This window comes from Scyliorhinus torazame, chromosome 8 (assembly GCF_047496885.1).
Source record: "Scyliorhinus torazame isolate Kashiwa2021f chromosome 8, sScyTor2.1, whole genome shotgun sequence".
Classification (NCBI taxonomy): domain Eukaryota; kingdom Metazoa; phylum Chordata; class Chondrichthyes; order Carcharhiniformes; family Scyliorhinidae; genus Scyliorhinus; species Scyliorhinus torazame.
This window is the reverse complement of record NC_092714.1, coordinates 247,608,589-247,896,946: the sequence shown is the minus strand read 5'-3', so window position 1 is coordinate 247,896,946 and position 288,358 is coordinate 247,608,589. Positions and strand designations below refer to the sequence as shown.

The window sequence follows — 288,358 nt, the reverse complement described above, 5'->3', positions numbered from 1 at the left end:
TCCGGCTGCAACCTTTAAATGTCCGCATATCAAAAATACTCCATTGGCTGCAAAGGGATGGACTGAGGTTGAGTAGGGCACTATATATAGACTCATTTTCTTTTAATTCTTTTCATCAGGGCCTTCCATCTGAACAGTACAGAAGTAAAAGATCAATCGAAAAAGTCAAGACCTAACGGATGGAAAATCTCTGAAAAGGTTTTAATCAGAGCTGCTTGTTCATATTGTATCATCTTCAGAGTATAAAACAAAGGAAATTCAAAGAGTAGTTTTCTTACTTTGCTTGTTCCAGCTTTGAGGATATAATTTACCAATTCACAGCCCAGCGTAGCTGTGCTACACTTCACTTGGCATCTTCATTAAACTGCAAATGAAGAGGCCATTTATTTTAAGTGATATACACATCAACTGAATTTGTTTCATTAACATATAAGACCCATAATTTACATGCGGATCAGCAAGAAAGGATTATGGGGTCCACAACTATCACGTAACACTTGCACGTTCGTCAATGAAAAATAATGGTCAATTATCATTTTCAAAATATATGTTTTAAAAATGGATGTTCCAAGATAAGTATAATTGTCTTTAGAATCTATTTCATAGGCAAGACAGCTTTAAATCTCAAAGCTTAATAAAGCCCTTCAACTTAGTGACGCCTCCTCCTCTTTCAGATACCATGGCCCAAGAGGTCATTTGTCACCATGAACTTCCATTGGATATGTCCACGATTATGTTTCAACAAATACCGCAAAGGTTCCACCGAGTGACAGTGCCAAGATTTTCCATTCTTACTAACTGTTCTAACCCCAGCGGAGGTCACAGAATAGGAACCATCAGGTTTCCCGTGCCCTCCGGGGAATATGAATTTCTTCACTCAGGCTTCCCCTTAACAGGTGTAGCCACTCTAGTATAAATAAATACCCCGACCTGGGTGCAGGTCTGGAAAGCAGACCCTCCGGGAGTGGTGGTGATTTGACTGTAAGTAATAATAAACTACGTTGCCCTCCAACCAACTGCTTCTGTGTGGCTGCTTACCTCGGATCTAACATTGGCGACGAGGATTCAATGGAGCTGCCGTCGACACCAGTTGCTACGCGCCCAGTCTACCTCATCAAGACTCGTCAGGCCCCACAGGAAGCCATCACCATGTCGCATATCATGGCGTTCGAGCCATTCAATGCAGGTATGGATAACTGGGGGATGATGCAATTTTTCTGCCACACGAACACGATTATTAGAGACGAGCACCAAACTGTAGCCTTGCTAACAGCTTGTGGGGGGCTCACATACAGCATTATAAAAACCTAACCCACCCGGACCCTCCGGACACCCACTCGTTCATCTCCCTGGTAGCCTTGGCAGGTGAACATTTTGACCGGAAGCTGCCACTGGTAGTGCGCCCTCCTCAGTTCCACACAGCCGCCCAGGCCCAAGGTGAAGGAACCAGTGAATCTCTGGTCTGCCTTAGGAAGCTAGTTGAGACCTGTGAGTTTGCCCCAACCTTGGCCGAAGCACTGCGTGCCCGGTTAGCATCAGTTTCCTCCGGGTGCTCCGGTTTCCACCCACAAGTGCCAAAAGACGTGCTTGTTGGGTGAATTGGACATTCTGAATTCACCCTCAATGTCCTCGAACAGGCTCCATAGTGTGGTGACTCGGGGATTTTCACAGTAACTTCATTGCAGTGCTAATGGAATACTGCTTGAGACAATAATAACAATTCATTAAAGATTAAAGGAGGACCGTGTGATTCCTCCCATTGCCTCCACCCGCATCCAACGCTAGGCACTATTGCTGACAGCGTATGACTACGTATTAGAATACCGTTCCGGGGCCCACATACCCCACACGGACACTTTGAGTTGCCCACCACCGCCCACTAAGCCACCTACTCCTGCCACGGCCGTGAAGTAATAGCTAGCGTTCATTTCATGGACGCCACGCCCTCAGCCGCTTCCCCCCCTTCCCCTCCCCCCCCCCCCTCCCCTCCCCCCCTTTGCTTTGTGGTGGCTGCTGATGATATCTTCCGGGCATGCCGATATCTATGGAGTTTTGCACGGCTCGCCCAACTCCGCCACCGGGATACCTGCCACCAGGGGTTGCCTCCAGCAGCACCGGGAGATCCCGCCAGCGGGAATGACCAAAAAATGCTGCCCATAAAGCTTTACATCTGTACACTTCAAACAGAATCTCGAGAAAGACAAAACTAAAAAAAAACTAAGCCAAGGTTAAGATTGAAATGAACACAAGTCAGTTAATAAATTAATAGAGCAGCAGGAATCCATGAATTAAATGGACCAGTGGATACCTCAATAAATCAATAAATGAATGCAGGGACAGACAACAGTAAATAAATAGTCATGGAGCATTGAGCATGAGTGCAATCAACGGAGCAGCAGGCGCAGTGAATTATTGAATTTCCAGATTTAGATAGTTTCGGACTATACGATGCTGAACAATACTCGATGGCGAAGGATAGTTTGCATGCCACCCAGCCTGGTAGAAACACACTGCTTTTGTTTTAACCTAAAGATCTAATTCTCCCATGACAAGCACAGAAATGTTTGACAGCATTACCATTAGGAATAGCAACTGCTACCTCACAGCGCCAGGGATCCGGATTCGATTCCAACCTCGGGTGACTGTCTGTGTGGAGTTTGCACTCTCTCCCCGTGTCTGCGTGGGTTTCCACCGGGTGCTCCGGTTTCCTTCAACAATCCAAAGATGTGCAGGTTAGATGGATTGGCCATGCTCAAATGGCCCTAGGTGGGGTTACGGGGACGGTGTGGGGTTTGGGCAGGGTGCTGTTTCGGAGAGCCAGTGCCGACTCGATGGGCCGATTGGCCTCCTTCTGCACTGTAAGGATTCTATGATTCACTAAGGGCTGGATTCTCGTCCCCCTGCCGTGTGTTTCTCAGTAGGGCCCGTTCGCTGGCAGAGGGATTCTCTACTCCCCTCGCTTGTCAATTGAAGCCACCCCGCGCCACCAGGAAACTTGCGAGCGGGGATGTGCTGCCGGTGGGAGAAAGGAATCCCAACGGCCGGGAAATTCCGGCCTTATGTCTCTCTTCCACAACGGGGACATTGTCTCAAGTTGCATTGTGCCTGGCCTGCCAACTGGGCTATGGTGTGGTGCTGTTTGCAGTTAAAGATGTAAACAAATTGCAAAACCAGATACATTGCCTAGCCACAACCCAGGAGGGGAGGAAAATACTAAAGCAAACAATGACAGAAGCAATCTTTAAATTGTTGCAGTAACAAATCTACTGAAAAACATCTGTTAAAAAAAAAGAACCAAAATCAGGCAAATGAGAAATCAAAGAACAAAGAACAAAGAAATGTACAGCACAGGAACCTCGGCCCTCCAAGCCTGCGCCGACCATGCCGCCCGTCTAAACTAAAATCTTCTACAATTCCGAGGTCCGTATCCCTCTATTCCCATCCTATTCATGTATTTGTCAAGATGCCCTTTAAACGTCACTATCGTCCCTGCTTCCACCACTTCCTCCAGCAGCGAGTTCCAGGCACCCACTACCCTCTGTGTAAAAAACTTGCCTCGTACATCTCCTCTAAACCTTGCCCCTCGCACCTTAAACTTATGCCCCCTAGTAATTGACCCCTCTACCCTGGGGAAAAGCCTCTGACTATCCACTCTGTCTATGCCCCTCATAATTTTGTAGACCCCTATCAGGTCGCCCCTCAACCTCCTTCTTTCCAGTGAGAACAAACCAAGTTTATTCAACCTCTCCTCATAGCTAATGCCCTCCATACCAGGCAACATCCTGGTAAATCTCTTTTGCACCCTCCACATCCTTCTGGTAGTGTGGGGAACAGAATTGAACACTATACTCCAAGTGTGGCCTAACTAACGTTCTCTAGAGCTGCAACATGACTTGCCAATTTTTATACTCAATGCCCCGGCCAATGAAGGCAAGCATGCCGTATGCCTTCTGACTACCTTCTCCACCTGTGTTGCCCCTTTCAGTGACCTGTGGACCTGTACACCAAGCTCTCTCTGACTGTCAATATTCTTGAGGGTTCTACCATTCACTGTACATTCCCTACCTGTATTAGACTTTCCGAAATGCATTACCTCACATTTGTCCGGATTTAACTCCATCTGCCAAGTCTCCAAACGATCTAAATCCTCTTTATCCTCTGACAGTCCTCATCGCTATCCGCAATTCCACCAAACCTGGTGTGGTCCGCAAACTTACTAATCAGACCAGTTACATTTTCCTCCAAATCATTTATATATACTACGAACAGCAAAGGTTCCAGCACTGATCCCTGCGGAACACCACTAGTCACAGCCCTCCAATCAGAAAAGCATCCTTCCATTGCTACTCTCTGCCTTCTATGACCTAGCCAGTTCTGTATCCATCTTGCCAGCTCACCTCTGATCCCGTGTGACTTCACCTTCTGTACCAGTCTGCCATGAGGGACCTTGTCAAAGGCCTTATTGAAGTCCACATAGACAACATCCACTTCCCGACCTGCATCCATCATCTTAGTGACCTCCTCGAAAAACTCTATCAAGTTAGTAAGACACAACCTCCCCTTCACAAAACCGTGCTGCCTCTCGTTAATACGACCACTTGCTTCCAAATGGGGGTAAGGGGTAGATCCTGTCTCGAAGAATTCTCTCCAGTAATTTCCCTACCACTGCGTAAGGCTCACCGGCCTGTACTTCCCTGGATTATCCTTGCTACCCTTCTTAAACAGAGGAACAACATTGGCTATTCTCCAGTTCTCCAGGACATCACCTGAAGACAGTGAGGATCCAAAGATTTCTGTCAAGGCCTCAGCAATTTCCTCTCTTGCCTCCTTCAGTATTTTGGGGTAGATCCCATCAGGCCCTGATGGACTTATCCATCTTAATATATTTCAAGACGCCCAACACAATATCATAGAATTTGCAGAAGGAGGCCATTCGGCCCATCGAGTCCGCACCGGCTCTTGGAAAGAGCACCCCACCCAAGGTCAACACCCCCACCCGATCCCCATAACCCAGTAACCTCTCCCAACACCAAGGGCAATTTTGGACACTAAGGGCAATTTATCATGGCCAATCCACCTACCCTGCACATCTTTGGACTGTGGGAGGAAACCGGAGCACCCGGAGGAAACCCACGCACACACGGGGATGATGTGCAGACTCTGCACAGACAGTGACCCAAGCCAGAATCGAACCTGGGACCCTGGAGCTGTGAAGCAATTGTGCTATCCACAATGCTACCGTGCTGCCCACCTCGTCTTTTTGGATCTCAATGTGACCCAGGCTATCTACACACCCTTCTCCAGACTCAACATCCACCAATTCTTTCTCTTTCGTGAATACTGATGCAAAGTATTCATTTAGTACCTCACCCATTTCCTCTGGCTCCACACATAGATTCTCTCACCTGTCCTTCAGTGGACTAACCCTTTCCCTGGCTACCCTCTTGCTTTTTATGTAAAAAGCCTTGGGATTTCCTTAACCCTATTTGCCAATGACTTTTCGTTACCCCTTTTAGCCCTCCTAACTCCTTGCTTAAGTTCCATCCTACTTTCTTTATATTCCACACAGGCTTTGTCAGTTCCCAGCCTTCTAGCCCTGACAAATGCCTCCTTTTTCTTTTTGACGAGGCCTACAATATCTCTCGTTATCCAAGGATCGTGAAATTTGCCATATGTATCCTTCTTCCTCACAGGAACATACTGGTCCTGAATTCTTTTCAACTGACATTTGAAAGCCTCCCACATGTCTGATGTTGATTTGCCCTCAAACATCCGCCCCCAATGTAGGTTCTTCAGTTCCTTCCTAATATTGTTATAATTAGCCTTCCCCCAATTTATCACATTCACCCTAGGACCACTCTTATCCTTGTCCACCAGCACTTTAAAACTTACTGAATTGTGGTCGTCGTTCTCGAAATGCTCCCCTACTGAAACTTCTACCACCTGGCCGGGCTCATTCCCCAATACCAGGTCCAGTATAGCCCCTTCCCTAGTTGAACTATCTACATATTGTTTTAAGAAGCCCTCCTGGATGGTCCTTACAAACTTTGCCCCGTCCAAGCCCCTGGCACTAAGTGAGTCCCAGTCAATATTGGGGAACTTAAAGTCTCCCATCACAACAACCCTGTCTCCCATCACAACAATCCTTTCCAAAATCTGTCTCCCTATCGGCTCCTCTATCTTCCACTGGCTGTTGGGAGGCCTGTAGTAAACCCCCAACATTGTGACTGCACCCTTCTTATTCCTGATCTCTACCCATATAGCCCTGCTGCACTCTGAGGTGTCCTCCCGCAGTACAGCTGTGATATTCTCCCTAATCAGTCACACAACTCCTCCACCCCTTTTACATCCCCCTCTATCCCGCCTGAAACATCTAAATCCTGGAATGTTCAGCTGCCAATCCTGTCCTTCCCTCAACCAGGTCTCTGTAATGGCAACAACATCATAGTTCCAAGTACTAATCCAAGTTCTAAGTTCATCTGGCTTACCTGTAATACTTCTTGCATTAAAACATATGCACTTCAGGCCACCAGTCCCACTGTTTTCAGCAACATCTCCCTGTCTGCTCTTCCTGAGAGCCTTGGTGGCCCTATTTACTAGTTCTCCCTCAATTTTTTCACCTTCTGACCTATTGCTCCGGTTCCCACCCCCCTGCCATACTAGTTTAAACCCTCCCGTGTGATGCTAGCAAACCTCGTGGTCAGGATATTTATGCCTCTCCAGTTTAGATGCAACCCATCCTTCTTATACAGGTCACACCTGCCCCAGAAAAACTCCCAGTGTTCCAGATAACAGAAACCCTCCCTCCTACACCAGCTGTTTAGCCACATGTTTAGCTGCTCTATCTTCCTATTTCTAGCCTCACTGGCACGTGGCACAGGGAGTAATCCTGACATTACAACCCTTGAGGTCCTGTCTTTTAACTTTCTGCCTAGCTCCCTGAACTCCTGCTGCAGGACCTCATCCCCCTTCCTGCCTATGCCGTTAGTACCAATATGTACCACGACCTCTGCCTGTTTGCCCTCCCCCTTCAGGGTGCCCGCTACGCGTCCTGAGACATCCTGGACCTTGGCACCAGGGAGGCAACATACCATCCTGGAGTCTCTTTCAGGTCCACAGAAGTGCCTATCTGTGCCCCTGACTATAGAGTCCCCTATGCCTATTGGTCTTCTGCGCTTTGACCCTCCCTGCTGAACATCAGAGCCAGCCATGGTGCCACTGCTCTGGCTGCTGCTGTTTTCCCCTGATAGGCTATTCCCCCCGACAGTATGCAATGGGGTATACCTGTTCGAGAGAGAGACAACCACTGAGGATTCCTGCACTGACTGCCTGCCCTTTCTGGTGGTCACCCATCTCTCTGCTTGCACCTTGGGTGCGACCACATTTATATAACTGCTATCTATGACGCTTTCCGCCACCTGCATGCTCCTAAGTGCGTCCAACTGCTGCTCCAACCGAACCATGCGGTCTGTGAGGAGCCCCAGTTGGGTGCACTTTCTGCAGATGAAGCCATCCGGGATGCTGGAAGCCTCCCGGACCTGCCACATCTCACAGTCAAAGCACTGCACCCCTCGAGAAATCATAAACACCTTCTTCCGACATAGCTGGGTTAAAGGGCAAGGAAGAGTACTGGGGCATACAGACATTATTCAAAGTCCATTTTAAAGCCATATATTCAGTGTTTAGTTTTATGTTTTTATTGCAAATTTCTGTATGTATTTATAAAGTTGTGAATGTTAATGCATTGGTACAGAAAAAGTCCCATTTATTTGAGAATATACTGAAGTGTGACACGTTTACATAGCAAGTTTCCTTTGTAAATGTGATAGAGGAAACAGGTAAGCAGGGCCTTAGCTGTGCTATTTAAATGGCTTATTCTTATAGATCAGTTACTCTTTGGCCTTTTGGTCTGTTGGTGAACTCTTGGAAGTTCTATTTTTCATCTTTTTTCTGCTCTCTACAACAAATTTGTGAGTTATGTTAACAACGTTTTCTGATACTGGACTACTTTTATCTGCCTTTAAATAAGTTTTTTTACAGACACGGAGGATCTGGAATGCCTGCCTTTGGGGCTGGAGGACCTGAAGCTGGCTACTTGGCAACAGCAGGATTGATTCGCAACTCCTGTCAGGAATCCTAGCAGAACCCTCGTGTTAGCCCACAATGAGAGCTGGGCTCCTGATTTATTGGATCATCAGCATGTTAATGCAATGCTTCCGATATCTGCTTCATGTGGGAGGAGCTCTGTAGTAGAGCCCTAAAATGTTTCCAGGTTTGTGATCATGTGCTGCATGCTGCGTAACATTAGGATAATGAAGGGACCAGCCCTTATCATCACCCAGGATGTAACTAGTAGAGTTGATAAGGGTGAGCCAGTGGATGTGATTTATTTGGACTTTCAGAGGCTTTTGACAAGGCCCCACATAAAAGATTAGCGTGCAAAATTAAAGCGTGTGAGATTCGGGGTTGTGTATTGAGATGGATAAAAAATTGATTGGCAGAAGGTAAACGAGTAGGAATAAACGGGTCATTTTTCAAGTGGAAGGTAGTGACAGAGGGGGTACTGCAGGGGTCAGTGCTAGGATCCCAGCTATTCAAAATGCATATTAATAACTTATATGAGCGGACTAAATGTAATATCTCCAAATTTGCAGATGACACAAAGTTGGGTGAGAGGGTAAGCTGTGAGGAGGATGCAGAGATCGTTCTGTGTGATTTGGACAAGTTGAGTGAGTTGCAAAATAGGTGACTGTCTGTGTGGAGTTTGCACATTCTCCGCGTGTCTGCGTGGGTTTCCTCCGGGTGCTTCCGTTTCCTCCCACAGTCCAAAGATGTGCAAGTGGATTGGCCATGTTAAATTGCTCTTGATGTCCAAGAATGTGCACATCAGGTTAAGGGGTTACAGGGATAGGGCTTGGCAGATGGGAGAGTGAGCGTAGGTAGAGTGCTTATTCAAAGGGTCAGTGCAGACTCAATGGGCCGAATGGCCTTCTTCTGCACTGATGACGGGACTGACGTATGAGGAGAGATTGAGTTGGTTAGGATTATATTCGCTGGAGTTCAGAAGAATGAGGGGGGATCCCATTGAAACCTATAAAATACTAGACAGGATGTTCCCGATGGTGGGGTAATCTGGAATCTGGGTCACAGTCTGAGGAATTGGACCATTTGGGTGAGAGGAGGAGAAATTTCTTCACCCAGAGAGTAGTGAACAGGTTATGGAGCTGGATGACCAGCTATGATCACATTGAATGGCGGTGCAAGCTCAAAGGGCCAAATGGCCTCCTTCTGCTCCTATTTTCTATGTTTCTATGTAACAGGAAGAGGAGAATGGACAAGAGCAGGTTACCATCTGATTCAAAGATTGTACATGTATATTGCCTTCACAATCCAATCATAGCTCAAAACTATTTGCAGACAATGGAGCATGTTTGAAGTTCTAACTCGTGAGAAGACCAAAGGAAAGAGAGAGTAAGAGGATTTTGATAAGGTGGGGAATGGGTGAAAAAGGGGCTGATGGATTTGATGTCAAGAAGTGTCAGGTGGTGAATTTTGACAAAAGAAATAAAGCAGTAATTAAGCTTGAATGGAAGTAGGCTCAGTGCTTTGGTAGTGCAGAGGGATTTTTTTTTAGATTCACAGAACATTGAAGGCAGCACCTCAGGCTGATCAGCCTATGCAAAAAAAAAAATTCTGCATTTTATCCCAAGAGGCACGTAATATAAAAGCCAAGAAGTAATGGTAAGCCTATATAGAACGTTAATAGAATGGCTTTGCTGGGCTCCACACCATAGTAAGGGATTTGAGACTGTAGAACGATGGTGTTTGGTGTGAAGAAATACAAAATTGAAGACTTGGAGATCTGGGGTCTGGTTGTTCTCTTGCAACAGCTTATTTTAGAACATAGGAACATAGGAATTAGGGACAGAAGTAGACAATTCAGCCCTTCGCACCTGCTCCACCATTCAATCAGATCATAGCTGATCTCTTCCTGGTCTCAAATCCACCTCTGTACCTGTTTCCATATCCCTTTAACCCATTTTTAAAAATCAGAAATATATCTATCTCCTTCTTGGTACCATTTAATGACTCAGATTCCACGCACTATGGGGCAGCGATTTCCACAAATTCACCACCCTCTGTGAGAAGTAATTCCTCCTCATCTCAGTTCTAAATCTACCACCCGTCAATCTGTATCTGTGACCTCGCATTCTAGATTGCTCCACAAGGAGGAACATTTGGTCTATGTTTGCTTTATTAATCCCTTTTATTATTTTATATACCTTAATTAGATCCCCTCTCATCCTTCTAAACTCCAGCGAGTATAAACCCAAACTGTTTAATCTCTCCTCATACGTCAATTCATTCATCCACGGAATCAATCTGGTTAATCTCCTCTGAACTGCCTCCAATGCCACCACATCCTTCCTCAAATAAGGAGACCAAAACTGGACATAATACCCCAGATGGAGTCTCACCAACACCCTATACAATTGCACACAAGTGGACGTCATTGAATAATCAAACTGATGGAGGCCTCTGAACCTTTTTGTTACCCCTATGTCGGAAGTTAATCCTGTTTCCCTGCTCACCCAAACTCCACTTAAGTGTTGTACTACACTCTTTCAATATCTGCTCCTTTTGTATTGTATATACAGATAAAATGCTTTACCCTCTCCCTTGTGTTTAGTAGCACTGATTGTAAAAGTTCGCTCTTTAATATTGAAATAATAGCAAAGGAAAGGGTTTCAGCAAGCAAATACCATGCAAATAATAAGATATAAGGGGAGCATCTGACTAATTTTGCATTTGGATTATCCTACATTACAAACATAACTTACTTAGATTGCATTATTTTTTTAACAGGTGCAGATGTTTCAAACAGATATGGATCTAAAGTGAAATGTTCCAGTGCTTTTTTGACCAAATACCAACTACAACATCCAGCAGAGTATTCATACACATACTCTTGACACCAATCGGGATGACTTGGTGGCATGAATGAATCAATTCTGACTCTATGAAACTTAATTACTAACCCACGGTCTGTATGAACGTTCTTTCATTTTACACAATGACATTCAATTTCTGTGTGGTTTGTGCATGAGTGTTTGATCTACAGGGTAGTCAAGGATAATGGTGGAGTGGGCAGGAAAGTGGCGATAAGGCCACAATTAGGTCAGCCATGATCTTTTAAGTGGTGGAGCAAGCTTGCGAGAACAAACGACCACCTTCCTGCTCCTATATCCTGTGTTCTTCTGAGCACTCAGAGAAATATCCCACTCAACTATCAATCTTCAGCTGAGTAACAACCTCAAAAAGTAGCAGGATAAGAGTTAAGGGCAGCAACACAGACACAGAAACACACACACACATATAAAGACATACACATAAACACATACACAGAGACACACACACACATATAAAGACACACACATAAACATATGCACAGACACACAAACACACATATTGACAGACACACACATTGACACACACATACACACATAATCACACACAGACAGAAACAAACACACATAGACACGCACCCCGCACATATATAGACACATAAACACACAGACACATGCACACAAACACACATATTGACACACACACATAAACATACACACACATGTAGACACACACACAAGCATACACACACACACATACAGACACATGCACAGATAGGATAAGAAATAGAATCACTTGTAATGTGCTTGAGAGAACAAGGGATGGTAAATGGCTGAAGTGCTCTAAAGAAGAGACAGTTAAGAGACACAATGAGAGAATGCCAAAGACTCAGATGGTGACACTTGTTTTAAGTGGTCGCGCTAAATGTGGTGTAAATCAGACAGTGGGATGCCAATTCCCTAACTGCGACAAGCAATTTCACGCCCAGAATTTGCGAACATTATAAACAAATGGGAGATCGATGGGTGGAAAGGAAAGCATGAAAACTGGGTTCTCTTCCTGCTTGTCTTTATTTTTCCCTCCCTGTCCCTTAGTTCTGTTCTTTGTTTAATATTGTTCGTCAATAATACCTTCCAGTTTTCACAAAAGGCAGCAGACTTGAAATCTATTGAATTGCCTGGTCTCCAATGAGTGCTTCCAGCATTTCCAATTTTTATTTAAAACAGTTGGGTATATTGTCTTTAAAATTCTATAGATTATTAGGAACTCAAGCAATGAAATAATGAAGGAACAACACATTAATCTTACCTGACTGCCTCTTGAAATAAAATAGTGATAAATAACCGTGCTCATACATAATAGTGAAGTTTAAAGTGCCTCAAAACATGCCAGCTTCTAAACATTGCCTGTTTGAAAGCACAGAATAGCAATTTTGCAGATGTTCGGCTCAATTGAATTTTAGCTGCAAGTGCTGTGAATGTTGATTTTTATTGTGCTGTTTTCAAGTCTTTGACCGTACTTCAGCTGGTACAAAAATCTGGTCTGGAAACACAACAGATTGCCTTTTCAAAGATGGGGGGGGGTATTGGGGGATGGGTTAGTCAATACGCCTGTTTGAAAGTCTGGATTTAGAATGCAGTTTTGGTCCTAATTGCTGATTACCATAATTTGAACTTGCCTCGAAATGCTAAAACAGTGACACCTGCAGGTTTAGCACTGATTCAATACACTTTTCAAACAGGAGTAGTTTTGGGTCCCATGCACCCTTTCCACTCAGGATGTGAAGTGAGCAGGAGGACACACAGTGGCGGGTTGCAGGATGGCTCAGGGCCCTCTGAAGAGAGTGCACAGGCGCACGAACGTGGTACTGGAGGTAGTGGAGGAGATCGAAAGGAGGAGGCAGTCGCCCTGAAATAGGTTGGAGGAGTCCACTTCCCCATCTTTTCCAGCAGGTGGTGCTGTTCTTCCTAGCCTCATGTCCACCTCACATTGCTTCTGCGAGACCAGCTTCCAAGATGCTCAAGACTAAGCTTCTAGTCACTCCGAATAAAGAGTCCAATAGGGTAGAGTTTCAAAGCACTTAGTCTTCTTATGGTGAAGACTTCAGGGAATTTCAGGATAAACATTGATGAAGACTTCGCAAAGTATCCTCGAAAGTCTCCTGCTTATTTTAAAATTCCTGTTCAAAGCTTCAGCAGTAAATGAACAATGAAAGATCAGAGACATTAAGTTGTGCTAATCCTCTTCAATGACTTGTTTGTTGCTGCTCAGTGTCAAGATAGGATGCAAGGACAAGCATTAACCATCAAATTAATGAGTGTTGGCAGCATGGCGGCACAATGGTTAGCACTGCTGCCTCACAGCTCCAGGGACCCGGGTTCAATTTCGCCCTCGGGTGATTGCACACGTTCTCCTCGTGTCTGCGTGGATTTTCTCTGGATGCTCCGGTTTCCTCTCACAGTCCAAAGATGTGCAGGTTAGGTGGACTGGCCATGATAAATTGCCCCTTTAGTGTCCAAAACTTTAGGTAGGATTACAGGGATAGGGTGGAGGTGTGGGCTTAAATAAGGCGCTCTTTCCAGGGGCCGGTGAGCCTCGATGGGCCGAATGGCCTCCTTCTACACTGTAGAGATTCTACGTTGATTCTAATTTAAGTACAATCAGGCCCCAAATTACTTAAGTTGGTGTTTCAGCTCCCTTGGCCACCTTGGAGGGTCTCTTCAATGCTTTAACAAGCCACTGAAAATTAACCCAGTCTTTATCTTTAGGAAGCATAAACAAAGTTACATTTGTGTTGCTGTGGCAAGAAGGTGTTTCAACCAGGAAATAAGAACATTCAAAGGGTACAAGAATGGATGTAGCCCAGCGAGGGGGAGGAAGTGGTGTTCTTCCTGCTACCTGTCTCTCTTTTGTTGTACCCTCTGTATCCAGGTGGTCCTGGACAATATACTTAGAGCCTCCCACCATCAGTGCGCTCCACAAGGATTTGGAGTGTTTTGTGGAAGGCAGCATCAGTAATGGGCCACAACTTCCTCGGAATGGCAATCATTGTCGGATTGCCACTCTGTGCCTACTGACCTGCACAAAATATATTCAGTGCCTGTCTTGTCCAACCTTCTTTACTCAGGTCGGGTGAGATTCAGGCAGTACCCAGGTCCAGCGTTGCAGTCGTAAAGAAGCAGAATAAAGGAGGTCATGTCCTCATGTCCCCTTTTTTATGGAAACAGGTATGTTTAAATGTCCCATTGAAAATAGCAGGCCATGGAGACGGTAAGTGCCTAAGGTAAGTGGATGGGATTTGGAAGGGGTTAGAAAATGGGTGGCACGTTGGGTGGGTAGGGGGGGGTGGCGGTAGGCAGGTGCAGTGGTGGTGGTCGACCATCGAATGGGGGTTTGGTGGTCGGACATTGTGGGGTGGCCGAGTCAGTCATTGGGAGAATGGGGAGTTAGACATGGGGCGGGGGAGGGGTCAGATATTGGGCAAGTGGGGGGAGGGGGAGGGGTTTCAGTCTGGACAGAGGGTCAGTTTGGTCCCTGGAGCAGTGGGGTTCACATCGGTTGGGTAGAGGACTCCAGCTGGGTCGGGCCAAGGGGTGGGTGCCAGGTCAGATCAGGTTTTCTTGGGGAGTGGTCCAGCTGGGTTGGATGGCTGGGGTAATCCATGTGGGTGGGAGGTCAGGTGTGGGGGATACCATGGAGGGGGAGAGGAATGCGCAGTGGGATGGGGGTGGGTAAGTCACCTGTGGGGTCGGGTGTATGGGGGGAGTGCTGTACAGGGCCCAGTCTGGGTATTTAAAATAGTTACGCTGAAGTTAGAAGTGGTTTCACTTGTTCTAACCCTTTCAGGTAACTATCAGGTAGAACTGGCAGAACTATCCAAAGTTAGTGATTTAAATCATTTTATTGGATGGTTCCCAGCTAATCGCTGTTGCCCAGTGGGAAGTTAGTGCTTCGGGCCGATTGCTGAGTCAACCCTTACATGGGGACATTTGAGAGAGATTCCCCATCGTATCTTTGGGGTACGCCCAAATCTGACACTGGGCAGCCGGGAAGTTACGGGCGTGATAAGTTTAGCTTATAAGTTTCCCTTTGTTTTTTCTCATCATTATTAAGGAAAAAAGTTGAAAAGGAAAAGAAAGCATGTGACAAGTCATCCAGATTTAATTCCGCCGGGGTGCTCTCATGCAAACTTGGAGCATTCTGTCACAATTAAAAATTCAACATTGCCATGGTTTACAAAACAACCACCCGTAAATTAGTAAAGCTATTTGATTATCCGGTGCTTTCAGTAAAAAAGTATTTTAAATTCAGCACCTACTCTAGCTGCTCAACTATGATGCATGTTATTAATGTAAAATATTTTTCAAAATGAACTGTAATAAAATTGCCTCCTTATTTCATTGTGTAGCTCCCCGGTTCCAATATCTTGTTTATCATGACAGGCAGCTGCAATAGTAATCTCATAAATACAAATGAAGTTACTAAGCAAAGATATTCTGATGTCTCAGCCTCCTTCAAGCATCATTGACTGATCTTTCAAAACAAAATTCTATTGAATTTTAAAGATAGGGGGTTTGAGCTGATATTATCATGCAAACCACTTTTGCCAAACCTGATGCACATCCTGAATAGCTCCAGTTTCTCTAAAAGATGGACTAAACTGGCCCAAATGAAGTGACTAGCTACTAACAGTTAACTCTGTCTACTATGGATGGCTGCATCTTAACCGCCTCAGTGGAAGTCTTGTTTAACCAGAATTGAAGTCAGCAAGATCCAATTCTTTCCTTTCTTGAGCTTACTTAAGTTCAGCTAATAAGAATTATCCTATCAACTAGTACAATACACGACTTCCGGTGGTGGCAAGTAGAGGGAGGTCGCACAGAAAGCAGCTCTCACCAGAGTCCTCGTTTTTTAGCCCGGTTCCCGGGAGAAACTTGTGGACAGACCCAGGCCATTGAATAGCTCTTTGTGAGAGGATGTCAAAGGTCGCAAAAAAGAAGGTTGGAAAGAAGGGTCCTTCAGAGGAGACAGGGAACCTGTGAAGCTCTTTGGGAGCAAAGATGGCGGACGCAAGCTCGTTGGGTGGGGCCACGCCCATTACAATAGATAAGTTGACGAAGGTAATGGCAACTGAGTTTGAGAGGACAATTCGGCAAGTGTTTTGAGAGGCAAGGGAGGGAGATGATGAACACCCTCAAAACGTCAGTGAAAGACTCCCTGAGCCCGATGAGGGAGGCATTGGGAAAGATCTCGTAGACGGTGCAGGAGCATGGCGATGTGCTGAAGGGGACGGAGGAGGCTTTGTCACGACACAGTGGTCAGATAGCTTCACTGGAAGCTGAGCTGCTGGTGATGGAGTGGAATAAGGACCTGAGAACAGGTCTAGGAGGCAGAACCTCAGGATCGTGGGGTTGTCGGAGGGGGTGGAGGGCCCGAGGCCAAGCGAGTACTTTGCCAAGATGTTTGCAAAGTTGATGGGGGGTGGGATGCAGCACTGTACAAGAGCAGTGAGCCTGGCGAGGCTGAGGGTAATGTAAAACTCCAAGGATCACTTTCTTGAGACAACGGAGGATCACAGGAACATAGGATACAACCTGCTGGAGGGACTGCTGCTCCCAGATGTGGAGGGGGAGGGAAGAATTGGGGATCTATATAAATGGCTGGGGGAGCAGGGAGGCGAGCGGGTGGTGAACATCAAGAAGAAATGGGAAGCGGAGTTGGGAATGGAGATCAATTGGGGAGTATGGAGTGAGGCACAGCGAAGGGTAAACGGGACCTCGTCTTGTGCAAGAATGAGCCTGATACAGTTTAAGGTGGTGCACAGGCTGCATATGACTCGGGCGAGAATTAGTGGGTTCTTTCAGGGGGTAGCAGATGAGTGTGAGAGGTGTGGACGGGGGCCAGCGAATCGCATGCACATGTTTTGGGGTTGCGAAAAATTGGGAAGATTCTGGGCGGGAGTGCTCGCGGTCTTAGCCAGGATAATGGGGGAAGAGGTGGGTCGGACCCTTTGTGGCGATATTTGAGTCTCAGAGAAGCCGGAGCTCATGGGGAGGAGGAAGGCCGATGTTGTGGCCTTCGCCTCGCTGATTGCACAGCGGCGAATTGTACTGCTGTGGCGGTCGGCATTGCCACCAGGGGTAGCGGCTTGGTTGGGCAATTTGTACGACTTCCAGCAGTTAGAGAAGATAAAATATGAGTTAAGGCGCTCTGCAGGTGGGTTTGATCTGGCCAGCTGATCTCATATAGCCTTATTTGACTTGGTGCTATATTTTGCTTTTATAATCTTACTGTAGAGCATCTTTGGATAATTTATTATGTTAAAGGTGATATACGAATATGAATTATTGTTATTAATACTATTTTGATGTTTCTGATACAAAAACTTATATCCAGATATCTTGAGTTTGTAAATAATATTATTTGCGTAATTAAATCATCTCAATCTTACTTTTCAATTAGAGTAAAGCTGATCTCAATGAGGAATTGGTTTTGAGGATTAGAATGGCTGGTTGAATAAACATCACAAAACTTGCTCCCTTTGTTTGTTTATTCTCATCTGATTAAATTTATTCTGATGCGGCCATGATCTGAATCTGTCAATTCCATCAAGTCAGCTGTGGCCTGTCAATCGCAGTTCTCAGCGCTCACTCTGAGGAAGTCTAACAACTACCTGGAACCATTGGACAAGAGCCTAAAGGCTGCAGTAAGATGTAGTGTGTCTGATAAAATTTCAGTATGTCTGAATTCCAAAGGTTGGTGGAAGAGAAAGACTGCAAATGTTTGCTCTTAATAATATTTTTTTGAGTAAATATAGACATGTGAAATACATTTTTCTTACTGTGAGTGTATGTAAGCTACGTTCTGCTCAATTATTGCATGTAGCTAACACAATCCCAGCATTCTATTGGACAACATTGCTGCATCACAAACTTAGTGAAAGAAATCTTGCTCATATGTGGTATCTTTAATTAAGTTAGGACTATCATGTGACTCTACATCATACTGTAAACAGTACTTTTTACCAGTCCCATACTGACCCTTGCTTTGCCTTTATACTCCAAGGCTATCGCTTAAAAGCATATTCAACACAACCAGTTATATTAGTGAATATTTGTATGCAATGTGAAAGATTATCCTGCAAGTGGACACTATATGTTCCTGACTGCATTGCAATTGTACGCACCATCTTATTGAATGGGCATCTCTGCCTTCAATTGATTTTTTTAAAAAACGGGTTTGATCCATTTTTGGCTGGGAAAATTGCAGCCTTTTTTAATACATCTTTCTTCACATTGCCACAATGTAATTTCACCTTGGTGATAGCAATCTTAAAAACTCCTTTTATTGGGTGTTTAAGAATCAGCTGAACTGGGAACCCGGGGTGCGGCGATGACCAGCTGAGTCGCACGTTTCGGCAGCTCCCTGTGAAACGGACTTTTGGGCTCTTGATAGGAGCCCCAACGGCAATTTTAACGGCTGAAAACACCGTGCGGTAAACCAGAAGGGTGTTCCCCCTGGACACGGATGGAAAAAGGAGAGGAAAGTGGCCGGATTGCAGCGGATCCTTTGGAACAACGGCAAGGAAGGCAAGCAGAAACCAAGATGGCGTCGGAAGGTGGCAGTTTCATATGGGGCCCTGAACAACAAGAGTTTTTGAAACGCTGCGTGGAGGAGATAAAAAAGGAAATGAAGAAAGAGTTGTTGGCCCCGATATTACAGGCGATTGAAGGGCTGAAAGAGGAACAAAAGACCCAGGAGCAGGAGCTTCGGGTCGTGAAGGCGAAAGCAGCAGAGAATGAAAACGATATACAGGGTCTGGTGGTGAAGTCGGAGATACAGGAGGCACACCAGAAACGATCTGTGGAGAGGTTGGAGGCACTGGAAAATAACGCAAGGAGGAACAACTTGAGGATTCTTGGCCTTCCTGAAGGTGTGGAGGGGGCGGACGTCGGGGCATATGTGAGCACGATGCTGCACTCGTTAATGGGAGTGGAGGCCCCGACGGGTCCGTTGGAGGTGGAGGGAGCATACCGAGTTATGGTGCGAGGATCGAGAGCAGGAGAAGCTCCCAGAGCCATAGTGGTGAGATTTCTCCGTTTTAAGGATAGAGAAATGGTCCTTAGATGGGCGAAGAAAACTCGGTGTAGTAAATGGGAGAACGCGGTGATCCGCGTCTATCAAGATTGGAGTGCGGAGGTGGCGAGAAGGAGGGCGAGCTTTAATCGGGCCAAAGCGGTACTTCACAAAAAAAAGATAAAGTTTGGAATGCTGCAACCGGCAAGACTGTGGGTCACATATCAAGGGAGGCACCACTACTTTGAGACGGCGGATGAAGCGTGGACTTTTATTGTAGAAGAAAAATTGGAATGATTGGACTACGAAAATGAACGTTTGGACAAAGTGGTGGGACGAGTGGGGGGGGGGCGAAGAGGGATTGTATGATTAATCCTGCGGTATGGTAACTTTTCTTTCTCCCACAGGTGGTGATGGGGGGAGGTGGGGAGGGAGAGGAGATGGGGCGTTGGCCATGGGAGGCGGGGCCGAGGGAGAGGCGCGGGCTTGGTTCCCGCGCTATGATAATTATGGCGGGAATAGAGAAGCAGGAAGGAGGGGGCGCCGCACGGGGCGAGCCGTGATCACGGGGGGAAGCCGAGGTCAGCCAGAGTTTGCTGACTTCTGGGAGCAACATGGGGGGAGTAATTACGCTAGCGGGGGGTCTAGCGGGGGGGAGGGGGGAATTACTGGGTTGCTGCTGCTGGGGAAAGGGGGGAGTGGGTACAGGAAAGGATGGGCGGGGGGGCACCGTCTGGGAGAAATACAGCTGCGTGGGAACTGGGCGAGAAGCTGGAAAAAGATGATGGCTAACCGGCAAGGGGGGGTTGGGAAGCCCCCCAACTCGGCTGATCACGTGGAACGTGAGGGGGCTTAACGGGCCGATAAAGAGGGCACGAGTACTCGCACACCTTAAGAAACTTAAAGCAGATGTGGTCATGTTACAGGAAACGCACCTGAAACTGATAGATCAGGTTAGGTTGCGCAAAGGATGGGTAGGGCAGGTGTTCCATTCGGGGCTGGATGCGAAAAACAGGGGGGTGGCTATATTAGTGGGGAAGCGGGTAATGTTCGAGGCAAAGACTATAGTGGCGGATAACCGGGGCAGATACGTGATGGTGAGTGGCAAATTACAGGGAGAGATGGTGGTGTTGGTAAACGTGTATGCCCCGAATTGGGACGATGCCAATTTTATGAGGCGAATGCTAGGACGCATCCCAGACCTAGAGACCGGAAAGCTGATAATGGGGGGAGACTTTAACACGGTGTTGGAACCAAGGCTGGATAGGTCGAAGTCCAGGACTGGTAGGAGGCCGGCAGCAGCCAAGGTGCTTAAGGATTTTATGGAGCAGATGGGAGGGGTGGACCCGTGGAGATTCAGTAGACCTAGGAGTAAGGAGTTCTCGTTTTTCTCCTATGTCCATAAAGTCTATTCATGCATAGACTTTTTTGTGTTGGGTAGGGCATTGATCCCGAGGGTGAGGGGAACGGAATATACGGCTATAGCCATTTCGGATCATGCCCCACACTGGGTAGACTTGGAGATAGGGGAGGAAACAAGAGGGCGTCCACCCTGGAGAATGGACATGGGACTAATGGCGGATGAGGGGGTGTGCTTAAGGGTGAGGGGATGCATTGAAAAGTACTTGGAACTCAATGATAATGGTGAGGTTCAGGTGGGAGTGGTCTGGGAGGCGTTGAAGGCGGTGGTTAGGGGGGAGCTGATATCAATAAGGACACATAAAGGGAAGCAGGAGAGTAAGGAACGGGAGCGGTTGTTGCAAGAACTTTTGAGGGTGGACAGACAGTATGCGGAAGCACCGGAGGAGGGACTGTATAGGGAAAGGCAAAGGCTGCATGTGGAATTTGACTTGCTGACCACAGGCACTGCAGAGGCACAATGGAGGAAGGCACAGGGTGTACAGTATGAATATGGAGAGAAGGCGAGCAGATTGCTGGCACACCAATTGAGGAAAAGGGGAGCAGCGAGGGAAATAGGGGGGGTGAGAGACGAAGATGGAGAGACGGAGCGGGGAGCGGAGAGAGTGAATGAAGTGTTTAAGACATTTTATAAAAAATTGTATGAAGCTCAACCCCCGGATGGGAGGGAGAGAATGATGGAGTTTTTGGATCGGCTGGAAATTCCCAAGGTGGAAGAGCAGGAAAGGATGGGATTGGGAGCACAGATCACGGTAGAAGAAGTGGTGAAAGGAATTAGGAACATGCAGACGGGAAAGGCCCCGGGACCGGACGGATTCCCAGTTGAATTTTACAGAAAATATTTGGACTTGCTCGCCCCGCTACTGACGAGGACCTTTAACGAGGCAAAGGAAAGGGGACAACTGCCCCCGATATCGCTTCTTTTAAAGAAGGAAAAGGATCCGCTACAATGCGGGTCCTACAGACCAATCTCCCTCCTCAATGTAGATGCCAAGGTATTGGCCAAGGTAATGGCAATGAGAATAGAGGAATGTGTCCCGGGGGTGGTTCATGAGGACCAAACTGGGTTTGTGAAGGGGAGACAGTTGAACACGAACATACGGAGGTTGCTAGGGGTAATGATGATGGCCCCACCAGAGGGTGAAACGGAGATAGTAGTGGCGATGGATGCCGAGAAAGCATTTGATAGAGTGGAGTGGGATTATCTGTGGGAGGTGTTGAGGAGATTTGGGTTCGGAGAGGGGTATGTTAGATGGGTGCAGCTGTTGTATAGGGCCCCAGTGGCGAGTGTGGTCACGAATGGACGGGGATCGGCATATTTTCGGCTCCATAGAGGGACAAGGCAGGGATGTCCTCTGTCCCCATTACTGTTTGCACTGGCGATTGAGCCCCTGGCGATAGCGCTGAGAGGTTCCAAGGGATGGAGGGGAATACTTAGGGGAGGAGAAGAACACCGGGTATCTTTATATGCGGATGATCTGCTACTATATGTGGCGGATCCAGCGGAGGGGATGCCAGAAATAATGCGGATACTTGGGGAGTTTGGGGATTTTTCAGGGTATAAATTGAACATGGGGAAGAGTGAGCTGTTTGTGGTGCATCCAGGGGAGCAGAGTAGAGAAATAGAAGACCTACCGTTGAGGAAGGTAACAAGAGACTTTCGTTACCTGGGGATCCAGATAGCTAAGAATTGGGGCACATTGCACAGGCTAAATTTGACGCGGTTGGTGGAACAGATGGAGGAAGATTTCAAGAGATGGGATATGGTAGCATTGTCAATGGCAGGGAGGGTGCAGGCGGTTAAGATGGTGGTCCTCCCGAGATTCCTCTTTGTGTTTCAGTGTCTCCCGGTGGTGATCACGAAGGCTTTTTTCAAAAGGATAGAAAAGAGTATCATGGGTTTTGTTTGGGCCGGGAAGACTCCGAGAGTGAGGAAGGGATTCTTACAGCGTAGTAGGGATAGGGGGGGGCTGGCACTACCGAGCCTAAGTGAGCATTATTGGGCCGCTAATATTTCAATGGTGAGTAAGTGGATGGGAGAGGAGGAAGGAGCGGCGTGGAAGAGATTAGAGAGGGCGTCCTGTAGGGGGACCAGCCTGCAGGCTATGGTGACAGACCCATTGCCGTTCTCACCAAGGAACTATACCACGAGTCCGGTGGTGGTAGCTACACTGAAGATTTGGGGACAGTGGAGACGACATAGGGGAAAGACCGGAGCACTGGGGGGGTCCCCGATAAGAAACAACCATAGGTTTGCCCCGGGGGGAATGGATGGGGGATATGGAATGTGGCAAAGAGCAGGTATAACGCAATTGAAAGATCTATTTGTGGATGGGAAGTTTGCGAGTCTGGGAGCGCTGACCGAGAAATATGGGTTGCCCCAAGGGAATGCATTCAGGTACATGCAATTGAGGGCTTTTGCGAGGCAACAGGTGAGGGAATTCCCGCAGCCCCCGACACAAGAGGTGCAGGACAGAGTCATCTCAAAGAAATGGGTGGGGGACGGTAAGGTGTCGGATATATATAGGGAAATGAGAGACGAAGGGGAGACTATGATGGACGAACTAAAAGGGAAATGGGAAGAAGAGCTAGGGGAGGAGATTGAGGAGGGGATGTGGGCAGATGCCCTAAACAGGGTAAACTCGTCGTCCTCGTGCGCCAGGCTAAGCCTGATTCAGTTTAAGGTATTACACAGGGCACATATGACTGGAACACGGCTCAGTAAATTTTTTGGGGTGGAGGATAGGTGTGCGAGGTGCTCGAGAAGCCCAGCGAATCATACCCATATGTTTTGGTCATGCCCGGCACTACAGGGGTTTTGGATGGGGGTGACAAAGGTGCTTTCGAAAGTAGTAGGAGTCCGGGTCGAACCAAGCTGGGGGTTGGCTATATTTGGGGTTGCACAAGAGCCGGGAGTGCAGGAGGCGAAAGAGGCCGATGTTTTGGCCTTTGCGTCCCTAGTAGCCCGGCGCAGAATATTGCTAATGTGGAAAGAAGCCAAGCCCCCGGGGGTGGAGACCTGGATAAATGATATGGCGGGGTTCATAAAGTTAGAGCAGATTAAGTTCGTCCTAAGGGGGTCGGCTCAAGGGTTTACTAGGCGGTGGCAACCGTTCGTCGAATATCTTGCGGAAAGATAGATAGGGGAGAACAAAGAAGGCAGCAGCAGCAGCCCAGGACTTGGGGGGGGGGGAGGGATGGGGGGGGATGGGGGGAGGGGGGTGGTGTGTGGCCTGAGACAAGGCAGTTGCCAATTAGGGCTAGTTTTTATTTTTTGTTATTTAATATTTATTTATTTGTTGTTGTTTTTGTTTAAATTTAAAAAGGTCATTATTATCTGTATTGTTACAATGTTGTGTAAAGGATGCACAATGTACTGTGTTGGTTGACCAAAAATTTTCAATAAAATATTATTTAAAAAAAAAGAATCAGCTGAACTGGAAACACAACAGGTAGGAGACCTGACACTTAAAACATTGCACACCTTTGGGGAAATCTAGAACGAGAGGTCACAGATATAGGTTGAGAGGCGGTAGATTTAAAACTGAGATGAGGAGGACCTACTTCTCGCAGAGGGTGGTGAATTTGTGGAACTCGCTGCCCCATAGTGTTGTGAAGTCTGAATCGTTAAATGGTTTCAAGAAGGAGATAGAGTATACTTCTGATTTAGAAAGCGGATTAAAGGGATATGGGGAACAGGTAGGGAGGTGGATTTGAGACCAGGAAGAGATCAGCATGATCTGATGGAATGGCAGGGCAGTTTCGAAGGGCTGAATTGCCTTCTTCTGCTTCTGAGTCCTCTGTTCCTATGTCCTATGTTTGGACATTAATTACAATACAACCAAGTCCCATTGATTGTTTACAGTTGTTCTTCAAGCCTCCATTGGAATGAACTTGACAGCAATTCCAGATATTCAGAGGTCTAAACAATGAATGCAAATTTTCAGTTGCAGCAGGAGACAATCTTCTTATAGTTTTCCATTTGCATTTTTTGTTAAAAATATGCGTCTTCACTGAGGTCTGTTATGTATTTTCTGCTTCCTTTAACACATTTTGATGGCATAAGCCTCGGTCATGTTAAAAATTGAATACTTCCCTGGGTCCAAAATCTTAAACATGCTATGCCTGATGTGCATGAATGATGGTCAAAGGAGTTCAATTTTACAATTTCAGGTTCAAAGGAGAAATAAACTATTGTAGCTTCTTTCGGCCCCAGTTGTCTCTGCTGATTTATGTTCATTTTAAGTTCAACCGTATTCGAATGAAATTGGGAGGAGACTTAGGTTAACATTTGACTATATAGAATTTATAGAACTTGCAATGCAGAAAGAAGCCATTCGGCCCATCGGGTCTGCACCGGCCTTTGGAAAGAGCAACCGACTTAAGCCCAGACCTATCCCCGTAACCCAGTAACCCCCACCCCATCCTTCTTGGACACAAAGCGACAATTTTTTAGCATGGCCAATCCACCTAACCTGAACATCTTTGAACTGTGGGAGGAAACTGGAGCACCCGGAAGAAACCCAAGCAGACACGGGGAGAAAGTGCAAACTCCACAAAGACTGCCACCCGAGGCCGGAAATGAACCCAGGACCCTGGAGCTGTGAGGCAGCAGTGCTAACCACTGTGCCACTGTGTCACCCTAATAAATTTAGAGTTTCCAATTCTTTTTTTTTCAATTAAGGGACAATTTAGCGTCGTCAATCCACCTAACCTGCACATTTTTGGGTTGTGGAGGTGAGGCCCACACAGACACGGGGAGAATGTGCAAACTCCACACGGACAGTGACCCGGAGCTGGGATCGAACCCGGGTCCTCGGCGCCATGAGGCAGCAGTGCTAACCACTGCGCCACCGTGACTTTGGCACAATAGGCACAACGTCAGTTTCAATTTTTGTTACAACCTCCTGGTTGTATCCCAGGAGGGGGCTGCAGGCCCAGAGTGCCTGGCCTATTACCTTAGCGCGTAATGAAATGCAACTTGGTTTGATTAATGCTTGCTCAGAACAATCTTCAAAGAGACTACTTGTAGTTCAAAGGAAAAGATCCCTTATGATCCAGGTTCTTTCTCATGTTCTTCAATCTTCCCTTCACCGAGACTCTTTGTGGGAGGTAATAGGAGCTGATTTGTTTTTAATTAAGCATTTTTATCATTAGAGCTATGTTTCAAAGTGCTGAAAAGAGCTGTAACAATTTACGAAAGATAACGTTTTAAAGAAAATTAGCTCTGCGTGGTTTGATTGTTGCACTGCTAGTATATTGACACATTTTCTGCTTCTGTTCAACCAAGTATATGTAAAAGTAGCTGGTATACATGTTGCATGATACGCATCCTACCTGTTCACCAGCGTACAATTTAGATTAATTCGGGTTCGCTGTTCAATAATGCTAACCTGTACACTGTGAAGAATGAAGATACAGGTTTCAGTTCATAAGAAGCCTGGGATGAATTCTTACTTGCTCCGTAGTGCCCTGAAAATCACGGGAAAATATCAGCATCCCATTACTGTTCCATATGCGGCTAGCGGTGGACAGACGAATTACCTACCTATTTCAGGGTGTCGTCCCTGTTAATAAGCCAATCAGTGTCCTATGATACAAATAAGATCCTGGGCGGGATTCTCCGACCCCCCGCCGGGTCGGAGAATCGCCGGGGGCTGGCGTGAATCCCACCCCTGCCGGTTGCCGAATTCTCCGGCACCGGAAATTTGGCTGGGGTGGGAATCGTGCCGCGCCGGTTGGCGAGCACACCCCCCCCCACCCCCCCGGCGATTCTCCGGCCCACGATGGGCCGAAGTCCCGCTGCTGGAATGCCTGTCCCGTCGGCGAGAATTAAACCACCTCTCTTACCGGCGGGACAAGGTGGGCTCCGGGGTCCTGGGGGGGGGGGGCGATCTGGCCCCCGGAGGGTGCACCCACGGTGGCCTGGCCCGCGATCAGGGCCCACCAATCACCGGGCGGGCCTGTGCCATGGGGGCACTCTTTTCCTTCCGCCTTCACCATGGTCTCCACTATGGCGGAGGCGGAAGAGACCCCTCCACTGCGCATGGCGGGGATGCCCTGAGCTGACGCTCCCGTGCATGCACCGCCTGGCAAAGTCATTTCCACGTGAGCTGGCAGGGCACCAAAGGCCTTTCCCGCCAGCTGGCGGGGCGGAAATCAGTCCGACGCGGGCCTAGCCCCTCAAGGTGAGGGCTCGGCCCCTCAAGATGCGGAGACTTCCTCACCTTTGGGGCGGCGCGATGCCGGACTGATTCGCGCTGTTTTTGGCGCCGGTCGGCGGACATTGCGCCGATATCGGAGAATCACGCACCCTGATTGCCATTTTGGTGACAACTAGGCAGAGTACACAATGATCGAGCAGTTGAGAGCATCATCGTTCAAGAATGTGAGGATCTAGAAGATTTGAAAGATTATTTCTTACAGAGTGAAAAGATTATGTCAGATTATTTCTTACGGCACTTCCAGTGGCGGCTATGAAGGAGTAAGTCGCACATTTGGTGGCTCCCGCTCTCGTCGGACTTTTGAACCTTTCCCCCTGACTTTTTTCCGGTTTTAAACGGTAAATTCGAAGGCTGAGACAATTGGGCACCATTTCCACGTATCGGTGTTTGGAGAAAAGAACCAGAAGTGCATGAAGAGGCAGAAATAGAAAGATAGGCAAGAGCTGTGCTGAAGCTGCAGCTGGACACAGCATGGCCGAGGACCGGACCCCTGGTGTGTCGGCCCAGCGATCAACGGAGCAGCTGATGCAGGTCATCCAGGACGGCTTTGCCAAGCAGAAACGGGACTGCCTGGACCCGATTAAAGAGTCGATTGATCGGCTGGAGCACAGGTTGGACGCCCAGGATCGGGCGATCCAGAAGGTTGAGAAGGCGCTGGCTGAGCAGGAGGAGCATCAAAAAGTGGTGGAGCTGGAGGTGGGGATGCTGCGGGACCAGCAGAAAAGGCTTCTGGAGAAGGTGGAGAACCTAGAGAATAGGTCCCGCCGGCAGAACTTAAGAATTGTCGGGCTCACGGAGGGGTCTCAGGGAGCTCAATGCTGGGGCATACGTAGCGGGTATGTTTGAAAAGCTGCTGGGCGTTCTGAGCGCTTGCGAGGAAGCCGCAAACGGGGGACCCTCCGAGGGCAACGGTGGTGAGATTCCCCAAGTTCCTGGACAAGGAATGTATTCTTCAGTGGGCCAAGCGAACGCGGAGCTGTGAATGGGGCAACAGTACCCTGCGGGTGTACCAGGACCTGAGTGTGGAGGTGGCTAGGAACAGGGCAGGCTTCAAACAAGTTAAGTCAATCTTAGCAAAAGAACAAAGATCAAAGAAAAATTACAGCACAGGAACAGGCCCTTCGGCCCTCCAAGCCTGCGCCGATCCAGATCCTCTATCTAAAACTGTCTCCTATTTTCTAAGGATCTGTATCCCTCTGCTCCCTGCCCATTCATGTATCTGTCTAGATACATCTTAAATGACGCTATCATGCCCGCCTCAACCACCTCTGCCGGCAAAGCGTTCCAGGCACCCACCACCCTCTGCGAAAAGAACTTTTCACGCATATCTCCCTTAGCATGGTAGCATTGTGGATAGCACAATTGCTTCACAGCTCAAGGGTCCCAGGTTCGATTCCGGCTTGGGTCACTGTCTGTGCAGAGTCTGCACATCCTCCCCGTGTCTGCGTGGGTTTCCTCCGGGTGCTCCGGTTTCCTCCCACAATCCAAAGATGTGCAGGTTAGGTGGATTGGCCATGATAATTTGCCCTTAGTGTCCAAAATTGCGCTTAGTGTTGGGTGGGGTTACTGGGTTATGGGGATAGGGTGTAGGTGTTGACCTTGGGTAGGGTGCTCTTTCCAAGAGCCGGTGCAGACTCAATGGGCCGAATGGCCTCCTTCTGCACTGTAAATTCTATGATAATCTATGATAATCTATGATAAACTTTTCCCCTCTCACCTTGATCTCGTGACCCCTAGTAATTGAGTCCCCCACTCTGGGAAAAAGCTTCTTGCTATCCACCCTGTCTATACCTCTCATGATTTTGTAGACCTCAATGAGGTCCCCCTCAACCTCCGTCTTTCTAATGAAAATAATCCTAATCTACTCAACCTCCCTTCATAGCTAGCGCCCTCCATACCAGGCAACATCCTGGTGAACCTCCTCTGCACCTTCTCCAAAGCATCCACATCCTTTTGATAATGTGGCGACCAGAACTGTACGCAGTATTCCAAATGTGGTCGAACCAAAGTCTTATCGAACTGTAACATGACCTGCCAACTCTTGTACTCAATACCCCTTCCGATGAAGGAAAGCATGCCGTATGCCTTCTTGGCCACTCTATCGACCTGCGCAGCCACCTTCAGGGTACAATGGACCTGAACACCCAGATCTCTCTGTACATCAATTTTTCCCAGGGCTTTTTCATTTACCGTATAGTTCGCTCTTGAATTGGATCTTCCAAAATGCATCACCTGGCATTTGCCCGGATGGAACTCCATCTGCCATTTCTCCGCCCAACTCTCCAATCTATACTATATTCTGCTGTATTCTCTGACAGTCCCCTTCACTATCTACTACTCCACCAATCTTAGTGTCATCTGCAAACTTGCTAATCAGACCACCTATACCTTCCTCCAAGAAACAGATGAAGTTTGGACTGCTGTATCCGGATCGTGCCTGGGTCACATATGAGGACAAGCATCATTATTTTGAGTCGCCCGAAGACACGCTGGACTTGGCGGGAAAAAAAGGACTGGTGGGGGGCTGAGAACTCTCGAACTTTGATGCAACTTATTGGCTTATATTGGGTCTCTTTTTTATTTTTTCTCCTCTGTTTTTGAGTTCTGTTTAAGAAGGGGGGGGAAGTTTTTTCGTTTTCGGGTTTTCGTTTTGGTGGATGTTGGCAATGTCTTTTTCTTTGATGTGCACTTTTGTGTGATGGAGACGTGCTTGTTTGGGTTTCGGTGTTTGTTTTTTTTCAGCAGGGTGATTGTGTGGGGATTGTTAGATGAGGGAATTTGTTTGTATGAACGGGGGGGAGGGGAGTGAGGGAACAATAGGTGGGAGACTTTTTGGCGCCGGGGTAGGGGTCACCAAGCAAGCTGGGTGAGCCAGTTCACGGAAGCACAGTGGTGTGTGTGCATATGTTTAGTTTATTGTATGGGTTAGGTTTCAGAGTGGTGTTGCTAGGGGGGGAGTGGGGGGAGTTGTTCTGCTGACGAGGGAGGGACTTCGGTTGAGGGACAGAGAAGAGGTTGGTGGCGGGGGCTGCCGGGGGGCGGGCCGGAGGAAGCGCGATGCATGGGCTGGAGGGGCACTTTGCCCCCCAACTAGGCTGATCGCCTGGAATGTTTGAGGGTTGAATGGGCCGGTTAAGAGGGCGCGTGTGTTCGCGCACCTGAGGGGACTGAAGGCAGAAGACGTGGTAATGCTGCAGGAGATGCACCTTAGAGTAGTGGACCAGGTTAGATTGAGGAAAGGCTGGGTCAGTCAGGCCTTCCACTCGGGGCTGGATAGAAAGACTACAGGGGTTGCGATCTTGATTAATAAGCGGGTGATATTTGAGGTGTGTAGTATAGTTTTGGATGTGGGGGTTCGATATATTATGGTTAGTGGTAAGCTGGAGGGGATGAAGGTAGTGCTGGTTAATGTATATGAGCCAAATTGGGATGACATGGATTTTATAAAGAGGATGTCGGGGAAGATACCGGACCTGGACTCGCACAAGCTGGTCATGGGAGGGGACTTTAATAGTTACTTATCCCGGCCTGGATCGGTCATGCTCGAAAACGGGCAGGGTGCCAGCAATGGCAAAGGAACTGAAAGGATTCATGGAGCAGGTGGGGGGGGGGGGGGGGGTGGGTGGATCCATGGAGATTTAGGCAGCTGAGGTGAAGGAGTTCTCCTTCTACTCCCATGTGCAGAAGGTATACTCGGATCGATTTCTTTGTTTTGGGTAAGGCCTTGCTGGCAGGGGTGGTGGACACGGGGTACTCGGCGATCACAATCTCGGACCATGCTCCACACTGGTGGTTTACCTGCAGGTTAGTAAAGATAGCAATCAGCCCCCGCAATGGAGGTTAGATGTAGGGCTATTGGCGAACGAAGCGGTGTGCGAGAGGTTGAGGAAATGCATACAAAATTACCTGCAGGTAAATGATACGGGGGAGGTCTCAGCAGCGGTGGTCTGGGAAGCGCTGAAGGCAGTGGTGAGAGGAGAGCTGATCTCGATCCGGGCTCATAGGGACAGGACGGTGATGCACGAACAATTGCACAGCGACGAGAGTTGAATACAACTGAGACTTTATTACTCTAAGATGTGTGGCCTCCTACAGCAGCTGGCGAAATGTCTGCTGTATAGGGAGCACACATATTTATACTCCGCCTACTGGGCAGAGCCAGCAGGCAGGGATCTACCCCCGTATCTGTAGTACAGGGTCTTACCACACATCTTCTAATATGTACAACAGTGGTGATTACCACATTCACCCCTTGTTAAAATTGAGTCCAGCGGGGGTGGTGGAGAACTATATAGAGAGCAAGTTTAATATACAGAAGCAAAAAAAAAAAAATTCTTTCTGAAGTCCAGTACAAGGTGGTTTGTTAGCCCAAACCAATTATAGATTTAGCCGGTCCGGGGCCTTGATGTGGCATTGGGAGCGACGCAGTGGTGGCGGCGATTCTGGTGTTTGTCTGGTCTTCGGTGACTCCGGGAGCGTGCTGAAATTATCTTAATCCTCGGGCGTGGGCAGGGGGTAGACGGATGGTCCTGGGGGAGTTGCTGCTGGGTGCACCGGGGGAGGGGGGGGTGGAGCCGGGTCGGAGGGGTGTGTGTGTGTGAAACCTGCTGGTGCCAGGTCCCTGAGGGGGACAGTATCCTGACGGCCGTCGGGGTACACTACGTAGGCATACTGGGGGTTAGCGTGGAGTAACTGCACAATGGGTCCACCTTGTGGAGTCAGACATGCCTACGGAGGAGTACAGGTCCTGGAACTGATAGCCAAGTCGGGATCGACACCCCGGATGTGGACTTCCTGGGGAAGGCAAAGAGACGTTCATGGGGTGTGTCGTTAGTGGCGGTGCATAGTAGCGACTGAATGGAGTGCAGTGCATCGGGGAGGACCCTTGCCCGCGAGAGGCCGGGAAATTTCTGGACCGTAGGGCCAGTTGAACGGCCCTCCAGACCGTCCCGTTCTCCCTCTCCACCTGCCCGTTTCCCCGGGGGTTATAGCTGGTCGTCCTGCTGGAGACGATACCCCTGCTGAGCAGGAACTGACGCAGCTCATCACTCATGAATGAGGATCCCCTGTCACTGTGGATGTAGGTGGGGAAGCCAAACAGAGCGAAGATTGTGTTGAGGGCTTTGATGACGGTGGCAGACGTCATGTCGGGGCATGGGATAGCGAAGGTGAATCTGGAGTATTCATCGACCACACTGAGGAAATACGTGTTACAGTCGGTAGAGAGGAGGGGCTCTTTGAAATCCACGCTGAGGCGTTCAAAGGGGCAGGAGGCCTTCACCAGGAGCGCGCGGTCCGGCTGATAGAAGTGTGGTTTGCACTCCGCACAGTCCTGGCAGTCCCTGGTGATTGCCCTGACTTCCTCGACGGATTAGGGCAGATTGCGGGCCTTTATGAAATGGTGCAACCATGTGCCTCCCGGGTGACAAAGGTTATCGTGCAGGGTCCAGAATCGGTCTACTTGTGCGCTGGCACATGTACCTCAGGATAGGGCATCTGGGGGTCGTTGAGCTTGCTGGGGCGATACAAAATCTCGTAGTTGTAGGTGGAGAGCTCGATCCTCCACCTCAAGATTTTATCATTTTCGATCTTACCCCGCTGTGTGTTATTGAACATGAAGGCTACCGACCGTTGGTCAGTGAGGAGAGTGAATCTCCTGCCGGCCAGGTAATGCCTCCAATGCCGCACAGCTTCAACGATGGCTTGGGCCTATTTTTCGACGGAGGAGTGCCAAATTTCGGAGGCATGAAGGGTTCGTGCAAAGAATGCCATGGGCCTGCCTGCCTGATTGAGCGTGGCGGCTAGGGCGACGTCTGATGCGTCGCTATCCACTTGAAAGGGCAGCGTCTCGTCTACTGCATGCATCGCGGCCTTGGCGATATCAGCTCTAATACGGATAAAGGCATGTTGAGCCTCGGCCATCAGGGGGAAAAGGATGGCCTGGATGAGTGGGCGGGCCTTGTCCGCATAGTTTGGGACCCACTGGGCGTAGTATGAAAAGAATCCCTGGCAGCGTTTGAGGGCCTTGGGGCAGTGGGGGAGGGGGAGCTCCATGAGGGGTCGCATGCGGTCGGGATCGGGCCCCAGAACTCCATTCTGGACCACATAGCCGAAGATGGCTAAGCGGTTCGTGCTGAATACGCACTTCTCCTTGTTATAGGTGAGGTTGAGGAGAGTGGCGGTGTGGAGAAATTTGGCAATGTTGGCATTGTGGTCCTGCTGATCATGGCCACAGATGGTGACATTGTCTAGGTACGGGAAAGTGGCCTGCAGCCCTTACCGGTCAACCATTCGGTCCATCTCCCTCTGGAAGACCGAGACCCTGTTGGTGACGCCGAAGGGAACCCTGAGAAAATGGTAGAGGCGACCATCTGCCTCGAAGGCAGTGTATGGGCGGTCCGCCTTACGGATGGGGAGCTGGTGGTAGGCGGATTTGAGGTCTACAGTTGAGAAGACCCGGTACTGTGCAATCTGATTGACCATATCAGATATGCGTGGGAGGGGGTACGCGTCGAGCTGCGTGTACCTATTGATGGTCTGGCTGTAGTCCATGACCATTCTGTTTCTCCCCAGTTTTCACCACTACCACTTGGGCTCTCCAGGGGCTGTTGCTGGCCTCGATGATGCCTTCCCGAAGCAGCCGCTGGACCTCGGACCTGATAAAGGTCCTGTCCTGGGTGCTGTACTGTCTGCTTCTGGTGGCGACGGGTTTGACATCCAGGGTTAGGTTTGCGAATAGGGAAGGTGGGTCGACCTATATGGTCGCGAGACCGCACACAGTGAGGGGAGGTAGGGGCCCGCCAAATTTCAAGGTTAGGCTCTGGAGGTTACACTGGAAGTCCAGGCCGAGTAGTAGGGCAGCACAGAGGTGGGGGAGGACGTAGAGGCGGAAGCCGCTGAATTCTACGCCCTGGACCATGAGTGTGACTATACAGTACCCCCGGATCGCCACGGAGTGGGATCCGGAGGCCAGGGAGATTCTTTGATTGGCGGGGTGTACCGCAAGGGAGCAGTGCCTTACCGTATATGGATGGATGAAGCTTACGGTGCTCCTGGAGTCCAGTAGGCAAGAGGTTGCGTGTCCATCGATCTTCACGTTTGTCGAGGCGGTGGCTAGATTGTGCGGGCGAGACTGGTCGATCATGACCGAGGCGAGTCCTGGTTGGTCGTCGCAGGTGTCAAACGATGGGGTGCCCGGGGGGCACGGATCCCGGAACAATGGTGGTGCCCATGTGCCGTGGGGAAGACAAGATGGCGGCGCCTGATGATCTTGGGGTGGACAAGATGGCGGTGCCCACAGCCGCATGTGGCAGGGGTTGAAAAAGATGGCGGCACCCATGGGCCATACGTGGTCCGAGAAGGGGAAGATGGCGGCACCCACTGGCCGCGCGTGGTCTGAGGGGGAGAAGATGGCGGTGCCAACTGGCCGCTCGTGGCCTGAGGGTGAGAAAATGGCGGCCCCCACTGGCCGCGCATGGTCTGGGGAGGTGAAGATGGCGGCGCCCATTGTCCGTACACGAGGGGGGTCAGGGCAATAGCGGTGACTGAGCGGGCCTGGCACACCGCAGCAAAGTGCCTCTTCTTGCCGCAGGCCTTGCAAAGGGCGGTGCGGGCCAGGCAGCGTTGGCGGGGGTGTTTCTGTTGCCTGCAGAAGTAACATCGGGGGCCCCCGGGGTTGGCTGGCTGGCGCATGGCACAGGCATATTGGCTGTGTGAGGCCCCCGTCTGCAGAGTCCACGATGTGTAGGAGTGGTGGGCCGCGCAGCTGGGGGTGCAGGCCTGAATATTGCGCGAGGCAACCGTCATCGATAGCGCCAGTGTTTTTGTTGCTGCGAGGTCGAGCGTGGCCCCCTCTAAAAGTCGCTGGCATATGAGGTCTGACCCTATCCCCGTAACGAAGGCGTCCCGCATGAGGAGGTTTGAATATTCCGTGGCAGTGATGGCCTGACAGTCGCAGTCTCTGACCAGGGGAATTAAAGCACGCCAGAAATCTTCTCCGGGCTTACCAGGGAGTTGACTGCGAGTAGAGAGTATGTGTCTGGCGAAGGGCAGTAGAGCGGAGATGCTGATTGGCTGTTGCGGGGTAAACTTGCATACGTTCAGTGCAGTCACTCTAACTTGAAGGTGTACCTGTGTAAGAGACCCTAGCTGTTCAAGTGAAGACAAGCATCCAGCAGTGGGAAGTAGAGCGGAGCTGCTGATTGGCTGTAGTGGGGAAAATTTGCATACGTCCGGTGCGCTCACTCTAACTTGAAGGTGTACCTGTGCAAGAGACACTAGTTGTTCAAGTGAAGACAAGCATCCAGCAGAGGGCAGTAGAGTGGAGCTGCTGATTGGTTGTTGCGGGGGAAATTTGCATAATTCCGGTGCGCTCACTCTAACTTGAAGGTGTACCTGTGCAAGAGACCCTAGCTGTTCAAGTGAAGACAAGCATCCAGCAGAGGGTAGTAGAGTGGAGCTGCTGATTGGCTGTTGCAGGGGAAATTTGCATATATCCGGTGCGGTCACTCTAACTTGATGGTGGTTTGTGGAGGAGCTGTTGTCAAGTGACACTTCAACCCGAAACACTTCTTCAGTGTTTCCCTCCCTACCCCCTCCTCTAACCAAAAAATAAACCGCTGTAAAGATCAAGAGGAAGGCTCGAGGGCAGGTAGAAGTAGAAATAAGTTGAACTGTGACATCACAGCCCGCAGGTAAGGGATTGGCTGGTGACTGGTAAGTAGTTTTTCTTTTCTTTTATTTTCCCTCGGGTGTTATCGTGCGGGGCACAGAGGTTGCTGAGTGAGTGCTTGCTGAGAAGGGGAGTGAATAACAAGTTAGCTCTTTCTTTCTTTTTCTTTTTTTATCTCGAGAGGATGGCAGGGAAGGTAGTGCAGAATGTTTGAGGTGAGGGACGCCGTCAGTGTCCCTGCTGATTTCATCTGTGGGAAGTGCACCCATCTCCAGCTCCTCAGGAACCGCATTATGGAGCTGGATGAACTTCGGATCATTCGGGAGGCAGAGGTTGTCATAGATAGAAGCTTCAGGGATGTAGTTACTCCGAAGAATAAAGATAGATGGGTGATGGTGAGAGGGGCTGGGAGGAAGCAGTCAGTACAGGGATCCCCTGTGGTCGTTCCCCTTAGTGACACGTATACCGCTTTGGATACTGTTGGGGGGGGGGACTTACCAGGGGTAAGCCATAGGGTACAGGTCTCTGGCACAGAGTCTGTCCCTGTTGCTCAGAAGGGCAGAGGGGAGAGGAGCAGAGCATTAGTCATTGGAGACTCCATAGTTAGGAGGATAGATAGGAGATTCTGTGGGAACGAGAGAGACTCGCGGATGGTGTGTTGCCTCCCAGGTGCCAGGGTCCGTGATGTCTCGGATCGTGTTTTCGGGATCCTTAAGGGGGAGGGGGAGCAGCCCCAAGTCATGGTCCACATAGGTACCAAGGACAGAGGTAGGAAAAGGGATAGGGATGTAAGGCAGGAATTCAGGGAGATAGGGTGGAAACTTAGATCTAGGACGAACAGAGTTATTATCTCTGGGTTGTTACCCGTGCCACGTGCTAGCGAGACGTGGAATAGGGAGAGAGAGGAGTTGAACACGTGGCTACAGGGATGGTGCAGGAGGGAGGGTTTTGGATTTCTGGATAATTGGGGCTCATTCTGGGGTCGGCGGGACCTCTACAAATGGGATGGCCTACACCTGGACCAGAGGCGTACCAATATCCTGGGGGGGAAATTTGCTAATGCTCTTCGGGAGGGTTTAAACTAGTTCAGCAGGGGCTTGGGAACCTGAATTGTAGCTCCAGTATACAGGAGGTTGAGAGTAGTGAGGTCATGAGTAAGGTTTCAAAGCTTCAGGAGTGTACCGGCAGGCAAGAAGGTGGTTTAAAGTGTGTCTTCTTCAATGCCAGAAGCATCTGGAATAAGGTGGATGAACTTGCGGCATGGGTTGGTACCTGGGACTTCGATGTTGTGGCCATTTCGGAGACATGGATAGAGCAGGGACAGGAATGGTTGTTGCAGGTGCCGGGGTTTAGGTATTTCAGTAAGCTCAGGGAAGGTGGTAAAAGAGGAGGGGGGGTGGCATTGTTAGTCAAGGACAGTATTATGGTGGTAGAAAGGACATTTGATGAGGACTCTACTGAGGTAGTATGGGCTGAGGTTAGAAACAGGAAAGAAGAGGTCACCCTGTTAGGAGTTTTCTAGGGGATGGGCACAATGGAAATGTGGAGCTTGTTCAAGGAACAGCTACTGCGTGTCCTTGATAAGTATATAACTGCCGGGCAGGGAGGAAGTGGTCGAGCAAGGTAACCGTGGTTTACTAAAGCAGTCAAAACACTTGTCAAGAGGAAGAAGGAGGCTTATGTAAAGATGAGACATGAAGGTTCAGTTAGGGCGCTCGAGAGATACAAGTTATCTAGGAAGGACCTAAAGAGAGAGCTAAGAAGAGCCAGGAGGGGACATGAGAAGTCTTTGGCAGGTAGGATCAAGGATAACCCTAAAGCTTTCTATAGATATGTCAGGAATAAAAGAATGACTAGGGTAAGAGTAGCGCCAGTCAAGGACAGTAGTGGGAAGTTGTGCGTGGAGTCCGAGGAGATAGGAGAGGTGCTAAATGGATATATTTAGTCAGTATTCACACAGGAAAAATATAGTGTTGTCGAGGAGAATACTGAGATTCAGGCTACTAGACTAGAAGGGCTTGAGGTTCATAAGGAGGAGGTGTTAGCAATTCTGGAAAGTGTGTAAATAGGTAAGTCCCCTGGGCCGAATGGGATTTATCCTAGGATTCTCTGCTGAGCCTTTGGCTTTGATCTTTAAGTCATCTTTGTCTACAGGAATAATGCCAGAAGACTGGAGGATAGCAAATGTTGTCCCCTTGTTCAAGAAAGGAAGTAGAGCCAACCCTGGTAACTATAGACCAGTGAGCCTTACTTCTGTTGTGGGCAAAATCTTGGAAAAGGTTTATAAGAGATAGGATGTATAATCACCTGGAAAGGAATAATTTGATTAGAGATAGTCAACACGGTTTTGTGACGGTTAGGTCGTGCCTCACAAACCTTATTGAGTTCTTTGAGAAGGTGACCAAACAGGTGGATGAGGGTAAAGCAGTTGATGTGGTGTATATGGATTTCAGTAAAGCGTTTGATAAGGTTCCCCACGGTAGGCGACTGCAGAAAATACGGAGGCATGGGATTCAGGGTGATTTAGCAGTTTGGATCAGAAGTTGGCTAGCTGGAAGAAGACAAACGGTGGTGGTTGATGGGAAATGTTCAGACTGGAGTCCAGTTACTAGTGGTGTACTACAAGGATCTGTTTTGGGGCCACTTCTGTTTGTCATTTTTATAAATGACCTGGACGAGGGCGTAGAAGGATGGGTGAGTAAATTTGCAGATGACATTAAAGTCGGTGGAGTTGTGGACACTGCGGAAGGATGTTACAAGTTACAGAGGGACATAAATAAGCTGCAGTGCTGGGCTGAGAGGTGGCAAATGGAGTTTAATGCAGAAAAGTGTGAGGTGATTCATTTTGGAAGGAATAACAGGAAGACAGTACTGGGCTAATAGTAAGATTCTTGGCAGTGTGGATGAGCAGAGAGATCTCGGTGTCCATGTACATAGATCCCTGAAAGTTGCCACCCAGGTTGAGAGGGTTGTTAAGAAGGCGTATGGTGTGTTTGCTTTTATTGGTAGAGGGATTGAGTTTTGGAGGCATGAGGTCATGTTGCAGCTGTACAAAACTCTGGTGCGGCCGCATTTGGAGTATTGCGTGCAATTCTGGTCACCGCATTATAGGAAGGATGTGGAAGCATTGGAAAGGGTGCAGAGGAGATTTACCAGAATGTTGACTGGTATGGAGGGAAGATCTTATGAGGTAAGGCTGAGGGACTTGAGGCTGTTTTCGTTAGAGAGAAGAAGGATAAGAGGTGACTTAATTGAGGCATGCAAGATGATCAGAGGATTGGATAGGGTGGACAGTGAGAGCCTTTTTCCTCGGATGGTGATGTCTAGCACAAGGGGACATAGCTTTAAATTGAGGGGAGATAGATATCGGACAGATGTCAGAGGTAGGTTCTTTGCTCAGAGAGTAGTAAGGGTGTGGAATGCCCTGCCTGCAACAGTAGTGGACTCGCCAACACTAAGGGCATTCAAATGGTCATTGGATAGACATATGGACGATAAGGGAATAGTGTAGATGGGCTTTAGAGTGGTTTCACAGGTCGGCGCAACATTGAGGGCCGAAGGACCTGTACTGCGCTGTAAGGTTCTATGTTCGATGTTCAGTACCGCCATGGCTTTGTCGTAGTTCGGCGCGTCCTGGATAAGAGGAAAGACGTTGGAGCTCAACCGCGAGTAGAGTATCTGGATCTTCTGAGGTTCCGGGATTGGGTCGGGTGCAGACCTGATGTAAGCTTCGAACCAAGCTAGCCAGTGTTGAAAGTCCTTTTTGGTGTCGCTTGATTGCGGATCCAGCTGCAGGCAATCCGACTTGATGCGGAGGTCCATCTTCTGAAAATCTTAGAGTAATAAATTGATGCACGATCAATTGCACAGAGACGAGAGTTGAATACAACTGAGGCTTTATTACTCTAAGGTGTGTGGCCTCATACAGCAGTTGGTGAAATGGCTGCTGTATAGGGAGCACACATATTTATACTCCGCCTACTGGGCGGAGCCAGCAGGCAGGGACTACCCCCGTACCTGTAGTACAGGGTCTTACCACACATCTTCTAATATGTACAACAGTGGTGATTACCACAGACGGACAGGGCAGAGATGGACCGAGATTCTACAAGTCGACAGGAGGTACGTGGAGACTCCAGAGATAGGGCTTTTAAGGGAACGGCAGAGGCTACAGGCGAAGTTTGGCTTGTTAACCACAGGAGGGCAGTGGAACAGCTCAGAAAGGCGAGGGGGGCAATCCACGAACATGGTGAGAAGGCCCGCAGGTTGCTTGCACCACAGCTCAGAAAGAGATAGGCAGCTAGAGAAATAGGGAAAGTTATTGACGGGGATGGGAACTTAGTTAGGGACTCGGCAGGGTTGAGCAGGGCGTTCAGGGATTTCTACAGCAGGTTGTACAGGTCAGAACCCCCTGCGGAGCCGGAAGGGATGAGGCACTTCCTGGAGGGGCTGACGTTCCCGTAGGTGGACAGGGAGTTGGTAGAAGGACTGGGAGCCCCGATCGGGTTGGAAGAGATAGTGGAGGGCTTGAAGGCCATGCAGTCGGGTAAGGCCCCGGGTACCCAGTGGAGTTCTACAAAACGTTCTCCGGGATATTGGGACCGGTGCTGATGAAGGTGTTTAATGAGGCAAGGGAAAGAGGGGTTCTGCCCCAGATGATCTCACAGGCCACGATTTCGCTTATCCTGGAACGGGACAAGCACCTGGAGCTATGTGGGTCTTACAGGCCGATTTCCCTGTTGAACGTAGACGCCAAACTGTTGGCCAAAGTTTTGCCCTCCAGGATTGTGGATTGTGTACCGAACGTCATTGTGGAGGATCAGACGGGGTTTGTTAAGGGCAGGCAGCTGGTGGCCAATGTAAGAAGGTGTTAAACGTGGTCATGATGCCCCCCGAAAGTAGGGAGGTGGAGGTAGTGGTCGCGATGGATGCGGAAAAAGCATTTGACCGGGTTGAGCGGGATTATTTATGGGAGGTTCTGGGGTGGTTCGGATTTGGGAAGGGCTTTATTGACTGGGTCAGGTTGCTGTACCAGGCTTCTGTGGCAAGTGTACGGACGAACAGGAGACTTCGGACTATTTAAGACGGCATCGGGGGATGAGACAGGGATGCCCCCTCTCCCCACTGCTTTTTGCACTGGCTAAAGAGCCGCTGGCAATTGCTCTGAGGGCCTCAAGGGCCTGGTCCGGTGGTGTGTGGAGCACAGAGTCTCGCTGTATGCGGACGACCTGCTTCTGTATGTTTCAGATCCAATTGAGGGGATGGAAGAAATCTTGGGAATTTTAGGGGAATTCGGCCGTTTTTCAGGGTATAAGCTTAATATGGGGAAGAGCGAGATGTTTGCGGTCCAGGCGAGGGGTCAGGAGAGGCAACTGGGGGAACTGCCGTTTAGATTGGTTGGGGACAGTTTCAGGTGCCTAGATATCCAAGTGGCGCGGGATTGGGACTGGCTACATAAATTGAACTTGGCCCGGTTGGTGGATCAGATGAAGGATGATTTCCGGAGATGGGATGCGCTCCCGTTGTGTCTAGCTGGCAGAGTCCAAATGGTGAAAATGACGGTCCTCCCGAGACTCCTGTTTGTATTTCAATGTCTTTCCATCTTCATTCCGCGGTCCTTTTTTAAGCGGGTCAATAAAGTTATAGCGGGCTTTGTATGGGGGGGCAAGTCCCCGCGAGTGAGGAGGGTAATGCTGGAGCAGAGTCGGGGAGAGGGGGGGCTGGTGCTGCCGAACTTTAGCAATTATTACTGGGCGGCTAACATAGCCATGATTAGGAAGTGGCTGGTGGGGGGTTGGGGGGGGGGGGGGGGGGGGGGGTTGGCATGGGTGCATATGGAGGCGGCTTCATGCAAGGGCGCCAGTCTGAGGGCATTAGTAACTGCGCCTCTGCCGTTCCTGCCGGCACGGTACTCCACCAGCCCCGTGGTGGTGGCGGCCCTGAGAGAATGGAAGAGACATGTGGGAGCAGAGGGACCATCGGTCTGGTCCCCAATCTGCTATAATCACCAGTTTGCCCCAGGGACGATGGACAGGGGTTCCGAATATGGCAGAGAGCGGGGATTGAGAGGATTGGGGACTTGTTTATAGAGGGGAGCTTTCCGGATATGAGGGCACTGGAGTAGAAGTTTGCATTGGTGGGGGGAAACGAATTTCGATATCTGCACGTGCGGGACTTTCTGCGTAGACAGATACCGACCTTCCCACTCCTGCCGCTAATGGGGATTCAGGACAGGGTAGTTTCCAGAGGATGGATTGGTGAGGGGAGCGTTTCTGACATTTATGAGGAACTTATGGGATCAGAGGAGATGCAGACCGAGGAGCTGAAGCGAAAGTGGGAGGAGGAGCTTGGGGGAGAGATAGAGGAGGGCCTTTGGGCGGACGCGTTGAGTAGAGTCAAGGTGACAGCAACTTGTGCCAGACTCAGCCTGATTCAATTCAAGGTCGTTCACCGGGCTCACATGACAGTGGCCTAGATGAGCAGATTCTTTGGGGTGGAAGATAGGTGCGCAAAATGTGTGGGAGGACCAGCGAACCATGTCCACATGTTCTGGGCATGTCCAAAGCTGAGGGGATTTTGGCAGGGGTTTGCTGACGTCATGTCCAAGGTATTAAATACAGGGGTGGCATTGAGTCCAGAGGTGGCGATTTTCAGGGTGTCGCAGGATCCGGGAATCCAGGAGGAGAAAGAAGCAGACGTTCTGGCCTTTGCTTCCCTGGTAGCCCAGAGGCGGCTATTACTAGCATGGAGGGACTCAAGGCCCCCGAAGTCAGAGACCTGGCTATCGGACATGGCTGGGTTTCTCTGCCTGGAGAAAATTAAGTTCGCCTTGAGAGGGTCATTGTTAGGGTTCATCTGGAGGTGGCAACATTTCATCGACTTCTTCGCGAAGATTTAATCGTCAGCAGAGAGGGAGGGTTAGGTTAGCGTAGATTAGGGAGTTAATTAATGGTGGGACCTGTTGGGGAGGGAGGTGGTATTTGCACTATGTTTATATTTTCATGTACATTGTCTATATTGCTGCTGTTACAATGCCAAAAAAATACCTCAATAAAATGTTTATTAAAAAAAAAGATTATTTCTTACAGATTAAAAAGATTATTTCTTGCAGAGTTCCTATTACCTCCCAGATTTATTGCGTCTCAGTGAAGGGAAGCAATAAGATAACAGCTAGCAATCAAGCCTAGAGCTTCTATCTTAGGTGCAGCTGAAAAGTTGCAACCGAAACATCACCCGAATCTGCACCCATTGTGCAAAAGTCAAGTTATTCCCCCCCTCCCCCAAATGATGAGTTGAGGACCGCAATCAAATACTGAAAAAATGAAAATGAATGAATGTAATCTACACTAACCTAACCCTCGGAGTGCATGTAATACAAAATTATCAGGAAGAACTTGTTAGATATTAGAATCAGTGATGAGAAATCGTTTGAATGCTACATGTACACCTGAATATTTTCCGTGCATAAATGATTTTTTTGCTCAATGGCTGCACAGCTTTGGGGGAGAATCCATAAAAATTGCACTCTTTGCAACAAGTTTCAGTGGAAAGCTTTCTTCGAAAAAATGTAAATGTGAGATTTCAAATTAACCTAATCTTGGCTCTCTTTTTCAATTTGAAAGGTGATTTATTTTCTAAGGGCTCAACTATAAGATTAGTTAGATACATTTAAATTTTATTTACGACCCCCGTTACGAATATTTTGTTTCCGACGGCTGGTTGCAAAATGGGTTTGTTGAAGAAGCAAAATCAGCCTATCAGAGACTGTTGTGCGTAGTCTGAAATTGTAAAGAACTAGCTGCCACAAACATTGACGTTTGGTTCAATCCACGTAACTCTCGCTGTTCCATTATTTATGGAGAGGTAGTGAAAGGCCCCAGCACGGTGCACGGAGTAAGACTGGTAATGATTACATGATTTTATTACTGCTTAGGTGCTCCAAGGTCCCTCCTTTCTCTGTCTCCTCATCGGAAACACTCCTGAAAACCTATCCCTCACCAAGATTTTGGTCATTTGCTCAAATGTCTCCTCATGTGGTTCAGGCAAATGAGGTTTAGTTAACAATCTTGCAAAGACCCTGGGAACATTTTTGCTACGTGAAAGGCACTACAAAAATATAGATTGCTGTTGATCACAGAATAAGCGACGAGGAAGTTTTTTTTTCCCATTTCAATGTTTGTGTCCTATGAGGGGAGAAAATGGTTTTATTTAATCTTGTTCAGTATAGAAACCTGTTCGACTGTATTTCTTGAACCTGAACTCAGAAAATATTTTTTGTTGTGTTCGATATATCAATACAGTTGTTGCTTTACCAATACGATTTGCATAACAAGGTATTGTTGCTGATCATATTCCTCTCTATATGTGTATAAATAGAACATAGAACATAGAAAATACAGCACAGAACAGGCCCTTCGGCCCACGATGTTGTGCCGAACCTTTGTCCTAGATTAATCATAGATTATTATTGAATTTACAGTGCAGAAGGAGGCCATTCGGCCCTTTGAGTCTGCACCGGCTCTTGGAAAGAGCACCCTACCCAAACTCAACACCTCCACCCAACACCAAGGGCAATTTGGACATTAAGGGCCAATTCACCTAACCCGCACATCTTTGGACTGTGGGAGGAAACCGGAGCACCCGGAGGAAACCCACGCAGACACGGGGAGGGCGTGCAGACTCCGCACAGACAATGACCCAAGCCGGAATCGAACCTGGGACCATGGAACTGTGAAGCAATTGTGCTATCCACAATGCTACCGTGCTGCCCTTAAGAACAAATAAATCTACACTATATCATTTTACCGTAATCCATGTACCTATCCAATAGCTGCCTGAAGGTCCCTAATGTTTCCGACTCAACTACTTCCACAGGCAGTGCATTCCATCCCCCCACTACTCTCTGGGTAAAGAACCTACCTCTGATATCCCTCCTATATCTTCCACCTTTCACCTTAAATTTATGTCCCCTTGTAATGGTTTGTTCCACCCGGGGAAAAAGTCTCTGACTGTCTACTCTATCTATTCCCCATATCATCTTATAAACCTCTATCAAGTCGCCCCTCAACCTTCTCCGTTCTAATGAGAAAAGGCCTAGCACCCTCAACCTTTCCTCGTAAGACCTACTCTCCATTCCAGGCAACATCCTGGTAAATCTTCTTTGCACCTTTTCCAAAGCTTCCACATCCTTCCTAAAATGAGGCGACCAGAACTGTACACAGTACTCCAAATGTGGCCTTACCAAAGTTTTGTACAGCTGCATCATCACCTCACGGCTCTTAAATTCAATCCCTCTGTTAATGAACGCGAGCACACCATAGGCCTTCTTCACAGCTCTATCCACTTGAGTGGCAACTTTCAAAGATGTATGAACATAGACCCCAAGATCTCTCTGCTCCTCCACATTGCCAAGAACTCTACCGTTATCCCTGTACTCCGCATTCATATTTGTCCTTCCAAAATGGACCTCACACTTTTCAGGGTTAAACTCCATCTGCCACTTCTCAGCCCAGCTCTGCATCCTATCTATGTCTCTTTGCAGCCGACAACAGCCCTCCTTACTATCCACAACTCCACCAATCTTCGTATCGTCTGCAAATTTACTGACCCACCCTTCAACTCCCTCATCCAAGTCATTAATGAAAATCACAAACAGCAGAGGACCCAGAACTGATCCCTGCGGTACGCCACTGGTAACTGGGATCCAGGCTGAATATTTGCCATCCACCACCATTCTCTGACTTCTATCGGTTAGCCAGTTCGTTATCCAACTGGCCAAATTTCCCACTATCCCATGCCTCCTTACTATCTGCATAACCCTACCATGGGGAACTTTATCAAATTACTAAAATCCATGTACACGACATCCACTGCTTTACCTTCATCCACATGCTTGGTCACCTCCTCAAAGAATTCAATAAGACTTGTAAGGCAAGACCTACCCCTCACAAATCCGTGCTGACTATCCCTAATCAAGCAGTGTCTTTCCAGATGCTCAGAAATCCTATCCTTCAGTACCCTTTCCATTACTTTGCCTACCACCGAAGTAAGACTAACTGGCCTGTAATTCCCAGGGTTATCCCTAGTTCCTTTTTTGAACAGGGGCACGACATTCGCCACTCTCCAATCCCCTGGTACCACCCCTGTTGTCAGTGAGGACGAAAAGATAATTGCCAACGACTCTGCAATTTCATCTCTTGCTTCCCATAGAATCCTTGGATATATCCCATCAGGCCCGGGGGACTTGTCTATCCTCAAGTTTTTTCAAAATGCCCAACACATCTTCCTTCCTAACAAGTATTTCCTCGAGCTTACCAATCTGTTTCACACTGTCCTCTCCAACAATAGCGCCCCTCTCATTTGTAAATACAGAAGAAAAGTACTCGTTCAAGACCTCTCCTATCTCTTCAGACTCAATACACAATCTCCCGCTACTGTCCTTGATCGGACCTACCCTCGCTCTAGTCATTCTCATATTTCTCACATATGTGTAAAAGGCCTTGGGGTTTTCCTTGATCCTACCCGCCAAAGATTAGCTCTTAGCTCTCCTAATCCCTTTCTTCAGTTCCCTCCTGGCTATCTTGTATCCCTCCAATGCCCTGTCTGAACCTTGTTTCCTCAGCCTTACATAAGTCACCTTTTTCCTCTTAACAAGACATTCAACCTCTCTTGTCAACCATGGTTCCCTCACTCGACCATCTCTTCCCTGCCTGACAGGGACATACATATCAAGGACACGTAGCACCTGTTCCTTGAACAAGTTCCACATTTCACTTGTGTCCTTCCCTGACAGCCTATGTTCCCAACTTATGCACTTCAATTCTTGTCTGACAACATCGTATTTACCCTTCCCCCAATTGTAAACCTTGCCCTGTTGCACGTATCTATCCCTCTCCATTACTAAAGTGAAAGTCTCAGAATTGTGGTCACTATCTCCAAAATGCTCCCCCACTAACAAATCTATCACTTGCCCTGGTTCATTACCCAGTACTAAATCCAATATTGCCCCTCCTCTGGTCGGACAATCTACATACTGTGTTAGAAAAGCTTCCTGGACACACTGCACAAACACCACCCCATCCAAACTATTTGATCTAAAGAGTTTCCACTCAATATTTGGGAAGTTAAAGTCGCCCATGACTACTACCCTATGACTTCTGCACCTTTCCAAAATCTGTTTCCCAATCTGTTCCTCCACATCTCTGTTACTATTGGGGGGCCTATAGAAAACGCCTAACAAGGTGACTGCTCCTTTCCTATTTCTGACTTCAACCCATCCTACCTCAATAGGGTGATACTCCTCGAACTGCCTTTCTGCAGCTGTTATACTATCTCTAATTAATAATGCCACCCCCCCCCCCCACCTCTTTTACCACCCTCCCTAATCTTATTGAAGCATCTATAACCAGGGACCTCCAACAACCATTTCTGCCCCTCTTCTATCCAAGTTTCCGTGATGGCCACCACATCGTAGGGTAATAGGGCAAGTCATTGATATTTTATTGTCCAAAATTGACATTCATCACTGAGATCTAAAGAAGTGGATTTTTACAGGGAGTCAGATTATCCAAACCAGAGCAAATAATCTCTGTCCAACTATTTTGATCAACAAAAATAATCAAGTAAACTAAATCAAATAAACTGAGGGACACATTAAAAGGACAGTCCCTTAAAGGGAAACTGTCTTAAGCAAAAAGCGAATCACAAATGGGACTTAAAATATCAATCTAAAATGTGATTAGAGCGGTCAATAAGACACCCCAGCCCCTGCAACGATCAACAGGCAAGGAAGGTCTCGAGGGTGCCAATGGACACCGCATGTTCCCTCTCCAGGGACACTCAATCGTGAATGTAGCTGGGGTAGGGGCACAAACAGTCGGGTTGGATGACCCCGTCAATCGCCCGCTGCCTGGACCCGTTGATGGCAAGTTTGGCAGGTTCATGAGGAGGTTCTCCTCCTTCACCATCCCTCTCTGCACTCGGTGCCCATAGATCAGGAGTGTGGGGCTGGAGTGCAAACAAAACTGGAACAAAAGGCATTTTAAATAACTGAAAGGGCTGCAGTCTAGAAAGCTGGCTGCTCCACAGTGATAATACACCGGAAGGGGCCTTAATGACTTGAGAGTCCAGCTTCTGCACCTCAGGCGCAGGAAGACCTGCCTTAGAGAGCTGCCGGCAAATCAAATTGGCCAGTAACTCTGGAGACACAACAGCCCCCGAAGAGATGTGCTGACCACTGCTGAGATTATAGGCAGTCCCCAGCAAGATGTCTCCTGGACTTGTAGTTAAGTCTAGGCATTGTGGGTGGGCAGAGTTTGGAGACCACAGCAACTCAGGGTAAGGGGGTATTGGTTTTAGAGGCCTGGGGATGAGGCACAAATGTGGGGAGTACCACTTTGCAAGTTGGGGGGGTCCCCAATGGGCATGGAGACCTGCCGCACTGTCAAAGCTCCTGAGCTGGCCGCCTTATTTGCGCCTTCCCTAGCCATAGGTGTTACAGCGGTTGAGGTGCAATGAGGTCCTTAAGGGGAACATTCCTGCTCCATTTGGGAATCTCAATCGGCATAACGCTGGGTGGGCTTCCTTACCCATTTCTCATAATATGGAGGACATGTCAGGGTGGGCGAAAGTTGATGGCTTGGCCACCTACTTTTTATTTATGCACCTCCTGCCTTCAAATATACTGCCGGGGAACGGCATCATTCACCCGATGATTTATATTCTCACTATAGCATTGCACTCACAGGACTATGTCATTCAGAGTGTTTTAAACCTACTTCCGATCCACTTTCTCTGTGATCATAGCTTTCCCATCGGTCAACCGGGAGCATTAATTCATCCTCGTTATGCCAAATTGTGGTATTTGGGCAGAAAAATGCCATGTAATGAGCAGTGTACTGAATCATGGACTGTGACATTCTATTATATGGGAACTAGCTTTAAATGGAATAAATGCTTGCAATATGAACTTTAAAAATGTTGCACATGCTGGTAACCACCAAGTTAAAGAAGGCCTATCTCATGAAAAACCATTTTTTGTTTTGATCGTAAAAGCCATTGGAAGATTTAGCTTGAAGAAATAGAGAAGGGCTTTCCCCATAACTTCCGGCAGTCAGCACAAAGGTAGCCGATCTTGTTGGAACAAAATCACGTCGGCTTCTGGACATCACTCTGACACTCAGCACTTTCCTTTTTGTCCTGCTCCCTCTTGCTTTCCCAGCTTTCTCTTCTCACCCAGCTGTTCACCTTCTTTTCACCCTCCCACCTTCTATTCTTCTCGGGCTTGTGGAGGTGATGGAAAAAGGGTTTCCCTTGGGGTAAGGGCTTATGGAGCAGGGCAAATTTATCAGTTGCCTCGCCTGCTTAGGTAGCTTTTCAAACCTTTGGGTTCTCCACATATGTCCTCACAGAGGGGGGGGGGGGGGGGGGCTGGATTCTCCTGTCGGCGACGCCGAAATCGCGTTCGGTGATCGGCCGGAGAATCACAGTTCCCGACCAAATCGGGGCGGCGCCGCTTTTGCCTGAGGCCCGCCACCCGTGTGCTCCACCCCCACCGGCTGAGTTCCTGACGGCATCGGTCGCGTGTGGTCCCATCCTTCGGGAACTCGGCTGCGCGACTGAGTCCCCAGCTGCCACAGTCGGAGTGCAGGGCAGTCTCCCCTCTTAGTTCAAGCTGTTTTAATTGAAATCCTCTTTATTTCCTCCATTCCTGCCACTTACTTTCTTTGAAATGTTTTTTTTCTCTTTTTTCATTGAAATGCCCTTTCTCTTTCCCTTTTCTCTATCCTGCCTCTCTCGCTCCTTTTCACTCCCCTGCAATTCAAGCCCCAGCTTCTTCTGTTCCAACGGTACTTTTGCTGAAGTGAGATTTTCCATTTCTGGTTCTATGCTTAACTCCAACTCTTCCAATTTAATTTAAAGACTGCTGCCACTTGTCTTTGAATTTCTTGTTCCCTAGTTTTTGGTCAAAATTCTATCATTACTACTAGCCACACTTCTCAAAGTGTCAGTGGATTATGCCTTTGAACTGTTCCAAATTATTTCACTCTGTTCTGAAATCATGTTAGCCTCAAAAGTGTCATTTTAGTTAGCATGGAATCACTCGAGTGCACAAGAAAACTGTACTTAAATTTTTAAATTATGTCTAGTGTAAGGTTTCGGGCAATTCGGCCCTTTTGGAAAAACTCAGAGACTGTAAACTGACTTTTCAGCCAAGATAACAGAACCAGTTTTCCCAGCAGGCTTGGCCCGCTGAGCTGAGTAGGGACATAAGTACATAAATATTTACAAACACCCCCCTAGGAGCTACAAGGAAGAAGGAGCCAGACAACAAGATAACATCAAGACACAGACAAAGGGGCACGGGAATACACAGGAGGCTTGCATGCAAGCAGGACAATGGGATGGTCATAGCCCCATGCAAATGTAAATGACCTGGCCTCCACCAGAGCAGAATCCAATTAACACCCCATCAACATAGCGAGGTGAGAATAGCAGCCATCTCCGGAGCAGCTGGAAGACACTGAAATTCTCCACAGAAGAGCCTAACCTCGTTAAACTAGAAATCAGACTGTCTGAGTCCAGCATATTGCGCTGGAAAAGCCCCTAGAAAATCAGCGGTAGAGAAAAACCAAGTTGGAGGCGGACCTGGGGGAGGTACTCCAATCTTGACAGGAGCTACCGGCAGAAACTCACTGGGAGGAGGGGGGCGGAGCCAGCGCCAAATTCAAATCGCGCAGGTCTGAAAAAACCAAGTTGGAGGCGGACCTGGGGGAGGTACTCCAAGCTTGACAGAAGCTGCCGGCAGAAAAACCAAGTTGGAGGCGGACCTGGGGGAGGTACTCCAAGCTTGACAGAAGCTGCCGGCAGAAACTCACTGAAAGAAGGGGGCGGAGCCAGCGCCAAATTCAAATCGCGCAGGTCTGCCTAGCTGGAAGAAGCGGACCTGCAAGGAATACCCGGAAACATACAGCTCTGACCGGCTCAAAGGGGGCGGGACCAGCGGGAACTTTAAAACTTACCTTTTTCAATGCAAAAGGGGCTGGCCGATCACAGAACAAAGCCAGGTAAAGCAATATAAAAGGGGCTGTGTTTTCAATTGGGGGTCTCTTCGTTCTTGGCTCGACCTCTGCACCCCTGACTTGACCTCTGCAGCCTGTGACCGTAAGTACTCTGCAGCAGCTTGCGAAACTCCCTTGACTTTAATAGTGGTTGAGGCTTTGGGGAAGGGAACTTGTTTTGTGCCTTGTGATATTGCTAAAACCTGTGTAATCATAAGAATTTTCGTTGTGTCCGCTATATTACCTTTGAATAGACTTAGTTGTATTAGAGCATAAGATTTTATTGTGTTTCTTCTGTTGATGATTTTGACCTGGGTTTTACAATAAACCTTGATTTGATGATAATTGGAGTCGTTTAAATTCTTCAATCCTTCACCAGCGATCTCTGACCAAGTCATTGTTAAAATACTCCTCACCTTAATTCCGGGTTCAAGAATCGAGGGTCATCTTGAGCGATTCACTCAGGACAGACTGCTGGTTAGGAAATAAACAGCAGTGTCCTATTCTCTCTCTTGGGAAAGCTACTCTAGTGGAGTAGGAACCGGGTGGGTGTTGCCCCACCGGCAAGAGAGAGAGTCACCTGGGTATTGGTAGGGGTCTGGAGATCTGTGTGATATAAGTCTCAGGCTGTCGGTTAGGAATAAACGGCAGGCTTGAATCAGAGCTCTCTTCAGTGGAAGTGTCCCAGTGCGACATCCCCTGGCCTCTGAAGTTTCAGTGCCAGCTGGAGAGAGACACACACAGACATCCAAACCCCAGATATCGGCCCAGTAGTGGAGTAGCGGAGATGGCACCCTCTACATGTACATATATCACACTCAAGTACACATTTCACCGGAACCCCAAACGTAAGGGTCCCTGTACATATATCACAGTCAAGTAACTGGGACCTGCGAATCCATACAACTATTTACAATTGCATCTGTTTTATTTCACCAAGGATCCTCCTTTCTTGGCTGCACTTCGCTTCTTCCCGTTGAGGGCTCTTCATTTACTCTCCATCGTCGATACCTGCAGCTGAGAGGTTTAGTCCAACTGAGGCGACAGCACAATGTACCCCCTGTACAACATTTCCTTTGTGGGGCAAACACTAAACCATTCTCAGGCCCCCCCCCTGGTGGTGATCGGACAGTTGTGAGGGTCGATCGGTTGGGCTGTGGGCAGGGGTCGCTTTACCTGAACCAGCAGTTCGGTAGCTTCTACAGTCATCCCTTCCCTGGGCGTTACACATCCCTCCCCACTGCGGTCAATTTATCCCGTTCCCTGGGTTCTGCCACCACCTTACAAAAGTGATTAATGCCCCTTGTGGACATGCCTTGGTAGATCCCCATGAACACAAATAAATGCCCTGGTCAGAAGCCCACCCCTTATCCCCGCAAACGGTGATCCTACCCGGTGACCCCGTGATGGTCCGGTAGGTGTTGTCCAGTCCGTTCCCAGTCCGAGGACCGATCCCTCATGTCCAGCCTCAGCTTCCTGGGCCACCACCGTCTCCCCAAAGGAAGGTCCCCCTCACAGGTTGAACACACCCGCCTGCCCTCAGTCACCCTAACCCGGTCAGTCGAAGGACACTTCTGTCTCGCCTCTGCGGAGTTCTCCCGGTCCCACCATCGCCAAGATCATCAAACTCCACATCGTCGGGTGCCCCATCTGTAAAAAACACAACACATCCTTGCCTCTACAGCCCTACCTACCTTGAAGTGCATGGGTTCTATCCAGCGGCGGCAGCAGCTCCCGCTTTGAAGTTGCCGCAGCCTGTCTGTGATTCTGTGTCCTCAGCCCGGCTGCACCAGGGTCCTAGTGCCTGGTGCTTCATCATTTTACCCTTGCACCAGGCGCTTCTGTGTTCCCACGATCCTAAATACTTCACACACAACTACACACTAATTAGAACTAACAGGGGGGGAATGCTATATACAATGCCACCCGTCTCCGGGTGGCCAAATTAAAACTGTGCCCCGCTAAACTGGGGCAGTTCACCTGTTTGGTCCAATGGCTCGGGCCAGACCGTCCCCTCCCGGGGGTTCGGGCTGCCCCTTGCCTCTCCTTTCCCAACAGGGTTCGGTGATCCCTCATCGCTCCCTTCCACTCGGGCCCCCTTACTGCGGGACCGGGTGACAGGGAGGTGTGATGGGGACCATCTTACCGGGGGCTTGGAGACCCGATTGCTCCCTCGTCCCCCGACTGGTTCCCAAGCCCAAGGTGATACCTCCACTTCCTCCGCCTCCTTAGCCTCTATACTAAGGCAGGCTACCTGACCCACAGGTAAGGGCTTGGGAATCGTTACTGTCCCTGGGCTGGGTGCTTGCAGCACTGTCGGTCTCTTTGGGACTGCCCCTTCGGGACAGCACCTTGTCACCGGTTGTGTGACCGTGGAGTCAGGGACCTCCCCCACCGTCGTTAATTCTACGGGGGGTTTCTCCACTACCACCCCCAGTCTTCCCCCCACCTTGCTCTTTCTTGTCCTTATGGGGTGGAACAATTTAAATTGACTGATGTGGCGTTCGCATGGGTCCCACCTTAAGGGATTTAAACTGCAAATAGCCCCTGAGGCAGCCTCCAGAATGGGACCCTGCACCTGGACCGGACCAGGGTCTGGGGCTAGAACTACCCCTGCGCTCCCTTTTTCCTGAGGCTGCTCCCTGGGTAGTCATACGGGTTCTTGTGGTGTGGGTGCGGGCAGGCCCTGGCCCGTTGCCATTGCCGCCTGTCCTGAGCCTTGCAAAAGGGCTAAAATTTTACTTATCTCGATGGTTCCCGGGGCAGCTGCTCCTGCCGCCGGGGTCTGACTTTCTACTGCGGGAGCCCTCTCCTGCTTGCTAGGGTTTTTACATTCCCTCTTGAAATGCCCGGCCTTCCCACACCCGTAGCATACCGGTTTCTCGTCGGAGGTCCGGGTGCCCTCATGCTTCCACTCTCTCTTAGGGGCTGCTGGCACGATTTCGTGCACTTTACCCTTAAGGGGCTTGTCCTCACCCCTCTCCCCATTACGATATGCGAGGGTAAGTTTCCTGAGGACCTCTTCCTCGTTAAGGGCCGGGGTCTGCGGGTCGAACCAGTGTTCGGCTCTTGCCCTAACGTTAGGGAGACAATTGGCAACTAGGGTCTTCAGCCAGTGGGCGGTTCTTTCCCCTAAATTCCGTCTATCCGCGGGAACCCCGCATGCCTCCATATAGACAGTCCACAGTCTGTCTGCGAACATGGTGGGAGATTCCCCTGGTTGCTGCTTGGTTTCCCCCACCCTCATGAAAGGGCTCCCCAGATTCAAGCCCATTGCCTCCAGAACAGCAGTCTGTGCTGCCGCCCAGGTGTCAGGTCTTCCCCCATTCCCAGAGGTCACTGTCCTGCATAGCTGGGCATCTAGGGTTATCAGGAGCATCTTTATTTGCTCCCCTTCGTCGCAGTCATTGATGTTGGCAGCCTGTTCCACCTCCATAAAATGCAGCGACGGATCCCCCTTTGGAGTTAGTCTGGGAACGTGGGCTACCATCCCCCTGAGCGCGGATGCCCCATGAGGAACGATAATGTCGCCCTCAACCGGTCCCCTGTTTGCCATCCCCGCCGGGGGACCATACCTTCTTTGCCTGACAGGGCACATCTGCCCTACCTGGGGTTCCTGCTCCTCCTCCCCACTGTCCAGCTCTCCTGCCTCGTTGGGTAGCCCCCCTGTCCCCGGGCTAACTACCCATATAGGAGACGCCGCTATCTGGGGATACACCACTGACCCCCCTTGGACCTGCCCCTGACCGGGCGGTCCAAACCCTACCTGCTGACCCGGCCCCATCACCGGCATCCCAGGCAGCGGTCTGTCCCCATCCCATGGGGACCCACATACGAAACCAGGCGGACACGCCGCCAGCTGGGGGTACCCTGCCGACCCCCCTTGGACTTGCTCCTGAACGTGCAGTCCGATCCCCCCCTGCCGACCCGGACACAATCCCGGTGCCTCAGGAGGCGGTCTATTCCCCTTGGCCTTTGGGGAATCATCCGCTGCGAGGAGCACCTTGCCCCTAGGGAACCCCCCTGGACCTACCAGGTGTATCTGTCCCCTGAACCTGGACAAGGCCTCCTCCAACTCCGTTATTCGTGCCTGGCACGGCCCATGGGCACAGTCCCCTACTTCCTCGCGAGCCACTCGGTATGCTGCCTGGATGTCCCGGAACTTCCCCTCCAGCTTCCTACACTGCTCTGTACTCCGAGCATAGAGTTCCTGGAGCCTCCGTTCCTTTTCTTTACCCTCCACTATCTGGCAGTGGAGATAGTCCTTCTCACACCGGTTAGACTCGCTTTCCTGTTTCATTTCTGCCATTTCTTCCCGCAGTCGTTCCGCTACACTCGCGCTGTCCTGTTTAATTTCTGCCAATCCCTCCCGCAGTCGTTCCGCTGCGCTAGCGCTGTCCCCTGCGCTGGCCCTCACTTCTCTCAACTCCTGCTCTAACTCTTCGACCCTATCCTCTGTCTTGACTACCTGCTCGGACAGGCAAACCAGCCAAACTGCCTTCTCCAAGTGCCTTTTGTGCGCCTTGCTTTCTGTCCATGCAGCCGCTGCCATTACCGGTTGCTCCGCATTGATTAATTCTGAAACCCAAGGTTTGGTGAGGTTGACCTTTTGCCACAAATACGAGGATATTCTCTCCTCCATTTTGCTTCGTTCCCTCACCCCCTCTGCCAAGTCACATACTCCAAACCACCGGGCTCCTGCCTGACTCGCCATTGTAGAGGGTGCCATCTCCGCTACTCCACTACTGGGCCGATATCTGGGGTTTGGATGTCTGTGTGTGTCTCTCTCCAGCTGGCACTGAAACTTCAGAGGCCAGGGGATGTCGCACTGGGACACTTCCACTGAAGAGAGCTCTGATTCAAGCCTGCCGTTTATTCCTAACCGACAGCCTGAGACTTATATCACACAGATCTCCAGACCCCTACCAATACCCAGGTGACTCTCTCTCTTGCCGGTGGGGCAACACCCACCCGGTTCCTACTCCACTAGAGTAGCTTTCCCAAGAGAGAGAATAGGACACTGCTGTTTATTTCCTAACCAGCAGTCTGTCCTGAGTGAATCGCTCAAGATGACCCTCGATTCTTGAACCCGGAATTAAGGTGAGGAGTATTTTAACAATGACTTGGTCAGAGATCGCTGGTGAAGGATTGAAGAATTTAAACGACTCCAATTATCATCAAATCAAGGTTTATTGTAAAACCCAGGTCAAAATCATCAACAGAAGAAACACAATAAAATCTTATGCTCTAATACAACTAAGTCTATTCAAAGGTAATATAGCGGACACAACGAAAATTCTTATGATTACACAGGTTTTAGCAATATCACAAGGCACAAAACAAGTTCCCTTCCCCAAAGCCTCAACCACTATTAAAGTCAAGGGAGTTTCGCAAGCTGCTGCAGAGTACTTACGGTCACAGGCTGCAGAGGTCAAGTCAGGGGTGCAGAGGTCGAGCCAAGAACGAAGAGACCCCCAATTGAAAACACAGCCCCTTTTATATTGCTTTACCTGGCTTTGTTCTGTGATCGGCCAGCCCCTTTTGCATTGAAAAAGGTAAGTTTTAAAGTTCCCGCTGGTCCCGCCCCCTTTGAGCCGGTCAGAGCTGTATGTTTCCGGGTATTCCTTGCAGGTCCGCTTCTTCCAGCTAGGCAGACCTGCGCGATTTGAATTTGGCGCTGGCTCCGCCCCCTTCTTTCAGTGAGTTTCTGCCGGCAGCTTCTGTCAAGCTTGGAGTACCTCCCCCAGGTCCGCCTCCAACTTGGTTTTTCTGCCGGCAGCTTCTGTCAAGCTTGGAGTACCTCCCCCAGGTCCGCCTCCAACTTGGTTTTTTCAGACCTGCGCGATTTGAATTTGGCGCTGGCTCCGCCCCCCTCCTCCCAGTGAGTTTCTGCCGGTAGCTCCTGTCAAGATTGGAGTACCTCCCCCAGGTCCGCCTCCAACTTGGTTTTTCTCTACCGCTGATTTTCTAGGGGCTTTTCCAGCGCAATATGCTGGACTCAGACAGTCTGATTTCTAGTTTAACGAGGTTAGGCTCTTCTGTGGAGAATTTCAGTGTCTTCCAGCTGCTCCGGAGATGGCTGCTATTCTCACCTCGCTATGTTGATGGGGTGTTAATTGGATTCTGCTCTGGTGGAGGCCAGGTCATTTACATTTGCATGGGGCTATGACCATCCCATTGTCCTGCTTGCATGCAAGCCTCCTGTGTATTCCCGTGCCCCTTTGTCTGTGTCTTGATGTTATCTTGTTGTCTGGCTCCTTCTTCCTTGTAGCTCCTAGGGGGGTGTTTGTAAATATTTATGTACTTATGTCCCTACTCAGCTCAGCGGGCCAAGCCTGCTGGGAAAACTGGTTCTGTTATCTTGGCTGAAAAGTCAGTTTACAGTCTCTGAGTTTTTCCAAAAGGGCCGAATTGCCCGAAACCTTACACTAGGGGATCATTTAGTTCCCCTAGAGGGGCGATATTGTTGGAGAGGACAGTGTGAAACAGATTAGTAAACTCGAGGAAATACCTGTTAGGAAGGAAGATGTGTTGGGCATTTTGAAAAACTTGAGGATAGACAAGTCCCCCGGGCCTGACGGGATATATCCAAGGATTCTATGGGAAGCAAGAGATGAAATTGCAGAGCCGTTGGCAATGATCTTTTCGTCCTCACTGTCAACAGGGGTGGTACCAGGAGATTGGAGAGTGGCGAATATCGTGCCCCTGTTCACAAAAGGGACTAGGGATAACCCTGGGAATTACAGGCCAGTTAGTCTTACTTCAGTGGTCGGCAAAGTAATGGAAAGGGTACTGAAGGATAGGATTTCTGAGCATCTGGAAAGACACTGCTTGATTAGGGATAGTCAGCACGGATTTGTGAGGGGTAGGTCTTGCCTTACAAGTCTTATTGAATTCTTTGAGGAGGTGACCAAGCATGTGGATGAAGGTAAAGCAGTGGATGTAGTGTACATGGATTTTAGTAAGGCATTTGATAAGGTTCCCCATGGTAGGCTTATGCAGAAAGTAAGGAGGCATGGGATAGTGGGAAATTTGGCCAGTTGGATAACGAATTGGCTAACCGATAGGACAAATATGAATGCGGAATACAGGGTTAACGGTAGAGTTCTTGGCAATGTGGAGGAGCAGAGAGATCTTGGGGTCTATGTTCATACATCTTTGAAAGTTGCCACTCAAGTGGATAGAGCTGTGAAGAAGGCCTATGGTGTGCTCGCGTTCATTAACAGAGGGATTGAATTTAAGAGCCGTGAGGTGATGATGCAGCTGTACAAAACTTTGGTAAGGCCACATTTGGAGTACTGTGTACAGTTCTGGTCGCCTCATTTTAGGAAGGATGTGGAAGCTTTGGAAAAGGTGCAAAGAAGATTTACCAGGATGTTGCCTGGAATGGAGAGTAGGTCTTACGAGGAAAGGTTGAGGGTGCTAGGCCTTTTCTCATTAGAACGGAGAAGGATGAGGGGCGACTTGATAGAGGTTTATAAGATGATATGGGGAATAGATAGAGTAGACAGTCAGAGACTTTTTCCCCGGGTGGAACAAACCATTACAAGGGGACATAAATTTAAGGTGAAAGGTGGAAGATATAAGAGGGATATCAGAGGTAGGTTCTTTACCCAGAGAGTAGTGGGGGATGGAATGCACTGCCTGTGGAAGTAGTTGAGTCGGAAACATTAGGGACGTTCAAGCAGCTATTGGATAGGTACATGGATTACGGTAAAATGATATAGTGTAGATTTATTTGTTCTTAAGGGCAGCACGGTAGCATTGTGGATAGCACAATTGCTTCACAGCTCCGGGGTCCTGAGTTCGATTCCGGCTTGGGTCGCTGTCTGTGCGGAGTCTGCGCCTCCTCCCCGTGTCTGCGTGGGTTTCCTCCGGGTGCTCCGGTTTCCTCCCACAGTCCAAGGATGTGCCGGTTAGGTGAATTGGCCAATGATAAATTGCCCTTAATGTCCAAAATTGCCCTTGGTGTTGGGTGGAGGTGTTGAGTTTGGGTAGGGTGCTCTTTCCAAGAACCGGTGCAGACTCAAAGGGCCGAATGGCCTCCTTCTGCACTGTAAATTCAATGATAATCTCTGATTAATCGAGGACAAAGGTTCGGCACAACATCGTGGGCTGAAGGGCCTGTTCTGTGCTTTATTTTCTATGTTCTATGTTCCCATTTCCAATTACTCTTGTTCGTTTTAAGTGTTCAAATGCCAAACATAAGTGCCCAAATATCTGTTATGACTAAATTGGGAGCGGTGACTCCTTTCTTTATCCCACTCCTGAGTTGGTTACAACAAATGTTTGAATTCTGAAGGAGGTGATCTAACCCATTCAATATATTTACTTAAATGTGTACAGCTCTGTGCAAGAAATAAGCCAACCAGATTTCTTAAATTGGCCAATAAAGAGATTGTTTGATTATTAAAGCTCATCCAGGTAAAGATGCAGAAATTATGAACAAAAAGGTTGAAAAAAATGTACAAATATACTGAACTTCCCACTCATGCAAAAATATACACACATACCATCCTCTCCCTCTGCCAAGCATGCAAAAAAGAGGTAAAACTTAACAGACGATCAGATCTTATAAATTAGCCAAGTAAAAAGTCAGAAAATAATTATTCACAGGTTGTCTGGATTTTGGTTTGCAACTAAAGGGGTCACGTCCCTCGAAGCTTGCTGATATTGGGGTTTCTCGTTGGAACAGTCACTCTGCAGTGGTGGCCAGTTGATTGTTTTCTCTTGCAGATAGTGGTGTAGATTTGAAATCCTCCTTTACAACATCTAGGTTTCCAGCAATGAGATCTCTGGCGGGGTTTCAAACCTCAAGCCATTCAGCTAGGACGAGAGAGTTTTCAGAAGAGCGATGGAGGGTTAAGTACTTGCCCCTTCTGTCCCTGTGGCAACCTCTATTCGTTAACATCCAGTATATTTCACCCAGCAGCAGTGTCACGAGAACCTCTCTCTGGTTACAATCTGAGCTTATTTTAGTCATTGTCTCTGAGAGCTCTCGACTCTGCGTCTCCATAAAGCAGCTTGTGTCTTTCAGAAACTTAACATAGTCGCTGTTGTAGGCCTTTGCTTACCAAAAGTATTATTTTCCAGATGTTCACTCTGTCTGTACAGATGTGTGTGCGTATATATCGTAATATATGTCCAGCCGTGACGCTATAAATTAATATGCTGCATAACATATCGCCAAACCAGGGAAATGGGACGGCAATTTTCAGAAATGGGAGGAGAAGGGAATTAAGTCACTAAAAGATTTGTTTCTTGGGGGTTGGTTTGTAGGATTGAAGGAGCTGGGAGCGAAGTATGCGCTGGAGCAGGGGGAAATATTTAGACACATGCAGGTTCGAGATTTTGCCAGGAAGGAGATACAGAGCTTCCTGATAGAGCAGGCCTCCACATTGTTAGAGGAGGTGCTGACGATAGGGGACTGGAGAAGGGGGTAGTGTCGGCGGTTTATGGGGCTATTTTAGAAGAGGAGAATGCACCACTGGAAGGGATCAAAGCAATATGGGAGGAAGAGTTGGGAGAGGTTATGGAGGAGGGTTTCTGGTGTGAGGTGTTCCAGAGAGTGAATGCCTCCACCTCGCGAGCGAGGTTGGGGTACAGCTGAAGGTGGTATATAGAGCACACCTCACAATGGCGAGGATGAGTCGGCTCTTTGAGGGGGTAGAAGATGTGTGTGAACGTTGCGGGGAGGGGGCACAAATCACGTTCATATGCTTTGGTCCTGTCCAAAGCTGGAGGATTACTGGAAGGAGGTTTTTAGGGTAATCTCTAAAGTGGTGCACGTGAAACTGGACCCAGGCTCTCAGGAGGCCATATTCGGGGTGTCGGACCGACCGGGGTTGGAAACGGGTGCGGAGGCAGATGTTGTAGCCTTTGCCTCGTTGATCGCCCAAAAGAGGATCCTGATAGGGTGGAGAGCAACCTCTCCACCCTGTGCCCTGGTGTGGCCGATGGACCTGTTGGAATACTTGACTCTTGAGAAGGTTAAATTTGAACTGAGGGGAAGGATGAAGGGGTTCGACAATTCATGGGTGTTATTCATTATGCACTTTCAAGAATTGGATAACATTGAAAATTAGTTGGGGGCAGGTGTTGGGAGGGTTGGGGGCAGGAGGATTGGGGGCAGGGGGGTTGTGTGTGTTAATGGTGATTATGGGTGATTCCTGATTCCCTTTTGTTATTTGTGTATGTTAACATGCGGGCAGTTGTTTGGGGGTTTGGTAGGAGGATGGGATTGTTGTTGATATGGGGATTGATATTATATTCGTTACTGCTTATTGTTTATTGTTGGTGGGTGCAAATTTGGGAGAAAATGCGAAAAAGTAGAATAAAAATATTTTTAAAAAAAACATTTTGTCATAAGAGAGTGTAAGAGATATGCGGCGAAATTCTCCCGAAATGGCAATTTATCGGCGGGACTTCGGCCCATCCGGGCCGGAGAATCGAGCAGGGGGCCCGCCAACTGGCGCGGCATGATTCCCGCCCCCGCCGAATATCCGGTGCCGGAGACTTCGGCAACCGGCGGGGGCGGGATTCACGCCAGCCCCCAGCGATTCTCCGACCCGGCGGGGGGTCGGAGAATGTCGCCCCTGGTCAGAGTTTGTAAATCCTGTTGCAAGTAACTCACCACCTGGCTCCCCAAAGCCTGTCCAAATAAACAAGGCACAAGTCAGGAGTATGATAGAACATCTACCACTTCCCTGGATGGATGTATCTCTAATGACTTTCGGGAAACTTGACACCATCCAGGACAAATCATCCCACTCAATTGGCACCCCATAGACCACCTTCGACATTGAATCCCTCCCCCACTAATCACAGTGCCAGCCGTGTGCGGCATCTACAAGATGCATTGCAGGAACTCACCATGGCTCCTTCAACAGAACCTTCCAAACCCATGACTTCTGCTACCCAGAGGACAAAGGCGGCAGATGCACAGGAATGCCACCACCAAAAACCTCTCCTCCAAACCACACACCATCCTGACTCAGAAATGTGTTGCTGTTCTTTCACTGCCACTGGGTCAAAATCCTGGAACTCCCTCCCTAACACCACATGGACTGCAGCGCCTCAAGAAGGTGTCTCATCACCACCTTCTCAAAGGTAATTTGAGATGGTCAACTGATGCTGGGTGAAGAACATTTGAGAGTGAAGAACATCTTTCACAGCATTCTAACTCTGCCTCTAAATTGTTAATATTTCAATTCCCAGAAAGCTTTTCCATCTGCTCATTCCAATCCAATACTCATAGCCAGATGCTTCCAGCTATGTTGTCAGTAGAAAATTTGCAGGCTTTTACAGCTGGGTGCTTTAAGTTTCTTAGCAACAATATTTAAGGACTTGCTATCGGATACTCCTTGGTCACCTACACAATAAATATTTGCTTCAGTGGATGTTATAGTTTATCCGAATTATTAAAGTAAACAAGAATGTCACTGAAATAATCTCAAGAGATCTGGAGAGAAAAACTGCACACATTTCTTTGATCGTCTAAACATAAATATCTCTGGCTCGTTCCTGCCAAACATCACAAATTCAGATTTTTTTTCACCTTCATATGTAATGAATGGATTAACAAAGAATTAAATGATCCAATCTATATTTACATTTCATTGTGAATTATGCTCTTTTTCTCATTAAATAAAAAATAGAATTACATTGCCTTCCAGTTCTATTTAATCTAGAGGATTTATTTTATGTTTGCACTTGCAAAAAGACCTTTAAATTCCTAGCTTGGCAGAGAGGTGGCACCTTCTGATATCATTTATATTTCTAATTTCTATATCTGTATAAATGTAAATCTCTCTCTTTAATATTTTGTTGTATAAACCTGATGCAATTGCACTAAATATTCTGGAGACAAGCCCGATTCTTCAATATGTGTGTCATGCCATGTATTGTCACTGGTTCACTTCCATCCCCCAATAAAACATCCATTAACACTCTGAGGAGATTGTTTTGGTACTTGTTTAAACAGACCAAGTAATTGACACTCCAACTGCATGATGAGAAAATGACTGGTGCAAATGTGTCTTCAGTAATGCAACCATTTTGTGCCACACTAAGAACGGTGCAGTTAAAGCTAATCCTGTTTTGGGCTGTTTTAATACCTTCCTGAGAATGTATTGCTCACACATAGTTTAATAACATTTGTTTAAATTCTACTCTATCATCTTTATTTCTTTGACATTTCTAAAAGAACAATTAGCCTGATTAAAGAACATTTGTGTAAATAAATGTAACATGATACGTGGAATTATTTCAAGTGTGATTTAGTTAATTTTATCATCCAGAAGAAATACCTTTGGGTGCTCTGACTAGGAATGGTTTGCTGTTTTGGAGGTCTTTTGTACAAAATGCATCAATGTAGCATCCGTCCAGGAAAAAGGAAATCATGCCACTATTAGATCAGTGGGTTATTTAATGAGATAAGCAGTTCAATGAATTTACCTTAAACTGAGGAAATTACTGTTGCATGTTAAATGAAGAATGACAGACATTGTTACTGATAATGCAAAGAGGCTATATTACAATGTCACGGTGTAAATAAGCTACCTACAGAAGAAAAATAAATTGCATCGCCAAAAATAGAAGCTTGCATAATGCTCATTTCCACAATTCTGTGCCACTCTTCCATCAGAGACTCAATTAGACATGGTTTCAAGTATACCAAAAATGGTTCAACCAGTAACCATTCGCCCTCTGTGAGACTAGATAGCAGGCATTGGAAACCGATTTGATTTTTGAAGGCTACTGCAGCAATTTCTAATCCAGTCCGCACCCAAGGTGCACATGTACATATTTTCCAATATGACTAGTTGAATAGGGACCGGTTGTGGGAACTCAGCCTGATTTTCTTCTCCTTTTGAAAGCAGTGGCATTGAAAGGAACTACAGTGCATATTTCAAGACTGCTCTCAATGACATAGAATTGGGCAGACATATAACTGTCACGGCACCCTGGTCAATTCCAGCCCCCCTTGACCCGGAGTTGCAACACAACTGAAATTAGATTTCACTTAAAATATTCGAGGTCCTCAGCTGAGCCCAATAAACTGCAGTAACCAGGTTTGTAACTTTAACACAAGTAACCTTTTATTATGTGCAGTATTATAATTAAATGGAGAGAAAATCTTACACCCTTTTCCAACCCGCCTTCCTAAATACTTCCACTCTCTACACACATATACACAGAGACAGACAAACAATACATAGGGGAAAGGGTGGTTGAAATGTAAAGAAAATATTAATAAAATAAAAGGATGAAGGAACTTTGATGCACTGGGATGACTTCCAGTCAATGTCTTTCTGAAGTTCAGGCTTTTGTTTTGGTACTTCGTCCTTCTAGCCTTGTGGTGGTTTTCTCTAGCAAGATTGTCTACTTTCTCTGCCGATTCGGGATCATTTCAAGTTTACAGCAAAGATGTGCCAGGCATTTCACTGATTTTAGAACAATAAAACAATCCTCTCAGTTCAGGAAGAAAGAGAGAGAGCGTGTGTCCCTTCTCCTTCCAACTCTAAACACTTCTGCCCTGTTCTCTTAGAAAGCATCACACAGGAACCGATCACTGACTGTTGTCAGGCAGAACATTATCCCCGGCCAGCCCACTGGGTTGCCAGTTAGCCAACCGATCCGACTTCCTCCAGAACTGGGCTGGGATTCTCCCCTACCCGGCGGGGCGGGGGGCCCCGGCGGGATGGAGTGGCGGGAACCACGCCGCCAGCGCTGGGCATGCCCAGAACATATGGGTGTGGTGTGCTGGGCTCCCTGAGCACCTAACACACCTGTCCACACCCCAAAAAAACCGGCTCATCCTTGCCCCAGTCATGTGTGCCCTGTGCAGCACCTTAAACTGTATGAGGCTGAGCCTCGCGCACAAAGAGGAAGAGTTCACCCTCCCTAGGGCATCTGCCCACGTCCCCTCCTCAATCTCCTCCCCCAACTCCTCCTCCCACCTACCTTTCAACACCTCCATCGAGGCGTCCTCTTCCTCCTGCATCACCTGGTAGGTTGCCAAAATCTTCCCCTCTCCAACCCACGCCCCCGAGAGCACCCTGTCCTGTACCGTGCGTGGCGGCAGCAGCGGGAATTCCACCACTTGCCGCCTGGGAAACGCCCTTACCTGTAGATACCTAAAGGCGTTTCCCGGGGGGAACCCGTACTTCTCCTCCAAGCTCACCCAGGCTCGCGGACTTCCCATCCACAAACAGGTCCCCCAACCTTCTTAGCCCTGCCCTGTGCCACCCTGAAAACCCTCCATCTATTCTCCCTGGGACAAACCGGTGGTTCCCCCTTCTTCCCCCCTGTGCTGCCTCCACTGCGCCCAGATTTTGAGGGCAGCCGCCACCACCGGGCTCATGGTATACCTCCTTGGAGGGAGTGGCAGCGGCGCCGTTGCTAGCGCCTCCAGACTCGTACCCTCAAAAGATGCCGTCTCCAGCCTCTTCCATGCCGCCCCCTCCCCCTCCATCACCCACTTGCGCACCATCGCCGCATTGGCGGCCCAGTAGTACCCACAGAGGTTGGGCAGTGCCAGCCCCCCCCCCCCCCATCACTACTCCGCTCCAGGAACACCCTTCGCACCCTCGGAGTCCCTCGCGCCCACACAAACCCCGTTATACTCCTGTTGACCCGCCTAAAGAAGGCCTTCGGGATAAGAATGAGGAGGCACTGGAACAGGAATAAAAACCTTGGGAGCACCGTCATCTTAACTGACTGCACCCTACCCGCCAGGGACAGCGGCAACGCGTCCCACCTCTTAAACTCCTCCTCCATTTTCTCCACCAGCCTCGTGAAATTAAGTCTATGCAGGGCCACCCAGCTCTTGGCCACCTGGACCGCCAAATACCTGAGGCTCCTCTCCGCCCTTTTTAGTGGGAGCTCGCCAATCCCCCTCTCCTGGTCCCCTGGGTGAACCACGAACAACTCGCTCTTCCCCATGTTGAGCTTGTACCCTGAGAAATCCCGAACTCCCTGAGGATGCTCATTACCTCCGGCATTCCCCCCATCGGTCCGCCACATATAGCAGCAAGTCGTCCGCATAGAGCAACACCCTATGCTCCTCCCCACCCCGCACCAGCCCCTTCCAGTTCCTCGACTCCCTCAGTGCAATAGTCAGGGGTTCAATCACCAGCGCGAAGAGCAGGGGGGACAAGGGACACCCCTGCCTCATCCCTCGATGCAACCGAAAGTACTCAGGCCTCCTCTTGTTCGTGGCCACACTCGCCATCGGGACCACGTACAACAGCCGAACCCACCTGACGAATCCCTCCCCAAACCCGAACCTCTTCAGCACCTCCCACAAGTACCCCCACTCTACCCTATCGAAGGCCTTCTCAGCGACCATCGCCGCCACTATCTCCGCCTCCCTCTCCCTCGCCGGCATCATAATAACATTCAGGAGCCTCTGCACATTCGCGTTCAACTGCCTCCCCTTCACGAACCCCGTCTGGTCTACATGGATGACCTGTGGCACACAATCCTCAATTCTCGTGGCTTAGACCTTCGCCAGCACCTTAGCATCTACATTTAACAATGAAATCGGCCTGTAAGACCCATACTGCAGGGGATCCTTGTCCCGCTTCAGGATCAAGGAGATCAGTGCCTGGGACATCGTCGGGGGCAACACCCCCGCCCCCCCCCCCCCCTCCCTTGCCTCATTGAAGGTCCTAACCAGCAACAGGCCCAACAGGTCCACATATTTTTTGTAAAATTCGACCGGGAAACCGTCCGGCCCCAGTGCCTTCCCCGACTGCATGCTCCCTATCCCTTTGGCCAGCTCCTCCAACCCAATCGGGGCCCCTAATCCCGCCACCAGTCCCTCCTCCACCTTCGGGAACTTCAGTTGGTCCAGAAAGCGGCCCATCCCTCCCTCCTCCAGTGGGGGCTTGGACCGATACAGTTCCTCATAAAAGTCCCTGAAGAGCCCATTGATGCCAACCCCACTCCTCACCACACTCCCCGCCCCCCCCTATCCTTAACTCCCCCGATCTCCCTAGCTGCGTCCCGCTTCCGATGCTAATGCGCCAGCATCCGACTTGCCTTTTCCCCATATTCATAAATCACCCCCTGGGCCTTTCTCCACTGCGCCTCCACCTTCCTGGTGGTCAACAGGTCGAATTCGGCCTGGAGGCTACGCCTCTCCCTCAACAGTCCCTCGTCCAGCACCTCCGTATACCTCCTGTCTACCCTCATCATCTCCCCCTCCAGCCTCTCCCTCTCCCTCTGCTCTCTCCTCTCCTTGTGGGCCCTAATGGAGATCAGATCTCCCTTAACCACCACCTTCAGCGCCTCCCAGACCATCCCTACTCGGACCTCCCCGTTATCGTTGGCCTCCAGGTATCTCTCTGTGCTTCCTCAGACCCGCTCGCTCACATCCTCGTCCACCAACAGCCCCACCTCCAAGCACCACAACGGGCGCTGGTCCCTCTCCTCCCCCAGCTCTAATGCGGGGCGTGATCCGAAATGGCTATCGCCGAGTACTCGGTATCCTCTACTTTCGCAATCGGCGCCCTGCTCATAACAAAAAAGTCGATCCGGGAATAGGCCTTATGAACGTGCGAGAAGAATGAAAATTCCCGAGCCCCCGGCCTTGCAAATCTCCAAGGGTCCACCTCTCCCATCTGGTCCATAAACCCCCTCAGCACTTTAGCCGCCGCAAGCCTCCTACCCGTCCTAGACCTGGAGCGATCCAGTGCCAGATCCAACACCGTGTTAAAGTCCCCCCCCCATTATCAGGCCCCCCACTTCCAAGTCCGGGATCCGACCCAACATGCGCCGCATAAAACCCGCATCGTCCCAGTTCGGGGCGTACACGTTGACCAGCACCACCCTTTCCCCTTGCAGCTTACCAATTACCATTACATACCTGCCGACATACCTGCCGCCATTGTCTGTCACAATGCTCGACGCCTCGAACGACACCCTCTTTCCCACCAAGATCGCCACCCCCCCGATTTTTGGCATCCAGCCCCGAATGAAACACCTGGCCTACCCAACCCTTCCTCAATCTTACCTGGTCTGCCACCTTCAGGTGTGTCTCCTGGAGCATAACCACATCCGCCTACAGCCGGTTCAGGTGCGCGAACACCCGGGCCTGCTTAACTGGCCCATTCAGCCCCCTTACGTTTCAGGTTATCAGCCGGATCAGGGGGCTACCCGCCCCCTCCCCCGCCGACTAGCCATATCCCCTACTCGGCCAGCCACGCGCCCGCGCCCCACGCCCGACCGTTCCCCACGGCGGCAGACCCCCGTCCCAACACCCTATACTTGCTCCAGCTCCACCTTGACCATACCAGCAGCAACCCGGTTCCCCCCCACCCCCCCCCCCCACCTCCCCACTCACCCAGCTGGGACCCCTCCTAGCTGCATTGCTCCCCCCATTGCACTCCCGCAAGTCAGCTGACTCCTGCTGACCCCGGCCGCTTCCGCCTCTCCTTTGACTCCTCCCATTGTGGGACTTCCCCCCCCTCCATTACCCACCAGCAGGCTCTCCGCCTCCCCCTTCCAGCCCCGCCACGGCCCCGCCCCCTCCAGCCTTCAGCACGGGAAAAAGCCCGCGCTTTCCACCTGCCCGGCCCCGCTTCCTCTGTCGCAGCTCCTTTTACAGGCCCAGTCCCCTCACCCCCGACTCGGGCCTCACCCTCCCCTGCGGGCACCCATCCCCACTACCGGCCATCCACCCCCTACTCCAATTACTTGCTCCCCTCCAAGAGCCCACCCGACTGACCCAACCAAAACAGTGCCCAACCCACCTTAACCACCCACACTGAACCAAAACTGAACAAGAACAAAGAACCCCTCCCTCAGAATGTAACACAATAGCAATCCACGACCATCCCCACGCCCGACCCCCCATCCCGACCCTCAGTTTGTGTCCAGCTTCTCGGTCTGAACAAAGGCCCACGCCTCCTCCGGGGACTCAAAATAATGGTGCCGGTCCTTGTAGGTGACCCACAGACGCGCCGGCTGCAGCATGCCAAACTTCACCCCTTCCTGTGCAGCACCGCCTTCACCCGGTTGTACCCGGCCCTCTTCGCCAACTCCGCGCTCCAGTCCTGATATACTCGAACCTCTGCATTCTCCCACCTGCTGCTCCTCTCTTTCTTGGCCCACCTGAGTACGCACTCCCGATCAACAAACCGATGAAACCGCACCAACACCGCGTTAGCCTTGGGCCTCCTCGCCAGCACTCTATGGGCCCCTTCCAGCTCCAGGGGCCCCTGGAAGGACGCCACTCCCATCAGCGAGTTTAACATGGTGCCCACATAGGCCCCCATGTCCGACCCCTCCAGCCCCTCCGGGAGGCCCAGGATCCGTAGATTCTTCCGCCTCGACCGATTCTCCATCTCCTCGAACCGTTCCTGCCATTTCTTGTGGAGCGCCTCGGGCGCCTCCACCTTTGCCGCTAGGCCCAAGATCTCGTCCTCGTTATCTGAGATCTTTTGTCGGACCTCGCGGATCGCCACCCCCTGGGCCGTCTGGGTCTCCAGCAGCTTATCAATAGAAGCCTTCATCGGCTCCAGCAGGTCCGCTTTGAGCTCCCTGAAGCAGCGCTGGATAACCTCCTGCTGCTCCTGCGCCCACGCTGCCTGGTCCCCGCCCGCCGCCATCTTGCTCTTCTTCCCTCGCACTTTCTTTGGCTTCACCACCACTTTTTTAGTCGTCCCGCTCCTGGTGCAAGCCATACACTGTCGGGGGAATGTTGCAGTCTTCTTTTCACTCCGGGAAATGTCGAAAAAATGCCGTTGGGGGCCCTGAAAAGAGACCAAAAGTCCGTTCCAAGAGGGAGCTGCCGAACGTGCGACTTACCTCCGCATAGTCGCAACCGGAAGTCGCATTTAAGTGTTCACATGACAACTCGCAACTTTGTTCATTTCCAGTGCACATTTTCATAGTGTGTGCATATTTTTACAATGCGCATTTTCAGTGAGTGTATATTTTACAGTGGACATTTTCAGTGTGTGTATATTATTACAGTGCACATTTTCAGTGTGTGTATATTTTTACAGTGCGCATTTTCAATGTGTGTATATTTTACAGTCCGCGTTTTCAGCGTGTGTATATTTTACAGTGCACATTTCCAGTGTGTATATTTTACAGTGCACATTTTCAGTGTGCGTATATTTTTACAATGCACATTTTCAGTGTGTGTATATTTTTACAATGCACATTTTCAGTGTGTGTATATTTTTCCAGTGTACATTTTCACAGTGTGTGTATATTTTACAGTGCGCATTTTCAGTGTGCGTATATTTTTACAGTGCACATTTTCAGTGTGTGTATATTATTACAGTGCACATTTTCAGTGTGTATATTTTTACAATGCACATTTTCAGTGGGTGTATATTTTTACAGTGCACATTTTCAGTGTGTGTATATTTTTACAAAGCACATTTTCAGTGTGTATATTTTTACAGTGCACATTTTCACAGTGTGTGTATATTTTTACAATGCACATTTTCAGTGGGTGTATATTTTTACAGTGCACATTTTCAGTGTGTGTATATTTTTACAAAGCACATTTTCAGTGTGTATATTTTTACAGTGCACATTTTCACAGTGTGTGAATATTTTTACAGTGAATATTTTCACAGTGTGTGAATATTTTTACAGTGCACATTTTCAGTGTGTGTATTTTTACAGTGCACATTTTCACAGTGGGCGTATATTTTTATAGTGCACATTTTCAGTGTGTGTATACTTTTAAAGTGCGCATTTTCAGTGTGTGTATTTTTACAGTGCACATTTTCACAGTGTGTGAATATTTTTACAGTGAATATTTTCACAGTGTGTGAATATTTTTACAGTGCACATTTTCAGTGTGTGTATTTTTACAGTGCACATTTTCACAGTGGCCGTATATTTTTACAGTGCACATTTTCAGTGTGTGTTTATTTTTACAGTGCACATTTTCAGTGTGTGTCTATTTTTACAGCGCATGTTTTCAGTGTGTATGTTTTTACAGCGCATGTTTTCAGTGTGTATGTTTTTACAGTGCACATTTTCAGTGTGTGTATATGTTTACAGTGCACATTTTCAGTGTGTATATTTTTACAGTGCGAATTTTCACAGTGTGTGTATACTTTTACTGTGCACATTTTCACAGTGTGTGTATATTTTTACAGTGCATATGTTCAGTGTGTGTATATTTTTACAGTGCACATTTTCACTGTGTGTATAATTTTACAGTGCACATTTTCACAGTGTGTGTATACTTTTACAGTGCACATTTTCACAGTGGGTGTATATTTTTACAGTGCACATTTTCAGTGTGTGTATATTTTTACAGTACACATTTTCACAGTGTGTGTATATTCTTACAGGGCAGTGCTGGTCCAATGAAACAGAAGAGCTCTTACGTGACTGCTTAGAGACAGTGGACTGGTCCATATTTAAGAACTCAGCGACCAACTTAAATGAGTATGCCACCACCGTCACAGACTTCATCAGCAAATGTGTGGATGAATGCGTGCCAAAGAAAGCAGTACGTACGTTCCCCAACCGGAAACCATGGCTCAATCGCGAGATTGACTCCCTACTGAAGGACAGATCTGAGGCGTTCAAGTCAGACGACCCTGATCTATACAAGAAATCCAGGTATGACCACCGCAAAGCCATCTGAGATGCCGAGAGAGAATATCAAACCAAGATAGAGACACAGACAGACTCTCGGCGATTGTGGCAAGGACTAAGTAACATAACGGGCTACAAAGCGAAGCCGAGCAGTATCTCCAGCAGCAGCGCACCCCTCCCCGATGAACTCAATGCATTCTATGCTTGGTTCGAGCAGGTAACCGACAATCCGTTGTCGAGTGCCCCAGCAGCCCATAACTCACCCATACCTACCATCACAGCTTCCGAAGTCAGATCGGCCTTCCTGAAAGTGAACCCTCGGAAGGCGACGGGCCCAGATGGGATCCCTGGTCGTGTACTCAGAGCCTGCGCGGAGCAGCTGGCAGAGATGTTCCCAGACATCTTTAACCTGTCCCTACTCCACTCCGAGGTCCCCACCTGCTTCAGGAAGACCACCATCATACCAGTGCCAAAGAAGAACCAGGCAACGTGCCTCAATGACTACCGACCAGTGGCCCTGACTTCAGTCGTAATGAAGTGCTTCGAGAGGTTGATCATGAAGAGCATCACCTCCATACTCCCAGAACACCATGATCCACTGCAATTCACATACCGTCGCAACCGGTCCATAGCAGACGCCATTTCCCTGGCTCTACACTCATCCCTAGAGCATCTCGACAACAAGGACTCCTACATCAGACTCCTATTTATTGATTACAACTCCGCCTTCAACACCATAATCCCAGCCAAGCTCATATCAAAGCTCCAAAACCTAGGACTTGGCTCCCCACTCTGCAACTGGATCCTCGATTTTCTGACCAACGGACCACAATCAGTAACAATTAACAACAACACCTCCTCCACAATAGTCCTCAATACCAGAGCCCCATAAGGCTGCGTACTTAGCCCCCTACTCTACTCCCTGTACACACACGACTGCATGGCAAAATTTGGTTCCAACTCCACCTCCAAGTTTGCTGATGATACGACCATTGTGGACCGGATCTCGAATAACGACGAGTCAGAATACAGGAGGGAGATTGAGAACCTAGTGGAGTGCTGCAGCGACAACAATCTCTCCCTCAATGCCAGCAAACCTAAAGAGCTGGTCATTGACTTCAGGAAGAAAAATACTGTACACACCCCTGTCAGCATCAACGGGGCCGAGGTGGAGATGGTTCGCAGTTTCAAATTCCTAGGGATACACGTCTCCAAAAATCTGTCCTGGTCCACCCACGTCGACGCTACCACCAAGAAAGCACAACAGCGCCTATACTTCCCCAGTCCATCACACAAACCTGCCTCCCATCCATTGACTCCATCTACACATCCCGCTGCCTGGGGAAAGCGGGCAGCATAATCAAAGACCCCTTCCACCCTGCTTACTCAGTCTTCCAACTTCTTCCATCGGGCAGGAGATACAGAAGTCTGAGAACACGAACGAACAGACTCAAAAGCAGCTTCTTACCCGCTGTTACCAGACTCCTAAATGACCCTCTTACGGACTGACCTCATTAACACTACACCCTGTATGCTTCATCCAATGCCGGTGCTTATGTAGTTACATTGTATACCTTGTATTGCCCTATTATGTATTTTCTTTTATTCCCTTTTCTTCCCATGTACTTAATGATCTGTTGAGCTGCTCACAGAAAAATACTTTTCACTGTACCTCGGTACACGTGACAATAAACAAATCCAATCCAATCCAATCCAACATTTACAGGGTGTATTATTTTACAGTGCACGTTTTCACAGTGTGTGTCTTTTTACAGTGCTCATTTTCAGTGTGTATACTGTTACAGTGCACATTTTCACAGTGTGTGCATATTTTTACAGTGCTCATTTTCAGTGTGTATATTTTTACAGTGCACATTTTCAGTGTGTGTATATTTTTACAGTGCGCATTTTCAGTGTGTGTATACTTTTACAGTGCGCATTTTTAGTGTGTGTATATTTTTACAGTGCACATTTTCGCAGTCTGCGTATATTTTTACAGTGCGCATTTTCAGTGTGTCTATTTTTACAGTGCACATTTTCAGTGCGTGTATACTTTTACAGTGCGCATTTTTAGTGTGTGTATATTTTTACAGTGCACATTTTCAGTCTGTGTCTATTTTTACAGTGCGCATTTTCAGTGTGTATACTGTTACAGTGCACATTTTCACAGTGTGTACATACTTTTACGGTGCACATTTTCAGTGTGTGTATATTTTTAGAGTGCACATTTTCAGTGTGTGTAAGTTTTTACAGTGCACATTTTCAGTGTGTATATTTTTACAGTGCACATTTTCAGTGTGTATATTTTTGCAGTGCACATTTTCACAGTGTGTGTATATTTTTACAATGCGCATTTTCAGTGTGTGTATATTTTTACAGTGCACATTTTCACAGTGTGTGTATATTTGTACAGTGCACATTTTCACAGTCTGTGTATATTTTTACAGTGTGCATTTTCAGTGTGTATACTGTTACAGTGCACATTTTCACAGTGTGTGCATATTTTTACGGTGCACATTTTCAGTGTGTGTATATTTTGAGAGTGCACATTTTCACTGTGTGTAAATTTTTACAGTGCACATTTTCAGTGTATATATTCTTACAGTGCACATTTTAACTGTGTGTGTATATTTTACAGTGCATGTTTTCACAGTGTGTGTATACTTTTACAGTGTGCATTTTCAGTGTGTGTATATTTTTACAGTGCACATTTTCAGTGTGTGTATATTTTTACAGTGCGCATTTTCAGTGTGTATACTGTTACAGTGCACATTTTCACAGTGTGTGCATATTTTTACGGTGCACATTTTCACAGTCTGTGTATATTTTTACAGTGCGCATTTTCAGTGTGTATACTGTTACAGTGCACATTTTCACAGTGTGTGCATATTTTTACGGTGCACATTTTCAGTGTGTGTATATTTTTAGAGTGCACATTTTCATAGTGTGTGTAAGTTTTTACAGTGCACATTTTCAGTGTGTATATTTTTACAGTGCACATTTTCAGTGTGTATGTTTTTGCAGTGCACATTTTCACAGTGTGTGTATATTTGTACAGTGCACATTTTCAGTGTGTGTATATTTTAACAGTGTACATTTTCACCGTGCACCGTTCGAGTGTGCACATTTTCTTCCAAAGAGTGTTCAAATTGCAACATCTAGGTATCTCCGGCGGCTTTTAATAAAAACTTGCAACAAGTGAACTGATCGAAGTGGAAACTGCTCCCGACATTGGGGGAGCTGAGGGTGGACTGAGTGAAGTTGCTCCAGACACAATTCACAACGCTGTCCATTGTAACAAACAAAATAGTAACAACAATCAAACAATGTCTGAAACATGTAACTTTGAAAAAGCGGGGGGGGGGGGGTGTATTATCTGAACAAATAGCAAAAATATTGCGGATGTCGGAAATGTGATTTTTTTATTTTTTAAAACAGAAAATTGCTGGGGGACTAACCAGAGACGGAAGATTGTATTTTCTCTCACTCTATCCAGTCTGTCAAATGAAGCCGCAAACTGACACCCGCGGGTCGCTGTTGACTGGGTTTAGGAGCTGTCGGAGATTGATGAGCACATTAAACCTAAATGGTTAACCACCCTCGGGAATGAAAAACCAAAAGCCCCCGAAAACTTGGCAGATTCTCCTGCTGGACCGCGTTTCATTCCTGTGTATTGTGGATGCTGTCACTTGTCTCCGGCGAGGTTCAATTCAGTAAATACATTGGCAGCAAGAAAAAAATACAACTGAATCTTATCAATTTTCCCATTTCTTCTGTTTCGGTCCCCTTCACAACAGTGTGTCACTTTGGGAGGAATGGTACTTGTCTGTGTCTGTCTTTCTATCTGTGTGTGTGTGTGTCTGTGTGTATTTCTGTCTGTGACTGTGTTTCTATCTGTGTGTATGTGTGTATTTCTGTCTGTGGCTGTGTTTCTGTCTGTGTTTCTATCTGTGTGTCTGTGTGCGTTTCCGTCTGTTTCTGTCTGTGTGTTTCCATCTGTTTCTGACTTTTTATCTGTGTGTCTGTGTTTCTATCTGTGTGTTTCTGTGTGTGTTTCTATCTGTGTGCCTGAGTTTCTGTGTGTGTGTGTTCCTATCTGTGTGTCTGTCTGTGTTTCTTCCTGTGTGTCTGTGTGTTTCAATCTGTGTGCCTATGTTTCGGTGTATGTCTGCGTTTCCGTGTCTGTCTGTGTGTTTCTGTGTGAGTCTGTGTGTTTCTGTGTGTCTGCCTGCACCTGTGTGTGCATCTGTGTGTCTGCCAGTACCTGTGTGTGTGTGTTTCTGTCTGTGTGTGTTTCAAACTGTGTGTCTGTCTGTTTCTGTGAGTCTGTCTGCCTGTGTGTGTAGGTGTTTCTGTCTGTCTGACTGTGTGTACCTGTGAGTGTGTGTGTGTGTGTGTGGGGGGGGGGGGTGTTTCTGTGTGATTGCCTGTCTGTGTGTGTGGGGGGGGGGATTTCTGTCTGTCTGTCTGTGTGTACCTGTGAGTGTGTGTGTGTGTGTGGGGGGGGGGGGGTTCTGCGTGTCTGTCTGCGTGTACCTTTGTGTGGGGGGGGGGGAGTCTGTGTGTCTGTCTCTGTGTATCTGTGTGTGTGTGGGGGGGGGGGGTATTTCTGTCTGTGTATACATGTGAGTGGGGGGGGGGGGGTCTGTGTGCCTGTCTCTGTGTACCTGTGTGTGTGTGAGGGGGGGAGTATTTTTTAATCTGTCTGTCTCTGTACCTGTGTGTGTGAGGGGGGGGAAAGTTTTTTTTATGTCTGTCTCTGTGTACCTGTGTGTGTGAGGGGGGGGGGAGTATTTATGTATGTCTGTGTATACATGTGTGTGTGGGGGGGTCGTTCTATGTGTCTGTCTCTGTGTACCTGTGTGTGTAGGGGGGTATTTATGTCTGTCTGTGTGTACCTGTGTGTGTGTGTGTGGGGGGGGGGGGGTATTTCTGTCTGTCTGTCTGTGCGTAGGGGTGGTGTGGGGGGATCAGATATATAAAGCGCTGCTCATTCACTTCACAACAATCAGTGCATCTCAGAGACCGAGCTCACACTGAGCGCTCAGTCTTGTCCAAGATTTCTCCCGAAGCAACGCCAAGTAAATCATAAATCACACAGACAGACTGGTAAAATGAGCCTTATCCTGAACTCCAGTTTGGAGAGGAGCGATGCTTTGACTGGGCTGCACGGTGACAATGTGCAATCGGATGAATCCCCAACCCAAAACCTGACCAGTCTGGATGTGAACACGGACGTGTATTCCAAAGTGGCCGTCACCCTGATCTACATCGGTCTCTTCGTCCTGGGCTCGCTGGGAAACTTCATCACGGTGCACACTCTGGTGAGGAAGAAGTCTCTGCAGAACTTGCAGAGCACCGTGCACTACCACCTGGCGAGCCTGGCTCTCTCCGACCTCCTCATCCTGCTCCTGTGCATGCCCATCGAGCTGTACAACTTCATCTGGGTGCACCACCCCTGGGCCTTCGGCGACGCCGTGTGCCGGGGCTACTACTTCCTCCGGGACGCCTGCACCTATGCCACCGCCTTCAACATCGCCAGCCTGAGCGTCGAGCGCTACCTGGCCATCTGCCACCCCTTCAAAGCCAAAAGCTTGATGTCGACCAGCCGCACCAAGAAGCTGATCTCCATCATCTGGATCCTGTCCTTCCTGCTAGCCACCCCCATGATATTCACCATGGGAGAAATGTACGCCAATGCCCTCCCTGATCCGGGTGAATTGATCTGTACCACTATAGTGGAGGAATCGACTATTAAAACAGTGATCCAGGTGAGCAGTTGACTGGTATGTATGTCTGGCCTGGGGGCGAATAGGTGTTAGAACAAACCTTTGCATAAATAAGTTTCCCAAGCCAAGAATTGCTTTTTTCTTTGATCTGTCTGATTTCAGGAATTTGTATCCTGCCTGTTTAATTCGATTTCGTGTCCCAGTTGTTGCTGGTTGATGCACTGACTTTCCTGTTGATGGGGTTCATGGAACACAAGAGTAAACACCAGCTTGCAAAGTAGGACTGGGAACCCTCTCTGCCCCAGCATTCAGATACATTGGAGGACTGAGAGCAGGACTTGTTATCACTGATCCCTGGATTTGCACTGTGTAAAAAGACAACAATAGATGTTGTTGGGCACCTGAGAATTAATCAGCACTATACAGGATGCCTTACTACTTTTGGGTTTAGTATCAGCCTCAGACACTCCCTCGTCCAGTAAAACCCTTTGGCTGGAGACACTCGCTACCCCATTTTACAAATGCACTTTTCAGAATTCTTCCCATTCTTCGCGTGACAGAACCCTTAGATTTATGAGACTGATGCGACCATCAATTCACTCGAAGACACGTGGAGAAGTAAACCGTGGTTTTAATCAGCTTAGAACTGAGCCTGCCTGTAACCGGTACAACAATGAAGGCGGCCCCGCAGGTCAGCTGCTCTTATACTTCCTGTAAAGGGGGTGGAGCCCGTACATGCCCCAACATATCCCCTGTGGGTGAAGCCACACAATGGCCCATAGGTAGAGCCCAGAGGGTTAATAACATTACAAAATGCACTGGTGAATTATCAGTAATTATACATTCACCACAGAGACTAAGGGAGATATTTTGCTGAAAATTTGGGCCACATTTTACATAGTTTAATACTTTGAAATTTTCCGAGAAGTTTAGGGCAGCACAGTGGTTAGCACTGTCACTTCAGAGTGCCAGTGACCCAGGTTCGATTCCAGGTTTGGGTCACTGTCTGTGCACGTTCTCCCCATGTCTGCGTGGGTTTCCTCCAGGGGTTCTGGTTTCCTCCCACAAGTCCTGAAAGACGTGCTGTTAGGTGAATTAGACATTCTGAATTCTCCCTCTATGTACCCGAACAGGTGCTGGAATGTGGCGTATAGGGGATTTTCACTGTAACTTCATTGGAGTGTTCATGTAAGCCTACTTGTGACACTAATAAAGATTATTATTATTAGTGAAGTTATTTATACAATACTGACTCTAAAATAGAGTAAACCTTTTTTTTAAAAAACCTTCAAATCGTTCACCCTCCGGCTTTGAATCTGAGAGAAAAAAAGCACACCCTTGCCAGTTCTATTCATACACTGGAAACCTCACTGGCACTCAGATTGGAATGAGTTAAACCCTGTCCATGAGTTTAAGCTCACCAGCATAGAGTGTTCCACTTTAGAAAAGCAATGTCCACATGGCTTTCAAAACATGTACAGGTTTCAATCATTTTCAATGCCAGTTACTTATAACAATTATGCTATTTGCCACTGTAGTATGATAACACATCAAATTACACAATTAATTTAATTAAGCAACAGTAAGTACATAGCAATGTGAGTATTTTGTGCTGAAGATTCGAATTATTAGATGATTGGAATGGGGCAAATTCAAAGTGCGAAAAGTAGATTTGGAATATGGTCATGGTTAAAGTTTATCCCTGATTGTGTTTTGTTTTCTTTAAAATGAATCGGAGTTTGTTTCCGACACTCAGTAACAGGAATAAATCATAATATTTTCATAATATAGTACTTATGTGTCTGTGAGGAGTGCGCATCAGGGTACAGGTCCTTTTATTTCTACTAAAGAATCCTTCACAAAATGTATTCCTAAATTATGCTGTTTTGGAGTGATTACTTCAAGTTTGCTTTCCTCTATTGAAATTGAATGTTTGATTAATAGAACTTGCTGAATCTTCAATAACTCTTTATGAATATAACCTGCACGGCTAATTATGAAGATTGATGAGGAGCATGAGAATGAAAGGTTGTATGAATAACTGAAGAGCTTTCTCTATTATACCTTTATAGTGCATTGGTGTTTGATCTTTGATGCTTAAACATGAAATGGAATGAAAAGCAGAATGGGGTTCTATAAAGGGCAGGCAATCCACCCAACTAGGCAACTGCCCACTTGATGAAGGTAAAATAAATCTACCCCAAAAAGTGCAGCATTCATAAAAAGATGAACTGGAAAGGTTAATGATTTTGGCAATCTGATTGAAAATAGTCGATCATTGCAGATGATTGTAGCCTTATTCCCTTTGGTTTTACTCCTGCATTCTCTCTCTTTTTTTTAGTTACACTGATCTTCCTTTCTCCCACATCCATTTCTCACATTCATACCGGACGCAGCTTTTACTAACACTTACAAAGCACATATAACTGTCAAAACCCTACATTTAATTTTCAGTAAGCCTTTATTTCCCTCGAACAAAGAGGACAAATGCAGCAGATTCTATATTTTTGCCTTAATTGGTGCGAAAGAAAGTCGATAATTGCTTAATTAACTTGTGTTTTGAACAGATACTGATCAAGCTGTCTGTACAATGTAGCTCAGAGAGGGAGACAAATAACTGAGTAACTCTTCAGATTAAGTTCTGTAATGCGCTACTTGTCTTGTAATTAAGCTGAAGCAATTGCACTTGGTTGGTAGGGTATGGGGTGGGGAGGGGATGTTGTGTACCTGGAGAGGGGCAGGAGTTTGATGTTCCATGAGTGTGTAGGCTAGCCATGACACTTTGATCAGTGCACATAATGTCACTAAGGAGACTGCTGAGACATGTATTCTTGGTGTAAAGGGGATGCAAATATAATGCCCTGTGTTTGGGCAGCAGGAAACCCTTTATGATTCTGAAATCTCTATTATGCATGTATACTTCTGATGCAAAGTGCATCAAGTTCCATTTAAATAAAGGGGGTTAACCTTCCAGTGCCAAACATCTGCCAGAAATACGCAGTGCAGGCAAATCATGACACCAGTCAGCGTGCAGTGCTGATTTGACACCAGCGCTGCCATTTTGGAGTTCTATGCTCCAACCTGCATTGTCTCATGACTTCTCATAGCTGATGTGTTCAATGGCATGAAGAATTTACCCGCAAACTCCTCGCCACATCAACCCCCATATCAACCACAACAGTATTATTCAGAGTTATTTGCTGAATTCTGGCTATTGCTGCAATTCTATGCTTTTTGAGTGCTTTTCCATACTTGTTGAAAGCTTCAACAGTCTAGGGGGAGGTCTGAAGAGTGTGAAGAGGACCTTTTTGGTAGCTTAAATATTTGCGTGCAAATCACTTGCTTCCAGGTACTGGGTGGATTACTAGGCCTTTCTTTTAAGAGTCAAGCATGACTGGAAGAATGAACAGAGACCATAAAGAGCAGGGAAAACTGCTTGAAGAGGGAGAAGGAGCATAGGGAGAAGAGATTTCAGTCAAATCCACCCAGGGTGTACAGACACAATCCCTCTAATAATAATAATCTTTATGATCATCACAAGTAGGCTTACAATAACACTGCAATGAAGTTACTGTGAAAATCCCCTAGTCGCCACACTCCGGTGCCTGTTTGGGTACCTGAATGTCAGTGATAATTGATGTTTGACAAGTCTACGCTTTACTAATGAGGTCATCAATGAACCCTGACAACTGTTCACAGTTCAAAGAAGGACAAGGACCGCATTGCCAGTAGCTGTGAAAGTGATCGTAGCTATAAACCTTCATGTGCCTGCCTTTTTCCTGGAAGCTGCTGGAGATATTAGCGTCACCTTGCAGAGCACTGCTGTTTATGGAAGGCCATGAAGGCTCTCTGTGCAAAGAGAGATAGTTTCATTTCATTCCTGCTTGTCAGAGCAAAACAGAGGGAGTGAGCATGAGGGTTTGCAAGGATTTCAGGCTTCCAATGGTATATAATGCCATTGACTGCCTGCACATTAATTTGCCTGTGGCTCACGTCAACTCTGCTACCTTCCTGAACTGCAAAGGATTTAATTCTCTCAGTCGTCACCTTGGTCACTGACCTGGCAGCAGCTACGATGCATTCATTCTGCGGCAGTTCTCTGTGTCTGCTCTATTTCAATGACCACGGCAGACAAATACTACCAGGCAACAATCATTACCCTCTTGGTAACATGGCTTGTGACACCTATTCACAACCTATAAGATAAAGATACATGGCATTAAGGGGAAAGTAGTAGCATGGATAGAGGATTGGTTAATTAATAGAAAGCAAAGAGTGGGGATTAATGGGTGTTTCTCTGGTTGGCAATCAGTAGCTAGTGGTGTCCCTCAGGGATCAGTGTTGGGCCCACAACTGTTCACAATTTACATAGGTGATTTGGAGTTGGGGACCAAAGGCAATGTGTCCATGTTTGCAGACGACACTAAGATAAGTGGTAAAGCAAAAAGGGCAGAGGATACTGGAAGTCTGCAGAGGGATTTGGATAGGCTAAGTGAATGGGCTAGGGTCTGGCAGATGGAATACAATGTTGACAAATGTGAGGTTATCCATTTTGGTAGGAATAACAGCAAAAGGGATTATTATTTAAATGATAAAATATTAAAACATGCTGCTGTGCAGAGAGACCTGGGTGTGCTAGTGCATGAGTCGCAAAAAGTTGGTTTACAGGTGCAACAGGTGATTACGAATTGCTAGAGGGATGGAGTTTAAGACTAGGGAAGTTATGCTGCAATTGTATAAGGTGTTAGTGAGGCCACACCTGGAGTATTGTGTTCAGTTTTGGTCTCCTTACTTGAGAAAGGATGCACTGGCACTGGAGGGTGTGCAGAGGAGATTCACTAGGTTAATCCCAGAGCTGAAGGGGTTGGATTACGAGGAGAGGTTGAGTAGACTGGGACTGTACTCATTGGAATTTAGAAGGATGAGGGGGGATCTTATAGAAACATATAAGATTATGAAGGGAATAGATAGAATAGATGTGGGCAGGTTGTTTCCACTGGCGGGTGAAAGCAGAACTAGGGGGCATAGCTCAAAATAAGGGGAAGTAGATTTAGGACTGAGTTTAGGAGGAACTTCTTCACCCAAAGGGTTGTGAATCTATGGAATTCCTTGCCCAGTGAAGCAGTAGAGGCTCCTTCATTAAATGTTTTTAAGATAAAGATAGGTAGTTTTTTGAAGAATAAAGAGATTAAGGGTTATGCTGTTCGGGCCGGAAAGTGGAGCTGAGTCCACAAAAGATCAGCCATGATCTCATTGAATGGTGGAGCAGGCTCGAGGGGCCAGATGGCCTACTCCTGCTCCTAGTTCTTATGTTCTTATGTTCTATGCAAGCAGGTGCAGCCACAAGAGCAATGCTGCCTTGAGCAGCCTGATGGAGCAGACCATCGGCATTTCGAAGCAACAATTCAGTTACATGAACTGCTCAGGAGGAAGTGCATAGCATTGGACTGAGCGGGGTGCACCATCTTGTCACCATGAGTAAACAGCGTTGCCATCACTTAACAGATGGGAAACTGAGGAACAGGGATATTAGAAGGGGAGATGGAGGCAGAAGAGGGGAGGCCGTAAGCGAGACAGCACCTTTCCCCCTGGGCTGTACATGAACAATTAATCTAGCAGCAATACTCATCACCTTTCACCAACAGATCCGTATTCCTTAGCCCCGCTCTGTCAATAATTTTTGTTCTTTGCAGCAATTGCCATGCTAAATTGCATGCTTTAGTTTCATTTGTGCAAAGTCAGTTTTATTTTAAATACAGATACTTGAAAGTTAAATAGCAAAATACTCTGCATTCTGGAAATCTGAAATGAAAACAGAGAATGCCGGAAACACTCAGCAGGTCAGGCAGCATCTGTGGAGAAAGAAACAGAACTAATGGACGGGCTTCTCCGGCCTCCCAGCCGCATGTTTCTCGGCAGCGAGAGGCAGAGCGCCTTTCGCTGGTGGCGGGAGTCTTGGCTTCCATCGCTTGTCAATGAGAATTCCCATTGAAGTCACATGCCGCTGGGAAACCCGCCGGCGGGGGGTGCACTGCCGGTGGGACCAGAGGACCCTGCTGTCAGCGAAAGGCCAGAAAATTCCGGGCAAGGTTTCTGGTTGCTGACCTTTCATCAGAAGTGGAGAAAGTTAGAGATGTAACAGGTTCCAAAAAGCACAGAGACAGGGAAAGGAGAAGGGGAGAAAAGAACATGAAAGAAGATCTGTGAAAAGGTAGACGACAGGAGGGGTTAAATGACAAAACAGATAATAGTTCCAGGAAAAAGAAGATGGTAGTGAGGCAGCTAGCAATAGATGAGTCTAGAGGAGGTGTAAATGGAATGTTTATATAAAATGTACACACAATCACCCTGGTTAGCTGAGTTCTGTATAAAAGACAGACAGAAAGCGCACTCAGTAAGCTTTGCGCAGGTGAAGGAGACACATCCTGAGTGAGTGAGATACATCCAGAGTGGGAATTAGAACTTGGTAATTTGGTGCAGTGAGGTAATCAGGAAAGGTAAGTGGTAAATCTAATGTTGCTGTTTTTCAGTTAAAAGTGCAGTGTGTAGCTTATTGTCTGATTGGCTGAAGCTGCCCCCACCCTAATTGCTGAGAGGCAGTTATCTGTCAGTCACCTGAAGCCAGCTTAGTGGCACAAGGGTTTACATTGTATTCTTCTGTTTGAAGCTTAAGTAGTGTGAGTCACCCTGGTTAGCTTAGTTCTGTATAAAAGACAGACAGAAAGCGCACTCAGTAAGCTTTGCGCAGGTGAAGGAGACACCGCCTGAGTGAGTGAGACACATCCAGAGTGGGAATTGGAACTTGGTAATTTGGTGCAGTGAGGTAATTCGGTGCAGAGTGGGAGAAGGTGCTTTTTCCCTACCATTTTGTTCTCTTTCTTCTGGCCTGTAACTGTTAATCTGCAGAGAGAAAACCAGAGAGCATCCTGGGAAGGTAACAGATTTTTATTTTTATTCCCTTTTCAAATTGTGTAGGGGGGGAAACTGTAAGTGACATCACAGTAAAGCTGTGACCTGGTTGGCTGGTTGGGAATCTGTTAAATTTGAAAAAAAAATAACATTGCAAAACAAAATCTAATTGATTAACTAGATAGTGGAGTAACTAAACCTGAGGACAGAGATCGGTATTTAGCATTTAATTTTACAGTAAAAATCATCTAGCGTCAGGGCCATATAGTTAATTGTAACTCAATCGAACAATAATTCAAGTGTTTATTCTAAATTAATTAATTAGTGCTTAAATGTCACTCAGCGGGGTGCAGTGCTCCAACTGTGAGATGTGGCAGATCTGTGACGCTTCCAGCGTCCCGGTCGACTACATCTGCAGCAAGTGTAACCAATGGCAGCTCCTCACAGACCGCGTGGTTTGGTTGGAGCAGCAATTGGATGCACTTAGCAGCATGCAGGTGGCGGAAAGCGTCATAGATAGGGGTTATCGAGATGTGGTCACACCCAAGGTGCAGGCAGAGAGATGGGTGACCACCAGAAGGGGCAGGCAGTCAGTGCAGGAATCCCCTGTGGTTGTCCCCCTCTCAAACAGGTATACCGCTTTGGATACAGTTGGCGGGAATAGCCTATCAGGGGAAAACAGCAGCAGCCAGAGCAGTGGCACCATGATTGGCTCTGATGTTCAGCAGGGGACTTCAAAGTGCAGAAGAGCAATAGTCATAGGGGACCCTATAGTCAGGGCACAGATAGGCGCTTCTGTGGACGTGAAAGAGACTCCAGGATGGTATGTTGCCTCCCTGGTGCCAGGGTCCAGGATGGCTCCGAACAGGTAGCGGGCATCCTGAAGGGGGAGGGCAAACAGGCAGAGGTCGTTGTACATATTGGTACTAACGGCATAGGCAGGAAGGGGCATGAGGTCCTGCAGCAGGAGTTCAGGGAGCTAGGCAGAAAGTTAAAAGACAGGACCTCGAGGGTTGTGATCTCGGGATTACTCCCTGTGCCACGTGCCAGTGAGGCTAGAAATAGGAAGATAGAGCAGCTAAACACGTGGCCAAACTGCTGGTGTAGAAGGGAGGGTTTCCGTTATCTGGAACACTGGGAGCTCTTCCGGGGCAGGTGTGACCTGTATAAGAAGGACGGGTTGCATCTAAACTGGAGAGGCATAAATATCCTGGCCGCGAGGTTTGCTAGTGTCACACGGGAGGGTTTAAACTAGTATGGCAAGGGGGTGGGTACCAGAGAAATAGGTCAGAAGGTGTAAAAATTGAGGGAGAACTAGGGAATAGGGCCAGTAAGGCTCTGAGAAAGAGCAGACAGGGAGATGTTGCTGAAAACAGCGGGAATGGTGGCCTGAAGTGAATATGTTTTAATGCACGTAGTATAACAGACAGATGAATTGAGAGCTTGGATTAGTACTTGGAACTATGATGTTGTTGCCATTACAGAGACCTGGTTGAGGGAAGGACTCAATTAGGATTGGCAGCTAAACATTCCAGGATTTAGATGTTTCAGGTGGGATAGAGGGGGATGTAAAAGGGGTGGAGGAGTTGCGCTAATGGTGAGGGAGACTATCACAGCTGTACTGCAGGAGGACACCTCAGAGGGCAATGAGGCTATATGGGTAGAGATCAGGAATAAGAAGGGTGCAGTCACAATGTTCGGGGTTTACTACAGGCCACCCAATAGCCAGGAGGAGATAGAGGAGCAGATAGGTAGACAGATTTTGGAAAGGAGTAAAAGCAACAGGGTTGTTGTGATGGGAGACTTTAACTTCCCCAATATTGACTGGGACTCACTTAGTGCTTGGGGCTTGGATGGGGCAGAGTTTGTAAGGAGCATCCAGGAGGGCTTCTTAAAACAATCTGTAGATAGTCTAACCAGGGAAGGGGCTATACTGGACCTGGTATTGGGGAATGAGCCCGGCCAGGTGGTAGAAGTTTCAGAAGGGGAGCATTTCGGGAACAGTGACCACAATTCAGTAAGTTTTAAAGTGCTGGTGGACAAGGATAAGAGTGGTCCTAGGGTGAATATGCTAAATTGGGGGGAGGCTAATTATAACAATATTAGGCAGAAACTGAAGAACCTAGATAGGGGGCGGATGTTTGAGAGTAAATCATTATCTGACATGCGGGAGGCTTTCAAATGTCAGTTGAAAGGAATTCAGGACCGGCATGTTCCTGTGCGGAAGAAGGATAAATATGGCAAATTTCAGGAACCTTGAATAACGAGAGATATTGTAGGCCTCGTCAAAAAGGAAAAGGAGGCATTTGTCAGGGCTAGAAGGCTGGGAACAGACAAAGCCTGTGTGGAATATAAGGAAAGTAGGAAGGAACTTAAGCAAGGAGTCAGGAGGGCTAAAAGGGGTCACGAAAAGTCATTGGCAAATAGGGTTAAGGAAAATCCTAAGGCTTTTTTACACGTACATAAAAAACAAGAGGGTAGCCAGGGAAAGGGTTGGCCCACTGAAGTACAGGTGAGGGAATCTATGTGTGGAGCCAGAGGAAATGGGTGAGGTACTAAATGAATACTTTGCATCAGTATTCACCAAGGAGAAGGAATTGGTGGATGTTGAGTCTGGAGAAGGGTGTGGAGATAGCCTGGGTCACATTGAGGTCCAAAAAGACGAGGTGTTGGGCGTCTTGGAAAATATTAAGGTAGATAAGTCCCCAGGGCCTGATGGCATCTACCCCAGAATACTGAAGGAGGCGAGAGAGGAAATTGCTGAGGCATTGACAGAAATCTTTGGATCCTCACTGTCTTCAGCTGATGTCCCGGAGGACTGAGAATAACCAATGTTGTTCCTTTGTTTAAGAAGGGTACCAAGGATAATCCAGCGAACTACAGGCCATTGAGCCTTATGTCAGTGGTCGGGAAATTACCGGAGAGAATTCTTCGAGACAGGATCTACTCCCATTTGGAAGCAAATGGACGTATTAGCGAGAGGCAGCACGGTTTTGTGAAGGGGAGGTCGTGTCTCACTAACTTGATAGAGTTTTTCGAGGAGGTCACAAAGATGATTGATGCAGGTAGGGCAGTGGATGTTGTCTATCTGGACTTCAGTAAGGCCTTTGACAAGGTCCCTCATGGCAGACTGGTACAAAAGGTGAAGTCACACGGGATCAGGGGTGAGCGGGCAAGATGGATACAGAACTAGCTAGGTCACAGAAGGCAGAGAGTAGCAATGGAAGGTGCATTTCTGATTGGAGGGCTATGACTAGTGGTGTTCTGCAGGGATCAGTGCTGGGACCTTTGCTGTTCATAGTATATATAAATGATTTGGAGGAAAATGTAACTGGTCTGATTAGTAAGTTTGCAGACGACACAAAGGTTGGTGGAATTGCGGATAGCGATGTGGACTGTCGGAGGATACAGCAGGATTTAGATCGTTTGGAGACTTGGGCGGAGAGATGGCAGATGGAGTTTAATCTGGACAAATGTGAGGTAATGCATTTTGAAAGGTGTAATGCAGGTAGGGAATATATAGTGAATGGTAGAACCCTCAAGAGTATTGACAGTTGGAGAGATCTAGGTGTACAGGTCCACAGGTCACTGAAAGGGGCAACACAGCTGGAGAAGGTAGTCAAGAAAGCATACGGCATGCTTGTCTTCATTGGCCGGGGCATTTGTTATAAAAATTGGCAAGTCATTTTGCAGCTGTACAGAATCTTAGTTAGGCCACACTTGGAGTATAGTGTTCAATTCTGGTTGCCACACTACCAGAAGTATGCGGAGGCTTTAGAGAGGGTGCAGAAGAGATTTACCAGGATGTTGCCTGGTATGGTGGGCATTAGCTAGGAGGAGAGGTTGAATAAACTTGGTTTGTTCTCACTGGAATGACGGTGATGGTGATGGTGACCTGATAGAGGTCTACAAAATTATGAGGGGCGTGGACAGAGTGGATAGTCAGAGGCTTTTTCCCAGGGCAGAGGTGTCAATTACTGGGGGGCATAGGTTTAAGGTGTGAGGGGCAATGTTTAGAGGAGATGTACAAGGCAAGTTTTTTACACAGAGGGTAGTGGGTGCCTGGAACTCGCTACCAGAGGAGGTGGTGGAAGCAGGGACGATAGTGACGTTTAAGGGGCATCTCGACAAATACATGAATAGGATGGGAATAGAGGGATACGGACCCCGGAAGTGCAGAAGTTTTTAGTTTAGATGGGCAGCATGGTCGGCACAAGCTTGGAGGGCCGTAGGGCCTGTTCCTGTGCTGTACTTTTCTTTGTTCTTTGTTTACCTGTTTATTAAAATCTGATAAATAAAACAACATTTTCCATGCATGGATGTTCGTTCTCAATTTGAGAAAACTCCTTCATCAGGGGACCTGCTCGTTTAATCACAAACTTTATAACTACTCACTTCATTCAATATCCAATTGGTATCTCTTCAGAGCTTTTCCAGAGGCATGTCAATAAACTAAATTAAATACAGCCCATTAAATTTAAAGGCTGAGTTTGATGGTATATTAGGAGACCACGAGAGTAGGTTCGGATACTAACAGTACTTTATTCAACTCCACTTCCCCAATCTCCAAATCCTTACTAACTTAGTAATTAGTATATAGAAATTTCCACAATTCTTATATCGATTCCTATACTATCTACACAACAATGCCCTATCTCCAAATCATTTGATTAATTGCCTATCACTGCTGTTGGAATGTGGCTTGACTGTACATTAGCACAGGCTAGCAAATTCAAGCTACAATATTATAAGCAGAGTGCAATGTTATGAATGTTTAACAAACTCACATCATATTCCTGTCACCAACATTTTAATGGAGTCATTAGCTTATTTAAAATAAATGGATTAGCAGTGTTATAATAACAGAGAGGAATTAGCTATGAACGTGTATGTTTCTATGATAACATTATTCAAGCTAATTTCTGGCTGTGTATACTCAATCAACAAAAAGGGCTGAATATGAATCCATTGTGACCCGTTCTTATTGCCCACTTTGAATCCATCACTGACCCACAAATATGCAATCATGTCTTTAATTCATTCCAGGAGCAGAGTAACTGATGGCACGGTACTGAGTAGCTTCGCGATCACATCTCTGCCACCAGATGGCATTATTCAAAATGACATTGCTTTTACAACTGGGTTGAGAATCATACACCTCCTCCTTCAGGCACCAAGCCCAATGTGGGTGTTAGGGATCATGGACTTCCATTGGATTGATCCGCAATTGTGCTTGGCAGAGTACTGCAATGGTTTGCCACCTGAGACGTGTCAGCTGCACCTTATGGCTAAGATCAAGCGTCAGATCAGGTGCAGACCATGAATTGGGTATCAATCTGAATTGTTTTTTGGAGCAAGCAATGAGATGGATTAAGGGCTTGCTTGCCCTGTCCACTCTGCATATTGGCTTTGTAACTTTAAGAATGGAGTAAAAGAAAATGTTTATTAATTTTCAGCCTTAGTACATTGAGGGGCTGGAAATTGTATAGAACCCCTCAGGCTGTACCCCTCGCATTGAATGTGTACAGTAAGTAGTACATGGATCACAATTGCAGTGACGTGCCTCAGAGTGTGACATAATCTATGTAGAAAATTTGAATAGTATTGCATCTCCTCGTGACCATTTTGAAATTCTTGCAAATGTTTATTTAGATATTTGATGAATAAAGCATAGTTTTCTAAAAAGGTAAAGCATGACTGACCAGGAAACTCTCCTGTGCTTTATCATCTGACATCAGGCACATTAGCTGGAGTTTCAAGCTGATAATTGCCCTGCCTAACCACCTTGAATGGCCATCAAGTCCGGAAGTCGAACTTGAATCTTGGAACTGCTGGCACAGAGATGGGGATAGTGCCACCGTGCCACAAGTCTGACTTGAAAACTCTACTTTTTCTAAGTCATATGGTTGCACAATAACTGACACTGCAGTGAGATTTGATTTATATTTCGAGAAAGGCTTTCAGAACTTTAGTCCCCACACGGTCCGATTTTTGGACCTTATTTTTTTCCCCGTCTCTTCTCCAGAAAGAGATATGTGTATGGAAAAGCTTGAAAAGCGGAAACACAAAATGTACGGCATGGGGTAGGAGAGGAACATTCGGCCCATCATGTCCGCCTGGCTGAAAAAAAGCCAGCCAGCCTTTTTTGGATTATGGCAGTTGAAGTGCATAGCCAAGTTTCATTTTTAATGTTCCTGCCTCTTTCATTCTTGCAGACAGAGCGTTCCAGGCCCCAACACCCTTTGTGTGAAAAAATACCCTGTCATCATTCTGAAAATTCTTTTAAATCAATACCGCCTGGTCACTGACAGCTCTGCTGGGGGAAATGGACCTTCTTGACAACTAAGTCTAGGCCCCTCATAAATTTGTGTGCCTCAATTAAATCTCCACTTCACCTTCCCTATTCCCCAGAAAATAACCCCACCCATTCAATGATTTCTCATAGTTGAAATTCTCCATTGCTGAAAACATCCAGGTAAATCTTCTAAGTACCTGTTCTTGTGCAATCGCATCTTTTCTACAATGCAGTCATTGTCTGGCTATGGCCTACTTAATGTTCTATGCAGTTCTAGAATAGCCTCTCTGTTTTGATTGTTTATTTATTGACTAATAAAAGAAAGTATCCCCCCAATGCCTTCATCTACCTGTTGCTTCTAATAGATAATACCATACAGGGTCAGATAGTGTTTATAATCGAATATATAACTTAATAACCCTAATATGTAAGTTCCCTGTAGGCTACATAGATGTGTTGCAATGCAGAATTAAGAATGTGCCGCACAGGGACTGAGCCACACACTAGCAACATCCTTTTAAAATGTTCACATAAGAGGTGTGTGTGTTTTCTTCTCTTCAGAGTCCGTGGCCCAATTAAATAATTCCGCAGCAATTATTTTGTGAGTTTAAAAATATCGAAGGCTATTTATTATCAGACACTTGCCCTGGATTTAATTCAATGCTTCACTCACACGTCTCACACAGACAGTGATTAGACACTGGTGAAAGTAATATAATTATCTCAGTCTCTTTCATAACATGTTTGTAATTCTCTTGATGAAGTTGATGCCTTAGTTGAAGGGAAGGTCTTATATAGCAAAGGATTCTCAGCAAGCTGTGAGCTTTTTTGAATTTCTAGAATTTTGGTTCTCAGGTGATCTCCAACTGGAACAATTTGGGGAATCTTTCGGTATGATCTCCCACGTTCAGGGTATTGCTGATAATTACCTTGGTTGCTTGACAGCATTCAGCTGACTTGATGGCTTTGCAAGTAGCTTATTGCTCCTTTTAAAAGCAGAAAACCAAATGGTTCTCTCATCATGTGACTTCCACAAGTTCAAAGTCTTTCCAAACACAAGGTGGTGGTTATGTTGAGTGCACCCCCCCCCCCCCCCCTTGTGCATTTAACACCTTGAGCACATGAAGACAGAAACAGGAGTAGGCCATTCAGCCCCGTGAGCCTACTCCGCCATTCAATGTGATCATGGCGGATCAGTGACATAAAGGGGTATGGGAATAGTGTAATGGCCCTAGTTCTGTCTGAACCAAACATTTCCTTTTTGTGTACCTGCAGAAGCTTTTAGTCTGTCATTCTGCTTTCTGATAGTTGACATTTGTATTCTACTCTTGCTTTCTTTATCGTTTTCTTGGTCCTCCTATGCTATATTCTAACATCCTCCCAACCCTCAGGTTTACCACTATATCTGGAAACTTTATAAGCCTCTTCTGTTAATCTAATACAATCCATAACTTCCTTTGTTAGCCATGGTTGGCTGCCTTTTTCTGGCAGGGGGTGGGGGTTGGGGGCGGGGTGGGGGGGCTGCCTTGAAGCAATAGATGCTGTAAACTATATCATAATTATTTAAACACTATCCATTGCCTAAGCACAGTCATGCCTTTGAATGTAACTAAACACATACTTTGGTTCTGTCTTCACAAATGATGACGCAAATCAGATACCAGAAATGTCAGGAAATGTAGGGTTTAGTTAGAGGGAGGAACTGAAAAAGATCAATATTAGTAGAGAAATGGTGTTGGGGAAATTTATGGGATTGAAGGCTGATAATCTCCAGGGCCTGATAATCTACATCCCACAGTACTTAAGAATCATAGAATCACTAACCACTATGCTACCGTGCTGCCCATAAGGAAGTTGCTCTGGAAATAGTGGATGCATTGGTGATCATCTTCCAGGTTCTTTTTTAAAAATATAAATTTAGAGTACCAATTAATTTTTTCCAATTGAGGGGCAATTTACTGTGTTCAATCCACCTACCTTGCACATCTTGGGTTGTGGGGGGGAAACCCACGCAAACACGGGGAAAATGTACAAACTCCACACGGACTGTGACCCAGAGCCGGGATTGAACCTGGGACCTCGGTGCCGTGAGACTGCAGTGCTATCACTGCACCACCGTGCTGCCCTCTTCCAGGATTCTCTACACTCTGGAAAAGTTTCTCCAGATTGGAGGGTAGCTAATGTAACTCCACTATTTAAAAAGAGAGTTAGAGAGAAAACACGGAATTATAGATCAGTAAGCCTGACGTCAGTACTAGGGGAAATTCTAGAATCCATTATCAAAAATTTCATAGCGAAGCACTCAGAAAATATTGGCAGGATTGGGCAGAGTCAGCATGGATTTATGAAGGGGAAATCATGCTTGACAAATCTACTGGAATTCTTCGAGGATGTAACTAGTAGAGTTAACGAGGGGGGACCAGTGGATGTGGTATATTTGCACTTTCAGAAGGCTTCAAAGTCCCGCTTAAGAGATTAGTGTGTAAAATTAAAGCACATGGGATTAGAGATAATGTATTAAAGTGGATAGAAAACTGGTTGGCAGAAAGAAACAAAAAGTAGGAATTAATGGGCCCTTTTCAAATTGGCAGACAGTGACAAGTGGGATATCGCAGGGATCAGTGCTCGGACCCTAGCTATTTACAATTTATTAATGATTTACAATAATAATAGTAATCTATATTAGTGTCACAAGTAGCTTTCATTAACACTGCAATGAAGTTACTGTGAAAATCCTCTAGTCGTCACACTCTGCCGCTTGCTTGGGTACACTGAGGGAGAATTCAGAAAGTCCAAATCACCTAACAGGCATGTCTTTCCCGACTTGTGGGAGGAAACCGGAGCACCTGGAGGAAACTCACGATTATTATCCGAATGGTCATAAATTAGGAAAGGGGAATGTGCAATGAGACCTGGGTTTCCTCATACACTGAAGGTACGCATGCAGGTATAGCAGGCAGTAAAAAGGCAAATGGGATGTTGGCCTTCAGAGCGTGAGTATTCAAGTACAGGAGCAGGGATGTCTTCCTGAAGTTATACAGAGCCTTGGTAAGGGCGCACCTGGGATATTTTATGCAGTTTTTGTCTCCTTATCTGAGGAAGGATGTTCTTGCTCTCGAGGGAGTGCAGCAAACGTTTGCCGGACTGATTCCTGGGATGGCAGGACTGACGTGCGAGAAAAGATTGTGTTGGTTAGGATTGTATTCGCTGGAGTTCAGCAGAATGAAGGGGGATCTCATAGAAACCTATAAAATTCTAACACAACTGGACAGGGTAGCTGCAGGAAGGATGTTCCTGATGGTGGGAGAGTCCAGAACCAGGGGTCACAGTCTGAGGATATGGGGTAGAACATTTGGGACAGAGATGAGAAGAAATTTGTTCACCCTGAGAGTGGTGAGCCAAGGAATTTGTTACCACAGGGAGTAGTTGAGGCCAAAGTATTGTAGGTTTTCAAGAAGCATTTCGATATAGCATTTAGAGCGAAGGGGATCAAAGGATATTGGGGGAAAGCAGGGTTAGGCTTTTGAGTCAGACATGATCATCATGATCATAATGAATGGTGGAGCAGGCCCGAAGGACCTAATGACCTCCTCCTTCACGTACTTTCTATGTTTCTGCTTCAGATTGAACTGCCTCACTTTCAAATGTGAAATTCTATCATATTATGGTCACTCATCCCTAAAGGTTACTCATTTGTATTTTATCATTACATAATTACCAGGTCTAAAATAACCTGTTCTCTAGTTGGTTGCTCCACACGCTGCTCTAGAAAACCGTTTGTAACACTGGGAACTCATCCTCCATAGCATTAGCGCTCATTAGGTTTATGCAGTCTGTAGGCAGATTCAAGTCATCCATGATTACTGTATTATCCATGTGACATGCTTCTCTCAACAATGCCCTACACCATCACTCCTGTTTGGTGGACTATAAACAACTCCTACCAATGTTTGCTGCTGTTGCTAACTTTGCCTTAGTTTAATTGCTCTGTTTTATCACCTTTGCTCTTGAGTCGCCGGGTATCTTTATGATACCGCCACGTGGTTCAAGTCCGAGTAATGATCAATAATCCAATACACCGATTAGTAAGATTTAAATCAAAGCCCATTTATTATACACAGTAATCACTACTCATGCATAAATTCTACATCTAAGCTACTTCTACAACTAACAGGCCTATACTTAACTTGGAACTGGCCCACCAGGTCAGGGAAACAAATGGCCTTTCGTTCGGGTTCTGAGCCTGCAGGATTCGAAGTTGGTACAGATTGATAGCTAGGAGCGCCTATCTCGTAGTGAGCGTTGAAGTAAGACTTACAGGTTCGATCGGCTGCTGAAGAGTGATGAGAGCTGGAAGAGAGCTGGAAGCGAGCCGAAGAAGAAGAGAGCGACTTGAACTTGGGGCTCAATTCTTATAGTCCCCAGGGGCTTCCCGCCTTTCGGGGTGGACCCTGTACCTGGTTCCAAGTGATTGGACTTTGTCCCAATCACTTGGTTCGATTTTCTCCAATGCTGGAGCGGTTCCCTGATCGATGGGCGGTCTTGAGGTGGTCGTTCACCTCCTTTTGTGTAGGCCTCTGCTGCCGCCGAAGAGTCTGGTTTTGCTTTGTGTGTCTAAATGTTGCTTATTGTTCCCGGGGATTGCTCATTAGTATGCAGATGGCTGGTGTTTTGTTATGCTGATGGTTGATGGTATCGATCTTGTCTGGCCTTTCCAGAGGTAAATACACAGCCAACCTGCAGCTGCTCGTTTTTGTCCTGTTGGCTGACTTTCCCATCAGCCTTTGCCGTTCGCCATTTTGAATCGGGAGTTGGCCATTTTAAGTGGCTACATTCCCTCCTTGTGATCCTAACGCGAAGCGTGAAGGATCACATAACTATGTTGCTTTCCATTCCCTGACCTGGGGGGGGGGGGGCACTTCCTTCATGGCCTCTGCACTGACCATAGCTATGCAAAAAATATTTAACTAACAATTCTAAGGGCGCTATGTCAAACAGGGACATGCATTACAAAACCAGCAGAGGGCAGTAGAACGGAGCTTTTGATTGGCCGTAGCAGGGGAAATTTGCATACGTCCGTGTGCTCACCCTAACTTGGAGGTGTACCTGAACAAGAGACCCTAGCTGTTCAAGTGAAGACAAGCATCTAGCAGAGGGCAGTAGAGCGGAGCTGCTGATTGTCCATTGCAGGGGAAATTTGCATACGTCCGTGTGCTCACCCTAACTTGGAGGTGGTTTGTGGAGGAGCTCTTGTCAAGTGACACTTAAACCCGAAACACTTCTTCAGTGTTTCCCTCCCTACCACCTCCTCTAACCAAAAAAAAAACAACCGCTGTAAGGATCAAGAGGAAGGCTCGAGGGCAGGTAGAAGTGGAAAGTTGAACCGTGACGTCACAGCCTGCAGGTAAGGAATTGGCTGGTGACTGGTAAGTAGTTTTTATTTATTTTCCCTCAGGTGTTATCGTGCGGGGCGCAGAGGTTGCTGAGTGAGTGCTTGCTGAGAAGGGGAGTGAATAACAGGTAAGCTCTTTCTTTCTTTTTTTTTATCTAGAGGGGATGACAGGGAAGGTAGTGCAATGTTCCTCCTGCAGAATGTTTGAGGTGAGGGACGCCGTCAGTGTCCCTGCTGATTTCATCAGTGGGAAGTGCACCCATCTCCAGTTCCTCAGAAACCGCGTTAGGGAACTGGAGCTGGAGTTGGATGAACTTCGGATCATTCGGGAGGCAGATAGAAGCTTCAGGCATGTAGTTACTCCGAAGAATAAAGATAGATGGGTGACGGTGAGAGGGGCTGGGAGGAAGCAGTCAGTACAGGGATCCCCTGTGGCCGTTCCCCTTAGTAACAAGTATACAACTTTGGATACTGTTGGGGGGGGGGGGGACTTACCAAGGTTAAGCCATGGGGTACAGGTCTCTGGCACAAAGTCTGTCCCTGTTGCTCAGAAGGGAAGGGGGGAGAGGAGTAGAGCATTAATCATTGGTGACTCCATAGTTAGGGGGATAGATAGGAGATTCTGTGGGAACGAGAGAGACTCACGGTCGGTGTGTTGCCTCCCAGGTGTCAGGGTGTGTGATGTCTCGGATCGTGTTTTCGGGATCCTTAAGGGGGAGGGGGAGCAGCCCCAAGACGTGGTCCACATAGGTACCAACGACATAGGTAGGAAAAGGAATGGGGATGTAAGGCATGAATTCAGGGAGCTAGGGTAGAAACTTAGATCTAGGACAAACAGAGTTATTATCTCTGGGTTGTTACCCGTGCCACGTGATAGCGAGATGAGGAATAGGGAGAGAGAGGAGTTGAACACGTGGCTACAGGGATGGTGCAGGAGGGAGGGTTTCGGATTTCTGGATAATTGGGGCTCATTCTGGGGTCGGTGGAACCTCTACAAACGGGATGGTCTGCACCTTGACCAGAAGGGTACCAATATTCTGGGGGGGAAATTTGCTAATGCTCTTCGGGAGGGTTTAAACTAGTTCAGCAGGGGCTTGGGAACCTGAATTGTAGCTCCAGTATTCAGGAGGTTGAGAGTAGTGAGGTCATGAGTAGGGTTTCAAAGTTGCAGGAGTGTACCGGCAGGCAGGAAGGTGGTTTAAAGTGTGTCTTCTTCAATGCCAGGAGCATCCAGAATAAGGTGGGTGAACTTGCAGCATGGGTTGGTACCTGGGACTTCGATGTTGTGGCCATTTCGGAGACATGGATAGAGCAGGGACAGGAATGGTTGTTGCAGGTGCCGGGATTTAGATATTTCAGTAAGCTCAGGGAAGGTGGTAAAAGAGGGGGAGGGGTGGCATTGTTAGTCAAGGACAGTATTACGGTGGCAGAAAGGACGTTTGATGAGGACTCGTCTACTGAGGTAGTATGGGCTGAGGTTAGAAACAGGAAAGGAGAGGTCACCCTGTTAGGGGTTGTCTATAGGCCTCCGAAAAGTTCCAGAGATGTAGAGGAGAGGATTGCAAAGATGATTCTGGATAGGAGCGAAAGCAACAGGGTAGTTGTTATGGGGGACTTTAACTTTCCAAATATTGACTGGAAATGCTATAGTTCGAGTACATTAGATGGGTCCGTTTTTGTCCAATGTGTGCAGGAGAGTTTCCTGACACAGTATGTAGATAGGCCAACGAGAGGCGAGGCCATATCGGATTTGGTACTGGGTAATGAACCAGGGCTGGTGTTAGATTTGGAGGTAGGTGAGCACTTTGGTGATAGTGACCACAATTCAATTAAGTTTACTTTAGTGATGGAAAGGGATAGGTATATACCACAGGGCAAGAGTTATATCTGGGGGAAAGGCAATTGTGATGCGATGAGGCAAGACTTAGGATACATCGGATGGAGAGGAAAACTGCAGGGGATGTGCACAATGGAAATGTGGAGCTTGTTCAAGGAACAGCTACTGCGTGTCCTTGATAAGTATGTACCTGTCAGGCAGGGAGGAAGTGGTCGAGTGAGGGAACCGTGGTTTACTAAAGCAGTCTAAACACTTGTCAAGAGGAAGGAGACTTATGTAAAGATGAGACATGAATGTTCAGTTAGGGCGCTCGAGAGTTACAAGTTAGCTAGGAAGGACCTAAAGAGAGAGCTAAGAAGAGCCAGGAGGAGACATGAGAAGTCTTTGGCAGGTAGGATCAAGGATAACCCTAAAGCTTTCTATAGTTATGTCAGGAATAAAAGAATGACTAGAGTAAGAGTAGGGCCAGTCAAGGACAGTAGTGGGAAGTTGTGGGTGGAGTCCGAGGAGATAGGAGAGTTGCTAAATGAATATTTTTCGTCAGTATTCACACAGGAAAAAGACAATGTTGTCGAGGAGAATACTGAGATTCAGGCCACTAGACTAGAAGGGCTTGAGGTTCATAAGGAGGAGATGTTAGCAATTCTGGAAAGTGTGAAAATAGATAAGTCACCTGGGCCGGATGGGATTTATCCTAGGATTCTCTGGGAAGCTAGGGAGGAGATTGCTGAGCCTTTGGCCTTGATCTTTAAGTCATCTTTGTCTACAGGAATAGTGCCAGAAGACTGGAGGATAGCAAATGTTGTCCCCTTGTTCAAGAAGGGGAGTAGAGATAACCCCGGTAACTGTAGACCAGTGAGCCTTACTTGTGTTGTGGGAAAAATCTTGGAAAGGTTTATAAGAGATAGGATGTATAATCATCTGGAAAGGAATAATTTGATTAGAGATAGTCAACACGGTTTTGTGAAGGGTAGTTCGTGCCTCACAAACCTTATAGAGTTCTTTGCGAAGGTGACCAAACAGGTGGATGAGGGTAAAGCAGTTGATGTGGTGTATATGGATTTCAGTAAAGCGTTTGATAAGGTTCCCCATGGTAGGCTACTGCAGAAAATACGGAGGCATGGGATTCAGGGTGATTTAGCAGTTTGGATCAGAAATTGGCTAGCTGGAAGAAGACAAAGGGTGGTGGTTGATGGGAAATATTCAGACTGGAGTCCAGTTACTAGTGGTGTACCACAAGGATCTGTTTTGGGGCCACTGCTGTTTGTCATTTTTATAAATGACCTGGAGGAGGGAGTAGCAGGATGGGTGAGTAAATATGCAGATGACACTAAAGTCGTTGGAGTTGTGGACAGTGGGGGAGGATGTTAAAAGTTACAGAGGGACATAGATAAGCTGCGGCGCTGGGCTGAGAGGTGGCAAAATGGAGTTTAATGCAGAAAAGTGTGAGGTGATTCATTTTGGAAGGAATAACAGGAAGACTGAGTACTGGGCTAATGGTAAGGTTCTTGGCAGTGTGGATGAGCAGAGAGATCTTGGTGTCCATGTACATAGATCCCTGAAAGTTGCCACCCAGGCTGAGAGGGTTGTTAAGAAGGCGTACGGTGTGTTAGCTTTTATTGGTAGAGGGATTGAGTTTAGGAGCCATGAGGTCATGTTGCAGCTATACAACACTCTGGTGCGGCCGCATTTGGAGTATTGCGTGTAATTCTGGTCGCCGCATTATCGGAAGGATGTGGAAGCATTGGAAAGGGTGCAGAGGAGATTTACCAGAATGTTGCCTGGTACGGAGGGAAGATCTTATGAGGAAAGGCTGAGGGACTTGAGGCTGTTTTCGTTAGAGAGAAGAAGGTTAAGCCGTGACTTAATTGAGGCATACAAGATGATCAGAGGATTGGATAGGGTGGACAGTGAGAGCCTTTTTCCTCGGATGGTGATGTCTAGCACGAGGGGACATACCTTTAAATTGAGGGGAGATAGATATAAGACAGGTGTCAGAGGTAGGTTCTTTACTCAGAGAGTAGTAAGGGCGTGGAATGCCCTGCCTGCTACAGTCGTGGACTCGCCAACACTAAGGGCATTCAAATGGTCATTGGATAGACATATGGACAATAAGGGAATAGTGTAGATGGGCTTTAGAGTGGTTTGACAGGTCGGCGCAACATCGAGGCCGAAGGGCCTGTACTGCGCTGTAATGTTCTATGTTCTATGCTCTAAAACAATAAACTGGGAACCTCTAACTATCCTTAATACACTACACTCACTTAAACATTTCATTATTCTAACTTCCTCTACCATACACACAAAATCATAGCAGTTTATACACATGTTTCCTGGCTTGGCAGTCAAGCTCAGGATCGTACAATTGCTCATGAACAGTTCTTTACATTTCTTTATTTACAATAAAACGCAAGTGAATGCTCTTTATTATAGATCGCGGGGGTCAGGGGCCTGGTCGTATCCGAAAATAGGGGATCTGATCCGAGATACCGGGGTTCGAGCGCGGTAGGCTCTCCTCCATTTCCGTAGACGCATAGTCTGCACAATGCAGCAGAGTATCGCTAATGCTAGTAAGGTTTCTATTACATAGGACAGGGAGTACCAGGTTATAAACCTGGCACACCAAGATGATGTGGTGTCGCTGGTGACTGGGCTCTGGGTACTGCGGGGAAGTGAAACATTATAACGGCTGGGGGGCTTGAAGTCATGGGGTTCGCGTTCACGCGCAACCAAATGTCCATAAAGATGATGCTGATCCATGTGAAGGAAGTCCTCATGGCTCTTCTCTTTCCTTTTCTTTCTTCTCTTCTCCGGTCCTGGAGCATCTGGAGTTCTGTGGAAACAAGCATAGCGTCTGTAACTATCTTTGTTTAATATCTCGTACGATAGTGTGTCTGTCCTGTAGTGCCAATTACTCCCTTTATGTGTGACTCCCTCATTTTTTTTTTCAAAAATCGAATTTTAGGACAAGACACACTTCCCAATAATGAACCAGTGCGAGCCGTCTCGCAGACTGTGCAATTTACCATCCAAATGTTTCAGGATGTAAATAGCATGTGGTCGGCAACCTAAAGGTTACCTAAAACAAAACAAATCTTTTTGAACGAAAAGTGCCAAAATGAGGTGCGTATGGGCCGCGACGGGTAAGAGTTGGATGGACTCCCCGGGTAGGACGGCTACCAATGCCGTGTCTCTCCTACCCGAGCGTAGTTGACCAGAGGGGGGGGGGTTCCCAGGCAGGGCGGGTCCCAAGCCTTTTCTCCACTGCCTGAGCAACCGACAAGAACGGGCAAGAAATGTAGTCATCGTGGTGGGGCTGCCGTAGTGGTTCTATCTTCGAACCAGAAGGGCAGTTACGAACGGGCGTCTGGTTCCTTAACCAGTCTCTGCAGACAAGCTAGTTCTGCTGAACTAGTGTCTGGCAATAGTGAGTCTCTGTAAGCAAGTCCTCAGAGGTTTCGGCCGAATAGGCATGGGGCAGTGAGAAAAAAATTCTCCTGTCGGACATACAACATTTAACAAACTTACAAACAACATAAAAGCTGCTGCAGGTTCCATCAGAAAGGACACCACTTCTCCCAAGTGGTTCCTTTAAAACATCATCTGGACACCTCAGTTCTCAGTTGCGAAGGGGTTCTTGGTATGGGAGTCAGACCCAAGGTCGTCCCCTTCTCCCGGGTGCCAAACTCTTGAGTGTATCAGGGCTGAAAGGGCTGCATGGTGTGAGGTGGGGTTGCTCTCGTCGTTGCGGACGAGTCGGAACGAGTTATCTCGGTGCCAATAGTTGGTGTCTAGTTGTGTGGGGACAGAATCGGGGTCGTCAGTGTGGTTCGGTGGTCGGTGGTGGGGTTTATTTAGGAAAGTGATCATGAAGGGATCACTTGGATCGTAGTCGGAATCGCTGGGTGTGGGTCCTGTTGCATGGGGAAAGTAGGGAGGCGTGCTGTGGCTATCGTCCGAGTCACAGTCGCTGTCTCAGCTGCTGCAGTCTGTGGGCGTTCCGGGGCGGAGTGTATATTTCGGGGGTGGAGTCGAGGTCGAGTCCGTGGCTGGGCTGGACGTGTTTGGGGATGGTAGGGTTACGTTGGCTGTGGGCGGGGCGTGGTGTGCTGCGTCGAGCATGACGTGGTGTGCATGGTTCGACTGTGTTCCATATGCCTTCAGCTGGTTGATATGGAACCACGCAGTCTTACCGTTGGGGTACTTTATTTTATATACGGAACGGCTTACTTTATCCGCAATGGAGTATGAACCCGAGTATTTTGGTGACAGGAATGTGCTGGGGTTATATACAGAGAGCATTACTTGCTGTCCTATACTGTACTCAGTCGCATGCACTGTCTTGTCGAAACAAGCCTTGCTCTGTTTCTTTCTGGTGCCCAATTTTACTGCGGCTGCTAGCTGAGCCGTTTTAACATTTTCCACTAATTGTTCGACTGCTTTCTCGTGTGTGAGGGCCGTCACCTCGGGGTTGGTCAAGTCTAAGCCTAATAAATATTCTGTGCCTTTCATGGGGCGTCCGGTGATGAGGGTGTGTGGGGTGTAACCTGTGGAAGTAGAAATTGTATTACGCAAAAACATCAGCGCAACGGGGAGGACTGAGTCCCAAGTGGTGTTGTTCTGCTGGACCATTTTTCTGAGGGTGGATTTTAGGGTCCGATTCATGCGCTCCACGATACCACTCGACTGTGGGTGGTATGCTATGTGGAATTTTTGGGTGATGCCAAATATCGTGAGGACGTTCTGCATGACATGTCCCGTAAAATAGGAGCCTTGGTCGGATTCAATGCTGCGGGGGGGTCCCCATCTTGTAAAGATGTGGTGGGTCAAAATCTTGGCTGTGGTTTTTGCAGTGTTTGTGCGGGCTGGGAATGCTTCCACCCATTTCGTAAATGTGTCAATTACCACAAGTACATATTTATAGCCATTCCTGCAAGGGGGCAATGGTCCTATAAAATCAATCTGGAGGTTAGTCCAGGAGCCATTAACGGGTCGGGTGTGGCTGACTTGAGCCTTTTTGGCATATCTGTCCAGATTATTCTGGGCACAGATAAGACAATTCTCGATGTAGTGATTTACATCATCCTTTAAATTCGGCCACCAACAAAGCTGCTTGAGATGGGCTGTAGTGGGATTGATTCCCTGATGTCCATGACCGTCATGGAACAAACAAATCCGTTGATTCCTGTCCTGTTCAGGAACCACATAAAGGGTGTCTTTTAACACCACACCGTCATGTGTGCTCAGTGCATTTTTGAACCTCTCATAGGGAGCTGGATATTTTCCTTTTACAATCTCCCTGAGATTGCTGTCCTGCTTCTGGGCCTCCACTAGATCCTCGATCTTTGTCTGTGAGACCTGAACTGCACTCACTGGTGCGCTTTCGGGGGGTGTCCAACAGTATCCGTGCCTGGAACCTGCTTTAGCCAGTGCGTCGGCTTTCACATTTCCAAGGGGGGAGGAACGATGGTGACTGCGTCTTTGGTTATCCCAAAAGTCCTATTCTGGGCTCTCTCTAAAATGTGATGGGGCTGAGGGGAGGGGCTTTACATCTGTGGAAACAAATCCTCTTGCTTTCCACAGGGGCAGAAATTCCGTGAGGCTGTTGCAGACATAGAGGCTGTCCGAGTATATGTCTGCTGGGCTGGGGAAGGAATCTGGGTGTTCCACGATATACGCGATGGCCGCGAGCTCTGCTGCCTGCGCGCCTAAGTGGCCTGGATGTTTTATTGATATTTCCTCGAGGGCGCGTCCCTGCGCGTCCTCGACATATATACCGCAACCTGTTATGCGCTTCCCATCCAAGACTGTGGAAGATCCATCCACATAGATCTTTATGGGCTCACACGTGTCCGTGTGCTGGGGGCTCTGGGTTGAACTACCTGTCTTTCTGGGGGGTGTTTTAGCGATAAAGGGGCCTGTGTTGTGGTGTGGAGAGATAATTTCGCATTCATGGGGGGTTCCGGGGTACTGTAAGTTGTCGGCTAAATAGGTGTGCGTCTTTGTCCGTTTAACAGTGATGTCCCGTCCCTGCAAGAGAAGGGTCCATCTAGCTGCTTTAATCTGGCTTACTGTACCGTCCTTAAGTCGTATGTCCAGTAAAAGTTGTGTGGGGATATTTCTGAGATATTTCCTGATCTCTTCCTCCCAAATGGGACATTGTCCCACTCTACTGCTGCTGGTCGCTGCGACCGCAAATTCCTCTGGGTTCATTAGGCGCTGCATTGCCATCTTTCCTATCCAATGCTGCTCTTCAAATTTTGGGACAGGGGTTTTAATCCGAATGCTGCTCTTCAAATTTGGGACAGGGCTATTAAGGCGGTGCTGTAAATACAGGTACGGCTTTCGCTACTTTCCGATATACAAACTTCCGACAGTTTTGTCGCAACAAAAAATCTATCAGTTTTACCTTATCACCCTGTTAGTTACGCATGCATACACACACTTCCGAATTATGAGTATTGATCAGAACTACTTGAACACTTGTGGTTTTCTGTTTCCAATTGGATCTCTAATTCAAATTCTGGGTTCTCCCGGAGTGGTTTTCCACTTCTAGATCGGGTCCCGTCAGGATGTCGCCAAATAATGTTGCTAACTTTGCCTTAGTTTAATTGCTCTGTTTTGTCACCTTTGCTCTTGAGTCGCCAGGTATCTTTATGATACCGCCACGTGGTTCAACTCCGAGTAATGATCAATAATCCAATACACCGATTAGTAAGATTTAAATCAAAGCCCATTTATTATACACAGTAATCACTACTCATGCATAAATTCTACGTCTAAGCTACTTCTACAACTAACAGGCCTATACTTAACTTGGAACTGGCCCACCAGGTCAGGGAAACAAATGGCCTTTCGTTCGGGTTCTGAGCCTGCGGGATTCGAAGTTGGTACAGATTGATAGCTAGGAGCGCCTATCTCGTAGCGAGCGTTGAAGTAAGACTTACAGGTTTGATCGGCTGCTGAAGAGTGACGAGAGCTGGAAGAGAGCTGGAAGCGAGCCGAAGAAGAAGAGAGCGACTTGAACTTGGGGCTCAATTCTTATAGTCCCCAGGGACTTCCTCCCTTTCAGGGCGGACCCTGAACCTGGTCCCAAGTGATTGGACTTTGTCCCAATCACTTGGTTCGATTTTTTCCAATGCTGGAGCGGTTCCCTGATCGATGGGCGGTCTTGAGGTGGTCGTTCACCTCCTTTTGTGTAGGCTTCTGCTGGCGCCGAAGAGTCTGGTTTTGCTTTGTGTGTCCAAATGTTGCTTATTGTTCCCGGGGATTGCTCATTAGTATGCAGACGGCTGGTGTTTTGTTATGCTGATGGTTGCTGGTATCGATCTTGTCTGGCCTTTCCAGAGGTAAATACACAGCCAACCTGCAGCTGCTCGTTTTTGTCCTGTTGGCTGATTTTCCCATCAGCCTTTGCCGTTCGCCATTTTGAATCGGGAGTTGGCCATTTTAAGTGGCTACACTGCCCCTTGCTGTTTCTCAATTCCACCCAAACAGATTCTACATTTTGTCCTTGAATCAGAGATCCTCACTTACTAATGTATTCATCCCATCCCTTATTATCATCCCTACACCTGCTCCATTTCCTTTTTGCCTGCCCTTCCTCAATGTTAAATATCCTTGAATAGTCAGTTCCCTGTCTTGCAGTGGTGTAGTGCTGCCAGAGTGCATCTTCCATTTCAAGCAGATTATAACCTCATTGCAGCCTGTCAAACCTAGACATTCACGTGACTGATCTTTGAAAAATGCTGTAAGGCCGTTCAGATTCAATCACAGGCTGGTTGTTTTGTTAACCACTTTAGGGTTCTCGAACTTCTGCCAATGGGAACAGCTTCTCCCCATTTACCATCACCAGATCCCTCATACTTTTGAACACGTCTAATAAATCTCCTCTTACCTTCTCTCCTCCAAGGTGAACAGCCCCCAGCTTCGCCAATCCGTCCACATAACTGGAGTCTCTCATCCGCGGGACCATTCCCGTAAATCTTTACTGCGCCCTTTCTAAAACCCTCACATCCTTCCCATTGAGGCTGAATCAGTCTTTTCTGAAAGTTCAGAACTTACTTGCTTTTATACTCTGCCGCTATGTATAAAACACAAGGTTCAGTGTAATTGATTAACTGCCTTCTCAACCTGTCCTGCCATCTTCAATGATTTATGCACATATACACTCAGGTCCCTCTGCTCCTGCATTTCCTTTAGAATTGTACCTTTTATTTTGTATCACTTCTCCAGTTCTCTGGACCAAAATGCATCACTCCACACGTCTCTGCATAAAATTTCACCTGTGATGTGTCTGCCCAGTAAAAACATGAATTACAGAATAATTGTATTACTTTTGTCTGGGGAATGGTATATGGAAGGGATACTGCCTTTCTTGATTCATATTTATAACATAGGCCTGGTTATGCAAGGCATTATTTCAAAATTTGAAAATAATGCAAGATTGGAAATATTGTAAACTGTGAGGAGGACGATAATAGACTTTAGGAGGGCACAGGCAGACTGATGCAATGGGCGCATAACTGCCTTGTAAATCCTAAAATGACTAATACATGGAAAAACAATGTAGTAGTAGATTTAGAAATGATATGGCCAACACGTTTTCTTGCAGGTTCTGGATCTCAACATTTTCCACAACACGACTACCGGCTTGGTCAGATTTCCGTCATGGCAGCTGGAGGCAATCCAGAGAAGATTCATTAGGTTCATCCCGAATAAGGAGGGATTTTCTTATGAAGAGAGCTTGAGTAGGTTGGGCCTGTACTCGTTGGAGGTTAGATGGATGAGAGGCAACTTTATCGAGACACATAAGATTCTCAGGGTGCCTGAGATTGTAGATGCTGAGAGGTTGTTTCCCCTTGTTGGAGAGTTTAGGACCAGAGGTCCATAATCTGAGAGTATGGCATTGCCCATTTAAGACAGAGATGAGGAGAAATTTCTTCTCTCAGGGGGTAGTGAATCTGTGGAATTATTTTACCGCAGGGGGCTGTAGAGGCTGGGTGGCTCCGTAAGTTCAAGGCTGAGATAGACAGATTGTTAATCAGTGAGGGAATCAAGGGTATTGGAGATAAGGCAGGAAAGTAGAGTTGAGGGTTATCATATCAGATCAGTCATGATCTCATTGAATGGCGGAGCAGGCTCGATGGACCGAATGGCCTAATTGTGCTCCTACATCTTATAATCTTATAGATCACACTCATTTAACTTGATTTGTGACTTTAAATCATCCATCTTGTGGTGAATGCTGCGTTCATTAGGCAGAGTACCCTTAACTTTATCTTCTTGGTGCTCGCCCTGGTTTCCTTCCATTTTCACTTGCTTTTCTTTATATTTGTAATATATTTTCATAGTTTTTTTAATGTTTTGTAAATAATGCAACATTATCAATGCAAAACAGGTACAGTACAGAACTATAATTGTTGCTAATATAACAACAAGCAAGACAGGATGACTTTAGAATAACAGACTTTATGAACTAGTGTGTCCAGCTTTAATACCAGATCAATTAAAAAGAGCGAATTCAGGGGAGAAAAAGGATAATGCGATATAAATAAGATTGGATAACATCTCAGGCCACACACCTTTATGTAGTGCAAGATCAAGACTTAGGATATGGCTCAGGTATAGGTCAGACAAGGCAGAGCCTATAAATTTGAGATAGGGGTCCCCCATTTTCCGATTGCATCAGATTTAGAACAGATCACATACATCAAAAATTCCATAGGGATACATTCCATAGAATCCCTACAGTACAGAAAGAGGCCATTCAGCCCATCGAGTCTGCACAGACCCTCTGAAAGACCACCCTACCTAGGCCCAATTCCCCGCCCTGTAACCTCACCCTAAGGGGCAATTTATTATGTCCAATCCACCGAACCGTCACATCTTTGGACTGTGGGAGGAAACCGGAGCAGCTGGAGGAAACCCATGCAGACATGGGGCGAAAGTGCAAACTCCTCACAGAGAGTCGCTCAAAGTGCAAATTGAACTCGGGTCTCTGGCGCTGAGGCAGCAGCGTTAACCAGTATGCCACCATGCAGCCCACCGTGCCATGACTAATGTATGCCAATTTTGAACTGGAGGGTACTTGTCACTGACCCAGGAGCAGGGGATATTTTTATGAACTGCAAAAGTCAGGATGTTGTACAGTCTTTTTCCATTAATGTCAGTAATCTTCCAAAATGCGATACCCTGCATTAGGAACAAAGGATTAAGCATTAGGAACAAAGGATAAAATATCCTTTCAAGTTTCCTAACTACACCAGACCAATAGGTTTGAATCTTAACACAGATCCATACACAGTGTATATAATCACCCTCGACTACCTGGCACTTTAGGCACATTGGTGATATCGCATGATCAAATCTGTGTCTCAGATTAGGCATGATGTGCAAGCGGTGCAGAATCTTAAATTGAGTCTCCGTCATGTTATTGCAAACCAAGATCTAATCAGCATAATCCCAAATGCCACTCCATGTTTCTACATCAATATTAATTACCAAGTCTTTTTCCCAAGACTAACACAGGATCTAGAACACAGGGTATCATAAACCTTTCTAAACACTTGTTTAGACTCCACAGAAATTCCACCAAGGAAATAGAGGAGTTACGACACTGGGTTGTCTTATTCAGGATAAAGTCTCTGAGTTGCGGATACTTAAAAAAGGAGTGTCTTAGGATGTCAAATTGCTGACATAGTTGCTCAGAGGATGACAAGGAGGCTTCATTGAACATATCTCCCAGCCTAAAAATACCTCTATCTCTCCAAGTATCGAATCCATGGTCCATGAATCCTGGTGGAAAGTCCAGGTTGCGTTGGATGGGAAAAGCAGCGGAAGTTAGCTCAGATCTCCCTTCTAGTTGGTGAACCATCTTCCATGCTCTAAGTGTATGAACAATATTAGGTTTTTCACATCCAGCAGAATCTGTCCTATTGTCCCCATAAAATAACAAGAACTTGCAGAGGGTAAACCTGCTTCACTAGCGAGTCAAATAGAGGCAGGGTCCATCCTAACCCAATCCTTTATAAACCTATGGTGGGAGGCCAGTTGATATCGGCAAACGTTTGGGATATCCAAACCCTTGGAACCTGGGAGTTGCAGCTTGGCGAACTTTAGACGAGGCTTCTTATTCCAGACAAGCAAACTGATCATCCCATTAACTCCTTTAAGACTCTAGCTGACAACAAGATTGGCAACATCTGCAAGGGGTGTAGCAATCTAGGAAACACATTCATTTTAATCGAGGCAATCCTACCCAGCCATGAGACCGATAAGGAAGACCAATGAGTAAAATCCCACAGAATAGAAGAAATCATTGAGGAAGCTTAGCCCCATATAACTGCTAAAAGAAGGCGTAAGTAACACAGGTACTACTTAAAAGGGAAATTGGCAAGGGGGGAAGGTTTGCCCCTCAACTCTCCCACCAACATTGCCTCCGATTTTGTAAAATCAATCTTATAACCAGAGAAGGCACTAAACCCATCCATCACATCAATAATAGCGGGAACTGAGAGATCTGGCTTCGGCATATACAGAAGTACACGAGTCGCAGAAAGTGTGGATCTTATGCTGCCTGTCACCATACCCCAGCCCCAATATCAAAGGGTCCCTTCTAACAGCCTCCGCAAGCGTCTCTATCGCCAACATTCTGGAACCTAAAGTGAGTACTGTCACCAAGGGTGTATGATACAGTACCTGAACCCATTTGATATATTCTTCACTGTAATAACTGCGAGGCTCAACAACTACTTGGCAGGTGAAAGTTAACAAATTTGTTGATGGACGTTTACCAATATATGAAGGAGGACGAAGAATGCCACCGTACTCCTCGAGTTCCCATGTGTTGACTGGTCAGGGGTCAACCATGGCTCAACCTGCCACTCCGCGGGTTTTAACCCTTTGTCTGTCACTCTGCAAGTCAACCAATCAGCTGCCACTCTGCAAGTTTGGACTCGCGCTCCACCACTCTGTGAGTCAACTGCCAACTCGCACTTCGCCAGTAGACCACCACACTACCATACTCATCCAATCCAAATTCCCGCAGTGTGTACGCCAGATAATTACACTCCTCCCGATCAGAGGACGAGAAACAAAGGAAATACACAGGAAGGACTCTTACACCATTCAATTGACAATATCCTTTTGAATTAGTTTCAGGAAAAAGGCATTGATTCAACATCAGTCAGGAATGTTCCTTTTGTTCCCTCTTGAGACAGGGGAGTGGTCTCAATTGACAAAGGAAATCAGATGACCCTGATCTTTTGCAGCCTCAGTTTTAAAATATAAAAGTTAGCTTGAAATTCAGAATATGCTGGAGCACTGCACTACCAAAACCCTTGCTGATTTTCAACACCTCTCAAACTCTTTGCTCTAAGGAGAATACTCATTTTTTCTCTTTGCTCTGCAGCATTAGCGTTCCTTATTCCAGATGCTATTCAAATCAATGTTTTTACCTTCTCTAAGGCTTTGACGGCCGACCTAAAGCATGGCATTCAGAATTGAGCAGTGACTTCCAAAAGTTTAGCAGAATTTACTAGATTTGGAATTTTATGCCCCTTTTATTACCTTCCTCAATGTTTATTCCAGATTGAACTTGCACCTTCCTAAATCGCTATCCTAAATTGTCAATGCAGCCATGTAAAAACAAACAATGAAAAGAACAGCTTCCCAATCACAGGCTGAACACTGGCTATAGTCTGAGGGAGATGCATGGAAGCTTACCTGCTGTGAGAGGTTTTTTACTTGCATTTAGCGTATTTGATGCAGTTAGCTGTGCCTGCTAATCTGTCAATGGGTATATCCACCCATTCGATTAGCTTCATACGAATTGACACTTCAGGGAGTAGTATGTTGCCTCAATACAAGTTTGCTGTGACCTAATGTTTGCTGCCAGCTCATGTACAATTATATCTGTCAACTTCCATACAATTACATCTGGTGGGAGCAAAAAACATTTTGAATTTTGGCTCCTTTTGGCATGCTGCTCATGTTGGACTGGCTAATCGGCCTCACTGTGGCTGATGTCGGATTATATTTTCTGCTGCAGATGCATAGCCATAGGTCCTGGGTGAAGTCTGGTGAAATCTATTTAGCTGTCTGATACACAATCAATAACTCTCGAGACAAGGGGAGTCATATCTAATCAGCTTTAATCAGCTAGAACTGTACCCAGCAGCTTCGATACAGAAAGTGAAGGCTGCGGGGACGGCATGGGTTCTTATACCCTGCCTCTCTCAGGGCGGGGCTATGTACGTTAGCCAATGGTAGACTCCTAGGTCTAGCCAATGGTCATTCACCTCTCAGGTATTGCAATACCTGGTATTACCACATTGTCATTGTGCGAAGTTACCTAACTGACGCATTGGCCTGAGCAGAGAGAATATTAGTGATGGATTTATCGACTGACTGATGTGAGAAACATCTCCTGTTGCCTGGACATGAAGGGTCTTTAACCACCGCAGGCCCATCATAGCCGCCAGGCCCACTCCATCTTGCTGGCTAGGTCCTGACTGCAGAGGCAAAACCCGCTCAGGCTGTTCCAGGAAAGTGACTGTCCAGGCTTTTAAATGCCGGGGTCTGGCAAAAGCCTAAGAAGCAGAGAAGCTGCAGAAGGCCCAGGATAGGAAAGGAGAGTGGACAAATAAGCGGGAGATGAAATACAATGTAGAAAAGTGTGAGGTTGTGCACTTCGATAGGAAGAATGGAGGCAGAGACTGTTTTCTAAATGGGAAAAGGCTTCAGAATTCAGAAGCACAAAGGGACTTAGGAGTTCTCGTTCAGGATTCTCTTAAAGTTAACATGCAGGCTCAGTTGGCAGTTAGGAAGGTAAATGCAGTGTTAGCATTCATGCTGAGAGGGCTAGAATACAAGAGCAGGGGTGTACTGTTGAGGATGTATAGGGCTCTAGTCACACCTCATTTGGAATATTGAGCAGTTTTGGGCCTCAAATCAAAGGAAAGATGTGCTGGCCTTGGAGGGGGTCCAGAGGAGGTTCACAAGAATTATCCCCGTAATAAAGGACTTGTCACATGAGAAGCGGTTGAGGAGTCTGGTCTGTACTCAATGGAGTTTAGAAGGATGGGGGGGTTGGGGGGGGGGGGGGGGGGGAATTTCATTGAAACTTACAGAATACTGAGAAGCCGAGATAGGGTGAACATGGAGAGGATGTTTCCACTAGCAGGGGAAGCAAGAACCTGAGGGCAAAGCCTCAGAATGAAGGGACGATCCTTTAAAACAGAGATGAGAAGGAATTTCTTCAACCAGGGAGTGGTGAATCTGTGGAACTTGCTGCAGAGGCCACGTCACGGAGTGTCTTTAAGACAGAGATAGATAGGTTCTTGATTCATAAGGGGATCATGGGTTATGGGGAAAAGGCAGAAGAATGGGGATGAGAAAAATATCAGCCATGATTGAATGGCGGAGCAGACTCGATGGGTCGGTGGTCTAATTCTGCTCCTATGGACTTATGGTCTGAGGGTAGTGTGTGAAAAGAGGAATCGGAGGCAGATATCACCGCCTAGAAAACAGAGAGAGGACAAGTGAAGCAATTAACAACAAGATAGGAGCAGTGGGGCCATTCAAAGTGAGAGAGGAGCAGTGGGGCCATTAACAGCGAGAGAGGAGCAGTGGGGCCATTAACAGTGAGAGAGGAGCAGTGGGGCCATTCACAGTGAGATAGGAGCAGTGAGGCCATTAACAGTGGGAGAGGAGCAGTGAGGCCATTCACAGTGAGAGAGGAGCAGTGAGGCAATTAACAGTGAGAGAGGAGCAGTGAGGCCATTCACAGCGAGAGAGGAGCAGTGAGGCAATTAACAGTGAGAGAGGAGCAGTGGGGCCATTAACAGTGAGAGAGGAGCAGTGGGGCCATTCACAGTGAGAGAGGTGCAGTGGGGCCATTAACAGTGAGAGAGGAGCAGTGGGGCCATTCACAGTGAGAGGAGCAGTGAGGCAATTAACAGTGAGAGAGGAGCAATGGGGCCATTCACAGTGAGAGGAGCAGTGAGGCCATTCACAGTGAGAGGAGCAGTGAGGCAATTAACAGTGAGAGAGGAGCAGTGAGGCCATTCACAGTGAGAGAGGAGCAGTGGGGCCATTCACAGTGAGAGGAGCAGTGAGGCCATTCACAGTGAGAGAGGAGCAGTGGGGCCATTCACAGTGAGAGAGGAGCAGTGAGGCAATTAACAGTGAGAGAGGAGCAGTGGGGCCATTAACAGTGAGAGAGGAGCAGTGGGGCCATTCACAGTGAGAGAGGTGCAGTGGGGCCATTAACAGTGAGAGAGGAGCAGTGGGGCCATTCACAGTGAGAGGAGCAGTGAGGCAATTAACAGTGAGAGAGGAGCAATGGGGCCATTCACAGTGAGAGGAGCAGTGAGGCCATTCACAGTGAGAGGAGCAGTGAGGCAATTAACAGTGAGAGAGGAGCAGTGAGGCCATTCACAGTGAGAGAGGAGCAGTGGGGCCATTCACAGTGAGAGGAGCAGTGAGGCCATTCACAGTGAGAGAGGAGCAGTGGGGCCATTCACAGTGAGAGAGGAGCAGTGGGGCCATTAACAGTGAGAGAGGAGCAGTGGGGCCATTCACAGTGAGAGAGGAGCAGTGAGGCCATTCACAGCGAGAGAGGAGCAGTGGGGCCATTAACAGTGGGAGAGGATCAGTGAGGCCATTAACAGTGAGAGGAGCAGTGAGGCCATTAACAGTGAGAGAGGAGCAGTGGGGCCATTAACAGTGAGAGAGGAGCAGTGAGGCCATTAACAGTGAGAGAGGAGCAGTGAGGCCATTCACAGTGAGAGAGGAGCAGTGAGGCCATTCACAGTGAGAGAGGAGCAGTGGGGCCATTAACAGTGAGAGAGGAGCAGTGGGGCCATTCACAGTGAGAGAGGAGCAGTGAGGCCATTCACAGCGAGAGAGGAGCAGTGGGGCCATTAACAGTGGGAGAGGATCAGTGAGGCCATTAACAGTGAGAGGAGCAGTGAGGCCATTAACAGTGAGAGAGGAGCAGTGGGGCCATTAACAGTGATAGGAGCAGTGGGGCCATTCACAGTGAGAGAGGAGCAGTGGGGCCATTCACAGTGAGAGAGGAGCAGTGAGGCCATTCACAGCGAGAGAGGAGCAGTGAGGCCATTCACAGTGAGAGAGGAGCAGTGGGGCCATTCACAGTGAGAGAGGAGCAGTGAGGCCATTCACAGCGAGAGAGGAGCAGTGAGGCCATTCACATCGAGAGAGGAGCAGTGGGGCCATTAACAGTGGGAGAGGATCAGTGAGGCCATTAACAGGGAGTGAGGAGCAGTGAGGCCATTAACAGTGAGAGAGGAGCAGTGGGGCCATTAACAGTGAGAGAGGAGCAGTGGGGCCATTAACAGTGAGAGAGGAGCATTGGGGCCATTCACAGTGAGAGAGGAGCAGTGAGGCCACTCACAGTGAGAGAGGAGCAGTGGGGCCATTAACAGAGAGAGAGGAGCAGTGAGGCCATTAACAGTGAGAGAGGAGCAGCGGGGCCATTCACAGTGAGAGAGAAGCAGTGGGGCCATTAAGAGTGAGAGAGAAGTTGTGAGGCCATTCACAGTGAGAGAGGAGCAGTGGGGCCATTAACAGTGAGAGAGGAGCAGCGGGGCTATTAACAGTGAGAGAGGAGCAGTCGGGCCATTAACAGTGAGAGAGGAGCAGTGGGGCCATTAACAGTGAGAGAGGAGCAGTCGGGCCATTAACAGTGAGAGAGGAGCAGTGGGGCCACTCACAGTGAGAGAGAAGCAGTGGGGCCATTAACAGTGAGAGAGGAGCAGTGGGGCCATTAACAGGGAGAGAGGAGCAGTCGGGCCATTAACAGTGAGAGAGGAGCAGTGGGGCCATTCACAGTGAGGGAGGAGCAGTGAGGCCATTCACAGTGAGGGAGGAGCAATGGGGCCATTCACAGTGAGAGAGGAGCAGTGGGGCCATTAACAGTGAGAGAGGAGCAGTGAGGCCATTCACAGTGAGAGAGGAGCAGTGGGGCCATTAACAGTGAGAGGTGCAGTGGGGCCATTAACAGTGAGAGAGGAGCAGTGGGGCCATTAACAGTGAGAGGAGCAGTGGGGCCATTCACAGTGAGAGAGGAGCAGTGAGGCCATTCACAGTGAGAGAGGAGCAGTGGGGCCATTAACAGTGAGAGAGGAGCAGTGGGGCCATTAACAGTGAGAGAGGAGCAGTGGGGCCATTAACAGTGAGAGAGGAGCAGTGGGGCCATTAACAGTGAGAGAGGAGCAGTGGGGCCATTAACAGTGAGAGAGGAGCAGTGGGGCCATTAACAGTGAGGGAGGAGCAGTGGGGCCATTCACAGTGAGGGAGGAGCAATGGGGCCATTCACAGTGAGAGAGGAGCAGTGGGGCCATTAACAGTGAGGGAGGAGCAGTGGGGCCATTAACAGTGAGGGAGGAGCAGTGGGGCCATTCACAGTGAGAGAGGAGCAGTGGGCCATTCACAGTGAGAGAGGAGCAGTGAGGCCATTAACAGTGAGAGAGGAGCAGTGGGGCCATTAACAGAGAGAGAGGAGCAGCGGGGCCATTAACAGTGAGAGGTGCAGTGGGGCCATTAACAGTGAGAGAGGAGCAGTGGGGCCATTAACAGTGAGAGAGGAGCAGTGGGGCCATTAACAGTGAGAGGTGCAGTGGGGCCATTAACAGTGAGAGAGGAGCAGTGGGGCCATTAACAGTGAGAGAGGAGCAGTGGGGCCATTAACAGTGAGAGGAGCAGTGAGGCCATTAACAGTGAGAGAGGAGCATTGTGGCCATTAACAGTGAGAGAGGAGCAGTGGGGCCATTAACAGTGAGAGGAGCAGTGAGGCCATTAACAGTGAGAGAGGAGCAGTGGGGCCATTAACAGTGAGAGAGGAGCAGTGGGGCCATTAACAGTGAGAGAGGAGCAGTGGGGCCATTAACAGTGAGAGAGGAGCAGTGGGGCCATTAACAGTGAGAGGAGCAGTGAGGCCATTAACAGTGAGAGAGGAGCATTGTGGCCATTCACAGTGAGAGAGGAACAGTGGGGCCATTCACAGTGAGAGAGGAGCAGTGAGGCCATTCACAGTGAGAGAGGAGCAGTGGGGCCATTAACAGTGAGAGAGGAGCAGTGAGGCCATTAACAGTGAGAGGAGCAGTGAGGCCATTAACAGTGAGAGAGGAGCATTGGGGCCATTCACAGTGAGAGAGGAGCAGTGAGGCCATTAACAGAGAGAGAGGAGCAGTGGGGCCATTAACAGTGAGAGAGGAGCAGCGGGGCCATTAACAGTGAGAGGAGCAGTGAGGCCATTCACAGTGAGAGAGGAGCAGTGGGGCCATTAACAGTGAGAGAGGAGCAGCGGGGCCATTAACAGTGAGAGAGGAGCAGCGGGGCCATTAACAGTGAGAGAGGAGCAGCGGGGCCATTAACAGTGAGAGGTGCAGTGGGGCCATTAACAGTGAGAGAGGAGCAGTGAGGCCATTAACAGTGAGAGAGGAGCAGTGAGGCCATTAACAGTGAGAGAGGAGCAGTGAGGCCATTAACAGTGAGAGAGGAACAGTGGGGCCATTAACAGTGAGAGAGGAGCAGTGAGGCCATTCACAGTGAGAGAGGAGCAGTGGGGCCATTCACAGTGAGAGAGGAGCAACGGGGCCATTAACAGTGAGAGAGGAGCAGTGGGGCCATTCACAGTGAGAGAGGAGCAGCGGGGCCATTAACAGTGAGAGAGGAGCAGCGGGGCCATTAACAGTGAGAGAGGAGCAGCGGGGCCATTAACAGTGAGAGGTGCAGTGGGGCCATTCACAGTGAGAGAGGTGCAGTGGGGCCATTAACAGTGAGAGAGGAGCAGTGAGGCCATTCACAGTGAGAGGAGCAGTGAGGCAATTAACAGTGAGAGAGGAGCAATGGGGCCATTCACAGTGAGAGGAGCAGTGAGGCCATTCACAGTGAGAGGAGCAGTGGGGCCATTCACAGTGAGAGAGGAGCAGTGGGGCAATTAACAGTGAGAGAGGAGCAGTGAGGCCATTCACAGTGAGAGAGGAGCAGTGGGGCCATTCACAGTGAGAGGAGCAGTGAGGCCATTCACAGTGAGAGAGGAGCAGTGGGGCCATTCACAGTGAGAGAGGAGCAGTGGGGCCATTAACAGTGAGAGAGGAGCAGTGGGGCCATTCACAGTGAGAGAGGAGCAGTGAGGCCATTCACAGCGAGAGAGGAGCAGTGGGGCCATTAACAGTGGGAGAGGATCAGTGAGGCCATTAACAGTGAGAGGAGCAGTGAGGCCATTAACAGTGAGAGAGGAGCAGTGGGGCCATTAACAGTGAGAGAGGAGCAGTGAGGCCATTAACAGTGTGAGAGGAGCAGTGAGGCCATTCACAGTGAGAGAGGAGCAGTGAGGCCATTCACAGTGAGAGAGGAGCAGTGGGGCCATTAACAGTGAGAGAGGAGCAGTGGGGCCATTCACAGTGAGAGAGGAGCAGTGAGGCCATTCACAGCGAGAGAGGAGCAGTGGGGCCATTAACAGTGGGAGAGGATCAGTGAGGCCATTAACAGTGAGAGGAGCAGTGAGGCCATTACCAGTGAGAGAGGAGCAGTGGGGCCATTAACAGTGAGAGGAGCAGTGGGGCCATTCACAGTGAGAGAGGAGCAGTGGGGCCATTCACAGTGAGAGAGGAGCAGTGAGGCCATTCACAGCGAGAGAGGAGCAGTGAGGCCATTAACAGTGAGAGAGGAGCAGTGGGGCCATTCACAGTGAGAGAGGAGCAGTGAGGCCATTCACAGCGAGAGAGGAGCAGTGAGGCCATTCACAGCGAGAGAGGAGCAGTGGGGCCATTAACAGTGGGAGAGGATCAGTGAGGCCATTAACAGGGAGTGAGGAGCAGTGAGGCCATTAACAGTGAGAGAGGAGCAGTGGGGCCATTAACAGTGAGAGAGGAGCAGTGGGGCCATTAACAGTGAGAGAGGAGCATTGGGGCCATTCACAGTGAGAGAGGAGCAGTGAGGCCATTCACAGTGAGAGAGGAGCAGTGGGGCCATTAACAGAGAGAGAGGAGCAGTGAGGCCATTAACAGTGAGAGAGGAGCAGCGGGGCCATTCACAGTGAGAGAGAAGCAGTGGGGCCATTAAGAGTGAGAGAGAAGTTGTGAGGCCATTCACAGTGAGAGAGGAGCAGTGGGGCCATTAACAGTGAGAGAGGAGCAGCGGGGCCATTAACAGTGAGAGAGGAGCAGTCGGGCCATTAACAGTGAGAGAGGAGCAGTGGGGCCACTCACAGTGAGAGAGAAGCAGTGGGGCCATTAACAGTGAGAGAGGAGCAGTGGGGCCATTAACAGTGAGAGAGGAGCAGTCGGGCCATTAACAGTGAGAGAGGAGCAGTGGGGCCATTCACAGTGAGGGAGGAGCAGTGAGGCCATTCACAGTGAGGGAGGAGCAATGGGGCCATTCACAGTGAGAGAGGAGCAGTGGGGCCATTAACAGTGAGAGAGGAGCAGTGAGGCCATTCACAGTGAGAGAGGAGCAGTGGGGCCATTAACAGTGAGAGGTGCAGTGGGGCCATTAACAGTGAGAGAGGAGCAGTGGGGCCATTAACAGTGAGAGGAGCAGTGGGGCCATTCACAGTGAGAGAGGAGCAGTGAGGCCATTCACAGTGAGAGAGGAGCAGTGGGGCCATTAAGAGTGAGAGAGGAGCAGTGGGGCCATTAACAGTGAGAGAGGAGCAGTGGGGCCATTAACAGTGAGAGAGGAGCAGTGGGGCCATTAACAGTGAGAGAGGAGCAGTGGGGCCATTAACAGTGAGAGAGGAGCAGTGGAGCCATTAACAGTGAGGGAGGAGCAGTGGGGCCATTCACAGTGAGAGAGAAGCAGTGGGGCCATTAAGAGTGAGAGAGAAGTTGTGAGGCCATTCACAGTGAGAGAGGAGCAGTGGGGCCATTAACAGTGAGAGAGGAGCAGCGGGGCTATTAACAGTGAGAGAGGAGCAGTGGGGCCATTAACAGTGAGAGAGGAGCAGTGGGGCCATTAACAGTGAGAGAGGAGCAGTGGGGCCATTAACAGTGAGAGGAGCAGTGAGGCCATTAACAGTGAGAGAGGAGCATTGTGGCCATTCACAGTGAGAGAGGAACAGTGGGGCCATTCACAGTGAGAGAGGAGCAGTGAGGCCATTCACAGTGAGAGAGGAGCAGTGGGGCCATTAACAGTGAGAGAGGAGCAGTGAGGCCATTAACAGTGAGAGGAGCAGTGAGGCCATTAACAGTGAGAGAGGAGCATTGGGGCCATTCACAGTGAGAGAGGAGCAGTGAGGCCATTAACAGAGAGAGAGGAGCAGTGGGGCCATTAACAGTGAGAGAGGAGCAGCGGGGCCATTAACAGTGAGAGGAGCAGTGAGGCCATTCACAGTGAGAGAGGAGCAGTGGGGCCATTAACAGTGAGAGAGGAGCAGCGGGGCCATTAACAGTGAGAGAGGAGCAGCGGGGCCATTCACAGTGAGAGAGGAGCAGCGGGGCCATTAACAGTGAGAGGTGCAGTGGGGCCATTAACAGTGAGAGAGGAGCAGTGAGGCCATTAACAGTGAGAGAGGAGCAGTGAGGCCATTAACAGTGAGAGAGGAGCAGTGAGGCCATTAACAGTGAGAGAGGAACAGTGGGGCCATTAACAGTGAGAGAGGAGCAGTGAGGCCATTCACAGTGAGAGAGGAGCAGTGGGGCCATTCACAGTGAGAGAGGAGCAGCGGGGCCATTAACAGTGAGAGAGGAGCAGTGGGGCCATTCACAGTGAGAGAGGAGCAGTGGGGCCATTAACAGTGAGAGAGGAGCAGCGGGGCCATTAACAGTGAGAGAGGAGCAGCGGGGCCATTAACAGTGAGAGAGGAGCAGCGGGGCCATTAACAGTGAGAGGTGCAGTGGGGCCATTAACAGTGAGAGAGGAGCAGTGGGGCCATTAACAGTGAGAGGTGCAGTGGGGCCATTAACAGTGAGAGGTGCAGTGGGGCCATTAACAGTGAGAGAGGAGCAGTGGGGCCATTAACAGTGAGAGCTGCAGTGGGGCCATTAACAGTGAGAGGTGCAGTGGGGCCATTAACAGTGAGAGAGGAGCAGTGGGGCCATTAACAGTGAGAGAGGAGCAGTGGGGCCATTAACAGTGAGAGGTGCAGTGGGGCCATTAACAGTGAGAGGTGCAGTGGGGCCATTAACAGTGAGAGGTGCAGTGGGGCCATTAACAGTGAGAGGAGCAGTGGGACCATTCACAGTGAGAGAGGAGCATTGGGGCCATTCACAGTGAGAGAGGAGCAGTGAGGCCATTAACAGTGAGAGAGGAGCAGTGGGGCCATTAACAGTGAGAGAGGAGCAGTGAGGCCATTCACAGTGAGAGAGGAGCAGTGGGGCCATTCACAGTGAGAGAGGAGCAGTGGGGCCATTAACAGTGAGAGAGGAGCAATGGGGCCATTCACAGTGAGAGAGGAGCAGTGGGGCCATTAACAGTGAGAGAGGAGCAGTGGGGCCATTAACAGAGAGAGAGGAGCAGTGAGGCCATTAACAGTGAGAGAGGAGCAGTGGGGCCATTAACAGTGAGAGAGGAGCAGTGGGGCCATTAACAGAGAGAGAGGAGCAGTGAGGCCATTAACAGTGAGAGAGGAGCAGTGAGGCCATTCACAGTGAGAGAGGAGCAGTGAGACCATTAACAGTGAGAGAGGAGCAGTGGGGCCATTAACAGAGAGAGAGGAGCAGTGAGGCCATTAACAGTGAGAGAGGAGCAGTGGGGCCATTCACAGTGAGAGAGGAGCAGTGGGGCCATTAACAGTGAGAGAGGAGCAATGGGGCCATTCACAGTGAGAGAGGAGCAATGGGGCCATTCACAGTGAGAGAGGAGCAGTGAGGCCATTCACAGTGAGAGAGGAGCAGTGGGGCCATTAACAGTGAGAGAGGAGCAATGGGGCCATTCACAGTGAGAGAGGAGCAGTGAGGCCATTCACAGTGAGAGAGGAGCAGTGAGACCATTCACAGTGAGAGAAGCAGTGGGGCCATTCACAGTGAGAGAGGAGCAGTGAGGCCATTAACAGTGAGAGAGGAGCAGTGGGGCCATTAACAGAGAGAGAGGAGCAGTGAGGCCATTAACAGTGAGAGAGGAGCAGTGGGGCCATTCACAGTGAGAGAGGAGCAGTGGGGCCATTCACAGTGAGAGAGGAGCAGTGGGGCCATTAACAGTGAGAGAGGAGCAATGGGGCCATTCACAGTGAGAGAGGAGCAGTGAGGCCATTCACAGTGAGAGAGGAGCAGTGAGGCCATTCACAGTGAGAGAAGCAGTGGGGCCATTCACAGTGAGAGAGGAGCAGTGAGGCCATTCACAGTGAGAGAGGAGCAGTGAGGCCATTCACAGTGAGAGAGGAGCAGTGAGGCCATTCACAGTGAGAGACGCAGTGGGGCCATTCACAGTGAGAGAGGAGCAGTGAGGCCATTAACAGTGAGAGAGGAGCAGTGGGGCCATTCACAGTGAGAGAGGAGCAGTGAGGCCATTCACAGTGAGAGAAGCAGTGGGGCCATTCACAGTGAGAGAGGAGCAGTGAGACCATTCACAGTGAGAGAAGCAGTTGGGCCATTCACAGTGAGAGAGGAGCAGTGAGGCCATTAACAGTGAGAGAGGAGCAGTGGGGCCATTAATAGAGAGAGAGGAGCAGTGAGGCCAATAACAGTGAGAGAGGAGCAGTGGGGCCATTCACAGTGAGAGAGGAGCAGTGGGGCCATTAACAGTGAGAGAGGAGCAGTGGGGCCATTAACAGTGAGAGAGGAGCAGTGGGGCCATTAACAGTGAGAGAGGAGCAGTGGGGCCATTCACAGTGAGAGAGAAGCAGTGAGGCCATTCACAGTGAGAGAGGAGCAGTGAGGCCATTAACAGTGAGAGAGAAGCAGTGAGGTCATTCACAGTGAGAGAGGAGCAGTGGGGCCATTCACAGTGAGAGAGAAGCAGTGAGGCCATTCACAGTGAGAGAGGAGCAGTGAGGCCATTCACAGTGAGAGAGGAGCAGTGGGGCCATTAACAGTGAGAGAGGAGCAGTGGGGCCATTAACAGTGAGAGAGGAGCAGCGGGGCCATTAACAGTGAGAGGTGCAGTGGGGCCATTAACAGTGAGAGAGGAGCAGTGGGGCCATTAACAGTGAGAGGTGCAGTGGGGCCATTAACAGTGAGAGGTGCAGTGGGGCCATTAACAGTGAGAGAGGAGCAGTGGGGCCATTAACAGTGAGAGGTGCAGGGGGGCCATTAACAGTGAGAGGTGCAGTGGGGCCTTTAACAGTGAGAGAGGAGCAGTGGGGCCATTAACAGTGAGAGAGGAGAACTGGGGCCATTAACAGTGAGAGGTGCAGTGGGGCCATTAACAGTGAGAGGTGCAGTGGGGCCATTAACAGTGAGAGGTGCAGTGGGGCCATTAACAGTGAGAGGAGCAGTGGGACCATTCACAGTGAGAGAGGAGCATTGGGGCCATTCACAGTGAGAGAGGAGCAGTGAGGCCATTAACAGTGAGAGAGGAGCAGTGGGGCCATTAACAGTGAGAGAGGAGCAGTGAGGCCATTCACAGTGAGAGAGGAGCAGTGGGGCCATTCACAGTGAGAGAGGAGCAGTGGGGCCATTAACAGTGAGAGAGGAGCAATGGGGCCATTCACAGTGAGAGAGGAGCAGTGAGGCCATTCACAGTGAGAGAGGAGCAGTGAGACCATTAACAGTGAGAGAGGAGCAGTGGGGCCATTAACAGAGAGAGAGGAGCAGTGAGGCCATTAACAGTGAGAGAGGAGCAGTGGGGCCATTCACAGTGAGAGAGGAGCAGTGGGGCCATTAACAGTGAGAGAGGAGCAATGGGGCCATTCACAGTGAGAGAGGAGCAATGGGGCCATTCACAGTGAGAGAGGAGCAGTGAGGCCATTCACAGTGAGAGAGGAGCAGTGGGGCCATTAACAGTGAGAGAGGAGCAATGGGGCCATTCACAGTGAGAGAGGAGCAGTGAGGCCATTCACAGTGAGAGAGGAGCAGTGAGACCATTCACAGTGAGAGAAGCAGTGGGGCCATTCACAGTGAGAGAGGAGCAGTGAGGCCATTAACAGTGAGAGAGGAGCAGTGGGGCCATTAACAGAGAGAGAGGAGCAGTGAGGCCATTAACAGTGAGAGAGGAGCAGTGGGGCCATTCACAGTGAGAGAGGAGCAGTGGGGCCATTCACAGTGAGAGAGGAGCAGTGGGGCCATTAACAGTGAGAGAGGAGCAATGGGGCCATTCACAGTGAGAGAGGAGCAGTGAGGCCATTCACAGTGAGAGAGGAGCAGTGAGGCCATTCACAGTGAGAGAAGCAGTGGGGCCATTCACAGTGAGAGAGGAGCAGTGAGGCCATTCACAGTGAGAGAGGGGCAGTGAGGCCATTCACAGTGAGAGAGGAGCAGTGAGGCCATTCACAGTGAGAGAAGCAGTGGGGCCATTCACAGTGAGAGAGGAGCAGTGAGGCCATTAACAGTGAGAGAGGAGCAGTGGGGCCATTCACAGTGAGAGAGGAGCAGTGAGGCCATTCACAGTGAGAGAAGCAGTGGGGCCATTCACAGTGAGAGAGGAGCAGTGAGACCATTCACAGTGAGAGAAGCAGTGGGGCCATTCACAGTGAGAGAGGAGCAGTGAGGCCATTTACAGTGAGAGAGGAGCAGTGGGGCCATTAATAGAGAGAGAGGAGCAGTGAGGCCATTAACAGTGAGAGAGGAGCAGTGGGGCCATTCACAGTGAGAGAGGAGCAGTGGGGCCATTAACAGTGAGAGAGGAGCAGTGGGGCCATTAACAGTGAGAGAGGAGCAGTGGGGCCATTAACAGTGAGAGAGGAGCAGTGGGGCCATTCACAGTGAGAGAGAAGCAGTGAGGCCATTCACAGTGAGAGAGGAGCAGTGAGGCCATTAACAGTGAGAGAGAAGCAGTGAGGTCATTCACAGTGAGAGAGGAGCAGTGGGGCCATTCACAGTGAGAGAGAAGCAGTGAGGACATTCACAGTGAGAGAGGAGCAGTGGGGCCATTAACAGTGGGAGAGGAGCAGTGAGGCCATTCACAGTGAGAGAGGAGCAGTGGGGCCATTAACAGTGGGAGAGGAGCAGTGAGGCCATTCACAGTGACAGAGGAGCAGTGAGGCCATTAACAGTGAAAGTGGAGCAGTGAGGCCATTCACAGTGAGAGAGGAGTTGTGAGGCCATTCACAGTGAGAGAGAAGCAGTGAGGCCATTAACAGTGAGAGAGGAGTTGTGAGGCCATTCACAGTGAGAGAGGAGCAGTGGGGCCATTAACAGTGAGAGGAGCAGTGCGGCCATTAACAGTTAGAGAGGAGCAGTGGGGCCATTAACAGTGAGAGGGGAGCAGTGGGGCCATTAACAGGGAGAGAGGAGCAATGGGGCCATTAACAGTTAGAGAGGAGCAGTGGGGCCATTCACAGTGAGAGAGGAGCAGCGGGGTAATTCACAGTGAGAGAGGAGCAGTGGGGTCATTCACAGTGAGAGAGGAGCAGTGGGGCCATTCACAGTTAGAGAGGAGCAGTGGGGCCATTCACAGTGAGAGAGGAGCAGTGGGGCCATTCACAGTGAGAGAGGAGCAGTGGGGCCATTCACAGTGAGAGAGGAGCAGTGGGGCCACTCACAGTGAGAGAGAAGCAGTGGGGCCATTAACAGAGAGAGAGGAGCAGTGAGGCCATTAACAGTGAGAGAGGAGCAATGGGCCATTCACAGTGAGAGAGGAGCAGTGAGGCCATTAACAGTGAGAGAGGAGCAGTGGGGCCATTAACAGAGAGAGAGGAGCAGTGAGGCCATTAACAGTGAGAGAGGAGCAATGGGCCATTCACAGTGAGAGAGGAGCAGTGAGGCCATTAACAGTGAGAGAGGAGCAATGGGCCATTCACAGTGAGAGAGGAGCAGTGAGGCCATTAACAGTGAGAGAGGAGCAATGGGCCATTCACAGTGAGAGAGGAGCAGTGAGGCCATTAACAGTGAGAGAGGACCAGTGAGGCCATTCACAGTGAGAGAGGAGCAGTGAGGCCATTAACAGTGAGAGAGGAGCAGTGAGGCCATTAACAGGGAGAGAGGAGCAATGGGGCCATTAACAGTGAGAGAGGAGCAATGGGGCCATTAACAGTGAGAGAGGAGCAGTGAGGCCATTAACAGTGAGAGAGGAGCAGTGAGGCCATTAACAGTGAGAGAGGAACAGTGGGGCCATTAACAGTGAGAGAGGAGCAGTGGGGCCATTCACAGTGAGAGAGGAGCAGTGGGGCCATTAACAGTGAGAGAGGAGCAGTGAGGCCATTCACAGTGAGAGAGGAGCAGTGAGGCCATTCACAGGGAGAGAGGAGCAATGGGGCAATTAACAGTGAGAGAGGAGCAGTGGGGCCATTCACAGGGAGAGAGGAGCAATGGGGCCATTAACAGTGAGAGAGGAGCAGTGGGGCCATTCACAGGGAGAGAGGAGCAATGGGGCCATTAACAGTGAGAGAGGAGCAGTGGGGCCATTCACAGTGAGAGAGGAGCAGTGGGGCCATTCACAGTGAGAGGAGCAGTGAGGCCATTAACAGTGAGAGAGGAGCAGTGAGGCCATTAACAGTGAGAGAGGAGCATTGTGGCCATTCACAGTGAGAGAGGAACAGTGGGGCCATTAACAGTGAGAGAGGAGCAGTGAGGCCATTAACAGTGAGAGAGGAGCAGTGGGGCCATTAACAGTGAGAGGAACAGTGGGGCCATTAACAGTGAGAGAGGAGCAGTGAGGCCATTAACAGTGAGAGAGGAGCATTGTGGCCATTCACAGGGAGAGAGGAGCAATGGGGCCATTAACAGTGAGAGAGGAGCAGTGGGGCCATTAACAGTGAGAGGAGCAGTGGGGCCATTCACAGTGAGAGAGGAGCAGTGAGGCCATTCACAGTGAGAGAGGAGCAGTGAGGCCATTAACAGTGAGAGAGGAGCATTGTGGCCATTCACAGGGAGAGAGGAGCAAAGGGGCCATTAACAGTGAGAGAGGAGCAGTGGGGCCATTAACAGTGAGAGGAGCAGTGGGGCCATTCACAGTGAGAGAGGAGCAGTGAGGCCATTCACAGTGAGAGAGGAGCAGTGAGGCCATTCACAGTGAGAGAGGAGCAGTGGGGCCATTCACAGTGAGAGAGGAGCAGTGGGGCCATTAACAGTGAGAGACGAGCAGTGAGGCCATTAACAGTGAGAGAGGAGCATTGTGGCCATTCACAGGGAGAGAGGAGCAATGGGGCCATTAACAGTGAGAGAGGAGCAGTGGGGCCATTAACAGTGAGAGAGGAGCAGTGGGGCCATTCACAGTGAGAGAGGAGCAGTGGGGCCATTCACAGTGAGAGAGGAGCATTGGGGCCATTCACAGTGAGAGAGGAGCAGTGGGGCCATTCACAGTGAGAGAGGAGCAGTGGGGCCATTCACAGTGAGAGAGGAGCAATGGGGCCATTCACAGTGAGAGAGGAGCAGTGGGGCCATTAACAGTGAGAGAGAAGCAGTGAGGCCATTCACAGTGATGAGGAGTTGTGAGGCCATTCACAGTGAGAGAGGAGCAGTGGGGCCATTCACAGTGAAGGGAGCAGTGCGGCCATTAACAGAGAGAGAAGCAGTGGGGCCTTTAACAGTTAGAGAGGAGCAGTGGGGCCATTCACAGTGAGAGAGGAGCAGTGGGGCCATTAACAGTTAGAGAGGAGCAGTGGGGCCATTAACAGTGAGAGAGGAGCAGTGGGGCCATTAACAGGGAGGGAGGAGCAATGGGGCCATTAACAGTTAGAGAGGAGCAGTGGGGCCATTCACAGTGAGAGAGGAGCAGTGAGGCCATTCACAGTGAGAGAGAAGCAGTGAGGCCATTAACAGTGAGAGAGGAGCAGTGAGGCCATTCACAGTGAGAGGAGCAGTGAGGCCATTCACAGTGAGAGAGGAGCAGTGAGGCCATTCACAGGGAGAGAGGAGCATTGGGGCCATTCACAGTGAGAGAGGAGCAGTGGGGCCATTCACAGTGAGAGAGGAGCAGTGAGGCCATTCACAGTGAGAGAGAAGCAGTGAGGCCATTCACAGTGAGAGAGGAGCAGTGGGGCCATTAACAGTGAGAGAGGAGCATTGGGGCCATTAACAGTGAGAGAGGAGCAATGGGGCCATTAACAGTGAGAGGAGCAGTGAGGCCATTCACAGTGAGAGAGGAGCAGTGAGGCCATTCACAGGGAGAGAGGAGCAATGGGGCCATTAACAGTGAGAGAGGAGCAGTGGGGCCATTCACAGGGAGAGAGGAGCAATGGGGCCATTAACAGTGAGAGAGGAGCAGTGGGGCCATTCACAGGGAGAGAGGAGCAATGGGGCCATTAACAGTGAGAGAGGAGCAGTGGGGCCATTCACAGTGAGAGAGGAGCATTGTGGCCATTCACAGTGAGAGAGGAACAGTGGGGCCATTAACAGTGAGAGAGGAGCAGTGAGGCCATTAACAGTGAGAGAGGAGCAGTGAGGCCATTCACAGTGAGAGAGGAGCAGTGAGGCCATTCACAGGGAGAGAGGAGCAATGGGGCCATTAACAGTGAGAGAGGAGCAGTGGGGCCATTCACAGTGAGAGAGGAGCAGTGGGGCCATTCACAGTGAGAGGAGCAGTGAGGCCATTAACAGTGAGAGAGGAGCAGTGAGGCCATTAACAGTGAGAGAGGAGCATTGTGGCCATTCACAGTGAGAGAGGAACAGTGGGGCCATTAACAGTGAGAGAGGAGCAGTGAGGCCATTAACAGTGAGAGAGGAGCAGTGGGGCCATTAACAGTGAGAGAGGAGCAGTGGGGCCATTCACAGGGAGAGAGGAGCAATGGGGCCATTAACAGTGAGAGAGGAGCAGTGGGGCCATTCACAGGGAGAGAGGAGCAATGGGGCCATTAACAGTGAGAGAGGAGCAGTGGGGCCATTCACAGTGAGAGAGGAGCATTGTGGCCATTCACAGTGAGAGAGGAACAGTGGGGCCATTAACAGTGAGAGAGGAGCAGTGAGGCCATTAACAGTGAGAGAGGAGCAGTGAGGCCATTCACAGTGAGAGAGAAGCAGTTAGGCCATTCACAGGGAGAGAGGAGCAATGGGGCCATTAACAGTGAGAGAGGAGCAGTGGGGCCATTCACAGGGAGAGAGGAGCAATGGGGCCATTAACAGTGAGAGAGGAGCAGTGGGGCCATTCACAGGGAGAGAGGAGCAATGGGGCCATTAACAGTGAGAGAGGAGCAGTGGGGCCATTCACAGTGAGAGAGGAGCAGTGAGGCCATTCACAGTGATGAGGAGTTGTGAGGCCATTCACAGTGAGAGAGGAGCAGTGGGGCCATTCACAGTGAGGGGAGCAGTGCGGCCATTAACAGAGAGAGAAGCAGTGGGGCCTTTAACAGTTAGAGAGGAGCAGTGGGGCCATTCACAGTGAGAGAGGAGCAGTGGGGCCATTAACAGTTAGAGAGGAGCAGTGGGGCCATTAACAGTGAGAGAGGAGCAGTGGGGCCATTAACAGGGAGAGAGGAGCATTGGGGCCATTAACAGTTAGAGAGGAGCAGTGGGGCCATTCACAGTGAGAGAGGAGCAGTGAGGCCATTCACAGTGAGAGAGAAGCAGTGAGGCCATTAACAGTGAGAGAGGAGCAGTGAGGCCATTCACAGTGAGAGGAGCAGTGAGGCCATTCACAGTGAGAGAGGAGCAGTGAGGCCATTCACAGGGAGAGAGGAGCATTGGGGCCATTCACAGTGAGAGAGGAGCAGTGGGGCCATTCACAGTGAGAGAGGAGCAGTGAGGCCATTCACAGTGAGAGAGAAGCAGTGAGGCCATTCACAGTGAGAGAGGAGCAGTGGGGCCATTAACAGTGAGAGAGGAGCATTGGGGCCATTAACAGTGAGAGAGGAGCAATGGGGCCATTAACAGTGAGAGGAGCAGTGAGGCCATTCACAGTGAGAGAGGAGCAGTGAGGCCATTCACAGGGAGAGAGGAGCAATGGGGCCATTAACAGTGAGAGAGGAGCAGTGGGGCCATTCACAGGGAGAGAGGAGCAATGGGGCCATTAACAGTGAGAGAGGAGCAGTGGGGCCATTCACAGGGAGAGAGGAGCAATGGGGCCATTAACAGTGAGAGAGGAGCAGTGGGGCCATTCACAGTGAGAGAGGAGCATTGTGGCCATTCACAGTGAGAGAGGAACAGTGGGGCCATTAACAGTGAGAGAGGAGCAGTGAGGCCATTAACAGTGAGAGAGGAGCAGTGAGGCCATTCACAGTGAGAGAGGAGCAGTGAGGCCATTCACAGGGAGAGAGGAGCAATGGGGCCATTAACAGTGAGAGAGGAGCAGTGGGGCCATTCACAGGGAGAGAGGAGCAATGGGGCCATTAACAGTGAGAGAGGAGCAGTGGGGCCATTCACACGGAGAGAGGAGCAATGGGGCCATTAACAGTGAGAGAGGAGCAGTGGGGCCATTCACAGTGAGAGAGGAGCAGTGGGGCCATTCACAGTGAGAGGAGCAGTGAGGCCATTAACAGTGAGAGAGGAGCAGTGAGGCCATTAACAGTGAGAGAGGAGCATTGTGGCCATTCACAGTGAGAGAGGAACAGTGGGGCCATTAACAGTGAGAGAGGAGCAGTGAGGCCATTAACAGTGAGAGAGGAGCAGTGGGGCCATTAACAGTGAGAGAGGAGAAGTGGGGCCATTCACAGGGAGAGAGGAGCAATGGGGCCATTAACAGTGAGAGAGGAGCAGTGGGGCCATTCACAGGGAGAGAGGAGCAATGGGGCCATTAACAGTGAGAGAGGAGCAGTGGGGCCATTCACAGTGAGAGAGGAGCATTGTGGCCATTCACAGTGAGAGAGGAACAGTGGGGCCATTAACAGTGAGAGAGGAGCAGTGAGGCCATTAACAGTGAGAGAGGAGCAGTGAGGCCATTCACAGTGAGAGAGAAGCAGTTAGGCCATTCACAGGGAGAGAGGAGCAATGGGGCCATTAACAGTGAGAGAGGAGCAGTGGGGCCATTCACAGGGAGAGAGGAGCAATGGGGCCATTAACAGTGAGAGAGGAGCAGTGGGGCCATTCACAGGGAGAGAGGAGCAATGGGGCCATTAACAGTGAGAGAGGAGCAGTGGGGCCATTCACAGTGAGAGAGGAGCAGTGGGGCCATTCACAGTGAGAGGAGCAGTGAGGCCATTAACAGTGAGAGAGGAGCAGTGAGGCCATTAACAGTGAGAGAGGAGCATTGTGGCCATTCACAGTGAGAGAGGAACAGTGGGGCCATTAACAGTGAGAGAGGAGCAGTGCGGCCATTAACAGTTAGAGAGGAGCAGTGGGGCCATTAACAGTGAGAGGGGAGCAGTGGGGCCATTAACAGGGAGAGAGGAGCAATGGGGCCATTAACAGTTAGAGAGGAGCAGTGGGGCCATTCACAGTGAGAGAGGAGCAGCGGGGTAATTCACAGTGAGAGAGGAGCAGTGGGGTCATTCACAGTGAGAGAGGAGCAGTGGGGCCATTCACAGTTAGAGAGGAGCAGTGGGGCCATTCACAGTGAGAGAGGAGCAGTGGGGCCATTCACAGTGAGAGAGGAGCAGTGGGGCCATTCACAGTGAGAGAGGAGCAGTGGGGCCACTCACAGTGAGAGAGAAGCAGTGGGGCCATTAACAGAGAGAGAGGAGCAGTGAGGCCATTAACAGTGAGAGAGGAGCAATGGGCCATTCACAGTGAGAGAGGAGCAGTGAGGCCATTAACAGTGAGAGAGGAGCAGTGGGGCCATTAACAGAGAGAGAGGAGCAGTGAGGCCATTAACAGTGAGAGAGGAGCAATGGGCCATTCACAGTGAGAGAGGAGCAGTGAGGCCATTAACAGTGAGAGAGGAGCAATGGGCCATTCACAGTGAGAGAGGAGCAGTGAGGCCATTAACAGTGAGAGAGGAGCAATGGGCCATTCACAGTGAGAGAGGAGCAGTGAGGCCATTAACAGTGAGAGAGGACCAGTGAGGCCATTCACAGTGAGAGAGGAGCAGTGAGGCCATTAACAGTGAGAGAGGAGCAGTGAGGCCATTAACAGGGAGAGAGGAGCAATGGGGCCATTAACAGTGAGAGAGGAGCAATGGGGCCATTAACAGTGAGAGAGGAGCAGTGAGGCCATTAACAGTGAGAGAGGAGCAGTGAGGCCATTAACAGTGAGAGAGGAACAGTGGGGCCATTAACAGTGAGAGAGGAGCAGTGGGGCCATTCACAGTGAGAGAGGAGCAGTGGGGCCATTAACAGTGAGAGAGGAGCAGTGAGGCCATTCACAGTGAGAGAGGAGCAGTGAGGCCATTCACAGGGAGAGAGGAGCAATGGGGCAATTAACAGTGAGAGAGGAGCAGTGGGGCCATTCACAGGGAGAGAGGAGCAATGGGGCCATTAACAGTGAGAGAGGAGCAGTGGGGCCATTCACAGGGAGAGAGGAGCAATGGGGCCATTAACAGTGAGAGAGGAGCAGTGGGGCCATTCACAGTGAGAGAGGAGCAGTGGGGCCATTCACAGTGAGAGGAGCAGTGAGGCCATTAACAGTGAGAGAGGAGCAGTGAGGCCATTAACAGTGAGAGAGGAGCATTGTGGCCATTCACAGTGAGAGAGGAACAGTGGGGCCATTAACAGTGAGAGAGGAGCAGTGAGGCCATTAACAGTGAGAGAGGAGCAGTGGGGCCATTAACAGTGAGAGGAACAGTGGGGCCATTAACAGTGAGAGAGGAGCAGTGAGGCCATTAACAGTGAGAGAGGAGCATTGTGGCCATTCACAGGGAGAGAGGAGCAATGGGGCCATTAACAGTGAGAGAGGAGCAGTGGGGCCATTAACAGTGAGAGGAGCAGTGGGGCCATTCACAGTGAGAGAGGAGCAGTGAGGCCATTCACAGTGAGAGAGGAGCAGTGAGGCCATTAACAGTGAGAGAGGAGCATTGTGGCCATTCACAGGGAGAGAGGAGCAAAGGGGCCATTAACAGTGAGAGAGGAGCAGTGGGGCCATTAACAGTGAGAGGAGCAGTGGGGCCATTCACAGTGAGAGAGGAGCAGTGAGGCCATTCACAGTGAGAGAGGAGCAGTGAGGCCATTCACAGTGAGAGAGGAGCAGTGGGGCCATTCACAGTGAGAGAGGAGCAGTGGGGCCATTAACAGTGAGAGAGGAGCAGTGAGGCCATTAACAGTGAGAGAGGAGCATTGTGGCCATTCACAGGGAGAGAGGAGCAATGGGGCCATTAACAGTGAGAGAGGAGCAGTGGGGCCATTAACAGTGAGAGAGGAGCAGTGGGGCCATTCACAGTGAGAGAGGAGCAGTGGGGCCATTCACAGTGAGAGAGGAGCATTGGGGCCATTCACAGTGAGAGAGGAGCAGTGGGGCCATTCACAGTGAGAGAGGAGCAGTGGGGCCATTCACAGTGAGAGAGGAGCAATGGGGCCATTCACAGTGAGAGAGGAGCAGTGGGGCCATTAACAGTGAGAGAGAAGCAGTGAGGCCATTCACAGTGATGAGGAGTTGTGAGGCCATTCACAGTGAGAGAGGAGCAGTGGGGCCATTCACAGTGAAGGGAGCAGTGCGGCCATTAACAGAGAGAGAAGCAGTGGGGCCTTTAACAGTTAGAGAGGAGCAGTGGGGCCATTCACAGTGAGAGAGGAGCAGTGGGGCCATTAACAGTTAGAGAGGAGCAGTGGGGCCATTAACAGTGAGAGAGGAGCAGTGGGGCCATTAACAGGGAGGGAGGAGCAATGGGGCCATTAACAGTTAGAGAGGAGCAGTGGGGCCATTCACAGTGAGAGAGGAGCAGTGAGGCCATTCACAGTGAGAGAGAAGCAGTGAGGCCATTAACAGTGAGAGAGGAGCAGTGAGGCCATTCACAGTGAGAGGAGCAGTGAGGCCATTCACAGTGAGAGAGGAGCAGTGAGGCCATTCACAGGGAGAGAGGAGCATTGGGGCCATTCACAGTGAGAGAGGAGCAGTGGGGCCATTCACAGTGAGAGAGGAGCAGTGAGGCCATTCACAGTGAGAGAGAAGCAGTGAGGCCATTCACAGTGAGAGAGGAGAAGTGGGGCCATTAACAGTGAGAGAGGAGCATTGGGGCCATTAACAGTGAGAGAGGAGCAATGGGGCCATTAACAGTGAGAGGAGCAGTGAGGCCATTCACAGTGAGAGAGGAGCAGTGAGGCCATTCACAGGGAGAGAGGAGCAATGGGGCCATTAACAGTGAGAGAGGAGCAGTGGGGCCATTCACAGGGAGAGAGGAGCAATGGGGCCATTAACAGTGAGAGAGGAGCAGTGGGGCCATTCACAGGGAGAGAGGAGCAATGGGGCCATTAACAGTGAGAGAGGAGCAGTGGGGCCATTCACAGTGAGAGAGGAGCATTGTGGCCATTCACAGTGAGAGAGGAACAGTGGGGCCATTAACAGTGAGAGAGGAGCAGTGAGGCCATTAACAGTGAGAGAGGAGCAGTGAGGCCATTCACAGTGAGAGAGGAGCAGTGAGGCCATTCACAGGGAGAGAGGAGCAATGGGGCCATTAACAGTGAGAGAGGAGCAGTGGGGCCATTCACAGTGAGAGAGGAGCAGTGGGGCCATTCACAGTGAGAGGAGCAGTGAGGCCATTAACAGTGAGAGAGGAGCAGTGAGGCCATTAACAGTGAGAGAGGAGCATTGTGGCCATTCACAGTGAGAGAGGAACAGTGGGGCCATTAACAGTGAGAGAGGAGCAGTGAGGCCATTAACAGTGAGAGAGGAGCAGTGGGGCCATTAACAGTGAGAGAGGAGCAGTGGGGCCATTCACAGGGAGAGAGGAGCAATGGGGCCATTAACAGTGAGAGAGGAGCAGTGGGGCCATTCACAGGGAGAGAGGAGCAATGGGGCCATTAACAGTGAGAGAGGAGCAGTGGGGCCATTCACAGTGAGAGAGGAGCATTGTGGCCATTCACAGTGAGAGAGGAACAGTGGGGCCATTAACAGTGAGAGAGGAGCAGTGAGGCCATTAACAGTGAGAGAGGAGCAGTGAGGCCATTCACAGTGAGAGAGAAGCAGTTAGGCCATTCACAGGGAGAGAGGAGCAATGGGGCCATTAACAGTGAGAGAGGAGCAGTGGGGCCATTCACAGGGAGAGAGGAGCAATGGGGCCATTAACAGTGAGAGAGGAGCAGTGGGGCCATTCACAGGGAGAGAGGAGCAATGGGGCCATTAACAGTGAGAGAGGAGCAGTGGGGCCATTCACAGTGAGAGAGGAGCAGTGAGGCCATTCACAGTGATGAGGAGTTGTGAGGCCATTCACAGTGAGAGAGGAGCAGTGGGGCCATTCACAGTGAGGGGAGCAGTGCGGCCATTAACAGAGAGAGAAGCAGTGGGGCCTTTAACAGTTAGAGAGGAGCAGTGGGGCCATTCACAGTGAGAGAGGAGCAGTGGGGCCATTAACAGTTAGAGAGGAGCAGTGGGGCCATTAAAGTGAGAGAGGAGCAGTGGGGCCATTAACAGGGAGAGAGGAGCAATGGGGCCATTAACAGTTAGAGAGGAGCAGTGGGGCCATTCACAGTGAGAGAGGAGCAGTGAGGCCATTCACAGTGAGAGAGAAGCAGTGAGGCCATTAACAGTGAGAGAGGAGCAGTGAGGCCATTCACAGTGAGAGGAGCAGTGAGGCCATTCACAGTGAGAGAGGAGCAGTGAGGCCATTCACAGGGAGAGAGGAGCATTGGGGCCATTCACAGTGAGAGAGGAGTAGTGGGGCCATTCACAGTGAGAGAGGAGCAGTGAGGCCATTCACAGTGAGAGAGAAGCAGTGAGGCCATTCACAGTGAGAGAGGAGCAGTGGGGCCATTAACAGTGAGAGAGGAGCATTGGGGCCATTAACAGTGAGAGAGGAGCAATGGGGCCATTAACAGTGAGAGGAGCAGTGAGGCCATTCACAGTGAGAGAGGAGCAGTGAGGCCATTCACAGGGAGAGAGGAGCAATGGGGCCATTAACAGTGAGAGAGGAGCAGTGGGGCCATTCACAGGGAGAGAGGAGCAATGGGGCCATTAACAGTGAGAGAGGAGCAGTGGGGCCATTCACAGGGAGAGAGGAGCAATGGGGCCATTAACAGTGAGAGAGGAGCAGTGGGGCCATTCACAGTGAGAGAGGAGCATTGTGGCCATTCACAGTGAGAGAGGAACAGTGGGGCCATTAACAGTGAGAGAGGAGCAGTGAGGCCATTAACAGTGAGAGAGGAGCAGTGAGGCCATTCACAGTGAGAGAGGAGCAGTGAGGCCATTCACAGGGAGAGAGGAGCAATGGGGCCATTAACAGTGAGAGAGGAGCAGTGGGGCCATTCACAGGGAGAGAGGAGCAATGGGGCCATTAACAGTGAGAGAGGAGCAGTGGGGCCATTCACACGGAGAGAGGAGCAATGGGGCCATTAACAGTGAGAGAGGAGCAGTGGGGCCATTCACAGTGAGAGAGGAGCAGTGGGGCCATTCACAGTGAGAGGAGCAGTGAGGCCATTAACAGTGAGAGAGGAGCAGTGAGGCCATTAACAGTGAGAGAGGAGCATTGTGGCCATTCACAGTGAGAGAGGAACAGTGGGGCCATTAACAGTGAGAGAGGAGCAGTGAGGCCATTAACAGTGAGAGAGGAGCAGTGGGGCCATTAACAGTGAGAGAGGAGCAGTGGGGCCATTCACAGGGAGAGAGGAGCAATGGGGCCATTAACAGTGAGAGAGGAGCAGTGGGGCCATTCACAGGGAGAGAGGAGCAATGGGGCCATTAACAGTGAGAGAGGAGCAGTGGGGCCATTCACAATGAGAGAGGAGCATTGTGGCCATTCACAGTGAGAGAGGAACAGTGGGGCCATTAACAGTGAGAGAGGAGCAGTGAGGCCATTAACAGTGAGAGAGGAGCAGTGAGGCCATTCACAGTGAGAGAGAAGCAGTTAGGCCATTCACAGGGAGAGAGGAGCAATGGGGCCATTAACAGTGAGAGAGGAGCAGTGGGGCCATTCACAGGGAGAGAGGAGCAATGGGGCCATTAACAGTGAGAGAGGAGCAGTGGGGCCATTCACAGGGAGAGAGGAGCAATGGGGCCATTAACAGTGAGAGAGGAGCAGTGGGGCCATTCACAGTGAGAGAGGAGCAGTGGGGCCATTCACAGTGAGAGGAGCAGTGAGGCCATTAACAGTGAGAGAGGAGCAGTGAGGCCATTAACAGTGAGAGAGGAGCATTGTGGCCATTCACAGTGAGAGAGGAACAGTGGGGCCATTAACAGTGAGAGAGGAGCAGTGAGGCCATTAACAGTGAGAGAGGAGCAGTGGGGCCATTCACAGTGAGAGAGGAGCAGTGGGGCCATTAACAGTTAGAGAGGAGCAGTGGGGCCATTAACAGTGAGAGAGGAGCAGTGGGGCCATTAACAGGGAGAGAGGAGCAATGGGGCCATTAACAGTTAGAGAGGAGCAGTGGGGCCATTCACAGTGAGAGAGGAGCAGTGAGGCCATTCACAGTGAGAGAGAAGCAGTGAGGCCATTAACAGTGAGAGAGGAGCAGTGAGGCCATTCACAGTGAGAGGAGCAGTGAGGCCATTCACAGTGAGAGAGGAGCAGTGAGGCCATTCACAGGGAGAGAGGAGCATTGGGGCCATTCACAGTGAGAGAGGAGCAGTGGGGCCATTCACAGTGAGAGAGGAGCAGTGAGGCCATTCACAGTGAGAGAGAAGCAGTGAGGCCATTCACAGTGAGAGAGGAGCAGTGGGGCCATTAACAGTGAGAGAGGAGCATTGGGGCCATTAACAGTGAGAGGAGCAGTGAGGCCATTCACAGTGAGAGAGGAGCAGTGAGGCCATTCACAGGGAGAGAGGAGCAATGGGGCCATTAACAGTGAGAGAGGAGCAGTGGGGCCATTCACAGGGAGAGAGGAGCAATGGGGCCATTAACAGTGAGAGAGGAGCAGTGGGGCCATTCACAGGGAGAGAGGAGCAATGGGGCCATTAACAGTGAGAGAGGAGCAGTGGGGCCATTCACAGTGAGAGAGGAGCATTGTGGCCATTCACAGTGAGAGAGGAACAGTGGGGCCATTAACAGTGAGAGAGGAGCAGTGAGGCCATTAACAGTGAGAGAGGAGCAGTGAGGCCATTCACAGTGAGAGAGGAGCAGTGAGGCCATTCACAGGGAGAGAGGAGCAATGGGGCCATTAACAGTGAGAGAGGAGCAGTGGGGCCATTCACAGGGAGAGAGGAGCAATGGGGCCATTAACAGTGAGAGAGGAGCAGTGGGGCCATTCACAGGGAGAGAGGAGCAATGGGGCCATTAACAGTGAGAGAGGAGCAGTGGGGCCATTCACAGTGAGAGAGGAGCAGTGGGGCCATTCACAGTGAGAGGAGCAGTGAGGCCATTAACAGTGAGAGAGGAGCAGTGAGGCCATTAACAGTGAGAGAGGAGCATTGTGGCCATTCACAGTGAGAGAGGAACAGTGGGGCCATTAACAGTGAGAGAGGAGCAGTGAGGCCATTAACAGTGAGAGAGGAGCAGTGGGGCCATTAACAGTGAGAGAGGAACAGTGGGGCCATTAACAGTGAGAGAGGAGCAGTGAGGCCATTAACAGTGAGAGAGGAGCATTGTGGCCATTCACAGGGAGAGAGGAGCAATGGGGCCATTAACAGTGAGAGAGGAGCAGTGGGGCCATTAACAGTGAGAGGAGCAGTGGGGCCATTCACAGTGAGAGAGGAGCAGTGAGGCCATTCACAGTGAGAGAGGAGCAATGGGGCCATTAACAGTGAGAGAGGAGCAGTGGGGCCATTCACAGTGAGAGAGGAGCAGTGGGGCCATTAACAGTTAGAGAGGAGCAGTGGGGCCATTAACAGTGAGAGAGGAGCAGTGGGGCCATTAACAGGGAGAGAGGAGCAATGGGGCCATTAACAGTTAGAGAGGAGCAGTGGGGCCATTCACAGTGAGAGAGGAGCAGTGAGGCCATTCACAGTGAGAGAGAAGCAGTGAGGCCATTAACAGTGAGAGAGGAGCAGTGAGGCCATTCACAGTGAGAGGAGCAGTGAGGCCATTCACAGTGAGAGAGGAGCAGTGAGGCCATTCACAGGGAGAGAGGAGCATTGGGGCCATTCACAGTGAGAGAGGAGCAGTGGGGCCATTCACAGTGAGAGAGGAGCAGTGAGGCCATTCACAGTGAGAGAGAAGCAGTGAGGCCATTCACAGTGAGAGAGGAGCAGTGGGGCCATTAACAGTGAGAGAGGAGCATTGGGGCCATTAACAGTGAGAGGAGCAGTGAGGCCATTCACAGTGAGAGAGGAGCAGTGAGGCCATTCACAGGGAGAGAGGAGCAATGGGGCCATTAACAGTGAGAGAGGAGCAGTGGGGCCATTCACAGGGAGAGAGGAGCAATGGGGCCATTAACAGTGAGAGAGGAGCAGTGGGGCCATTCACAGGGAGAGAGGAGCAATGGGGCCATTAACAGTGAGAGAGGAGCAGTGGGGCCATTCACAGTGAGAGAGGAGCATTGTGGCCATTCACAGTGAGAGAGGAACAGTGGGGCCATTAACAGTGAGAGAGGAGCAGTGAGGCCATTAACAGTGAGAGAGGAGCAGTGAGGCCATTCACAGTGAGAGAGGAGCAGTGAGGCCATTCACAGGGAGAGAGGAGCAATGGGGCCATTAACAGTGAGAGAGGAGCAGTGGGGCCATTCACAGGGAGAGAGGAGCAATGGGGCCATTAACAGTGAGAGAGGAGCAGTGGGGCCATTCACAGGGAGAGAGGAGCAATGGGGCCATTAACAGTGAGAGAGGAGCAGTGGGGCCATTCACAGTGAGAGAGGAGCAGTGGGGCCATTCACAGTGAGAGGAGCAGTGAGGCCATTAACAGTGAGAGAGGAGCAGTGAGGCCATTAACAGTGAGAGAGGAGCATTGTGGCCATTCACAGTGAGAGAGGAACAGTGGGGCCATTAACAGTGAGAGAGGAGCAGTGAGGCCATTAACAGTGAGAGAGGAGCAGTGGGGCCATTAACAGTGAGAGAGGAACAGTGGGGCCATTAACAGTGAGAGAGGAGCAGTGAGGCCATTAACAGTGAGAGAGGAGCATTGTGGCCATTCACAGGGAGAGAGGAGCAATGGGGCCATTAACAGTGAGAGAGGAGCAGTGGGGCCATTAACAGTGAGAGGAGCAGTGGGGCCATTCACAGTGAGAGAGGAGCAGTGAGGCCATTCACAGTGAGAGAGGAGCAATGGGGCCATTAACAGTGAGAGAGGAGCAGTGGGGCCATTCACAGTGAGAGAGGAGCAGTGGGGCCATTCACAGTGAGAGGAGCAGTGAGGCCATTAACAGTGAGAGAGGAGCAGTGAGGCCATTAACAGTGAGAGAGGAGCATTGTGGCCATTCACAGTGAGAGAGGAACAGTGGGGCCATTAACAGTGAGAGAGGAGCAGTGAGGCCATTAACAGTGAGAGAGGAGCAGTGGGGCCATTAACAGTGAGAGAGGAACAGTGGGGCCATTAACAGTGAGAGAGGAGCAGTGAGGCCATTAACAGTGAGAGAGGAGCATTGTGGCCATTCACAGGGAGAGAGGAGCAATGGGGCCATTAACAGTGAGAGAGGAGCAGTGGGGCCATTAACAGTGAGAGGAGCAGTGGGGCCATTCACAGTGAGAGAGGAGCAGTGAGGCCATTCACAGTGAGAGAGGAGCAGTGAGGCCATTAACAGTGAGAGAGGAGCATTGTGGCCATTCACAGGGAGAGAGGAGCAATGGGGCCATTAACAGTGAGAGAGGAGCAGTGGGGCCATTAACAGTGAGAGGAGCAGTGGGGCCATTCACAGTGAGAGAGGAGCAGTGAGGCCATTCACAGTGAGAGAGGAGCAGTGAGGCCATTCACAGTGAGAGAGGAGCAGTGGGGCCATTCACAGTGAGAGAGGAGCAGTGAGGCCATTAACAGTGAGAGAGGAGCAGTGGGGCCATTAACAGTGAGAGAGGAACAGTGGGGCCATTAACAGTGAGAGAGGAGCAGTGAGGCCATTAACAGTGAGAGAGGAGCATTGTGGCCATTCACAGGGAGAGAGGAGCAATGGGGCCATTAACAGTGAGAGAGGAGCAGTGGGGCCATTAACAGTGAGAGGAGCAGTGGGGCCATTCACAGTGAGAGAGGAGCAGTGAGGCCATTCACAGTGAGAGAGGAGCAATGGGGCCATTAACAGTGAGAGAGGAGCAGTGGGGCCATTCACAGTGAGAGAGGAGCAGTGGGGCCATTAACAGTTAGAGAGGAGCAGTGGGGCCATTAACAGTGAGAGAGGAGCAGTGGGGCCATTAACAGGGAGAGAGGAGCAATGGGGCCATTAACAGTTAGAGAGGAGCAGTGGGGCCATTCACAGTGAGAGAGGAGCAGTGAGGCCATTCACAGTGAGAGAGAAGCAGTGAGGCCATTAACAGTGAGAGAGGATCAGTGAGGCCATTCACAGTGAGAGGAGCAGTGAGGCCATTCACAGTGAGAGAGGAGCAGTGAGGCCATTCACAGGGAGAGAGGAGCATTGGGGCCATTCACAGTGAGAGAGGAGCATTGTGGCCATTCACAGGGAGAGAGGAGCAATGGGGCCATTAACAGTGAGAGAGGAGCAGTGGGGCCATTAACAGTGAGAGGAGCAGTGGGGCCATTCACAGTGAGAGAGGAGCAGTGAGGCCATTCACAGTGAGAGAGGAGCAATGGGGCCATTAACAGTGAGAGAGGAGCAGTGGGGCCATTCACAGTGAGAGAGGAGCAGTGGGGCCATTAACAGTTAGAGAGGAGCAGTGGGGCCATTAACAGTGAGAGAGGAGCAGTGGGGCCATTAACAGGGAGAGAGGAGCAATGGGGCCATTAACAGTTAGAGAGGAGCAGTGGGGCCATTCACAGTGAGAAGAGCAGTGAGGCCATTCACAGTGAGAGAGAAGCAGTGAGGCCATTAACAGTGAGAGAGGATCAGTGAGGCCATTCACAGTGAGAGGAGCAGTGAGGCCATTCACAGTGAGAGAGGAGCAGTGAGGCCATTCACAGGGAGAGAGGAGCATTGGGGCCATTCACAGTGAGAGAGGAGCAGTGGGGCCATTCACAGTGAGAGAGGAGCAGTGAGGCCATTCACAGTGAGAGAGAAGCAGTGAGGCCATTCACAGTGAGAGAGGAGCAGTGGGGCCATTAACAGTGAGAGAGGAGCATTGGGGCCATTAACAGTGAGAGGAGCAGTGAGGCCATTCACAGTGAGAGAGGAGCAGTGAGGCCATTCACAGGGAGAGAGGAGCAATGGGGCCATTAACAGTGAGAGAGGAGCAGTGGGGCCATTCACAGGGAGAGAGGAGCAATGGGGCCATTAACAGTGAGAGAGGAGCAGTGGGGCCATTCACAGGGAGAGAGGAGCAATGGGGCCATTAACAGTGAGAGAGGAGCAGTGGGGCCATTCACAGTGAGAGAGGAGCATTGTGGCCATTCACAGTGAGAGAGGAACAGTGGGGCCATTAACAGTGAGAGAGGAGCAGTGAGGCCATTAACAGTGAGAGAGGAGCAGTGAGGCCATTCACAGTGAGAGAGGAGCAGTGAGGCCATTCACAGGGAGAGAGGAGCAATGGGGCCATTAACAGTGAGAGAGGAGCAGTGGGGCCATTCACAGGGAGAGAGGAGCAATGGGGCCATTAACAGTGAGAGAGGAGCAGTGGGGCCATTCACAGGGAGAGAGGAGCAATGGGGCCATTAACAGTGAGAGAGGAGCAGTGGGGCCATTCACAGTGAGAGAGGAGCAGTGGGGCCATTCACAGTGAGAGGAGCAGTGAGGCCATTAACAGTGAGAGAGGAGCAGTGAGGCCATTAACAGTGAGAGAGGAGCATTGTGGCCATTCACAGTGAGAGAGGAACAGTGGGGCCATTAACAGTGAGAGAGGAGCAGTGAGGCCATTAACAGTGAGAGAGGAGCAGTGGGGCCATTAACAGTGAGAGAGGAACAGTGGGGCCATTAACAGTGAGAGAGGAGCAGTGAGGCCATTAACAGTGAGAGAGGAGCATTGTGGCCATTCACAGGGAGAGAGGAGCAATGGGGCCATTAACAGTGAGAGAGGAGCAGTGGGGCCATTAACAGTGAGAGGAGCAGTGGGGCCATTCACAGTGAGAGAGGAGCAGTGAGGCCATTCACAGTGAGAGAGGAGCAATGGGGCCATTAACAGTGAGAGAGGAGCAGTGGGGCCATTCACAGTGAGAGAGGAGCAGTGGGGCCATTCACAGTGAGAGGAGCAGTGAGGCCATTAACAGTGAGAGAGGAGCAGTGAGGCCATTAACAGTGAGAGAGGAGCATTGTGGCCATTCACAGTGAGAGAGGAACAGTGGGGCCATTAACAGTGAGAGAGGAGCAGTGAGGCCATTAACAGTGAGAGAGGAGCAGTGGGGCCATTAACAGTGATAGAGGAACAGTGGGGCCATTAACAGTGAGAGAGGAGCAGTGAGGCCATTAACAGTGAGAGAGGAGCATTGTGGCCATTCACAGGGAGAGAGGAGCAATGGGGCCATTAACAGTGAGAGAGGAGCAGTGGGGCCATTAACAGTGAGAGGAGCAGTGGGGCCATTCACAGTGAGAGAGGAGCAGTGAGGCCATTCACAGTGAGAGAGGAGCAGTGAGGCCATTAACAGTGAGAGAGGAGCATTGTGGCCATTCACAGGGAGAGAGGAGCAATGGGGCCATTAACAGTGAGAGAGGAGCAGTGGGGCCATTAACAGTGAGAGGAGCAGTGGGGCCATTCACAGTGAGAGAGGAGCAGTGAGGCCATTCACAGTGAGAGAGGAGCAGTGAGGCCATTCACAGTGAGAGAGGAGCAGTGGGGCCATTCACAGTGAGAGAGGAGCAGTGGGGCCATTAACAGTGAGAGAGTAGCAGTGAGGCCATTAACAGTGAGAGAGGAGCATTGTGGCCATTCACAGGGAGAGAGGAGCAATGGGGCCATTAACAGTGAGAGAGGAGCAGTGGGGCCATTAACAGTGAGAGAGGAGCAGTGGGGCCATTCACAGTGAGAGAGGAGCAGTGGGGCCATTCACAGTGAGAGAGGAGCATTGGGGCCATTCACAGTGAGAGAGGAGCAGTGGGGCCATTCACAGTGAGAGAGGAGCAGTGGGGCCATTCACAGTGAGAGAGGAGCAATGGGGCCATTCACAGTGAGAGAGGAGCAGTGGGGCCATTAACAGTGAGAGAGGAGCAGTGAGGCCATTCACAGTGAGAGAGAAGCAGTGAGGCCATTCACAGTGATGAGGAGTTGTGAGGCCATTCACAGTGAGAGAGGAGCAGTGGGGCCATTCACAGTGAGGGGAGCAGTGCGGCCATTAACAGAGAGAGAAGCAGTGGGGCCTTTAACAGTTAGAGAGGAGCAGTGGGGCCATTCACAGTGAGAGAGGAGCAGTGGGGCCATTAACAGTTAGAGAGGAGCAGTGGGGCCATTAACAGTGAGAGAGGAGCAGTGGGGCCATTAACAGGGAGAGAGGAGCAATGGGGCCATTAACAGTTAGAGAGGAGCAGTGGGGCCATTCACAGTGAGAGAGGAGCAGTGAGGCCATTCACAGTGAGAGAGAAGCAGTGAGGCCATTAACAGTGAGAGAGGAGCAGTGAGGCCATTCACAGTGAGAGGAGCAGTGAGGCCATTCACAGTGAGAGAGGAGCAGTGAGGCCATTCACAGGGAGAGAGGAGCATTGGGGCCATTCACAGTGAGAGAGGAGCAGTGGGGCCATTCACAGTGAGAGAGGAGCAGTGAGGCCATTCACAGTGAGAGAGAAGCAGTGAGGCCATTCACAGTGAGAGAGGAGCAGTGGGGCCATTAACAGTGAGAGAGGAGCATTGGGGCCATTAACAGTGAGAGAGGAGCAATGGGGCCATTAACAGTGAGAGGAGCAGTGAGGCCATTAACAGTGAGAGAGGAGCAGTGAGGCCATTAACAGTGAGAGAGGAGCAGTGGGGCCATTAACAGTGAGAGGAGCAGTGAGGCCATTCACAGTGAGAGAGGAGCAGTGGGGCCATTCACAGTGAGAGAGGAGCAGTGGAGCCATTAACAGAGAGAGAGGAGCAGTGAGGCCATTAACAGTGAGAGAGGAGCAGTGGGGCCATTAACAGAGAGAGAGGAGCAGTGGGGCCATTCACAGTGAGAGAGAAGCAGTGAGGCCATTCACAGTGAGAGAGGAGCGGTGAGGCCATTAACAGTGAGAGAGAAGCAGTGAGGCCATTCACAGTGAGAGAGGAGCAGTGGGGCCATTCACAGTGAGAGAGAAGCAGTGAGGCCATTCACAGTGAGAGAGGAGCAGTGGGGCCATTAACAGTGGGAGAGGAGCAGTGAGGCCATTCACAGTGAGAGAGGAGCAGTGGGGCCATTAACAGTGAGAGAGGAGCAGTGAGGCCATTAACAGTGAAAGTGGAGCAGTGAGGCCATTCACAGTGATAGAGGAGTTGTGAGGCCATTCACAGTGAGAGAGGAGTTGTGAGGCCATTCACAGTGAGAGAGAAGCAGTGAGGCCATTAACAGTGAGAGAGGAGTTGTGAGGCCATTCACAGTGAGAGAGGAGTTGTGAGGCCATTCACAGTGAGAGAGAAGCAGTGAGGCCATTAACAGTGAGAGAGAAGCAGTGAGGCCATTAACAGTGAGAGAGGAGCAGTGAGGCCATTCACAGTGAGAGAGGAGCAGTGAGGCCATTAACAGTGAAAGTGGAGCAGTGAGGCCATTCACAGTGAGAGAGGAGCAGTGAGGCCATTAACAGTGAGAGAGAAGCAGTGAGGCCATTCACAGTGAGAGAGGAGCAGTGGGGCCATTAACAGTGAGAGGGGAGCAATGGGGCCATTAACAGGGAGAGAGGAGCAATGGGGCCATTAACAGTGAGAGAGGAGTTGTGAGGCCATTCACAGTGAGAGAGGAGCAGTGGGGCCATTAACAGTGAGAGGAGCAGTGCGGCTATTAACAGTTAGAGAGGAGCAGTGGGGCCATTAACAGTGAGAGGGGAGCAGTGGGGCCATTAACAGGGAGAGAGGAGCAATGGGGCCATTAACAGTTAGAGAGGAGCAGTGGGGCCATTCACAGTGAGAGAGGAGCAGTGGGGTCATTCACAGTGAGAGAGGAGCAGTGGGGCCATTCACAGTTAGAGAGGAGCAGTGGGGTCATTCACAGAGAGAGAGGAGCAGTGGGGCCATTCACAGTGAGGGAGGAGCAGCGGGGCCATTCACAGTGAGAGAGGAGCAGTGGGGCCATTCACAGTGAGAGAGGCGCAGTGGGGCCACTCACAGTGAGAGAGAAGCAGTGGGGCCATTCACAGTTAGAGAAGAGCAGTGGGGCCATTCACAGTGAGAGAGGAGCAGTGGGGCCACTCACAGTGAGAGAGGAGCAGTGAGGCCATTAACAGTGAGAGAGGAGCAATGGGCCATTCACAGTGAGAGAGGAGCAGTGAGGCCATTAACAGTGAGAGAGGAGCAATGGGCCATTCACAGTGAGAGAGGAGCAGTGAGGCCATTAACAGTGAGAGAGGAGCAGTGAGGCCATTAACAGAGAGAGAGGAGCAGTGAGGCCATTAACAGTGAGAGAGGAGCAGTGGGGCCATTAACAGAGAGAGAGGAGCAGTGGGGCCATTCACAGTGAGAGAGAAGCAGTGAGGCCATTCACAGTGAGAGAGGAGCAGTGAGGCCATTAACAGTGAGAGAGAAGCAGTGAGGCCATTCACAGTGAGAGAGGAGCAGTGGGGCCATTCACAGTGAGAGAGAAGCAGTGAGGCCATTCACAGTGAGAGAGGAGCAGTGGGGCCATTAACAGTGGGAGAGGAGCAGTGAGGCCATTCACAGTGAGAGAGGAGCAGTGGGGCCATTAACAGTGAGAGAGGAGCAGTGAGGCCATTAACAGTGAAAGTGGAGCAGTGAGGCCATTCACAGTGATAGAGGAGTTGTGAGGCCATTCACAGTGAGAGAGGAGTTGTGAGGCCATTCACAGTGAGAGAGAAGCAGTGAGGCCATTAACAGTGAGAGAGGAGTTGTGAGGCCATTCACAGTGAGAGAGGAGTTGTGAGGCCATTCACAGTGAGAGAGAAGCAGTGAGGCCATTAACAGTGAGAGAGAAGCAGTGAGGCCATTAACAGTGAGAGAGGAGCAGTGAGGCCATTCACAGTGAGAGAGGAGCAGTGAGGCCATTAACAGTGAAAGTGGAGCAGTGAGGCCATTCACAGTGAGAGAGAAGCAGTGAGGCCATTCACAGTGAGAGAGGAGCAGTGGGGCCATTAACAGTGAGAGGGGAGCAGTGGGGCCATTAACAGGGAGAGAGGAGCAATGGGGCCATTAACAGTGAGAGAGGAGTTGTGAGGCCATTCACAGTGAGAGAGGAGCAGTGGGGCCATTAACGGTGAGAGGAGCAGTGCGGCTATTAACAGTTAGAGAGGAGCAGTGGGGCCATTAACAGTTAGAGGGGAGCAGTGGGGCCATTAACAGGGAGAGAGGAGCAATGGGGCCATTAACAGTTAGAGAGGATCAGTGGTGCCATTCACAGTGAGAGAGGAGCAGTGAGGCCATTAACAGTGAGAGTGGAGCAGTGGGGCCATTAACAGTGAGAGAGGAGTTGTGAGGCCATTCACAGTGAGAGAGGAGCAGTGGGGCCATTAACAGTGAGAGGAGCAGTGCGGCTATTAACAGTTAGAGAGGAGCAGTGGGGCCATTCACAGTGAGAGAGGAGCAGTGAGGCCATTCACAGTGAGAGAGGAGCAGTGAGGCCATTAACAGAGAGAGAGGAGCAGTGGGGCCATTCACAGTGAGAGAGGAGCAGTGGGGCCATTCACAGTGAGAGAGGAGCAGTGGGGCCACTCACAGTGAGAGAAGAGCAGTGGGGCCATTCACAGTGAGAGAGGAGCAGTGGGGCCACTCACAGTGAGAGAGGAGCAGTGAGGCCATTAACAGTGAGAGAGGAGCAATGGGCCATTCACAGTGAGAGAGGAGCAGTGAGGCCATTAACAGTGAGAGAGGAGCAGTGAGGCCATTAACAGAGAGAGTGGAGCAGTGGGGCCATTCACAGTGAGAGAGGAGCAGTGGGGCCATTCACAGTGAGAGAGGAGCAGTGAGGCCATTCACAGTGAGAGAGGAGCAGTGAGGCAATTAACAGAGAGAGAGGAGCAGTGGGGCCATTCACAGTGAGAGAGGAGCAGTGAGGCCATTAACAGTGAGAGAGGAGCAGTGGGGCCATTAACAGTGAGAGAGGAGCAGTGAGGCCATTCACAGTGAGAGAGGAGCAGTGAGGCCATTAACAGTGAGAGAGGAGCAGTGGGGCCATTCACAGTGAGAGAGGAGCAGTGAGGCCATTCACAGTGAGAGAGGAGCAGTGAGGCCATTAACAGTGAGAGAGGAGCAGTGGGGCCATTAACAGAGAGAGAGAAGCAGTGGGGCCATTCACAGTGAGAGAGGAGCAGTGAGGCCATTCACAGTGAGAGAGGAGCAGTGGGGCCATTAACAGTGAGAGAGGAGCAGTGAGGCCATTAACAGTGAGAGAGGAGCAGTGAGGCCATTCACAGTGAGAGAGGAGCAGTGAGGCCATTAACAGGGAGAGAGGAGCAATGGGGCCATTAACAGTGAGAGAGGAGCAATGGGGCCATTAACAGTGAGAGAGGAGCAGTGAGGCCATTAACAGTGAGAGAGGAGCAGTGAGGCCATTAACAGTGAGAGAGGAACAGTGGGGCCATTAACAGTGAGAGAGGAGCAGTGAGGCCATTCACAGGGAGAGAGGAGCAATGGGGCCATTAACAGTGAGAGAGGAGCAGTGGGGCCATTCACAGGGAGAGAGGAGCAATGGGGCCATTAACAGTGAGAGAGGAGCAGTGGGGCCATTCACAGGGAGAGAGGAGCAATGGGGCCATTAACAGTGAGAGAGGAGCAGTGGGGCCATTCACAGTGAGAGAGGAGCAGTGGGGCCATTCACAGTGAGAGGAGCAGTGAGGCCATTAACAGTGAGAGAGGAGCATTGTGGCCATTAACAGTGAGAGAGGAGCAGTGAGGCCATTAACAGTGAGAGAGGAGCATTGTGGCCATTCACAGTGAGAGAGGAACAGTGAGGCCATTAACAGTGAGAGAGGAGCAGTGGGGCCATTAACAGTGAGAGAGGAACAGTGGGGCCATTAACAGTGAGAGAGGAGCAGTGAGGCCATTAACAGTGAGAGAGGAGCATTGTGGCCATTCACAGGGAGAGAGGAGCAATGGGGCCATTAACAGTGAGAGAGGAGCAGTGGGGCCATTAACAGTGAGAGGAGCAGTGGGGCCATTCACAGTGAGAGAGGAGCAGTGAGGCCATTCACAGTGAGAGAGGAGCAGTGGGGCCATTAACAGTGAGAGAGGAGCAGTGAGGCCATTAACAGTGAGAGAGGAGCATTGTGGCCATTCACAGGGAGAGAGGAGCAATGGGGCCATTAACAGTGAGAGAGGAGCAGTGGGGCCATTAACAGTGAGAGGAGCAGTGGGGCCATTCACAGTGAGAGAGGAGCAGTGGGGCCATTCACAGTGAGAGAGGAGCAGTGAGGCCATTCACAGTGAGAGAGGAGCAGTGGGGCCATTCACAGTGAGAGAGGAGCAGTGGGGCCATTCACAGTGAGAGAGGAGCAGTGGGGCCATTCACAGTGAGAGAGGAGCATTGGGGCCATTCACAGTGAGAGAGGAGCAGTGGGGCCATTCACAGTGAGAGAGGAGCAGTGGGGCCATTCACAGTGAGAGAGGAGCAATGGGGCCATTCACAGTGAGAGAGGAGCAGTGGGGCCATTAACAGTGAGAGAGGAGCAGTGAGGCCATTCACAGTGAGAGAGAAGCAGTGAGGCCATTCACAGTGATGAGGAGTTGTGAGGCCATTCACAGTGAGAGAGGAGCAGTGGGGCCATTCACAGTGAGGGGAGCAGTGCGGCCATTAACAGAGAGAGAAGCAGTGGGGCCTTTAACAGTTAGAGAGGGGCAGTGGGGCCATTCACAGTGAGAGAGGAGCAGTGGGGCCATTAACAGTTAGAGAGGATCAGGTGGGCCATTAACAGTGAGAGAGGAGCAGTGGGGCCATTAACAGGGAGAGAGGAGCAATGGGGCCATTAACAGTTAGAGAGGAGCAGTGAGGCCATTCACAGTGAGAGAGGAGCAGTGGGGCCATTCACAGTGAGAGAGGAGCAGTGGGGCCATTCACAGTGAGAGAGGAGCAGTGGGGCCATTCACAGTGAGAGAGGAGCAGTGAGGCCATTCACAGTGATGAGGAGTTGTGAGGCCATTCACAGTGAGAGAGGAGCAGTGGGGCCATTCACAGTGAGGGGAGCAGTGCGGCCATTAACAGAGAGAGAAGCAGTGGGGCCTTTAACAGTTAGAGAGGGGCAGTGGGGCCATTCACAGTGAGAGAGGAGCAGTGGGGCCATTAACAGTTAGAGAGGAGCAGGTGGGCTATTAACAGTGAGAGAGGAGCAGTGGGGCCATTAACAGGGAGAGAGGAGCAATGGGGCCATTAACAGTTAGAGAGGAGCAGTGAGGCCATTCACAGTGAGAGAGGAGCAGTGGGGCCATTCACAGTGAGAGAGGAGCAGTGGGGCCATTCACAGTGAGAGAGGAGCAGTGGGGTCATTCACAGTGAGAGAGGAGCAGTGGGGCCATTCACAGTGAGAGAGGAGCAGTGAGGCCATTCACAGTGAGAGAGAAGCAGTGAGGCCATTCACAGTGAGAGAGGAGCAGTGAGGCCATTCACAGTGAGAGGAGCAGTGAGGCCATTCACAGTGAGAGAGGAGCAGTGAGGCCATTCACAGGGAGAGAGGAGCATTGGGGCCATTCACAGTGAGAGAGGAGCAGTGGGGCCATTCACAGTGAGAGAGGAGCAGTGAGGCCATTCACAGTGAGAGAGAAGCAGTGAGGCCATTCACAGTGAGAGAGGAGCAATGGGGCCATTCACAGTGAGAGGAGCAGTGAGGCCATTCACAGTGAGAGAGGAGCAGTGAGGCCATTCACAGGGAGAGAGGAGCATTGGGGCCATTAACAGTGAGAGAGGAGCAATGGGGCCATTAACAGTGAGAGGAGCAGTGAGGCCATTAACAATGAGAGAGGAGCAGTGAGGCCATTAACAGTGAGAGAGGAGCAGTGGGGCCATTCACAGTGAGAGAGGAGCAGTGGGGCCATTAACAGTGAGAGAGGAGCAGTGGGGCCATTAACAGTGAGAGAGGAGCAATGGGGCCATTAACAGAGAGAGGAGCAGTGGGGCCATTTACAGTGAGAGAGGAGCAGTGAGGCCATTCACAGGGAGAGAGGAGCATTGGGGCCATTCACAGTGAGAGAGGAGCAGTGGGGCCATTCACAGTGAGAGAGGAGCAGTGAGGCCATTCACAGTGAGAGGAGCAGTGAGGCCATTCACAGTGAGAGAGGAGCAGTGAGGCCATTCACAGGGAGAGAGGAGCATTGGGGCCATTAACAGTGAGAGAGGAGCAATGGGGCCATTAACAGTGAGAGGAGCAGTGAGGCCATTAACAGTGAGAGAGGAGCAGTGAGGCCATTAACACTGAGAGAGGAGCAGTGGGGCCATTCACAGTGAGAGAGGAGCAGTGGGGCCATTAACAGTGAGAGAGGAGCAGTGGGGCCATTAACAATGAGAGAGGAGCAATGGGGCCATTAACAGTGAGAGAGGAGCAGTGGGGCCATTCACAGTGAGAGAGGAGCATTGGGGCCATTAACAGTGAGAGAGGAGCAGTGAGGCCATTCACAGGGAGAGAGGAGCAATGGGGCCATTAACAGTGAGAGAGGAGCAGTGGGGCCATTCACAGTGAGAGAGGAGCAGTGAGGCCATTAACAGTGAGATAGGAGCAGTGAGGCCATTCACAGTGAGAGAGGAGCAGTGAGGCCATTAACAGTGAGAGAGGAGTTGTGAGGCCATTCACAGTGAGAGAGGAGCAATGGGGTCATTCACAGGGAGAGAGGAGCAGTGAGGCCATTAACAGTGGGAGAGGAGCATTGTGGCCATTAACAGTGAGAGAGGAACAGTGGGGCCATTAACAGTGAGAGAGGAGTTGTGAGGCCATTCACAGTGAGAGAGGAGCAGTGAGGCCATTAACAGTGAGAGAGGAACAGTGGGGCCATTAACAGTGAGAGAGGAACAGTGGGGCCATTAACAGTGAGAGAGGAGTTGTGAGGCCATTCACAGTGAGAGAGGAGCAGTGAGGCCATTAACAGTGAGAGAGGAACAGTGGGGCCATTAACAGTGAGAGAGGAGCATTGTGGCCATTAACAGTGAGAGAGGAGCAGTGAGGCCATTCACAGTGAGAGAGAAGCAGTGAGGCCATTCACAGTGAGAGAGGAGCAGTGAGGCCATTCACAGTGAGAGGAGCAGTGAGGCCATTCACAGTGAGAGAGGAGCAGTGAGGCCATTCACAGGGAGAGAGGAGCATTGGGGCCATTCACAGTGAGAGAGGAGCAGTGGGGCCATTCACAGTGAGAGAGGAGCAGTGAGGCCATTCACAGTGAGAGAGAAGCAGTGAGGCCATTCACAGTGAGAGAGGAGCAATGGGGCCATTCACAGTGAGAGGAGCAGTGAGGCCATTCACAGTGAGAGAGGAGCAGTGAGGCCATTCACAGGGAGAGAGGAGCATTGGGGCCATTAACAGTGAGAGAGGAGCAATGGGGCCATTAACAGTGAGAGGAGCAGTGAGGCCATTAACAATGAGAGAGGAGCAGTGAGGCCATTAACAGTGAGAGAGGAGCAGTGGGGCCATTCACAGTGAGAGAGGAGCAGTGGGGCCATTAACAGTGAGAGAGGAGCAGTGGGGCCATTAACAGTGAGAGAGGAGCAATGGGGCCATTAACAGAGAGAGGAGCAGTGGGGCCATTTACAGTGAGAGAGGAGCAGTGAGGCCATTCACAGGGAGAGAGGAGCATTGGGGCCATTCACAGTGAGAGAGGAGCAGTGGGGCCATTCACAGTGAGAGAGGAGCAGTGAGGCCATTCACAGTGAGAGGAGCAGTGAGGCCATTCACAGTGAGAGAGGAGCAGTGAGGCCATTCACAGGGAGAGAGGAGCATTGGGGCCATTAACAGTGAGAGAGGAGCAATGGGGCCATTAACAGTGAGAGGAGCAGTGAGGCCATTAACAGTGAGAGAGGAGCAGTGAGGCCATTAACACTGAGAGAGGAGCAGTGGGGCCATTCACAGTGAGAGAGGAGCAGTGGGGCCATTAACAGTGAGAGAGGAGCAGTGGGGCCATTAACAATGAGAGAGGAGCAATGGGGCCATTAACAGTGAGAGAGGAGCAGTGGGGCCATTCACAGTGAGAGAGGAGCATTGGGGCCATTAACAGTGAGAGAGGAGCAGTGAGGCCATTCACAGGGAGAGAGGAGCAATGGGGCCATTAACAGTGAGAGAGGAGCAGTGGGGCCATTCACAGTGAGAGAGGAGCAGTGAGGCCATTAACAGTGAGATAGGAGCAGTGAGGCCATTCACAGTGAGAGAGGAGCAGTGAGGCCATTAACAGTGAGAGAGGAGTTGTGAGGCCATTCACAGTGAGAGAGGAGCAATGGGGTCATTCACAGGGAGAGAGGAGCAGTGAGGCCATTAACAGTGGGAGAGGAGCATTGTGGCCATTAACAGTGAGAGAGGAACAGTGGGGCCATTAACAGTGAGAGAGGAGTTGTGAGGCCATTCACAGTGAGAGAGGAGCAGTGAGGCCATTAACAGTGAGAGAGGAACAGTGGGGCCATTAACAGTGAGAGAGGAACAGTGGGGCCATTAACAGTGAGAGAGGAGTTGTGAGGCCATTCACAGTGAGAGAGGAGCAGTGAGGCCATTAACAGTGAGAGAGGAACAGTGGGGCCATTAACAGTGAGAGAGGAGCATTGTGGCCATTAACAGTGAGAGAGGAGCAGTGGGGCCATTAACAGTGAGAGAGGAGCATTGTGGCCATTAACAGTGAGAGAGGAGCAGTGGGGCCATTAACAGTGAGAGAGGAGCATTGTGGCCATTAACAGTGAGAGAGGAGCAGTGGGGCCATTCACAGTGAGAGAGGAGCAGTGGGGCCATTAACAGTGGGAGAGGAGCATTGTGGCCATTAACAGTGGGAGAGGAGCATTGTGGCCATTAACAGTGAGAGAGGAGCAGTGGGGCCATTAACAGTGAGAGAGGAGCATTGGGGCCATTAACAGTGAGAGAGAAGCAGTGGGGCCATTAACAGTGAGAGAGGAGCAGTGGGGCCATTAACAGTGAGAGAGAAGCAGTGAGGCCATTCACAGTGAGAGAGGAGCAGTGGGGCCATTAACAGTGAGAGAGGAGCATTGGGGCCATTAACAGTGAGAGAGAAGCAGTGGGGCCATTCACAGTGAGAGAGGAGCATTGGGGCCATTAACAGTGAGAGAGAAGCAGTGGGGCCATTAACAGTGAGAGAGGAGCAGTGGGGCCATTAACAGTGAGAGAGGAGCAGTGAGGCCATTCACAGTGAGAGAGGAGCAGTGAGGCCATTAACAGTGAGAGAGGAGCAGTGGGGCCATTAACAGTGAGAGAGGAGCAGTGGGGCCATTCACAGTGAGAGAGGAGCAGTGGGGCCATTCACAGTGAGAGAGGAGCAGTGGGGCCATTAACAGTGAGAGAGGAGCAGTGAGGCCATTAACAGTGAGAGAGGAGCAGTGGGGCCATTAACAGTGAGAGAGGAGCAGTGAGGCCATTAACAGTGAGAGAGGAGCAGTGGGGCCATTAACAGTGAGAGAGGAGCAGTGGGGCCATTCACAGTGAGAGAGGAGCAGTGGGGCCATTAACAGTGAGAGAGGAGCATTGTGGCCATTCACAGTGAGAGAGGAGCATTGTGGCCATTCACAGTGAGAGAGGAGCAGTGGGGCCATTAACAGTGAGAGAGGAGCATTGTGGCCATTCACAGTGAGAGAGGAGCAGTGGGGCCATTAACAGTGAGAGAGGAGCAGTGAGGCCATTAACAGTGAGAGAGGAGCAGTGGGGCCATTCACAGTGAGACAGGAGCAGTGGGGCCATTAACAGTGAGAGAGGAGCAGTGGGGCCATTAACAGTGAGAGGAGCAGTGGGGCTATTAACAGTGAGAGAGGAGCAGTGAGACCATTAACAGTGAGAGAGGAGCAGTGGGGCTATTCACAGTAAGAGAGGAGCAGTCGGGCCATTAACAGTGAGAGAGGAGCAGTGGGGCCATTCACAGTGAGAGAGGAGCAGTCGGGCCATTAACAGTGACAGAGGAGCAGTGAGGCCATTAACAGTGAGAGAGGAGCAGTCGGGCCATTAACAGTGAGAGAGGAGCAGTCGGGCCATTAACAGTGACAGAGGAGCAGTGGGGCCATTAACAGTGAGAGAGGAGCAGTGGGGCCATTAACAGTTAGAGAGGAGCAGCGGGGCCATTAACAGTGAGAGAGGAGCAGTGGGGCCATTCACAGTGAGAGAGGAGCAGTGAGGCCATTAACAGTGAGAGAGGAGCAGTGAGGCCATTAACAGTGAGAGAGGAGCAGTGGGGCCATTAACAGTGAGAGAGGAGCATTGGGGCCATTCACAGTGAGAGAGGAGCAGTGGGGCCATTAACAGTGAGAGAGGAGCATTGGGGCCATTCACAGTGAGAGAGGAGCAGTGAGGCCATTAACAGTGAGAGAGGAGCAGTGGGGCCATTAACAGCGAGAGAGGAGCAGTGGGACCATTCACTGTGAGAGAGGAGCAGTGGGGCCATTAACAGTGAGAGGAGCAGTGAGGCCATTAACAGTGGGAGAGGTGGGGTGCGGCAATGCGGAGCTGAGCAGCACGATTCGACAGCTCCCGCTACCACGGACTTTCGGGCTCGCCAGAAGAGCCCCAACGGAACTTTTTTCGGAACTAACCCGTGGGGAAGGTAAGAGGGATGCACCCATCCAACTTGTATGAAACAGTCTCGAAGCGTAACGGCCACAAAAGTGGCATTGGAGCAACGGGAAAACCGGGGGAAAAAGACAAAATGGCGGCAGCCAGAGACAAAGGGGAGCTGCAGGAGCTGGAGCAACGGGAAAAACTAGGGAAAAAAGATAAAATGGCGGCGGCCAGAGACAAAGTGGAACTGCAGGAGTTTATTAAGCACTGCTTCGAGGAGCATCGCGAGGAGATGCGTAAGGAAATGCTGGCGCCTATGCTTTTGGCAATCGAAGGACTAGGGATCACCCAGAAGGCCCACGAGGTTCAGATCCAGGAGATACAAAAAAGAGTTGGTCAGAACAAGGACGAGATCTCGGGCCTGGTGGTGAGAGTGGAGCAGAACGAGGCGCTACTCAGGAGGTGGGCGGAAAGACTCGAAGACCCGGAGAACAGGTCGAGGAGAAAGAATCTGTGGATCCTGGGTCTCCCTGAAGAAGCGGAGGGGGCTGATGCCGGGGCATACGCGAGCACGATGCTCGGGGCGATGATGGGCAAGGAGGCCCCTTCAAGGCCGCTGGAGTTGGACGGGGCACACCGGGTGCTGGCGAGGAGGCCCCGGGCAAATGAGCCGCCAAGAGCGATGGTGGTGTGGTTCCACCGGTTCACGGACAGAGAGTGGGTCCTGAAATGGGTCAAGAAGGAGCGGAGCAGTAAGTGGGACAATGCAGAGATCCGAATATACCCGGACTGGAGCACGGAATTTGCAAAGCGGAGAGCGGGTTTCAACCGGGCCAAAGCGGTGTTGCACCGGAAAGAAGTGAAATTCGGAATGCTGCAGCCGGCGCGACTGTGGGTCACATACAAGGGCCAACACTACTACTTTGAAACGCCTGAAGAGGCGTGGACATTTATACAAACCGAAAAGTTGGACTCTAACTGAGGGTTTGTGAGGGTGGGGGGGATATTTGAGGTTTGATGTGTGATGGTTGTTGTATATAGGGGGTCAATCACAATCACACGCAGGAAATGTTACAAGGGCTGGGGGAGAGAGACAAGGCCGCGATAGGAGCTGCGCCAGAGGGGGCGGAGCGGGCTTTGGAAAGCCCGGGGTTTTGTTTTTCCCACGCGCGGGAAGAAAGGTGGGAGGGGGAACTCCCACACGGGGAGGTCAATGGGATAGCGAGGGTAGCCGGGGTCAGCAGGTGTCAGCTGACTTACGGGAGTGACATGGGGGGAGCAAAAAAGCTAGACAGGGGTCTCGCGGGGGAGAGGGAAGGGGGGGAAAAAGGGTTGCTGCTGCACTGGCCGAAAGGGAATGGGACACAGAAGAGGTGGTCGGGACGGGGGTCCCCCGTCTGGGGGACTGGAGGGTGAGGGAGGCATGGACACGGGACTGGCCCCAGAAGAGGAGATGGCTAGTCGGCAGGGGGGGGGCGGAGAGAGCCCCTCCAATCCGGCTGATAACATGGAACGTGAGGGGGCTGAATGGGCCGGTGAAGAGGGCTCGCGTGTTCGCGCACTTAAAGGGACTGAAGGCGGACGTGGTCATGCTCCAAGAGATTCACCTGAAGGTGGCGGACCAGGTCAGGTTAACAAAGGGATGGGTAGGACAGGTTTTCCACTCGGGACTGGACGCGAAGAATAGAGGGGTGGCAATATTAGTGGGAAAGCGGGTGTCATTTGATGCCAAGACTATTGAGGTGGACAATGGAGGGCGATATGTAATGGTGAGCGGTAGGCTGCAGGGGACGTGGGTGGTGTTGGTAAACGTATACGCCCCGAACTGGGATGATGCAGGATTCATGAAGCGCATGTTGGGGCGCATTCCGGACCTGGAGAAAGGAGGCCTGATAATGGGAGGGGACTTCAATACAGTGTTGGACCCAACACTGGGCCGCTCCAAATCAAGGACTGGAAAGAGGCCGGTGGCAGCCAGGGTACTTAGGGGGTTTATGGATCAGATGGGGGGAGTGGACCCATGGCGGTTTGCAAGGCCGCAGGCCATGGAATTTTCTTTCTTTTCCCATGTACACAAAGCCTACTCCCGGATAGATTTTTTTGTTCTGGGCAGGGCGCTCATCCCGAGGGTGGAGGGGACGGAGTATTCGGCCATAGCCGTTTCGGACCATGCCCCGCACTGGGTGGAACTGGAGCTGGGAGAGGAGAGGGACCAACGCCCGCTGTGGCGGCTGGATGTGGGACTGCTGGCGGACGAGGTGGTGTGTGGGAAAGTGAGGGGGTGTATCGATAGGTACTTGGAGGCCAACGACAACGGGGAGGTGCGGGTAGGGGTGGTACGGGAGGCGTTGAAGGCGGTGGTCAGGGGAGAGCTAATCTCCATTAGGGCTCATAGGGAGGGCTGGATCCCCATCTCTGGATCTGTAAAGATTTAATCACCTGCGAATGGTCGCATTCCTAGCATTGTTTGGCATCTTTGAATTTGTCAAAATATGTGTTTCTGGAACATACCTCTTCATTCACCTGAGGAAGGAGCAGCGCTCCGAAAGTTAGTGACATCGAAACAAACTTGTTGGACTTTAACCTGGTGTTGTAAGACTTCATAGGGAGAAGACAGAGGGCATGGAAAGGGAGAGGTTAGTGGGGGAGATTTTGAAAATGGACAGGAGGTACGCAGAGGCCCCGGAGGAAAGATTACTTGGGGAAAGACGACGGCTTCAGACGGAGTTTGACCTGTTGACCACAGGGAAGGCAGAGACACAGTGGAGGAAAGCGCAGGGGGCGACCTATGAGTATGGGGAAAAGGCTAGTCGGATGCTGGCACACCAGCTCCGTAAAAGGATGGCAGCGAGGGAAATAGGGGGAGTCAAAGATGGAAGGGGAGCCACGGTTCGGAGTGCGACAAAAATAAATGAGGTATTTAAGGCCTTCTATGAAGAGCTGTACAGATCCCAGCCCCACGGAAGAGGGTATGAGACGATTCCTAGACCAGCTGAGATTCCCGAGGGTGGAGGAACAAGAGGTGGCTGGTCTGGGGGCACCAATTGGGTTGGAGGAGCTGAGCAAGGATTTGGGAAGCATGCAGGCGGGGAAGGCCCCGGGACCGGACGGGTTCCTGGTGGAGTTCTACAGGAAGTACATAGACCTGTTGGCCCCGCTACTAGTGAGGACCTTTAATGAGGCAAGAGAGGAGGGGACCCTACCTCCGACAATGTCGGAAGCGACAATTTCTTTGATCCTAAAGCGGGACAAGGACCCACTGCAATGTGGATCGCACAGGCCGATCTCGCCCCTCAATGTGGATGCAAAGTTTCTGGCAAAAGTGCTGGCCACGAGGACTGTGTCCCGGGGGTGATTCACGAGGACAAGACAGGATTTGTAAAGGGTAGGCAGCTAAACACCAATGTGCGGCGGCTCTTAAACGTGATAATGATGCCATCGGTGGAGGGAGAAGCGGAGATAGTGGCAGCTATGGACGCGGAGAAGGCCTTTGACCGAGTAGAGTGGGAGTATCTCTGGGAGGTGCTGCGTAGGTTTGGGTTCGGGGGAGGGTTTATCAGTTGGGTTAAGCTCCTTTACAGAGCCCCGGTGGCGAGTGTAGTGACGAACCGGCGGAGGTCGGAGTACTTTAGGCTGTACCGAGGGACGAGGCAGGGGTGCCCCCTGTCCCCCCTGTTGTTCGCATTGGCGATCGAACCATTGGCCATGTCATTGAGGGAGTCTAATAAATGGAGGGGCTGGTTCGAGGGGGAGAAGAGCATCGGGTGTCGCTATATGCGGATGACCTGTTGCTGTACGTGGCGGATCCAATGGAGGGGATGGTGGAGGTCATGCAGACTCTAAGGGAGTTTGGGGAGTTTTCGGGCTATAAGCTCAATGTAGGGAAGAGTGAGCTCTTTGTATTACAGGCGGGGGACCAAGAAAGCGGAGGAAACCGGAGCACCCGGAGGAAACCCACACAAACACGGGGAGAACGTGCAGACTCCACACAGACTGTGACCCAAGCCGGGAATCGAACCTGGGACCCTGGAGCTGTGAAGCAACTGTGCTAACCACTATTCTACCATGCTGCCCGAGTTTGCACTAACCCACTGAAAGCGCCCCCCTTGCCCCGCCCTAATTCCATAATCCAGTAATACCACCTAACCTTTTGGACACAAGGGGCAATTTAGCATGGCCTATCCACCTAAGCTGCATATCTTTGGATAGTGGGAGAAAACCAGAGCACCCGGAGGAAACCCATGCAGACATGGGGAGAAAGTGCAAACTCCACACAGTCACCCAAGGTCGGAATGGAACCTGGGTCCCTGGCGCTGTGAGGCAGAAATGCTAACCATTGTGTTACCGTGCCGCCCACCGAAGTGCTGCTTGTGTTCGGAAGATAGTCTAGTTCGAACCAACTGGAATATGAGTCAATGAGAACCAAATATGTTGATCATCCCACTGAAAAATATCAGTCGCGATGAACGCCCACAGGGAACTCCTCCTGATGCAATGATACTTTTGTTTGGTGCGGCTTTACTGCACATCTTATCATAGAATTTACAGTGCAGAAGGAGGCCATTCGGCCCATCGAGTCTGCACCGGCTTTTGGAAAGAGCACCCGACCCAAGGTCAACACCTACACCCTATCCCCATAACCCAGTAACGCCACCCAACACTAAGGGCAATTTTGGACACTAAGGGCAATTTATCATGGCCAATCCACCTAACCTGCACATCTTTGGACTGTGGGAGGAAACCGGAGCACCCAGAGGAAACCCACGCACACACGGGGAGGATGTGCAGAATCCGCACAGACAGTGACCCAAGCCGGAATAGAGCCTGGGACCCTGGAGCTGTGAAGCAATTGTGCTATCCATAATGCTACCGTGCTGCCTCTTGATACATCCCTTTCTAAGTCAGTTATTCATGATAGGAAGATATTAGGAACTTGGGTCCAGAAATGGTGTCCAAGGTGTAAAGGCAATTTAGGGGGTAAATAGACTGAAAGAAAACACTGTTTGCCCCGACTCAAAGGATACACCCACACCTGCCTGAGTCACATGGTCCCATTCAGATTTAAACTCTTTAGGGAATGCACCTGATTCACCTGAGATCCATTGGCTTTCGGGACATTCTTACATGACCAGCCATTATCCTATTACAGAATCTGATGGCCCAGTTGTCCGTCAATGAAACGTTCGTTGCATGTGAATGGCATAGCTCTGGCCTTTTGTGTAAATGGGAGTCGGCAAGCAAGCAACTTACAATTGATAAGTTCCAGTCTGATCATTCCAGAGGAGGACCTTTGTTTGAAGGGCTGGGCAGAGCTTAGAGAGAGAGAGAATAATTTTGGAACAGAAAAGAATAAAGGAGGTAAGCAGCCATCGAAGAAGTCATGACAAATGCCACAGAGAGAAGTCATGGAAAAAGCTGTTCACAGAGAAGGCTTTGGAAAAGGGGTCTGAACGAATGTCCCCAACAGAAGAAAGGTTGTTTCCGAAATACAAAGATTGACTTTTCCTGTATGTGTAGGTGGAACAGGAGCTATATTGTCATGCAAAGTGTCGTTTGATGGGAACTAGTGTTAAGGTTAAGAAACTGCATGTAATCCGTTAATGTTAGTATTGTGAAGTAAAAGTTTAAATATTGTTTTTATTTGTATTAATAAAGTTTGTTTATAAAATAACCAAGCCCTATTTCTTATATTATCACTCCCGGAATGAATCGATCTTTCTGCACAGCCTTAAAACTTAAAAGTCACGCATCTGGTTCAGTATCTCAGACATTGTTGACCAGGCGTCCATAACACTGTGTACATAGGGGGTGTAGCGCACAAAGACTAACGAGAGACGAATAGAGATGAAGTTGATGAGGCTTTATTAAGCGTGACTTGTTCCCCGCAGTTCAGTAACAGACTGGCCTGCGGGGGAGAACTCCTGGTTCTTATACTCCGCCTTCAGGGCGGAGCTAGAGGTCAACAGCCAACCAGGACCCGGGATCTGTCAGCCAATGACATCACGGCTTCACAGTCCCACATGACCCCTAATGCATACTACCACAGGGGGCTTGGCTTTAGTTGTTTCGAACCCAGTGTGCCCTTGGAGCAGCTGTTGGGTGTAGTACTACTGGAGGGCAGGCGGAATGACAAATCATTGACCACGCAATATTAAGCCACCCTGAATGGTTAGTTCGACTCTGAAGGAAAGAAATATGTAGGCTTTGCGTGGAAGCTTCCTGGAGGAATCTGGCCAACCTTTTGTTATTATGTCATGGCATGTCCGCTTGTAGAGCCTGCTTAGGCACCTGGACACTTATGCCCAGTTCCACCTTACGATTAGACTGGTCCATGGAGGACAGGAATGCTCTGAAAAGGGCACCATGCAGTTAGAGTTCCTTTCTGTGTTTGTATATGATGCTGATGTTATAATGCTGCAGCTTTAACATCATGCATTGCAGCTGTCCAGGTGCAGGTGAAGATGCATCTTCAGGAAGGCAATGAACAGTTGATGGTCTGTCTCGAGGGTTACAGGATGGACAAATATGAAACTGTGAAATTTCTGACATGCAAAAACTAGGGCAAGGAGGGAATTCCTTCTCAATTTTCGCATCGTGAGTCTCAATGTCCGAGACAACACTTGACACAAAGGCTATTGGTCTGCCAATTTGTATACATACTGTACCGAGTCTATGCTGAGAGTCACCTGTTAAAATTAGTACAGTTGCGTGAACATCAAACTAGTGTAGTGTGGTGGGGTTGCTAATGCTAATTTGAGCCTTTGAAAGATGCTGTGTAGTTTTCTTGTCAACACCATTCCACGTTCTGGAGGAGGAGTTGGCAAAGTGGTTCAATGACCTCAGTATAATATGGATGGTTTGTCATACCCAGAAAGCACATTAGAAAGGGCTTGTCCACTGGACTATCCATTTCTCGTATGGCTATGGTCTTGTCGGGATCAGACTTCATGCCATCAGGCAAGAGTAGACGGTCTCCATATGCAACCTGGTTTACCCTGAATTTACATTTGGTGTGGTTAAGCTTCAATTGGAGATCCCATATTTTATCCTCATTATGACCTCAGACCAGGATCCATTGGCTATGATCTACCACGGTTGATCTGACCCACGAATAGTTGCTCCATGCACCACTAGAAAACCTCACTGCCAGTGGAGATACCATAAGGTCCCGTAACAGCCTCCCCGAACAGGCGCCGGAATGTGGCGACTAGGGGCTTTTCACAGTAACTTCATTTGAAGCCTACTTGTGACATAAGCGATTTTCATTTCATAAGGCATAGACAGAAAACGATATCTGCCGACTGGGCTGATGAATGTGCTCAGTTTGAAGACGCCAGATCGAACGGGGTCTGCCAAAATCTGCATTTAGCTTCAAGCACACTGAATCGTTTTGATTGGGACATTTGAGATATCACCTGCTCCGCTGTCTTCATGGGGTGATGTGGTCTGACTGCCTTGTTCAGATGTAGTGGGCCGATGCATACTCTGACCGTGCCGTCCTTTTTTACACCATTGCTGAGACCCATTCCATGGCCTCTTTTACTGGAGTGATTACGCCCAGCACTGTCATGCAATGCAACTCATCGATGACTTTTTGCCTCATGGCTACTGGTACTCTTCTGGGAGCACAAACCTTCGGTGAAACAGTCATTTAATTGCCTGTGATACACGACTGGTAGTTTACCGATGACCTGGCAGTCGATCTTTTTGTTGCAGTCGTTGATTCCGGACTGCATCACTGTTTATTCCACAAACCAGCCGGTCCCTAACAAACTCATCTGTGAAATTTACAAACGCACATTTAGTTGATACATTTTTCAAAGTGGCAACATAAGATTAAATAGACTCGTGTGATTTGGTTGGTGGAATGAAAAATATGGTGATCCAGGAGGCATATGGCTTGAATTTGTTCAAAATTATTTCAGGGCCTTCTTTCTTGGAAGGTAACTGATTGAAACGTTGCCACCGCTTTGGGACCCACTAAAGTGTGCACCTGCATCTTTTTTGCCTTGTCATAAAGCACTGCACTGCCGAATATGAGCCACTCCTGTTTAAACTTCTCCCAGTTGTCTGCCACATTTTCATTAAAGATTAATGAGTCAATTGTGTGATGTCCCTGCGCCCACGCTGCCAGCCCTGGCACCATGTCATATTCTGTGTTTTGCTGAAACTCTGACTGAACAAGGACTGTGGTAACAGTTAATTTATTTAACTCATTCTGCAGGTGTAAGAAACACTTCTGCTTTGCCTGAGGTCCTGGGGAATCCTGGTGCGCTCCTGCCATGTGACTACGTGATGCCCGGCGTGACTGCGTCTTCATGTAGTCCCGTGATGACCCGGGACTATAACCCCTGTAGGCAAGGTCACAGAGTGGACTTCTGCAATGGTAGCTGTGGTAAAGGAAGATGGCACAGTCAGGATCTGCATCGGCCCAGTTCACCTGAATAAAGCATTTCTGAGACCCCCACCATCCCATGATGATGGTTGAAAAGATCATAGCTGACATGCCCAATGCTAAGATTTTCAGCATCCTGGATGCAAAGTGAGGATTTTGGCAAATCCTGCTGGATGAAGAATCTTTGAAGTTCACTCTATTCACATCTCCATTGGGAAGATACAGGTTGCTCCGCATGCCCTATGGTGGCTCCGCTGGCAGTGAGGACTTCCAATCATCCTTGGAGCAACTCTTTGCAGGACAACCCTGTGAAATCATTGTCATTGACATCGTGGTCTGGGGTTGTACACTGCAAGAACATGATGCACATTTGAGTTTGGTCCTCGGCAAAATCAGGACCATACAGTTGAAGTGCAACCCAGCTTAATGCAGATTAAGGGACAACCAAGTTCCGTACTTGGGTCATCTGCTCGCATCCAATGGTGTGAAGTCAGATCCAGACAAGGCAATGTGACAAACGTCCATTCCCGAGGACAAGCATGCCTTGCAGAACTTCCTTGGATGACTAATTATTTACCCAAGTTGTTTAAAGTAGGGAAAGGTGAAATCCTCACTACATTAAACATTGCCTGCAGCAATGCATAACTCAAAGGGGAGGCAGTGGTAGTGTTGTGGTATTGTCACTAGAATAGTAATCCAGAGTCACAGGGTAATGCGCTGAGGTTCCGGGTTCGAATCCCACCATGGCAGATGGCGAAATCGGAATTCCATAAAAAATCTGGAATTAAAAGTCTAATGATGACCACAAAACCATTGCCAATTGTCGCTGGTTCATTAATGTCCATAAGGGAAGGAAATCTGCCATCATTACCCGTTATGGTTGACTCTTAACTGCCCCCCTCTGAAATAGCCTAGCAAGCCACTCAGTTCAAGGAGTTCAAGGGCACACATGCTGTCCCACACCGACACACACATCCCAGGAACAAATAAAAATAAAGTTAAGATTGACACTGGAGGGAAGTGCAATGTCTTGGCCACTCAGGCACTCTCAGCCACTTCGACATTCGAGGACCTGAATAATGGCTCCCAGCACAGACTCAGCAGACCAGCAGCCTTCATATCACCACAACGTGTTATGCCCAGATTGTGAAGGAGCTCCTGTCCCTGGTCTTATCAGAAATGTCAGAACTCCATCCATGGCCGTCTTACCAATGCTGAAACTGACCACCAGCGACTCATGTCTATTCTCAAAAAGCCTCTTCATACTACGTCACCACACTGGCAGCGTATGATGCCCAAGCTATGACTCTACAGCCTCAGTGTTCTCTACAGCATGCTAAGTAGCTGTACCTAGCTGATGACCTTTCCAGAGCTTACCTACCCACCACTGACCAGGCAGATCTTGAGAAGGACATTGACATCATGACGATTCAAGTACTGTCAAACTTTAAGCTGCCCAACAGGCACATCTCACCTGCAGGCATCTTCATGACGTCATTTTAAAAGACAGGCCCGAGTCATCAAAGGAGCTCCGCACCTTCTTCGGTTTGAGAGAAGAGTTAACTGTGCATGACAGACTGATACTGCATAGTCAGCAATTAATTCCCACCTCCTTGCAGAGGCACTATATCCAGAAACTCCACCAAGGGCACTCAGGGCCGAAAGCCACAAAGGAGAACAGAATCCTTGCACTAGCCCTCCATGTATGCAGATATAGAGAGGGAAGAGTCCAGATGTGCACCGTGCAACACTCTTAAACCACATAAAGCCTCAAAGAACCACTGCACCTACATGAGGTCCCAGACCTCCCATGCTACTCATGGCATAGTCAGATGAACAGGAAACAGACTTGGTCCTGGCTCACCCGTACTCTGGTTGGAATGAAATTGATTATCTGCCTGATCTGAGAAGCAACACAGTCATTGCCAAGCTGAAGAGGCAATTCGCCTCACATGGCGTCACCCAGAGGATAATGACAGACAATGCTCAGTAGTTCATCTCCAGGGAGTTCAAGGACTTTGTGCATACATGGGACTTTGAACACAAGTAACCCCCTCTACCTACAATCGAATGGTCTGGAAAAACAGGCGGTATGCTCAGCAAAGAGTCTCCTTGAGAAATGTGTCTGAGATAACACGGACTTTTATGCTGCACTACTTCACCTGCGAAACGTGTTGAGATAGGGCCTGCCTTCATCAGCATAGAGAATGTTCTCCAGGCTTACCGGAACCATAATCTCTCTCGCCAAGGCCCTTCTGCAGCCAAAGGTAGAGACAAACGTGGGTGCCACCCTCGTGAAGCAGCGACAAAGAGGTAAAAGGTACTATAACCTCAATGCCCACAGACCCTGTACTCTAGCACCAGGCCAAACAGTCAGGCTCCAAACTACATGCGGCCACGGTACACCGGCGGTGGTACATAGCCCGGCTCACAACCAAACAGCTTTGTGGTTGCCTCGGACGGTGCTCTCTACATCAGGAACTGCCGTCAATTGTTGCCGGTGTCCGAACCAGCACCACCAACCACCACAGTGTGCAACACACCTGTAATCTGCACCATTGGAAATGAAGGCCCCTCACGAGGCCAATGAAACAAGTCCTGCAGCCACTGGGCACACCACAAGGAAATTTGGGGCCGTCCATCCTGAGAAAAACAACACAAGGACATCCCAAGCACATCCAAATGGCACCATCACATGCTCAGGGCAAGTGTGCAGGTCGAATTTAAAGTTCAAGGACTAAGTACTGATCTAGTCTATGTATGGATTGTGTTTTTTAGAAAGGCATGGGTGAGACAATGGGTAAAAAGGCGATGGGCCTTGCGCCAGGTGTAGCAGCCCGCGTCAGTGCTCTGCAGATTAGAAATAGCGTTTGTACTGTTGCCCAAGTTTGTGCTTTGTACATTATAAGCTGTCACTGCTGCCCTACATTGTCATATGCCTGTAGTACTGGTTGTCCTAACTTAAACAGTACGAAGTCTTACAACACCATAAAGTCCAACAGGTTTGTTTCGATGTCACTAACTTTCGGAGCGCTGCTCCTTCCTCAGGTGAATGAAGAGGTATGTTCCAGAAACACATATTTTGACAAATTCAAAGATGCCAAACAATGCTTGGAATGCGACCATTAGCAGGTGATTAAATCTTTACAGATCCAGAGATGGGGTAACCCCAGGTTAAAGAGGTGTGAATTGTATCAAGCCAGGACAGTTGGTAGGATTTCGCAGGCCAGATGGTGGGGGATGAATGTAATGCGACATGAATCCCAGGTCCTGGTTGAGGCCGCACTCATGTGTGCGGAACTTGGCTATAAGTTTCTGCTCGGCGATTCTGCATTGTCGCGCGTCCTGAAGGCCGCCTTGGAGAACGCTTACCCGGAGATCAGAGGCTGAATGCCCTTGACTGCTGAAGTGTTCCCCGACTGGAAGGGAACATTCCGTTAACTTAAACAGGGGAGATGTATGTATACATCATGTATGTGTACATGTACGTGTACATCAGGATGACGTGGACACAGGAAGCGATGCTTCAGTAGCATGGGAGTTCTCCTCCAGCACGGGCAGGCAAACAACACATAAGAGCTTCTCAGATTGTTGCATAAACCATTCTGCTTATTATTCCGCTGTTTTCAGTCTATGCAACCCAGCAGGTTCTACAATACCTCTTTAACCAAGCTTTTTGTCATCTGACCTTGCATTTCCTTATGTGGTTTGATGTCACAATTTCTTCTACAGCTCTCCTGTGAAGCATCCAGGGACTTCATTTCATTACGTTGAAGGTGCTATTTAAATGTAAGTTATTGTTGCAAGAAGCACAACTCATGGGTTTGCAGGGACATTCTATAGCTATGTTGCTGATAATTACAGCCATTTTTCTGCTTTCTAATTGAACCCATTTGTCTTATTTGTAGGTGAATACATTTCTCTCCTTTGTTCTACCCATGGTAATAATTTCAGTCTTGAACACAATCATCGCCAATCAGCTAATAGCAATGTTCAAGCAAGCAGATCAAGACAGCCGGGTATGCACAATTGAGGGGCAGCAGGCCACGCTGGCCATTTCAGTGGAGCCAAGTCGTATCCAGTCTCTTCGACATGGAGTCAAGGTTCTCAGTATGTATCACACTTTCATTGTTTATTCATGAACAGAAAAATGCATCCTTCAGAAAAAGCTTTGTATGTGTGACCATTTGTAGAAGCCAGGCAGCCTTCCTCTATATCACTCCGGCGGCACGCGACCAGTGGGAAGTGTGTTTATGTCGAGTTAATATGAACTGTGTGCCGCACATACCAAATGCCACCAGCAATTCCCTTGGGATCTTCTCTTGCTCGGCCGCTGTACATTAGAACAGAGTTCAGTGGAAACTTCAGAAGCACTGCGCAGGCCTGAGACACACTGTATAGACAGGTTTCCACCAATCCTCTGCTGAAATTGTAACATCTGATTGGTGGAAGCAGAGGAAGCTCCTGCCAATGTAAAACTGAATAAAAATCAACTGCTCAAAGTAGCTCTTAAAGGCAGTGAGCAAGAATTGAATTGTTCTCTTAGAGCACAATCCAAATACAGATTAGAATGTATGGCAGTCTTGCCAACTCAAGTTTACAGAACTGTCAGCTGAGTTGGTTTAACGGAAACACCAAAATCTAAATAGGGAAGGAACCACATTCCCAAGAATTCTAATAATGGTAGAAGCCTATTTACATTTTTATCTTAATGGGGGGAGCTATGATTTTCCAAAATTCCTTAGATTAGGGAATGGTCCCATCAGGTTGAAAATTGTAACAGCGCCTTTTAAGAAAGGAGGGAAGAGAAAATAATGAACTACAGGTCAGTTAGCGTGAAATCAGTTGTTAGGAATATGTTGGAATTTAGTATGAAGGAAATCTCAACAACGACCTCAGAAAAAGTCCACATGGTTTTGCAAAAGGGAAATCCTGTTTGACAAATTGATCAGAGTTTTTTGAGGATGTGATCCATGGGGCAGATAAAGGAGAACCAATAGATGTAGTATACCTGGATTTTTAAAGTAAGAAGTCTTACAACACCAGGTTAAAGTCCAACGGGGTTGTTTCGGATCACTAGCTTTCGGAGCACTGCTCCTTCCTCAGGCGAATCGTATGATTCCCCCCAGCTGTGCTCCGAAAGCTAGTGATTCAAAACAAACCTGTTGGGCTTTAACCTGTATTGTAAGGCTTCTTACTGTGCTCACCCCAGTCCAACGCCGGCATCTCCACATCATGGATTTTTAAAGACACTTGATAAGGCGCCACACAAGAGGTTAATAGGCAAGATAGAGGCCCGTGGAGAGGTGGCTAAAATATTAGCATGGATAGAGGATGGTTAATGAACAGGAAGCAAAGAATGGGCATTCACAGAGCTTTTTCAAATTTGCAGGCAGTGAATAGCGGAATGCCGCAAGGAGCAGTGCTGGAGGCTCAGCTATTTACAATCTATATTAATAACTTAGGTGAAGAAGCAGAGAGTAATATATCTAAGTTTGATGATGATACAAAGCTAGGCGGAAAGGTAAGCTGTGGAGAAGACATAGAGAGGCTGCGAAAAGATATGAACAGGATGGGCAACAAGATAGCAAGCAATGTAAGGAAATGTGAAGTTAATTCACTTTTAAGAATACAAAGGCCATTTTTTAAAAAAATGTGTAAACCTTGTAGGTACTGATTTTCAAAAATACTTGGGTATGCTCATACAAGGAATGCAAGACGTTAGAGTGCACATGGAGCAAGCAATTCGGAACAAAATGACACGTTGGCCTTTATTGCAACAAAACTGGAGTACAGGAATAAAGAGGGCCTGCTATAATTGTACTAGGTTTTCTTGAGATCACATCTCGACTACTGTATGCTGTTTTGGTCTCCATATTTAAGAAAGGATATACTTGCATTGGAAGCAGTACAGAGAATGGTCACTAAATTGTTCCCTGAGATAGGGGGTTACCCTATGATGAGAGGCTGAGTAAATTGGGCTAATATTCTCTGGGGCTTAGAAGAACGAGAAGCGATCTCATTCAGACATGCAAGATTCTGAAGGGGCTTGTTAAGGTGGATGCTGAGAGCTGTCTCCACTGGTCAGGGAATCTAAAACACGGGGGCACATTCTTGGCATAAGGGGGCCGATCATTTAGGACTGAGGTGAGGTGAAGTTACTTCACTGAAATTGTTGTGAATCTTTGGAATTCTCTACCCCAGAGGGTTATGGATGTTTCATCGTTGAATACATTTAGAGGCTGGGAGAGACAGATTTTTGGTCTCTCAGGTAATCAAGGAATGTGGGGAGTGCTCAGGAAAGTGGAGCTGAAACCCTTGATCAGCCATGATATCATTGAATGGCAGAGAAGGCTCAAAGGGTCATGTGGTTTATTCCCGCTCTTTTTTCCAGTGTTCCTGTAAATAGATTCCATTTGATAACCATGACCATTGGTTGAGCTGTTTTCACCTTGTAAAAACATGGGGAATTGTTGTGGGTTTTTATATAGCTATTCGGCTACGAAGTACCTCGCTCCACTTGAGTGACCAGATGAGGCAGTGTTAGTTTAAGATCTTTATTCAAGCAAAAGCTAGGGATTTTGTCTGCCAACACGTGGCTCACAAGTGTTGTGTTCTTTGTATTGTTCTTCAGGGTGATGAAGTTGTAGCGTTGACAAAGAATGGCATGCAATGTTTAACAAACAAAGCTAATTTATTACACTACACTTAATTAGATTGAAATATTTACAAAAGAATTGGATAAGTAAAGAATACACTACACTTCTACAACACTAAACTATGCTATCAGAACATTATCTCACATCTACTCAGTCTGGCTCCCTTCCACTCTCTCCCAGAAGTCAAGGAGGCATGTGATATTTATATGGTTGCTCTATAGCACCATCTAGTGACTAGAGTAGTTGCATTACACTAACCCTTTATATTCTTTACAATATCCACATATTGTGACATCAAGTTCCCTGAACAAAGGAATACATCAGCAATTATACCTTTCATTTTCAGTTACAAGTAATTTGCATTCACCAATCAAAATTGCACATATAAAAACATAGAAAATAGGAGCAGGAAGAGGCCATTCAACCATTTAAGACTGCTCCATCTTCATTATGATCATGGCTGATCATCCAACTCAATAGTCTAATCCAACATTCCCCTCATAGCCTTTGATCCCTTTCACCCTAACTAATATATCTAACTGTTTCTTGAACACATACTGTTTTGGCCTCAACTACTTCCTATGGTAACGAATTCCACAGGCCAACCACTCTCTGGGTGAAGACATTTCTCCTCATCTCTGTCCTAAATGGCCTACCCCGTATCCTCAGACTGTGACCCCTCGTTCTGGACACACCCATCATTGGGAACATCCTTCCTGTATCTACCCTGTCTGGTCCTGTTAGAATTTTATAGGTTTCTATGAGATCCCGCCTCATTCTTCCGATCTCCAGCAAATACAATCCTAACCGATTCAATCTCTCTTCATATGTCGGTCTCACCATCCCAGGAATCAGTCTGGCAAACCTTTGCTGCCCTCCCTCGAGAGCAAGAACATCCTTCCTCAGATAAGGAGTCAAAAACTGCACACAATATTCCATGTGTGGCCTCACCAAGGCCTTGTATAATTTCAGCAAGACATCCCTGCTGTTGTACTCAAATCCTCTCGCTATGAAGAGCAACATACCATTAGCCTTCTTTACCACCTACTGGACCTGCATGCTTATCTTCAGTGACTGGTGTACAAGGACACCCAGGTCTAATTGCACATTCCTTTTATTAATTTATGGCCATTCAGATAATAATCTGCCTTCTCGTTTTCGCTACCAAAGTGGATAACCTTGCATTTCTCCAAATTATACTGCATCTACCATTCATTTGCCCACTTACTCAACTTGTCCAAATCACACAGAAGGATCGCTGCATCCTCCTCACAGCTCACCCTCCCACCCAACTTGGTGTCATCTGCAAATTTGGAGATATTCTATTTTGTTCCCTCATCTAAATCAATATATACTGTGAATAGCTGAAGTCCTAGCATCCCAGCACCCATCCCAGCAGTACCCCACAATTCACTGCATGCCAATTTGAAAAAGACCCATTAATTCCTGCTCTTTGTTTCCTGTCTGCCAGCCCATTTTCTATCCATCTCAATACACTCTTCCGAACCCTATGCGCTTTAATTTTACATGCTAATCTCTTAGGCGGGACTTTGTCAAAACTCTCCTGAAAGTCCAAATATACACATCCACTGGCTTCCCCTTGTCAACAGTACTAGTTACATCCTCGAACATAATCAATCACAGCTAATAGGTTTAATTACTTCATTGGTTTCTCACAGTCGTATCTGACCAATTACAGAAAAATCTATATTTGCCTAATTTCATAAACCAATGATTAACAATGGCACGTACATATAGCTACCCTATCAATAAGCACATGTCTGTAGTCCTCGAGGGTCTGGCCCTTAAGGAGTGAGTTATTGCTCCAATCTGGACACATTTGCAGTCCTGAGCTGTTATCTGTACAGCAATGGTATGTGGTTACAGCCCTCCCGTGTGTTATCAAAGAGCCCTCTTGTCTAGTGTTATTGCAGCTGGGAGACTGCAGGTCTAGCAGCCTCACAGTAATAGAACATTGAACGTAGAAAAATACAGCACAGAACAGGTCCTTCGGCCCACGATGTTGTGCCGAACCTTTGTCCCAGATTAATCATAGATTATCATAGAATTTACAGTGCAGAAGGAGGCCATTCGGCCCATCGAGTCCGCACCAGCTCTTGGAAAGAGCACCCCACCCAAGGTCAACACCTCCACCCCATCCCCATAACCCAGTAACCCCACCCAACACTAACGACAATTTTGGACACTAAGGGCAATTTATCATGGCCAATCAACCTAACCTGCACATCTTTGGATTGTGGGAGGAAACCGGAACACCCGGAGGAAACCCACGCATACACGGGGAGGATGTGCAGACTCCGCACAGACAGTGACCCAAGCCGGAATCGAACCTGGGACCCTGGAGCTGTGAAGCAATTATGCTATCCACAATGCTACCGTGCTGCCCTTAAGAACAAATTAATCTACACTATATCATTCTACCATGATCCATGTACCTATCCAATAGCTGCTTGAAGGTCCCTAATGTTTCCGACTCAACTACTTCCACAGACAGTGCATTCCATGCCCCCACTATTCTCTGGGTAAAGAACCTACCTCTGACATCCCCCCCTATATCTTCCACCATTCACCTTAAATTTATGTCCCCTTGTAATGGTTTGCTCCACCCAGGGAAAAAGTCTCTGACTGTCTACTCTATCTAATCCCCTGATCATTTTATAAACCTCTATCAAGTCGCCCTTCATCCTTCTCCGTTCTAATGAGAAAAGGCCTAGCACCCTCAACCTTTCCTCGTAAGACCTACTCTCCATTCCAGGCAACATCCTGGTAAATCTCCTTTGCACCTTTTCCAAAGCTTCCACATCCTTCCTAAAATGAGACGACCAGAACTGTACACAGTACTCCAAATGTGACCTTACCAAGGTTTCGTACAGCTGCATCATCACCTCACGGCTCTTAAATTAATGAACGCTTGCACACCATATGCCTTCTTCACAGCTCTAGCCACTTGAGTGGCAACTTTCAAAGATGTATGAACATAGACCCCAAGATCTCTCTGCTCCTCCACATTGCCAAGAACCCTACCGTTAACCCTGTATTCCGCATTCATATTTGTCCTTCCAAGATGGACAACCTCACACTTTTCAGGGTTAATCTCCATCTGCCACTTCTCAGCCCAGCTCTGCATCCGATCTATGTCTCTTTGCAGCCGACAACAGCCCTCTCCTCACTATCCACAACTCCACCAATCTTCGTATCGCCTGCAAATTTACTGACCCACCCTTCAACTCCCTCATCCAAGTCATTAATGAAAATCACAAACAGCAGAGGACCCAGAACTGATCCCAGCGGTACGCCACTGGTAACTGGGATCCAGGCTGAATATTTGCCATCCACCACCACTCTCTGACTTCTATCGGTTAGCCAGTTTGTTATCCAACTCGCCAGATTTCCCACTATCCCATGCCTCCTTACTTTCTGCATAAGCCTACCATGGGGAACCTTATCAAATGCCTGACTAAAATCTATGTACACTACATCCACTGCTTTACCTTCATCCACATGCTTGGTCACCTCCTCAAAGAATTCAATAAGACTTGTAAGGCAAGACCTACCCCTCACCAGTCCGTGCTGACTATCCCTAATCAAGCAGTGTCTTTTCAGATGCTCAGAAACCCTATCCCTCAGTACCCTTTCCATTACTTTGCCTACCACCGAAGTAAGACTAACTAGCCTGTAATTCCCAGGGTTATCCCTATTCCCTTTTCTGAACAGGGGCACGACATTCACCACTCTCCAATCCCCTGGTACCACCCCTGTTGACAGTGAGGACGAAAAGATCATTGCCAACGGCTCTGCAATTTCATCTCTTGCTTCCCATAGAATCCTTGGATATATCCCATCAGGCCCGGGGGACTTGTCTATCCTCAAGTTTTTCAAAATGCCCAACACATCTTCCTTCCTAACAAGTATTTCCTCGAGCTTACCAATTTGTTTCACACTGTCCTCTCCAACAATAGCGCCCCTCTCATTTGTAAATACTGAAGAAAAGTACTCGTTCAAGACCTCTCCTATCTCTTCAGATTCAATACACAATCTCCCGCTACTGTCCTTGATCGGACCTACCCTCGCTCTAGTCATTCTCATATTTCTCACGTATGTGTAAAATGCCTTGGGGTTTTACTTGATCCTACCCACCAAGGATTGTTCATGCCCTCTCTTAGCTCTCCTAATCCCTTTCTTCAGTTCCCTCCTGGCTATCTTGTATCCCTCCAGCGCCCTATCTGAACCTTGTTTCCTCAGCCTTACTTAAGTCTCCTTCTTCCTCTTAACAAGACATTCAACCTCTCTTGTCAACCATGGTTCCCTCACTCGACCATCTCTTCCCTGCCTGACAGGGACATACATATCAAGGACACGTAGTATCTGTTCCTTGAACAAGTTCCACATTTCACTTCTGTCCTTCCCTGACAACCTATGTTCCCAATTTATGCACTTCAATTCTTGTCTGACAACATCGTATTTACCCTTCCCCCAATTGTAAACCTTGCCCTGTTGCACGTACCTATCCCTCTCCATTACTAAAGTGAAAGTCACAGAATTGTGGTCACTATCTCCAAAATGCTCCCCCACTAACAAATCTATCACTTGCCCTGGTTCATTATCAGGTACTAAATCCAATATTGCCCCTCCTCTGGTCGGACAATCTACATACTGTGTTAGAAAAGCTTCCTGGACACACTGCACAAACACCACCTCATCCAAACTATTTGATCTAAAGAGTTTCCACTCAATATTTGGGAAGTTAAAGTCGCCCATGACTACTACCCTATGACTTCTGCACCTTTCCAAAATCTGTTTCCCAATCTGTTCCTCCACATCTCTGTTACTATTGGGGGGCCTATAGAAAACGCCTAACAAGGTGACTGCTCCTTTCCTATTTCTGACTTCAACCCATACTACCTCAATAGGGTGATACTCCTCGAACTGCCTTTCTGCAGCTGTTATACTATCTCTAATTAATAATGCCACCCCCCCCCCCCCACCTCTTTTACCACCCTCCCTAATCTTATTGAAGCATCTATAACCAGGGACCTCCAACAACCATTTCTGCCCCTCTTCTGTCCAAGTTTCCGTGATGGCCACCACATCGTAGGGTAATAGGGTAAGTCATTGATATTTTATTGTCCAAAATTGACATTCATCACTGAGATCTACAGAAGTGGATTTTTACAGGGAGTCAGATTATCCAAACCAGAGCAAATAATCTCTGTCCAACTATTTTGATCAACAAAAATAATCAAGTAAACTAAATCAAATAAACTGAGGGACACATTAAAAGGACAGTCCCTTAAAGGGAAACTGTCTTAAGCAAAAAGCGAATCACAAATGGGACTTAAAATATCAATCTAAAATGTGATTAGAGCGGTCAATAAGACACCCCAGCCCCTGCAACGATCAACGGGCAAGGAAGGTCTCGAGGGTGCCAATGGACACCGCATGTTCCCTCTCCAGGGACACTCAATCGTGAATGTAGCTGGGGTAGGGGCACAAACAGTCGGGTTGGATGACCCCGTCAATCGCCCGCTGCCTGGACCCGTTGATGGCAAGTTTGGCAGGTTCATGAGGAGGTTCTCCTCCTTCACCATCCCTCTTTGCACTCGGTGCCCATAGATCAGGAGTGTGGGGCTGGAGTGCAAACAAAACTGGAACAAAAGGCATTTTAAATAACTGAAAGGGCTGCAGTCTAGAAAGCTGGCTGCTCCACAGTGATAATACACCGGAAGGGGCCTTAATGACTTGAGAGTCCAGCTTCTGCACCTCAGGCGCAGGAAGACCTGCCTCAGAGAGCTGCCGGCAAATCAAATTGGCCAGTAACTCTGGAGACACAACAGCCCCCGAAGAGATGTGCTGACCACTGCTGAGATTATAGGCAGTCCCAAGCAAGATGTCTCCTGGACTTGTAGTTAAGTCTAGGCATTGTGGGTGGGCAGAGTTTGGAGACCACAGCAACTCAGGGTAAGGGGGTATTGGTTTTAGAGGCCTGGGGATGAGGCACAAATGTGGGGAGTACCACTTTGCAAGTTGCGGGGGGGGGGGGTCCCCAATGGGCATGGAGACCTGCCGCACTGTCAAAGCTCCTGAGCTGGCCGCCTTATTTGCGCCTTCCCTAGCCATAGGTATTACAGCGGTTGAGGTGCAATGAGGTCCTTAAGGGGAACATTCCTGCTCCATTTGGGAATCTCAATCGGCATAACGCTGGGTGGGCTTCCTTATCCATTTCTCATAATATGGAGGACATGTCAGGGTGGGCGAAAGTTGATGGCTTGGCCACCTACTTTTTATTTATGCACCTCCTGCCTTCAAATATACTGCCGGGGAACGGCATCATTCACCCGATGATTTATATTCTCACTATAGCATTGCACTCACAGGACTATGTCATTCAGAGTGTTTTAAACCTACTTCCGATCCACTTTCTCTGTGATCATAGCTTTCCCATCGGTCAACCGGGAGCATTAATTCATCCTCGTTATGCCAAATTGTGGTATTTGGGCAGATGCCATGTAAAGAGCAGTGTACTGAATCATGGACTGTGACATTCTATTATATGGGAACTAGCTTTAAATGGAATAAATGCTTGCAATATGAACTTTAAAAATGTTGCACATGCTGGTAACCACCAAGTTAAAGAAGGCCTATCTCATGAAAAACCATTTTTTGTTTTGATCGTAAAAGCCATTGGAAGATTTAGCTTGAAGAAATAGAGAAGGGCTTTCCCCATAACTTCCGGCAGTCAGCACAAAGGTAGTCGATCTTGTTGGAACAAAATCACGTCGGCTTCTGGACATCACTCTGACACTCAGCACTTTCCTTTTTGTCCTGCTCCCTCTTGCTTTCCCAGCTTTCTCTTCTCACCCAGCTGTTCACCTTCTTTTCACCCTCCCACCTTCTATTCTTCTCGGGCTTGTGGAGGTGATGGAAAAAGGGTTTCCCTTGGGGTAAGGGCTTATGGAGCAGGGCAAATTTATCAGTTGCCTCGCCTGCTTAGGTAGCTTTTCAAACCTTTGGGTTCTCCACATATGTCCTCACAGAGGGGGGGGGGGGGTGGATTCTCCTGTCGGCGACGCCGAAATCGCGTTCGGCGATCGGCCGGAGAATCACAGTTCCCGACCAAATCGGGGGCGGCGCCGCTTTTGCCTGAGGCCCGCCACCCGTGTGCTCCACCCCCACCGGCTGAGTTCCTGACGGCATCGGTCGCGTGTGGTCCCATCCTTCGGGAACTCGGCTGCGCGACTGAGTCCCCAGCTGCCACAGTCGGAGTGCAGGGCAGTCTCCCCTCTTAGTTGAAGCTGTTTTAATTGAAATCCTCTTTATTTCCTCCATTCCTGCCACTTACTTTCTTTGAAATTTTTTTTTTCTCTTTTTTCATTGAAATGCCCTTTCTCTTTCCCTTTTCTCTATCCTGCCTCTTTCGCTCCTTTTCACTCCCCTGCAATTCAAGCCCCAGCTTCTTTTGTTCCAACGGTACTTTTGCTGAAGTGAGATTTTCCATTTCTGGTTCTATGCTTAACTCCAACTCTTCCAATTTAATTTAAAGACTGCTGCCACTTGTCTTTGAATTTCTTGTTCCCTAGTTTTTGGTCAAAATTCTATCATTACTACTAGCCACACTTCTCAAAGTGTCAGTGGATTATGCCTTTGAACTGTTCCAAATTATTTCACTCTGTTCTGAAATCATGTTAGCCTCAAAAGTGTCATTTTAGTTAGCATGGAATCACTCGAGTGCACAAGAAAACTGTACTTAAATTTTTAAATTATGTCTAGGGGATCATTGAGTTCCCATTTCCAATTACTCTTGTTCGTTTTAAGTGTTCAAATGCCAAACATAAGTGCCCAAATATCTGTTATGACTAAATTGGGAGCGATGGCTCCTTTCTTTATCCCACTCCTGAGTTGGTTACAACAAATGTTTGAATTCAGAAGGAGGTGATCTAACCCATTCAATATATTTACTTAAATGTGTACAGCTCTGTGCAAGAAATAAGCCAACCAGATTTCTTAAATTGGCCAATAAAGAGATTGTTTGATTATTAAAGCTCACCCAGGTAAAGATGCAGAAATTATGAACAAAAAGGTTGAAAAAAATGTACAAATATACTGAACTTCCCACTCATGCAAAAATATACACACATACCATCCTCTCCCTCTGCCAAGCATGCAAAAAAGAGGTAAAACTTAACAGACGATCAGATCTTATAAATTAGCCAAGTAAAAAGTCAGAAAATAATTATTCACAGGTTGTCTGGATTTTGGTTTGCAACTAAAGGGGTCACTTCCCTCGAAGCTTTCTGATATTGGGGTTTCTCGTTGGAACAGTCACTCTGCAGTGGTGGCCAGTTGATTGTTTTCTCTTGCAGATAGTGGTGTAGATTTGGAATCCTCCTTTACAACATCTAGGTTTCCAGCAATGAGGTCTCTGGCGGGGTTTCAAACCTCAAGCCGTTCAGCTAGGACGAGAGAGTTTTCAGAAGAGCGATGGAGGGTTAAGTACTTGCCCCTTCTGTCCCTGTGGCAACCTCTATTCGTTCACATCCAGTATATCTATGATACTCTATGATTTCACCCAGCAGCAGTGTCACGAGAACCTCTCTCTGGTTACAATCTGAGCTTATTTTAGTCATTGTCTCTGAGAGCTCTCGACTCTGCGTCTCCATAAAGCAGCTTGTGTCTTTCAGAAACTTAACATAGTCGCTGTTGTAGGCCTTTGCTTACCAAAAGTATTATTTTCCAGATGTTCACTCTGTCTGTACAGATGTGTGTTTGTATATATCGTAATATCTGTCCAGCCGTGACGCTATAAATTAATATGCTGCATAACATATCGTCAAACCAGGGAAATGGGACGGCAATTTTCAGAAATGGGAGGAGATGGGGATTAAGACACTAAAAGATTTGTTTCTTGGGGGTTGGTTTGTAGCATTGAAGGAGCTGGGAGCGAGGTATGCGCTGGAGCAGGGGGAAATATTTAGACACGTGCAGGTTCGAGATTTTGCCAGGAAGGAGATACAGAGCTTCCTGATAGAGCAGGCCTCCACATTGTTAGAGGAGGTGCTGACGATAGGGGACTGGAGAAGGGAGTAGTGTCGGCGGTTTATGGGGCTATTTTAGAAGAGGAGAATGCACCACTGGAAGGGATCAAAGCAATATGGGAGGAAGAGTTGGGAGAGGTTATGGAGGAGGGTTTCTGGTGTGAGGTGTTCCAGAGAGTGAATGCCTCCACCTCGTGAGCGAGGTTGGGGTACAGCTGAAGGTGGTATATAGAGCACACCTCACAAGGGCGAGGATGAGTCCGCTCTTTGAGTGGGTAGAAGATGTGTGTGAACGTTGCGGGGAGGGGGGCACAAATCATGTTCATATGCTTTGGTCCTGTCCAAAGCTGGAGGATTACTGGAAGGAGGTTTTTAGGGTAATCTCTAAAGTGGTGCACGTGAAACTGGACCCGGGCCCTCAGGAGGCCATATTCGGGGTGTCGAACCGACCGGGGTTGGAAACGGGTGCCCTCTCCATTACTAAAGTGAAAGTCACAGAATTGCACAGGGCTAAATCGTTGGCTTTTAAAGCAGACCAAGTCGGGCCAGCAGCACGGTTCAATTCCCATACCAGCCTCCCCTAACAGGCGCCGGAATGTGGCGACTAGGGGCTTTTCACAGTAACTTCATTTGAAGCCTACTCGTGACAATAAGCGACTTTCATATCTCCAAAATGCTCCCCCACTAACAAATCTATCACTTGCCCTGGTTCATTACCAAGTACCAAATCCAATATGGCCTCCCCTCTGATCGGACAATCTACATGCTGTGTCAGAAAAGCTTCCTGGACACACTGCACGAACACCACCCCATCCAAACTATTTGATCGAAAGAGTTTCCACTCAATGTTTGGGAAGTTGAAGTCACCCATGACTACTACCCTGTGACTTCTGCACCTTTCCAAAATCTGTTTCCCAATCTGTTCCTCCACATCTCTGCTACTATTGGTGGGCCTATAGAAAACTCCCAACAAGGTGACTGCTCCTTTCCTATTTCTGACTTCCACCCATACTACCTCAGCGGGCAGATACTCTTCGAACTGCCTTTCTGCAGCTGTTATACTATCTCTAATTAACAATGCTACCCCCCCCCCCCCCACTTCTTTTACCACCCTCCCTAATCTTATTGAAACATCTATAACCAGGGACCTCCAACAACCATTTCTGCCCCTCTTCTATCCAAGTTTCCGCGATGGCCACCACATCGTAGTCCCAAGTACCGATCCATGCCTTAAGTTCACCCACCTTGGGCGGTATTCTCCCCAATCGACGCGATGTCCGCCGACCGGTGCCAAAAACGGCGCGAATCAGTCCGGCATCGCGCCACCCCAAAGGTGCGGAATTATCCGCATTTTGAGGGGCCGAGCCCTCATCTTGAGGGGCTAGGCCCGCGCCGGACTGATTTCCGCCCCGCCAGCTGGTGGGAAAGGCCTTTCGTGCCCCGCCAGCTGGCGCGGAAATGACTGCCGTGCGCGCATGCGCAGGAGCGTCAGCGGCCGCTCACGGCATCCCCTCGCATCCGCAGTGGAGGGGGTCTCTTTCGCCTCCGCCATAGTGGAGACCATGGCGAAGGCGGAAGGAAAAGAGTGCCCCCACGGCACAGGCCCGCCCGGGGATCGGTGGACCCGATCGCGGGCCAGGCCACCGTGGGGGCACCCCCCGGGGCCAGATTGCCCCGCGCCCCCCCCCCCCCCCCAGGACCCCGCAGCCTGCCCGCGCCACCTTGTCCCGCCGGTAAGAGAGGTGGTTTGATTCTCGCCGGCTGGACAGGCATTCCAGCAGCGGGACTTCGGCCCATCGCGGGCCGGAGAATCCCCGGGGGGCGGGGCCGCCAAACGGCGCGGCGCGATTCCCACCCCTGCCGAATATCCGGTGCCGGAGAATTCGGCAACCGGCGGGGGCGGGATTCACGCCAGCCCCCGGCGATTCTCCGACCCAGCGGAGGGTCTGAGAATCCCGTCCCTTATTCCTGATGCTACTTGCGTCGAAGTATACACACTTCAACCCATCTCCGTGCCTGCAAGTACTCTCCTTTGTCAGTGTTCCCTTCCCCACTGCCTCACTACATGCTTGGGCGTCCTGAATATCGGCTACCTTAGTTACTGGACTACAAATCCGGTTCCCATTCCCCTGCCAAATTAGTTTAAACCCTCCTGAAGAGTACTAGAAAACCTCCCTCCCAGGATATTGGTGCCCCTCTGGTTCAGGTGCAACCCGTCCTGCTAGTACATATCCCACCTTCCCCAGAATGCGCTCCAATTATCCAAATACCTGAAGCCCTCCCCCCCTACACCATTCCTGCAGCCACGTGTTCAGCTGCACTCTCTCCCTATTCCTAGCCTCGCTATCACGTGGCACTGGCAACAAACCAGAGATGACAACTCTGTCTGCCCTGGCTTTTGACTTCCAGCCTAACTCCCTAAACTCATTTATTACCTCCACACCCCTTTTCCTACCTACGTCGTTGGTACCAATGTGCACCACGACTTCTGGGTGCTCCCCCTCCCCCTTAAGGATCCTGAAGACACGATCCGAGACATCCCTGGCCCTGGCACCCGGGAGGCAACATACTGTGGTGGTATGTATTTGGGGTAATACGGTACACCATGAATGCCGATAAGCTATTGGAGGACAGATGCTGGGTCCCGATTGGATCTGCCGCCTACTGGGCTCCACCCAGATAGGCGAGGTATAAGAACCCGGTTTACTCCCCGCAGCTGCATTCTGTGACTGAGCTGCTGGGGAACAAGTCTGAACAAGTCTGCTCAATAAAGCCTCGATTGAAGTTCTCTACGTCTCGCCTCGTGTGTGATCGATGGTGCTACACATACCTTCCGGCAGTCTCGCTCGCGACCACAGAATCTCCTATATATTCCCCTAACCATTGAATCTCCGATTACTATTGCTTTTCTATTCTCCCCCCTTCCCTTCTGAGCCCCAGAGCCAGACTCAGTGCCAGAGACCTGGTCACTAGGGCCTTCCCCGGTAGGTCATCTCCCCCCCCCCCCCAACAGCATCCAAAATGGTATACTTGTTTTGAAGGGGAACGGCCACGAGGGATCCCTGCACTGTCTGTCTGTTTGTTTTCTTTCCCCTGACTGTAACCCAGCTAGTCTTGTCCTGTACCTTGGATGTGGTTACTTCCCTGTAACTCTTCTCTATAACCCCCTCTGCCTCCCGGATGATCCGAAGTTCAACCAGCTCCAGCTCCAGTTCCCTAACACGGTCTCTGAGGAGCTGGAGTTGGGTGCACTTCCTGCAGGTTTTGTCAGCGGGAACACCGGTGGTATCCCTCACGACCCACATCCTAAAGGAGAAGCATCCAACTGGCCTTGCCTCCATCCCCTCTTATCTTACAGAATATAGCTGCCCTGTGGACCAACTGGACCTCCGCACTCCGATTCTGCTCCCAGTCAGCTGCACTCCCTGTAAACTGGCTCCCTTCTCGCTCTTTGAGGAAATGTAGGAAATTAAATGAAAGGAGCACCTTACTCCCTCCTCACCTAACTCCCTCAGTCACCAAACTCTCACTATAGCACTCAAATGCACCAAATTCAGCACTCCCTCAGTCACCAAACTCTCACGATAGCACTCAAATGCACCAAATTCAGCACTCAGTGCAAACAAAGTCTGCACTGTAGGTGGATCACTTTTATACTGTGAATCTAGCCTCTGAAAACTGGCCTAATCCAATTAAGTAATTAACAAGCTCCAGCTGCAAGTACCTACAAGTAGAACCTTTGTTTAAAGCTGATTGAAAATTCTCCTTCTTCTAAACCAAACAGCAACTTTTAAGTTATTTAACTAAATAAAAGAAAGACTAGACTTTAGATAAAAATGAACCCTTATACTCCCTCGGTCACCAAACTCTCACTATAGCACTCAAATGTACCAAATTCAGCACTCAGTGCAAACATAATATACTATGATTTTTAACCCCCGGAACTGGTGAAGAGATTCAAAACATATAATGAGATCTTTGAAAATGATTCAGAGAAAGAAAGGTGTAAGACCATGTCCCTTCAGGAATAACTCCGGGTGAACCTTATTTGATATTCAACACCACTGAAATGTCAAATCTCAAAACTGCTGCAGAATTTAAATACCCACAAGAATATATATATTTTTTTTAATAAATATTTTATTGAAAATTTTTGGTCAACCAACACAGTACATTGTGCATCCTTTACACAATATTATAACAACACAAATAACAATGACCTATTTTATAAACAAAAAATGAATAAATAATAAATAACAAAAATGAAAACTAACCCTAATTGGCAACTGCCTTATCACAAGTAACACTCTCCAAAAATATAATTTAACAGTCCAATATATAATTATCTGTCGCAACGACCTATACATATTATACAGTATATATTAACAACCCTGAGAGTCCTTCTGCTTCCTCCTCCCCCCCCCCCCCCCCCCCCCCCCGCTCCTGGGCTGCTGCTGCTGCCTTCTTTTTTCCATTCCATCTATCTTTCTGCGAGGTATTCGACGAACGGTTGCCACCGCCTGGTGAACCCTTGAGCCGACCCCCTTAGAACGAACTTAATCCGCTCTAGCTTTATAAACCCTGCCATGTCATTTATCCAGGTCTCCACCCCCGGGGGCTTGGCTTCTTTCCACATTAACAATATCCTGCGCCGGGCTACTAAGGACGCAAAGGCCAAAACATCGGCCTCTCTCGCCTCCTGCACTCCCGGCTCTTGTGCAACCCCAAATATAGCCAACCCCCAGCTTGGTTCGACCCGGACCCCCACTACTTTTGAAAGCACCTTTGTCACCCCCATCCAAAACCCCTGTAGTGCCGGGCATGACCAAAACATATGGGTATGATTCGCTGGGCTTCTCGAGCACCTCGCACACCTATCCTCCACCCCAAAGAATTTACTGAGCCGTGCTCCAGTCATATGCGCCCTGTGTAATACCTTAAACTGAATCAGGCTTAGCCTGGCACACGAGGACGACGAGTTTACCCTGCTTAGGGCATCTGCCCACAGCCCCTCCTCGATCTCCTCCCCCAGCTCTTCTTCCCATTTCCCTTTTAGTTCATCTACCATAGTCTCCCCTTCGTCCCTCATTTCCCTATATATATCTGACACCTTACCATCCCCCACCCATGTCTTTGAGATCACTCTGTCCTGCACCTCTTGTGTCGGGAGCTGCGGGAATTCCCTCACCTGTTGCCTCGCAAAAGCCCTCAGTTGCATATACCTGAATGCATTCCCTTGGGGCAACCCATATTTCTCGGTCAGCGCTCCCAGACTCGCGAACTTCCCATCCACAAACAGATCTTTCAGTTGCGTTATTCCTTCTCTTTGCCACGTTCCATATCCCCCATCCATTCCCCCCGGGGCAAACCTATGGTTGTTTCTTATCGGGGACCCCCCCCAAGGCTCCAGTCTTTCCCCTATGCCGTCTCCACTGTCCCCAAATCTCCAGTGTAGCCACCACCACCGGGCTTGTGGTGTAGTTCCTCGGTGAGAACGGCAATGGGGCTGTCACCATAGCCTGTAGGCTAGTCCCCCTACAGGACGCCCTCTCTAATCTCTTCCACGCCGCTCCCTCCTCCTCTCCCATCCACTTACTCACCATTGAAATATTAGCGGCCCAATAATACTCACTTAGGCTCGGTAGTGCCAGCCCCCCCCCCCCCCCCCTATCCCTGCTACGCTGTAAGAATCCCTTCCTCACTCTCGGGGTCTTCCTGGCCCACACAAAACCCATGATGCTCTTTTCAATCCTTTTAAAAAAAGCCCTCGTGATCACCACCGGGAGGCACTGAAACACAAAGAGGAATCTCGGGAGGACCACCATCTTAACCGCCTGCACCCTCCCTGCCAGTGACAGGGATACCATATCCCATCTGTTAAAATCCTCCTCCATTTGTTCCACCAACCGCGTTAAATTTAACCTATGCAATGTGCCCCAATTCTTGGCTATCTGGATCCCCAGGTAACGAAAGTCCCCTGTTACCTTCCTCAACAGTAGGTCCTCTATTTCTCTACTCTGCTCCCCTGGATGCACCACAAACAACTCACTTTTCCCCATGTTCAATTTATACCCTGAAAAATCCCCAAACTCCCCAAGTATCCGCATTATTTCTGGCATCCCCTCCGCCGGGTCTGCCACGTATAGTAGCAAATCGTCCGCATACAAAGATACCCGGTGTTCTTCTCCTCCTCTAAGTACTCCCCTCCACTTCTTGGAACCCCTCAACGCTATCTCCAGGGGCTCAATCGCCAGTGCAAACAATAATGGGGACAGAGGGCATCCCTGCCTTGTCCCTCTATGGAGCCGAAAATATGCAGATCCCCGTCCATTCGTGACCACGCTCGCCATCGGGGCCCTATACAACAGCTGCACCCATCTAACATACCCCTCTCCAAAACCAAATCTCCTCAACACCTCCCATAAATAATCCCACTCCACTCTATCAAATGCTTTCTCGGCATCCATCGCCACTACTATCTCCGTTTCCCCCTCTGGTGGGGCCATCATCATTACCCCTAACAGCCTCCGTATATTCGTGTTCAGCTGTCTCCCCTTCACAAACCCAGTTTGGTCCTCGTGGACCACCCCCAGGACACATTCCTCTATTCTCATTGCCATTACCTTGGCCAGGATCTTGGCATCTACATTTAGGAGGGAAATAGGTCTATAGGACCCGCATTGTAGCGGGTCCTTTTCCTTCTTTAAGAGAAGCGATATCGTTGCTTCAGACATAGTCGGGGGCAGTTGTCCCCTTTCCTTTGCCTCATTAAAGGTCCTCGTCAATACCGGGGCGAGCAAGTCCACATATTTTCTATAGAATTCGACTGGGAATCCATCCGGTCCCGGGGCCTTTCCCGCCTGCATGCTCCTAATTCCTTTCACCACTTCTTCTACCTCGATCTGTGCTCCCAGTCCCACCCTTTCCTGCTCTTCCACCTTGGGAAATTCCAGCCGATCCAAGAAGCCCATCATTCTCTCCCTCCCATCCGGGGGTTGAGCTTCATATAATTTTTTATAAAATGTCTTGAACACTCCATTCACTCTCTCCGCTCCCCGCTCCATCTCTCCTTCCTCATCCCTCACTCCCCCTATTTCCCTCGCTGCTCCCCTTTTCCTCAATTGGTGTGCCAGCAACCTGCTCGCCTTCTCCCCATATTCGTACTGTACACCCTGTGCCTTCCTCCATTGTGCCTCTGCAGTGCCCGTAGTCAGCAAGTCAAATTCTACATGTAGCCTTTGCCTTTCCCTGTACAGTCCCTCCTCCGGTTCTTCCGCATATTGTCTGTCCACCCTCAAAAGTTCTTGCAGCAACCGCTCCCGTTCCTTACTCTCCTGCTTCCTTTGAAGTGCCCTTATTGATATCAGCTCCCCTCTAACCACCGCCTTCAACGCCTCCCAGACCACTCCCACCTGGACCTCCCCATTATCATTGAGTTCCAAGTACTTTTCAATGCACCCCCTCACCCTTAGACACACACCCTCATCTGCCATTAGTCCCATGTCCATTCTCCAGGGTGGGCGCCCTCCTGTTTCCTCCCCTATCTCCAAGTCTACCCAGTGTGGAGCGTGATCCGAAATGGCTATAGCCGTATACTCCGTTCCCCTCACCTTCGGGATCAACGCCCTTCCCAGCACAAAAAAGTCTATTCGCGAGTAGACTTTATGGACATAGGAGAAAAACGAGAACTCCTTACTCCTAGGTCTGCTAAATCTCCACGGGTCTACACCTCCCATCTGCTCCATAAAATCTTTAAGTACCTTGGCTGCTGCCGGCCTCCTTCCAGTCCTGGACTTCGACCTATCCAGCCCTGGTTCCAACACCGTATTAAAATCTCCCCCCATTATCAGCTTTCTCATCTCCAGGTCCGGAATGCGTCCTAGCAACCGCCTCATAAAATTGGCATCATCCCAGTTCGGGGCATATACGTTTACCAAAACCACCGTCTCCCCCTGTAGTTTGCCACTCACCATAACGTATCTGCCCCCGTTATCCGCCACTATAGTCTTTGCCTCGAACATTACCCGCTTCCCCACTAATATAGCCACCCCCCTGTTTTTCGCATCTAGCCCCGAATGGAACACCTGCCCCACCCATCCTTTGCGTAGCCTAACCTGGTCTATCAGTTTCAGGTGCGTTTCCTGTAACATAACCAAATCTGCCTTAAGTTTCTTAAGGTGTGCGAGTACCCGTGCCCTCTTTATCGGCCCGTTCAGCCCTCTCACGTTCCACGTGATCAGCCGGGTTGGGGGGCTTCCTACCCCCCCCCCCTTGTCGATTAGCCATCACCTTTTTCCAGCTCCTCACCCGGTTCCCACGCAGCTGTATCTCCCCCAGGCGGTGCCCCCCCGCCCATCCCCTCCCATACCAGCTCCCCCCTCTCCCCAGCAGTAGCAACCCAGTAATTCCCCCCTCCCACCCACCCCGCTAGATCCCCCGCTAGCATAATTACTCCCCCCATGTTGCTCCCAGAAGTCAGCAAACTCTGGCCGACCTCGGCTTCCCCCCGTGACCTCGGCTCGCACCGTGCGACGCCCCCTCCTTCCTGCTTCTCTATTCCCGCCATGATTATCATAGCGCGGGAACCTTCTCCCTTGGCCCCGCCCCCAATGGCCAACGCCCCATCTCCTCCACCTCCCCTCCTCCCCCCATCACCACCTGTAGAAGAGAGAAAAGTTACCACATCGCAGGATTAGTACATAAAACTCCTCTTTCCCCCCTTTTTAACCCCCCTCTTTGCCCCCCACATTCGCCCCACCACTTTGTTCAAACGTTCTTTTTAATAACCCGCTCATTCCAGTTTTTCTTCCACAATAAAAGTCCACGCTTCATCCGCCGCCTCAAAGTAGTGGTGCCTCCCTCGATATGTGACCCACAGTCTTGCCGGTTGCAGCATTCCAAATTTTATCTTCTTTTTATGAAGCAACGCCTTGGCCCGATTAAAGCTCGCCCTCCTTCTCGCCACCTCCGCACTCCAGTCTTGATAAACGCGGATCACCGCGTTCTCCCATTTACTGCTCCGAGTTTTCTTCGCCCATCTAAGGACCATTTCTCTATCCTTAAAACGGAGGAATCTCACCACTATGGCTCTGGGAATTTCTCCTGCTCTCGGTCCTCGCGCCATAACTCGGGATGCTCCCTCCACCTCCAACGGACCCGCCGGGGCCTCCGCTCCCATTAACGAGTGCAGCATCGTGCTCACATATGCCCCGACGTCCGCTCCCTCCACACCTTCAGGAAGACCAAGAATCCTCAGGTTGTTCCTCCTTGCGTTGTTCTCCAGTGCCTCCAACCTTTCCACACATCGTTTCTGATGTGCCTCATGCGTCTCCGTCTTCACCACCAGGCCCTGTATGTCGTCCTCATTCTCGGCTGCCTTTGCCTTCACGACCCGAAGCTCCCGCTCCTGGGTCTTTTGTTCCTCCTTTAGCCCTCCGATCGCCTGTAGTATCGGGGCCAACAGCTCTTTCTTCATTTCCTTTTTGAGCTCTTCCACACAGCATTTCAAGAACTCTTGTTGTTCAGGGCCCCATGTTAAACTGCCACCTTCCGACGCCATCTTGGTTTTTGCTTGCCTTCCTTGCCGCTGTTCTAAAGGATCCACTGCAATCCGGCCACTTTCTCCTCCTTTTTTCATCCGTATCCAGGGGGGATTCCCTTCTGGGTTACCGCACAGTGTTTTTAGCCGTCAAAATTGCCGTTGGGGCTCCTATCAAGAGCCCAAAAGTCCGTTTCACCGGGAGCTGCCGAAACGTGCGACTCAGCTGGTCATCGCCGCACCCGGAAGTCCCCCCCACAAGAATATTTTGTTCTGAAGCATGTCCCAAACAGGAAATTTTAGGGTGATTCCTGATTTAATATTTGACATTTCTACCTATTTTGGTAGAAATGTGTAATAGTTCAATCTATATGCACATTCAGGCACCTTGACAGAAAGGCTGTGATGAAGGTTTACTTATCAGCAGAAATATTTCCATCACTATTTTAATGCAAAGGAAACAAAACCACATGAGTGCTCCTTTAACAGGTATTAACTCCCTCACACATTCAGAGCTACATTGTTGGCACTCGGGCAACCATCAAGCCTCTGAAAAATAACATTGCATATACAATCAGGAAAGGCATCTGTTGCATTAGTGTGTGGATGGCATCAGTTCACAAGTACAGAATAGCGCGTTAATGCCCGAGAGCATTCCGGCAGTCAATTTGTGGTGAGGGCTGTTAGCCAATTGGAGGGTTGACAGCACGTCAGTGCCAGCACTGCCACGGGGAGCGATGGCCACTGCTGGCATTGCACCCATCTAGGTGCAGCAACAATGGAGGAGGACCCTGAACCCAGGTAAGTGTAACTCTGCAGGTCAGGCAGACCCCGGGAAGGAGGAGACGGAGGGTGGGGGTCATTGCTGTGGCCGGGGGAGTGTTTCAATGGGGCTATCTCTTGGTGCAAGGGGCCACCCCTGACCTGAGCACAAAAAGGAGGCTGTCTGCTTTTACAGAGCAGCCTCCTAGAGAAGCTTCTGCTTCTGCTTAAGGTCTAGTGGAACATGGAACTGGCAGGCTCAGAGCCTTTGGCATTTGGGAGGGAAGGATGGTTCTATGGCCCTGACAACATGTCTAAAATGATCTGTATTGTGTAAATTGGACTCTTATGCCTAAACATTGATCAGTGAAGGTGCATCTGGCTTGAGCCCTGTTTCAGTTTATTCTTTCATGGGATTTGGGCCCATCCCTGAGAACATTTAAGAGTTAACCACATTGCTGGAGTCACATGTAGGCCAGACCAGTTAAGGACAGCAGATCTCCTTCCCGAAAGGACATTAGTTGACAGATGGGTTTTTATGACAGTCAGAGTTTTGTGGTCACTATTACTGAGGCGAGTTTTATGTTCCAGATTTTATGAATTGAATTTAAATTCCGCCCGCTGGCAGATTCAAACGCATGTCCCCAGAGCATTAGCCTGGGCAGTTGAAGGCTAATTCGGTGACATGACCATGCCCCCACCATCTCCCCTGCCACTTGCTTTATTGTGGACCACATATTTCCCAATAGTTCTCACATTATTGCACTCAAGTCAAAGCAGCCCTTTTGCGTTCTTTGACGTGCTAAGCAGCGAGTGCTTGAAATTCCCAAAGCATTCCAGGAAGCACAGCTTGAGACCCTGCTCGACGCTGTGGAGGAGAGGCGGGCCACCCTGTTTACCGGGGTGCGAAGATGGCTGGCGGCCCCCGCCGCCATACTCCGGGCCTGGGCGCAGGTGGCAGAAGCCGTGAGCGCTGAGGGCCCCACTGACGGGACCCAGACAGTAGTGCAGGAAGAAGCGGTACAACATCCTCAGGGCGGCCCAGGTGAGTACCCAGCACCGTGCCCCGGGCAGTCCCATACACCCATAGCCACACACCCGCACCCAGAGGCAGCCAACAGTGTGCGCGCTTCCCACCCTGCATGTAGAACCTCTTATTCTATCTTCCAATATGAGTCGATTGTCCGGTTGATTGGAGATGTCCAAAATACAACTTTATTGCTAATTATTCACGTCAACGCACTTACATAAGTACTGAATCATAACTTAAAACAAAATGTTCAAACACATGGCAAAAAGTTCATTAATCATAAAACATAAAGAAATCACTTTAAAATAAACAAATGAAGTGATTCAAGAATTCAGGAAAGCCAGAACTCAGGAACGAACCTTGACCACGATGTCTTACTCTTAAGGGAACCCTTATCTCTGGTCCAGTCCATCATTTACTCCCATTGGTTTCTATTTCTCAGCTGAGACATCCTGGTTCACTCAAATAGATGTCTGTTCCTTGAAGGGCAATATGCGTGTCCTCCATTCAGCTGCCAGGAGGCCACGCATCTGACTGCAATAAAGCCACAGTTGTACCCAACCTTAGTTTTTGTGCAATTGATCGTGCATCAATTTATTGCAGTCAGATTTTCTACAGGATGGACATCCGTATCAAACCAGATCGCCTGCAGCTGGATCCGCAATCGACCGATGCCAGAAAAGACTTTTATCACTGGCTAGCTTGCTTCGAGGCCTACATTAACTCAGCGACCACCCCACCGACGGAGGCTCAGAAGATACAGGTCCTGTATTCCAGGTTGAGCTCGAGCGTGTTCCCTCTGATCCAGGACGCCCCGACTTACGCGGAAGCCATGGCACTCCTCAAAGAGAACTACGCGCAGAAAGCGAACACACTCTTCGCCAGGCACGTACTCGCCACTCGCTCTCAACTCCCTGGTGAGTTCATCGAAGACTTCTGGCGGGCCCTAATCCCACTCGTCCGGGACTGTGACTGTCAGGCCGTTACAGCCGCCGAACATTCTAATCTCCTCATGCGCGATGCTTTCGTAACGGGGATTGGGTCGGACCTCATCCGACAATGGTTGCTGGAAAGGGCCACACTCAACCTAGCGGAGACAAACAAATTAGCACTCTCCATGACGGTCGTCTCCCGTAATGTTCAGGCCTACCCCTCCAAACCACGGCGGCAGGAGTTCGGCCGGTCGACCGCGGAGAGTCGCCGCAGGGGCTTGTTCCAACGGCTCCTCAACGGCGCCGCGTTGACCGCGCGCGCGGGACCGGCGGGTCCGCAGAGAATCGCAGAAGCTCCGTCACGCTGGATTTCCTGCATGACCGGCTATTCTCCAGCCCCGCGCCGGGCGCGATTCCGGCACGGAGGGTTGGAGGATCCCGTCCAAGGTGCCGACTAAATAAAAGCTTGGTGGACAGCCATTTACTGGTTCATTCCCCTTTGCAATCCTTTGCCATTCAGAGTGTTTTGAATTTTAAAAAAGCGTAGCAGTTAACTCTTTGCTGATTAATTCTCCTTGGCAATGCCTCCACTAATCTGAGTCCACTTTGTATCCTCTACTAATGCAGTATAAATTGTTGTTCCCTTTGCGATTTGGTATTCTTGCCATTTTGTCCTGATAAGTGCTAGACGAGAAGCTTCGGCTGCATGTCTCTTTTTTTCTTGAATACCCGTAAGTTGCTGTGGTGGATATCAATTAGGTTCCATTCATTTCCAGCAGTAGACAAACTATGAATCAAGGCCTGCAGCTGTGGGATTCCTTTTACGTCCCAGCTCAGATTTGCTGAACCTTTTATAATGCCCCTGTTGCCGCTCTGAAAGGTATGTGTGTGGAGCATTCGATTATATAAAGGGGAGAAGGCCTGAGAAGGAACATTGACATCCATGCTGTGCTGGAATAATTTCTCTCATTATTTTATGTGCATGATTGTGATGAAAAGAAAGGCCATGTCATAATACCGCTTTGCATTGTCGTATTCTACCTTGATCTAAGTTCAAAGTGGATTAAAAATGAAGAGTTTTAGATACTTTAGCTGTGGGAATCCTTTCATCCTGTCGCTTCCCGGTCTATTAGTAATTGTTGCTTTGCATTAACATAGTAGAGGAAGGACAAAGGGTGGTGATCACTGGTGTAGGCCACGTCTTTGAAACCTGAGCAAATCATGCATTATTGATGTTGGAAACTACAAATGATTTTTGGACCTGACTTTTATAGTTTCTGTTGACTTGTCCAGATGGGCTGAATAATACTAACTCTGATAAGATGTTTCATCCTGACTGTGACAGGCTTTTAAAACTCGCTAGCACGCTTCCTGCACTGTTCCTCACAGTCACTCGGAAGATGAGCAACTTCATAATGACAGAAGCAATATGGCAAGGGCTGCACAATCTGTGATACGAGGAGCACATTCAGTTAAGTAGCTGCTGCCACTAGGTTATTTTGCCCATCTTTTAGTTTCTCTGTGCCTTTTCACTTCTCAGTGGTCTCTGCAGGGTCACTCAATACATAGTCATTAGGAGTCATGGCATCACATTTCAGCTCTCTCTGTAGGGATGACTGCCCATGCTTACCAGCAACAGCATTAACAAAGTACAAATCTGAATCTCATTGTGGATGGAAATGCACAAAATGACATTACTGGGAGTTCCAGCACTACTTCATAAAGATTATAAACCACATTCTAGAGCTTATAAATGCTTAAAATGTTTACCTTGTTACTAAACTAGCTTTTGTTTCTAAAGTTCTACAATAAATTGAATTTCTGTCCTCAGTCGGACCCAGGACTTTGTTTATTTCTGCTGTTGTACTGGGAAATACACTGTCTTGATTCAAAGGGCCCGGATTTGACATTAATCATGATTGCGGCTGACATTGAATTTGTATCAGTTTGACTCGCGGTGACGGGGATGTGCTGAGCAGTTGCACATCAGGTGGCTCTCCTCCAGAACTCAGTAATATAGGCACTTTTGGATGAACTTAGCCCGAAAGTCCAGACTCATTTTACCAGTAAACAGAAAAGGAAGGGGGAAAAGAGGAATATGCCAGCAAATGGGAGCTCAAGAGACCGCAGGGAAGGCAGAAGCGATGGAAAAGGACAGGAACAGCGAGCGAGCGAGTCGGCGGACCCACGAGCGAGGGGCCCTCGAGAGAGGGAGGCCGATGTCTCGAACAACAGGCCCCCCCCCCCCCCCCACCCACCTCACTCAGAGAAAGATGGAAGACATTCCCTGACGAAGGAATTGACCGCGATGAAGGAGGAATTCAACGTGGATATCCAGGTGGCGGAGGTACTGGTCGCCATGCCGACGGCGCTCGATGGAATGGGGAAGAAGCTAGAGGCTCAGGGGAAGACGGTCCAAGATCTTGAAACGGCATCGACTGACCAGAGCGACAAGGGTCTGGGGGTGACCCAGGGAAGCCTGAAGGGGAACATTGAGGATCAAGAGAAACAGTTTCTGCGCCAAAATATTTGAATAGTGGGCATGCCAGAGGGGATCAAGGGCAGGGACCCGACAGGCTATGATGCTGGGCAACTTGGTCGGAAGGGACAGCTTCCCCAAGCCGCCGGAGATCGAAAAAGCACACAGGTCACACCGACCGAAGCCCAAGGCCTGGAAGCAGCCAAGGGCGATAATTGTAAACTGCACAGGTATCAGGCGAGGAGCCTGCATTGGGCTTGGCAGACAAAAGCGAGCAGTTGGGCGGGACACGGGTGTGTCAAGACATTAAGGCAAACGTAGCGAAGCCTAGGGCCGAGCTTAATCAAGCGAAATCAGCCCTGTACAAGAACGGAATAAATTTTGGGATGTTATTCCCAGCCAGGCTTTGGGTGACATTCCAGAACAAAGAACATTATTTCACCACCCTGGCAGAGATGGGGAGTTTGTGCAGATGAATGGCCCAGACAAAAAACAGACAAAACAGCGACGAGGAAGATGCAGAGTGAGAAAGGAGAAATAAAAGTGATGGACATGAACAATGTTTGCGTGGGATTGTCACTGCCTCACTTTGAGCAACAGCACCAGCTCACAGGGAGGAAGGGGCGAGGACAGCGGGGTGCAGGACATGGGGATGAGGAGACAGAGGGGACAGCAATTGACCGGGCGTAAGGAGGGGGGGGAAGGTCAGCCCCGGGAGCGGAGCCACCACACTAGCGGGGGAGGCTAGCGCCAGCAGGTACGAAAACAAGCGGGCCACAGCGCATCTCCCAGTGGGGATGGAGCGCCAGGCAGGGTGGGGGACAGCAGGGACAGGGAAGGGGAAGGTAGGGTGGTAAATAGGGATGGGGGGGGGTGGGGCGGGGGAGGGGAGGAAGGGGAACAGAGGGTAGAAGGGGGACCATGGGGGGAACATAATGATAAGGAAGGTAAGGGCCCTAGACTGGCTTCAGCATGTCAGGTTCGGGTTGATGGGACAAGATGGCAGCGTAAGCAGCCACTTTGGAAGGTCTTTAACAAAGGGAAACTCCGGAGTGCAGGGGCGCACCCATATGGTGTACACACAGTTAGCGGCCATGTTAGGTGCCCCTGGACGAAGGGAAACCCCAGAGTGCAAGGGCCTGGTCTCAGGGTGAGAAAATTTTGGATGGCCCCCTAAGAAAGGGAAACCCCTGAGTGCTGGGGCGCATCCACCACGTAAGTATGGTTGATCCGACAGGAAAAGGGGACTGAAAGCCCCCCACCACGATAGTCACCTGGAACATTAGGGAACTTAATGGCCCAGTGAATAGATCCAGAGTCTTCGCCCATCTGAGAAGTTTGAAAGCCGTCATCGTCTTCTTCCAAGGGAGAAGGACCAACAGCGGGTAAGGAAGGGCTGGGTGGGACAGGCCTACCATTCCTGCTACCGGAAGAGGGCTCAGGGTGTAGCTACTTTGATAAAAAAGAGTATGGTGTTTACGGCGACAAAGACGGTTATGGACCAAGAGACACAGTACATAATGGTCAGCGGTGTCCTAGACGGGGCACTTGTAGTCCTGGTAAATGTGTATGTGCCCAACTGGGATGACACGGATTTTATAAAGAAGACCATGGCGGAAATCTCCGACATATATACGCACCAACTAATCATTTTGGGGAGGGCGGACTTTAACTGCATACAGGGCCCATTGACGGACCGATCAAACCCCAGAACGGGGAAAATGACAGGCATGGCTAGGGAACTGGGAATGTTTATGGAGCAGATGGGGATAGTCGACCCCATGGCAGTTCCTGCACCCAGGTGAGAAGGAATTCTCATTCTTCTCACCAGTACACAAGGCTTACACCCGCATCGACTTCTTTGCTGTGGGGAAATCGGTGCTTCCAGAAATACGCTGGTAGAGACCCCAAGTGATCCACGCCAACTTGATTCATGGGGTCCGGAGAATCGTGGAGGGCCGGAGCTTAGGGCGCCAGGCCACTGAATAGATGCAAATTGGTCATTAAGGCTCATCCACATTCATTTACATCTTCCATCTGGCGTGCGGTCGTGAACCTTGATCCTGGTGCCAGTCGGGCGGGGGTGGTCGGAGCATCGTGATCGGGTCGGCATCGATCCCACTTTTCCCCCGACGTCCGATTCTCCATCCCATCGGGAAACGTGATCCGGGTATCGCTGGACGGAGAATCTAGCACATAAAGTGACCTGTTGAGCAAACCCACTGAGACTGTCTGAGTGAAACACTGACATTTTCATTTACATCGCGTCTTTAATGTAGTTAGATGTCCCAAGTGCTACACTGGAATGTTATCAAACACCAGTTAACACTTTTGCACAGAGCATTGAGTATTATTATAAATTTTATTATTATCTGTCATTCCTCTGTCTCGGGAGATGATGTCGCTTCTGTATTGAACATTGTCTGTAGTGGCTGTAGAGACTAACTGATGTGCGAGTGGCAGTCCCTTCCACATCTGGCTCAGATGTACAGCGTTGGCCCGAGTCTGACAGGTGTTTTTCCCTTCCGGCGGGTTTTCTTTTCTGTGCCATCTGGTCATCTCTTTTGTCCTCTGTTTTTTCCACTGAATCCCATAGACCCACAGTGCAGAAGGAGGCCATTTTGACTGATTGAGTCTGTACCCATCCTCCAAAAGAACACCCTACCAAGGCCCACTACCCCTAGCCCGGTAACCCCACCTAACTTGCACATCTTTGGAAACTAAAAGGCATTTTTGGCATAGCCAATCCACCTAACCTGCACACACCCTCGGTCTGCGAAAGGAAGCCCGAGCAGACATGGGGAGAACATGCAAACGTGGACATGCAAACTTCACATAGATTGTAATGAAACCTGGATCCCTGGTGCTGTGAGACAGCAGTGCTAACCACCGTGCCACCCTTTCCATGCCCTTTCTGTCTGCTTGTCTCCAGGGTCAGCAGTGTAGACTTTCCGCACATCGATTCCGATCCCGGTCATCTTGAAATCTCAGCTGGAGCTTTGCTTGTATTGCTGATGCCATGCTGATAACAAACTCGCCATAGAATATGTCTTTGGAGATGTGGCCGTCATCTATTCGGCTCACATGACCCAGCCAACAGAGCCATCGCTGACTCAACAGGGAAAGCATGCTGGGGGGTCCATGCACACTGGTGCACTTACATATTCGGCATTGTGTCTTGACAAGATGCCCAACATTCACCGGAGGCAGAGGAGATGGAAACTGTTCAGCCACTTTCCTCGGCTTATATAAGTTGTCCATGCTTCATGACTGTAAAGGAGGATGCTGAGAACATAAGCCTGGTACACACGGAGCTTCGTATTTTTGGCTTGTTTGCACACGTATAGATATCAGGTAACGCCACCAGTGGGTTCAGAAACTAATTTTCCTCTGTAGTCCGTTCGTGTTTCCTACCAAAGCTCACAAGTTACCAATGATAATTCATGTGAGATATCAGGGTTTGACTTGGGCCCATGGAACCATATCACATCCTCAGAATAGAATTGTTACAGCACAGCAGGAGTCCATTTTTCCTTCAGAAGAACAGGGAGAAATTGGCTAAGGCAACACAGTGACGGCTGTACAACAAGAGCCTACGGGGCAACATTCTTTCTTTATGTAATATTACTTTTCATATTGTATACATTTATCACATTAGTTATGGGGAAAAAAGAATGTCTTGCATTTATACAGTGCCTTGCTTCACCGCAGGACATCCCAAAGTGGTTTGCAACCGATCATGTACTTTTACAATGTATTTCATGCTGTAACGTAGGGAACATAACATCCAATTTGTGGATGACAAAGGCCCACAAATGGCGCTGAGTTAATCACTAGATAACCTGTTTTATTGTAGTTGGCTGAAGAATCAATAATGGTCAGCATATGGGCAAGAATCCACTGCTCCTCTTCAAAATAGTGAATGGGATCTTTAACTCCCATCTTAAAGGGCATCGAGGGCCTTGGTTTAAGGTCTCATCCAAAAGATGGACATCTTTCTTCCTCACAAAGTGATAATAATCTCATTATAGAAGCAATACAAGAATACAAACCCTTACACCGCTCCCAAAAAGAAGATCCAAGAGGATTTGGAGGATGTAATTAAACAGCAATAGCATTAGTCGCACAAGCTGACGAAAGAACAGCTGGTTCATAATCAATGCCATGTGTGAGATCTCCACCATTGCAATGATATAATCATAAGGATGTTGCAGGAAACCAAATGTAAAATCAATAAGACGACCATACTTCTTCCAAAAACAAGATCAATGCTGTCAATCATAAAAATGCAGATAATGTCAGCAAGACTCAAGTTGTTAATTGGAAAACTAAAAGGGATGTTCAGGATCAAAGATTGTACTGAATCTTCTGGAACATCTGGATTTCAGGAGCCAATACACTTCATCAGCAATCTCCCCATTATAACCCTGCATATTAAGGGTTGGGACTTATGGGGACATATATTTTCATTGCTTGTCTAACCCTCTGGAACAAATGCAGTGAATGGCATTGCTTGAGCTCAAAGAAAGCAATATGATCAATTGGATTTGTGGTACTGAAAGTCATTTCACTTTAAGCATAATCAATAACTCTTCGGTTTTACAATCTCAAGTGTTTATTGAGATTGCACTGGTGACTTTCCGACTGAGTTGGGCATTAAGACACATAGCAGAGAGCAGAAGAAAACATGAATCTATTGTTCGAGTTATATAAAAGTTCAAAACCCTTCAGTGTTTGGTTATATAATTTGATCCATTTCCTTTGTTGGTAATATCAGAGAAAAGCAGGAGGTTTTACTTACTGTAGCCTCAAATAAGCAATCAACCAGTCCAAAATTGCCCTTAGTGTTGGGTGGGGTTACTGGGTTATGGGGATAGGGTGGAGGTGTTGACCTTGGGTAGGGTGCTCTTTCCAAGAGCTGGTGCAGACTCAATGGGCCGAATGGCCTCCTTCTGCACTATAAATTCTATGATGATAATCTAATCCATTTTTTGGTATTCTAATATTCTTTCCTTTATTCCATTATTCATAGATTCTGCAAATATTGGGCGACACGGTGATGCAGTGGTTAGCACTGCTGCCTCCGGCGCTGAGGATCCGAGTTCGAATCCCGGCCCCGGGTCACTGTCTGTGTGGAGTTTGCACCTTCTCCCTGTATCTGCATGGGTCTCACCCCCACAACCCCAAAATCTGCAGATTAGGTGGATTGGTCACGCTAAATTGCCCCTTAATTGGACAAAAAAAAAATTGGGTACTCTAAATTTATTTTTAAAAAGAATCTGCAAATATTGTTAGTCTCTTCACAAAATATCATCTGAAATACAACTATTAACTTATTCATTTAATCATGCTAACTCACGCAAATATGGACAATTGGAAAAGCTACCAGTCTTGTACAAGCAACCCACACAAAAATTAGTTGATTGAGACATTCTAATGTTTTGAAAGTTGCCAATCAGGCAACATCATAGGCTAATCAGAATACTCAAACATTTCTCCAACTTCCTTTTGATAATAGATATAACGTACAAAACACATGATAACTTAAATCATGACACAAAATCTTTAAAATACTCATCTGCCTTTGGAAATCAATTCAGCAAATTTGTCCTGGAGACCCATACTTCCACAGAGGCCTGCGGTTTGAGTTTTGCTTCTTTCCCAGTGTTGTCTTTCGCCTGTGGGGCCTCAGTGCAATCCAGTCCCTTGTACTTCCTTGACCCACCCAACTTCTCTCTGATTTCTCTCCTGTCAAGTGCAGCCCTGCGTACTCCCCTGGGTCATCCCAGATCCGCACTTTACAATTCACCATGACTGCTTCCAAGTCTAACCCAACTCCTCTGTTGTCTTCAATTCAAACCAGCCCTTTGTTCGAGTGTATCATCTCTGCACCTACCCTTGTCAACAGATCTGACCTGTTGATTTTTTAGCCCCTCTGTACTCTTTCATTATACTAACTTCTGAGTCCAACTTTCTTCTCTCCCTGGCCATGTATTCCTGCCTCTGTGCCAGCTCAAAGGCAGTACCACAAGATCCTCTATTTTCCTGCAGTCATACTGACTTGCTGTCAGGAAAATTATGATTAGAACTGAAAATAATCTTAACCGCTATCAATTCTTCCTCAATAATCTGTGCAAAACCTTATTTTCATAGGATGATAGAACAGTAGAGCACAGAAGGAGACCATTCAGCCCATAAATTCTGTGCCAGCTCTTTCAAAGAGCAGTCGAGTTAGTCTCACTCCCCTCGCTCTTTCCCTTGAAATTTTCCGTTAAATATTTATCCAATTTCCTTTGAGGGCTACTGTAGAATCTGTGACAGGCAGTGTGTCTGAATCTAACCACTCTGTGTATAAAATAATTTCTCCTCACATTGCCTCTGGTGATTTTGCCAATCACATGAAATGTGTACCCATTGATTATCAGCCCTTCAAACATTGGAAACGGTTACTCTTTATTTGTTCATGTCTAAGAGGTCTACGAGGGGCTGGTTTAGCAAAGTGGGCTAAACAGCTGGCTTGTAATGCAGAACAATACCAGCAGCGCGGGTTCAATTCCTGTACCGGCCTCCCCGAACAGGTGCCGGAATGTGGCGACTAGGGGCTTTTCACAGTAGCTACATTGAAGCCTACTTGTGACAATAAACAATTATTATATTATTATTAATGCCGTCATGATTTTGAACACCATCAATTCTCTCCTCATCCTCATCCTTCTCTCCTCTAGGAATAATCCAAGCTTCTCCAGTCCATCCATGTAACTGTAATCCCGCATCCCTGGATACTTCCTGACAAACCCCTGCCGTACCCTCTCCAAAGTCTTCAAGTCCTTTCCTTTCTGAAGTGCGATGCCCAAGATTGGACACATCACATCAGCTGGGGCAGAACTTATCTTACAACTTGTTACCATCACTTCCTGCCTTTGGTAGTATATGCCGCTATTTAAAAGTCCAGGGTCGCACCTACTTTATTAACTGCTTGGTTAACCTGTCTTGCCACCTTCAAGGATTTGTGCACAAAAGCACCCTATTTTAAATTGTCTCGTCAGACTATGGCTGTCTATGCAGTAACATCTCCATGCTGTTATATTGTATACCTCATGATGAAGCCAAGCATCCCAATCGCCATCTTGATCATTTTTCAAGCTAGCTTCAATGGCTTATAGTACATAGAACATACAGTGCAGATGGAGGCCACTCAGCCCATCGAGTCTGCACCAACCCATTTCCACCCTATCCCCGTAACCCAATAACTAATCCTAACCTTTTTGGTTACTACGGGCAATTTAGCATGGTCAATCCACCTAACCTGCACGTCTTTGGACTGTGGGAGGAAACCGGAGCACCCGGAGGAAACGGCAGACACGGGGAGAACGTGCAAACTCCACACAGACAGTGACACAGCAGGGAATCGAACCTGGGACCCTGGCGCTGTGAAGCCACAGTGCTAATCACTTGTGCTATCGTGCGGCCCGTACTTGGGCACATAAATTGGGCACACACCTACCCTCTCAATTACTCATTTAAAAACATTTCCTTCTGCCGTTCTTATTTTCCAGGTCTGCTACCTCACAAAGTGTCCCAGATTGCGTCATCCAAATAATCTACATTCTGAAAACCTGACCAGCGCAGCGGATAAGGATGTAAAAAATCTGAAAATTTCTATTTTGGACTGGGAAAGTTGGACAGCTTCTAAAAGCAACAACAAATGAAATTTACTAGCAGGAGGGAATGAGAAAACACACATTTTGATATGCTATTATCCCCAGTGCTAAAACTGAACATTAAATCTATCATATACCAATAGCCCGGGGGCTTCTGCCAGGGCTGGGGGTAGCCAGAGGGAGGGCTGTGGGGTCAGGGTGGAGGGACACATTGGAACATCATAGCCATGGCCTGCAAGGCAGCCATGCAGCTGTGCACACCGCTAACTGCCCACTGTGAACATAGGGCCACGGATCATATAGATGTTCCCCCAGGTCACCCCCCTTGGCGCACTCTGGCCCCAGCCAACCCATCAGCTGTTTGGCACACGCCAGCATAATCAGTGACATCTTGTTGGCTGGGACGAGTGTGCATGGGGATTGCAATGTATATATGTGGCTGCAGCTTGTCAGCCTCCCGAGTGTCAATCACGGACTGGCGAATCCCTCACCGTTTTTCAATGGAATCTATTGTGTTCCACGTGGCACCGGTGCTAGCCCTTCCATATTAACTGAATCTGTCCAGGGTCAGCGCCAGTTTTGCTGTCGTGAAAGTCTACGAATCCTGCCCCGACGTCAACACTTAGTCTCAGGAACGGAGGGCGCGATTCTCCACTCCCACGACGGTTGGGAGAATCGCCTGGGCCGCCAAAATTTCCGGGGACGCCGGTCCGACGCCCTCCCGCGATTCTCCCAAGAGGCGGGAACGGCCCGGTCGAGTTTCGCGGGCCGCAGGCCGGAGAATCGCCGGAGACACCGAAAATGGCGATTCTCCGGCACCCCCGCTATTCTGAGGCCCGGATGGGCCGAGCGGCCAGGCCAAAACGGCGGGTTCCCCCCCGGCGCCGTCCACACCTGGTCGCTGCAGTCGTGGGCGGTGCGTGAACGCTGGGGGGGTGCGGAATGTGGGGGGAGGCGAGGGGGGATCCTGCACCGGTGGCTTCACCTGGAATGTGGGGTGGCCCGCGATCGGTGCCCACCAATCGTCGGGCCATCCTCTCTGAAGGAGGACCTCCTTCCTTCCGCGGCCCCGCAAGATCCGTCCCCCATCTTCTTGCGGGGCGGATTTAGACAGGACGACAACCACGCATGCGCGGGTTCGCGCCGGCCAACCCGCGCATGCGCGGATGATGCCCGTTATGCGGCGCCGGCCGTGTCATCTATGCGGCGCCGCTTTTACGCGGGCGACAAAGCCTGGCGGGTGTAGATGACACGGCCCCGATCCCATTGTCAGGGCCTGAATCGGTCGGGACCGGGGCGGCCACTTCGGCGTGGGAGTGGAGAATCCCGCCCGGAGAATCCAGCTCCTGGGGCGAAATTCTCCGTTATCGGCGGAAAGTCCGCCGATCGGCGCAAAAAAACGGCGCAAATCCCACTTGCGTCACGTCATAAAAATGGGCCGATAGTCTCCGGCCCGAAATGGGCTAGCAGCGACGTAACGGGATCTGCGCTTGCGCGGTGGTTCACGCCGTGCAGCGTCATACGCGCTGCACGGCGTGACGGCTCATAAGGCCGCGCAGCTCCCCCCCACCCGACCGGGACAGCCGACCGCAACACCCGACTTGATGGCTGGCCGTCGCTCAGCCCCGAGGTTCGAGTCACGCGATGTGGAGGCGCTCCTGGACGCGGTGGAGCAGAGGAGGGACGCCCTGTATCCCGGGCACGGCCGCAGAGTTGCCCCACGCCACAGCCGGCGTCTGTGGAGGGAGGTGGCAGAGGCCGTCACCGCTGTGGCCCTAACACCACGGACAGGCACCCAGTGCCACAAGAAGGTGAACGACCTCGTCAGAGCAGGCAGGGTGAGCCTCCCCCATATCCCCCATATCCCCCCTCCCCCAAATCCCCCCCTCCCCCATATCCCCCATATTCCCCCCTCCCCCATATCCCCCCTCCCCCATATCCCCCCTCCCCCATATCCCCCCTCCCCATATCCCCCATATTCCCCCCTCCCCCATATCCCCCCTCCCCATATCCCCCCTCCCCCATATCCCCCCCTCCCCCATATCCCCCCCTCCCCATATCCCCTCTCCCCCATATCCCCCATATTCCCCCCTCCCCCATATCCCCCCTCCCCCATATCCCCCTCCCCATATCCCCCCTCCCCCTATCCCCCATATCCCCCCCTCCCCCATATCCCCCATATCCTCCCTCCCCCATATCCCCCATATCCCCCGTCCCCCATATCCCCCCTCCCCCATATCCCCAAATGAATCCAGCCCTAACCTTAACCTCTGCAATGCACGCGCAACCGATGGCGTGCATTCATATACCCGCCTAACACTGTTGCCTTTTACCCCTGCCACCACCCCCCCCCCCCCCCCCCCAGGAGAAGCGCGCACACAACAATAGGGAGCATGTGAGGACTGGAGGAGGGCCCGCTGATGAGAGGCCACTGACCGTACACGAGGAAAGGGCCCTGGAACTGGCTGGCGGACCTGAGGACCGGGAGGTTGCTGATGCAGAGGTCGGGGCCCCACGAGCAAGTGAGCCACCAACAGCCCGTCCCCATATCCCCCCTCCCCTATATCCCCCTCCCCCGTATCACCTGATCACTGCCTGATGTCTAACCATGCATGCTTCATTGTGTGTCGCAGGACCAAACGTCCAGGCACCCATCCCCGCAGATGCAGACCGCCCACAGGATGCCCCTCGGAGACCACAGGAGATGGAGAGACCCGCACCCTCCAGCATGCGATGCCCGCAGGATGCCCCTCGCACACCACGGGAGACGGAGAGACCTGGAGCAACAGGGAGACGACACCCCCGTCACGTGCGGGAGCGACCACCCAGCGATGAGGGGGGCAGCCACAGGCCCCCGTCACATCCGAGCCAGGACAGCACTACCCAGGACACCACTATCCAGGACACCCCTACCCGGGACACCACTACCCGGGACAGCACTACCCGGGACAGCACTACCCAGGACACCCCTACCCGGGAAGACGAAATACCGGACAGTGACTCAGAGTGGATGGGTGGAGACGAACCCCAACCCCAAAGTGCCATGGACTCAGAGTGGGACGAAGAGCACGACACAACGCCACTGCTGTCACCAACACCCTCCACCATCGCAGAAACACTCACCACGGTTGGGCACTTTAGTGATGAGGCGTCTGGTACACTCACTGGTGCGCACAACACAGCCGTCCCGGTACAGCAGGTGGAGGTAGGAGCAGCAGAGGGACCGGGCGGTCGGAGGGCAGCCCAGGCCAAGCGAACATCTGCCGCCCAGATGGATCCCGGGTTCCTGCAGTTACCACACCCACACATAGATCCGATGCAACCACTGACACGGAGACGAGCGAATAGGGTGACGGGTGGCTTGCGGCGGCTGCGGTCGCAGGTGGAGGAGTCCACCCGCGCCCAGGAGCTGGGAGTGGTCCCGGTCATGCGTGCCACCCAAGCTGACACCGCACGGGTGGCGTCCGCGGTGGAGGCAATGGGTGCGACGGTGTCAGACATGGGGAACGGTTTGCGAGGCCTGGGGCCTTCCGTGCAGGCGGCATCTGTGGCCCAGGAAATGGCTGCCCTCTCACAGGAGGCCATGAGCCAGTGCCAGCGCCAGATGGCAGAGGCGCTTAACGCCATAGCCCAGTCTCAGCAGGCCATAGCCCAGTCTCAGCAGGCCATGGCCCAGTCTCAGCAGGCCATGGCCCAGTCTCTGCAGGCCATCGCTGAGGGCATTGGCGCCAGTGGCCATGTGCGAGCTGGCGTCGCACTGTCGCAGACAGGGTTCGACAACCCCCTGGGCTCCATGGCTGCAAACCTGCAGACCCCTGTCGATACCAGCACGGGCCTCCAGGACTGGCAGCGCCAGATGTCGGGGGCGCGTCGGATGGCCAGTCCGTTCGCATCCCCCACCCATGTAGAGGCCTGGGGGCCATCGGGCACCCCGAGGGAGGAGGAGGTAGTGTGGTCCGTCCCGGCTCCCTCTGTAGGGGAGGTCCCGGTACACCGCGACACCTCAGACTCCCCCCCCTTCCGTCCCAGGTGCATCGGGTGGGCAACGGGCAGGACAGGCTGGCAGCTCGCCATCCCAGTCGCCCGGGCCGCAGCCTGGCCCATCTAGGCCAGGACGCCCCAGGAAACGGCCGCCAAAGGGATCCAGTGTCAGAGGGCAGGAATCACAGGAGTCCACCTCCAGTTCTGCTGTACCGTCTGGGGAACCACGTAGACGTAGTCAAAGGGCCCGTAAGGCCAAACAATTAGACACTGAGTAAGTTGGCACGGGTGCAGGGCACAGATGAGTTTTAGGCGCTAGGGCACGTGCATGAACTCCTTTGGTTATTAAAGTCAATGTTACACCTACCGAAGCTGCCTTTGTGCTCTGTCCAAAGTGTGCGGGGGTGTCATGTACGTTGAGCGCAAGTGTGTGTGTGAGGGGTGGTCTTACCTCAGCCCCAGGTGAGTCTGCCCCCTTCCCCCTGGGCCGCCATCAACATCCCCCGGGCAGAGGACGGGACCGTGCGCTGCAGTGTCACAGCTGCATGCAGGGATGGTCCGGGTGGATGGTGGTACTGTGGCCATGGGTCAGACATAGTCCAACGATGTCGAGCCAGGAGCTCATCGGAGGCGGGTTGTCATCATTCTCCATGGCCTGCAATAGACACGCGTCCACCCGCAACTGGGTGAGCCCGGCCCGTTGTGCCGCCGGTGGATCGGCAATTGGGGGTGGGGGGGTGGTGTGCATGCGGGTGGGGTGTGTGGGGTTGGGGAGGGGGGTGAGGGTGCTGGGTGGGTGGATGGGTGGGGGGTGTGGGTGGTCGGCTGTTGTCATGGTGTGCGGTCTGTGGCCATACTACCCGATTCCTACGCCCATCTAGTCAGTGAAGCGGGCGTCTATCAGTCTGTCCCGTGCCCGCTGGGCCAGCCGGTAACGGTGGACAGCCACCCGTCTGTGTCTACCCCGTCTGCCCTGACCATTGCCCCCATCCCCCTCATCTGGGGAGGACTGGGCCTCTTCCTGCTGCTCCTCCACTCCGCCCTCCTCTGCCTGCGGCACATCGCCCCTCTGCTGGGCTATGTTGTGCAGGACGCAGCACACCACAATGATGCGGCCGACCCTATCTGACCGATACTGGAGGGCGCCCCCAGAGAGGTCCAGGCACCTGAAACGCATCTTCAGCACGCCAAAGCACCTCTCGATCACTCCCCTTGTCGCTACATGGGCATCATTGTAGCGGTTCTCCGCCTCATTGCGTGGCCTCCGTATAGGCGTCATCAGCCACGATCGCAATGGGTAGCCCCTGTCGCCCAGCAACCAGCCCCTCAGCCGGGGATGGCGTTCCTCGGACATGCTGGGGATGGATGACCGCGACAACACGTATGAGTCGTGTACACTGCCTGGGTGACGGGCGCAGACGTGCAGGATCATCATGCGGTGGTCGCAGACCACCTGTACGTTCATCGAATAGGTCCCCTTCCTATTAGTGAACACGGCCCTGTTATCTGCAGGTGGCCGCACGGCGACGTGCATCCCATCGATCGCGCCCTGGACCATGGGGAACCCGGCAATGGCTGAGAAGCCCACGGCCCGGGCACCTTGGCTGGCCCGGTCCACGGGGAAGCGGATGTAGCGGTGCGTCATGGCATAAAGGGCATCTGTCACTGCCCGGATGCACCGATGCACCGATGTCTGCGATATGCCGGACAGGTCCCCACTCGGTGCCTGGAATGACCCCGTTGCATAAAAGTTCAGGGCCACCGTAACCTTGACGGACACGGGGAGAGGGTGTCCCCCGCCAGTGCCACGCGGTGACAGGTGTGCCAGCAGGTGGCAGATGTGTGCCACGGTTTCCCGCCTCATCCGGAGTCTCCTCCTGCATTCCCGGTCCGTGAGGTCCTGGTATGACTGCCGGGGCCGGTACACACGGGGCGCCCTCGGGTGCCTCCGTTGCCGTGGGGCCGCGACGTCCTCCTCCCCCTCCTCGTCCTGTCGGTCAGGTGTCCCTCCAGCCTGGGCGGCTGCCGCCTACCCCTCTGCGGCAGCCTGCGCCGCCTCTCTGGCACGCTCCTCCTCCTCCTCCTCCTCATCCAGGGCAACATAGACATGAGCGGCTGCCACCACGGCGGCCAACATCGCTGGATGGTCTGAAAACATGACAGCCTGGTGGGGGGGAGGGGAACGACGACATGTCATCATTGCCCATATCCCCTCCTCCCCCCAGCCAGGTGGCATGGACCGCATGGGTCCAACTGTTGGAGGCTGGCACCTGGCCAGGTGGACCAACTCATTTGCCCTCCCATCACCCACCCCAGCACCGACCCCCCCCCCAACCACCAACCTCCACCCCGGCACGGACCCCCTCCCCAACCCCCAACCTCCACCCCGGCACGGACCCCCCCCCCCAACCTCCACCCCGGCACGGCCCCCCCCCCCAACCTCCACCCCGGCACGGACCCCCTCCCCAACCTCCACCCCGGCACGGACCCCCTCCCCAACCTCCACCCCAGCACGGACCCCCCCCCAACCCCCAACCTCCACCCCGGCACAGACCCCCCCCCAACCTCCACCCCGGCACAGACCCCCCCCCCCAACCTCCACCCCGGCACGGACCCCCTCCCCAACCTCCACCCCGGCACGGCCCCCCCCCCAACCTCCACCCCGGCACGGACCCCCTCCCCAACCTCCACCCCGGCACGGAGCCCCTCCCCAACATCCACCCCAGCACGGACCCCCCCCCAACCCCCAACCTCCATCCCGGCACGGACCCCCTCCCCAACCTCCACCCCAGCACGGACCCCCCCCAACCCCCAACCTCCACCCCGGCACGGACCCCCCCCCCCAACCTCCACCCCGGCACGGACCCCCTCCCCAACCTCCACCCCAGCACGGACCCCCCCCCCAACCCCCAACCTCCATCCCGGCACAGACCCCCTCCCCAACCTCCACCCCAGCACGGACCCCCCCCCAACCTCCACCCCGGCACGGACCCCCCCCCCCAACCTCCACCCCGGCACGGACCCCCCCCCAACCTCCACCCCGGCACGCACCCCCTCCCCAACCTCCACCCCGGCACGGCCCCCCCCCAACCTCCACCCCGGCACGGACCCCCTTCCCAACCTCCACCCCGGCACGGACCCCCTCCCCAACCTCCACCCCAGCACGGACCCCCCCCAACCCCCAACCTCCATCCCGGCACGGACCCCCTCCCCAACCTCCACCCCAGCACGGACCCCCCCCAACCCCCAACCTCCACCCCGGCACGGACCCCCTCCCCAACCTCCACCCCGGCACGGACCCCCTCCCCAACCCCCAACCTCCACCCCGGCATGGACCCCCCCCCCCAACCTCCACCCCGGCACGGACCCCCTCCCGGCACTCCCCCGGAGCCCAACCTACTCTAACCACCCCCCCCCCCCCCCCACGGCCGCACACACACACACACAAGCCGAGACACACCTCTCCTCAGGCAATCAGTCTGCGGCCACGCCATTTCCTGCCCAGAGCCAACCCCCCAGGCCGTCACTCACCTCCTCGCTGGTCGGCGTGAGCCTGGAGCACCGGGTCACGCCGATGAAAAGGAGGTTTGATTCACGTCGACGTGAACGGTCATCACGTCGACGGGACTTCGGCCCATCCGGAAGGGAGAATATCGGCAGGCCGAAAATCGGCTGCCTTGCGCAGACCCGTGACATTCTCCGCGGCAGCGGCGCCATTAACGCCCCGCCGACTTTTCTCCCTTCGGAGACTTCGGCGGGGGCGGGGGCGGGATTCACGGCGGCCAACGGCCATTCTCCGACCCGGCGGGGGGTCGGAGAATGACGCCCCTGGTGTTTGTAGTATTTTGCCTTTGTTGTAAGTAACTTACAGAAATGCTTTTAACTGATCTCTTGCCGTCTTGCAATGACCCAGGACCAAGGATACTTTATGCATACCTTTCTGGCTCACTTAATGAGTTTGTTGAGTTTGCACAGCGCAGCATTCCAACGTAAACCTTTATTATGTTCAAGAGCTCTTCGGTTTCCATCTGAAAAAGTTTCTGATTCCCTACAATCTGGAGGGGCTTGTACCTGAAGAGGCTTGCCTGGACCCTGGGGCATCAATCACTTTGTGGAGCGACTCAGACTGAAAGCAAACAGCTGGACAAGCATCTGTGTAGCAGATCACTTATTTGAGAACAATTTTGGGGAAGAGGAATTATCGCAGAATGTCAGAATGTCTAAATTTACAGTACACATTTTAACAGCGAACGTTAAATTTTGCTAAATGAATTGGTTTTCTTGTGAGCTAATGCAAACTTGGAAGCTGGACATCCATTTGTTTACCATAGTGGAGAGGAAATCCCACCCGGTGCTTTACAATTGAGCCTCTTATTCATTGTTACTGGTTTGAATCAGCAGAAAATATCCTTTCACAAAGAATTTGTAACATGGCAGAATTCCTCAATTTCCTTTATTTTCTCACTAAAGATTAATTTAATACGCATAGGAATATAACATTTAGGGTAAGAGTTAAAATATGTGTTTTTTCTTCTTGCAGGAGCTGTGGTCATCGCCTTTGTTGTCTGCTGGCTTCCATATCACATGCGCCGACTTATGTTCTGTTATGTCCCGGAAGAGCTCTGGACAAAGTGAGTGCTTAGTGATTGACGAGAGTTCTAATTTGATGATATTCATGCTTAATGTTGAATAAAGAAAACAAAGGAGTCTTTTTATTATTTTATATGGATATGGATTGATACAGCGTATTACTCAGTTTATGATACAACGGGCTGAGCAAAACAGTGGCGGTTTCTACATCGATTTTATTGATCCAAATTGAGTTAAACTTCCCAAACTCAAACTCAGAACTAATCCACTCAAGCCTCATTTTCATCCGTAAAGTACAATGTTCAAAATTAGAAGCATGTCAGGTAGCAGAACTGCATCTATGCAGCGGGACTAATGAATGGTTCTTGAGCCCCAAACCACTGACTGCACACATGTCATTTCAGTTGTGTTTTGCTTTTATTTTCGAGAGAAACAAGAAGGATTATTTTCAAAGTAGCTTCATATAGGTGAATGCACAAAATGCTGTGTGTCCCAATTTAAAATATTGTGCCTATAATGCCACTACAACACAGAGCCAACAAGCTGTGCTCAGAAACATAAACTCTCTCGCATTGCTCCTCACCGCAATCAACAAATGCCGAAGACTTTGGGGGCAGTTTTGAACCCGCACTCTCGTTCAGTCTGAAAAGCAGCACGGGTTCCAAATCTGGAGAACATCAAAACACACAGGGCTGGATTCTCCGGCCAGCAGCACGGTTCCCGCCTGACTGTAGCGCCGCTGGACACAGTCTGCAGCCGCCATCCCGGGTTCTTGACCGCTGAGACCACGCGCGAACCGCATGGTCAGGAACTCGGCCCATCGGGGGGGGCGGAGCATCGGGGAGAGCCTTCAGGTGACGTCCCAAGGCCGCCCCAGCTGTGTGCGGTGCGCCACGAGGGCACAGATAAATTCAACGTGGGGCCGGAGGTGGGGTTCAGTCTCTCAATCTCGAGCGGAGGGGTTGCTAGCCAGCCTTCCCTTCCCTTCACTTCATGGTGCCCCTGGCTTTAACGAGGTCTGGAGGCTGGCATGCAGGCATCACTTCCTGTGCCCTCCCTGCTGGGCTTGTTCTCAAATAGCCGCTGAGGGAGTGCCTGTGTTTAGTGGGGGACCTGGACCTTGATGGTCAGGTTGTAATTTGGAACAGCACGGGTTTTGCAGTGCTACCATCCTCAGTGTGCTGGGCTGGAAGTCAGTCTCTCACAAGGAGGGGGTGTCAGTTGGGCTGGACACCCCGGGATCCACAGGGTGGAGGTCCCCCAAGCTGTGCTCCTGTTGATCATTTTCCCGTCGGGGGGCACTGGTGCTCCTCCATGGGATAGAGGAGCAGCTGGAGTGAGATCCAGAAGCCCCGCCATCTGGATCTCACACTCATGGATTCCCACCAGTGCCTGCATCATGGAGCTCATGGCCTCAGCCATGGAGGTCACAAGCTGTGCCATGGTGTGGACAACCACGCCAGGGAGTGCACTCCTGCACCAAGGTCTCCACTGTGGATGCCAGTCTCCCTGTGTTGGCCTTGTTGTGTTGGAGTGATGGCGCCATCGCCTCAGACAGAAGACGATGAGGCTCCTCCAGTCGGCCTTACAGTCCGAGGAGGAAAGTTTTCATTCCTTCCTTATGCTTGTGACTCTGCCTTTGCAGTTCCATCAGCTCTGGGATGACAGGAACCAGGGGCACATCATCATCCAGGGGCTCAGCAGTGTACTGAACACCAGCTTCCCTCTGAGTGCCGGATCCCTGGCCTGTCCCTGCATCCACCTACTGTGGACCTTCAGCTGTTAGGTGCTCACCAGTGAGTGACCAGCTGCCAGCCTCCTACTTAATCTCACTGAGATGTACGTACCTACACTACTGGAGGGTGCGGGGACAGCTCCGTTGCCTCTTCGATGGTCATGGCTGGGAATACTCCCTCTGAGCTGCTTGGGTCAGTGATATCCAGCGGGGGCAAGGACAGTCCGTGCTGATCGTCTGATTGCCCTGCAAGGGGAGGGAGACGGCATCAGTACATGCCAGGGGGTAAATGACATGGGACGTGCGGAATGATTGTTTGTCGTTCAGGTTCTCACTTCTCGCTGCCCCCACTTCACCATCCACACAGACACAGCTCTGCTTCTCCCCGGCAGCTCAAGGGCGGTTACCTCATGGGGGGGACGGGACGTGCAGAGCTCTCGCATGGCTCCAAGTGGCTCTACCTTCTCACACCTCTAGTGCTTGAGTTTGTCCTGCAGAGAGACAGGTGGGGGAGAGTGTGGGCCGGAGTCCTGCCAATTCAGATGGTTGAGTGGCATGCATGGAACTGGAGTGGGAGCAGGATTGTGAGGAGCTGAGTAAAGACTGGGGGGGCACCTTGGGTATGGTGGAGGGGGAAAGGGCATTGTGACAGGTGGGAAACCCATGAGGTGACTGGGTGAGAGATCACCTTGGAGGTGTGATGGATCTCTGTGTCTATTCGGAACCCTGGATAACTGTTATCCCTTCTCAGTTCCCAAATAACGGAGGTCAAGTCTGTGCTTTTTGGCAAAGTCCACTTGTACTTTATTTGTCAGCTGTGCCACTGGTAAGCTTGTTTTCAATACAACATTTAGGAAGCTTCGACTAGCCCTTTAGCAAGCTAGTCAGATTGATTGTCTTTAGCGAATACAGGAGTTGAGTTTTCATTCAATTACAGATTGTGGTAATTCTTCAAATCATAATACACAGGTAACATAACTAAGTGATTTAAACAAAAGAAAGATGGTGATTAGCAAAAGCAAGCATAGGCAAAGGTTTCAGAAATATAGATATGGGTGATTCCAGAATGGGTTTTTCCATCCCAGTAAGTGATTCTTAAAGAGATTATGAACTTAAGGTCTGGCCTTTTTCCTTCTGATTGACTTTAACTAATTTATAATTCACTCAATTCGGCCAAACTGTCTGTCTATCAATTTAAGAGGTACATGTATTTAAATATATTGATACCAATTTCCTATTTCATCGCTTGCCAATTTATTTTGGATACACAGTTTTTGTTAAGAAATTATCAGTCCTAGGCTGGCTGTTACTATAGAAACAGGACTACTCGTACTGGACAGCTGCCCAGTTTTTACCATACAATGGGGCCTTTTAGCTAGTTGACGTCACTGACCTCGCTCAAGCAACTTTCAAAACGTGAGACCTAAAAATTAAAGAGTATTACCTGTATTAACCCTCAGTGGATTCTCAGCTATTAAGTAATGCTTAATATGATTATAGTTAATTATTCTTAATGAGTTCTCAATTAAGCCTCTATCATCTTCCCTTACTCTCATGGTTATAGCTGATTAGAAAAGTCAATTTCTATCAAGGTGCGAGGGGTGAGTTACGGGTGTGCAATGGGAGACTGCAGCTGGCAGGCTCACCGTGGCCACGCGAAGCAAGTCATTCATTTTTGCCGTCAATGATGCCCCCTCTCTTTCTGCAGGGAGCTGGCACTTACTAATGCTGCAATACACTCACAGGTGGGGGTGGTCACCTTACTGGAGGGAGGCCTTCTAAATTTGGATGTAGGAGGTCCTGACTCTGCTGAGCTCCCTCCAAGAAACACGGTGCAGTCTTCCTGGCAGTCTTCCCCTCTAATGGATCTGGAACAAGCGGTGGGGAGGCGTTTAAACAGAGTTCCCCAGTTATTGCAGTGATTAGGTTTCCCCGGGGTGAGCAAATCAGCAGGAGCCCCCCAAGAGCACAGTGTGATTCACATGGGTGAGTTTTTCCACCAATGGTATCATGGAACTTGCACCATTTTGCTACCAGAACTGACACTTTGCCATTTTCTGGTATTTGACTTACCAAAAGTTGTCAAAGTGTCCAGTTGCACAGATCAATTTTCTTACCAAATATTCAGCCTCTTCGACAAAAAAAAAGAGTGGCTATTATTTCACTGTCAGTCCGGCAACCAGCCCCAAATAGATCAGGGTGCCAGCTTTAAAGGGCATCCCAATCAGCGCTGCTGCCCAACAGCACCCAGTCCCCATCATGGAGTTACCGCCCCCCCTACCCCCGACAATCTTCTCATGCAGTCAACTCCCTCCACCCTCCCATCCACACATCCACCGCCAGCATTGAACCCCCCCCCCCGACCACCAATAATAATAATAATAATCACTTATTGTCACAAGTAGGCTTCAATGAAGTTACTGTGAAAAGCCCCTAGTTGCCACAATCCGGCGCCTGTTCGGGGAGGCCCATACGGGAATTGAACCCGCGTTGCTGGCATTGTTCTGCAGTCCAAGCCAGCTGTTTAGCCCACTGTGCTATACCAGCCCCATGAAATATAGCTGGCACTCCCCCGCACCACACATCAATCTCACCCCCCCCCCCCCCCCACCATGGGACTCCCCCCTGGGCGAAGGTTGTTCCAGGGGATAGTGTCAGGGCACTGCACCCCTGGAGGGTTCCTCCTTGACTGCCTCACATCTGACCAAACCTGTTGTAAACCTCGCTGCCATCACGTCACATCGGCGAGGTAGAGTATTTAGTGAGGGGGGGTATCATTTATATATCTAATAATAATTAAATCAATGCAAAGCTATTAAAGTGAGGTTCATGCCCCTTGTGGATGTAACTCTCTCGACATCGCCTGTGAGGGGCGGGGCAAATCAGGAAACACAATCTCTCCGGCGGGAATCACGTTTCCTGATTCCGGTGGCATTTTCCGCCCGTACTGCCGAACCCACGGACGGCGAGCGGGGGCTCCAAATCGCTTCCAGGGTCTAGTAGAACAGGCGTCTGTAGATTTGCAAATTTGCCGTTTTCTAAAACTTGGCACTCCAGGCTTTCCGCCTTTGCTTTAATTCGCTTCAAATATTTATAGAAGATGCAGAAAGTTGGTGAAAGGTGGGGATTTAAGTGTGACTGAGAGGAAAGAAGTCTGTACAAATCCAGTTCAGGCCACCTGAGGATGGTTATTCGTTAATAGGATCTCCAGTAAAAATCTGCACTGTGCCTACCAAGAAATGTTTGCAAGCTGAAAATATATTCTGACCTTTAGCATTTGCCCAATCCATAACTGCGTCTGTGAGCTGCCTTGGAACATTTTACTGTGCTAAAGATGATAGTGCACATCTTGTTGTATAAATGCACCTTAAGAGGTCAAAATACAATTTGCCATCAGGCTGGGAAAGTGAGGGTGGTGAAGAGATGAGTTCCCATCGAGCAAATGGCCCTTTCTTCCCCCTCCTTGTTCTCTTGTGAAATGATTTTTGTGAAGTATGTTGTAATTTGCCAGAATAGGTTGTTTGGCGTGATTGAGGTTATTCCAATGTTCATCTCTGAGTCCGAAATCCTGCAAAACCTCATTAGAGGGCCCAATGACATTCAGTAGAAATGTCAATGCAATATTTATTCACATAATTGCGCACATTTGTTAAATTCTGGATAGCCTGCTAGCTGTGAATTATTGGAGCATAAACTGGGAAACAACATTTTTCACTACATAACAGATGGAAAGCCTTACTGAACCTCTCAGCGATGGTTGATTGCCAAGATTGACATTTGCTTCCACCAGCAGTTATGATAAATACTTTTTCTTGTGAAAATAACGAATCATGTTCCGCTTTTGTGCCTGGGGAATTAAGGATGCTAGAATCTGTATGGACTCCAAGGTTGTTGTAAAGTTGGATATTTGGCCAAACTCTTCCAAACTGGGGAGAGGCCTCTGACTCAACTTACGTTGCTGATGTATGTCATGGCCCTGAGGAAGTCCAGACATGCACATATCCACGGTACCTAGGCAGAAAATGTAAACGTCTGGTTTCCAGTTTTATCCCACCTGCATTGCTCCACGATTCCTCTGACAGTGCAACCAGCTGGACAGAATGATGGAGACTGGGACTGGGGTCCCTAAACTTACCCTGGTTTTTACACAGATTTTACTTTGAGCTTTTCCGAGCAGGTATAAAAGCAGCGTAAGTCGAGAAGTCAATCAGCTGGAGTATGAAAGCACCTGCAAAGTGATAAGTCTCCCCCATCTTCGTCCCACCCCGCCCCCACCTTCAGCAATAGTGACTCCCCACCCCCACCGCACCCGCGGTGCTTTTTTACCTTTTGTGGGCCTTTAGTTATAAGAAAGCATACAGAATGCTTGCCTTCATTGGACGGGGCACAGAGTATAAAAACTGGCAAGTTATGCTACAGTTGTATAGAACCTTGGTAAGGCCGCACTTGGAATATTGCACACAGTTCTGGTCGCCACACTGCCAGAGGGATGTAGAGGCTTTGGAGAGGGTGCAGAGGAGGTTTACCAGGATGTTGCGTGGTCTGGAGGGTGTTAGCTCTGTGGAGAGGCTGAATAGACTCGGACTGTTTTCATTAGAAAGACGCAGATTGAGGGGGTGGCCTGATAGAGGTCTACAAGATTATATGGGGTATGGATGGAGTGGATGGGCAGGCACTCTTTTCCAGGGTGGAGGGGTCAGTCACCAGGTGGCATAGGTTTAAGGTCTGTGGAACAAAGTTTAGAGGAGATGTGCGAGGCAGGTTTTTTACACAGAGGGTGGTGAGTACCTGGAACACATTGCCAGGGGAGGTTGTGGAAGCAGATACATTAACGGCGTTCAAAAGGCATCTTGACAAACACATGGATAGGATGGGCATAGAGGGACATGGCACAAGGAAGTGCTGAGGGTTTTGGCAAAGGTTGGTATCATGACCGGTACAGGCTTGGAGGGCCGGCAGGCCTGTTCCTGTGTTGTTTTATTCTTTGTTCTTTATTTGCATGAAGATCTTCCTATAGAACACATACTGTGCAGAAGCAGGCCATTCAGCCCATTGAATCTGCACCGACCTTCCGAAAGAGCATCTTACCCAGGCCCACTCTCCCCATTTCTCTTTGTTTCAATCAACATGCATCTTTCGTTTCTCAATTCCAATGAAAGTTTCTGTCAAAGTGCCCTCCTCTCCTTCCCCTTGCTGTGCTGTGTTTCCTCCTCCCTCACCCACTCAGTATTTCCCATCTTTGTGATGACTTCTAACCGTTTACAACGTGAGATTAGCATGTTCCAACCTGCATATTAACATGAGTCAGAACTCACTAATATTATGACCTAATTTTCTTTTGAGATGAAAATAGTCTGAAATGTCAAACCATTCAGCTGTGGGCATGCAGAATTATTCTTCAATTTAGGAAGCTACGTTTCCAGTCCCTTAATCACTCAGGAATTACGTGCGAGAAATGAAGCGTGATTTTAAATTTCTACTGTTCCTCAATTGAAGCATCTTATTCTGGGTGGGTGGGGATCTGGAAATGCCAAACGCTCTGCCTGGCAGAATCTCCGGGCGGTAATGGAGGCATGGTAACATGGAAATGAAAGAATTATAACATAATTAGTTCCATTTGCTCTCCGGAACTGCCCAGTTACAAGGGAGAAGCGGACATTCCTAGCATCCAGTTGATGCTAAGGGCAGACAGGAAATGGGTGGCTGAGGAAGATAAAACTTTGACTTTGAAGAAAATGCAACATATTGTTCTGACCCACGTTCGTCAAAGTATTTCTGCTTTTCCGTGGAGTGTTGATGATGAGAAGTGTTTCTTTCCTTTGTTATTCCTCATTTTTAATTGATGATTCACAACTGACTCACCAATTGGAGAAAATAGTGTTTTAATATTCATGCTGTCAAAACCCTTCATAATTTAACAAACCTTTTATTAAGTTTATTCTTAGTCTTATCTGCTCCAATTAAAGTAGTGCTGCTCGCCGTATAACCCAACAAGTTTGTTTCGAATCACTAGCTTTCGGAGCAGAGCTCCTTCCTCAGGTGAATGCGCTCAGGGAAGGAGCTGCGCTCCGAAAGCTAGTGATTCGAAACAAATCAGTTGGACTTCAACCTGGTGTTGAAAGACTCCATATCACCATATTTTCACATCTTGGGCATCAGCCTCTTCTGCAGCCGGGTCATATTGGACTTAAAGGGTGCGACTGCACTGTACCTGGCGTGGATCTGGACGCACGGGGCAAGTAACGGGAAAGGCCAAAATCGGCATTTGCGCCACACGCGAACCAATTTGTGATTCATCCGACCTGCTCCCGATGGCAAGTTTCAGTTCTCACCCAAAAATGCCGAGCATGTCGCTAACTCTCATTTGCACTCATTTGAATCTCATTAGCAAGATTGAAGTCACGCGGGCATCGTTTGGTACTCCTTTTCAAAAACCTGAAGCTGGCGCAATGGCTACTGAGGGGAAGTGACAGGTGAGTAGCCATTTCCATTTTCGGCTATGCAGCTCGAGGAAACTGGAGCTGCTGACCCAGTGCTCGGTGGGGAACCCCTCAGGGGGGCCGGGCTTGGTTGGGGGGGGGGCTCTGGGTCGGGAGTCGCATCTGAGCCGAGGGAGTGAGGGGCTTTGCGGGTGTGAGCCCTTCAAGCCGCCTATAGATATTGTGGAGATCCATAACAAGGGCAACCACCCCTGCAGCCTGTCTGTCCCACCAAACTCTCCAGGACAGAACCCTGCTGGGGCTTCACTGTTGAAAGTTAATTTCACTTTGTTTGACTGTGACCATCACTAGCTTCACAGCTGGAGGCTATTGCAAATGAGAAATTAGCCTTGTTAGTTTTGAGAGCACTTCACACTCCTCAACTTTCAAGTGCCTCCTCGAGGCTGGTGCTGGTGGCAGCCCAGGTGGCCAGACACCGGAGAAGGCAGCATCAACGATGCAGACTGGAGGTGGCACCCCATGTGCAGGGGGCCGCCACACACCCTGAAGACCCGGCTGCCCATCAGGCTGAGAAGGAACCTAGAGGGGGAGGTCAGCGATGGCCCAAGGTGTACAGGTAGCGTTGGTCTTTTAATGAGATGATGGACAGCATGTGCTGCAGGAGACTCCATCTCAAAGAAAAGACAGTGCAGCACCTGTGACACGTACTCACAGACTTGGCACCCCTTGGAGGAGGAGGAGGACACCTGCTCCCAGTGGCCGTGAAGTTCACCGCAGCCCTCAAACTTTATGCTACCGGTTCATTCCAGGGCACAAGTAGGAACCTGTGCAATGTTTCATAATCTACAGCCCCCAGGAGCTCACGGTTACCCTGTATGCCTGGTCATCAGACTTTATCACTTATGAGCTGGACCAGGCCCACAGATTATCGGGCTACAGGATTCATCACCATTGCTGCGATGCCCCAGCTCCAGAGGTCAATAGATGGCACGCATGTCGCCCTGCATGCACTGGGGCATCAGGGAGTGCCCTGCATTAGCAGAGAGGGGAACCACTCCCTGAATGTCCGGTTCTGTGCAACCACCGCCTCTGTATCATGTGTGTGCCTAATACCCGGGTCGTGCATAACAGCTACGTTCTGGGCACTCAGAGATCCCCGGTGTCTTCGTCGACCACCTCAGGTTGATGGGCTGGTTCTTGGGGACAATGATACCCTCTCTGGTCCTGGCTGATGACGCCGGTGCGGAATCTGGAGACCAAGCTGGAGACCCATTATAACGAGGCCCATGTTGCCACCCGAGCTGTCATTGAGCAGTGTGTTGCACAGCTGAAAATGCGGTTCTGATGCCTGGACTCTCTGGTGGTGCGTGCAGTATATCCTCCAGAGGGTCTTTCGCTTCATGGTGGTCTGCTGTGCCCTCCACAACCTGGTACAACTGCTGGGTGGCATGCAGTCTCATCTGAGGAGGAGGAGGTGAAACAGAATGAACTGGAGTACGAGCCCAGGGAGGAAATGGAGGATGGAAGACAGATGGCAGCAAAGGTCCGACTCGACCGGAGGATCAGGGATGCCCTCATCCTCACCAGATTCTCATAGGATGAGGTTGTGTTTATCAGCTCAAACCCCCACTTTCCCTTCCTCCCCCAAAACCTCCTTCTCCCTCCCCCTCCCATTTTCCTTCTTCCATCCAATACACCCTCCACCACATTTCCCTCCTTCGCCCCATTTACCTCCTTCCCCAGCAACCTCCCCCCCCCCATAAGAAACTACAGAGAATCGTGAACACAGCCCAGTCCATCACACGAACCCGCCTCCCATCCATTGACTCCATCTACACCTCCTGCTGCCTTGGGAAAGCGGGCAGCATAATCAAAGACCCCTCCCATTTGGGTTATTCTCTCTTCCAACTTCTTCCATCGGGTAGAAAATACAAAAGTCTGAGAACATGCACTAACCGATTAAAAAACAGCTTCTTCCCCGCTGTTACCAGACTCCTGAATGATCCTCTTATTGACCTTATAAACTAATGTGGCAAGAGGATGGGAACCGATGCAGGCAGTCGGAGAGAAGTAAAACAGGGCCAGAAACAAAAAGCAGTAAGGAGGAAAATGTATGGCAGAGAAGCCATAGTCAAAAATCGAAAAGGGCCACAGTACAGGGTATAGTGACTGAGGAGAGTGTGAAAAGGGAGGTGGTCACTGCACGATTGAGGGTGTTGTACCTAATTGCGCACAGTATACGGAACAAGGTAAATGAGCTTGTTGCGTACATTGAAATTGGCCAGTACGATGTTGTGGGCATCACAGAGACGTGGCTGCAAGGGGATCAGGACTGGGATCTAAATATGCAAGGATATGTGTCCTATCGAAAGGACAGGCAGATGGGCAAAGGGGGCGGGGTTGCATTGTTAGTAAGGAATGAAGTTAAATCAATAGCAAGGAGCGATATAGGATCAGAAGGCATAGAATCTCTGTGGGTAGAGTTGAGGAATCGCAAGGTAAAAAGACCCTGATGGAAGTTATGTACCAGCCCCCTAGCAGTAGTCAGGATGTGGGGCAGAAAGTAAATCAGGACACAGAAAAGGCATGTAAAAAAGGCAATATTACAATAATCATGGGGAACTTCAATATGCAGGTGGACTGGGAAAATCAGGTTGGTAGTGGATCCCAAGAAATGGAATTTGTGGAATCTCTAAGAGATGTTTTTTTTGGAGCAGCTTGTGAAAGAGCCTACTAGGGAACAGACAATTCTGGATTTGGTGATGTGTAATGAGGCAGACTTGATTCGGGAACTTAAGATGAAGGAACCCTTAGGGAGCATTGACCGCAATATCATAGAATTTACCCTGCAGTTTGAGAGGGAGAAGCTGCAATCAGATGTAACGGTATTACAATTAAATAAGGGTGACTACAAAAACATGAGGGAGGAGCTGGCCAGAGTTGATTGGAAAAGGAGGCTAGCAGTGAAGACAGTGGAACAGCAATGGCAGGAGTCTTTGGGGGTTATTAGGGAGGCAAACAGAAATTCATCCCAAGGAGGAGGAAACATGCTAAGGGGAGGGAGGACAAGGCATCCATGGCTGAGGAGGGATGTCAAGGACAGCATAAAGGCTGAAGACAACCATACAAAGTAGCGAGGATAGTGGGAAACCAGAGGATTGTGAAACCTTTAAAAGCAAGCAGAGGACAACTAAAAAAGCAATAGTGGGGGCGGGGGGGGCGGCGAAGATGAAGTACGAGTGCAAGCTAGCTAGTAATATAAAGGAAGATAGGAAGAGATTTTTTCAATATATAAAAGGTAAGAGAGAGGCAAAAATAGACATTGGACCCCTGGAAAATGTGGTTGGAGAAGTAATAATAGGAAACAAAGAAATGGCAGACGAACTGAATAGCTACTTTGCATCAGTCTTCACGGTGGAAGATAGCAGTGGGATGCCAGAGCTCCAGGAGAACCAGGGGGCAGAGGTGAGTGCAGTGACCATTACTAAGGAGAAGTTTCTGGGGAAACTGAAAGGTCTGAAGGTGGATAAGTCACCTGGACCAGATGGACTACACCCCAGGGATGTAAAAGAGATAGCTGAGGAAATTGTGGAGGCATTAGTGATGATCGTTCAGGAATCACTGGAGGCAAGAAGGGGTCCCAGAGGACTGGAAGGTAGCTAATGTAACACCGCTGTTTAAGAAGGGAGGGAGGCAGAAGACAGGAAATTATAGGCCGGTTGGCCTGACTTTGGTCATTAGGAAGATTTTGGAGTCTGTTATTAAAGATGAGATCGCAAAGTACTTGGAAGTGCATGGTAAAATAGGACTGAGTCAGCACGGCTTTGTCAAAGAGAGGTCGTGGCTGTCAAATCCGTTAGCGTTCTTTGAGGAGGTAAAAAGGAAGTTAGACAAAGGAGAACAGTGGATGTGATTTATTTAGATTTCCAGAAGGCCTTTGACAAGGTGCTGCATAGGAGACTGTTAAATAAGTTAAGAGTCCGTGGTGTTCAGGGTAAGATCCTGGCATGGATAGAGGATTGGCTGACTGGCAGAAGGCAGAGAGTGGGGATAAAGGGGTCTTTTTCAGGATGGCAGCCGGTGACTAGTGGTGTGCCTCAGGGGTCTGTGCTGGGACCACAACTTTTTACAATATACATTAATGATCTGGAAGAAGGTACTGAAGGTACTGTTGCTAAGTTTGCAAATGATACAAAGATCTGTAGAGGGACAGGTTGTATTGAGGAAGCAAGGGGGCTGCAGAAGGACTTGGACAAGCTAGGAGAGTGGGCAATGAAGTGGCAAATGAAATACAATGTAGAAAAGTGCGAGTTTATGCACTTTGGAAGGAGGAATTTAAGCATAGACTATTTTTTAAATGGGGAAATGCTTTGGAAATCAGAAGCACAAAGGGACTTGGGAGTCCTTGTTCCCGATTCTCTTAAGGTTAATGTGCAGGCTCAGTTGGCAGTTAAGAAAGCAAATGCAATTTTAGCATTCATGTCAAGAGGGCTAGAATACAAGGCCAGGGATGAACTTCTGAGGCTGTATAAGGCTCTGGTCAGACCCCATTTGGAGTATTGTGAGCAGGTTTGGGCCCTATATCTAAGGAAGGGTGTGCTGGCCTTGGAAAGGATCCAGAGGAGGTTCACAAGAATGATCCCTGGAATGAAGAACTTGTCGTATGAGGAACGGCTGAGGACTCTGGTTCTGTACTCGTTGGAGTTTAGAAGGATGAGGGGGGATCTTATTGAAACTTACAAGATCGAGCGAGGCCTGGATAGAGTGGACGTGGAGAAGATGTTTCCACTTGTAGGAAAAACTAGAACCAGAGGACACCTTCTCAGACTAAAGGGACGATCCTTTAAAAGAGAGATGAGGAGGAATTTCTTCAGCCAGAGAGTGGTGAATCTGTGGAACTCTTTGCTGCAGAAGGCTGTGGAGTCTTTAAGACAGGGATAGATGGGTTCATGATTAATAAGGGGATCAGAGGTTATGAGGAGAAGGCAGGAGAATGGGGATGAGAAAATATCAGCCATGATTGAATGGCGGAGCAGACTCGATGGGCCGAGTGGCCTAATTCTGCTCCTATGGTCTTATGAAAAGATCTCTTCACACATCTTCTCTACTGAGTAGTACTGCACTCCGTATGCTCACCCGATGCCTGGCCAATTATTTCCATTGTGTATTTATGTATGTGCTATTTTTTTGAATGTATGGAACTATCTGTCTGGACTGTACGCAGAGCAATGCTTTTCACTGTACCTCAGTACACGTAACAATACATCAAATCCAAATCCATTTCCCTCCTTCCCCACTCCAATCCCTGCCCCTCCATCACACTGCCCCCTCCCCTCTTCCGACCTCCAAGGGTCTGTGTAACATCACTCCAGGGTGATGGGCCTGTGTTGACACTGTCAGCGGGTCAACATACAAGGCTGGAGAGTGATGATCACAGGCTGTGAGGAAAGCTCTGGTGCTCCTCAGTTTCTGCAAAAGTCTGACTCCTTTCTCCCTGCTGACAACGTGTTCATCTGAATGGGGTCAGCATCGGGGGCTTTTGATCTTGGACCACTGTGCCTGGAGTTCGGGGGTTGGGGGTAGCGGAGGGCAGCAGAGGGTGGTGGTGCAAGCACGCCCACTGTGAACATGAACGTGACAGAGGTTTCTCATGTATCTGGTGTAACGTGTTTTAATAGTGAACGTTTGACATTTCCATTCCCCCTATCTACAGATAGTGACCCCCCCCCCCCCCAGTGCCCACTCAGTGCTCCTCAATCTTCTTGATCTTTCATAGCCTACTGCTATGTCTAGGTGTGTCCACAGGATGCACATCAGAGGTGGGGCAGCCTGCTGCTTTCTGTGTTCTATGACCTTTGATGTCCTTGGCGGATGTCCTCAGGAGAACCTGGAGTCGGAGGGCACCGGCTGACGTATCAATGTCACAGGTGTCGCCATGCCACCCTGTTCTGCCCGCTACCCTTGAGATGCGACCGTGTCAGGAGGGGGGGAGGAGGAACTGGAGACTGCCATCGTCTCCTTGGTGGCAGTCTCCAGGTTGGCCTCCAACACTTCCTGCTCCCTGATGATGCCCGTAGGGCCCTGGGAGACTCCATGACTGAGCTCCCCACTGTGCAACATGGTTCATGAATCTGTGTGCCCACCAAGGTTCATGTATCTGCATTAGTGGAAGGTGGGAGTGTTAGCTGTGATGCTTTAATGGTGGTCTCCTCGGAGATTTCCTCCAAGGTGGGCTGATGGGTGGCAGGGGAGGAACGACTCTGGATGGCCCGGACTCATCAGATGAAGATCCTGCAAGATAATGGACATGTGGTCAGTGAGGGAGAAGGATCATTTTGGCTGACATGAACTAATCACTTGTGGCAAGTCATCTGGGTGAAGGGATCCTCACCTCTGTGGTACAGACCAACCTCGCTACTGGGGTTCTCCCCTCAGTGAACCCTGCGATTTCCAGGGCCTGCTCCTCATAGGGGGTGAGGATTCAAATCTCTAGCAAGCTGCACCCCCCCCCCCCCCCCCCCCCGACCCTTTCCTGCTAATTATGGGCTATCCTCTCCTGCAGGACAAAGAGAGGGCATTGCGAGCCACACGCTTGATGGGTCAGGAGGGTGGCATGTGTGGGCACCGCACCTGGGCATGTGTGGACACCCGCACCAGGAGTTGTGCTGGTGGCTACCAGGGGGGTCTGTGGAGGATGGAGGACAGGTGGCAGCAAAGGTGAGGAGCGCCTAGGCAGTGCCCTGGCACTGCCCCCTGGCAGTGCTAACCTGGCAGTGGAAGGGCAGGTCCACTGGCGAGCCCCATTGGGGGGGATCCCCTTTGTGTGTGGTAGAGGAGGGTCACACCCCAATGTCTGTGAGTGGGAGGGCGGGTGCCCGGATGCCTGTGCGGTGAGCTGGGAGGGGGTCGTTCCAATGATTGTTGGGGTGTCCTCCATAGAAGTGGGTGGGGGAGGGGGTTTTTTAGCACAGATCAGGTTGAACTTTATGTTGACGCCCCAATCTCTGTGCAGCCAGCATTGCTGGCTCCATCTGGCCCCTCCCACCAAACCATGGCCCCAGATTCTGTGTGCAGAGTGCCAGAAAATCTAGATAGATACACATCGGTTTTCAATCTGAACCTGACACTGACAAATTCTTAGATGACGTATATATACTCTCATTCCCCGTTTATTTCTCACAACCATGTATTACCACAACCTTACTGACATTAAGGACATAATTGTCCAGTCCCGCCCACTTCGGTTGCTGGGCACGTGTGAGAATCAGAAACACGCCCGCCAAAAATCAAGCAGGCCCCCATCAAGGAGCCAATTGGACACAATTTTACGTGGCCCGTTTGCTTTGACGGCTGCCGGACGGGCCGATTGGCCAGACAGCCTTTACGCTTTAGCTTCAACCTCGATCCAGGGAGGGTTGAAATGTCAGGGCTGAAATCAAATTTTAAATAGTGTCTGGGGACTGACGTCTGTGAATGTGCTGAGCCTTACCCCACGCTCGCATTTCATGCCTGTTATTTGGCCAGCCAGCACAAAATCGCATCCTGGGCCAACCGTGGCCAGAAGTGCATCTTGCAGCCGATTCCAGACTGGTCGAGTGCGCATGCCCAATGGACGGATAATTCAGGCCAACAACGGCCTGGGCCTTCTGAATATTTACTTGTCGGAAACTTCTACTTATCCAGTCCTGGGTACCAAACAGGCAGTCTGATCATTTAAAGATCAGCGGTATAGATAATAAAGTATCATAAATTAGTTAATACGCTTCAATAAATTCTACCAGAAAGCAGTTGATATTTGGATAAACGCAGGAATCTTGGTTCCAATAGCAAGCAGAGGTCATCATATGATCTAATGGAACACTATAGCTGATGTTGGGTTTACTAACGATAGACGGGAACCCTGCCACATTTTGAATTGCTCAAGGTTCCGTGAAGAAATTTGATAAGAGTGTTCTGCTCCTTATGGTTTAACTGAGTTTAGTCGAAAGTCGCTTAACCCAGGAGTTAAGCGTTGATAAGGGAGCCAACAGACCTAATTATTTTTTAAAATCTATCTTTATCCTCAATAAAATAATTTTAGAATGTTTATGCATTTCAATGATTTGCAGCTGACATGTTACAGATGACTACAATTTCAAATGGTTTCTATATATTTGAGGAATTCTCTTGCTACTTTCTGTCATAAGAATGATTCTTGCATCAACAAAATTCTAGACAGTATATTCTCAATCAATGCTGCCTGCTGTGCTGAATATTCCCAGCATGTTTTTAAAAAAAATTTCTTAAGCTGTGCTTGTGATTAATTTTGCTGCATTTATGTAAATCCTAACCACTATTGTTACTTCTTCCAGTTTTCTCTACGGTTTCTATCATTACTTCTACATGGTGACAAATGTCCTCTTCTACGTCAGCTCAACTATCAACCCGATCCTGTACAACCTGGTCTCTGCGAACTTCAGGCAGGACTTCCTCTCAACGCTTAGCTCTTTATGTCTTCTCAGGCGACAAAAGACAAAGACTCCCGCACTTAGCAGAAAGTCAAACAGCACTTCCAGCAATACCTACAACAGTAATGCCACCAGGGAAACCATGTACTAGCAGATCCTAATTGAGGTCAAAGAGTTTAAATGGAAGTTGGGGGGGGGGGGGTGGGGGTGAGTAGCAAGCTAATTAGTTACTATCATGCCTTTTAGAGACAATCACAATAGTGAGGAGTTTGGTGACTCACTGGGAGTTTAGAAGAGAATAATTACACGGAGGAGCTTTGTGAAAATTGTAAGATAGCAGCCTGGTGTTTTCAATAGGTTGCATTGTTTTATCAGCACAGGTGAACCAGGGATTTTAGTTGCAAATGATGTCTAGTACGAATTGAGATTTCTGTGATATTTTGTGCTAGTTTATAAAATATCGCAATAGAAGCCAACACACTTCAACAAAATCAGCCTTACCCCAGCTTGAATTAATCACCATTTGGAGTTTCCATTAATTGCTGGTGTTCAAAAAGTACCTAAACTGACACCTCTTTTGCATACAAAGGCACCAATAGGCCTATTTTAAAAGCTTCTGTAAAATGTTGTTATCTACTCAGTAGCTGACTACTATACAGAAATGAAACTAGCAAATGATTGTGTATAGTTTTTTTTTCAATGTCATTTTGAACTATTTATAGCTGACGTGCAGTGGACTGATTGAAATGCTCAGTGTTGTGATTAATCCATCTGGAGCGGTTTTAAAAAAACTGCTTCAAGTTGCCATTCTTAAAAATATCAAGGAATATTGTTTAATCTCCCGATTCTGCTGGGTTGATGGCAGATTTCACATTCAGCGATATGCAAGTAAGTTTCGGCAGGCGCTTAAGGAAAAAAAAACGCCTCAAAACTGGTGCAATTTGGACGCAGATCACAAAGTAGAAACTCTATCCCAGTCTGCCACCTTCTGTGTACCACCCTTTGTTGTGCCATCAGGATGGACATACGCAGAATGTGACAAAATAATAGTCCCAGTATTTGAGCCTACATTTGCTTCAATTTGCACTTCCACCAGTGAACTCAGATAAATTCTTGGTATTGGTTGAGGCATGTTTACGTATGATTCAGGATCCCTAAGAATCTAAAGGGAAATTAATGTTCCCTTCGGTCAAAGTGGATGTGATCTCTTTTGATGTTTAAGCAGGAGATGACAAAATGGCAGAATGAAAAAATATTGTTCTCCTTTCAATGCACGTGAATTATTGAAATTTCTCTTTGTTAACATCAAAAGATTCAATTTTTAAAATGGGACTGCTTAAAAATATAGCTTCTTAACCGGGTTTATGTTCTGGTACTGTGACAATGATTGAGTCGTTGTGCCAAAGAACGTCTAAGTCTAGACTAGTCAAATTTATTATTGTATAACAAACTGCGGGTTGGAAACTAATACGAACAAACTGGAATGGCAGCACGGTGGCGCAGTGGTTAGCACTGCTGCCTCACGACGCCGAGGACCCAGATTTGAACCCATGCCCAGGTCACTGTCCGTGTGAGGTTTGCACATTCTACCCATGTCTGCGTGAGACTCATCCCCACAACCCAAAGATGTACAGGGTAGGTAGATTGGCCACACTAAATTGCCCCTTAATTGGGGAAAAAATAAAATAATTGGATACTCTAAATTTATTTTTAAAAAACTAACAAACTGGAACAATCACAAACACAACTAAGTATGTCAACTTCTCCTACAGACTCCCCCCCAGGTCACAGTGTCACATGATATAACTTGACTTGCCTGCCACCTAGTGTTCGGAGGTCAAATATATTTACATGTACAATTGCTTATGCATATAACTACATCCCCTTTCCTTCTTTCCTTGAGATTTTGAACAAAACATATATACATCATGATTAATGGGTCCTTTTCAAATTGGCAGGCAGTATCTAGTGGGGTACCACAGGGATCGGGGCTGGGACCCCAGCTATTCACAACATATATAAATGATTTGGATGAGGGAACAAAATGTAACATCTCAAAGTTTGCAGATGATACCAAATTAGATGGGAGGGTGACTTGTGATGAGGATGCAGGGATTCTACAGCAATATTTGGACAGATTGGGCGAGTGGGCAAACCAATGGCAGATGCAGTATAATTTGGATAAGTGTGAGGTTATTCATTTTGGAAGCAAAAACAGGAAGGCAGATTACTACCTGAATTGGGAAAGGGGAGTGTGCAGCGGGACCTGGGTGTCCTTATGCACCATTCGCTGAAGGTAAGCATGCAGGTGTAGCAGATGGTAAAGAGGGCTAATGGTATGTTGGCCTTCATTGCGAGAGGTTTCGAGTATAGAAGCAGGGATGTGTTCCTGCAATTGTACAGGGCCTTGGTGAGGTCACACTTGGAGTATTGTGTGCAATTCTGGTCTCCTTCTCTGAGGAAGGATGTTCTTGTTCCCGAGGGAGTGCAGCGAAGGTTTACCAGACTGATTCCAGGGATGGCGGGACTGACATATGAGGAGACATTGACTAGGTTGGGATTGTTCTCGCTGGAGTTCAGAAGAATGAGGGGGGATCTCATAGAGACTTATAAAATTCTAACAGGACTAGACAGGGTAGATGCAGGGAAGATGTTACCAATGATAGGTGTGTCCCGAACTTGGGGTCACAGTTTGAGGATTCAGGGTAAACCATTTCGGACAGAGATAAGGAGACATTTCTTCACCCAAAGAGTGGTGAGCCTGTGGAATTCATTATCACAGGAAGCAGTTGATGCTAAAACTTTGAATATATTCAAGAGGCGGTTGGATATAGCATTTGGGGAGGATGGGATCAAAGGCTATGGGGAGAAAGCAGGATTAGGCTATTGAGTTGGATGATCAGCCATGATCGTGATGAATGGCGGAGCAGGCTCGGAGGGTCAAAAGACCTCCTCCTGCTCCTATCTTCTATGTATCTATATGTATCATTTCAATAAGTATTATATATGATATGCGTAGCACAATAATTTATATCATGTACAGTTATATTGTCCAATTACAGATTCAATCTTTCAGGTTTCTTTCTATGCCTTGTTGATCTTCTTAACTTCAGTAGAGCTGATGAATCTGCTTGACAGTCTTGCATTTCTGTAGGTGTAACTGGTATGACCACATCACTGTTCGCAACTTCAGACTGTACAATGATATTTACTTTGTCCTCTGGTTGTGTTGGTTTTGAAGAATATAAGTTTTCATAGACATCATCCACTTGCAGTTGAGCAACAGGTTGTTTAACTTTTTGGAGTGCCTGTCTGTTTCTCCTTAGTACCTGTCCTTGCTCTGTGATTACAATGTAATATCTTGGACCTATTTTCTCTAATACTGTTGCACATTTTGACCAGCCATCAGGATCCTCCACTCTCACTACATCCTTCGGATTTAAAGGTTTCAGAGCTCTAGTTGACTTGTCATAGTACCTCTCCTACTTCTTCTTTTGAGATTGCAACTGATCCCTTATCTTGTCATTTACTTGCTGTTTGTTGTGGCATGGCAGAGTTGTTCGTAGCTTTCGACTCATCAACAGTTCTGATGGCGACAAACCACAACTTAAAGGAGATGCTCGATAGCTGAGCACTGCTAGATATGGATCATCTTGACTGTCCATGGATTTTTTTCAGCAGTTGTTTGACTATCTGCACACCTTTTTCCACTTTGCCATTAGACTGAGGATACAATGGACTTGATGTTACATGTCCCAAGCCATAATGCTGTGCAAATGACTTCCATTCTTTACAATTGTAACACGGTCCCTTATCACCCATAAGGACCTGAGGGATGCCATCATAGAATTTACAGTGCAGAAGGAGGCCATTCGGCCCATCGAGTCTGCACCGGCTCTTGGAAAGAGCACCCTACCCAAGGTCAACACCTCCACCCTATCCCCATAACCCAGTAACCCCACCCAACACTAAGGGCAATTTTGGACACTGAGGGCAATTTATCATGGCCAATCCACCTAACCTGCACATCTTTGGACTGTGGGAGGAAACCGGAGCACCCGGAGGAAACCCACGCACACACGGGGAGAACGTGCAGACTCTGCACAGACAGTGACCCAAGCCGGAATCGAACCTGGGACCCTGGAGCTGTGAAGCAATTGTGCTATCCATGACGTGCAAACATTGCTTCCGTGTGCATCATAACACAATTGGCTGACGAGCTTGACAACTATGCTACTTCAGGATAGTTTGAATAGTAGTCCACTATTTGCAAATATTCTTTACCTTCGAGGAAGAATAAGTCCTTTGCCAAGGAACTGACACAATTTTGCCCATCTCCATTGGTTCCTTTGCTTGTCGATATTGATATCATTGACAAGTGGTACATTTTTCCACCATTGACTGTATATCTTTATTTATTCATGGCAAATATACAGCATCTCGGGCTCTTCTCTTGCATTTTCCGATTCCAAGGTGACCCTTATGAATCTTTTGCAGTATTTCTTTGCGCAGAGACTGTGGAATAACAATTCCCTCTTGTCTTAGTAACAAACCATTTGCTACACTTAGTTCTTATATGATGATACTTGGAACATGAACCTTTCAGCCATCCATTGTTGAGATTGTGTATCACCATTTGCAATGCTTCATCTTTCTCTGCTTCTTCAACAATCAGTCTTGGCATTGCATATGACATTGGTAGAGTCTCTGTGATCATATTCAAGTGAACTTGCACATCCTCTCCCATGGAATTGTCATCTAGTGCTGCTTTAGTTCTGGACAGCGCATCTGCTTTTACAATGTGCTTGCCTGGGGTATAGATCAATTCAGAGTCATACCTCGTACGTTTCATCATCATCCATTGAATGCTAGGTGCCAATTCGCTAAGATTTTTCTTAACAATGGCCACCAACGGTCTGTGATCTGTCTCTACAATGAAAGTAGGTAGACCATATACATAACTGGAATTTTTCTTATCCATTGACTAACCCGAGACATTTTTCTATTTGAGCTTAGTGAAATTCAGATTCTGTCATTGATCTGGAAGCATATGCTACTGGTTTCCAATCACTACCATTTTGCTGTTGGAGCAAAACTGCACCAAGGCCATCCTTCGATGCATCTATTGAATTCTTGGTATTTTTGGTTGGATCAAAAAATATTAGAACTGGAGTTGTCATCAGAGCTGTTTTTAATGTGATCGACTCTTGTTCATGTTTGTCTGTCCAAGTGAAGTTATTCACCTTTTTTAGAACTTCTCTAAGACATGCTGTCTTCACTGAGAGGTTTGGAATAAATTTACCAATAAAGTTAATCATGCCTAGTACTCTTAGTATTCTCTTTTTGTCTGTTGGTCGAGGCATATTCATAATGGCTTGTATCTTCATGTCATCAGGCTTTATTCATTGAGCAGGCAAACTGTTTCCTCGGAACATTATTTTCTCCACACCAAATTGACATTTGGCCTTGGTGAGGTGTAGACCATTTTTCTTGACATTCTGCAATACTGTCATTAGAATCATAGAGTCATAAAATTTACAGTGCAGAAGGAGGCCATTCAGCTCATTGAGTCAGCACCGGCCCTTTGGAAGAGCACCCTTCTTAAGACCACGCCTCTACCCTATCCCAGTAAACCCACCTAACCTTTTGACTCTGAGGGCAATTTATGAAATGAAAATGAAAATGAAATGAAATGAAAATCGCTTATTGTCACAAGTAGGCTTCAAATGAAGTTACTGTGAAAAGCCCCTAGTCGGCACATTCCGGCGCCTGTTCGGGGAGGCTGGGACGGGAATCGAACCGTGCTGCTGGCCTGCCTTGGCCTGCTTTCAAATCCAGCGATTTAGCCCTATGCTAAACAGCCCAATTTAGCATGGACAATCCATCTAAACTGCACATCTGTGGACTGTGGGAGGAATCCGGAGGAAACCCACGCAGACACTGGGAGAAAGTGCAAACTCCACATAGTCACCCGAGGCCGGAACTGAACTCGGGTCCCTGGAGCTGTGAGGCAGCAGTGCTAACCACTGTGCCAGTGTAGCCTTTCATTGTGTTCCTCTTGGGTGGAACCCCAAATGATAATGTCATTGATATATACTCGAACTCCCTGAATGCCTTCAACAATGTGTTCCATTACCCTGTGGAAATGCTGAGATTATGCCAAAGGGCATACGAAGAAAACAATATCAACCAAACGGAGTATTAAACGTACAATTCTTCATCTAGGTAAGCTGCCAGAACCCTCACGAAGCATCAAGTTTGCTAAAATATGTCGCACCAGACATTTCACTTGTGATCTCCTCTCTCTTAGGTATCGGACAGTGTTTCTTTTTATATTTGCATTTATATTTGGGGCTGTTTAGCACAGGGCTAAATCGCTGGCTTTGAAAGCAGACCAAGGCAGGCCCGCAGCACGGTTCAATTCCTGTAACAGCCTCCCCGAACAGGCACCGGAATGTGGCGACTAGGGACTTTTCACAGTAACTTCATTTGAAGCCTACTTGTGACAATAAGCAATTTTCATTTCATTTTCATTTCATCTTTAGGATCCATGCATATCCTGAGATCATTATTTTGTTTTTTAACACATACCATCAAATTGACCCAATCTGTCGGCTCTTCATCCTTTTTGATCACACTAAGATGTCATTCTGTCTAATTCAGCTTTTAGACGGTCACGTAATGGAACTCTTCTCGGAGGATGTATCACTGGTTGAGCATCATTTTTGACTTGAATCTTGTAGGTGAAAGGTAAAATACCAAAACCCTGAAACATTTCTGGAAAAGCCTGCACAATGAACTCCACCTATGCACTGTGTGTGCTGAGTGTACAGTCAGTGCTATACACTCTTTTAACGAGCCCCAGTGCTTCACACGCTTCAACACCTAGCAGCCACTCACGATCTTTAGCTACTATAGAGAATTTGACTTGGTGAATTTGTCTTTTACTTGGACATCAAGCTTACACATGCCTAATGTGTCAATTTTCTGACAATTATAGACCTTCAAGAAAACTGGCTTGTCCAATATTCTGGGTTTAATTTTATAGCTTCAATATCACCAATGCTGATGAGGTTCGCTCTTGCTCCAGTGTCTAATTTAACATTGATGAGTAATTTTTTATTAACAAAGGAACTGTCCAGTTAACTTTTGTTACTATTGAAATAGCATTTTTATAACATTTTGTTTCTATAGGCGACATTTTACTCTGTTTGGCTTTGTTGGCCCTGTCTCCATTTGAGACTACATCGATGACAAATATGCCCACTAAGCTACTATCACCAATAGTATTGACGGACTTTTCTAGATACATTTTTTAGTTTGTAATACATTGTTTGGCAAAATGGTTTTTACCTTTGCATTTTGTGCAAATGTTTCCATATGCTGGACATTGCCTCTGTAGGTGCCTGTTTCCACATCTTTTACATGTAATGGCTGCTTCTGTGCTTAAAATGGCCAACACTGTTGAGACCACATTTTATTTTCGAGTATATCACAGCATCAATGGCAATTGCATCAGTCCCAATTTCCACGCCAATACTCTGTGCATTCAATCTGTTTATATAATGCGAGCTATCTCACTGGCATGGCAAATATTAATTGCATCTTCTAACTGAAGCTCATTCTCCTGTAAGAGATGTTCACGCACCTTATTATTATTAATTCCAAAGACAATCTGATCTCGAATCATTGAGAATTTCAACATCGCGAAGTTACAAGTTTGTGCTTTCAAACTTGAGGTCGATAAGAAAGCTATCAAAGGTCTCGTCCGTCTTCTGCGTGTGCGTTCTAAATATGCACCGCTCAAAATTTTTGTTTATTTTCAGAGTACAATGCTCATCAAATCTCTTAATGATGCCACCAAATCTTTTACCATCTTCCCCCCGATTCAAAAACAAATGTTTTGTAAATCTCTATCACCTGGGGGCTGCTACAGTTAGCAATAATGCTGTGACAATGATTGAGTCGGCGTACCAAAGAACACCTAGTTCTAGACTAGTCAAATTCATTATTGTATAACAAACTGTAGGTTGGAAACTAATACCAACCAACTGGAACAATCACAAACTAAATATGACGCTTATCCGACAGACTCCTCACACGGTATAACTGCCACCTAGTTGTCGGAGGTCAAACATATTTACATGTAGGGGCAGCAAGGTGGTCCCAGGTTCGATCCCGGCTCTGGGTCACTGTCCGTGTGGAGTTTGCACATTCTCCCCGTGTTTGCGTGGGTTTCGCCCCCACACCCAAAAATGTGCAGGGTAGGTGGATTGGCCATGTTAAATTGCCCCTTAATTGGAAAAAATGATTGGGTACACTAATTTCATTTAAAAAAAAACATATTTACATGTACAATTGCTTATGCATAGCACTACAACGGGTAAGCCTAATCGCAGTACTTCAACATTATCTTAAATAAATAGTACAGATCATCTTTGTACAATCCCGACCTTTCATGTATACCACATAGGATTTCACTGACCGAGATACACAATTAGCCCATTAAGCACAGCCTTTGTTCGCAGGCCACAAGGCCGTTTAAACCTAACACAGCAATTTGAAAAAACAACTCCAAATGTGTTTGAAAACATTAAAGTGGAGACAAACACAAGAGTGGGCCAAACCTGTCCGGTTGCTTTGAGCGCAACACTGGCCAGGCTGAAAGATTTTCTTACGCTGAAACAAACACAAACAAAGGTATTGCCTGGGGATGAGGCCACACTCAGGATTCACGTGGAGAATCCAAAGATATATACCCAGGAACAAAAATGATCTTCGGAGGTCTCAAGAAGAGTACGTGAAGACTTGATAGCGTATCTCAAATCTGTCACAGCCAAATAACTTGACTCAAATTACACAGAGCATTATTCCAGTTTGGTTTTATTTTCTCAGGACTGAAAACAATCAGACTTGTCATTGAAAACCGTTATATTTGTTCCTCCTACACAGTTGAAAAGGATAATGCAGAGTAGGAAACATCAGTCCAGATTTTCGCTATGACGGAGAGCCTCTCCATCGTGCTGAACATAACGTAAAGGCCTAAAAATTGGAAATCCCACTCCTACGCATCTTTTTCCCAATCTGTTTCATGCAGTTTACAGAGGCAGGTGGCCATTCAGATCACCAGCTGCCTCCATTGAAGTGGGTCTTTGATAGGCCAAGAGTGTGAACGCAGAAGTGTGCAGATTAGACCAGGTAAGTGTGGTAGTCACCACTGATGTAGATATTGTATATATAGGATGTTGATGTAGGTGCTTTACGGTAAGGCCCCTGTACTACAGGTACGGGGGTAGATCCCTGCCTGCTGGTTCTGCCCAGTAGGCGGAGTATAAATATGTGTGCGCCCAGTACAGCAGCCATTTTGTCAGCTGCTGTAGGAGGCCACACATCTCAGTGTAATAAAGCCTCGATTACATCCTACTCTCGTCTTTGTGTAATTGATCGTGCATCAGTTTATTACACTGAGTTTTTCAGAAGATGGACCTCTGCATCAAGCCGGATCGCCTGCAGCTGCATCCGCAAGCAGACAACGCCAAAAAGGACTTTGAACATTGGCGAGCCTGTTTTGAAGCGTACATCGGGTTGCGCCAGACAAAATTCCAGAACAGAAGCTCCAGATCCTTTACACGCGGCTGAGCTCCAACGTCCTTCCACTTGTCCAGGACGCACCGACCTACGCAGAGGCCATGGCGCTACTGAAGGAAAACTACGCTCAGCGGACTAACACACTCTACGCCAGGCAACTCCTCTCCACGCGGTGTCAACTTCCCGGTGAGTCGGTGGAATATTTCTGGTGCGCCCTTCTCCCCCTGGTTTGAGACTGTGACTGTCAGGCTGTTTCGGCCACAGATCACTCGAATTTGATAATGAGAGACGTATTTGTTACCGGCATAGGGTCTGACTACATCCGCCAGTGACTCTTAGAGGGGGCCACGCTCGACCTCGCGGAAACCAAAAAACTAGCGCTTTGATTTACGGTCACATCACGCAACATTCAGGCCTATGCCCCCGACCGCGCGGCCCAACCCCCTGTGCATCGTGGACTCCACAGGCGGCTGCCCCATCGTGGACCCAATTAGCGGCCGCCCTCAGCCAATCCCACACTTGTGCCGAGCGGCAGCCAACCAATGCCGGGGGGCCCAAATGCTACTTCTGTGGGCAGTCAAAACACCCCTGACAGCGCTGCCCAGCGCGGAGTGCCCTGTGCAAGGCCTGTGGCAAGAAGGGACATTTTGCTGCAGTGCCAGCCTGCTCAATCGCCGCTATTGTCCCAGCACCCCCCAAGTGCAGCCAGTGGGCACCGCCATCTTCCCCTCCTAAGACCACGTACTGCCAAAGGACGCTGCCATCCTGCCCGACTCGCAACACGTGTGGCCCCTGGGTGCCGCCATCTTGTTCCTCCCAGGACCAACGGGCGCCGCCATCTTGCTTCCCCCACGACACTTGCGGCCCGTGGGCGCCGCCATCTTACCCGACTCAGGACCCATGCCATCAGGCACCTCATCCGGCTGCTCATTGCCTGCAACCGCCAACGACCAGCCGCATCTCGCCTCGGTCATGATTGACCAGTCTCGATCACACAACATCGCAACTGCTTCAACTGAAGTGAAGGTCAACGGGCACGAGATCTCCTGCCTGCTGGACTCCGGGAGCACTGAGAGCTTCATTCACCCCGCTACGGTAAGGCGCTGCTCCCTCGCGGTACACCCCGCTAACCAGAGAATCTCCCTGGCCTCCGGGTCCCACTCCATGGCGATCCGGGGGTACGGCATCGCCACTCTCACTGTCCAAGGCATGGAGTTCAGCGGCTTCCGCCTCTATGTCCTCCCCACCCTCTGCACTGCCTTGCTACTTGGCCTGGACTTCCAGTGCAACCTCCAGAGCCTAACCCTGAAATTCGGCGGGCCCCTACTACCCCTTACTGTGTGCGGCCTCGCGACCCTTAAGGTCGACCCACCTTCCCTTTTTGCAAACCTAACCCCGGATTGCAAACCCGTCGCCACCAGGAGCAGACGGTATAGCGCCCAGGACAGGACCTTCATCAGGTCTGAAGTCCAGCGGCTGCTTCGGGAAGGCATCATCGAGGCCAGCAACAGCCCCTGGAGAGCCCAAGTGGCAATTGTCAAAACTGGGGAGAAAAACAGGATGGTCGTTGACTACAGTCAGACCATCAATCGGTACACGCAGCTCGACGCGTACCCCTCCAACGCATATCTGATATGGTCAATCAGATTGCACAGTACCAGGTCTTCTCGACAGTAGACCTGAAATCTGCCTACCACTAGCTCCCCATCCGCAAGGCGGACTGCCCATACACTGCGTTCGAGGCAGACGGCCGCCGTTACCACTTTCTTAGGGTTCCCTTCGGCGTCACCAACGGGGTCTCGGTCTTCCAATGGGGGATGGACTGAATGGTTGACCGGTACGGGCTGTGGGTCACTTTCCCGTACCTGGAAATCGTCACCATCTGCAGCTACGACTAGCAGATGACGCCAACCTTGCCAAATTTCTTCACACCGCCACTCTCCTCAACCTCACGTATAACCGTGGGCAGCACGGTAGCCTTGTGGATAGCACAATTGCTTCACAGCTCCAGGGTCCCAGGTTCGATTCCGGCTTGGGTCACTGTCTGTGCGGAGTCTGCATGTCCTCCCCGTGTGTGCGTGGGTTTCCTCCGGGTGCTCCGGTTTCCTCCCACAGTCCAAAGATGTGCGGGTTAGGTGGATTGGCCATGATAAATTGTCCCTTAGTGTCCAAAATTTCCCTTAGTGTTGGGTGGGGTTACTGGGATATGGGGATAGGGTGGAGGTGTTGACCTTGGGTGGGGTGCTCTTTCAAGAGCCGGTGCAGACTCGATGGGCCGAATGGCCTCCTTCTGCACTGTAAATTCTATGATAACAAGGAGAAGTGCTTGTTCAGCACGAACCGCTTAGCCATCCTCAGCTATGTGGTCCAGAAGGGAGTTCTGGGGCCTGACCCCGACCGCATGCACCCCCTCATGAAGCTCCCCCTCACCCACTGGCCCAAGGACCTCAAACGCTGCCTGGGGTTCTTGTCGTACTATGCTCAGTGGGTCCCAAACTATGCGGACAAGGCCCGCCCACTCATTCAATACACTGTTTTTCCTCTGACGGCCGAGTCTCACCAGGTCTTTAACCATATCAAGGCCGACATCCCCAAGGCCGCGATGCACGCGGTCGACGAGACGCTCCCCTTCCAAGTTGAGAGCGATGCATCAGACGTTGCTCTGGCTGCCACCCTCAACCAGGCAGGCAGGCTTGTGGCATTCTTTTCCCACACCCTCCATGCCTCTGAAATTCGGCACTCCGTTGAAAAAGAGGCCCAAGCCATTGTTGAAGCTGTGCGGCATTGGAGGCATTACCTGGCCGGCAGGAGTTCACTCTCCTCACTGACCAACGGTCGGTTGCCTTCATGTTTAATAATACACAGCGGGGCAAGATCAAAAACGATAAAATCTTGAGGTGGAGGATTGAGCTCTTCACCTACAATTACGAGATTTTATATCGTCCCGGTAAGCTCAACGAGCCCCCCGTGCTCTATCCCGAGGTACATGTGCCAGCGCACAAGTGGACCGACTCTGGACCCTGCACGACAACTTCTGTCACCCAGGGTTCGCACGTTTTTACCATTTCATCAAGGCTCGCAACCTGCCCTACTCCATCGAGGACGTCAGGGCGATCACCAGAGACTGCCAGGTCTGCGCGTAGTGCAAACCGCACTTCTACCGGCCAATCCGTGCGTGGCTGGTGAAGGCCTCCCGCTCCTTTGAACGCCTCAGCGTGGACTTCAAAGGGCGCCTCCCCAACAACCGCAACACGTACTTTTTCAGTGTGGTCGATGAATATTCCCAATTCCCCTTTGCCGACCCATGCCCCGACATGACGTCTGCCACCGTCACCAAAGCCCTCAACACCATCTTTGCTCTGTTCGACTTCCCCGCCTACGTCCACAGCGACCGGTGATCCTCATTCAAGAGCGATGAGCTGCGCCAGTACCTGCTCAACAAGGGCATTGCCTCGAGCAGGACGACTAGCTACAACCCCAGGGGAAACGGGCAGGTGGAGTGGGAGAATGGGACGGTCTGGAGGGCCATCCAGCTGACCCTACTGTCCAGAAATCTCCCAGCCTCCCGCTGGCAGGAGGTCCTCCCCGACGCACTTCACTCCATTCGGTTGCTCCTGTGCACCGTGACTAATTAAACCCCCCCATGAACATCTCTTTGCCTTCCCTGGAAAGTCCACCTCCGGGGTTTCGCTCCCGACATGACTGGCAGCTCCAGAACCCGTTCTCCTCCGTAGACACGTTCAACTCCACAAGGTAGACCCGTTGGTTGAGAGGGTACCGCTACTTCACGCCAACCCGCAGTACGCCTACTTGGCGTACTCCGACGGCCACCAAGTTACAGTCTCCCTCAAGGACCTGGCACCACTGGTTCCACCCCACCCCCACCCCGGCGCCACCCTCCCCTCCCCTGACGCACCCCACCGCAGCCCCCGCACTGGGACAATCGTCCTCCCCTTGCTCACACCCAGGGTTGAAGAGGATTTCGACACGCTCCCGGAGTCACCGAAGACCAAGCCGCCGCCGGAGTCACCACCAGCACTGCGGCGCTCCCAACGACAGATCAAGGCACCGGACCGCCTGAATTTGTAAAATTATCTGTACTTTTAAAACACAACTTTCTGTATATAGTTCTCCACCATCCCCCCCGGACTCAGTTTTTTTAATGGTGTGAATGTAGTAGTCACCACTGATGTAGATATTGTATATATAGGATGTTGATATAGGTACTTTACGGTAAGGCCCCTGTACTACAGGTACGGGGGTAGATCCCTGCCTGCTGGTTCCACCCAGTAGGTGGAGTATAAATATGTGTGCGCCCAGTACAGCAGCCATTTTGTCAGCTGCTGTAGGAGGCCACTCATCTCAGTGTAATAAAGCCTCGATTACATCCTACTCTCGTCTTTGTGTAATTGATCGTGCATCAGTTTATTACACTGAGTTTTTCAGAAGATGGACCTCCGCATCAAGCCGGATCGCCTGCAGCTGCATCCGCAAGCAGACAACGCCAAAAAGGACTTTGAACATTGGCGAGCCTGTTTTGAAGCGTACATCGGGTTGCGCCAGACAAAATTCCAGAAGAACAGAAGCTCCAGATCCTTTACACGCGGCTGAGCTCCAACGTCCTTCCACTTGTCCAGGACGCGCCGACCTACGCAGAGGCCATGGCGCTACTGAAGGAAAACTACGCTCAGCGGACTAACACACTCTACGCCAGGCAACTCCTCTCCACGCGGTGTCAACTTCCCGGTGAGTCGGTGGAATATTTCTGGTGCGCCCTGCTCCCCCTGGTTAGAGACTGTGACTGTCAGGCTGTTTCGGCCACAGATCACTCGAATTTGATAATGAGAGACGTATTTGTTACCGGCATAGGGTCTGACTACATCCGCCAGTGACTCTTAGAGGGGGCCACGCTCGACCTCGCGGAAACCAAAAAACTAGCGCTTTGATTTACGGTCACATCACGCAACATTCAGGCCTATGCCCCCGACCGCGCGGCCCAACCCCCTGTGCATCGTGGACTCCACAGGCGGCTGCCCCATCGTGGACCCCATTAGCGGCCGCCCTCAGCCAATCCCACACTTGTGCCGCGCGGCAGCCAACCAATGCCGGGGGGCCCAAATGCTACTTCTGTGGGCAGTCAAAACACCCCTGACAGCGCTGCCCAGCGCGCATCAGTAAGAATGTAAGACCATAAAGCATAGGGGCAGAATTCCACACACTCAACTCATCGAGTCTGCTCCGCCATTTAATCATGGCTGATATTTTTCTGATCCCCATTCTCCTGCTTCTCCCCATAACCCAGGTCTGAGCTTTGTGGATTCATTTGGGTAGCCAGGGAGAGGTAAGGGGCGGACTTCACCCCCCCCCCCCCACGCCGGGTGGGAGAATCGCCCGGGCGCCGCGCGAGTCCCACCACGCCGTCCCGACGCCCGCACGCGATTCTCCCAACCACCCCCCCAAACCGGCACGGCGCGAATCACGGCTGTCCGCTGGGAGAATCGCCGCTTGCCGTTGGTAATGGGCGAGCGGCGATTCTCCGGCCCGGATTGGCCGAGCGGCCTGCCCAACACGACAGGTTCCCGCCGGCGCCATCCACACCTGGTCGCTGCCGGCGGGAACAGCGTGGGAACGCTGGGGGGTAGGGGGGCGGCCTGTGGAGGGGCGAGGGGGGTTCCTGCACCGGGGGGGGGCTCAAAAGGGGTCTGGCCCGCGATCAGTGCCCACCGATCGGCGGGCCAGCCTCTCTGAAGGAGGACCTCCTTTCCTCCGCTGCCCCACAAGATCCATCCGCCATCTTCTTGCGGGGCAGCCTCGGGGAGGACGGCTGCCGCGCATGCGCGGGTGTCGTCATTTATGCGGCGCCGGCCGCGTCATCTACGCGGCGCCGCTTTTACGAGGCGCCAAGGCCCGGCGCGCGTAAATGATGCGGCACCGCTCCTAGCCCCCCGAGGGCAGGAGAATAGGGGGCTGGGAACGGCCTCCGACGCCGGAGTGAAACACTCCGGTTTTCACTCCGGTGTCGGGACTTAGTCTCCCGATGGGAGAATTGAGCCCCTGGTACCCCTTTGTATCTGATCCCAGAACAGCTTTGATTGAGGGAAGTGAGCTGCCCTTTGCTGGAGGTCAGGTGCCGTTTGTAATTTTTAAAAATAGGCATACTTTGTGCTTAAAAAGTGCATAAACCCATTACCGCCCCCCCCCCCCCCCGGTCAAGCGCATTGGGACTGTCAACAAACCTGTCAAAATCAATTGGCAATAATGTCAGAAGCACCTGACAAAGTGAGCTGCTAAGCTGTCAGGCCATTTAAATGTCCGTCTGGCCTTTGAAAAACAATGGGCGGGATTTTCACCCCCCCCCCCCCCCCCCTCCACCCCCCACGGCGTGTTTTCCAGCAGCACAGGTGGCTCGCCATTGGCCTCTGGTGGGATCTTCCAGTCTTGCCAATGTCTACGCCGTTTTGCGGGGCTCACCCGCCCCTCTGCCAGGGAATCCACTGCACGGTTTGCCTTCGGTGGGACTGGAAGATCCTGCCGGCAGGAAGGGCTGGAAAATCCTACTCGATATCTGGAATGTTGAAAAAGTGATTGCTTACTATTCCGCTCTCCGCCTTTTGACATAACCCGAAGGTTTTCCATGACTGAATTAGTGCGGCATGACTTCACAATCATCTATTATCACAGTTGGTGCCTTCCATTTCACAAATTGAATGACAGTTACAAGTATACTCTTTGATGTGGAACTATGAATTCCAATTCTTATTATAAGGAGATGTGCACTTGAATAGAATGTTCGTTATTAAGCCTTATTTAGTGAAGAAACGCAAGTATAATAGGTGAGTTTTATGGGTTTTTGAAAAATGTTTCTTCGAGCTTTTTTCAGTAGAGTGAAGGGTACAGTACTCTTCGAATTTTATTACAGAGAACTTTGTTTTATCTCATCTCTGCATGAATTCTGGGCAGCACGGTGGCGCAGTGGTTAGCACCGCTGCCTCATGGTACTGGGGTCCCAGGTTTGATCCCGGCCCTGGGTCACTGTCCGTGTGGAGTTTGCACATTCTCCCCATGTTTGAGTGGGTTTCACCCCCCCCCCCCCCCAAACCAAAGATGTGCAGGATAGATGGATTGGCCACACTAAATTACCCCTTAATTGGAAAGCGTGAATTGGATACTCTAAATTTTAAAAAGAAATCTCTGCACGAGTTCTGAGTTATGCCCATGGTCTATATGGGTGAATTGCCATGGGAGGTGTAAGGGCAAAGGGTGCTGAGGGAAAGACATCTGTTGGCACTAAGCATAAGATCTGTAAAGGTTATGGGGTGGTAGAGGGTCATAGGTTGTTATCGGGGATACAAAGTGCCATGGGATTGGATACGGGGCATGAGGTGGCATGGGTTTGTATGGATGGGGCATGTGGAGAGTGAGCACGTGAGGGATGTTTTATAATTTAATTTTTATTTATGGACTTAATTCTGGAGCCCCAAGGCAAACCTTCCGCCTCTCCCGCCTCCGCACCTGGCACACTTCTTCTGGGGCCACTTTCCCCAACTACTATTCCAGCCCACCCCTCCCCAGAACAAAAATAAAATGTCGGGGCAGCCTTTTTTAAAGGTTGGGTTTATGGAGACGGCCATTTTCTTCACTCTGTGCCCCCAACCCGGGTGCAAAAATCTGGACCGTGCTGATTAAATGAAAAATAATGGTCCGGGATGTACTTTCAGTGCTGTTTTCGCAGAAACATTGTTTTTCGCAACGAATGCAATACATTTTGTGAAATCCGTTTTTGATAATGGGCCTGTTGAAATCAGGCAATCACAACACAACTCTTCTGACAGTCCTTTTACACTTTTCAAGTAGCTAAGCGGCCACTAACTTGGGTAAAATTGAAGACATACACAGTAATCCAGCTTGTGCATAATGGCTGCATTACAGGATTTATAGCCGAAAGCAACTTGAAAATATAAAGACAGGAGAAAATTGCTTTGCAAAAAATTTACATTTGTACATTACCAGGGATAAATAAAGTAATCAGAAGGGGAACAATTTCTAGCATCTACGAATAAATCCATGTCTTATGTGAATAATGTAACTTTATATAATTTAATAATATCATTTATGGTTATCGATGGGCCTGATTCCTATATAGCCTTTGAAGGAAAACTTATTACCATATTATTGTGCCAGGAGAATATTTAAACTTCGTCAATATAAATTACTCTGTTCTGCCGTGAATTCCTGTCACTCAGAATTAGCACAAGGCTTGTTTCCTCTTCATAAGTCAAGTTGTGTTTCGATTTTAACTGGGCACAGTTTGTGGCCTGGAAATGTTGTTTTCAGTTCCAATCAGAGATTTTTCTTCTTAAAATATGTTTCTAAATTCCTGGGCCTAATATCAAGGCTGAGCCTCCACTCGTACGAGCCTGGGTAAAATCACATGACTGGACATTGCCATCCTATGTGGATAGGTCCACGAGATTGGCTACTGGACCATCAAGCTGGGGTACCCACAATCTGGAGGAGGAAAGTGAGATTGCTCACAGAGACGGCCCCTGATTTCCTGTCGGACACAATGGAATATTCTTTCCCTCATGGCCCCTCAAGGAAACCGAGACATTTTTACAAACTTGCCTCTTCTGTGCCTGATCCATTTCCATGCTGGGTATGCCTGGCAGGAAACTGACAGAAGTATTACAATTCAGCCTGAAAACATTGTTGGGTATTTGGACTCTATACTAAACCCCAGAGTAAAAGAATACTTTTTTAAAAATAAATTTAGAGTACCCAATTCATTTTTTCCAATTTAGCATGGCCAATCCACCTACCCTGCATATCTTTGGGTTGTGCGGGCAACGCAAACACGGGGAGAATGTGCAAACTCAACACGGACGCTGACCCAGAGCAGGGATCGAACCTGGGACCTTGGCGCCGTGAGACAGCAATGCTAACCACTGAGCCACCGTGCTGCCCAGAGTAAAGGAATCGGGTATAACCTTATTTGCAAAAAGGGAAATCACTAATTTACAACGCAAACCAGCAAGGTTTATTGAACGACAGAGGATTAATACTTAACATTCCATGAGTCGAGGCATGGCACAATATATTGTGTTTCCATGGATACCAGAACTTCTAGGTCTTTCCTTCTTCTTTGTTACTTGCTCTTGGTTCTTGATTCATGACATCCTTCAGAGATTTTAACTTAGTCAACTGAATTCTAGCATACGTGCAAACCCCTTTGCAGCTTCAAGACGTCAAATCCTGTTTCCCATACACCTTAATTGCTGTGGTTGCATGTTTCACAGCTTCTTGCTTAATGCTTTTCTCTCTCTCCTTCTTTCTCAAGTTGAAAGCAGCTTCCTGACAAAGGATGGGATTTTCCAGCTGTTCCCGTGGGCGAGGTCTTCCGGTTCTGCCAACAGTGACCCCCCGCGTCATGGGTTCCCTGGTGATGGAGGGTGTGAACAACGGGAAACTCATCTCCGTTGCCGCAAAATATGCTGGGGTGGGAGGGGTGGGGGGGGGGGGCGCAGAAAATCCCATCCAAAGACTGCATCTTTTCTTAAGGCAACTAGTTAAGCCCCGATATTGGATTTTAATACTGGATTCTTACGACAGTCCCCAACCTGGAGACAAAAAAGTTAGTCACTTCTGGATTATTACGGAAATCCTCAACCTATGACAATTCGGTCACTTTTGGATTCTTACAGCAATCCCCAACCTATGACAGTTACTCATCCACTGGCAATGTCCTCCTCAAATCCTAATTTCTTAGCCAGTGCCCTACTACTAAATCCGAAAATTCTCTCCCAACAAGAGCCCCCTTTGCAAGTGTCATGAAACAAATTTTATCCCCTGGAAAGAGCAAAGATTTCTTTTTGATGGTAAGTCTACTTGTGACACTAATAAAAATTAGTATTATTAATTGGTCAGAGACAGAGTCAGATGGTCAGGAGATAGTCAGATGGTTTGGGGGGGTTATTTAAGTCAGGCCAGTGGGGGGGGGTAGTCAGGTGGTCATGAGGTCATCGAATCACCCACCCAACGTGAATCACCCTAACCTTTCACTCATCATCCATTCACCCTTTCACTAACATTCAAACTGGACATGTAATCTTATACTACAGCGAGTGCCATAAAAAGGGAGCATGCCCTGTCTCTCTTATCACTCCCCCCCGCCCCCCCCCCATACTCTGCTCCACTGTGACAGCACTCTCTGAGAGACGGTGCATTTCACATTTCTGGGAAAGCCAGGCTCAGAAGGTGCCAGAGAAAAAGTGGCGCAAGCCGGAATTTACAAGTGTAGCGGCAACCAATACAATAATTGCCGCTTCTTGACAGATGCCAGTGCTTCAGCTCTGGATTCCAGCTCTCTTTGCAGCTTGTTTACTTCTGCTTGAGTCCATGCCTCGACATAACAAATCGAGCAGTGTGCAAACATACTGACATTATCAAACACAGAACAATTGAAACTGCAGTAAAATACTGCCGATGCTGCAGTAAAACAATGGGCTCGATCTATCCGAATGGCGACAGAGTCCTGTAGAGCGAGATTAGCCACGTGTTTCCCGGCGCTCAGAGTGCTGAGAAACATTCCACTATCTAGTGCCCATCCGGGTAGATCGGGGGGGCTCAGGGGGGAACTCCCCGACGAGGCCGCACTTAGCCCCATTTTCTGCACCGAGGAGCTCCGCTCACCGACACGACCGCCAAACCCTCCCCGAGCCCCAGCTCACTATAGGGAGGTATCCTGGGCCTACTGCACCCCCACACACACGCAGAGCACATCCTGGCCCAATCACCCCTGGGAAAAAAATGGCAGCTTGGCACTGTCAGCCTGGCAGTGCCCCTAGCAGCACCAATTGGACACCTTGGCAGTGCCAGGCTGGCATCCAGGTGGCAATGTCAGGGTACCTCCCTGCCCAGAGGCCAAGCACCTGGGAGCCTCCAATCCCCTGGGGTACCCCATGAGTGCCATACCGTCTGGTCTCCGTTTGTGGGGACCAGCACTGAACGGCACTCGCCCGAGGTCTCAAAGGCGAGGGGGTTCGTTCCCACACCTTGGTTAGATCTCGGAAATGCATATTAGAGTGAGACTATCCGCACACATTGGGTGGGGTTCACATTGCAATGCATCACAAGATCTCGTTCGTTCTCCCGAGGCGTGGCGAACCAGGTAGATCCCAGAAGTGGGATCTCCCGGCAACTATCGGTCACGTTGCGCCGCGTCGCTTTTCAGTAGATCCCGCCCAATGTTCTTTCAATTTAGTATACTGTATTTTCTGCTCACAAAGTAACGGTCTCTACACTGCGAGTCTGAGTAACACCCCCGTTCAGTCTGCAAGAAGGACCCTTTCATTATTTCACTTCTCCATCTTGCTCCCACTCTGTGCCTTCCTGCTCTTGGCCTGCTGCAATGTTCCAATGAAGCAGGAGGCGCAGCACCTAATTTTTTGATGAGGCACTCGGCAGCCTTCTGGACGCAACATTGAGTTCCACAATTTCACATTATAACTTCTACCTCCATTTGATTTCCTGTGTTTTTGTTTCTGGCTTTTATTTTTCTAATTTCTTTCTTGAATCCTTTGCTTTCCGACAGCTGTCATTCACATTTCCTTCTGGACACATCTTTTGGTGTGAATTTTACAAAAAGACGGAGGGGCGCGATTCTCCACTCCCACGCCGGTTGGGAGAATCGCCTGGGCCGCCAAAATTTCCAGGGACGCCGGTCCGACGCCCTCCCGCGATTCTCCCAAGCGGCGGGAACGGCCCGGTCGGGTTTCGCGGGCCGCAGGCAGGAGAATCGCTGGAGACACTCAAAATGGCGATTCTCCGACACCCCCGCGATTCTGAGGCCCGGATGGGCCGAGCGGCCAGGCCAAAACGCCGGGTTCCCCCCGGCGCCGTCCACACCTGGTTGCTGCAGTCGTGGGCGGTGCGTGAATGCTGGGGGGGGCGGCCTGTGGGGGGGCGAGGGGGGATCCTGCACCGGGCTTCACCTGGAATGCGGGGTGGCCCGCGATCGGTGCCCACCGATCGGCGGGCTGTCCTCTCTGAAGGAGGACCTCCTTCCTTCCGCGGCCCCGCAAGATCCGTCCCCCATCTTCTTGTGGGGCGGATTTAGAGAGGAAGACAACCACGCATGCGCGGGTTGGCGCCGGCCAACCCGCGCATGCGCGGATGACGCCCGTTATGCGGCGCCGGCCGCGTCATCTATGCGGCGCCATTTTTACGCTGGCGACAAGGCCTGGCGCGTGTAGATGACCCGGCCCCGATACTGGCCCATTGTCAGGGCCTGAATCGGTCGGGACCGGGCCGTGGGAAGACCTTGAAGTGGGGAGGAGGGAGGGGCTCTGATGGTCATAGGGAGGCCTAGACAGGAAGCACCCCTCTTGTTGGTTACCTACCTAATAGACCATGTTATCTACTCCTGCTCCTATATCTTGTGTTCTTCCACCATGAGGAGAGTGAAATAATAAAAGGGTTACTCTTGCAGACTCAACGGGGGTGTTACACAGTCACTCAGACTCCCAGTGGCAGTGGGAGCAGGCTCATTAGTGACCCTTCAGTAGCTATTTAAGGACCTTAATTAGTCCATGGATGGGTGGGCCTCCCACCATTGGTAAAATTATGGGGAGACGGGTGGCAGAGATGGCCACGTAGGCATCAGGAGTGGCAGCCAGGGCATGGAACCCATTTTACAGCTGCTCCCCACCACCACCTTCCAACTCAACCCCAGGGAGGGACAGCTGAAAAATCCAATGCTTCCCTAACTCTAGCCATTACCACTCCCTTTGGCTTTTGTCCCTTGAAACCTTTTCTCATTTAATTTCTACAGCACTGCACCACATCACAAAATTTCCCTTTTTTCTCTAATTCCCAACACCCTCATCGCTCCCCCCCTCAGTTCCCCCCCCCCGCCCCTCCCCCCCACAACCCACCCTCCCCCCAACACCCACTGCTTCCACTTGCTCAAAACCTATCACGTTTCCATTTCCCCTCAGCTCTGATGAAAGATCTTTGACCTGAAACGTTAACCCCTGTTTCTCTCTCCACAGATGCTGCCTGGCCTGATGAGTACTTACAGAATTTTCTGATTTTATTTAACCACTGTACTTCCCTGGATCTTGGGTGACATCATTATGTTGTTGATGTGAAAGGGACAAAAATATGTGTGATTCAAATCAGGTGAAAAATAGAGATGTCATCAAGACAGCACTCAAACTGAAATACACAATCAAAATAAAGCCAGAAAATCAGAAATGAGAATATAACCTGGAAGCGTCGCTCTCTGTCCCTCAGGTGCACGCATGTAATCACGTTCACTGGATACATTTGCATATACATACAAGTACATGTGCACATACACGTATATTATGGATATAAATGTACAGCATGCATGTGAATATACACTCACATGAGTAAGAGTGAGTTTGCAATCTGAAGATCCCAGGCAGAGGAGTGCCAATGACTCACTGAAATTCATTCACTATGATTGCTGCTGCCCACTGGGAGTGTCAGACCAGCCAAAATCACCCCTCATGTGTGAAAGGTATATAGGTAGATAGCACCAGGCCCACAAAGCAAAGGCAGTTATTAGTGTGTGACAGATGTTACATTCTGCACCATAGCCCCAATTTAATATGTCTTTCAACATAAACTTAAAAATATGTAAAATTGTATGTCCATTTCTTAAAATGCAACTTTCAATGTGGAGTCACAGTCTGCTCCATACCGACGTTAATATTTAATGAATCAGAGAAAGTGGCATGTAAGAGTTCCTAAATTATTGGTCAGATTTTAACATGCAACAGTATTGCTCAGGTACGCAGATTGCACATTGTAACGAACAGCCTGAAGGTAGTCACGTCATTAAATAGCACCCTTACTCCTTCTGGGGGAAAGTGATACAAATGATATTAGTGCATATTATTTAACAATTTTTACAAATGGTGAAATTACATTCGCACGGACATATGAAATCGGAGCGGGCCCTCGAGCCTGCTTCGCCATTCAATAATGTCATGGCTGAGCTGATTGTAACTTGAACCCCACATTCCCCCCACCCCACCCCACAATAACCTTTCACCCTCCTTGCTTTTCAAGAATCTATCAAGCTCTGCCTTAAAAAACATTCAAAGATTCTGCTTCCACTGCCTTTTGAGAAGGAGAGTTCCAGAGAGGGAAAATTTCTCCTCATCTCCGTTTTAAATGAGCGACCCCCTTATTTTTAAACAGTGACCCCTAGTTCTAGATTCTCTGACAAAAAGAAACATTCGCTCCACATTCACCCTGTCAATGCCCCTCAGGATCTTAAAGGTTTTGATCACATTGCCTCGTATTCTTCTAAACTTTAGTGGGTACAAATCTTACCTCTCCATCCTTTCCTCAGTCGACAACTTGCTGACTCCTCGTAATAATCTAGTAAACCTTCTTTAAATTGTTTCTAATGTATTTACATCTTTCCTTAGATAACGAGACCAGTACTGTACACAGTACTCCAGATGTGGTCTCACCAATGCCATGTACAACTGAAGCATAACCTCCCTCCTTTCGTAATCAACTCCCCCTCACAATAAACGGTAACATTCAATCAGCTTTCCCTTTTGTGATTCATGCACTTGGGCACCCAGATCCCTCTGTGCCTCACAGCTCTGCAATGTCTCGCCATTTTGACAATTATCTTTTCTGTTCTTCTTGCCAAAATGGACAATTTCACATTTGCCCACAATATACTCCATTTGCCAGATTTTTTCCCACTCACTTAACCTATCCATATCCTTTTGTGGCCTCTTTGTGTCCCCATCACAATTTATTTTCCTACCTATCTTTGTGTCATCTGCAAATTTAACAACCGTACCTTCAATCGCTTCATCAAAGTCATTTGTATAAATTATAAAAAGTTGAGGCCCCAGCACTGATCCCTGTGGCACACCACTCGTCACATCCTGCCAACCAGAAAAAGACCCACATACGCCTACTCTGCTTCCTGTTAGCTAACCAATCTTCATTACGTGCCAACATGTTACCCACTACACCACGAGCCTTTATTTTCCGCAATAACCTTTGATGCGGCACCTTATCAAATAATTTCTGGAAATCAAAACACAGTATACCCATTGGTTCCCCTTTATCCGCAGCACGTGTAATGCCTTCGAAGAACTCCAATAAATTGGTTCAACATGATTCCTGAGAAAGTTTCTGCAAAGAATAATGCTACAATGCAAGTTACATCATTAGATTGCATTGTTTTGCTGAATAACACTGATACAAAGTTATCCCAGTGATTTTGTTGTAATTGATAGACCCATTTAAACCTGTATGATAAATATCTGCTATATATATAGCAGACATCTCGATAAGTTTCTTTTTTGTAAAGAGGGTGTGTGCATTTTACCAGTTGCTTGTACATTTTCTTAAGTTTGCAAAGACATTTTCAACTTTCAATTAGCTGATGCTGAATATTAACTTTCTAATGCAGAGTTCTTGAAACTGTCTGTTATATCGGGATTCCTGTTTGAGTATCAGAGTGCTATATAGTGTCAGTATTACATAACTATGTCATTTTTAAAAATCTGTGTTCAATGATGTCCAGTACACTGAATGTGTTAGAGTACAGAATTTATTCCGTCGAACAAGTCAAATTATGTCTACATTTTCTTAGATTGCCGTTTATCTAAGAATATCTAAGTTTGGTATTAGCTTATAGTGATAAGCATTATTCAAATGATAATGTTGTTAAAAAAAAAAACTTTTTTGAATGTATTTCTGATTATCAGTATGTGAATTTCTGCACTTTGTATTCATTGATAATTCAGTTCACCTTTTAAATTCACAAGACAGTCTGATCAGTTACTAACTATACAAAATTCTTTTATTTTATTACTAACTATACAAAAGATCCCTGAATCTTAATTTTCTGTTAAAATGCTGTAAAGCTTGGGGATTAAAGGGTTCAAATTACCCACAACCAATGTAATTGTTGCTTGTACATCAGTATCACTTGCCAAATGGTTTGTTCTTGGCTGGAAATTGCCATTAATCTTTTGGGCACTGAAACACAACCATAGCTTTCAAAACTCTCTTCTACTTCGGAAAAGTGAAGCTTTTATTGCTCAAGAGTACAATTAGAGAATGCACAGATTTAAAGAACATTGCTGAATGCACAGTTTTGTGGAATAAAGTGACTGATTTCATCATTACTTCTGTGTCTGAATCCACTTTGATGCCGGAGTTGATGAACAGGTAGTATTACAATATAAACTGTTATGAGTCATGACCAATTATTTTACAATAACACGAATATAAGGGAAAAACAATAATTTATATTGTATGAGAAGTGCTATGACCACAGCAGATGTTAAGTGCTGAGCAAACCAAATCACAGAGATAAGCCTGACTTATGGGCGTTAACCCTTTTTTTGTATTTTGACAACTAGAAGAAAACCTACTGATCTCAGCAGCATAGCATTCCAGGACAATTTTGAGGATTTTAAAAATTAAAGGATTTATTAACAACAAGAAAAGAAAGAATAAGTACACAAGATTACAGTTACACAGTTAAAATAGTCTTTGAAAAAATACCCCCCAAAAAACCCTACTTGGTCAGACCCACAAGTAAACACTTTCCAGGCAACACTCCCTTATTGATATTTAAATACACAAATCCAGTAATATTATTCAAGGCAAAACTGCTGTCATTTTAGTAAAGGTTTACCACATGAACTCTAAAACTCTCTTCCACTCTGTCATGGAAATCCAGGAAATTTAGGAAACACAACAGCTATCGGAAACCCAAGACTTTCCAGGCCTGACTAGACGGCTGATTCAAACTTTGCATCTTCTCCCAGAACAGAGCGGATTTAAGGATGCCTTCTCCAACGCAGCCAACACAACTTAGTTCAGGTTCTTGTCTTAAGTATCCTTTTTCCTTTTCATCCACTACCATTGTCCTCAGCACCCCTCCTAACTTAACTTCTCCAAAATATAAAAATCTTTCATGCTTTTTCCGATTGCCCCCACCTTTGGGTCAAATAAAATGTCATAACATTTCTTTGTTTACTTATGAAACCTTTGCAAGCTGTAGAAGCTTTTACTCCCCTTTGGAATTTAGCAACTGAAAAAAACCAAGTTCCTCTCTATCTCCTAATACAAATTTCCAAACTGTACTTATTTACTTCGAAAGCCACTTTGCCATAGCTTCATTACAAATGCATGCATTTAGCACCTCTATTCTTCTTCGTCTCTCAATTCTCCAAACAGCTGCCTTTATTAACATGAGACCCACACATACATCTTTATAAAATTACACAATATTCCTCCCAAAAGTAACGTAAATTCATACAGAAGAGAATGCTGGTTGGTTGGAAAACAGACACTGATTGGTAGAGGTTTTTCCATGAAGAATGCGCCCCTTTGCCCCCATAATTCTGCTTAAAACTCTCTTCTCTAGTTATGTTCCTCGCCAGAACATCAGCCCCAGCATGGTTCAGGTGTAAACGATACAGATTCCAATTTCTCCAGTACTGGTGCCAGTGCCACACAAACCAGAATCCACTTCACCCACATCATGCATTCAATTCTCTAATCTTATGTGTCCTATGCCAATTTTTACATGGCTCAGGTAATAATCCAGTTCTTTGAAGTTCTGTTCCTTAACTTGGTGTCGAGGTCCTCATACTGACTATTCAGTACCTGCTTCCTTGTCCTGCCTATTTCATTGGTACCTGCATGGACCATGGTGACTGAATACTCCCCTCCCATTGCAGTTCCCCTCCAGCCCTGAGATGTCTGGACAGGCAACACGGCCATCTGGGCCCTCTCTTGTTGCGACAGCGAACTTCCCTTCACTATACTGTCCCTTAAAACCACTCCATTCTTATGTATTACCCAAACCTCAAAGGCGTCCTGTTCCACAGTGCCTTGATCATTCTGCTCATCAAACTTGCAGCCCCCACTTTTCTCCTGCAAGAATTTCAGATCAGTTGGCCAACTTCCGAGGCTGACAGTCCTTCATTCCCGCCCTCTGGGTCCTCTTCCCTGCCTCAATTGCAGTTACACCCTCCTGTCCTTGGCCACTCTCCAAACGATAAGTCTCTATCCTAAGGGGTGTTGCCATCACCTGAAACAAAGGGGGGGTGTGGGTGCCCGCATTCACCGTCAGCGAGAACAGCGACAGGGTGCAAAATCCCGCGAGAATCGGAAAACAAAATTCTCATCGGTGAAATCTCGATTCCCGATTTACCTCGCTCCTTACCAGCAATGTAACAAAGTTCCTGCTCACAAAGAGCAAGAACCTCATTTTAATAGATTTGCAAACATTTAATATAATTAATGAGTTTCCCTCCACATGAACCCTCACAACAGGTTTGGAAAAATGTGAATCAGCCCAGGGGTGCAAAGGTAAGTACAATCCCCGGAGGAGAGCGACATGCCCGGCACTTCCCCGGCACAAGCTGGCGCTTCTGGGTTGGCAGTGTCAACCTGGCAATGCCAGTCTGTGCTGGGGCAGTGCGAGGGATGGACCTCTGTGGAGCCTCATTGGAGGTGGGATTTATGTTGTGTTGGGAGGTAGGGGCGACCTGATAGAGGTCTACAAAATTATGAGGGGCATAGACAGAGTGGATAGTCAGAGGCTTTTTCCCGGGGTAGAGGGGTCAATTACTAGGGGGCATAGGTTTAAGGTGAGAGGGGCAAGGTTTAGAGTAGATGTATGAGGCAAGTTTTTTACACAGAGGGCAGTGGGTGCCTGGAACCCGCTACCGGAGGAGGTGGTGGAAGCAGGGACGATAGTAACATTTAAGGGGCATCTTGACAAATACATGAATAGATGGGAATAGAGGGATACGGACCCAGGAAGTGTAGAAGATTGTAGTTTAGTCGGGCAGCATGGTCGGCACGGGCTTGGAGGGCCGAAGGGCCTGTTCCTGTGCTGTACATTTCTTTGTTCTTTGTAGGAGCCCCCGGTGTGGATATGTGGGATGGGAGAACTCCGATGCCGATGGTTTTGTGGGGGGGGGGGGGGGGGTGGACGTGTGAAAGCCCTGATGCTAGATGGGGTTTATTTTCTGTGCTAAAAATGGTGCCGTTTTTAAAGTTCGTAGTGATCTCTGTGGAGCTGGCCTTGCCAGCTCATCAGGCCCCGTCCCACCACAATGAGGCATAAACCCTGTCCCCTGAATTTTTACTTTCAGAGTGGCTCAAACTTTGGACTAAAAACCCTGCTGTGCAGCTGGTGAGTGACACACTGGGTATCAGTCAGAGCCTGACACTGTAAAGAATGGAAAACTCCACCCAAAGTGTCCAGGTAAAACTTGCCCTCCCTGATGTGTTGCAGTGTCTGCAGCTCAGCCTCCAGCTCAAGGACTCTGAGCTGTAGCTCCTCAATCTGCGCACTTACTGCAGATGTGCTTGCTGTGGATAACACCAGTGTCCATGAGCCCCCACATGCTGCAACCTTGGCACATCACCTGCACTGCCATATAAGTTTCAATTAATTACTTAATTATTTTATTTGATTATTTATTTTCATTTAGACATTTATTCATCTAACACAAATTCCAGTATTAGGGAAATAGACCTTGATCATTTACTGGACACTCACCAGCAGGTCACCTCTTCCCCTGTAGCACTGCAGGAGCCAATTCCTACAGGGTGAAAAAGTTAGAAAAAGCAAAGGAGTCTGCATGGGTCTCACCCAAAGATGCTGACTGATTTTGATTGATTGATTTTGATTTATTGTCACATGTACCGAAGTACAGTGAAAAGTATTTTTCTGTGGCCAAAGGAATGTACACAGTATATACATAGTAGACAAAAAAGACTAATCAACAGTGTACATTGACAAATGATACATCGACAAACAGTGATTGGTTACAGTACTGGTTACAGTGTGGAACAAGGGGTCAATCAAAGTAAATACATGAGCAAGAGCAGCATAGGATGTCGTGAATAGTGTTCTTACAGGGAACAGATCAGTCCGAGGGGGAGTCGTTGAGGAGTCCTGTAGCTGTGGGGAAGAAGCTGCTCCTATGTCTGGATGTGCGGGTCTTCAGACTTCTGTACCTTCTGCCTGATGGAAGGGTCTGGAAGAAGGCAAAGCCTGGGTGGGAGAGGTCGCAGATAATACTGTGTGCAGGGTAGAAGGGTTGGCTATGCTTAATTGCCCCTTGGAAAAAAATGTAAAAAGAAAAAGCAAAGGAATACATCCCTCCCCTCCTCATCAGACTCCCGAAGCTCACCAAAGTTAAACACTCCATTTATGGTCATACAGAGGACATCTGAATTTGTATGTTCTGAAGAAAAAGATTAGCTAAGCCGAAGTACAGGAAGACCAAGCCAGTTCCTTTAATTACACAGTGGCAAAGTGGTTAGCACTGCTGCCTCACAAAGCCAGGGACCCGGGTTCGATTCCGAACTTTGGCGTGGAGTTTGCATGTTCTCCCCGTGTCTGCGTAGGATTCCTCCAAGTGCTCCGGTTTCCTCCCACAGTCCAAAGATGCACAAGTTAGGTGGGGTTATGGGGTTAGGCAGGGGGGGGTGGGCCTAGTTAGAGTGCTCTTTCAGAGGGCCAGACAGACTCAATAGGCCGAATAGCCTCCTTTTGCACTGTAGGGATTCTATGGTTCTAACTATTCCAGCTGCTGCCAGTGGATGGATGGCTTCTATCTACTGCTTAGGCTCTTGGATGCTACTTTGAAGTTAACCAGTACTTGTAGTTAAATGCTAAATACAAATACAAACAATGTTAGATTTTTTAAAAGACATTTAAGCTCCCCTCAACTCACCAAACCTGCACATTCATTTGAGGTCGCACTCAGTGCTGGCCACACACAGAATGTCTCACAGATCCAGATTTGATTTTTGTCAGGATGGCTCAAAGCATATCAAGACTTCAAAACCCAACTGCTAAATGTCATAGGCTTAGCCATTTATTTGAGGAGGAATTGCAAAAGATTAATAAACAGAAAGCTTGGGTTTAGAGTACGTACCATCCTTCGCAGGCAGTCATGCGTTTCCAAGTTCAAAAAGTTTAATAAAAACCAAGTTTGGTTAATGTTTTGATTTATTTATTTCTTCGTCATTTCAATTATCTTGAGGAAGTGTGGAGTGAGAGAAGGCCATTTACTCCACTGTAAGCTCATGTCTTCATTCAGACGATAAGATAGTGATTCCGCCATTCTATTTAATCTCCAGGGAGAAAATTAAAAGCAATTCCAGCATAATAGCTATCTGCAGATCTCCACAGGGTAACTGCCAACTACAGACAACATTATATCCCTTTGGAAGCTAATTATTGAAACCAATTATCATGTGCAGAATGGGGAAAGAAGCTGCCTCATCTGAGATGAAACAGCGAATGTGTACGTGGCAACTACCGTATAGTAGCCATTTAGTATCTAATATATTCCATATATGTACATATTTCATGCCTGTGCTGCAGTGCTGAAAGACTCTGGTCTCACAAGGTCTGTTGATAAAAGGCCAATTGCGATCTCAATAGATTTATATTTTAAAAATTAATTCTATGGATTTAAGCGTTGCTGGCAAGGCTGACATTTATTGACAATCATTTACTGTTCAGTCGCTGGGTCTGTGCAGTTGTGAATGAATGATTGCCTGACCTGCATTTAAAAGTTGCTCTAGCTTTTACAGCAGAGCCCTCAGTCGCCAATCCTATGTCAGGCTGTAAGAAGGGGTCGCATGTGAGATGAGTTTGATGTTTTCAATTCAGTTTCTCGTAGACATGGGGCTACAGCAGAAAATTGCCCTTAATCTGGCTCAAATTGGAAAGGATGGAAACACTGCTGTCAGTTCTCATGAATTTACATAGCAGCAGCAATAAAACCGGAGGCAGCACGATGGCTCGTGCAGTGGTTAGCACTGCTGTCTCGTGGCACCGAGGACCGGAGTTCGATCCCAGCCCTGGGTCACTGTTTGCCCATTCTCCCCGTGTCTGCAACCCCCACAACCCAAAGATGTGCAGGATAGGTGGATTGGCCACGCTAAATTGCTCCTAATTAGAAACAAAAAGAATTGGGCACTTTAAATTTATGTTTTAAAAAAGCAGTAAAACAAGGTAACAAAACATAATATGATGCAAGACGCCCAGCAGCAGATAGAAATCTGCCTAGAGACAGCAGTAGTCAGTATTCAAAAGGCTTTCTGGGATGCATTTTAGATAAGAATCACAGGCGAAATTCTCCCGAAACGGCGCGATGTCCGCCGACTGGCGCCCAAAACGGCGCCAATCAGACGGGCATCGCGCCGCCCCAAAGGTGCGGAATGCTCCGCATCTTTGGGGGCCGAGCCCCAACATTGAGGGGCTAGGCCGACGCCGGAGGAATTTCCGCCCCGCCAGCTGGCGGAAACGGCCTTTGTTGCCCCGCCAGCTGGCGCAGAAATGACATCTCCGGGCGGCGCATGCGCGGGAGCGTCAGCGGCCGCGACAGTTTCCCACGCATGCACAGTGGAGGGAGTCTCTTCTGCCTCCGCCATGGTGGAGACCGTGGAGGAGGCGGAAGGGAAAGATTGCCCCCACGGCACAGGCCCGCCCGCAGATCGGTGGGCCCCGATCACGGGCCAGGCCACCGTGGGGGCACCCCCTGGGGCTAGGTCGCCCCGCGCCCCCCCAGGACCCCGGAGCCCGCCCGCGCCGCCTGGTCCCACCGGTAAGGTAGGTGGTTCAATTTACGACGGCAGGACAGGCAATTTATCGGCGGGACTTCGGCCCATCTGGGCCGGAGAATTGAGCGGGGGGGCCCGCCAACCGGCGCGACGCGATTCCCGCCCCTGCCGAATCTCCGGTGCCGGAGACTTCGGCAACCGGCGGGGGCGTGATTCACGCCAGCCCCCGGCGATTCGCCGACCCGGCGGGGGGTCGGAGAATGTCGCCCCACATGTGGATGGCTGATGAATAGAAACAGTTTACATAGATGATTTGGGAAGATCAATGAGCTATACATATCTCACTCAATAGTCAAGGAAGTTGATAGGGGTAGACTGCCAAATTCACAGAAAACATAATCAAAGAGGAACAAAGGTATAATTGGCCGTATGCTCAGATGCCAGGGAGGCAGTTAACACCGAGTAGTGTCAGAAAGCAGACAAATAGTTTTCCAGCTAGCAGCCTTTTACATCAAATAAGTCTCAGAGGCAAATCAATGCAGAAAACCTTCAAAAAGGCAGTTTAGATTTTTTAAAAATATAAATGTTTTTTATTGGGTTTTTGAACAAAGTATGTTCACCATTATGTACACAGGATAAGAAACATATATATGTATATATATTTGCACACCCAAACATACCAAAAAAAAGAAAATAATAAATAATAAAATAAATAAAATAGAATAACTGGTCGGGTATTGTGCACCAGCTCAACAGCAGCAACTCTGTACACCTGGCAAAATTATTTGCAACACATATGTAGGCGACTGTTTGTGGGGTGGAGAGGGGGGGGGGGGGTGGAGACTGGGGAGGTAAATATACATTTGGGTGCCGGAGAAACATTTACAGTGGGCAATACTCAAATGGGTTTGGTGTTGTTGCTTGCTTCTCCCGGATGGTTCTCGCTGCCGTCTCGCGCTCACCTCCTCTTCTGCCATTCCTCCCGTCTTCCGTCTTTATTCTCCTCGTTCCCTGCTCCTGGAGATGCCAAGTTCGTTATTGTATCCCATGCCTTCTTTCCGGCTCTCATTTCCCTGCCTCCCCCCCACATCCCTGGTTCTCCTCTCTTGCTCCCTATCTCTTCCCTCTCCCCCCCCCCCCTCCCTTCTGTGGTTTGCCTTTCTTTCCTCTTAGGTTTAGCTGTCCCCCCCCCCTCCACTCTCCCAGTCTATCTCTCCCTCTCATGCTTTGGCTACTTTCCCCTGATTCTTGGCTACCTGGCTATTCTTCTGTTTGTTCATTGGCCACAAACAGGTCCTGGAACAATTGGGTGAATGGCTCCTACGTTCTGTGGAAGCCGTCGTCTGACCCTCGGATGGCGAATTAGATTTTCTCCATTTGGAGAGATTCCGAGAGGTCGGACAGCCAGTCTGCAGCTTTGGGTGGTGCTGCTGACCGCCAGCCAAACAGGATTCTACGGCGGGCGATCAGGGAGGCAAAGGCAAGGGCGTCCGACCTCCTCCCCAGGAATAGATCTGGCTGGTCTGCAACCCCAAAGACCGCCACCTTCAGGCATGGCTCCACCCTCATCCCCACCACTTTGGATATTGCCTCGAAGAAGGGGTCCTTCTTTGGGATCCTAGCATTTCTCCCCCCCCCCCCCATACGAACGCCATGATTAGTTTGTCTAGTGCTTTGAAAAAGGCCTTGGGGATGTAGATCGGGATGGATCTGAATAGGAAGAGGTACCTGGGCAGCACGTTAATTTTGATCATCTGGACTCTCCCCGCGAGGAAGAGTGGGAGTGTGTTCCATCTTTCCAGGTCCTTTTTTACTTCCTCCGTCAGACTGGTGAGGTTCCATTTGTGGATCCCTTTCCAGTCATGGGCTATTTGGATCCCCAAGTAGCGGAATTTGTGTCGGGCTTGTTTAAACGGCAGTCCCGTTAGTGCTGCCCACCCCCTACTTGTGAGTGTACCGGGAAGATCTTGCTTTTGCTCATGTTGAGTTTGTAGCCCGAGAAGGCGCCAAACTCTTTCAGGAGCGCGATGATTCCGTCCATGCTGCTTTGTGGGTCCAAAATGTAGAGGAGCAGGTCATCTGCATAGAGTGAGACTCTGTGCTCTCTGCCTCCCCTTCGGATCCCCCTCCAGCTTTTTGCTGCTCTGAGCGCGATTGCTAGTGGTTCGGTCGCTAGAGCGAACAGCAGCGGGGACAGTGGGCATCCTTGTCTGGTGCCCCTGTGCAGCTGGAAGTATCGGGAGTTGGTGTTGTTGGTCCGTATGCTCGCCATGGGAGCGTTGTATAGGAGCTTTACCCAGGAGGTGAACCCTGTTCCAAGCCCAAACCGTTCCAGTGCCTCTATGAGGTATTTCCATTCGACTCTGGCGAAGGCCTTTTCTGCACCTAGGGAGACGATCACCTCTGGTGTTCTCTCCCCGGAGGGGGTTATTATCATGTTCAGCAGGCGCCTGATGTTCGAGGTAAGCTGTCTACCTTTGACAAAGCCTGTCTGGTCCTCTGCGACCACCTCAGGTTCACAGTCTTCTAGCCTTTTAAAAAGGGCAGTTTAGATAAGAATCACATGCGGATGGCTTCGCTGCACCAGGAAAAGATTTTTCCCAGACATCAGTATCATAGAACAAAGAACAAAGAAAATTACAGCACAGGAACAGGCCCTTCGGCCCTCCCAGCCTGCGCCGATTCAGATCCTTTATCTAAACCTATCGCCTATTTTCCAAGGATCTACTTCCCTCTATTCCCCGCCCGTTCATATATCTGTCCAGATGCATCTTAAATGATGCTATCGTGCCCACCTCTACCACCTCCGCTGGCAAAGTGTTCCAGGCTCCCACCACCCTCAGCGTAAAAAACGTTCCACGCACATCTCCCTTAAACTTTCCTCCTCTCACCTTGAAATCATGACCCCTTGTAATTGACACCCCCACACTTGGAAAAAGCTTGTTGCTATCCACCCTGTCCATACCTCTCATAATTTTGTAGACCTCAATGAGGTCCCCCCTCAACCTCTTTCCAATGAAAACAATCCTAATCTACTCAACCTCTCTTCATAGCTAGCACCCTCCATACCAGGCAACATCCTGGTGAACCTTCTCTGCACCCTCTCTAAAGCATCCACATCCTTCTGGTAATGTGTCGAGCAGAACTGCACGCAGTATTCCAAATGTGGCCTAACCAAAGTCCTATGCAACTGTAACATGACCTGCCGTCTCTTGTACTCAATACCCTGTCCGATGAAGGCAAGCATGCTGTATGCCTTCTTGACCACTCTATCAACCTACGTTGCCACCTTCAGGGTACAATGGACCTGAACTCCCAGATCTCTCTGTACATCAATTTTGCCCAGGACTCTTCCATTGACCGTAAAGTCTGCTCTTGATCCCTGCATTGTGTGGCAACTATAAGCTGGTTAGTTAATTTGGATAATGTATGGGGAATGTCGTGTTGGGTGTTCCGCTATACAAATGAACCAACACGGTTGTAGATGGTACAACTCTGTTTTATTATTCTTGATAACATCTACTGTATACTTCTGGCTGTGGTTCGTACTTCACCAGTTAACCTGTGGACCCAGCCCTTGCACTATCTTAGAGAGGCACTCAGCACATGGTGTATGTCTGAGTGGCACGCTGTGAGCTCTGTGCTCTGAGCTATCTCCTGCTGGAATGAGCGGGAACTGTGGTGTTCCCTGTTTTGTAGTGCCTGTGCTCTCACTGGTGATTGGCTGTGATGTTGCGTGTGTGTTGATTGATCCGTTGATCTGTTCATCAGTGTGTGTATGTGTTTGCACCATGATATGTTTATATGAATATCATGACATCCCCCCTTTTCACAAGAATATGTGCCTATCTGGGAATAAATATTGGTGTGTACTGAGTGCAGCTGAATATGTGTGTGCAATATTTACAACATGTACATGAGGCTAAACTATATACATAGGAAGCTGTCAGGTGCAACATAGCAACGGGGTTGTACCACAAACAAAACAAGTGCAATCATCAAATAACGAAAGAGAACTCCGGAACGACAAAAAGAGAAACAATTAACATTGTTGCATTAACAATTCAGTGAGTCAAATGTGCAAACAGGCTCATAAGTCCAGCCTAGTAGGTGGGCGACGAATTCGGGTTGACCGCCTCAAGGGTGGGTCAGGATCCACCGGCTGAGGAATGGGCCTGGCCACAGGCGATAGAGGAATAGGCATAGTGGCAGGAAGCTCCACGAAGTCGACATCAGGGACAACAGGAGGGCGTGGCGCCGGTGCATGATCACGTAGCGAGCGTGGAAGCAGCCGAAGGGCCCGCCGATTACACCAGCGAATGGAGCCATCAGGCATGCGAACCAGGAACAAGCGGGGAGCCACGCGGCAGAGAACTTCGGCAGTTGCCGACCAGCCACCCTCTGGTAGGTGGATGCGGACGTTGTCTCCAGGCGCCAGGGCAGTAAGATCAGCTGCCCGAGTGTCACGTGCCACCTTCTGCTGAGCACGCTGCTGTCGCATCCTTTGCAGTACTGGAGCATCGTCGGGTTTAGGAACATGAATGGACGGTACAGTGGTCCTGAGGGTGCGACCCATCAACAGCTGGACTGGCGAGAGGCCCGTGGACAGTGGGGCCGAGCGATAGGCCAGCAGGGCTAAACAGAAGTCAGACCCGGCATCAGCAGCCTTGCAGAGGAGCCGCTTCAAGATATGGACGCCCTTTTCCGCCTTGCCATTTGACTGGGGATGCAGGGGGCTGGACATCACATGTGTGAAGCCATACGAAGCGGCAAAAGAAGACCATTCTTGGCTCGCAAAACAGGGCCCATTGTCCGACATGACGGTAAGCGGAATGCCATGGCGAGCGAAGGTTTCCTTGCATGCTCTGATTACAGCTGATGATGTCAAGTCGTGCAGGCGTATGACCTCCGGATAATTTGAAAAATAGTCAATTATGATGACGTAGTCCCTGCCAAGCGCATGAAAAAGATTCACACCCACCTTCGCCCAGGGGACGTCACCAACTCATGGGCTGAAGTGTCTCAGGGGGTTGCGCCGGCTGAAACCTTTGGCAGGTGGGGCAGTTGAGCACCATGTTGGCAATGTCATAGCTGATGCCCGGCCAGTATACAGCTTCACAGGCCCTCCGCCTGCACTTCTCAACCCCGAGATGGCCTTCGTGTAATTGTTCGAGGACCAGCCTGTGCATGCTGTGTGGAATCACAATCCGGTCCAGCTTTAGGAGGACACCGTCAATGACGGCCAAGTCGTCCCAGACATTGTAGAATTGTGGGCACTGTCCTTTGAGCCACCCTTCCGTCATGTGGTGCATCACACGTTGTAGAAGGGGGTCGGCCGCAGTCTCCCGGCGAATACGGGCCAGACTTGCATCATTAGCTGGCAGATTGGCCGATGTGAAGGCCACATGCACTTCAACCTGACATACAAACCCCTCCGAATCGAGTGGTATGCTCACTGCTCTGGACAGGGCATCCGCGATGATGAGGTCCTTTCCCGGGGTGTAGACCAGTTGGAAGTCGTACCTCCGGAGCTTGAGCAGAATGCGCTGGAGGAGAGGGGTCATCTCATTAAGGTCCTTTTGTATGATGCCGACCAGGGGGCGATGGTCAGTTTCCACGGTGAACTGAGGGAGACCATACACATAGTCGTGGAATTTATCTATGCCGGTTAACAAACCCAGGCACTCCTTCTCAATCTGCGCATAGCGCTGTTCTGTGGGGGTCATGGACCGCGAGGCATAGGCGACCGGGGCCCATGATGCAGTGTCATCCCGTTGCAGGAGTACCGCCCCAATGCCGGACTGGCTGGCATCAGTCGAGATCTTTGCATCTCGAGTAGTGTCGAAGAACGCCAAGACCGGGGCTGTGGTGAGCTTGATCTTGAGCTCCTCCCATTCCTTCTGGTGTGCGGGCAGCCACTGGAACTCCGTAGTCTTCTTCACCAGGTGGCGAAGAGCCGTTGTATGGGAGGCAAGGTTGGGAATGAACTTCCCCAGGAAGTTGACCATCCCGAGAAAGCGTAGCACTGCCTTCTTGTCTGCCGGCTGCAGCATGGCTGTAATAGCTGTCACTTTGTCTGCATCCGGACGCACCCCTATGTGGTCCCCCAGAAACTTTAGCTCAGTTTGGCCAAAAGAACACTTGGCTCGGTTGAGGCGCAGGCCGTGTTCTCGTATCTGAGCAAAGACGCGCTGGAGACGACTGATGTGCTCCTGTGGTGTGGTGGACCAGATGATGACGTCGTCAACATAGACGTGCACCCCTTCGATGCCCTCCATCATCTGTTCCATGATTCTATGAAACGCCTCGGATGCCGAGATGATGCCAAACGGCATCCTATTGTAGCAGTACCTGCCAAAGGGAGTGTTGAAGGTGCACAGCTTCCTGCTGGACTGATCCAGTTGAATCTGCCAAAAACCCTTTGAGGCATCAAGCTTTGTAAAAATTTTAGCCCGGGCCATTTCGCTCGTGATCTCTTCCCGTTTGGGTATGGGGTGGTGTTCCCTCATGATGTTATTGTTCAGGTCTTTCGGGTCAATGCAGATCCGGAGTTCGCCAGAGGGCTTTTTAACGCACACCATGGAGCTGACCCATGGCGTGGGCTCCGTGACCCTGGAAAGCACTCCTTGGTCCTGGAGATCTTGCAGCTGCTGCTTGAGGCGGTCCTTGAGTGGTGCTGGGACTCTACGAGGTGTGTGAATGACCGGGGTGGCGTCCGATTTGAGCCGTATTCTGTAAGTGTAGGGCAGTGTGCCCATGCCCTCGAAAGCCTACTGGTTGTGGGCGAGTAGCGAGTGGAGCTGTGCCCTAAAGTCTGCATCCGGGAAATCGGACGTGCCTTCTGGAGACAGAGTGCGTACCCGCTGAACGAGGTGGAGAACCTTGCACGTCTGTGCGCCTAGCAGGGAGTCCTTCGAGGATCCAACTATCTCAAAAGACAGTGTGGCTGTGTATGAATTGTGTGTAACCTCGAGCTGGCAGGATCCCATGGCCGGGATAACATTACCGTTGTAATTGACCAACTGACAGTGGGATGGCCAAATCGGTGGTTTGACCTTCAAGGCGTAGAAGGCTGACCATGCAATGAGATTGGCGGAGGCACCAGTGTCTAAACGGAATGCGATTGGTGATCGGATGACCATTAGGGTGGCACACCATTCATCACCCGGATTGACGCTGTGCACTGGCATCGGCTGGTGGGTCCTACTTGAGGACATCCGATTTCTGTCAATTACCGCAACGCGGAAGGCTTCCCGGCCGTCGGTATCACCTGTCTGTACGTCGTCAGGGTATGACTCGGTGTATGGAGGCTGAATGGCCCGCACGTCCCTGCGAGGCTGTCGGAATTGGGGAGCGTTGGCAGGTTGAGCTGCTCGACAGCAGGCAGCGTAGTGGCCCTTCTTGCCGCAGCAGAGGCATTGTCGATTTTTCGCTGGACATTGCCGCTTTAAATGTGCGGATCCACAGTTGCCGCACGTCGTGACGTCATGGCGTTTGTTGCGCCACCGCGCATGCGCAGTTCGGTCCTGCGTAGAGCGCGCCTGCGCGTCACGTCCCTCTGCGTCGACGTCTCTTTTGGCGCGTACAAGTGCAGGAGGCTGCGGAAAACGCGCAAAATGGCCGCCCTCGTCCGGGCCGCGGTCCGGGAGGAACCCGATGGAGTGGACCCGCTAGGCCTTGTGGAATCCCTGCCGTGCCGATTCGGCCGCCTGGAATTGGGAGTACCGGCTGGTCGCATTTTCGTGGAGGACGCAGGTTTCGATGGCGGTGGCTAGGGTGAGGCTCTTTATTTTGAGGAGCTGCTGGCATGGGGTGCCCGAGGTGACCCCAAAAACTATCTGGTCCCGAATCATGGAATCGTAGGTGGCCTCATAGCCGCAGGACTGCGCGAGGATACGGAGGTGTGTCAGAAAAGATTGAAAAGGCTCATCCTTACCCTGCAGGCGTTGCTGGAAGAGGTACCTCTTCCACGCTGAAGTGTTGCTCAAGTTTTAGAAGGACCGTCTTGTACTTCGTCTTGTCCTCGCCTTCCGCGAATGCCAGGGAGTTGTAGATATGAATGGCTTGTTGCACTGCCGTGGAAAGGAGGAGGGTGATCTTCCTGGTGTCTGATGCATTCTCCCTGTCTGTGGCTTCTAGGAAGAGCTGGAAGCGCTGTTTAAACAGTTGACTCCGGGGTTTCCAGCGATTTGGAGCGGCTGCGGCGGGCTAATGGTGTCCATGCCGCAGGATGGCAGACCGCTGAAGATGTGCAGGTAGGTCTCACAGTTGCTGGGTTCCAATCCTGGTACTATGTCATGTTGGGTGTTCCGCTATACAAACGGACCAACACGGTTGTCGATGGTACAACTCTGTTTTATTATTCTTGATAACATCTACTGTATACTTCTGGCTGTGGTTCGTACTTTACCAGTTAACCTGTGGACCCAGCCCTTGCACTATCTTAGAGAGGCACTCAGCACATGGTCTATGTCTGGGTGGCACACTGTGAGCTGTGTGCTCTGAGCTATCTCCTGCTGGAATGAGCGGGAACTGTGGTGTTCCCCGTTTTATAGTGCGTGTGCTCTCACTGGTGATTGGCTGTGATGTTGCGTGTGTGTTGATTGGTCTGTTGATCTATCCATCAGTGTGTGTGTGTGTTTGCACCATGATATGTTTATATGAATATCATGACAGGGAACAGGGGAAGTCTTACAGAATTCAGGCATCATTGGTATAGTTGGAATAAGTGGTACGTTCTACATCTTTGGATTGTGGGGGTGAGATCCAAGCAGACACAGGCAGAAATTTCAAGCTATAAGTAAATAGGCTGAACAGTCTTACCTTGAATTCGGAAGGGTTGAGCAAAGTCATTTTGAGAGATGGGTACAAGCATTGAAAATAGGAGAAATCTGTGACGCCCTTAGAGAGATCATTCTACTGGAGGAATTTAAAGATTTATTGCCGACAATGATTAGAACTCATGTTGAGGAGCAGAAAGGTAGAACTGCCAGACGAGCCGAGGAGCTTGCGGATGACTATGTTCATCGACCAAAGCCTTTCTTTAGACCCAATTTTAAATCAGACAAAGTTAGAAATTGGGAAGGTGCAAGAGAGGGCAGGTCAGCATGAGAGGGAGTGGTCAGAAAGTCCAAGGAGGTTTCATCTCAAAATACAACAGAATCTGTTGCAGAGGTGAGGGAGATGAAAAAAGTCAGAGGCTGGATTCTCCGTTTCAGGGACTATGTCCCCACACCATTGTAAAAATTGTGGCCTTTCACACCAGAAAAACTCGCGTGAAAAGGCCACATATTCATAGCCCTGCAGGGGGCTAGCAGGGACCCGTCGGGAAGCTCGCAGCTTTAGCTGCAGATACGGGACCCAATACGTCCGGGTCAAAGGCTGCTCATGCACACAGCGGTGGTCTCCAGCCACCGTGCTCCATGGCGGACTCAGACCGCGGAGCTGGACCTCCTAAATAGTACCCCCGATCTGCCGCGCGCCCGACCCAGACCGCCCGCTCAAACAATAGCCTGGTCCCAGATGAGGCCTCCCCTGCCCTCTGATCGTCCCGCCCCCAACCATGGCGGCCGCAGACTGAGTCCGCAGCTGCCATGCGAGTGTCCCGAACGGCAGGGCCACATTAGACTTCGGCCGGTCGGTGGCGGAGAAAAGCGGGGCGGGCCTCCAGCAGTGGCCGCAGGTAGGGGATATGACGCGTGCCGTACTCTCCGAATACGCAGCTTTTCGGGGGGCCAGAGAATTGTGGAACCGGCGCCGGTCCTGATTCCGTGCGGGGAAATGAATTCTCCGTCCCGGAGTCGGACGCGATATCGGCGTCAGGGTGCAGAGAATCCAGCCCCAGATATTTTCATTGTCATAAACTGGGCCACACCAAATCAGTGTGCTGGAGCTTAAATAGCCAGCCGGTTGGTGTCACAAATCTTAAAACGGGAATTATGAAATCAGAAGCTCAGGAACAGGAGAAGCTGATAAAATTTGTACACAGAGTAAAGGAACAGACACTAGGAAGGAACGTCTGTGTACAACTTGCCCAGGGGCAGAGTGACCAGCAGGTGCCGGACAAATTAATTTGTGCGCCAGGATAAAATATTTACAAGTGGACAGGGTCAAAGGGGAAAAGGTATTAAAATGTTATGAGATACAGGTGTGAGTCAATCCCTTGAGTTGTGGGGGGGAAAGATATTTGTTGTCCATAAGGCATATTAAAGGAAAATGTGCTGGTCAGCAGCATTTTCGGAAAAAGGAAAGAAATTCCTTTAGTACAAATAAGTTTACTGAGTAGCTTGAAGTGAGAGGAAGGAGTGGTAAGCCTGGTAGAAACCTTGCTAATTGCAGGAATTCAATTCATTCCAGGGAATGATATCGCAGGATCCCAGATGGTAGTGATGCCTATTATTGTCAAACAGCCGATAGAGAATCCTACCACCGAGAAATTACAAACAAACCCTCCTGGAGTATTTCTGGATTACATGGTGACGCAGTCAGGCCCATAAACTAAGACAAAAGAGGGAGGGGTTGCGAGCCTAGGGTGAGGCCAGTGAGGTAAGATTATCCGATACCACCTTCAGCAAACAAAATGAGAATGAGGCAGACACAGAGAGTGATGCAAATGTATTCAATTCAAAGAGGTTAACTGAACTGCAGCAGAGTGACTCAAATGTAAAACATTTAAAGACAGCCCAGCAGGGAAAAAAGCCAGGGGTGATGCGAAGGCCCAGACTCAAGAGTTTTATTCCTGGAGAGAGAGTGCTTGTGTTGTTTCTTTTTAAAGAGCTTTTTATTAAGGCATTTATAATTTTATAATAATAACAGTAAACAGTGCAAATACAAATATAAACATAATGCAAAGACCGCCTCCCTCCCTCAGAAATCCCACCTCCTCTAAACAATAATCTAACTCCTCCCCCCCACCTCCTCTTCTGACAGTTATTTTTCTCCAAAGAAGTTGACAAACGGCTGCCACCTCCGGATGAACCCTAGCATTGACCCTCTTAGGGCGAACTTTATTTTCTCAAGTCTGAGAAAACAAGCCATGTCACTAAGCCAGATCTCTGAATTCGGGGGCTTCGAGTCCATTCATGTTAACAAAATCCGTCACCGGGCTACCAAGGAGGCAAAGGTCAAGACGTCAGCCTCTCTCACCCTGTGGACTCCCGGCTCTTCCGACACTCCGAAAACCGCAACCTCTGGACTCAGCACACGTTGTTTTTTACACCGTGGACATGACATCTGTAAACGCCTGCCAGAATCCCCTAAGCTTCGGACATGCCCAAAACATATGGACATGGTTTGCAGGCCCTCCTGAACATCTCGCACACCTGTCCTCTATCCCAAAAAACTTGCTCATCCGGGCCACCGTCATGGTGAATGACCTTAAACTGAATCAGGCTGAGCCTGGCACATGATGAGGACGTGTTGACTCTGCTCAACGCATCCGCCCAAAGGCCTGCCTCTATCTCCCCCTCGTGCACATCTCCCGTTTGCGCTTTAGCTCCTCTGTCTGTGTTTCCTCCGACTCCATGAGTTCTTTACAAATATCCAAAACCTTCCCCTCTCTCAGCCCCGTCCTGGAAACTACCCTGCCCTGTAGCCCCCGTGGCGCTAGGAGCGGAAGGTGGAAACCTGCCTTCGCAAAAAATCCCGTACCTGCAGATATCTGAATCCATTTCCTGCTGACAGTTCAAATTTCTCCTCTAAATCCTTCAAACAGGGGAAGCTCCTCTCTGTAAATAGATTCCCCATCCTCTCAATCCCTGCTCTTTGCCATCTGCGAAACCCCCCATCCAGCCTTCCCAGTACAAACCAATGGTTATTGCCGATTGGAGCCCAGACCGATGCTCCCTCCACTCTCATATGCTTCCTCCACTGCCCCCAGAATGAGTGCTCGTGTTGTTAACTGTGTCAGGCAAACCCCTGAAAGCTAGATTCTGCTGGCCATATTACTTTCAAAGGAAACCGGTATGTACCCCAGATGGAAGCAAATCACACAGACTGTGGAATGTGACATCGGGATCATGTGACTCTCCCGCTATCGGGAACATTCTTTCCAACATTCTAACATGTTGGAATTGTATAGCTTTCTATGAGATCCCCTCTCACTCTTCTAAACTCAACGAATATAATCCTAACCAACTTAGTCTCTCCTCATCATGGCAGTCCCACTATCCCACGAATCAGCATGGTAAACCTTCGCTGCACTCCCTCCATAGCAAAAACATCCTTCCTCGGATAAGGACACCAAATCTGCACACAATACTCCAGGTGTGGCCTCACCAAGGCCCTGTACGATTGCAGTAAAACATCTCTATTCCTGGACTCAAATCCTCTCACGATGAAGGCCAATGTACCATTTGCCTTCTTTACTGCCTGCTGTACCTGCGCACTTACTTTCAGTGACTGATGCACAAGAACACCGAGGTTTCGCTGAGTATCCACCTCTCTCAATTTACACCCATTCAAATAATAATCTGCCGTCCGGTTTATTCGACCATAGCGTATAACTTCATATTTATCCACATTATACTGCATCTGCCATGCATATGCCCACGCAGTTGGTGGCCTGTGTGCGGGGTACTCGGCCATGGTATGGGTGTTGACATGTGGTGCTAGGTGGGGTGCAAGGGGGCTGCCAGCGGGTGAGGTGTGGTCACCCTCTGTGGGGAGGGGGAGGCGTGGTTAGCTGGTGTGTGGGACGGGGATGGTGCCAGGGGAAGGAAGGTGGTGACTCACTATTCTGGCCTGGGGGGATGCCCATCTCAACCCAGTACTGCCTACCGATCCGCCTGGTGAGGTCCACATGGGGTTGACGGAGGGTGGGGGGGGGAAGTGGAGAGTGAGGGGTAGGGCTGTGTGGGATGGGGGGGTGCCAGGAGCACGGAGGTGGTGACTTGCCCGGGCTACCCTGAGGAGGTTGTGTAGCTTTTTCCGGCACTGCTGTCCAGTCCTCGTGATGGAGCCCAAGGTACTCACGGCCTCTGCCACCTGTGCCCAGGCCTGGTTGGCATACATGGGTGGCAGCCTCTTTCCCACCCCGGGGAACAGGGTGCCCTGCCTCTCCTCCGCAGCATCCAGTAGTATCTCGTGCTCCGCATCCTCACGGCATCTTCTTGTCTGGAATGAGATTGTGTGGGGAGTGCAGTGCCTACGTGCAGCAGCTAATCAGGCTCTCCAGTGCCTTTCCCGACCGCAGCGAATCCGACACCAGCGTGCGTTGGAATTGCACTGGTTCCACGTGGCGTGCATGCTGGCCCATTGGCATGTCCTAAATTCCTCCAGGATCGGCGCCATCATTGGCACCGTGGAACACCCCCCAGTTAGTCCCAGTGACAGCACTTAGGGCTGGATTCACCGTTTGTAAGGCCAAGTGCCAACATCAGCGTGGAAACTGTGGCGTTTCACGCTGCCAAAATTGGTGCCGAATCCTCACTAATCCTGCAACTGGTGAGGGGCTCGCAGCCACGCTGAGTAAAACTTCCGGCTGCCACGATATAAACGGCTGGAGAATGGCTGGGTCTGTGATCGCGCTTGCGCATGGCGACGACCTGCAGCGGCCACGTCGTAAAACATGGCGCTTGCCTGCGTGGACCCAACCTGCCAAATAGTGCCCCCCCTCGCCACCCCCCGGGCCACCCCCACCAGTCCCCCCAGCCCTCGCGGAAGCCCCCTCGGCCGGCAGCACTGCTCCCAGGCGACTCTGGCGGCACTGGACATAGTCTGCAGCCACAGCGCCAGGTTCCCGACCTCTAAGACCACACGCCCCACGCGGGCGGGAACTCAGCCCATCGGCGGCAGAGCATCGGGGGAGGGCCTTCAGGCAACCCACCAATGCCGTTCCAACTGATGACGCCATTTCAGAGGGGAAGAAGAAGAGGAAACCGGCATCAAACCAGCGCCGCCTCTGATTTGGGCTTCAGAAGAGGTACTCCGCCCGAGATCGGCGGTGGGGAATGGTGAATCCCACCCTTAGTCTCTCAGATGGGGAATCCCGCCCAATGTCTTTCCTCATAGTTGCGTTATTTTCCTCTTTAACCAGAAATGCAACCCCACCACCTTTTCGTTTTGTCTGTCCTTCCAAAAAACTGAATACCGCTGGATGTTCAGTGGTGGCTCCAAATGCAACTAATTATAGACAGCCTAGATCAGTAAAGTTTTGTGGAACATTTTGTCAATTCGTAAGTGGATAGGCTTTTGCCCATGAGAAATAGTGGGCGCATCTTGAATTTTCTATCATGAATTTTAAATAAGATGCTTTTGCCTCCAGCAAAATGTACTTTTGGAGACATAAGGATGGAGCACCATTAATATTAAAGGACATGAACGAATAAGGGGTTGTTTCTGACTTTCCCAATGGTGAATAAATTATGCTATTGGATCAGACACTTGTTATACAATTATTTAAAATTTTATTTCCATTGGAGTTTGGAAATGAAAATCAAAAGAGATGTAAAAAGGATAGCTGATCTGATGTTGCCCAGTTCGCGATATCACTGGGAATGTTTGTCTACTTTCGGTTAACTGAAAGAACAATGCTTGAGAATAATATTGCAAAGGTGGAGAGAGAAAGAGTTGTATCTGTTAGTTGTGAAAAATAAGAGCTCATGGGCGGCACACTTGTGCAGTGGTTAGCACTGCTGCCTCAGGGTGCTGAGGACCCGGGTTCGATACCGGCCCCAGGTCACTGTCCGTGTGGAGTTTGCACATTCTCCCCATGTCTGTGTGGGTCTCACCCCCACAAATCAAAAAAATGTGCAGGGTAGGTGGACTGGCCACGCTAAATTGCTCCTTAATTGGGAAAAATAAAGAATTGGGTACTCTAAATTTATTATTGTTTCAAAAAGAAAATGAGAGCTCATGCAACCTGCGTATCTCAGAACCTTGGGCTATTTGTGGGATCAGCCTACAACAAGTTAAAAAGGTGCCTGTTGAATGTGGGATAATTGTTGAAATTGACCTAAAACAAGGGTTCTTTTTAAGATTAAAGAAGTACAGGGGTGGGAGGGCAGTGTCACAGGATTAGTAATCCCGAGACCCGTGGTAATGCTCCGGGGTTCCGGGTTCAAATCCCACCATGGCAGATGGTGAAATTTAAATTTAATAAAGAAAGAAAATCTGGAATTAAGTCTAATGATGGGGCAGCACCATGGCGCAGTGCTTTGCACTGCTGCCGCACGGCGTCGAGGACACGGGTTCCATCCCAGCCCGTGTGGAGTTTGCACATTCTCCCCAGGTGGGATTCTCCGAATCCCTGCGCCGGGTCAGAGAATCCCCGGGGGGCGGCACGAATCCCACCCGGCTGGCATATTCTCTAGCATCGTTTTTCGGGAGGGGGCAGGATTCCCGCCATGCTGGTTGGCGGCAGTTGGCAGCGGCCCCTCCGGTGATTCTCCAGGCCCCGATGGGCCGTGCGGAGGTCCATTTTTGGCCAGTCCCGCCGGCGTGAATCACTCAACTCACACACTGGCAGGACCTGGCAAGTAAGTCGGCAGGAGCAGTCATCGGGGGGGCGCGGGGGGATCTGACCGCAGGGGAGGGGCCCCCACGGTGGCCTGGCCCCCGATCGGGGCCCACCGGACTGCGGGCGTGCTTTTTCCATGGTGGCACTCCTTCCTTCCGTACCGGCCCCTGTAGTGCTCCGCCATGGCTAGCACGGAGAAGAGAACCCCCTGCGCATGCGCCAAAATACGCCGGCCGGTCTGCACATGCGCGGAATCACGGCGGCGGTTCTGCGCATGCACGCGATCACGCCGGCCCTTCGGCGCCGGCTGGAGTGGCGCCAACCTCTCTGCTGTCTACCTAGCCCCCGAAAGTGCGGAGAATTCCGCTCTTTCGGGGACTATTGACACTGGAGTGATTGCCGCCGGTTTTCCCGCCGGCGTGGGGACATAGTCCCCAGAAGGGAGAATCCCGGCTCCCGTGTCTGTGTGGACCTCACCCACAGAACCCAAAAAGATGTGCAAGGTAGGTGAACTGCAAATGCTAAATTGCCTCTTAATTGGAAAAATCAACAATTGGGTACTCTAAACGTATTTTTTTTAAAGTCTATGAAAGCATTGATGATTGTTGTAAACATCCATCAGGTTCACTAATGTCCTTCAGGGAAGGAAATCTGCCGTCCTTACCTGATCTGACCTGCATGTGACTCCAGACCCACACAGCGATGCGGTTGACTCTTAACTGCTCCTGCTGAAATGGCCGAGCAAGCTACTCAGTTCAAGGGTAATTAGGGATGGGCAACAAATGCTGGCCCAGCATTAGAACAAGGAAGCAATTCAAACATAAGTGACTTTTCTTAAAAGATTAAAACAAAATAATTCCAATATCTAAATAAGCATTACACTTGTTTCATTATTTTTTTAGCGTTTTAAAAGTCCCTTTCAATGAAATTCAAACATCAATTGTACTCAATACTACTCAAAAGCTACTCAAATGGAATAGTTGCAGTACTGAGATCAAAAGGTGTAGAGTAGCTAAAACAATACCCACCATATAACATGAGTCCCAAGTGTATGGACATGAGAAAATCACTAAATACTTAAATTAACCATGAAACTGAGTGAATAGACTTCTCATATTCAAAGGGTTTTTGGAAGAATATTATCAAACAATAAACCAAATTCAAGAAAGGAGAAATCATGGCAAGAAACAAACAGGGCTCTATTTGCATCTATTCATGTACTTGGGACAAGGCTTGAGAATATGAAGTTACATGCCAATGTAAATGTAATGAAGATATCTTAATGATCATACTGTGAAAGCAGACACATATACTCAAACTGACAGCCAATACCAATCTCAAATTCTGAAGAGTAAATATTCAGGAAACTAGATGATACAATGGCAAATCCTTCTAGCCTGTGGGGTTTAAGTGTGAATCAATTGGATTGGATTGGATTGGATTGGATTTGTTTATTGTCACATGTACCGAGGTACAGTGAAAAGTATTTTTCTGCGAGCAGCTCAACAGATCATTAAGTACACGAGAAGAAAAGGGAATAAAAGAAAATACATAATAGGGCAACGCAACATATACAATGTAACTATATAAGCACTGGCATCGGATGAAGCATACAGGGTGTAGTGTTAATGAAGTCAGTCCATAAGAGGGTCGTTTAGGAGTCTGGTGACAGTGGGGAAGAAGCTGTTTTTGAGTCTGTTCATGCGTGTTCTCAGACATCTGTATCTCCTGCCCGATGGAAGAAGTTGGAAGAGTGAGTAAGCCGGGTGGGAGGGATCTTGGATTATACTGCCCGCTTTCCCCAGGCAGCGGGAGGTGTAGATGGAGTCAATGGATGGGAGGCAGGTTCGTGTGATGGACTGGGCGGTGTTCACGACTCTCTGAAGTTTCTTGCGATCCTGGGCCGAGCAGTTGCCATACCAGGCTGTGATGCAGCCTGATAGGATGCTTTCTATGGTGCATCTGTAAAAGTTGGTAAGAGTCAATGTGGACATGCCGAATTTCCTTAGTTTCCTGAGGAAGTATAGGCGCTGTTGTGCTTTCTTGGTGGTAGCGTCGACGTGGGTGGACCAGGACAGATTTTTGGAGATGTGCACCCCTAGGAATTTGAAACTGCTAACCATCTCCACCTCGGCCCCGTTGATGCTGACAGGGGTGTGTACAGTACTTTGCTTCCTGAAGTCAATTACCAGCTCTTTAGTTTTGCTGGTATTGAGGGAGAGATTGTTGTCGCTACACCACTCCACTAGGTTCTCTATCTCCCTCCTATATTCGGACTCATCGTTATTCGAGATCCGGCCCACTATGGTCGTATCATCAGTAAACTTGTAGATAGAGTTGGAACCAAGTTTTGCCACGCAGTCGTGTGTGTACAGGGAATTGAATAAACTTTCACTTTCTATCCTCTATAAGACCCTTGGGTCAGTTTCGGTATTAGAGGTGCTACATACATGCAAGTTGTTATTATAAGGTTGCAGTCTATAATGAATGTCAGTCATTTATTTGTCATCACAGGTCCTCAGCACAAGATTAACGACAGTGTGATATCAATTGATGGTTTCATCAGATAGATCTTAATGATAGCTCACGCGGAATACTGAAAAAATGACCATTGATGGAGAAAGAGAGTGTAGTTGTGGCACATGATTAGTTTTACTTGCCCTCCAACCAATACTTTCTGGGCGCAAATTAACAGGAAACTTTCAAAGTATCTTTCTGCCCATGATTGGCAGAGTGTGAAACTTCCGGTTGCGGCAATGTCCAGCTAAGCCGCACGTTTCGGCGGCTCCAGCTCAAACGGACCTTCGGGCTCTTTTAAGAGCCCCAGCGGGAAATTTTTTCCGACGAAACCCGGTGTGGGGTGAGTTAATAGGGAGTCCCCCCCCCCAACGAAAGAGAAAAATATCGGCGGCGGCGGCTACATCGCAAAGAATCCTCGACGATAGGGACAGGAGGGAAAAAGAAGCAAGATGGCGGCGGAGAAAGCCCAGGCGACATGGGGGCCCGATCAAGACGAATTCTTAAGACGGTGTGTGGAGCTACTTAAGAAGGAGGTGCTGACCCCGATGCTACAGGCAATTGAGGGGCTTAAGGAGGCACAAAGGACCCAGGAGACAGAGCTCCGCGTGGTGGAGCAGAAGGTGACGGATAATGAGGACGAGATCCTGGGCCTGGCGGTCAAAACACAGACGCACGAGGCGCTCCACAAAAAGTGCATTGAAAGGATTGAGGCCCTAGAAAACAGAGCACGAAGGAAGAACCTTTGGATCCTGGGTCTCCTGAGGGAGTGGAAGCAGCGGACTGCGGGGCTTACGTGAGCACGATGCTAAGCTCGCTGATGGGAGCTGAGGCCCCTTCGGGCCCCTTAGAAGTGGAGGGGGCTCATCGGGTCCCTGCGAGGAGACCAAAGGCGGGAGAACCACCTAGGGCGACAATCGTGCGATTTCACCGCTTTAATGATAGAGAAGTGGTTCTGAGATGGGCCAAAAAGGTACGGAGTAGTAGATGGGAGAATGCGGTGGTACGGGTGTACCAGGATTGGAGTGCGGATGTGGCGAGAAGGAGGGCGAGTTTTAATCGAGCCAAGGAGGTGTTACACAAGAAGGTGAAGTTCGGGATGCTGCAACCGGCACAACTATGGGTCGCGTACCAGGAGAGACATCACTACTTCGAAACGGCGGAAGAAGCATGGACCTTTATTAAAGACGAGAAATTGGATCGGAACTGAAGGACTGATATTAGAGGGAAATGTTACTGTCGATGTATATAGAGATGTAAATTGGGAAGGGGGGGGACACTAAGAAATGTGGGCGTCGGTGGGGGGGGAAAGAGACATAGGCGGAGGATGAGGAATGGGAGTGGGGTGGGAGAGGGAGCTGCGCCACAAGGGGCGGGACAGCTACAGAGATGTTCCTGCGCCAGAAAGATGATGGCGGGAAGATAGGCGCAAGGTAGATGGGAGTTCCCCACACGAGGGGGTCAAGGAGTGAGCAGGAGAAGCCGGGGTCAGTTGAAGTCAGCTGACTTGCGGAAGTAATATGGGGGGAGCAATCACGCTAGATGTTGATCTAGCGGGGGGGGGGGGGGAGGATAACTGGGTTGCTGCTGCAGAAATCAAAGAGGAACTGGCTAAAGAAAGGGTGGTCGGGGCTGGAATGCACCACCTGGGGAACGAGTGGGAGCGCGGAATCGGGACGTGGGACTGGCCTAGAGAAGTTGATGGCTAGTCGACACGGGAAGGGGGCAGGTAGCCCCCTAGTGCGGCTGATCACGTGGAACGTGAGAGGCCTAAATGGACCGATTAAAAGGGCCCGAGTGTGAAAGGACTGAGGGCAGACGTGGCTATGCTCCAGGAGACGCACCTGAAGGTGGCGGACCAAGTCAGGTTAAGGAAAGGATGGGTGGGACAGGTGTTCCATTCAGGGCTGGATGCAAAGAATAGAGGGGTGGCCATACTGGTGGGGAAACGGGTATCATTCGAAGCAAGGAGCATTGTAGCAGATAGTGGAGGCAGATATGTGATGGTGAGTGGCAGGCTGGAGGGAATGGAGGTCGTGTTGGTCAACGTATATGCCCCGAATTGGGATGATGCGGGATTCATGAAGCGGATGCTGGGACGTATACTGGACCTGGAGGTAGGAAATTTGATAATGGGGGGAGACTTCAACACGGTGCTGGACCCAGGGTTAGATAGATCCAGATCTAAGACCGGAAGAAGGCCGGCAGCGGCCAAGGTGCTTAAGGGGTTTATGGACCAAATGGGGGGAGTGGATCCATGACGATTTCTTAGACCAAAGGCCAGAGAGTTCTCCTTCTTCTCCCATGTTCATAAGGTGTACTCCCGGATTGATTTTTTTGTTTTGGGAAGGTCGTTGATCTCGAGGGTGGAAGAAACTGAGTATTCAGCCATAGCTATCTCGGATCATGTCCCACATTGGGTGGACCTGGAATTAGGAGAGGAAAGGGAGCAGAGAGCACTCTGGCGATTAGATGTGGGATTGTTGGCGGATGAGGGAGTCTGTGGAAGGGTGCGGGGATGTATCGAGAGATACCTGGAGGCCAATGACGACGGGGAGGTCCGAGTGGGAGTGGTATGGGAAGCACTAAAGGCGGTGGTCAGAGGAGAGCTAATCTCCATCAGGGCCCACAAAGGGAAAACAGAGGCCAAGGAAAGGGAAAGATTACTGGGGGAGATCTTAAGGGTGGACAAAGAATTTGCGGAGACCCCGGAGGAGGGACTGTACAGGGAGAGACGACGACTCCAGATGGAGTTCGACCTTCTGACCACCAGAAGGGCGGAGGTCCGAGTGGGAGTGGTATGGGAAGCACTAAAGGCGGTGGTCAGAGGAGAGCTAATCTCCATCAGGGCCCACAAAGGGAAAACAGAGGCCAAGGAAAGGGAAAGATTACTGGGGGAGATCTTAAGGGTGGACAAAGAATTTGCGGAGACCCCGGAGGAGGGACTGTACAGGGAGAGACGACGACTCCAGATGGAGTTCGACCTTCTGACCACCAGAAGGGCGGAGGTGCTGTGGAGGAAGGCACAGGGGATGAGGTATGAATATGGGGAAAAGGCTAGTCGCCTGTTGGCCCATCAGCTGCGAAAGAGGACAGCGGCGAGGGAGATAGGGGAAATTAGAGATGAAAAGGGAGCTACGGTGCGGAGAGCAGGGAAGATAAACGGGGTGTTTAAGACCTTTTACGAAAGACTTTATAGGTCCCAACCCCCGGAGGGAAAAGAGGAGATGCGGCAGTTTCTGGACCAATTAAGGTTCCCGAGGGTGGAGGAGCAGGAGGTGGAAGGCCTGGGGGCACCAATTGGGGTGGACGAGGTTACCAAGGGGCTGGGGAACATGCAGGCAGGGAAGGCTCCGGGACCAGATGGGTTCCCGGTGGAATTTTATAGAAAATATGTGGACCTGCTGGCCCCGCTGTTGGTGAGGACTTTTAACGAGGCCAGGGAAGGGGGGACTCTACCCCCGACAATGTCGGAAGCGACGATATCTCTAATTTTGAATCGGGATAAAGATCCGCTGCAGTGCGGGTCCTATAGGCCTATTTCACTACTAAATGTGGACGCCAAATTGCTAGCAAAGGTGCTGGCATCGAGGATAGAGGACTGTGTCCCGGGGGTGGTGCACGAAGACCAGACAGGTTTCGTAAAGGGGAGACAACTAAATGTCAACGTGCGACGGCTATTAGGGGTGATAATGATGCCTCCAGTAGAGGGGGAGGCAGAGATAGTGGCGGCAATGGATGCAGAGAAGGCATTTGATAGGGTGGAGTGGGAGTATCTATGGGAGGTGCTGAGGAGGTTCGGGTTCGGGGATGGGTTTGTTAGCTGGGTCAAACTCCTCTATGGGGCCCCAACGGCAAGTGTGGTCACGGGTCGGCAAAGATCGGAGTATTTCCGACTATACAGGGGACCAAGACAGGGATGCCCGCTATCTCCATTACTGTTCGCGTTGGCAATTGAACCACTGGCCATGGCGCTGAGAGACTCCAGGAAATGGAGAGAGGTGATTAGAGGGGGAGAAGAACACCGAGTGTCACTATACGCGGATGACATACTGTTGTATGTGACGGACCCAGTGGGGAGGATGACAGAGGTCATGCAGATATTGAGGGAGTTCGGAGATTTCTCGGGATATAGGCTTAACATGGGGAAGAGTGAACTTTTCGTGATACACCCTGGGGACCAGAGTAGAGGGATAGATGGCCTGCCTTTAAGGAAAGTGGAAAGAAACTTTCGATACCTGGGGATTCAGATAGCCAGGAGCTGGGGAACCTTGCACAGACTTAATCTGACACGACTGGTGGAACAAATGGAAGAGGACTTCAAGAGGTGGGACATGCAGCCACTGTCACTGGCGGGCAGAGTGCAGGCAATTAAGATGATGGTCCTCCCGAGGTTCCTATTTGTATTCCAATGTCTCCCTATACTGATCACTAAGGCCTTCTTTAAAAAAATAGACAGGAGCATCACGAGCTTCGTGTGGGCAGGGAAAGTTCCGAGGGTAAGGAGGGGGTTCTTACAACGTAGCAGAGACAGAGGGGGACTGGCGCTGCCGAATTTGGGGTACTACTATTGGGCCGCCAATGTGGCGATGATCCGTAAATGGATGATAGAGGGAGAGGGAGCGGCGTGGAAAAGACTAGAGAGAAAGTCCTGTAAAGGGACGAGTCTAGAGGCGCTGGTGACGGCGCCACTATCGTTCTCACCAAAAAAATTTACCACGAACCCAGTGGTGGCGGCAACATTAAATATCTGGGGGCAATGGAGGCGACAGAGAGGTGTGCTGGGAGCCCTGGTGGGGTCCCCAATCAGGAACAACCATAGGTTTGCCCCAGGGAGGAGGGATGGAGGATTCCAGAGCTGGCACCAGTTGGGAATTAGGAGGGTGGGAGATTTATTTATAGACGGGACGTTTGCGAGCTTGGGAGCGTTGGAGGAAAAGTATAAGCTGCCCCGGGGAAATTTCTTTAGGTATATGCAGGTGAGGGCGTTCACAAGACGACAGGTGAGGGAATTTCCATTGCTCCTGACACAGGGGATCCAGGATAGAATGCTCTCAGGGGTGTGGGTCGGGGAGGGCAAGGTGTCAGAGATATACCGAGAGATGAGAGAAGAGGGGGGAGGAGCTGGTGGGCGAACTGAAAGGAAAGTGGGAAGAAGAGCTCGGGGAGGAGATAGAGGAGGGTCTGTGGGCTGATGCCCTAAGCAGGGTAAATTCCTCTTCCTCGTGTGCCAGGCTTAGCCTGATTCAATTTAAGGTGCTACATAGAGCACACATAACGGGAGCAAGGTTGAGCAGGTTCTTCGGAGTGGAGGACAAGTGTGGGAGGTGCGGCGGAAGCCCGGCAAACCACACACATATGTTTTGGTTGTGCCCGGCACTGGAGGGGTATTGGAGGGGAGTGACGGGAGTGATTTCGAAGGTGGTGAAGGTCCGGGTCAAACCAGGCTGGCGGTTAGCTTTATTTGGAGTTGCGGATGAGCCGGGAGTGCAGGAGGCGAAAGAGGCCGATGTTGTGGCCTTTGCGTCCCTAGTAGCCCGGCGTAGGATTTTACTCATGTGGAAGGAAGCGAAACCCCCCGGACTGGAGGCCTGGATAACCGATATGGCGGGGTTCATAAAACTGGAGCAGATTAAGTTTGCACTGAGAGGATCGGCTCAAGGGTTCACCAGAAGGTGGCAACCATTCCTCGACTACCTAGCGGAACGTTAGAGGGAAGATAGATGACCTGCAGCAGCAACCCAGGGGGAGGGGGGGAGGGGGGAGGGGAGGAGGGGGAGGGGAAAGTTTCATTTTAGGTTAATTGGTTAGTTTACCATGTTAGTTAGTCACTCTTTATTAGATTGTATTTATCATGTTACATGTACTGTTAAATTTTCTTTATGTTTGATGTGTAAGGGGAAAAAATTGTGAACGAAAAATTTCAATAAAATACATTTTTTTTTTAAATGATTGGCAGAGTGTTTCTCGTTGGCAGCATTGGCAAGATTGCAAATTGCATTTAATGGTACTTCGTGCTGGAAATGAGCCCCATGAGATTCCCGCCATGACTGGCAGTCTCGCTGTCTGATACGCCATTCCAGTACCAGCCTGATTCGGGACCTGCGTGTCTCGCCGCGAACAAGGGGGAGCTGCTTTTAAATACTCCCTCACCACTCACTTCAGTCAGCGCAAAGACATGGCAGCGCACAGACCTGCTCCTGGCTTTGGGCATGCCGACCTGGACAGGCTTCCTATTCGGCCTCGGGCGTCAAAGAAATAGCAGCAGGGCCATCCTGTGAGGCAATGACACTGACTGTCAGTGCGGGCAGCATGACCAGGAGGACCAGTATCCAATGCTAAAAGAAGACCAATGACCTCCACCGAGCTGCAAGGGTAAGTTACCATCTCTCTCCTGGCATCAGTTCCGCCTGCCATCCCTGAAATTCCCAACCCCCACAAATCACGAGCTGACACCTCGCCCTCTGCCCCACACACACACACACACACACACATCTGATCTTCAAGCTTGTTCCTCAGAACCCCTGGCACCCACCAGCACAAATCCTTCATGTCCAGTTGTGGTGCCCATACATGCCACCTGCTATAGACCCACCTGATACATCAAGCACGTGGCTCACAAAGACCTTTCTTTGTCCCCGCAAGAGACGATAGCCCATAATAACCAGGAAAGAGCTAAGGTGGGGGCGGAGTACCAGAGATCCAAGATTCAGCTGGAATGGAAATGGAAATCGCTTATTGTCACAAGTAGGCTTCAAATGAAGTTACTGTGAAAAGCCCCTAGTCGCCACATTCCGGTGCCTGTTCAGGGAGGCTGGTACTGGAATTGAACCGTGCTGCTGGCCTGCCTTGGTTTGCTTTCAAAGCCAGCGATTTAGCCCTGTGCTACAACCAGCCCCTGGAGAATCCCCGTTGGTGACAAAATCGGGGCGGTGCCGCTTTTGCAATGCTCCGCCCCCTTCAACATGGCGTACTCGCAGAGTACGACGCATGCCGTATGGATGGCCTCAAGTCGTCACCTGAGGCCCTCCCACGATGAGCCGGGTTCCTGACGGCGTGGGTCACTCATGCTATTTTTGTTCGGGAACCTGGCGTCCCGGCTATGGACTGAGACCGGCGCCGCCACAGTCGGGGGGGGGAGCCGATTCGCGGGCAGGGGCGACATTGGCGGGGCCTGGGGGCACTGGTGGGGGGGTGGCTCAGGGTGGCGAGCTTGGTCAAAGGGGGGCATTATTTAGCATGCCGGGTCCACGCGCGGCGGGCGCCATGCTGCACGCGCAGCCGCCGCAGGCCGCTGACATGCACGGCCATGGACCCGACAATTTTCCGGCCGTATCCGCAGCTGGAGCCGGGTGCTCTAAGCTGCGTGCCTGCTAGCCCCCCACCAGATGGAGGATCGGTGGAGGTTTTGCACTGTTTTTTCGGGCACATAATGCCACTGTTCCCACCCCGGAGTCAGCACATAGTCTCCCAAACAGAGAATCCAGCCCATGATGCTTCCAGGTAAGTGTTACAAGCTGCTCACAGTCAAAGGAAGTCAAAGTGACTTCCAGCATATAACCAAGAGCAGCGCTTTGTCCTGCAAGTGTTTGGAGGACAGACAGGCAGCAGCTGTAGTTGCTCCAGTTAATGGTTTCCACAATATTTAATGATGGCTTGAAGGTCTCACAGACAATGGAAACTGCTGCTCACTTCCTTAGTTCCCCTCATCAGCCATTGCACCAGCTTCACGTTTTTAAAAATGAGTACTAAATGACACCCGCGCGATTTCCCACTGTCAAGCCGGTAAATTCCTGGGAGGCCATTACATTCGACTTCAATCTCGTTAATGAGATGGAAATTAATGCAAATTGGGTTTAATGATCTGCTCGCCACATTTGGCGCGATCCAGAACTCGCCATTGGGCGCGGGCCGGTTAGATGGCAAATTGATTTGTGCCTTTGGCCTTTCCCGTTATTTAACCGGCGCACCAGATCTGCGCCGGGCGCGATGTGGTGGTCAAATCGTACCCTCCGCCTTGGAAGCACATAATGGACTTTAGTCGCATTCCCTGTCGCGGGCTCGTGGTTTGCCAACCGTTAAAATGAACTGAAAGAAAATCATGGGGTGACAAAGTTGGCATGTGGCTGAATTTCATGGATTAAATTCTCAGTTAGGAATTTTCCTTACTTCGTTGGGGACTGAGTATAAATGACCTTCTGTGGCATTCAACATACTTTGCATTTCTCAGTCTCGGGATGAACAATTAAGGGACTTATTAGATCTGAATGCTTTGCTATTCAGCAGAGACTGAATCACAAGGAAATCTTTGTGGCTTGCAGTGCAAAAGGTTGAGTACATTTAATTTCATCCATTTAATGGTGTTGCTATCTGGACAAGGGAAACATGTTACTCGAGAACAAATAACAAACTTCAAAAAGAAAACTAATAGCAGGATAGATACGCTGGAAGAGCACAGCAGGTTGATTAGTATATTTTATATAAATAGTATATATATATTTAAATACAGTTTATTTGACAGAGAAAAATAGGTTAATGCTTCACATGTAACTCTTCATCAGAACATTGCCATTCTCTTCAGCTGCTTTCCATAGATCGAGCACTGAAGTTGACCATTCAGTCCATCATGTCTGTACCAGTGCTTTGAAAGAGATATCCAACGTGTGCAACTCCACTGCTGTTTCCCCATAACCCTGCAGTATTTTCTTTTTCAAGGACACATTGAATTCTCTTTTGAAAATCACCAATTAGTCTGCCTCCATCACACTACGATTTCGGATCATAGCAACTTACTGCCAAAAACATTCTCCATTTCCCACCTGACTTTCCAAACTATCTTAAAACCTTTTTATTCTTCAAATTATTTGATTCTCCAAAATGAATGGTCCTTCCCAAGTTAACAAATTACCTGAATAGCAGATACGAGTAAACACGCAGGGTGCCGCAGTGGTTAGCACTGCTGCCTCACGGTGCTGAGGACCCGGGTTCAATCCTCGCCCCGGGTCACTGGTCCGTGTGGAGTCTGCACATTCTCCCCGTGTCTGTGTGGGTCTCACCCCCACAACCCAAAGATGAGCAGAGTAGGTGGATTGGCCACACAGAATTGCCTCTTAATTGGAAAAGAAATAGTAAAATAGTTGCCTAGAGAAAATCTCCACAATTTGTGTATATTCCTGAAGCACTACAATATTATCACAAGAAACTTTAATTAATTTGTGTAAATGTCCTCTTATATCAATGGCAAGGAGTGTACATACTGTCATGTTTATACTTCTGGCATTCAAATCATACCATGATAAATAAAATAACCTCATAAACTTCACATAACCATTATAATAAGTACATGGGAGTGGCAAAGGCTGTCTGCTGGCCTGGACTGTGATGACAATGAATAATAATAATCTTTATTATTGTCAAGAGTTGGCTTACATTAACACAGCAATGAAATTACTGTGAAAATCCCCTAGTCGCCACATTCCGGCGCCTGTTCGGGTACACTGAGGGAGAATTCAGAATGTCCAATTCACCGAACTGCATGTCTTTTGGGACTTGGGAGGGGAAATCGGAGCACTCGGAGGAAACCCACGCAGACACAGGGAGAACGTGCAGGTTCCGCACAGGCAGTGTCCCAATGCAGGAATCGAACCTGGGACCCTGGCGCTGTGAAGCAACAGTGCTAACCACTGTGCTACCTTGCCGCCAAATGTTAACTATCACAGTTCCTGGTGTCATGTGAACACTAAAATTAGGTTACAGTCTTGGAATCACTTTCACTTATTTTTCCCTACATTTCCCAGGATATTCATTGTATGTTAGAAGGTACAGGCTTTATGAGGAGAGGCATGTTACGCCATGTTCATTGTTTGCTTCAGCAGGGCATCTAACAGCACTTGTCGTTAGTCAGACTTACTCCTACATGTTTTCACTTTAATTCTTTGGGCGTGTCCTGTTGCTGAAAGTACGAACGGATTACAGTGTAGTGAGGAGAATAGGGCATCTGGTACCTGGGTGAACAGGGCAGCCAACAGGAACATTTGCTTCAGAAATCAGATTGAAGGATTGAGAAGAATAGCGCAGCAACTAATAGAAATGTAAATTGGAGTGATAGATTCAATGTGAAATCCGATACAGAACGAGAAAGGGAAAGAAAATTGGATTACGTTTAATCTCCAACAACAGACAAAATCTTGAAGGAATGTGGCTAGAGATTTTTAATAAGTGATTTTAAGTTAATTAGTTAATTCTGAGTCGCAGGGAAATTGACTTGCAGTAATTAACACTTTCACTGGATAGACAAGACTTTACAAAAAATAAATTTAGAGTACACAATTCGTTTTTTTTCCAATTGAGGGGCAATTTAGCGTGTCTAATCTATCTACGCTGCACATCTTTGGGTGTGTGGAGGTGAGACCCACGCAGATACGGGGAGAATGTGTAAACTCCACGCAGACAGTGACCCGGGGCCAGGATCAAACCTGGGTCCTTGCCACCGTGAGGCAGCAATGCTAATTATTGTGCTACCGTGCCACCTTGATAGACAAGACTTAACTTACTTTGGAGAGGTCAGCTCACATCTACCATGCAAATAAAGCAACTGCATGTCATTTGATGCATTTCAATGGGAAGGCAGACAGCAAGATGCTGTTTTTGCAAGGTTGGCTGCAGAGCAATGCACCATGAATACAATTTAAGGATATTCGATTTTAACCACACATCTGCCCCTCTCCTAAATTTGACAGACCATTTGCACATAAATAATGGCATGTCCTCCTTACTAACATCTGGGGGCATGTGCCAAAGGTGGGAGAGCTGACTCACAGACCAGTCAAGCAACAGCCTGACATACTCATACTCACAGAATCATACGTTAGAGACAATGGGCGTCATTCTCCGACCCCCCAGCAGGTCGGAGAATGGCCATTGGCCGCCGTGAATCCCGCCCCCGCCGGTTGCCGAAGTCTCCGAAGGGAGAAAAGTCGGCGGGGCGTTAATGGCGCCGCTGACGTCGGAGAATGGCACGGGTCTGCGCAAGGCAGCCGATTTTCGGCCTGCCGATATTCTCCCTTCCGGATGGGCCGAAGTCCCGTCGATGTGATGACCGTTCACGTCGACGTAAATCAAACCTCCTTTTCATCGGCGTGAACCTGTGCTCCAGGTTCACGCCGACCAGCGTGGAGGTGAGTGACGGCCTGGGGGGTTGGCCGCTGGGCAGGCGATGGCGTGGCCGCAGTCTGAATGCGTGAGGAGAGGTGTGTCTCGGCTTGTGTGTGTGTGTGTGTGCGGCGGAGGGTGTGGGTAGAGTAGGCTGGGCTCCGGGGGAGTGCCGGGAGGGGGGTCCGTGCCGGGGAGGAGGATGGGGGGTCCGTGCCGGGGAGGGGGATGGGGGGGGTCCGTGCCGGGGAGGGGGATGGGGGGTCCGTGCAGGGGAGGGGGATGGGGGGTCCGGGCCGGGGAGGGGGATGGGGGTCCGTGCCGGGGAGGGGGATGGGGGGTCCGGGCCGGGGAGGGGGATGGGGGTTCCGGGCCGGGGAGGGGGATGGTGGGGTCCGGGCCGGGGAGGGGGGGGGTGCGAGGGCAAGTGAGTTGGTCCACCTGGCCAGGTGCCAGCCTCCAACAGTTGGACCCATGCGGTCCATGCCACCTGGCTGGGGGGAAGGAGGGGATATGGGCAATGATGACATGTCGTCGTTTCCCCCCCGCCCCCCCCCCCCACCCCCCCCCCCAACCAGGCCGTCATGTTTTCCGATCATCCAGCGATGTTGGCCGCAGTGGCGGCAGCCGCTAATGTCCATGTTGCCCTGGATGAGGAGGAGGAGCGTGCCAGAGAGGCGGCGCAGGCTGCCGCAGAGGGGCAGGCGGCAGCAGCCCAGGCTGGAGGGACACCTGACCGACAGGACGAGGAGGGGGAGGAGGACGTCGCGGCCCCACGGCAACGGAGGCACCCGAGGGCGCCCCGTGTGTACCGGCCCCGGCAGTCATACCAGGACCTCACGGACCGGGAATGCAGGAGGAGACGCCGGATGAGGCGGGAAACCGTGGCACACATCTGCCACCTGCTGGCACACCTGTCACCGTGTGGCACTGGCGGGGGACACCCTCTCCCCGTGTCCGTCAAGGTTACGGTGGCCCTGAACTTTTATGCAACGGGGTCATTCCAGGCACCGAGTGGGGACCTGTCCGGCATATCGGAGACATCGGTGCATCGGTGCATCCGGGCAGTGACAGATGCCCTATATGCCATGGCGCACCACTACATCCGCTTCCCTGTGGACCGGGCCAGCCAAGATGCCCGGGCCGTGGGCTTCTCTGCCGTGGCCGGGTTCCCCATGGTCCAGGGCGCGATTGATGGGATGCACGTCGCCGTGCGGCCACCTGCAGATAACAGGGCCGTGTTCACCAATAGGAAGGGGACCTATTCGATGAACGTACAGGTGGTCTGCGACCACCGCATGACGATCCTGCAAGTCTGCGTCCGTTACCCAGGCAGTGTACACGACTCATACGTGTTGTCGCGGTCATCCATCCCCAGCATGTCCGAGGGACGCCATCCCCGGCTGAGGGGCTGGTTGCTGGGTGACAGGGGCTACCCATTGCGATTGTGGCTGATGACGCCTATACGGAGGCCACGCAATGAGGTGGAGAACCGCTACAATGATGCTCATGTAGCGACAAGGGGAGTG

At 49.6% G+C, this 288,358-nt stretch overlaps 1 protein-coding gene and 1 long non-coding RNA gene across 2 annotated transcripts in view; one reads left to right on the top strand and one right to left on the bottom strand.

Annotated features, from left to right (window-relative positions):
* The first annotated feature begins 75,969 nt into the window (after positions 1-75,969).
* On the top strand, positions 75,970-225,666 carry ntsr1 (neurotensin receptor 1 (high affinity)). Its single transcript, XM_072515063.1, has 4 exons — positions 75,970-76,708; positions 166,101-166,302; positions 208,828-208,918; positions 225,404-225,666. Exons 1-4 carry the CDS (start codon positions 76,052-76,054, stop codon positions 225,648-225,650), a joined length of 1,197 nt encoding a protein of 398 aa, XP_072371164.1. The 5' UTR covers positions 75,970-76,051; the 3' UTR covers positions 225,651-225,666.
* A 29,143-nt stretch (positions 225,667-254,809) lies between these two features.
* The window catches only part of LOC140428511 (uncharacterized), a 221,682-nt gene continuing 188,133 nt past the window's right edge, over positions 254,810-288,358 (bottom strand). Inside the window, exon 3 of the long non-coding RNA XR_011948802.1 lies at positions 254,810-255,179. This is a non-coding gene — a long non-coding RNA (uncharacterized lncRNA). The remainder of the gene's footprint in view (positions 255,180-288,358) is intronic.

Bases quoted from the DNA above. Each gene is read 5' to 3' on its own strand.
- ntsr1 (XM_072515063.1), top strand. From the start codon at position 76,052: ATGAGCCTTATCCTGAACTCCAGTTTGGAGAGGAGCGATGCTTTGACT. The intron at 76,709-166,100 runs GTGAGCAGTTGA...TCTTATTTGTAG, and splicing joins CTATTAAAACAGTGATCCAG to GTGAATACATTTCTCTCCTT. The intron at 166,303-208,827 runs GTATGTATCACA...TTCTTCTTGCAG, and splicing joins ACATGGAGTCAAGGTTCTCA to GAGCTGTGGTCATCGCCTTT.